This window comes from Gorilla gorilla, chromosome 1 (assembly GCF_029281585.2).
Source record: "Gorilla gorilla gorilla isolate KB3781 chromosome 1, NHGRI_mGorGor1-v2.1_pri, whole genome shotgun sequence".
Taxonomy (NCBI): Eukaryota; Metazoa; Chordata; class Mammalia; order Primates; family Hominidae; genus Gorilla; species Gorilla gorilla.
Genome location: NC_073224.2, coordinates 89,732,218 through 90,020,575, shown reverse-complemented (window position 1 = coordinate 90,020,575; position 288,358 = coordinate 89,732,218). Strand labels below are relative to the sequence as shown.

General features: G+C 40.9%; 4 protein-coding genes, 2 long non-coding RNA genes, 1 other non-coding gene and 3 pseudogenes across 20 annotated transcripts; 8 read left to right on the top strand and 2 right to left on the bottom strand.

The window, feature by feature from the left end:
- The first annotated feature begins 255 nt into the window (after positions 1-255).
- On the top strand, positions 256-1,635 carry LOC101129349 (large ribosomal subunit protein uL4-like; annotated as a pseudogene).
- Positions 1,636-37,563: 35,928 nt separating this feature from the next.
- On the top strand, positions 37,564-38,599 carry LOC101132720 (calponin-2-like; annotated as a pseudogene).
- Positions 38,600-78,779: 40,180 nt separating this feature from the next.
- On the top strand, positions 78,780-93,803 carry POGK (pogo transposable element derived with KRAB domain). Of its 2 annotated transcripts, none has more exons than XM_031001142.3 (6): positions 78,780-78,934; positions 80,284-80,417; positions 85,960-86,086; positions 86,839-86,937; positions 88,278-89,763; positions 91,921-93,803. In XM_031001142.3, the coding sequence occupies exons 2-5, from the start codon at positions 80,286-80,288 to the stop codon at positions 89,747-89,749; spliced, it is 1,830 nt and encodes a 609-aa protein (XP_030857002.1). In that variant the 5' UTR covers positions 78,780-78,934; positions 80,284-80,285; the 3' UTR covers positions 89,750-89,763; positions 91,921-93,803. The 2 variants fall into 2 exon arrangements, with proteins under 2 accessions (XP_030857002.1, XP_018881698.1); XM_019026153.4 differs by lacking the exon at positions 78,780-78,934 and adding an exon at positions 78,968-79,096.
- Positions 93,804-95,832: 2,029 nt separating this feature from the next.
- Positions 95,833-115,858, bottom strand: TADA1 (transcriptional adaptor 1). Its single transcript, XM_004027835.4, has 8 exons — positions 115,550-115,858; positions 109,142-109,233; positions 108,819-108,884; positions 103,196-103,293; positions 101,584-101,793; positions 99,572-99,723; positions 97,505-97,667; positions 95,833-97,105 (listed from the first exon to the last, which is right to left on the bottom strand). The coding sequence occupies exons 1-8, from the start codon at positions 115,621-115,623 to the stop codon at positions 96,953-96,955; spliced, it is 1,008 nt and encodes a 335-aa protein (XP_004027884.1). The 5' UTR covers positions 115,624-115,858; the 3' UTR covers positions 95,833-96,952.
- A 24,038-nt stretch (positions 115,859-139,896) lies between these two features.
- ILDR2 (immunoglobulin like domain containing receptor 2) lies at positions 139,897-215,041 on the bottom strand. 9 transcript variants are annotated; one of them, XR_008672489.2, is made up of 12 exons: positions 214,724-214,959; positions 197,307-197,639; positions 196,267-196,386; positions 179,053-179,109; positions 176,129-176,275; positions 174,839-175,015; positions 166,604-166,717; positions 162,124-162,340; positions 160,237-160,909; positions 157,321-158,919; positions 147,507-147,571; positions 139,897-144,421 (listed from the first exon to the last, which is right to left on the bottom strand). XR_008672489.2 is itself a non-coding variant. In XM_004027836.5 (10 exons), exons 1-10 carry the CDS (start codon positions 214,767-214,769, stop codon positions 158,884-158,886), a joined length of 1,920 nt encoding a protein of 639 aa, XP_004027885.2. In that variant the 5' UTR covers positions 214,770-215,041; the 3' UTR covers positions 152,714-158,883. The 9 variants fall into 9 exon arrangements, 5 of the variants coding, with proteins under 5 accessions (XP_004027885.2, XP_055220982.1, XP_055220975.1 ...); XR_008672488.2 differs by lacking the exons at positions 139,897-144,421; positions 147,507-147,571 and adding an exon at positions 152,714-153,850; XR_008672496.2 differs by lacking the exons at positions 139,897-144,421; positions 147,507-147,571; positions 179,053-179,109 and adding an exon at positions 152,714-153,850.
- Positions 160,438-176,260, top strand: LOC129527523 (uncharacterized). Its single transcript, XR_008672502.1, has 3 exons — positions 160,438-160,962; positions 167,004-167,144; positions 176,113-176,260. It is a non-coding gene; the product is annotated as an uncharacterized lncRNA (long non-coding RNA).
- LOC109026709 (uncharacterized) lies at positions 187,215-213,016 on the top strand. The gene is made up of 5 exons (XR_002005794.3): positions 187,215-187,409; positions 187,522-187,693; positions 210,292-210,370; positions 211,780-211,979; positions 212,495-213,016. It is a non-coding gene; the product is annotated as an uncharacterized lncRNA (long non-coding RNA).
- A 41-nt stretch (positions 215,042-215,082) lies between the features above and the next one.
- On the top strand, positions 215,083-261,987 carry MAEL (maelstrom spermatogenic transposon silencer). Of its 5 annotated transcripts, none has more exons than XM_055365051.2 (13): positions 215,083-215,167; positions 228,927-229,010; positions 229,263-229,355; positions 230,909-231,008; positions 232,225-232,380; positions 233,573-233,614; positions 243,779-243,903; positions 244,675-244,729; positions 244,855-244,996; positions 256,098-256,160; positions 257,699-257,831; positions 260,957-261,032; positions 261,540-261,987. In XM_055365051.2, the coding sequence occupies exons 3-13, from the start codon at positions 229,299-229,301 to the stop codon at positions 261,725-261,727; spliced, it is 1,137 nt and encodes a 378-aa protein (XP_055221026.2). In that variant the 5' UTR covers positions 215,083-215,167; positions 228,927-229,010; positions 229,263-229,298; the 3' UTR covers positions 261,728-261,987. The 5 variants fall into 5 exon arrangements, with proteins under 5 accessions (XP_055221026.2, XP_055221034.2, XP_018881726.3 ...); XM_055365059.2 differs by lacking the exon at positions 215,083-215,167 and adding an exon at positions 215,516-215,567; XM_019026181.4 differs by lacking the exon at positions 215,083-215,167 and adding an exon at positions 224,757-224,877.
- On the top strand, positions 245,556-245,674 carry LOC115932300 (uncharacterized; annotated as a pseudogene).
- A 19,497-nt stretch (positions 261,988-281,484) lies between the features above and the next one.
- Positions 281,485-281,586, top strand: LOC115932425 (small nucleolar RNA U13). Its single transcript, XR_004068708.1, has one exon. It is a non-coding gene; the product is annotated as a small nucleolar RNA U13 (small nucleolar RNA).
- Positions 281,587-288,358: the final 6,772 nt, after the last annotated feature.

Here is a 288,358-nt window from a genome sequence, read left to right as displayed (position 1 = left end):
TTTATCCAATACCTGCAGAATACACATTCCTCTCATCAACACATGGTACATTCTTCATGAAAATCCATGTGTTAGACCACAAAGCAAGTGTCAAAAAAATTTTTTAATCAAAATCATATCGAGTATGTTTTCTGACAACATTAGTATAAAAACTAGAAATCAACAACAAGAGTAATTTTGGAAACTGTACAAATACATAGAAATTAAACAACATAGACTTTAACAACAGGTAGTACTTTTCCTGTGGCAGCAGCTGGGCTGAGAAGAACATGGCTGTCTCCTCTCTCCACCATGGCATGTGCTCACCCACTGATATCGGTGTACTCTCAAAAGAGGGAGTCATCTGGCAAAAATGTTACTATGCCTGCTGTATTCAAGGCTCCTATTTGACTGGATATTGTGAACTGTGTTCACACCAACTTGCACAAAAACAGACAGCCCTACGTTGTCAGTGAATTAGCAGGTCGTCAGACCAGTGCTGAGTCTTGGGGTACTGGCAGAGCTGTGGCTCACATTCCCAGAGTTCGAGGTGGTGGGACTCACCGTTCTGGCCAGGGTGCTTTTGGAAACATGTGTCATGGAGGCCAAATGTTTGCACCAACCAAAACCTGGTGCCATTGGCATCACAGAGTGAACACAACCCAAAAACAATATGCCATCTGTTCTGCCCTGGCTGCCTCAGCCTTACCAATGCTGGTCATGTCTAAAGATCATCATATTGAGGAAGTTCCTGAACTTTCTTTGGTAGTTGAAGATAAAGTTGAAGGCTACAAGAAGATCAAGGAGGCTGTTTCGCTTCTTAAGAAACTTAAAGGCTGGAATGATATCAAAAAGGTCTATGCCTCTCAGCAAATGAGAGCTGGCAACAGCCAAATGAGAAACTGTCACTGTATCCAGTGCAGGGGCCCCTGCATCATCTATAATGAGGATAATGGTATCATCAAGGCCTTCAGAAACATCCCTGGAATTACTCTGCTTAATGTAAGCAAACTGAACATTTTGAAGCTTGCTCCTGGTGGGCATGTGGGACATTTCTGCATTTGGACCAAAAGTGCTTTCCAGAAGTTAGATGAATTGTATGGCACTTGGCATAAAGCTGCTTCCCTCAAGAGTAACTACCATCTTCCCATGCACGAGATGTTCAATACAGATCTTAGCAGAATCTTGAAAAGCCCAGAGATCCAAAGAGCCCTTTGAGCACCATGCAAGAAGATTCATTGCAGAGTCCTAAAGAAGAACCCACTGAAAAACCTGAGAATCATGTTGAAGCTAAACCCATACGCAAAGACCATGCATGCGCCAGAACACCATTCTTCACCAGGCCAGAAATCACAAGCTCTGAGTGGATAAGGCAGCAGCGACAGCTGCAGCACTAGAAGCCAAATCGGATGAAAAGGGGGTTGCAGGCAAGAAGCCTGTGGTAGGTAAGAAAGGAAAGAAGGCTGCTGTTGGTGTTAAGAAGCAGAAGAAGCTTCTGGTAGAAAAAAGGGGTAGCAGCTACCAAGAAACCAGCCCCTGGAAAGAAGCCAGCAGAAAAGAAACCTACTACAGAGGAAAAGAAGCCTGCTGCATAAACTCTTAACTTTGATTATTCCATAAAGGTCAAATCATTTTGAACAGCTTCTTTTGAATAAAGACCTGATCAAAGAGGCAGTGAGAAAAAAAAGGTAGGTAAATAAATTAAAAAGAAAATCCAAAAATGTATTGAAACAAGTGAAAATAGAAACACAATATACTAAAACATATGGGATACAGCAAAAGCAGTTATTCTAAGAGGAAAATTTATAGCAGTAAACACCTACATGAAAAATATATATTTCAAATAAACAATCTAACTATGTATCTCAAGGAACCAGAAATGCAAAAGCAGACTGAATCCAACATTAGCAGAAGGAAATAAAGTATAAAGATCAAGCCAGAAATAAACAATATAGAGACTAAAACTATACAATCAATAAAATGAAGGGTTTTTTTAAAAGATAAAAGAAATTGACAAACCATTAACTACATTGATGAAGAAAAAAGATACAAGACCAAAGTAAATAAAATCAAAAGTGAAAAAGGATACATTACAGCTGATACCACAGAAATATAAAGAATTATTAGAGATTATTACAAATAACTATATGCCAACAAATTGGAAAAGCTAGAGGAAATGGATAAATTCCTGGACATGTATAACCTACCAAAATTGAATTAGGAAGAAATAGAAAACCTGAACAGACCAATAACAAACAATAAGATTGATTCAGTAATAAAAAGCCTCCAAACAAATAAAAGCCCAAGACCTGATAACTTCACTGATGATGTCCATCAAAATTTTAAAGAACTAACACTAATTCTTCTCAGACTATTCCAAAAACTTGAAAAGCAGGGAATTCTTCTAAATTCATTGTTCCAGGCCCACATTATTCTGATACTAAAACCAGATAAAAACACAGGTCAATATCCCTGATGAACATAGATGAAACATCCTCAACAAAATACTAGCAAGCTGAATCCAATGGCACATCAAAAATATTATATACCATGAACATACTGTGGGAATCAACAAATGACCTTTAACTAAATGGAAAGCCTAGCAGTTACCATAGTGTCTGGTATACTTAGAAGTGCAATAATAATACTTTCCTTTCTTTGTTAAGACCTCAGCTTGAATACAAAGAAATTTTTACAACCTACTCATCTGACAAAGGGCTAAGATCCAGAATCTACAATGAACTCAAACAAATTTACAAGAAAAAAACAAACAACCCCATCAAAAAGTGGGCAAAGGATATGAACAGACACTTCTCAAAAGAAGACATTTATGCAGCCAAAAGACACATGAAAAAATGCTCATCATCACTGGCCATCAGAGAAATGCAAATCAAAACCACAATGAGATACCATCTCACACCAATTAGAATGGCGATCATTAAAAAGACAGGAAACAACAGGTGCTGGAGAGGATGTGGAGAAATAGGAACACTTTTATACTATTGGTGGGACTGTAAACTAGTTCAACCATTGTGGAAGACAGTGTGGCGATTCCTCAAGGGTCTAGAACCAGAAATACCATGTGATCCAGCCATCCCACTACTGGGTATATACCCAAAGCATTATAAATCATGCTGCTATAAAGACACATGCACACGTATGTTTATTGCAGCACTATTCACAATAGCAAAGAATTGGAACCAACCCAAATGTCCATCAATGATAGACGGGATTAAGAAAATGTGGCACATATACACCATGGAATACTATGCAGCCATAAAAAGGATGAGTTCATGTCCTTTGTAGGGACATGGATGAAGCTGGAAACCATGATTCTGAGCAAACTATCGCAAGAACAGAAAACCAGACACTGCATGTTCTCACTCATAGGTGGAAATTGAACAATGAGAACACTTGGACACAGGGTGGGGAACATCACACACCAGGGCCTGTCATGGGGTGGGGTGAGGGGGGGAGGGATAGCATTAGGAGAAATACATAATGTAAATGATGGGTCAGTGGGTGCAGCACACCAACATGGCACATGTATACATATGTAACAAACCTGCACGTTGTGCACAAGTACCCTAGAACTTAAAGTATAATAATAAAAAAAGAAAAAAAAGGAAAAAAAAAAAAGATCTGATGGAGCCTGACTATGGGGTAATGATAAAGGATAGAAAGTGCTGCATCCATTCCTGCCAAGCCATAGTAAAACACAAAATGTTCCAAGGAACATGAGGATCAGGATATAAAAACCAAATCAAACAGATTGTACCAAATGAGATAGAGTATAAAGGTTTAAGGAAAAGAGTGGGATGAGCCTTTTGATGGTAGGCTGAAGTAAAACAATCCATTCACTGTGGCATTATAATGTCCCAGAGTTAACAAAGTGAACCAGTTTCTGACAGCACTGTTAATGCTAACTAGCTAGCATCAATGAGTTGATAAAGCCCTGAGGATGTATTTTCTAACTAGTTAGCATCAACAGGTAAGATTCATCTATGCCACTCATTCATTCTATAAACATTCAATTCTTGACAATAATTTCTAAGTCTGAATCACTTCTACAAAAAAAAATTGAAAATTCTTACAAGATTTTTCTTTTAGCAAGGTAAAATTTAAGCATCTTCCTAAGATTGCAATAGATCTGTACAAAATCTTTATCCCTTTCAGTTCACTGAGAAGATGATATTAGGAGAAAAGTTTATATAAGCTGAAGTTAATAAAACTTACCACCACTTAGGAAATACTGATGTCCCAGCTAAGCTACCTGACAATGGAATCTGATTTTTATCCCCATAGGAGCAATTGATTTTCTGAAACAAAAGACCATGAAAGTGAAAAGCACTGCAGAGACTGGAGTTGGGGTCAGTGGACTGGCTGCCACTAAGCGCTGTCTGGAGGAAAGACTTCAGCCCATTTGCTTTGAAGAAAAAGCAGCATTGGAGGAATCTGAATATATGAGGTAAGTTTGGGTGACTTCCAAATCTCTCACCTGGGAAAGCCACACCTGTGGTTCACCCACTCTACCCTAATAGCAGCACTGGACATTCCTATTTCTCAAACAAGCTACTACCATGCTTTCAACAAATGCTTACCAATCTTCTCCTATGTCAGGCACTTATATATATAACATATATATAGCAGTTTACAGTAAACAAAGTATGTAATATAACATATATGTTATAACTGTAAACAAAACAGACAAAAATATCTGCCCTCATAAAAGAGATAAGCAATAAACAAGATAAGATAAATATTAATACATAAAATGTGTTGTATATTAGATGATGATAGCTGTTAGGAAGAAAAAATAAAGTCCACAAGAGGGATATAAAATGTGGTGCAGTGTAGGATTTAATGATTAGGTAGCCAGAAAAGCCTCACAAGAAGGTGATTTTTCAGTAAAAACCAGGAGGAAGGAATGGGCATGCAGATGTCTGCAGGGAGAGAACTGAAACAATTTGAACAACATACAGAAGGATGGCTAGTATGCTTGAGGGACAGCAAAGAAGTCAGTGGAGCTGGAGAGGAGGAAATGGTGGGGCGAACAATAGATGATATCAGAGAAGGAGCAAACAGCCAGGTGGGAAGCCACTGGGACATTGTGAGCAAACCAGAGACATAATTCAAAAGGATTTCTGTGACTGCTGTGCTGAAAATATATGACGATGGATAAAGGCAAAACTGGGGAGATAAGTTCGGAGGCCTTTGCAACAACCTGGGCAAGAGATGATGGTGGCTTGGATCCCGCTAGTGGTAGTAGACTGGTGAGAAGTGACTGGATTGTGGATACATCCTAAGGACAGATCCTGCAAGATAGAGAAGACTGCAGGAGAAATTGGTTTGGTTGGCAGGGCGACAGGAAGGAGGAATTTGGGATGCCATGGTGATTCTGTCTGCACCCTGCCCTTATTCTCTAGCCTGGACCTCTTCAGCATGTGCTGCCCACTTCCAATTGCCAGAATTTGCATCACTTGCCTGTGGGCTTTCCTCAAAGCTACTCTGCTCACAGGAATAAACCAAAAATGCCTGGGAGCCTGGGATCAAGCTTCAAACAACAACCGACAGGATTTGGAGTATATAAATATTCCATCTTCCCTGAGGAGATTAACTCTGAGGTCTGTGTTCTACAGCATTTCCTTGAGTTTCCCCACAGAATGAAGCCCCAGTCAGCCCCAAGTAGCTGATTTGATAATGCATTCCTTTGGTCTTTCATTCCTTGTCTTGCTCTCCCACTCACCTACTGAGATATCTTCTATCTTCCAAGAAAAAAAAAAAAAGAATAGGTATTGGCATTAAATCCTTGTTTTAGGGTCTGCTTCTGAGAGGACCAAAATAAAACCAAGTGAAAATTTTAAGTAGGCAATTGAAGATATATTTATGGAGTTCAAAGGGGAGCTCCCAGATAGAGAGAAAAATTTAAAGACGTCAGAGTATAAATGTTATGTAAAGTTGTAAAAGCAGATGAGATGGCCCAAGGAGTGGGTGTAGTTAGAAGAGACCAAGGAAAGAGTCCTGGAGAACTGCAACATTTAGAGGTCTCCAAGATGAAGACGAACCATAAAGAAACTCAGGAAGTGCAATGAGAAAGAGAAAAGGAAAACCAGGCAAGTGGGGTGTCCTGGAAGCCAAAAGAAAGGAGTCATCATCTAGGGGAAAACTGCAGATACGTCAATTAAGACGAGGATTTACAAAATGGCCACAGGATCAGCAGCTAGCTTGGAGTTCACTGACCTCAGAAAGAGCAATTTCATAAAGTTGTGGGGTAAAAACCTGATTAGAATAGATTCAAGAGATAAAGAGAGATGAGAAAATAGAGACAGCAAGTATAGACAATCCTTTAAAGAAGTTTTACTGTAAAATGAGGTAGGTAGAGGCTGAAGATTCAGGGAGAAGTGGAGGTAAGAGTTTTTTCTAAGATGAGAAAAATGACAGCATGTTTTCATGTTGATAAGAATGATCTCATTGAAAGGGGAAAGATAAGCTGGAAATTTTAAAAATTAAATTAAATTTAAAAAGAAAGGGGAGGCCGGGCGCGGTGGCTCACGCCTGTAATCCCAGCACTTTGGGAGGCCGAGGCAGGCGGATCACGAGGTCAGGAGATCGAGACCATCCTGGCTAACACAGTGAAACCCCGTCTGTACTAAAAAATACAAAAAATTAGCCGGGCGTGGGGGCGGGCGCCTGTAGTCCCAGCTACGCGGGAGGCTGAGGCAGGAGAATGGCGTGAACCTGGGAGGCGGAGCTTGCAGTGAGCCGAGATCGCGCCACCGCACTCCAGCCTGGGCGACAGAGCGAGACTCCGTCTCAAAAAAAAAAAAAAAAAAAAAAAGAAAGGGGAAAGTGGGGAAAGTTGATAGTGCAAGTTGGGGAGGGGGATAGAATTGCTGATGTGATGTCCTTAAATAGGTGAGAAAAAGTGTGATCTATGACTCAGATGAAGGGACTTTGGTTAGGAACCTTAGTAACAGAAGAGTAAAATATATGGGCACAGATGCAGCTAGCTAAGTAGATGAGATGGCGAGAGCTTTTGGAAGTTCTCTTCTGAATGTTTCCATTTTTGGCAACATAGGAAGCAAGGTAGTGAGCTAAAGGTAAGCATGAGGAAGGAGATGCAGAGTTTGGAAGACAGAGAAGGTATGAAATAGCCATTTACAGAGTGGAATAAAAATGTTCTAGAGAAAGTTTAATTGATGGGCAACATTCAAGGCCCAGGAAACTGGCTCAATATCATAGCCATGGAAATATTTTAGCAGCTCTGCTGGGAGGTGGGATCTGGATAGGGCTTCCAAGGCTTTGAATATTCAGGCCTTTGGGTTTATGTGACCACTCCCTACCAACAGGGATCTTTTCACATACAAATATTTCTAGACAGACCCCTGAAAGTCTGCTCTTGTTTGTAGTAAGGCAAAACTTACATACATTCAAAGATTTCCTAAGCCATTTCAGTGTCATTTAACGTGCAATGAGCCATAAATTCTATTCAAAGGAGAGACTAGACTTGGAAATAATAATGTACAATGTTAAAAGTTTATTTATTATTCTACTTTTGTTAAATCATAACGTCTTCTTCATTAAATATTAATTTATTGTTCACAAAGGTAAATGTTTTATACCTTGGTGTGTTCACAATGTAATTGTTGCATTGTTTTTTGATTCTCCACCATTGTTATTTGTTTCTACTCTAGCTTATTTCTTAATTTATCTTTGCACCTTCTTCCCCTCAAAGGAAACTCAAGGAATTTTCACTAGCCTATCCTCCACTTTTTCCTCTTCAATATCACATTTTTAATAGCTGTAAGATTTATTTTTGATAGCTGTGTGATTTATTGTATGGGTCTTATTTTAAAGGAATTATTCTACCCTTTATAAAATGTAAATATTTGTATTTTTTCTTTTAGACCCCATCATATCATGAAAAAAAATCTAGACATTGGATATAGAAAACCTAGGTTCAAGCATTAACTACCCTACTTAATTGATATATGACTTACGGATTTAACATTTCCAAACCACAGTTTCTCAAATTAAAATGGAGATAATAATTATATCTGTATTATATGTGTTGTAAGGATCAAATAAAATAGTTTGTGGCATAGACTTTTTTAATAGTAATAAGTTTTGTAAGATTGCTATAACAAAGTACCACAAACTGGGTGGTTTAAACAGCGGAAATCTATTGTCTCACAGTTCTGGAAGCTAGAAGTCCAAGATTAAGGTGTTGACAGGACTAGTTCCATGTGAAATTTGTGAGGAAGAATCTGTTCCATGCCTCTCTCTTATCTTCTGCTGGTTTGCTGGCAGTCTTTGGTATTCCCTGGCTTGTAGAAACATCACTCCTATCTCTGTCCCAATCTTCACATGGAGTTTTCCCTGTGTTTGTGTCTATCACCACATTTCTCCTTTTTATGATGGCATCAGTCATATTAGACAAGGCTCACCTTACTCCATTATGACCTTATCTTAACTAATTGTATTAATACATCTGTAAAGACCCTGTTTCCATATAAGGTCACATTCTGAGGTACTGTGGCTTGGACTTCAACATACGAATTTATAGGGGACAAAATTCGACCCATAACAGGACCCACACTTCTTGTAAAGAGATTGCCAGCAATCTCTTAGATTGCTTAGAAAGTAGAGATGTATCTTTGCCTGTGATGCCTTGGTTCCTCCTCAGATTCAGCATCTGAAACCCAAAGTATGTTCTTCTTCATGATAAAGTAGGATCAAAGCCTTAAATTCATTGAAGACATTATTTATCTTCAATATTTGGCCTTCTTCATTATTGCAGATAATGAAGAATCAACTGCTTTCTACTTTCAACAAATTATTACACCTGGAAGCCTCGTGTTGTTCAGTTCAGGTGTCTTTACGCCCTGCAGGGGAATCCTGAAGGCTGAAAGCCAAGTGTGTACAAATCTGCTATCTGCAATGCCTCTAAGCAAATTAGAAACTATAATGACTATCCTGCTCCTGATCATTGTCCCAAATATTTGCATAATTCTAAAGTTATAAAGTATGTCAGGATGTATGCCAGGCATTTCAACCTTAAAAAACACATCAAATTTCTGTTTAGAAAAGATCGGGTGTAGCATAATGACACTTTTCACTGAAGAGTCTGTAGAGTTCATGACTATCAAAGCAATGTTTTTTCTCACTGCAGGGATAACCACAATTTTCACACATTGTTGATACTGTTTAGTTTTACCGTGCGCCTCTTAGGAGAAAGGGCAGAATCATGCATTTAGAACACTGTGGACATGGTTTTCAATTTGAGTTTCTTAGTTACACTTGGTTACATGTATAGAAGTCTAGGAGTTTAGTAAATCAGGTGCATTTGGTGTCCTATACAGTCATAACCACAGCCTATTTTCAGTAGAGCAGGCAGCAATAAAAGTCTCATGAGAAAATTCGTGAAGACTTTTAATAGAAAATTAGGCACTAGATCCTACCCCAGGTAAGAAGAATAAATCATCTGTTCTTCAAATTCTAGAAAAAAGATGGAAGTATAAAAATAGTGGTCAAAGATTAAGGTTGTCTCTTTGTTTCCAGTTGAAGGTGTGTATTGTGAAAAAAGATTATGATTTATCTTTCACCAACCAGTAGTGGTAGAGACTGAGGGAAGCAGGAAGCCCTCATCTTTCTTTTTTTTTTTTTTTTTTTTGAGACAGAGTTTCGCTCTTATTGACCAGGCTGGAGTGCAATGGCACAATCTCGGCTTGCTGCAACCTCCGCCTCCCAGATTCAAGCAATTCTCCTGCCTCTGCCTCCCAAGTAGCTGGGATTACAGGCAGGCACCACCACTCATAGTATTTAATAGAGACAGGGCTTCACCATGTTGGTCAAGCTGGCTTCAAACTCCTGACCTTAAGTAATCCACCTGCTTCAGCCTCCCAAAGTGCTGGGATTACTGGCGTGAGCCACTGAGCCTGGCCTAGGAAGCCCTAATCTTTGATGGGGTTATGGTGTGCAGCAAGCAGTACACTGACTGCTTTCTGCTACTGCAGTTCTTCCAAAATAGGTCATCTGAAAGACTATTTCTGGAGATTCATGGTACATTATTCCTGAATGTACTCTAAGTGTATGTTTGTGGAAAGAAGTATCTTTTCCTCTTTTCCAACTGATTTGAAAGAAATGGTGTGATTAAAGCCATAGAAAACCTTCCTGTTTGAAGAATTTGCTTTAGTTGTAAAATTACAAAACCTAACTCATAGGGTAAACTGAAAAATAGGCCCCAGCACCCTAAGGTGATCAGGAATAGCAACCTTGAGCTTTGCTGTTTGTGACCATTAAATATAGTATTAGGAAGACAGATTTTCATGGTAAAATTTGTTTTTCAAAGAAAGAAAGAGGATTTTTTCCTTTTTCTTTGCCTCAACTAGAACTTAGCCATGAGATTGCTAAGCCTTGGCCTTGACATGGTGATGCTATGCTTATACCTCCACATCCTACTGCTTGAGCTATGAGACATTTAACCAAATATTTAAATAAAATGTACTTTTAGTTAAGGAAAAATTTTCCACAATGACTGTCAAAGGAGTCTTCAAGCATGGAAGGTAAGAGCATGGATGCCCCAGTCCCAGCTATCTGGGTTCAAACTGCTGGTCCACTCCTTACTAGCTGGGTAACCCTAAATAAGTTATAAAAATTTTCCACACAAGATTCCTCTCCTGCAATGTAAATAATTGTGTGCAAATCACAGTTAGTTGTTAAGATTAAATGAGTTACTCTAAGTAAGCCTATACCTACTGTACCTATGACCTACCATACCTACAATATGTAAGCATTATTTATATTTGCTATTGTATGCTTTTATTTCAATTCCTATAGATTCCTGAATATGAGCAATTCTTCTGTCTTCACACAAGTATCAAAAAGTTCAGCAGTCTGTATTTCCAAGTTGTGACTAAAGAGCACCCAAAAATTTTGTAGAGAAAATAATTGGGTTTCTTCAAGACGGCTGACCAGAAGCATCTCAATCATGCCTCATTCATTAGAAAACTCAAAAGAGTGTGTAGACAATCTCACTTTGAATATATTATTCAAAAGGGAACACGGAAGTTCAACAAAAAAAGTTACAAGACACACCTAAAACTAGAAAGGAGAAAGAAAACAGACAGCCTGCTTGGCTGGAATCAGCTGGGAACCAGGAGTGATTCCCCAGTATAACAGAGGGTGGATAAGAGTCTTTCTGCAGTCCATTTTCACTGAACCACTGGATGAATCATACAATCTAGGCCATAGGAGACCACCATGACCTTCCCAAGATCTGAATCTAACTTAGAGAGCAGCCAAGAGACCGTGAGAAGAAATGGCTCCACAGAGGGAACTCTGAGTCCCACACTTTTTCTGTAACCTAAGCAGATACAGTAAGATGCCATTCTCAATCCTAGCTTAAAACAGACTGTGCACTGTCCTGGGAACCAATGGTGCCGGTCCCGGGAATTAAGGAAACTCAGGCTGCTGCTTGCAGAACTAGGGCATGAGCAGGAGGTAGGCTTCTGCTACCAGAACTGAGAAGTCACTGTGGCATGGACTGCAGCTACCAGTGCTAGAAGCAAACACAGACTTCAGGTTTTGACCAGGACAAGAATTGCAACAGAGGCTTGGTCTTGAGCCAGGTTGGGGTTCATATAGCTCTGGGCTGAGTTGCAGGCTAGACACAAACTGCCAACACAGGTCTTATGCATTGGCTGTGACAGGCAGGACTGGGTAGCCAGCCCCTCTGGGACTGTGGTGTGAGAGAGGCATAAGTCCCCCAACCACTGGCCAAGCCTGCAGCCCTTAGAGCTAGCCTCCCTCCCCTTCATGGCAGGACCTCAACACAGCAGGGACTGCACCTCACCCAAGCATTCTGCCAGGAGCTTGATGATCACCACACCCCTACCCATCATGGCCAGTGCATGTACTTGCCACTGGGAGACCTCAGTGCAAGCTTACTCAGTCCATCTCTGCCTGGCTTCGCCCCCCTCCCCTCTGACACACAGTGTAGGATCCAGGGTCCTGGGGATTAGACAACCCAATCCACCACCTGAGACACCCTAGCACTCCTCCTGGGACGCTGAGGTTGGGCATAAACACCCTACTACCACCTCCGCTGGCTCCTACCTGCAAACACCTCCTGCTGGCCTGAAGGCTGGCCCACACAACTCATTGTACCCACTGCCAACACAAGCACACAGCCCTTGGGAACCAGAAGAGCATCTCAACAGTGCTACTGCCATTGCCCATGCCAATCCATCTGCCCAAGGGCTCCAGAGGTAGCTCACCTACCCAGTACATTGCTAAGCTGTCTATAGTCAAGAGAAAAAGTGAATTATAAAACAGCAAGAGAAAACATTCTCATCATCTGTAAAGGAAACTCCATCAGACTAAAAGTGGACTTCTCAGCAGAGAAGCTACAGGCTAGAAGAGAATGGGATAATATTTTCAAGTGCTAAAAGAAAAAAAGTGGGCAGCCAAGAATTCTATATTCAGCAAGATTAACCTTCATAAATGAAGGAGAAATAAAGTATTTCACAGACAAGCAAATTCATCACGACTAGACAGGCTGTTGAAGAAATACTCAAGGGAGTCCTAAACTTGGAAGTGAAAGGATGACATTAACCTCATGAAAACACACAAAAGTAGAAAACTCACTTATAAAGCAATCACACAAAGGAGGAAGACAAAGGAATCAAATGGCACCATCACAGAATTCCACCAAATCAAAAAGACAATTGGAGAAAAAGAAAGAAACAGCTAGAAAACCATTAACCATATGACAGGAACAAAATCCCACATGTCAATATTAACCTTGGATATAAATAGATTAAATGCTCCACTTAAAAGATACAGATTGGCTGAATGGGTTTTTTTAAATGATCAACTATATGCTGCTTACAAGAAACTCACTTTACCTGTAAAGACACAGGCTGAAAGTAAAGGAGTGGAAAAGATATTCCATGCAAACAGAAACTAAAAGCAAGCAGGAGCACCTACATTTATATCAGATAAAACAGACTTTAAGTCAAAAACAGTAATTTTAAAAGAAGACAAAGAAGGTGATTATAGAATGATAAAGGGATCAATCCATCAAGAGTATAGAACAATTCTAAATTAAATGCACCCAACACTGGAGAACCCAGGTTCATAAAACAAATCTTACAAGACCTAAAGAGAGAGAGACAGAGCAATACAATAATAGTAGGGGGCTTCAATACCCCACTCACAACATTAGGTGGGTCTTTTAGAGAGAAAATTGACAAAAACATTGAACTTAAATTGTAATTTAGACCAAATGAATTTAAGCATTTACAGAACATTCTACTGAACAACTGCAGAATATACATACCTTTCGACAGTCAGTACATGAGGCATTCTCCAAGACAGACCACATTTGGCTACAAAACAAGTCTCAACAAATTTTTAAAAATCAAAAATGTATGAAATGTCTTCTAAGCCTACAGGGAAATAAAGCTGGAAATTAATACTAAGAGGAACTTTGGAAACTATATAGATGCATGAAAATTAAACAACATACTGCTGAACAACCATTAGGTCAATGATGAAATTACCAAAACCTGTGAGATACTGCAAAAGCAGTGCTAACAGGAAAGTTCATAGCATTAAATGCTTACAATAAAAATGTAGAAATATTACAAATTAACAATTAACAATGTACTTCAAGGAACAAGAAGAGCAGGAGTCAACTAAATGTTAACTTAGTAGAAGAAAAGAAATAAAGATCAGAGCAGAATTAAATGGAGACTAAAAGCACAAAGCATAAATGAAATGAAAAAAATGGCTTTTGAAAAAGATAAACAAAATTGATAAGCCACTAGCTAGACTAACCAAGAAGAGAGAAGACCCAAATAAATAATATCAAAAATGAAAAATGACACAGTACAACTGATACCACAGAAATACAAAAGATCATCAGAGACTATTAAGAACAACTATATGCTAACAAACTGGAAAACCAAGAGGAAATGGGTAAATTTCTGGAAACATACAACCTCCCAAGATTGAACCAGGAAGAAACAGAAAACCTGAACAGATCAATAACAAATAGTGAGATTCAATTAGTAATAATAAAAAAAATACCAAGAAAGAAAAGCCCAGGGCCAGATGGATTCAAAGCCAAATTCTTCCAAACATACAAAGAAGAACTAATACCAATCCTTGGGTAACTGTTCCACAAAACTGAGGAGGAGGGAATTCTCCCTTACTCATTCTATGATGCCATTATCTCCCTGATACTAAAACCAGACAAGGACAAAACAAAAAAGGAAAACCACAGGCCAATGTCTCTGATGAATATAGATGCAAAAATCCTCAACAAAATAGCCGCAAACTAAATTAAAAGCACATCAAAAAGATAATGTATCATGATCAAGTAGGTTTCATATCAGGAATGCAGAAACTAAAAGCGAGCAGGAGCACCTACATTTATACCAGATAAAACAGACTTTAAGTCAAAAACAGTAATGAAAAAAAGACAAAGAAGGTGATTATAGAATGATAAAGGGATCAATCTATCAAGAGTATGGAACAATTCTAAATTATATGCACCCAATATTGGAGAACCCAAATTCATAAAACAAATCTTATAAGACCTAAAGAGAGAGATAGCGAGCAACACAATAATAGTAGAGGACTTCAATACCCCACTCACATTAGGCAGGTCATTTAGACAGAAAATTAACAAAAACATTGAACTTAAACTGTAATTTAGACCAAATGAATTTAAGAGGCATTTACAAAACATTCTACTGAACAACTGCAGAATATACATACTTTTCAACAATCAGTTCATGAGTCATTCTCCAAGATAGACCACATGTTTGGCTACAAAACAAGTCTCAGCAAATTTTTAAAAATCAATGCATGGATGGTTCAACATATGCAAGTCAATAAATGTGTTATATCACATAAACAATCAAGGACAATAAACCATATGATCATCTCATAGATGCAGAAAAAACATTTGATAAAACTTAGCATCAAAATAGACATAGAAGAACCACACCTCAAAATATATATGACAAACCCACAGTTAGCATCATACTGAATACAGAACAGTTAAGCCTTTCCTCCAAGACTGGAACAAGACAAGGATGCCCACATTCACACTTCTAGTCAACATTATACTGGAAGTTCTAGCCAGAGCAATTAGGCAAGAGAAGGAAATAAAAGGCATCCAAATTGGTAAAGAGGAAGTCAAATTATCCCTGTTTGCTGATGATGTGACTTTATATCTAGAGAAACCTAAGACTCCACCAAAAAGATTTGATCATGAATTAAAGTTGCAAGATACAAAATCAATGTACAAAAATTAGTAGTATTTCTATACACCAATAATTATCTATGTAAGAAAGAAATCAAAAAGACAATTCCATTTAAAATAACTACAAAAAAAATCTAATAGATTTTACCAAGAAGGTGAAAGATCTCTACAAAGAAAACTACAAAACACTGATGAAATAAATTGTGGATAACAAAAACAAATGGAAAAACATTCCATGCTTATAGATCAGAGGAATTAATATCATTAAAATGGCCATATTGCCCAAAGCAATTGACAGATTTAATGCAATCCCTATCAAAATATCAACATCATTTTTCACAGAACTAGAAAAAAAAACAATTCTTAAATTCATGTGGAACCAAAAAGAGCACAAATAGCCAATGCAATCTTAAACAAAAAGAACAAAGCTGGAAGCATCATGTTACCTGACTTTAAATTCTATTACAAAGCTATAGTAACTGAAACAGCATGGTACTGGTATAAGAATGGATGCATACATCAATGGAACAGAATGAAGAACTCAGAAATAAAGCCACACATTTACAGCCAGCTGATCTTTGACAAGCCAACAAGAACATACTTTGGAGAAAGGCCACCTTTTTCAATAAAAGGTGCTCGAACAATTAGATTGCCATATGAAACAGTAAAAAACTGGGCCCCTATCTCTCACCATATACAAAATCAACTCAAGATGGATTAAAGACAGACATTTGAGAGACCAAGGCAAGAGGATCATTTGAGGCCAGGAGTTTGAGACCAGCCTGGGCGACATAGACCTGTTTCTAAAAAAAAAAAAGCTAGCAAGTTGTGGTAGTGCGTGCCTGTAGTCCTAGTTACTTGGGAGGCTGAGGTAAAGGGCCACTTGAGCCCAGGAATTCAAAGTTGCAGTGAGTTACGATCACCCCCACTGCACCCCAGCCTGGGTAACAGAGAGACACTATCTCAAGAAAACAAAGCAAAACAATACAAAAACTCCAACTATAAAAAATATCAGAAAAAATCCTAGGAAAAACTTTTCTGGACATTGGCCTAGGCAAAGAATTTAGGACTAAGACCTCAAAAGCACATGCAAAAAACGAAAATAGACAAATGAGATTTTATTAAACTGAAAAGCTTCTGCGCAGCAAAAGAAATAATCAACAGAGTAAAAAAACCAACCTGAGAATGGAAGAAAATATTCACAAACTATTGATCTGACAGGGAACTAATATCCACAATATACAAGGAACTCAACAACAAAAACAATTCCAAGCAAAAGTGGGTAAAGTATATGAGTAGACATTTTTAAAAGGAAGACAGACCAATGGCCAAGAAGTATATGAAAAATGTTCGACATCACTAATCATCATAGAAATGCAAATTAAAACCACAATGTAATATCACCTTGCTCCAATCAGAATGTCTATTATTAAAAATAAATAAACAACATGTTGGCAAGGATGCAGAGAAAAGAGGATGCTTATACACTATTGGTGGGAATGCAAATTAGTACCACCTATGGAAAAAAGTGTGACAATTTCTCAAGGAACTAAAAATACAACAACCATTCAGTCCAGAAATCTCACTACTGGGTATCTACCAAAAGGAAAAGAAATCAATGTACCAAAAACATATCTGCACTGGTTTGTTTATCACAGCACTGTTCACAATAGCAAAGACATGGAATCGACCTAAGTGTCCATCAACAGATGAATGCATAAAGAAAATCGGGTATAGATGTACAATGGAATACTATTCAGCCATTAAAAAGAATGAAATCATGTAGTTTGCAACAAAATGGATGAAACTGGAGGTCATTATTTTAAGTGAAACAAACCAAGCACAGAAAGTCAACTTTCACATGTTCTCACTCATAATTGGGTGCTGAAAACTGTGTACAAATAGATGTAGAGATTGGAATGATAGACAATGCATACTTGGAAGGGTGAGGGCGTGAAGGGGTGTATTTGTTGAGAAATTAGTTAATAATTAGTTAATAGGTACCATGTGCATTAACTGAGTGATGAATACTGTAAAATCCCTGATGTGGCCACTACACAATCCATGCATGTAACAAAACTGCACATGTACCCCATAAATTTGTACAAATGTTTTTAAATAGAATTGTACTCAGCATTGGGAATTCTGGAGCAGATATTGCATGTGAACTGTACTACATTACTAAGCTGGTTTGGTACCCATGCCTCTTCCCCTAGACCATGAGCTGAGTACAATAAGGAACTATTTTTATTCACTTTTGCATTCATAACACCTGTTCAGGATCTGACCCAGAATATGTACTCTGAAATATTAATCATTAATTAATTTAAACATTCTGTTCCTAGATGCAAACAATTCTTCAATGTTTTACACAATTCGCAGCTCACTTAGAGCCTAGACTTCTAGGCATTACTAAGGAATAGTGGCCTCATCCAACTAGGCCATTCATATTTAAATACTTCAAACCTATTTTATTAAAGATAATTAGCCTCCCATAAAGCCATTTACTTTGGTGCTTGGGGAGACATTAGGAAATGTAAATATTTTGCTTACTTCTAAGTTGAGACTTCTGCAAAGAGAGACAGAGAAAAAAGAGAATTTTAAGCAAATTTCTAAAGTGTTAGAGAGGATGTAGGAGGTAAAAATGACAAAAACAGATAAAATAATCCATTACTCAATTAAACATTTCTGAGCTAGTAAAATACAGATCAGCAAAGTGAAATGATTGTTTTGTATTTTTTTTCTCTTTTTCAGGTGTTCCTTAGCACAAGGTAGAGTGCATGGATATGGAACAGAATCTGAGATAAGAGGTCACCCACAGATATTGTTGTCTTCACTCACTTTAAGAGTAGTCTGACTTCCTTCCCATTTCTTGATCAACTACTTGTCAGAAAATTAAATTAAATGCCAAATTTAACTATGCTATTTATTCTGCAAACCACAGCATGGATATGGTGTAGGATTTAATTTAAAATTCACAATTGGGGTAGGTTAAACAACCAGACATAGAATGTAAATTTATTTTGGTAGGGGGAGACAGAGTTTCTCTCTGCTTCCCAGGCTGGAGCGCAACGGGGTAATCTCGGTTCACTGCAACCTCTGACTCCTGGGTTCAAATGATTCTTGTGCCTCAGCCTCCCGAGTATCTGGGATTACAGGCATAAGCCACCATGCCCAACTAATTTTTTTATTTTTAGTAGAGACAGGGTTTCGTCATGTTGGTCAGGCTAGTCTCGAACTCCTGGTCTTAAGTGATCTGCCCACCTCGGCCTCCCAAAGTGCTGGGATTACAGGCATGAGCCAAGTCACCTGGCCAGAATGCAAATTTTAAGCCTGATGGGTACCTTACAGAGTTCCAGTTTTAAAAGCATTACAAGAACCTTGATCAAATCAGTACTGTGTGGAGGAGATGTGCACCACCTCTTCTTATTTACCTCTGGGAGATGGTACTCAGTAAGCACAGGAGGGAGAAATTCAGTCCCTAAAATGTCACAGCATCTTCGATTGTTCCCACTTTATGTACATTGTACTACCTTTGTTCCCCCTTGGCTATTATTTATTTTTGGTTGTTGGCACAAAAGGTGGATGCACACACAACTTTACATGTCCCATCATGATACTTATTACTATATTGTAACTCCGAGAGATAAATACCTCCGTAACCTCAACACCTATCATGCATTTAGCACTCAGTAAATTTTCACTTAACTAATTTGATATGGTTTGGCTCTGTGTCCCCACCCAAATCTCATCTCATATCTGCAGGTATCCAGGAGGGGACGTAGTGGGAGGTGATTGGATCATGTGGGCAGTTTCTGCCATGCTATTCTCATGACAGTGGGTGAGTTCTCATGAGATCTGATGGTTTAAAAGTGTTTGGTAATTCCTTCCTCTCTCCCTCTCTCCTGCCACCACGTAAGACACGTCTTGCTTTCCCTTTGCCTTTTGCCAGATTGTAAGTTTCCTGAGGCCTTCCCAGCCATGTGGAACTGTGAGTCAATTAAACTTCTTTTCTTTATAAATTACCCAGTCTCAGGTGGTTCTCTATAGCAGTGTGAAAATGGACTAATACATAATTCATCAAGAAAAACTTACATAATTTGGCCAGGTGCAGTGACTTATGCCTGTAATCCCAGCCCTTTGGAAAACCAAGGGGAGAGAATCACTTGAGCTCAAGAGTTTGAGACCAGCCTGGGTAACATAGGGAGAAAATCTCTACAAAAAAATAAATTTAGAAAAATTAGCCAGGCATGATTTCACATGCCTGTGGTCCCAGTTACTCAGGAAGCTGAGATGGGAGAACCACTTGGGACTGGGAGGCTGAGAGTGCAGTGAGCCATGATCGTGCCATTGCACTTCAGCCTGGGTGAGAGAATAAGATCCTATCTCAAAAAGAAAAACTCATATAATTTAATGTAAATTCTTTCTTAGTTAATATAAAGAAGGATAGCCATACACTCCCACAGACACTGTTGCAATCACACGAGTCTTAATATGATCATTTTTGTCCTCTCATTTTATAATGTAATAGGTCTTTCCACCTGACTACATTAGTAACATTTACCTTTATACAGTCACTTTTTTGTTTTTTCTTTTTTTATTATTGTTAAACTTTAAGTTCTGGGTTACATGTGCAGAACATGCAGTATTGTTACAGAGGTATACATATGCCATGGTGGTTTGCTGCACCCATCAACCCGTCACCTACATTAGGTGTTTCTCCTAATGTTTTCCCTCCGCTAGCCCCCAACCCCCCACAGGCCCCAGTGTGTGATGTTCCCCTCCTTGTGTCCATGTGTTCTCATTGTTCAACCCCCACTTATAAGTGAGAACATGCAGTGTTTGGTTTTCTGATCTTGTGATAGTTTGCTGAGAATGATGGTTTCAAGCTTCATCCATGTCCCCACAAAGGACATGAACTCATCCTTTTTTATGGTTGCATAGTATTCCATGGTGTATATGTGCCACATTTTCTTAATCCAGTCTATCATTGATGGATATTTGGGTTGGTTCCAAGTCTTTGCTATTGTGAATAGTGCTGCAATAAACATATGTGTGCATGTGTCTTTAGTGTAGAATGATTTATAATCCTTTGGGTATATGCCCAGTAATGGGATTGCTGGGTCAAATGGTATTTCTAGTTCTAGATCCTTGATCACCATACTGTCTTCCACAATGGTTGAACTAATTTACACTCCCACCAACAGTGTAAAAGTGTTCCTATTTTTCCACAACCTCTCCAGCATCTGTTGTTTCCTGACTTTTTAATGATCACCATTCTAACTGGCGTGAGATGGTATCTCATTTGGTTTTGATTTGCATTTCTCTAATGACCAGTGATGATGAGCATTTTTTCATATGTCTGTTGGCTGCATAAATGTCTTCTTTTGAGAAATGTCTGCTCACATCCTTTGCCCATTTTTGATGAGGTTGTTTGCTTTTTTCTTGCAAATTTGTTTAAGTTCTTTGTAGATTCTGGATATTAGCCCTTTGTCAGATGGATGGATTGCAAAAATGTTCTCCCATTCTGTAGGTTGCCTGTTCACTCTGATGGTAGTTTCTTTTGCTGTGCAGAAGCTCTTTAGTTTAATTAGATCCCATTTGTCAATTTTGGCTTTTGTTGCCATTGCTTTTGGTGTTTTAGACATGAAGTCTTTGCCTATGCCTATGTCCTGAATGGTATTGCCCAGGTTTTCTTCTAGGATTTTTATGGCTCTAGGTCTTATATTTAAGTCTTTGATCCATCTTGAGTTGATTTTTGTATAAGGTGTAAGGAAGGGGTCAAGTTTCAGTTTTCTGCATAAGGCTAGCCAATCTTCCCAACACCATTTATTAAATAGGGAATCTTTTCCCCACTGCTTGTGTGTGTCAGTTTTGTCAAAGATCAGATGGTGGTAGATGTGTGGTGTTATTTCTGAGGTCTCCGTTCTGTTCCATTGGTTTATATACCTGTTTTGGCACCAGTCCCATGCTGTTTGGTTACTGTAGCCTTGTAGTAAAGTTTGAAGCCAGGTAGCGTGATGCTTCCAGCTTTGTTTCTCTTGCCCAGGATTGTCTTGGCTATGTGGGATCTTTTTGGTTACATATGAAGTTTAAAGTAGTTTTTTCCAATTCTGTGAAGAAAGGCAGTGGTAGCTTGATGGGGATAACATTGAATCTATAAGTTACTTCAGGCAGTAAGGCCATTTTCACGATATTGATTCTTCCTATCCATGAGCATGGAATGTTTTTTCATTTGTTTGTGTCCTCTCTTATTTCCTTGAGCAGTGGTTTGTAGTTCTCCTTGAAAAGGTCCTTCACATCCCTTGTAAGTTGGATTCCTAGGTATTTTATTCTCTTAGTAGCAATTGTAAATGGGAGTTCACTCATGATTTGGCTCTCTGTTTTTCTGTTATTGGTGTATAGGAATGCTTGTGATTTTTGCAAATTGATTTTGAATCCTGAAACTTTGCTGAAGTTCTCAGGATCTCAGATCTCTTTGCTGATCTCCTTATCAGCTTAAGAAGATTTTGGGCTTAGATGATGGGGTTTTCTAAATATGCAATCATGTCATCTGCAAACAGAGAAAATTTGACTTCCTCTCTTCCTATTTGAATACCTTTTATTGCTTTCTCTTGCTTGATTGCCCTGGCCAGAACTTCCAATACTATGTTGAACAGGAGTGATGAGAGAGGGCATTCTTGTCTTATGCCGGTTTTCAGAGGGAATGCTTCCAGTTTTTGCCCATTCAGTATGATATTGACGGTGAGTTTGTCATCAATAGCACATAATATTTTGAGATACATTCCACTGATACCTAGTTTATTGAGAGTTTTTAGCGTGAAATGCTGTTGAATTTTGTCGAAGGCCTTTTCTGCATCTATTGAGATAATCATGTGGTTTTTGTCGTTGGTTCTGTTTATGTGATGGATTACGTTTATTGATTTGCATATGTTGTACCAGCCTTGCATCCCAGGAATGAAGCCCACTTAATCACGGTGGATAAGCTTTTTGATGTGATGCTGGAATTGGTGTGCCAGTATTTTACTGAGGATTTTCGCATTGATGTTCATCAGGGATATTGGCCTAAAATTCTTTCTTTTCTTTTTTTTCTTTTTTGTGTCTCTGCCAGGCTTTGGTATCAGGATGATGCTGGCCTCATAAAATGAGTTAGGGAGGATTCCCTCTTTTTCTATTGATTGGAATAGTTTCAGAAGGAATGGTACCAGCTCCTCTTTGTACTTCTGGTAGAAGTCGGCTGTGAATCCATTTGGTCCTGGACTTTTTTTGGTTGATAGGCTATTCATAATTGCCTCAATTTCAGAACCAGTTATTTGTCTATTCAGAGATTCAACATCTTCCTGGTTTAGTCTTGGGAGGGTGTATGTGTCCAGGAATTTATCTATTTCTTCTAGATTTTCTAGTTTATTTGCATAGAGGTGTTTATAGTATTCTAATGGTAGTTTGTATTTCTGTGGGATTGGTGGTGATATCCCCTTTATCTTTTTTATTGTGTCTACTTCATTCTTCTCTCTTTTCTTCTTTGTTAGTCTTGCTAGCAGGGTATCTATTTTGTTGATCTTTTCAAAAAGCCAACTCCTGGATTCATTAATTTTTTGAAGTGTTTTTGTGTTTCTGTCTCCTTCAGTTCTGCTCTGATCTTAGTTATTTATTGTCTTCTACTAGCTTTTGAATTTCTTTGCTCTTGCTTCTCTAGTTCTTTTAATTGTGATGTCAGGGTGTAGATTTTAGATCTCTCCTGCTTTCTACTGTGGGCATTTAGTGCTATAAATTTCCCTCTACACACTGCTTTAAATGTGTCCCAGAGATTCTGGTATGTTGTGCCTTTGTTCTCATTGGTTTCAAAGAACATCTTTATTTCTGCCTTCATTTCATTATTTACCTAGTAGTCATTCAGGAGCAGGTTGTTCAGTTTCCATGCAGTTGTGTGGTTTGAGGAGATTCTTATTCCTGAGTTTTAATTTGATTGCGCTATGGTCTGAGAGACAGTTTATTGTGATTTCTGTTCTTTTACATTTGCTGAGGAGTGTTTTACTTCCAATCATATGGTCAATTTTACAATAAGTGCAATGTGGTGCTGCGCAGAATGTATATTCTGTTGATTTGGGGTGGAAAGTTCTCTAGATGTCTATTAGGTCCACTTCGTCCAGAGCTGAGTTCAATTCCTTGATATCCTTGTTAATTTTCTGTCTCGTTTATCTGTCTAATATTGACAGTGGGATGCTAAAATCTCCCATTATTATTGTGTGGGAGTCTAAGTCTCTTGGTAGGTCTCTAACAACTTGCTTTATGAATGTGGGTGCTCCTGTATTGGGTGCATATATATTTAGGATAGTTAGCTCTTCTTGTTGAATTGATCCCTTTACCATTATGTAATGGCCTTCTTTGTCTCTTTTGATCTTTGTTGGTTTAAAGTCTGTTTTATCAGAGACCAGGATTGCAACCCCTGCTTTTTTTTACTTTCCATTTACTTGGTAGATCTTCCTCCATCCCTTTATTTTGAGCCTATGTGTGTCTTTGCACATGAGATGGGTCTCCTGAATACAGCACACTGATGGGTCTTAACTCTTTTTTTTTTTTGAGATGGAGTCTCGCTCTGTCACCCAGGCTGGAGTGGAGTGCAGTGGCACAATCTTGGCTCACTGCAAGCTCCGCCTCCTGGGTTCACGCCATTCTCCTGCCTCAGCCTCCTGAATAGCTGGGACTACAGGCACCCGCCAACATGCCCGGCTAATTTTTTTATTTTTATTTTTTTAGTAGAGACAGGGTTTCACCATGTTAGCCAGGATGGTCTTGATCTCCTGACCTCATTATCCACCCACCTCGGCCTCCCAACATGCTGGGATTATAGGCATGAGCCACTGCGCCCAGCCTGGGTCTTGACTCTTTATCCAATTTGCCAGTCTGTGTCTTTTTAGTGGGGCATTTAGCCCATTTACATTTAAGGTTAATATTGTTCTGTGTGAATTTTATCCTGTCATTATGATGCTAGCTGGTTATTTCACCCATTAATTGATGCAGTTTCTTCATAGCGTTGATGGTCTTTACAATTTGTCATGTTTTTGTAGTGGCTGGTACTGGTTGTTCCTATGCTCCCTATCTAGTTTGGTGCTTCCTTCAGGAGCTCTTGTTTTGCTTTTTGTTTTTGGTTTTGATTTTGGTTTTGTTTGTTTTTTGTTTTGTTTTGTTTTCTTTTGTTTTGAGATGGAATCTCGCTCTGTCACCAAGGCTGGAGTGCGGTGGCATGATCTGGGCTCACTGCAACCTCTGCCTCCTTGGTTGAAGTGATTCTCCTGCCTCAGCCTCCCAAGTGTCCTTCAGGAGCTCTTATAATGCAGGCATGGTGGTGACAAAAATCTCTCAGCATTTGCTTGTCTATAAAGGATTTTATTTCTCCTTCACTTATGAAGCTTGGTTTGGCTGGATATGAAATTCTGGGTTGAAAATTCTTTTCTTTAAAAATGTTGAATATTGGCCCCCACTCTCTTCTGGCTTGTAGCGTTTCTGCAGAGAGATCCACTGTTAGTCTGATGGGCTTCCCTTTGTGGGTAACCCGACCTTTCTCTCTCGCTGCCCTTAACATTTTATCCTTCGTTTCAACCTTAGTGAATCTGACAATTATGTGTCTTGGGGAGTATCTTTGTGGTGTTCTCTGTATTTCCTGAATTTGAATGTTGGCCTGCCTTGCTATGTTGGGGAGGTTCACCTGGATAATACCCTGAAGAGCATTTTCTAACTTGGTTCCATTCTCCCCATCACTTTCAGGTACACCAATCAAACATAGATTTGGACTTTTCACATAGTCCCATATTTCTTGGAAGCTTTGTTCGTTTCTTGTCACTCTTTTTTCTCCAATCTTGTCTTCTCACTTTATTTCATTAATTTGATTAATTTGATCTTCAATCACTTCTGCTTGATCGAATCAGCTATTGAAGCTTGTGTATGCTTCACAAAGTTCTTGTGCTGTGGTTTTCAGCTCCATCAGGTCATTTAAGCTCTTCTCTACACTGATTATTCTAGTTAGCCATTCGTCTAACCTTTTTTCAAGGTTTTTAGCTTTCTTGCAATGGGTTAGAACATACTCCTTTAGCTCAGAGAAGTTTGTTTTACCAACCTTCTGAAGCCTACTTCTGTCAACTCATCAAACTCATTCTCCATCTAGTTTTGTTCCCTTGCTGGTGAGGAGTTGTGTTCCTTTGAAGGAGAAGAGACATTCTGGTTTTTGGAGTTTTCAGCCTTTCTGCTCTGGTTTCTCCCCATCTTTGTGGTTTTATCTACCTTTGGTCTTTGATGCTGGTGACCTACAGATGGAGTTTTGGTGTGGATGTCCTTTTTGTTGATGTTGATGCTATTCCTTTCTGTTTGTTAGTTTCCCTTCTAACAGACAAGCCCCTCAGCTGCAGGTCTGTTGGAGTTTGCTGGAGGTCCACTCCAGACCCTGTTTGCCTGGGAATCACTAGCAGAGGTTTTAGAACAGAAAATATTGTTGCCTGACCCTTCCTCTGGAAGCTTTGTCCCAGAGGGGCACCTGCCTGTATGAGGTGTCTGTCAGCTCCTACTGGGAGGTGTCACCCAGTCAGGTTACACGGGGGTCAGGGACCCACTTGAGGAGGCAGTCTGTCCGTTATCAGAGCTCAAATGCCATGCTGGGAGAACCACTGCTCTCTTCAGAGCAGTCAGGCAGGGACGTTTAAGTCTGGAGAAGCTGTCTGCTGCCTTTTCTTCAAATATGCCCTGCCCCAAGGCATGGAATCTACAGAGGCAGTAGGCCTTGCTGAGCTGCAGTGGGATCTGCCCAGTTCGAGCTTCCCTGCTGCTTTGTTTACACTGTGAGCATAGAACTGCCTACTCAAGCCTCAGCAATGGCAGATGCCCCTTCTCCCACCAAGCTCCTGCATCCTAAGTCGATCTCAGACTGCTGCATTAGCAGTGAGCAAGGCTCTGTGGGTGTGGGACCCACCAAGCCAGGCACCCAAGGGTATCTCCTGGACTACCAGTTGTGAAGACCTTGGGGAAAGTGCAGTATTTGGGCAAGAGTGTACTGCTTCTCCAGGTACAGTCACTTATGGCTTCCCTTGGCTAGGAAAGGGAAATCCCCCAATGCCTTGCCCTTCCCAGGTGAGACAATGCCCTGCCCTGCTTCGGCTCGCCCTCTGTGGGCTGCACCCACTGTCCAACCAGTCCCAGTGAGATGAACCAGGTACCTCATTTGGAAATGCAGAAATCACCTCTCTTCTGCATTGATCTTGCTGGGAGCTGTAGACCAGAGCTGTTCTTATTTGGCCATCTTGGAAGCGACCTCCCCTTTTTTTTTTGTATTTTCAAGACAAGGTCTCACTTCTGTTGTCTCACTCACATCTGTGCAGTGGCACAGTCATGGCTCACTGCAGCCTTGACATCCACGGGCTCAGGTCTTGACCTCCCACTTTAGCTTCCTGAGTAGCTGGGACTACAGGAATGCACCACCATACCTGGCTAATTTTTGGATTTTTTCTATAGAGACACGGTCTCACTATGTTGCCCAGGCTGGTCTTGAACTCCTGGGCTTAAGTCATCCACCCACCTCAGCCTCCCAAAGTGCTAGGATTACAGGTGTGAATCACTGTGCCTGGCCCAAAGTCACTTTTAATTGCTAGACATCAATATTTCTCAGAGAACAAACTCACCCAAAGCTGGTTAATCCTTTGGAATTTCCCACTGTCCACAACAGGTTACCACGAACACTGGAAGGATAGACTGATGCAAATCTATGTATTCTATTAAAATATTTTAACCCAAAGTTCCCTGTGGAGGAATATAATTTGATGCATTGTTATTCTTCCCAGAGACATTTACTTAGCTCCTTTCTAAATAAAATTTACATTCACTCCCTAGAATCTCACTTTGTCTTACAGATTTCTCGGCCATCAGGTTACTGTTAGTGATGATCTGCCCAACCACATAATTTCTAGAAGAGCGCCGGTAAAACTGAATGTGAAGGAGTTCACCTGGACATAGGCCATCTTTGCGGATGGCACTGAAGAGAACATTAATGTTATTATCTTCACCACAAACTACACCTTGTCTTTTCCTTTCTTGGAGGATGGCTCAGCAATCCTGGACAGCCAGTGCTCCATGCTGAATTTTGTGTTCCCTCCTAGCTGGAGAAGGCAACACTTGTTTTCATTGGCTTCCTGCAGCCAGGAGGAGGCACTATTCCCATTTTAAAACTTCAGAACCAATGGGCTGTACCTGTATTTAAAAGTATGTCTTGCCCTACTCAATATCATAGCAGAGTGGACTTCTGACCACATGGTATAATTTGAGAGGCACCCAGATAAATCAGAATGCAATATATATTCCTGTCAGTCCAGATTCAATATCTGAAATGCAACAAACCCCATTTTTCTTGGGTTTTAAAGACTTATCAGTCTTCACTAGCCCCTCATTAAAATGCAATCCCTCTGTAAGAGCTTATATGTTAAATCATTTTCAGATTGGTGGAGCTTATTATCAGATACAGCCACTGGTAAAAGTTAAACACTGTGGGAGTAGACACAAGGTAAGTCCCTAAGTAGTGAAGGGAGACTTCCACCACAAAGAAAGTTGAGGGACTAATGGAATAATTGAAAATATCTTTTTAAAATTTTTATTTTAAGTTTGGGGGTACATGTAAACATGTAAAGTTTTGTTAGATAGATAAACACCTATCACAGGGGTTTGTTGTACATATCTTTACCTCACCCAGGTATTAAGTCCTGTACCAAATAGTCATCTTTTCTGCTCCTCTCCCTCCTCCCACCCTCCCCGCTCAAGTAGTCCCCAGTATCTACTGTTCCCTTCTTTGTGTTCATACGTTCTTATCATTTAGCTCCCACTTGTAAGTGAGAATATGTGGTATTTGGTTTTCTATTCCTGTGTTAGTTTGCTAAGGATGACAGCCTCCAGCTCCATTCATGTTCCCTCAAAAGACATGATCTTGTTCATTTTTATGGCTGCATAATATTCCACAGTGTATAGGTACCACGTTTTCTTTATCCAATCTGCCACTGATGGGCATTTAGGTTGATTACATGTCTTTACTGTTGTGAACAGTGCTGCAATGAACATACACATACATGTGTCTTTATGGTAGAATGCTTTATATTCCTCTGGGTATATACCTAGTAATGGGATTGCTGGGTTGAATGGTAGTTCTGCTTTTAGCTCTTTGAGGAATCACTGTACTACTTTCCACACTGGTTGAACTAATTTACACTCCCATCAACAGTGTATAAACTTTTCCCTTTCTCCGCCATCTTGCCAGCATCTATTGTTTTTTGACTTTTTATTAATAGCCATTCTAAGTGGTGTCAAATGGTATCTCATTGTGGTTTTGACCTGCATTTCTCTAATGAGCAGTGATACTGAGGTTTTTTTCATATGCCTGTTGGCTGCATATATGTCTTCTTTTGAGAAGTGTCTGTTCATACCCTTTGCCCACTTTTTAATGGGATTGTTTGTTTTTCTCTTGTAAATTTGTTTAAGTTCTTGTAAATGTGTTTAAGTTCCTTATAGAGGCTGGATATTAGACTTTCTCAGATGCATAGTTTGCAAATATTTTCTCCCATACTGTAGGTTGTCTGTTTACTCTGTTGATAGTTTATTTTGCTGTACAGAAGCTCTTACGTTTAACTAGATCTGATTTGTCAATTTTTGCTTCTGTTGCAATTGCTTTTAGAGTCTTTGTCATGAAATCTTTGCCTGTTCCTATGTCCAGGATGGTATTGCCTAGGTTGTCTTCCAGTGTTTTTATAGTTTTGGGTTTTACATTTGAGTCTTTAATTCATCTTGAGTTGATTTTTGTACATGGTGTAAGGAAGGGGTCCAGATTCATTCTTCTGTATATGGCTAGCCAGTTATCACAGCACCATTTATTAAATAGTAAGTCTTTTCCCCATTGCTTGTTTTTGTCAGCTTTGTCAAAGATCAGATGGTTGTAGGTGCCTTATTTCTGGGCTCTCTATTCTGTTCCGTTGGTCTATATGCCTGTTTTTGTACCAGTACCATGCTGTTATGGTCACTGGAGCCTTGCAATACAGTTTGAAGTTGGGTAACATGATTCCTCCAGGTTTGTTCTTTCTGCTTAGGATTGCCTTGGTTATTCGGGCTCTTTTTTGGTTCCATATATATTTTTAAATATTTTTTTCTAGTTCTGTGAAGAATGTCATTGGTAGTTTGATAAGTATAGCATTGAATCTGTAAATTTCTCTGGGCAGTACAGCCATTTTCATTATGCTGATTCTTCCTATCCATGAGCATGGGATATTTTTCCATTTGTTTGTGTCTTCTCTGATTTATTTGTGCAATGTTTTGTAATTTTCATTGTAGAGAACTTTCACCTCCCTGGTTAGCTGTATTTCTCATAATTAAAAATTCTTTCAGCCCAGGTACAGTGGCTTGCACCTATTATCTGAGAGCTTTGTGAGGCCAAAGTAGGAGGATTGCTTGAAAAAAGGAGTTCCAGAACAGCCTGGGCAGCATAGCAACATCCCATCTCTATAAAAATTTTGAAAATTAGCTAGATGTGGTGCTATGCACCTGTGATCTCTGCTACTTCTAAGGCTGGTGGAGTGTATTGCTTGGGCCCAAGAATTTGAGGTTACAATGAGCTATGATTGTGCCACTGCACTCCAGCCTAGGCAACAGTAAGACCGTCATCTCTAAAATAATAATAATTATTATTATTCTAGTAAACAGTTTGGACAAAAGTAAAAATTCTCATCTCTCAACCCTTTTCTCAAGCCCACATTCAAATACAATCTCCGTTGAAATTAAAATCTGATCATATGAAAGGGTCAAAATGAAGTTATACAAAGTTGACGGTTATTTCTTAGACCTAGAATAATTCTAGAAAAAATTCCCATATTATTCTTCCAATTCTATATAATTACAACTTATAACTACAGACATGCTTGGCTAACTGGTCAAGCATAAATTCACACAAGTATGTATTATGTAGGTGTTTTTAGAATGAGTTCTTGAGCTGTGATTTTTTTATCCTGTATTAGGAATGACAGTAGAAAAGTTGTGGAGTAAGAGGTATGTTGGAAGATGACAAAAAATAACTGGGTGACAAGTCAGATAAACTTTTTTGGAGATAACAGAACCATCTGAAAAAAATGTCAAACTATAATGAATTAAATGCCTGCTGTATACATAGCATTATATATACACTATAATTAAGTATTTATTTAAAAGAGTCAAATTTTAATATGAGAACTCGCCATGAAAAGAAACACACAGTGCATATTTTTGAAAAGTAAGGAATCCATTTGTAAAATGAACATTTTCCATAAGAGGAAAATGATGATGATATCTATTATTTTCCATAAGAGGAAAGGATGATAATATCTATTTCACACACTGTGAGAATTAAATAGATAGCTTATGTAAATTTAGCACTTGCCACAGCGTCTGGCTAGAATCAACCTCTAGCCTTATGTCCTGCTACTCACCTGTCTAAACTTGTCCTTCAAATTACATTGTCTCTAGAAAACTTTCCACGACAAGATTGGGCTTGTAAGATTGGGCTCTCCAACATCCTTATTGCCTAACTTCTGGGAGTTGCTTGTTGGGACAGGAGAGCCAGACTTTATGTGTTGGCAGGGCTCCACCTCAGAGAGCAAAGGCCATCTTGGAAGCGACCCCCCCTTTTTTTGTATTTTCAAGACAAGGTCTCACTTCTGTTGTCTCACTCACATCTGTGCAGTGGCACAGTCATGGCTCACTGCAGCCTTGACATCCACGGGCTCAGGTCTTGACCTCCCACTTTAGCTTCCTGAGTAGCTGGGACTACAGGAATGCACCACCACGCCTGGCTAATTTTTGGATTTTTTTCTATAGAGACGCGGTCTCACTGTGTTGCCCAGGCTGGTCTTGAACTCCTGGGCTCAAGTCATCCACCCACCTCAGCCTCCCAAAGTGCTAGGATTACAGGTGTGAATCACTGTGCCTGGTCCAAATACTATATTAACATATAGTATTTGCTCAGTGTGTGCAGTGAACTGTGTTAAGCACAAAAAATAATAATAAAATAAAATAAAATAAATCCTTCTTGCCCTAAAGTCAAGTTGAGAACAACAGGCAAGCAACCAATTACAATGAACAATGATAAAGACAGGCATCTGATAGAGGTTTGCAGTCACTATGGAAGATGGAAGGATCAAAGAGGCAACCCTCATTCCCTCTGACTTGGAGGAAAGGGAGAGGTATAGAGTGTCACAGAAAGTTTTCCAGACACAAGGTCGCTTGAAGGACAAGTGTAGATGAGCAAGCAGTAGGATATAAGGCTAGAGGTTGATCCCAACTAGACCTCTTTGTGCATATTGGTGTGCATTGTTTTAGAATATTTTTGAAAATCTCAAAAATCCAGAGAACTGTTTGTGCTCACATATTTTTGTTATGTTCACCTACTGGCTTCAGGGGATTCACATGTTCAAAATAACCTTCTGAAGTCTAAGTGGCAAGTGCTAAATTTACATAAGTTATCTAATTAAATTCTCACAGTGTGTGAAATAGATCTTATCCTCATTTTAGAGATAAGGAAACAAAGTGTCAGAGGTTAACTTCTCCAAGGTTGCATAACTAGTGAAAGATGAAGATCACACAAGTCCAACATCCTTAGTTCTGTTTGGCATCTCTTAAATTGCTCTTTCCAACAATACTGTTCTTTCCACCATACACCATCCACTATAACTCCTCCTCTTTTTTTGCCATTTTCTTCTTTTTTATCAGAAGAACTGTTGGATTAGAATATTTTCCATTATTGTATGTATCATTAAAAAAAAACTGATATTGAGGGATCGCACATTTATTTCCAAGACTTAAGAAGGTTATTTTGAACATGTGAATCCCCGGAAGCCAGTAGGAGAACATAACAAAAATATGTGAGCACAAAAAGATCTCTGGATTTTTGAGATGTTCAAAAGATTCTAAAACAATGCACACCAATACAAACAAAAAGCCTCTGGGTAAATTCTTAGCATCACAAGACATAAGATTTTGAAAAATTGAGAATAAATCCAAATAATCTGTTTCATATTTTTTAAAAAGATAATTTTTATTTCATGGCTCTGACAAAGAGCAGAAGTCTAAAAAACTCTCCTATTACTCATTTGTCTAAACTTGTCCTTCAAGTGACCGTGTCTCTAGGAAACGTTCCATGACAAGATTGGTAAGTAGGAAAGTTTCCACACACAGATGTTACCTGTAATGCAAGTCAGTTTCTTCCTAAACTTATTTTGTGATTTGATTCTTTAAGAATCATCTCTAAATTCTAGATTTTCTTTCCCAGAACTGAACAAATTACTGTCAGTGCATGACATACAAGCTGACATCAAACAGAACAGGATCAACTGGAGAAAACAGTAAGAAATTTAACCACAATGAAACCAGATCAATTTCTTCAAGTGATAATACTACATGCCCTTATATTTTGTCATTGAAAAATCAGAGCATAACCAAGATTTCAAAAGAGAGTGGCTGTTTACACTTAATGTCATCCATAATTACAGCCATTTATAGATTGCCAGTGGCAATACATAGATGAGAGATGCCTGTAACCTCAGTTCTCCAGTGACTATGTAAAGAAGCAAAACAAAAAGGGTGACAAAATGTGTGCTTGGTGCTTGCCTGGTTACCAACAAGTTCTAGTCTTATAAATGAGGTGCCTTAGGAAACCAATGAAGTAATAAAGGATCAATGTATTCCTTTGAAGGGCCAAACACAAGCAAAATAATATAAATAATTAGTAAAAAAATTATTCATAAAAATTTAAGTGAGTTGAGAAACTTCCAGGTAGATTAATCTTAGTGGAAAATTTTTCTCAAAGATCAAAATTAAGAACAAGTGTAGAACTAACTGAGATTCTTCACACATATCAAATTATCTCTACTCTGAAAACCCAAATTCTAGGAACATATGATAACTCTGATTGAAGGGAAAAAATTATATTTCAAAGGCATTTTAAAACAAGCTAATTATACTCTTGTGCTGAGCTATGTACAATATAGAAGTCAGATTTCTATCACAAAAGTTGTATTTTTCTTAATTCATGTATTAACACTTAATGGCCAAAGTGGCTTAATATCATACGGTAACAACCAGCTTTGGGAAAACAAATTAAATGACCAAAAATATATACACTAGAAAAGGAGAATATTCATTAAAAAGCCAAAACTTCACACAACACACCTATGACTATCTAACAATTTTAGCAATTACTGAAGAATAGAAGGTGTGCTTGTGAACCAATACATGAGATTAAACACAAAGCTATTTTGTGGCATATAAAAGGCCACAAATAGGCATGAAGAGCAGACTTAATTCAGCTAAGCTTTTCCATCTACCACATTCCATGTGGTGTAAGGAAGGGAAATAGTACCTGAAGATGAGGATAGCGAACAGAATCTGGCATGAGGTTTGCAATTGTTTCTTCTGATTCTAGATTCTTGAGAAGGCCATGGGTTGCTCATAGAGTGCCATATGTGAAGTACATGGATGAAATTGCCTCTGCAATAGGAGTGAAGACCAACCTGCTCTCTCTTTTCTTTTCAGATCCCAAGCTGGACAAAGAGGTTGCCTTTGGTTCATGCTCCCCATATCAGTACTGTTTGCAGGGACCAGGAAAATGGGATGGAGCCAGGAAAGCCATCCTGAAGCAGGGCAGTGGATTGTCAAACCCATGAGAATTTACATCTTCAGTAGTGGCCAAGCCCCTTCCTCTATGTCATTTTGGCTTAAAAGTGTCTGTGCTGCTCTTCTTCTCTTTGTTTTTTTCCTTATTACTTTTATAGGATAATTCTCGACAATATAGGCCAAAAGTGGTATAGATTGGTTAAAGAACGAAAGTAGGCAACCACTAGATTAAACTAATGTGGCTGCAGCAATGAAATAACATGCAATTTAGACATTTCTTATATTAATCAACTCACAATTCACAAGATTCTTCAAGCTACATTGATATTTTTTTAAGAGATGGGGTCTCACCAGTTGCCCAGGCCAGTCTTGAACTCCTGGGCTCAAGCAATCCTCCCCACTCAGCCTCACAAAGTGCTAGGATTACAGGCATGGGCCACCACACACCCAGCCTACATTGATGTATTATTGAAGAATATTCCCAAACACTTTTTGGGAAGTAGTTTTGTTTTGGGTTTTTTGTTGTTGTTGTTTGGTTGATTTTTTGTTTTTTTTGGTTTTTGGGTTTTTTTAAGTGTTCATCATGCCATTCTCCAGGGTACACTTAAGAAGAGTTTTGTTAGGCTCAGGAACGGATTCTTTTAATATTATGTTCGTTGGTTTGTTGTTTTTAATGTGGGGTTGGGGAACAATACGTAGAAATGGATTCAGGATTTATTCAGGAAGGGAAGTGATAAGGGTAATCTTTCAAGGGACATCCCAAATAAAAGTCAGAATGTGTTGACATTGTTTATGAGGTACAGGAACTCTCAGTGATGATGATACAACCTCAGCCTACCTTCTGTTACTGAATTTTCTAAGGAGTACTGGCCTCCTTATTTCATGTAGATTTGGCTCTATGAAGAAGTGGAAAGTCCTAATTTTTTTTTCTTTTTTTTTTTTTGAGACCAAGTCTCACTGTCACCCAGGCTGGAATGTAGTTGCACATCTCAGCTTACTGCAGCCTCCATCTCCCAGGTTCACGCGATTCTCCTGCCTCAGCCTCCCAAGTGGCTGGAATTACAGGTGATCACCACCACACCCGGCTAATTTTTTGTATTTTTAGTAGAGACGGGGTTTCGCCATGTTGACCAGGCTGGTCTCGAACTCCTGACCTCAGGTGATCCACCCGCCTCAGCCTCCCAAAGTGCTGGGATTACAGGCATGAGCTACCATGCCCGGCCCAGAAGTCCTAATTTGATCAACCAATTAATTGAAGAAGATCCCATGCTTTCTTTTTTCAAGTGGGATATTTTATAGCCTAAACTGAACCTCTGGAAGCTGTAAGTATTCCCAAGAGCTGATCACAAACTGAAAGACCACTTTTTACCTTCTCGTTACTGTCTCACACAAAATTAAGGTCAAAAAAGCATATTTTTGAAAGTCTCAGCCATTCATTCAATGAATATATTCAAGTACCTACTATGTGCTAGACACTGGAATCATAGAAGAAAACAAGACAAAACTAGTCCATGTCTCTACAGTTTAAATCTAGCCTCTAGGGATTCCCCACTGTGCAAGTGACAATTTTTCTAGTATTGACAAGATTTTACATCCAATCCACATCCTAATGAGAATTGTGATTTGAATCCATCATCTTTGTGAACACAAAGGCAATTAAAGAACGGGTCCTACTTTTGGGGATTCAGTCAGTGCATTCTGGTGAGTGGGTGAGAAAAAGCTGGGAGGGGAGGCTGAAGTCCAGGCTTGAAGAGAATGGTTCAAAAGTTAGAGTGTGGTCAGGGCAAGAGCGCATCACTGAAGCTTTGGGGCAGGGAGATGACATAATCAGAAGTATTTTGATAAAATAACTTTCAGCAGAAAGAAGAATGAACTGACACAGGGAGAAACAAGCTAAAGCTTCTGCAGGGTTCCTACACCGAGCCAACTTTGAGAACTTGGGACTTGTCAGCTTTGTTCTTACTCATACCTAACATTTGCTTTTTATCTTTTTTCTTCCTCTACTTGCCCTCGTTTGCCTGCTTCTATCAAATTTCCCTACTTAACAACTCTTCCTGTTTTCCCTTCCTTATGATTTATACAGTAATTACTATATATAACTTTTAATATATTTAATATATTTTCTATCTGGCCCCAAAATTAATACTCCATACAGTTTCCCAACAACAACAAAATAACCTAAAAGTCTATGTTAGAATAACTGCATCTTAGGGTCCTAGATACTTGGAATATTTTCCTGTTTATAATCAATATATAATTTTATCATATACATTTAATATTTCTTCATTTCTATAAAAAGACATTCAAAATTCTAAAAATAATCAGTATCACTCTAATTCCTCTCTTAAGCATATTCAATAAAGATTACCAAATGTTCTTGTGATACAAATTGCAACAATCATCCCAAGGATTTGCTTTTCATTCAGAAAATGTCCAATGAATTTCCTGAGTTTCAGACACAGTCTTCTCTATCTGTGTTGTGTATCAGCAACTCCATTTCCCAATGTTAACTGAGAGCAATCACCCCAGCCAATACAGTAATCCTCTTCTCCGCTTGTTGGTTTGGTGGCATAAGAACCCCAAATTGTTTGATGTTGGATGTTCAATTGTTATGGGACCATTGCTGTATCCTTCTAACTATCTATACTGTGTAACGAATCACCCCCAAAACTTAGTAGCTTAAACCACCATGGTTTATTATTTCTTACAAGTCTATAGGATAGGAATTCAGGCAGGGCTCAGCTGAACCATTCTTTCTTCATATGGCAACAGTTGGGATAACTCAGCTGCATTCACCTGGTGGCTAGCTGGGCTGGAATATCCAAGAAGGTTTTACTCACATGTCTGATTCCTTGGTGTTTCTCCACATAATTTATCTCACTCTCTTTCTCCACATAGTTTCTCATTGTTCAATAGTCCAATCTTCCTTATAATATGCTATCTTCCTCCAAAGAAAAAAACTGAAACTGCCAGTTGTCTGGGTTTGAAAGTCCCAGAACATCACTTCTGCCACATTCTATTGCCTGCCCTCCACTCCCACCCCCAGTGTGGACGACCTTCATCCAATCCACTGAAGGACCAAATAGAACAAAAAAGTGTAGTAAGGGAGAATTTACTCTCATCTCTCTGGTTGTCTTTGAGCTGGGACATTGGCGTTCTCCTGTCATCAGACTCAGACCAAAACTTAGAAACACCACTGGCACTCCTGGTGCTCTGGCCTTCAAACTCAAACTAGAACTATACCATAGGTTCTTCTGGGTCTCCAGTTTACTAGCTACAGATTGTGGGACTTCTCAGTCTCCACAACTTCATGAGCCAATTACTTATAATCTCTCTCTCTCTCTCTCTCTCTCCCTCCCTCCATCTATATATCTAATGATTGGACCCACGTACTCCAGGCCCATGAAAGAAACAACTTTATCAATAAATATATAGATATGTAGATATTTCCTTTAGTTCTATTTCTCTGGAGAACCCAAACCAGTATAGATTTTGGTACTAAGTGTGATTCCAGAGGAAGAAATTTAAGAACGTTTTTTCTGAGAATATGTTTTCTGAATTGGTTCTAGAGTTTCTGGAATTCGCGCTGTAATTCAATTAGATTTTAAAATGCTAATGGGTCCATCTTACCCTGTCCCTTCCCATCAGCCATGAGTTCCACGCAGTTCAACAAGGGGCCTTCTTACCAGCTTTTTGCCGAGATCAAGAACCAGCTCCTGTTCAAATGCGACCCTCAGAAGCAGGCGGCGCTCCGCAGCTGGATCGAGGGACTCACCCGCCTCTCTTTCAGCCCCGACTTCCAGAAGAGTCTGAAGGAAGGGATTGTCTTATGCACACTCATGAACAAGCTGGGCTCAGTCCCCAAGATCAACGGCTCATGCAGAACTGGCACCAGCTAGAAAATCTCTCCAACTTCATCAAGGCCATGGTTAGCTACGATATGAACCCCATGGACCTGTTCGAGGCCAACGACCTGTCTGAGAGTAGGAACATGATGCAGGTGCAGCTGTCTCTTCTAGCCCTGGCAGGGAAGGTCAAGACAAAGCTGCTGCAGAATGGGGTGGGCGTCAGGGTCAAATACTCGGAGAAGCAGGAGCGGAACTTCGACGACGCCACCTTGAAGGCCAGCCAGTGCCTCACTGAGCTGCAGATGGGCACCAACATATGTACCTGCCAGTCGGGCGTGACAACTTAGGGCACGCTGAGGCATCTCTACCACCCCAAGAACCGTATCCTGCCCTCTGGACCACTCGACCATCAGCCTCCAGATGGGTGCAAACAAGTGCTCCAGCCAGGGTGCATGACGGCTCCCGGAACCCCGCAGCGCATCTACAACACCAAACTGGGAGCCCACAAGTGTGACAACTCCTCCATGTCCCTGCATATGGGCGACACGCAGAGTGCCAACCAGAGCGTCCAGGGCTTTGGCCTGGGCCAGCAGATGTACTATCCCAAGTACTGCCCTCAAGGCCTGCAGCCAGTGGGGCTCCCTTGGATGCTGGCAACTGCCCAGGACCAGGGGAGGCCCCCGAGGATCCCCCCTGCTCCCAGGAGGAGGCCGCTACTGAGGCCCCCGAACATGCTGGCTCCCTACATCATCGCCCTGTCTGTGTTTGGGGGATTTTCCTGTATTTTCGTCTTTCTTTTTTTTTAACCTGTTCAGTGCTGCCAACCGAGGGTCTGTGAGTAGCTACGTGGGGTCAAGCAGCAGGGTTATTTTTGTTTGTTTGTTTTAATTTTTTTTTTCCCCTCCTGCCTTAATTCCTTCACAGGACTGAGACACCGGGCTTGGGAGGAAGGGGTCAAGGCTGTATCTGGATGAATGTGAAGTGGGGGTCATTGCCAGCGCACATTCAGGCTGTGGGCTGAGCGGTGCACTGGAGAAGAGATCTGGGCAGCGAGGGGAGCCGGCAGCAGAAGGTTTCCGGTTGCTTCTCCTCTTCCCTTTTGTCCACCTATCAGTTTGTGGTTTCTGTACCTACAGAAGTTTCAGAAGTATTAACAAAAGAAAAATACTTCTTTTTTCCTAGGGAATGGTGCGGGGACAGTGGAGAGGGTGCTGGGAAATGGGTGCCCTGGGAGAAGGCCAAGGCCAGGATGCTAAAATATCTTAGGTTCATGAGTGACTGGATTTCCCTAGGACCCTCAGACCTGCCCAGGGGCCGAGTGGGGAAACAGGCTTATGCAAGACAATGGAGTAGTGAGTCAATTGGGGCTAAGCCTGACCCCTCCCCATGCTCACCAACCCCCCTATTTGTGTCCCTCATTAGATTTTAAGGAGCCCCCAGCCCTCCTTCTCTCCTTCTGGGACTAACCAACTGCAAGGCTCCGTCTCCCCCCACCACAAGCCCTGCCAAGTACTGCTCAGGGGCCCCAGCCAAGAGCCCTGCACCCTTAAATAATGTGAAATACCAACTGTGGACCAAATGCAATAGAAACCCCTGTTTTTAGGAAGAAATAAGAATAGTAACTATTATTAATAAATAAATAAAAACAAAAATGCCAATGACTCTATTTCTAGGAGTAAAGAGAACACTGATAATCCATGGTGTGATCTAGCAATAGAAATTTGCAAAATATCTCCATCGGATACTCCTAATCGACCACTTACAAAAAGCAAGGAATTAGATGACTGTGTATGTAAAACTTTCAAACATGTTTGCAAAACTAATAAATATATGAAGTTGGTTGGTTGCTCCTAATGTCTGTGGACAAAGTGGTCACAAAAAAAGAGACACTCAGGAATGGTATTTCCTCAAGTACCTCGTAAATGACCTGAAATCTCCTATGTGTTTCCTGAAGAAAACTTTTATCTCCTGTAACCATAGGACTGAGATTGCTAATAATAAAAATGACAATTCAGAATTCCTTTTAGTTACACAATTTTCGGAGGTTCCTACATGCTGTCTCTGCATTCTAGGACAAACCTAAATCTTCTAGAGAAGCATCTTAAGACATGGACTCTTCTATAAAGAAGCTGACGGGGAGGAAGCGATTGGTTTTCATCAGGAAGTTACAGGAATAAGTCTCCCTCGCCATGATTATTATTTAATCAAAAGTTTGCTATCCATCACTCTATGAGCTAACCTCTCAGAACTTGTGGGCCCTTTCATACACACAATAGTGACTACCAAGCTCCTCCACCCCAATGTTGTGAGCTCAAAAAAGGTCCTACCTGGACTTAATTGTGCCTAAAGGAACCAACCCTTTGTTTGGTTTTCATTTAGGAATGTGGTTTTTCTATCTCTGCCAATGAATCTGTTTCAAAATTCAATTTTTATATACATAAGACTATTGTGAATACCAAGTGATTGTCCTGTAGAAGAGCCCTCAGATGCCAGGAAATTGTAATATCTCTTCATTATCTTAAAAACAATGAGACAGATATGTCGAGTTGTCTGACCTCAGGCACCACACTGACACATAGCTGTGTGTAGGCTTAAGCCCAGGAACTCCCTGCTTTAGATTCTGTTCTTACAATAACAGAAAATTACCATGTCAGCTTCCACTCAGGAGTGAAAGCCAATCAGTTGGTCCATATAAGTAAATGGCAAGTCAAGTCAATGAACAACTTATATTTGGACACCACGTCTCCCCAATATAGAGAGCTCTCTCTGTAGGCGCTGTGAAAATTAAAGGAGGAGGAAAAGATCCAAGAGCTGCATTTCTCAAAGGAAAAGATGGAACAAATAATTGAAGATTTAAAAATGAGTAGATGTTTGTTGTGATTAGTAGTTATTACTGCATACTAAATCATCCCAAAATTTAGTGACTTAAAACAGTAACAATAATTGTATTCTCTCATGATTTTTGTGGGAAGCTCTGGCTCAAGTGTTTCATGAGTTGATTCCAAGTCTTTGCTATTGTGAATAGTGCCGCAATAAACATGCGTGTGCATGTGTCTTTATAGCAGCATCATTTATAATCCTTTGGGTATATACCCAGTAATGGGATGGCTGGGTCAAATGGTATTTCTAGTTCTAGATCCTTGAGGAATCACCACACTGACTTCCACAATGGTTGAACTAGTTTACAGTCCCACCAACAGTGTAAAAGTGTTCCTATTTCTCCACATCCTCTGCAGCACCTGTTGTTTCCTGACTTTTTAATGATCGCCATTCTAACTGGTGTGAGATGGTATCTCATTGTGGTTTTGATTTGCATTTCTCTGATGGGCAGTGATGATGAGCATTTTTTCATGTGTCTGTTGGCTGCATAAACGTCTTCTTTTGAGAAGTGTCTGTTGATATCCTTCACCCACTTTTTGATGGGGTTGTTTGATTTTTTCTTGTGAATTTGTTTAAGTTCTTTGTAGATTCTGGATATTAGCCCTTTGTCAGATGGGTAGATTGCAAAAATTTTCTCCCATTCTGTAGGTTGCCTGTTCACTCTGATGGTAGTTTCTTTTGCTGTGCAGAAGCTCTTTAGTTTAATTAGATCCCATTTGTCAATTTTGGCTTTTGTTGCCATTGCTTTTGGTGTTTTAGACATGAAGTCCTTGCCCATGCCTATGTCCTGAATGGTATTGCCTAGGTTTTCTTCTAGGGTTTTTATGGTTTTAGGTCTAACATTTAAGTCTTTATCCATCTTGAATTAATTTTTGTGTAAGGCATAAGGAAAGGATCCAGTTTCAGCTTTCTACACATGGCTAGCCAGTTTTCCCAGCACCACTTATTAAATAGGGAATATTTTCCCCATTTCTTGTTTTTGTCAGGCTTGTCAAAGATCAGATGGTTGTAGATGTGTGGTAGTATTTCTGGGGGCTCTGTTCTGTTCCATTGGTCTATATTTCTGTTTTGGTACCAGTACCATGCTGTTTTGGTTACTGTAGCCTTGTAGTATAGTTTGAAGTCAGGTAGCGTGATGCCTTCAGCTTTGTTCTTTTGGCTTAGGATTGTCTTGGCAATGTGGGCTCTTTTTTGGTTCCATATGAACTTTAAAGTAGTTTTTTCCAATTCTGTGAAGAAAGTCATTGGTAGCTTGATGGGGATGGCATTTGACCTATAAATTACCTTGGGCAGTATGGCCATTTTCACGATATTGATTCTTCCTATCCATGAGCATGGAATGTTATTCCATTTGTTTCTGTCCTCATTTATTTCATTGAGCATTGGTTTGTAGTTCTCCTTGAAGAGGTCCTTCACATCCCTTGTAAGTTGGATTCCTAGGTATTTTATTCTCTTTGAAGCAATTGTGAATGGGAGTTCACTCATGATTTGGCTCTCTGTTAGTCTGTTATTGGCGTATAGGAATGCCTGTGATTTTTGCACATTGATTTTGTATCCTGAGACTTTGCTGAAGTTGCTTATCAGCTTAAGGAGATTTTGGGCTGAGATGATGGGGTTTTCTAAATATACAATCATGTCATCTGCAAACAGGGACAATTTGACTTCTTCTTTTCCTAATTGAATACCCTTTATTTCTTTCTCCTGCCTGATTGCCCTGGCCAGAACTTCCAACACTATGTTGAATAGGAGTGGTGGGAGAGGGCACCCTTGTCTTGTGCCAGTTTTCAAAGGGAATGCTTCCAGTTTTTGCCCATTCAGTTTGATATTGGCTGTGGGTTTGTCATAAATAGCTCTTATTATTCTGAGATACGTCCCATCAATACCTAATTTATTGAGAGTTTTTAGCATGAAGGCTGTCGAATTTTGTCGAAGGCCTTTTCTGCATCTATTGAGATAATCATGTGGTTTTTGTCTTTGGTTCTGTTTATATGCTGGATTACTTTTATTGATTTGCATATGTTGAACCAGCCTTGCATCCCAGGGATGAAGCTCACTTGATCATGGTGGATAAGCTTTTTGATGTGCTGCCAGATTCGGTTTGCCAGTATTTTATTGAGGATTTCTGCATCGATGTTCATCAGGCATATTGGTCTAAAATTCTGTTTTTTTGTTGTGTCTCTGCCAGGCTTTGGTATCAGGATGATGCTGGCCTCATAAAATGAGTTAGGGAGGGTTCCCTCTTTTTCTATTGATTGGAATAGTTTCAGAAGAAATGGTATCGGCTCCTCTATGTACCTCTGGTAGAATTCAGCTGTGAATCCACCTGGTCCTTGACTTTTTTTGGTTGGTAGGCTCTTAATTATTGTGTCAATTTCAGAACCTGTTATTGATCTATTCAGGGATTCAACTTCTTCCTGGTTTAGTCTTGGGAGGGTGTATGTGTCCAGGAATTTATCCATTTCTTCAAGATTTTTTAGTTTATTTGCGTAGAGGTGTTTATACTATTCTCTGATGGTAGTTTGTATTTCTGTGGGATCAGTGGTGATATCCCCTTTATCATTTTTTATTGCGTCTATTTGATTCTTCTCTCTTTTCTTCTTTATTAGTCTCTTTAGTGGCCTATCAGTTTTGTTGATCTTTTCAAAAAACCAGCTCCTGGATTCATTGATTCTTTGAAGGGTTTTTTGTGTCTCTATTTCCTTCAGTTCTGCTTTGATCTTGTTATTTCTTGCCTTCTGCTAGCTTTTGAATGTATTTGCTCTTGCTTCTCTAGTTCTTCTAATTGTGATGTTAGGGTGTCAGTTTTAGATCTTTGCTGCTTTCTCTTGTGGGCATTTAGTGCTATAAATTTCCACCTACACACTGCTTTAAATGTGTCCCAGAGATTCTAGTATGTTGTGTCTTTGTTCTCATTGGTTTCAAAGAACATCTTTATTTCTGCCTTCATTTCATTACATACCCAGCAGTCATTCAGGAGCAGGTTGTTCAGTTTCCATGTAGTTGAGCGGTTTTGAGTGAGTTTCTTAATCCTGAGTTCTAGTTTGATTGCACTGTGGTCTGACAGACAGTTTGTTATAATTTCTGTTCTTTTACATTTGTTGAGGAGTGCTTTACTTCCAACTATGTGGTCAAGTTTGGAATAAGTGCGATGCGGTGCTGAGAAGAATGCATATTCTGTTGATTTGGGGTGGAGAGTTCTGTAGATGTCTATTAGGTCTGCTTGGTGCAGAGCTGAGTTCAATTCCTGGATATCCTTGTTAACTTTCTGTCTCGTTGATCTGTCTAATGTTGACAGTGGGGTGTTAAAGTCTCCCATTATTATTGTGTGGGAGTCTAAGTCTCTTTGTAGGTCTCTAAGGACTTGCTTTATGAATCTGGGTGCTCCTGTATTGGGTGCATATATATTTAGGATAGTTAGCTCTTCTTGTTGAATTGATGCCTTTACCATTGTGTAATGGCCTTCTTTGTCTCTTCTGATCTTTGTTGGTTTAAAGTCTGTTTTATCAGAGAGTAGGATTGCAACCCCTGCTTTTTTTTGTTTTCCATTTGCTTGGTAGATCTTCCTCCATCCAGAAAAGGGGTCTTTTGAGCTCCAATTCTAGGTGCTACTCACTTTAATAACTCTACAACTTCAACTTCAGAGTTTTACACTTCAAATGGGAACAGTTTGACAAATTCAAGCTGATTGCAATACCCTAAAGGATGAATATTTATAATGAAAAATTGTTTAATTCCTTCTCAATTTCCCTCACTGCAAAAATTATGATCAGTAAAGGCATTTTTGTTAATGATCTCAGATTTCTACTAGATAAGAATTGAGGCTCATTTTTATATAAGACACATTCCATCTTAGAATTTTCTTCCTTTTTATAATCATCTAAATCCAAGTTTCTGCCTTTGGGAATTTGGTAATGGCGTTCTGTGTCTATTTGGCATTTTCTTTTTAAATTTAGGAGATTACTTTATTTCCTTTCTAGCCTTGATTTGTTTTGTTGTGTAGTGATTTGCTATTAATATTTAAATCTATTCTTAAGAGGTTATCCCTAATAAGTAGCATTTTTCACAAAACAAATTACCTCTTGGCTATTTATTTCATGTAGAAAAGGTACAAATTATATAAATTATCTGGAATGATATTTTAAAACTAAACCTTTAGCCATCTAGTAAATGGCAACACTTCTCCCCTTATTTTAAATATCAGTGGTTCTCAACCCCCATAATACTCTTAAAATTATTGAAGACCCCCCAGAAAAATTCTTCTTTATGTGAGTTATGTCTATTGCTATTTACCATATTAGAAATTAAAACTAAGATATTTTAAAAATATTTATTTACTGTTCATTTTAAAATAATAGTAATAAACCCAACATATATTAACATAACCTATTTATGAAAAAATCTATACTTTCACAACAAAGAAATTTTAATGAAAAAAGTGGCATTGTTTTGTATTTTGCAAATCTCTTTAAAACCTGGCTTGATAGAAGACAGCTAGATTCTAATATCTGCTTCCACATTTAATCTGTTTAAATATGTTATTTTGATTGACGTTTATGAAGGAAATACAGCCTCACTCAGATGTAGTTGGAAAAGGGAATCATGTTTCAGTAGCCTTTACAGATAATCATAGATATTTATCTTTGACAATAAGACAAAAGTCAGCAAGTGGTAGTTTCTTAAAGGTTAGCTACAGCATGGAACCTGGAATTGTATTTATATTCTACTACATTAAAATTGATTGATCTATCTTGCACTTTGAACATACATTTTCACCATTCATAATTCTGCAACATCATGCATTGGTCATTTAGAAAACATTAGTTTCCTGAGTTATGAAGATTTTCCAAATGTTGACACTATAATATTATACAATATCAGAGGATCACATTGCTCAGCAGTAAAGCCTTTATGTACTGGGAAGCTATCAAGCTTGGAGTAGCAGACACAAGTTTTTCTACATTCTAATTTTTGCTTGAATGCTCTAATTTTATTATTGACTACAAATGCTGTCAGTTGCTTTCCTTGAATTAACAGGCTGACTTCATTCGTTTTTCAGAAAATGTCTGCCAAATACCCGAATCAGAATAACCAGAGTTTGTGTAAGAGTCATTTTCTTCAAGTAAAAAATGGTGTTCCATGAGGAAAGCCACTAGTTCAGTTTATAACTTAAACAATTGCATAAGTGCTTTTTCCTGGAGACAGACATCATATTTCAGAATGTATCAGAGTGCTGTATGCACACTTCTCTTTCTATTACACAGAATGTTAAGACTCAAGGGTCAAGATTTAATTAATAATTCATCAAGGGCACTTAGGTGAAACTGACTTTTTTAACGCAAATGCATAGATGAGGAATTAAACGATTACTAAATAGTGTGGTGCCACTGCTTTGATTTGTCTTGAGGCACCCACCATTGCTTTTGCATCATCAGTGCAAATGTCAGCACAGTGAAAAAAGCAAATAAAGAGGATATTATGATAAAAATAGTTTCCTCCTCACAGACTTTCTGAAAGCTTCTCTGAGACCTGCAGAGATCTGCAGACTAGACTTTAAGAACTGCTGCTCTACATAATGTTCAGTTTCGTCCTAACTTCTAAGGCTCAGATTTAAAACATGCTAAAACTTTAGCAGTGTGGCCTCATGAAGATAGGGAAAGGAAGCCAGAACCGAGAGGTTAAAAAGGACAAGAAAATCAGCCCCATCAGACAAATACCCCTTCAACAAAGTGAAATCTAGTCAGGTGAAAGTCCAAGTCAGCCTAGTGGTAAGGATGGCAGCACTGTTCTTTGAGGTAGGAATATCTTTTTGACGTGATCTAAAAAAGATCACAGCTGCTGGCTAGGGGACAGAGATAAGAAGTTATCCCCCAGAGATGCCATCTGGCAAGAGCTAAGTAGGGTAATAAGTCCCCACTTGGGTAGGTTGAAGTCAAACACAGAGTTCATTCCTAGTAGCATAACTATACATAAACAATGTGCTAGTCAGTAAACTGAGGCAGGTGCCTAACAATTATGGAGGGAACCAACTGGGGCAGGATGTTGGTCTCAAGGAAGAGAGAGAGGTTAAACCAATGCAAATCAAATAGTATACAGGTTCCAAAGGCATACAACCAAGTATATCAGGTCTTTGATCTATAATAATAAGATTAATACCAGACTATAACAGCTGGCCTCTCAGGCTAATCATAAACCTTATTACTTCACAAGCTGTAGTCTTGAAACTAGGGGTGACAGGGTTTGCAGATGGAAAGTTTTAACAGCTGTCGGCAAGGTTGTCCAGAAGGCGAAAATAGACTTGCTTACCTAAACCAATGCAAATTATTTTATTTTGGTAATCTTAATAATCTGATAAATAATTATCATTATTAGAATGAAGATATAGAAAGCAGTGGTTTTCAAGTCATAATTTTCATGATCCTAGGAGTTAGAGAGAAGAGGTTATCACTGTAGAAAAGCCAAGCAAGCAGGCCTCCCTCATCTCCAATTCGACCAGCGAAGCTCCACTGCTATCTGTTATTATATATTAAACTTCTGAGTAAGAATTCATTTGTAGTAATAGTCATATATATGAATATTAACATTTAAAGACAGTAAGCATTGGCTCTGGTACATGACTTTTCATATGGCCCTTGCTCATATACTTTAGCATATGTTTTTGCATGGTTCCAAAAGAAATAATGTTTAATTTGATGCTCTAAACTTGTGTTTTTAATATGTATGTAAATATACTAATTACTAATATATCAATAATTATATAATATAAATGTAGTACATTTAATATTACATATATGTACTATATATTATAAATATTACACAGTTATACATTATATAGAAATATATGTAATATAACAATGAGTATATGAGCAAGGGCCATATGAAAAGTCATGTACCAGGGCCAGTGCTTACTGTCTTTAAAAGTCACTAAGAACTTTTGCTTCCAGGTGGGATACACAAATATCAGCAGTTCATCACTCCCACTTCAACAACTAGGAAAAAAAAATAGACAAGTCACAAAAATGTTAGACATTGAAGAGCTTGAAAACAAAGGGTTCTAAATGAATTACAATTCCAGAGTTGAAAGAGCCCTTTTTAGGTGAACAGAAATCATCAGCCTTTTCTTCCCTGGAGACATTTGCTGGCATGACAGATTAGACTATAGAGAGATCTCAGATATACTAGTTTTGCCCATGATTCATACACTGAGTACTGAAGTGGGACAGGAGGTTGAGGAGAGGGGAGGGCGTCAGACCTGAAAGGCAGAATGAGATCTCATGTAGACTCATGTTGCCTGTAATCCCACCACTTTGGGAGGCTGAGGGAGGAGGATAGCTTGAACCCAGGAGTTTGAGACTAGCCTGCACAACACAGTAAGACACTATCTCTACAAAAAATTAGCCAGATGTGGTGGTGCACATGTGTGGTCCCAACTACTTGAAAGGCTGAGGCAGGAGGACTGCTTGAGCCCAGGAAGTCAAGCTATGATTGTGCCACTGCACTCCAACCTGGGTGACAGAGCAAGACTATTTCTAAAAAATAATAATAATAAAAATAAATAAATAATTTTTTAGAAAGAAAATGAATTGCAAAATGGCAGATATGTTATATGACAGAAAAGACAAATATATATATTATAATAATGACACTAATAATAACTACCAGATGTACAATTCTCTGGCTGAACATTTCACACGAATATTTCATCTAGCCCTCACAGCAATCTGATAGATAAGTATTCCTATCTCTATTATATTATTGGTACGAAAATCAAGACTTTTAGTATGAAGCAGAGTCAGCTCTAGAATCCGAGTTGCCTGACAACAAAACTCAAGTTTTTAGCCATTCTGCTATTAGGCCCCTCTTTGGATTACAAAGTAAAACCAAGACTATAGACAACCCCAACTACAAAGTGATGAATTTACTTTGGGAAATTTCCATTACTATGAGAATATAATGAAAGACTCAAGACTATTGTATACATATTGTCTTACCTTATTTGCACTGCTATAACAAAATAGCACAGACTGGGCAATTTATGAAGAACAGAAATTTATTTCTCACAGTTCTGGGTAATGGAAAGTCCAAGATCAAGGCACCGGCAGGTTCAGGTGTCTGGCAAGGGCTGCTCTCCACTTCCAAGATGCAGCCTTCATTCTGCAACCTTCAGAGGATAAGAATGCTGTCTCCTCACATGGTGGATGGCAGAAGACAAAGCTATCCAAAAGCTACACGAAGCCTCTTTTATAAGGGCCTTAATCCCATTCATAACACAGGAGCCCTCATGGCCTAATCACCTCTTAAAGGCCCCACCTCTTAATACTCTTATCACATTGGCAACACTTGAATTTTGGAAGGGATACATTCAAGCCATAATGCATATGTGTAGGGGTGTGTGTGTGTGTGTGTGTGTGTGTGTGTGTGTGTGTGTGGTTGTATATAGCATACACATATGTATGTAGATATAAACTAGTTGTAAACAAAAATAAAAACTAAATATAAATATAATACAAGCAATTACATATACATGTATGTGTAAAAGTTTGTATATGTCTATGTATCTATTGATCCCTCTATGTGTCAACCTATCTATCCATTGTATCAGGGCCTGACATTTAAAAGAATCTTTATTTTGAAACAACTACACAGATATAAATAATATTGTTTTCACTTAATGCTTAATTTTTTTAATTAGAAGAGGTTTTGGAATTCAATGGCAGAAAACAATAAAATCAGTTCAATTTAAAATCAGAAAGTTTCTAAACTCAGAAATTTTGTATCTGGATACATACTATTACTGTATTACTGTTCTATAAGTTTAGGAATGTATAATAGACTATGTATATAGCTTAATCTGTTTCTTACTTTTAAAAATTTATTTAGATGTTATATAGTCTAGAGAATACAATTTGCACAATTGTTTGCCTCTTTTCTCTGGAAGTGAAAATTGCTACTATAGAGTATTTACTCATTATTACTGGTGGAAGGTACAAATACCTGTAGTGGTGAGTTGATTATAAAATTGAATGGTATATAAACTGAATATAGAAATATTCAGGAACAGTTCAAGTATTCCTGATACCAGGACTCTAAAGAAATACGTCAAAATATTTCATCATTATAAACAACAGTGCATTCTCTAAACTGATGAGATGAGAGAGGAGTCTGTGACACAAATATAAATAGCACAGAATCCAAAATCTGTTTTTACATCCTTGTCTTAGAATTTTCTCTAACAGATCTAACTTGTCAAAAATGTTTAGCTTTATCAAATAAGACAAATATCGCAGATCACATGTGAGCGTCTATATCCACAGAAACAAAGGCAATCATGGCTAGAAGAGGGAAGACAACAAGACAACCTGGGACTAAATTTCATCAAGGTAAGTTGTCTGAGAAATGCCTAAGAGCTGGCTGGGTGTCTTCTAATAACATATAATCAAACCACATTCTTAAAATAAAACGTTTTACAGAAGAAAGAAAAAAAAATTACTGGCTGTGTCTAAGTTATTCCATGCATATCTTTAATGACACTTTATTTTTTACAGAATGTTTATCAATATTACGTATTTCAATAAACATGTTTCAAGGGTCTTGAAAAACTTCACCAAAGCCTGGAGTAAAGAATAATTCAGAACCAGAGTAGCTAAACTGAACTTTTGGTGTTGAGGTAGGAGGCGGGACTGAACTCTTGAGGTAAGGCTCAGATACTGGACAAATTGAAGACTAGCTAAAAAAGGTTCGGAGCTAAAGTAGCTTTGGAAAGGACAACTCCCACCAGTGTGCCATGTCAGTTCATCATCGCCATGGCAACACTCAGAACTTACTGCCCCTTTCCATGGCAACAACCTGACAACCTGGAAGTTACCACCCTCATTCTAGAAATTTCTGCATAAACTACCACTTAATTTGCATATAATTGAAAGTAGGTATAAATATTCGTGCAGCATTGCCTCTGAGCTGCTACTCTGGGTACACTGCCTGTGGCGTGGCCTTGCTCCTCAAGGAGCAGTACCTCTGCTGCTGCTGTACAGTTGCTGCTTTGATAAAAGTTGCTGTTTAACAGCACTGGCTCACTCTTAAATTCTTTACTGGGAGAAGCCAAGAATCCTCCTGGGTTAAGCCCCAGTTTGAGGGCTTGCCTGTCCTGCATTGGTGTCATCTTCTAAATCTCAAATTACTTGCAAATGGTACATCTGTGAGTTGCTCTTAAAGAGCCAAGCAGTCCTTGTGTTAGTTCAAATCCCTAAGTGTTTTAAGTCTTGCATGTGCCTGGCACTGTATTAAATTCATTGGGGAATACAACTGAAGTCTATGACAAAGTCTCCGGTCCCAAGGAATTTATCTTCTCATTATGAAATCGAAAGACTCATGCCTGGCCATACTGCCCAAAACAATCTACAGAGTCAATGCTATTTCCATCAAGTTTCCAGTGTCATTTTTTGCAGAACTAGAAAAAAACTATTTTAAAATTCATATGAAACCCAAAAAGGGCTCAAGTAGCCAAAGCAATCCTAAGCAAAAAGAACAAAGCCAGAGACATCACATTACCTGACTTCAAACTACAATATAAGGCTACAGTAACCAAAACAGCATGGTACTGGTACAAAAACAGACACACGGACCAATGAATGGAACAGAATAGAGAACCCAGAAATAAAGCCACACACCTACAGCCATCTAATCTTTGATAAAGCCAACAAAAACAAACAATAGGGACAGGAGTCCTGATTCAATAAATGCTGCTGGGATAGCTGGCTAGCCATATGCAGTAGAATGAATCTGGATACCTACCTTTCACCATATAAAAAAAACCCAAGGTGGATTAAATATTTAAATGTAAGACCTCAAACTATAAGAATTCTAGAAGAAAACCTAGGAAACATCATTCTGAACATTTGTCTTACAAAACATTTTATGACTAAGTCTTCAAAAGCAATTGCAACAAAAAAAATTGACAAGTGAGACCTAATTAAACTAAAGAGCTTCTGCACAGCAAAAGAAACTACCAACAGAGTAGAGACAATCTACATGATGGGAGAAAATATTCACAAACTATACATGTGACAAAGATCAAATATTCAGAATCTGTAAGAAACTTAATTCAACAAGCAAAAATAACCTCGTTGAAAAATAAGCAAAAGATATGAACAGATGCTACTTATTTTATTTTATTTTATTTTAAGTTCTGAGATACATGTGCAGGACGTGCAAGTTTGTTACATAGGTAAAGGTGTGCCAAGGTGATTTGCTGCACCTGTCAACCCATCGCCTAGGTATTAAGCCCAGCATGCATTAGCTATTTATCCTGATGCTCTCCCTACCCCCACACCCCACTGACAGGCCCCAGTGTGTGTTGTTCCCTTCCCTGTGTCCATGTATTCTCATTGTTCAGCTCCCACTTACAAGTGAGAACATGGGGTGTTTGGTTTTCTGTTCCTGAATTAGTTTGCTGGTGACAACGGCTTCCGGCTCCATCCATGTTCCTGCAAAGGACATGATCTCCTTCCTTTTTATGGCTGCATAGTATTCCATGGTGTATATGTACCAAATTTTCTTTATCCAGTCTATCACAGATGCACGTTTGGGTTGATTCCATGTCTTTGCTATTGTGAATATTGCTTCAATGAACATACACATGCATGTATCCTTATAATAGAATGATTTATATTCCTTTGGGCTTATACTCAGTAATGGGATTGCTGGATCAAATGGTATTTCTAGTTCTAGGTCTTTGAGGAATGGCCACACTCTCTTCCACAATGGTTGAACTAATTTACATTCCCACCAACATTGTAAAAGCATTCCTATTTCTCCACAGCCTCTCCAGCACCTGTTGTTTCTTGGCTTTTTAATAATCACCATTCTGACTGGTGTGAGATGATATCCCACTGTGGTTTTGATTTGCATGTCTCTAATGCTCAGTGAAGTTGAGCTTTTTTTCATATGTTTGTTGGCCACATAAGTGTCTTCTTTTGAGAAATGCCTGTTCATGTCCTTTGCCCAGTTTTTAATGTTAGTGTTTGTTTTCTTGTAAATTTGTTTAAGTTCCTTGTAGATTCTGGATGTAAGACCTTTATCAGATGGATAGATTGCAAAAATTTTCTCCCATTCTGTAGGTTGTGAACAGATGCTTCTTAAAAGAAGACATGTGGCTGGGTGCGGTGGCGCACACCTGTAATCCCAACACTTTGGGAGGCCAAGGTGGGTGGATCATGAGGTCAGGAGTTCAAGACCAGCCTGGCCAACATGGTGAAACCCGTCTCTACTAAAAATACAAAAATTAGCCGGGTGTGGTGGCAGGTGCCTATAATCCCAGCTACTCAGGAGGCTGAGGCAGGAGAATTGCTTGAACCCAGGAGGTAAGGTTGCAGTGAGCCAAGACCACGCCACTGCACTCCAGCACACAGCAAGACTCCATCTCAAAAAAAAAAAAGAAAAGAAAATACACAAGCAACCAAGAAACATATGAAAAAAATGCTCAATCATCAGAGAAATGCAAGTCAAAACCACAATAAGATACCATCTTATAGCAGTCAGGACGGCTACTATTCAAAAATCTAAAAATAACAGATACTGGCAAGGCTGCAGGGAACATGGAACACTTATACAGATGGAATGTAAATTAGTTCAGCCACTGTGAAAAGCAGTTTGGAGATTTCTCAGAAAAACTTAAAAGAGAGCTACTGTTTGACCCAGTAATCCCATTACTGAGTATATATCCAAAGAAAATCCTTCTGCCAAAAAGACACTTCATCACAATACTATTCACAATAGCAAAGACATGGAATCAACATAGATGCCCATCAATGGTGAATTGGATAATGAAAATGTGGTACATATACACCCTGGAATGCAATGCAGCCATAGAAAAGAATGAAGTCGTGTCCTTTGCAGCAGCATGGATGCAGCTGGAAGATATTATCCTAGGCAAATGAACACAGGAACAGAAAACCAACCACCACATGTTCTCCCTTATAAAAGAGGAGCTAAACAATGGTTACTCAAGGACATAAAGATGACAACAGTAGACACTGAGCACTACTAGAGGGAGAAGGGAGGGAAGAGGACAAGTGTTGAAAAACTAATTATTGGATATTATGCTCAGTACCTGGGTGACAAGATCAATCATACCCCAAACCTCTGCATCATGCAATATACCTAGATAACAAACCTGCGCATGTACCCTGTGAATCTAAAATAAAAGATGAAAGTATTAAAGAAAAGAAAAGTACAAAAGAAGTACTCTTATCCCCAAAGAGCAGCATTGCCTTTTACCTTTTAGGGATAAAAGTACTCCTTTTATAGTTTTCTACAAAAGAAGAACTAGAATATCATTTTTGCTGGTTGCTTGTTTGTGAAGATTAGATTGCTGTAGGTGTGTGACTTTATTTCTGGGTTCTCTATTCTGTTCCATTGGTCTATGTGTTTGTTTTTGTACCAGTACCATGTTATTTTGGTTACCGTAGCCTTATAGTATAGTTTGAAGTCAGGTAATGTGATGCTTCTGGCTTTGTTCTTTTTGCTTAGGATTGCTTTGGCTATTTGCGATCTTTTTTTTTTTTTTTTGGAATAGTTTCGTATATCAAAGTTAAAAAAATTAAGCATTTTTATATTATGTTATACGTGTTAACAGGAAAGTCATCATCATCATCATAATGTATCTACTTTTCTTGAAAAAACAAAAACACAACTAAAATAGGGAAAGAAATAAGACTGTAAAATGTTAAGACATGTAATAATTATGATAGAGAGCTGCATTTTAAGTGGATCTCAAAGGAAGGATAGAATTTTGGTAAGTGAAGATTGAGGAAAGGGCACTCATTTTTCTAGCAGTTCGTATTTCATCACCTTCTGAAGATGGAAATGAGAAAACCATATCTGGGGTCAGCAAGAAGATTGGCCTGTTTGTAAAACTGATTGATATGAGGAGCAAAGGGATTGGGAAGTGCATTCATAATTTTGGGTGCCTAACACGGCATGACAATATTACTAGTAGATATGGATATGGATGTAGATATGGACAGAGTTACAGATATAGATTCTCACTTAGGCCTTGCAACAACAGCCTTTTGTAGTAAAATTAGTATTTCCCCCATTTGCACCTACAAAACTATAACTTGCCTGAAGCCACACAGCTAATAAGTGGTGGTGGGGCCAGGATTCAAACCCAGATTGTTGTTTGTTTTTAATCATCCAGCCCAAAATGTCAACCAGGTCCTTTTGACTGTAAAACTACCTGTGTTGCATAAGGCCTGGATAGGCATGGAAGGTAAAATCAGGTTGAGCCTTAGAAATTATAGTGTTATCTCTTTCACAATCCCAGATCAGGGCAAACATAACAGAGCTGAGAGCTCCAGCACTCTCTGTGATGCTCTGAGAGGCTTCTTCATCTCCCACGGAAGCAAGTGCACTGGCTGTGGTCAGCGGTGCACAAAGCAGTTCAGGTGCCCTTGACCCTTAGTGTCTTAGCTAAAACAGAAGCTAGCCAGAGATTAGCATTTAGCCACAGATTGCTTTACAAGATGGCATAATAAAGAGCTGAGTTCTAACAACTATATAAACAAACTAGAATCTTGCATTAATCCACTTTACAGAAGAAAAAAGCTAATAGCATCTGGTGGCTAAAAACATTCCGCTTAATCTCCTCATGGACTCGTTATCTCCTTTGCCTAACAGCTGCTGGTAATAATTGACTAGAATTTTTTGGCAAATACAGAATCTGAGTACATTATATTTAACTACACCATTATGTTACCACCTAGTGGTTAAATATAAACTAACTTTCCACATTAATATTATGAGGGAATAAGATCATATGCCCCTGATGTCCTTCCCACCACATCATTTTATTAAACTGAAATCATATCAGAGTCCATTCTCTGTGATAATCAGAAAACACCCCAGGGTTTGCACCTGCTGAACTCTAAGCTCTTTGAAGGAGAAGTATATCTATAGGCATTTAACAAATATGTGTTGAATGAATAAATGAGCTTTCATTTTTCTTCTTAGAACTTGCACTTCTCTGAACCAGCTGTAAAAGAGGTATTTCTCATATATGTAAAATAATAATAGGTAAATATCTCTTAAGTATATCCTTAGGGATCATAGAGCTACCAGATGAAAATTGATGTGGCTTATGATTTTATCATATAGATGCTATCAACCCCTTAGTTAATTATATTGAAGAACTAAGATGCTGTTAGCACTATGCTAAAATATATGAGGGAGATATAATTCCTGGTTCCTATTATCAAGCTTACCAGGAAGATATAATATACCTAAACCAAAGAATAATGTAAAAACTTTATATAACTAAACAGAAGATGGAGAGTGGTATAAACAATAAATATTTTAGGAAGAGATAATGATGGAGAGGAATGGTGAAAAAAAGCTCCAGGAATGTGGCAGACTACAGTTCTCTGCTCCCACCCTTGTCAGAGCGTTATACAGCCCTTCCCTTGCCTTGCCTCCTCATGAGTGAAGTATGCTTCCACGCTCCAGTGTCAAGCTTGGCCAGGTGACTTGCTCTTGATAATGGAATGTGAGTGGAATGTGTACACTATAAGCAGCCAGAAATTCTAAATGCACATGCTTAGTTCTGTTGGCCTTTGCATTCCTGCCCTCTGTTATAAGAAAAATATGTCCTAGATATACCACAGAAGCTGCCCTTAATGAGCTAGAAATTATCAAATCTACTGAGTCAGAAGGTTAAAAGAGTATGACAGAAAGAAAACATTTCGGACCTGGCCTGAGTAGGTCAGGAGAGCACAGATAAGTTGCATGCTCCAGACTCCAATGTCACTTATTTCTAATGCATAGACATCTTTCCTTCAACTTAATTCCTCAGGGGCCCTACAATCAACCAATGGAGAAAGAAAATCTCAGGCCTGGTTCACGGATTGATTGCCTTGATATGTTGGTACAAGCTGAAGGTAAACGATGTAAATGATCTGGAAGGACAGTGAGGAAGTGAAATCCTCCCAATGGGCAGAACTTTGAACAGTATACTCGGTTATTTCTCTCGTATGAAAGGAAAAATGAGATGCACTAGGGCTCCTGTGCAATGGACAATGGATTAACTGATTGATCAGGGTGCTGGAAAAAGCAAGATTGGCAGATTGGAGACAAGTATAGGGAAGAGGCATGTGAATGGACCCACTGGAGTGACCACAAAGTGCTTAGATTTGTGTCTCACCTGATGTCCAAGAGGGAGTCATCCACCAACCTGGCAGAGATCCTCTTTCCTTGACCAGGCTCTTTCCTTGGCCACTACTTTGCTTGTGCATGGGTCCATGGTGGCCATGATATCAGTGACAAGTGCTATGCAAAGGCCCAACAGCATGGGCTTCCTCTCGCTAAAGCTGATCTAGCTTCTGCCACTGTTGAGTGTTCAATGTGCCAGTAGCAGAGACCAATACTGAGCTCTGATATGGTATCATCTCTTGAAGAGGCTGGCCAGCCACTGTGTGGCTAGTTGATTGCATCAGATTTCTTCCACCATAGAGGAGGCAGCAATTTGTCCTTACTAAGCTGAAACCTATTCTGGATGCAGAATAGGGAGCTATGAAGACAATGACAGATCTTAAGAAATAATTCTAGATTGCCACTAACCTAACAGCTTTCATGGAAATAAACTGCATCATTTTCTCTTCTCTCCTCAATTTGGAATGACTGAATAAAAGTCATTTTATTTCCTTGCCTAGCAAACCTATCCACGTTGGTAACTCCAACACCCATTTTTCATAAATATCCAGTACCTCATTCTTTCAGCTGTCCTCCAGTCATGAACCTGCTCATAAGGGCCAGTTGTTACATTTTCAGGCCTTTTGGTCAGTGGTTGTTAAACACAGCCATCAGTAAAAATCAAACTAAACTCAAAATTAAATAAATTAAATTAAATACATAGGTGATAAATACCCCAAGTTATCCCTTCCCCTATTACTTTACTACTCTTGTTATTATCTATGCTCTGAAGTGTATTTATATCTATTGAGGTTATTTATGTCTATTGGATAGAAAAAGATCATCCTGTGCAAGAGTCAGGAATGGCAAGAGAAATAGGAAGAAAGGAGGAGGCCATCTGCCACTGTTAGATACTAGTATTGTTATCACTGCTGCCATTGTTGCTACCAGTAGACACTGAGCCCCCACAGTGTATAAGCTATGGCACCCTTAGCAGTTGGCACCCTTCTAAGAGTTCACCCCGAAAGATCTTGCACACCATGGCCCAAGAAAGCCTGGTCACTAACAAGCTAAGAATTCTACAAGGCTCAGAATTTCCAACAAGCTCAGAATTTCCACAAGGTTCTGCTCTGTAGTTTTGGCCTTATCTTTTATTTCTCCTTCCAAAGATAGCAATAGTGTTTTGCAGCCCCTTAGAATGTGTTGCACTCATCTATTGTAGATGGCAATGCTATGTCCACCAGCTTGGTTCCCTCCTCTACTCTAAGAGAGATTGAGCTCCAGTAGAATCTGTCTGTATTAGTCTATTCTCACACTGCTATAAAGAAATACTTGAAACTGGGTAATTTATTAAAAAAAAAAAAAGAGGTTTAATTGGCTCATGGTTCCACAGCCTAGACAGGAAGCATGACAGCATTTGCTTCTGGAGAGGCCTCAGGAAGCTTTTACTCATGGTGGAAGGCAAAGTGGGAGCAGGCATCTTCACATGGCCAGAACAGGGGGAAGAGAGAGAGGAGGCAGGAGCAACACATTTTTATTATAAACAACAAGCTCTCATGATAACTCACTCACTATCATCAGAACAGCACTGAAGGGATTAATTTTAGTTCTATTTCCTATCTTCCTGGTTTATTTGGTCTCCCCACCATAAGCTGGGGGAAAGAAAGTGTGGTGGAAAACAGTGCCTGAAACAAATGGGTGCTAACCCATTTGTGAGAACTCCATTCACATTATCCAATCACTTCCCAACAGGCCCCACTTCCAACACTGAGGATTACAATTGAACATGAAATTTGGGTGGGGACACAGATTCAAACCATATCATTCTGCCCCTGGCCCCCCCACATCTCATGTCCTTCTCACATTGCAAAATACAATCAAGCCTTCGTAACAATCCCCCAAAGTCTTAACTCATTCTAACATTAATTTGAAAGTCCAAAGTTCAAAGTTTCATCTGAGACAAGGCAAGTCCCTTCTGCCTATGAGCCTGTAAAATGAAAAACAAGTTAGTTACTCCCAAGATTCAATAGGAGCACAAGTATTAGGTAAATACTCTCATTCCAAAAGGGAGAAATTGCCCAAAAGAAAGGGGCTACAGGCCCCGTGCAAGTCTGAAACCTAGAAGGGTAGTCATTAAATCTTAAAGCTCCAAAAATAACCTCCTTTGACTCCATGTCTCACATCCAGGGAACATCGGTGTGAGGGGTGGGCTCCTAAAGCCTTTAGGCAGCTCCACCCATGTAACTTTGCAAGGTTTGGCCCACACAGCTGCTTTCATGGGCTGGTATTGAGTGCCTACAACTTTTCCAGGCACAGGATGCAAGCTGTTGGTAGATCTACCATTCTGGGATCTGGAGGACAGTGGTCCTCTTCTCACAAATACATTAGGCAGTGCTCCAGTGGGGACTCTGTGTGGGGGCTCCAATCCCAGATTTCCCTTCTGCACTGCCCTAGTAGAAGTTCTCCATGAGGGCTCTGCCACTGCAGCAAGCTTCTGTCTAGACATCCAGGCTTTTCATCCTCTGAAATCTAGGCAGAAGCTTGCAAGCCTCAACTGTTACACTGTACATACCCACAGGCTTAACACCATGTGGAAGCTGCCAAGGCTTATGGCTTATATCCTCTGAAGCAGCAGCCTGAGCTGCTGGGCTCCTTTTATCCATAGCTGGAGCTGGAACTGCCTGGATACAAAGAGCAGTGTCCCGAGGCTATGCAGAGCACTGGCGCCCTGGGCCTGGCCCCAGAAACCATTCTTCCTCCTAGGCCTCAGGCCTATGATGGGAGGGGCTGCCACAAAGTTCTCTGAAATGCCTTGGAGGCCTTTCCCATTGTCTTGAATATTAGCACTTGGCTGTTTTTTCCTTATGAAAATTTCTATAGCTTGTTGAATTCCTCCCCCAGAAAATGGGCTTTTCTTTTCTACCACAAGATCAGGCTGCAAATTTTCCAAACTTTTACACATTGCTTCCCTTTTAAATATAAGCTCCAGTTTTAGATCATTTCTTTGCTCATGCATATGAACCTATATAGTTAAAAGCAGCCAGGCCACTTCTTGAATGCTTTGCTGCTTAGAAATTTTTTCTACCAGATACCCTAAATCATCACTCTCAAGTTCAAAGTTCCACAGATCCCCAGGGCAGGGACACAATGCCTCCAAGTTCTTTGCTAAAGCATAACAAATATGACCTTTACTCCAGTTCCCAATAAGTTTCTCTTCTCCATCTGAGACCTCATCAGCCTGGACTTTGTTATCCATATCACTACCAGCATTTTGGTCACAACAATTTGCCAAGTCTCTAGGAAGTTCCAAACTTTCCCTCATCTTGCTGTCTCCTTCTAAGCCTGTCACACTCTCCCAACCTCTGCCCCTTACCCAGTTCCAAAGTCACTTCCACATTTTCAAGTATCTTTATAGCAATGCCCCACTCCTCAGTACCAATTTTCTGTATTAGTCCATTCTAGCGCTCTTGTAAAGAACTACCTGAGATTGGATAATTTATAAAGAAAAGAGGTTTCATTGGCTCACAGTTCTGCAGGCTGTACAGAAAACATGGCAGCATCTGCTTCTGGGGAGGCCTCAGGAAACTTTTACTCAGGGCAGAAGGCAAAGTGGGAGCAGACATCTTCATATGGCTGGAAGCAGGAGGAAGAGAGACAAGAGGGAGGTGCTACACATTTTTAAACAACCAGATCTCATGAGAACTCACTCACTCACTATCATAAAAACACCACCAAGGAGATGGTGCTAAACCATTCATGAGAACCCTATCCCCATGATCCAGTCATCTCCCACCAGACCCCACCTCCAACACTGGGGATTACAATCTAACACAAGATTTGGGTGGGGACACAGATCCAAACAGTATCACTATCCAACTTGCATTTTTTTCTTTTACTAATCTAATAATTCTAATGGATATAATAGATCACAGGTTATGATATCATTGCTTGGCTATTTTTGTTAGTTAACAATAAATATCTTTAAGCTTTTATCATATTGTAAACCTTCTGAAGTTTCCATAAATTATAAATGTAATTATCACACCAAATGGCCTCTTTCCCTCAGGTTCTCTTGAAACATCTTTTTGGTCTCACCTATATTACTTCCCCCTTTAGGATCCTCTAACCTTTGAAACTTTTCGTAAATCTAAAGGCCTTTGAAGAATAATATGAGGCATATTCATTAACTCCTTATCTTCTTTCTACTTATTTCAACTCTGTACCCACCTCCTGCTCCAGGAAGCCTCCCCTAATCACTTCAGCTCTGTCTTGAGCCACCTGTGGGAAATGGAGTGAAGTGGTTAAAGGAAACGGTTTGGTCTTTGGTTTGTTTAGGGCTCATACACCAGGCATGGAGACTTCTCTTCTGTGGGAGGGACATCTTTCTTCTTGATGGGTATGGAGTTGAATAGGTAATTACTTTTAAGGACAAGTTCACCAATTTCCATAATCAATATGTGTCTAAAAAGATAAAAGCAGCAAAAATCGGGAATAAATATATAACATAGTTTTAAATTTTTAAATGTATGAAGTGAATATATATTCCATTAAGGTAGTCCATTGTTAAGCGTTTTTAATGCCCACAGTATCTTTGTACCATCTCTGTCTTCTTTTTTTATTTTTCCACCGTGTGTCCATTGTGCTCCAGATACTATGGGAGGCACTTGGCACAGATTGGCTGATTTACTTCTAACCAAAGGGGTAAGTGAGGCTACAAAGGTGGGGGTAATTTCCCCAAGGCCAAAAAAGCTCAGCAGTAGCAAAGTTGGTATTAGACCCTTGACATGTCTCATTCCAAAACCCAGGATTTTGTAATATTATTAATATGCATTTTTACTAATACGATTCTTATTACTTCTAATAATCCCGCCTGATTCTTCAACATCCTCACAGTATTTTTTTTCTAGGGGTGCTACAAAGAACAAGTAGGAAGTGAATTTCTTCAGATGTTTCTTCCTAGCTTATTATTGTGAATTTGACCTCAGTATCTATTTCTTGGGGCAATTTAGATACGCCCTCCTCCCCTCCCGCCCCGGCTTGGTTCAGAGCTCCTGCCCTACCCAAAATGGACAGCAGGGGCAGGGCGCTCAGCCTTCAGCCCTCCCTCACTCTGCAGCATGTGTGGTTTTAGGGTTTGATGCTACCCTTTTTTAGGTTTCCAAAGCACCTTTCTCAAAAGGAAAGTTTAAGGAGAAGGGGAGAGGGGGAAGAAGTAAAAAAGATTGAAGAGACGCTCCAGAGAGAACGTGCCATCGTCACTCAGGCTTGCTGTGGAGAGCACGGAAATAGCAGGAATGAAAAACAACAGTCTGGCTAAAGGGGTAGTGGTATTGTGCGGTGCCATGGGGACGCCTCTGTTTTCCATATCTGCCTTTTAATATTTGATGTTATCATGAGAAGGGCGCTTCCTCTACATAAACCTCAGTCTTCTCATCTGTAAAACAGTAGAAATAATACCTGCCCTGCCGATTTCATGGGAGTATTGCAAGGATCAAATAAAACAATGAGAGTGAACATACCCTGAAGTGTCAAATCTTGTGTAGGTCTGGACTACTGCTATCAATGTGGAGAGTGGGGTGGCATGGAGGGGAGATAAGGAAGGTAATAGCCAACATATACTGAGTGCTGACCTTGTGCCAGGCCATGTTTCAAGAGCTCCATGTGTACTGAGAAACCTAAGACGGTAACACAAGGGTCACAGACAAGAACTATGAACCGTCCGCCTTGCTGAGCCACCCAGATGGAAGCAATGACCGACATTTTTTTTTTTTTTTTTTTTTTTTTGAGACGGAGTTTTGCTTTTGTTGCCCAGGCTGGAGTGCAATGACACGATCTTGGCTCATCAGCAACCTCCGCCTCCCAGATTCAAGCGATTCTCCTGCCTCAGCCTTCCCGAGTAGCTGGGATTACAGGCATGCACCCGACTAATTTGGATTTTTAGTAGAGACGAGGTTTCTCCATATTGGTCAGGCCAATCTCAAACTCCCGACCTCAGGTGATCCACCCGCCTTGGCCTCCCAAAGTGCTGGGTTTACAGGCGTGAACCACTAGGGCTGGCTGTGACCAACATTTTTAATAAAAGAAAAAGAAAAAATAGCTGTCTTTGGAGATGAATAAACTCAGTCCTGCCACTAACTGCATCAATCTATTATTACATAATATTTCTAAGTTTTGCTTTTCTTTCAGTAAAATGGAAATAACAATACCCACTGTGATGCAAAAATTATATGAGATAATGCAGTTCCTTCCTCATTTTTTCCCATATTCTTTTTGCTCTGGTAGTTTCTTGCCATTGATAGAGCAGAAAACACAGTTCCAAATTTGTGAGGGTGGAGGCTCCAGCCCCTACAACCTCATTCTATGGAGGACGATGTCCAGCCACAGAGCCACAATCCCGTGAGGTCTAACAGTTAGGACCAGTTCCACAGCATGCTCATTTCCCTGCCTACATGGATTTCTGAGCATGATAATACATTGCACACACCTCAAAACAAAAACTCCTTAATCAAGAAAATGTTTTAAAGGAAAAATGAATGGCAAGGGAGACTCCGTATTCTCATACTGAGCACCCTTCACAATTGTCTGGAAATCTTGGTTTCAAATAAGCTGCCTTACTAGTTATCCATCCTCAACTTCAAATGTGTCAAATTGAGTGTTCTCATTCTGGAGTTAAAAATAAGGTCACACTACTTTTTACAATTAGAAATCTCTTCTTTTAAAAAAATTCTAAGTTATTAAGTAGAAATTACTTTTAGATTAATTTGGTCTACATTACTGTTAAGAAAAATTATCCAAAACTTGGGAATTAGACAGAAGGAGAACTGCATGCCCTTTCTTTTTCTTTTCTTTCTTTTTTTTTTTTTTTTTTTTTGAGACAGAGCTTTGCTCTGTTGCCCAGGCTGGAGTGCAGTGGCACGATCTGGGCTCACTACAAGCTCTGCCTCCTGGGTTCACGCTATTCTCCTGCCTCAGCCTCCCCAGTAGCTGGGACTACAAGTGCCCGACACCACGCCCAGCTAATTTTTGTTGTATTTTTAATAGAAACAGGGTTTCACCATGTTAGCCAGGATGGTCTCGATCTCCTGACCTCGTGATCTGCCCTCCTTGGCCTCCCAAAGTGCTGGGATTACAGGCATGAGCCACCGCGCCCGGCCTGCATGCCCTTTCAATGTGAGACTGAAGCTTTGTTTAACAGGCTCACCCCAAAATTACTTGATTCTCTAGTAGACATACCTTTGTTTGACTTGCTATTTATTATTGATTGGGGCCCAGATACTGTAAGGTTAGATGATAACTTGCAGATTTTCATTAGGTAGCAATGCAAACAATTCCTGTACTATAGAAAGGAGAACCACAAAGTTATGGTTTTATTGGCCAGTATGATATTAACCCAGGTTTGCATATAACCTGGCATTCAACATTCTTTCCTCAGTGCCTAAAACTTCTTCAAATGATCTTGACACAAGCTTTACCATCTTGCTGATCCCCTTATTAACAAGCTTAATAAATCTTTGATGTGTGTTCATTCTATTTTTGTATGAGTATTTTGTTTTGTTTTGTTTTGAGACAGGGTCTTTCTCTATGGCCCAGGCTAGAGTGCAGTGGCACAATCTTGGCTCACTGCAACCTTAGCCTCCCAGGCTCAAGCAATTCTGCCTCAGCCTCCCGAGTGAGTAGCTGGAACTACAGACATGCACCACCATGCCTGGCTAATTTTTGTATTTTTAGTAGAGATAGGGTTTCATCATGTTGGCCAGGCTGGTCTTGAACTCCTGGCCTCAAGTGATCCACCTGTCTTGGCCTCCCAAAGTGCTGGGATTACAGGCGTGAGCCACTGCACCCAGCCAAGTATGGGTATATTTTTCATTTTTAAAGAATTATTCTTTGACATTCCTTTCCCTCCCCTATTTTCCACCACTGCATCAGTGAATGATAGGATAATAAAATTCCTGATTGTATATCACAGACCAGAAGTGGCTGCAATAAACAAACAGTCTGATTCTGTAACCACTGCCAGAAAAAATAATTAGCTATTCTGTACTAAAATGAAATGTATTATCTTTAAGACAATCTCCATAATCTAATATGTATACATCAAATAACTACTTTCTGAAGGCCATCTCGTCCTGTTCCTGAAGGTATATTTCGCAGATTTACACTCTAGTATAAACACCAGGAGGCAGAGTTACTCATGATTTCTTCATCTATTGAGCATTAATTTCTTGTGGGCATCCTATTTGCCATAGACTGCTCTGGCTGCCAGGGTTGCAGCAATTAACACAGTAGACCAAGTCCTTCTACCCATGGAGCTTACATTCCAGTCAGGAAAAAGATAATAAATAAACAAGTAAACATAAAGGATCTCAGATGGTGTTAAGTACAATGGAGAAAATGAAGTGGAATGTAGGAGATACAGAATGTGGGGCATGGGAAAGCAACTACTTTATAAAGAGTAATCACAGAGGGCCTTAGCTGGATGGGGACATTGGAACGGAGAAGGTGAGAGTGTTCCAAGGGAAAGGAACAGCAAGTGCCAAGGCTCAGAGGAAGAAGGGATGGAAGGCCTTAGTAGACACAGTAATAGCTATGAATCCTACTATGCTGATTAGAGGGATTTGAGCAGAGGAAGGACCTCGCCTTTTTAAAACAGTCTGCCTACTGTGTTGAGAACAGGCTGTAGGGGAGAAAGGTAGAAGCCAAGTGACCAGCTATGAGGTCATTGTCAGTGGCCTAGTGAGAGGTGATGGCAACTTACTCAAGGATGGGGATGGTAGAGGAGGACAGACTATGCATATATTTTGAAGACAAAGCCTACAGAATTCCTAATGGCTGAAAGGAAAAAGAAAGCAATTAAGAATAACAGCCAGATCGATTGAAATTATGGAGCTGTTACTTAATAGAATGGGAAGACTATAGGAGAATAACTTGGGAGTAGTGTCAGGAGTTCATGTTTGGACAGATTTAATTTGACATACCTATTAGACATTCAAATAGAAATTTCTGGCAGGCAGTTGGATATATGAGTCTGCAGTTCAGAGGAGAGGTCCAAGCTGGAACATCAATCAATGTGGGTCTTGTTTCAAATGTGGGTATGTAAAGCCAGGAGAACAGATGAAATAAGGAAATGAGTATAGAAACAGAAGTCTAAGAAATGAGCCCTGAGGCATTCAAATGGTCAGCTATGTGGGAAATGAGGTCAACAAAGAAAGCTAAGAAGAAGTAACAAGAGAAAAACAATAGCAGTGATATCCTGGAAGCCAAGTAAAGACAAGGTTTCAAAAAGTAAGTCATGATACAGGTACTCAAATAGATACTTGTATTCCAACCTTCGTAGCAGCATTATTCACAATAGCCAAAAAGTGGAAACAACTCAAATGTCCATCAACAGATGAATGGATAAACAAAATGCAGAATATACATACAATGGAACATTATGCAGCCTTAAAAAGGAAGGAAATTCTGACACATGCTTCAACATGGATGAAACTCAAAGGCACTATGTTAAGTGAAATAAGCTAAACACAAAATGACAAATATTGTATGACTCTATGTATATGACGTACTAGAATAGGCAAATTTATAGAGATAGAACTTATAATGGTGTTGCCTGGGGATGGGGAATGGAGGAATAGAAGTTATTGTTTAATGGATAGAGTTTGATGTGATTAAAAAAAAAGTCCTGGAAATGGACAGTGGCAATGAGTACACTAAATGTAAATGTACTTAATGCTACTGAATTGTACACTTAAACATAATTTAAGTGGTCAATTTTGTGTTATTTGTGTGTATATTTTACCATAATTAAAATAAATATATACACATATTTATATATAGGCATGCCATGATCAACTTTATCAAATGCTGCTGTGAGTCAAGCATATCAGTTGTTTATTGCTGCATTAAAAAGCACCCCAAAATCTAGTGACTTAAAGCAACCATTTTATTGCTCATGATTCTGGGGGTCAGCAATTCAGATTGGGCTCAGCTATGTGGTGCATCTGCTAGTCTTGCTTGGGATCACTTACACAGCTGCAGTCAGACACCAGGTTGGCTAAAAGCTGGTTATTTCCTGATAGCCTTGTTCACAGGCCTGGTGGTTAATGTGGGCAGCAGCACCTTGACTCTCCTCCACATGACCTATCCAGCAGGTTAGCCCAGACTTCTTTTTTGGCAACTGGGCTCCAAGAGAGCAAGAACCAATGCTCAAGTGCTTGTCAGGCCTCTGCTTGCTTCAGACTTGCTGATGTCCCATTGGCCAAAGCAAGCCCCATGACCAAGTACAGAATTAATGAGAGAAGAAAGCATACAGTGCATGGATCCTGAGAGGTATGAATCTTTGGGGGCCAGCCATGTAACCATCTACCACAGTCAAGTAAGGTGGAGATTAAGAATTGGTCATTCTGTTTAGCAACATGGACTTTCCTGATGACCTTGACAAGTTCTGCTGCAGAAAAGCATTGGAAGAGAAAACATGATTAGAGAATGTTCAAGGGAAAGATGGGAGAGAGGCATAGTAGACAGTAAGAACAAAGGGATTTTGGCTGGGTGAAGTGGCTAACACCTGTAATACCAGCATTTGGGGAGGCCAAGGTGGGCAGATCACTTGAGGCCAGGAATTCAAGACCAGCCTGGCCAACATGGTTAAACCCCATCTCTACTAAAAATACAAAAATTAGCCATGTGTGTTGGCACATGCCTGTAATCCCAGCTCCTCAGGGAGCTGAGGCAGGAGAATTGCTTGAACCCAGAAGGTGGAGGTTGCAGTGAGCCAAGATTGTGCCACTGTATTCCAGCCTGGGTGACAGAGCAAGACTCTGTCTCAGGAAGAAAAAAAAAAAAAAAAAACAACAACAAACGGGTTTTTGTGGTAAAGGCAGCAAAGAAAAGGTACTGGAGGGAGTTATGAGGTAAATATGGTTTTTTTTTAATATTTGGTAAAATGTTTTCTTTTAAATAAGTGATATCACAACATGTTCCTCTGCTGACAGGAATGACCCAATAGATGGTGTCTTCATCAGTTTTATGTTACTATAACAGAATACCTGAAACTGGGTAATTTTAAAAGAAAAGACGTTTGTTTAGCTTATGGGTCTGCAGGCCGGGAAGTCCAAGTTTGGGCAGCTCATTCAGTGAGGGCACCAGGCTTCTTCAAGTCATGGAGCAAGAAAGGGGGAAGCTGAGAATGCACAAAGGAACTGTGAGCCAGAAATAAAATTATACATCCCTCACTGACTAAATGGACCCCCCTCTTGGCCAAGGGGACCTGAAAGAAACCTGAAAAACTAGTTCCGACCATAATGGGAAGGAGAGGTAGGACAGGCCTCATTATACCCTACTCCTTTTGGAGTTTAGGCAAAACTGGACAGCATTAATATTAAAATAGAGATCACAAGACTGAAAAACAGACTCATTGCAGCAATAAGATACCAAATTCCAACCTGACTCTGGAATAGCATCACATGACAGATTGTTAACCCTGAAGGAAATTGAAATATTTTACCCCAAAATACAGTTTTTTGACATATTTTGAAATGGCCCTGCAAAGCTATCTCTTGTGGGGGAAAATTTGCCTTCTGTAGAGAATCCCTCCGCTTACTCAGTCTATTCTGGAGAATCTAACACCTTTTAAATTCCAAAAAGAGACATTTACCATCTATTCTCTCTGAAGCCTGGAGGCTTCATCCATATGACAAGAATCTTGGCTTCTACAACCCCCCCCCCCCATCTTAACTCAAGCATTTCTTTTTGCTAACTTCAACTCTTCAGGCAAAGCCTCTTTCAATCAGTCACGAATTAGGAAATTTTTGAATCCACCTGATGTGGTTTGGCTCTGTGTCCCCACTCAAATCTCATCGTGAATTGTACTCCCATAATTCCCACATATTGTGAGAGGGAACCATTGGGAGATAATTGCATCATGGGGGTGGTTTCCCTCATACTGTTCTCATGGTAGTGAATAAGTCCCACGAGATCTGATAGTTTTATCAGGGATTTCCGCTTTTGCAGCTTCCTCATTTTTCTCTTGCTGCTGCCATGTAAGAAGTGCCTTTTAGTCCAGGCACAGTGGCTCATGCCTGTAATCCCAGCACTTTGGGAGGCCGAGGCAGTGGATCACCAAAGTCAGAAATTCGAGACCAGCCTGACCAACACGGAAAAACCCCGTCTCTACTAAAAATACAAAATTAGCCAAACATGGTGGCGCATACCTGTAATCCCAGCTACTCAGGAGGCTGAGGCAGGAGAATTGCTTGAAACCAGGAGGCAGACGTTGCAGTGAGCTGAGATCATGCCATTGCACTCCAGCCTGAGCAACAAGAGCAAAACTCCATCTTGGAAAAAAAAAAAGTGCCTTTTGCCTCCTGCTGTGATTCTGAGGCCTCCCCAGCCATGTGGAACTGTAAGTCCAATTAAACCTCTTTTTCTTCCCATTCTTGGGTATGTCTTTATCAGCAGTGTGAAAACAAACTAATACAGTAAATTGGTACCAGGAGTGGGGTATTGCTAAAAAAGATACCCAAAAATTTGCGAGCAACTTTGGAACTTGGTAACAGGCAGAGGTTGGAACAGTTTGGAGGGCTCAGAAGAAGACATGAAAATGTGGGAAAGTTTGGAACCTCCCCGAGATTTGTTGAATGGCTTTGACAAAAATGCTGATAGTAATATGAACAATAAGGTTCAGGCTGAGGTGGTCTCAGATGGAGATGAGGAACTTTCTGGGAACTGGAGCAAAGGTGGCTCTTGTTGTGTTTTAGCAAAGAGATGGCAGCATTTTGCCCCTGCCCCAGAGATTTGTGGAACTCTGAACTTAAGAGAGATGATTTAGGGTATCTCATGGAAGAAATTTCTAAGCAGCAAAGCATTCAAGAGGTAACTTGGGTGTTGTTAAAAGCATTCCGTTTTAAAAGGAAAACAGACCATAAATGTTCAGAAAATTTGCAGTCTTACTATGCAGTAGAAAAGAAAAACCTATTTTCTGAGGAGAAATTCAAGCTGGCTGCAGACATTTTCATAAGTAACAAGAAGCCAAATGTTAATCCCCAAGACAATGGGAAAAATGTTTCTAGGGCATGACACAGGTCTTCACGGCAGCCCCTCCCCTCATAGATCTGGAAGCCTAGGAGGAAAAAATGGTTTCGTGGGTGGGCCCAGGGTCCCCATAGTGTGTGCAGCCTAGGAACTTGGTGCCCTGCATCCCAGTCACTCCAACCATTGCTAAAAGGGGCTACAGTACAGCTCAGTCCATGGCTTCAAAGGGTGCAAGCCCCAAACCTTGGCAGCTTCCACATGGTGTTGAGCCTACAGGTGCACAGAAGTGAAGAACTAAGGTTGGGAACCTCCACCTAGATTTCAGAAATGTATGGAAACTCCTGAATGCCCAGGCAAAAGTTTCCTGTGGGGGTGGGGCCCTCATGAAGAACCTCTGCTAGGGCAGTGCGGAAGGGAAATGTCAGAGCCCGCACACAGAGTCCTTGCTGGGCACCACCTAGTGGAGCTGTGAGAAGAGGGCCACTGTCCTCCAGACCCCAGAATGGTAGATCCACCGACAGCTTGCACTGTGCACCTGGAAAAGCTGCAGATACTCAATGCCAGCTGTGAAAGCAGCCAGACGGGGGGTGCTATACCCTGCAAAGCCACAGGAGTGGAGCTGCCCGAGACTATGGAAACCTACCTCTTGCATCAATGTGACGTGGATGTGAGGCATGGAGTCAAAGGAGATCATTTTGGAGCTTTAAACTTTGATTGCCCAGCTGGATTTTGGACTTGCATGGGTCCTGTAACCCCTTTGTTTTGGCCAATTTCTCCCATTTGGAATGGCTGTATTTACTCATTACCTGTACCGTTATTGTACCTAGGAAGTAACTAGCTTGCTTTGGATTTTATAGGCTTATAGGTAGAAGGGATTTGCCCTGTCTCAGATGAGACTTTGGACTGTGGACTTTTGGGTTAATGCTGAAATGAGTTAAAGCTATGGGGACTGTTGGGAAGGCATGATTGGTTTTGAAATGTGAGGACGTGAGATTTGGAAGGGCCAAGGGCAGAATGATATGGTTTGGCTCTGTGTCCCGACTCAAATCTTATCTTGAATTGTATTCTCATAATTCCCATGTATTGAGGGAGAGATCCAGTGGGAGATAATTGAATCCTGGTGGTAGTTTCCCCCATATTTTTCTTGTGGTAGTGAATAAGTCTCACGAGATATGATGGTTTTATCAGGGGTTTCCACTTTTGCATCTTGCCAATTTTTCTCTTGCCACCACCATGTAAGAAGTGTCTTTTGCTTCAGGCCATGATTCTGAGGCCTCCCTAGCCACGTGGAACTGTATGTTCAGTTAAACCTCTCTTTCTTCCCAGTCTCAGGTGTGTCTTTATCAGCAGCATGAAAACGAACTAATACACCACCTAAGACCTGGAAGCCCCCATCACTTTGAGAAGTCTTGCCTTTGTGGGCTGAACCAAGGTATATCTTCCATGCACTGACTTATGTCTTTGCCTATAGCTTCTGTCTCCCTAAAATATATAAAACCAAGCTGTAACCCAAACTCGGGCACATGTTCTCAGGGTCTCCTGAGGCTGTGTCACAGGCCGTGGTCCTTAACCTTGGCAAAACTAACCGCTAAATTAATCTGACCTGTCTCAGATACTTTTTGGTTTACTCTGTTAAATCTGCTCTCTTCCTGCCAGAGTGAGAACTCACTCACTCCGTTGAACATCATGAATCTTTCATGAAGGTGGATACCTCAAGACCCAAACTTCTCTCAACACAATCACATTGTCAAGGACAAGTCACATCCAAACCATAGCAGATGAGAAGTTATATTCATGGGACTATTACTCTTCTATAACTTCTACAAGACAACTTGTTAGAGTAGGTAGCCAGTCAAGCATGAGCAGGGCATGACAGGGCTCCCCCAACCCACCAGGAATGTCAGGCAACCATCAGGTGATAGTCTGGCAGTTGGCACCCTACCTCTCTAAAATGATAATTGGCAAGCCCACTTGCCTAATTCCTGAGATCTTATTGGAAGCTGCCAATTACCAATAGGCAAACTGCCTCTCCCTGGTGCTGGCTGCGACCAGAGCATGTATATTAAGAGGCAAAATGGTAGAGTATGAACTTCCAAGGGCATTCCACCGGAAAGGGGAAGAAAGCCTCAGGTGAGCCTGCATACAACTCCAGTAAACACACCATGCATGCTCACCTACCAAGCACAAGCAGGGCACCACTCTTGCTGGCAGCTCACCCTAAGGGAAGAATGAAGGGAAAGGGGAGCAAGATGCCTGAAGTAGGCCAGTATATAAAATCCTAGGTTCAACGTTAAACCAAGCACTTGACCTCCAAGATGCCCACTTGGGTCTCTTCCAAGTATACTTTCCTGCTTTAAAGCTTTTTGATAAACTTCACCTCCTACTCTGAAACTTGCTTTGGTCTCTTTTTTCTGCCTATGTCCCTCTGTCAAATTCTTTATTCTGAGGAGGCAAGAATTGAGGTTGCTGCAGACCCATATGCATTTGCTGCCAGTAACTGGGATATTTGCCACTGCTAACAAACTCTTAACATATACTTAAAATTTTTCCAGATCAAAATTATTTTACCATGCTTGAGGTTTAGAACTTTAGGGATTCCACCAAACATGTACTGATCTAAAATTACTTATGAAGAAAAGTCTGACTTTGTCTACAGATGCCTTTTTATCCAGGCCACTTAATTTTTGTAATTTTGTAGTTAGATATCAACTCTTCCTCTGCTGAAGTGGATTCCAAAGCACTTAGAATCTTCCAGTGGGCAATATAAGACACCAGCATTTCGCTCTCTCATTAGAGAAGTGTCTCCTTTCTAGCTCCTAGCAAAAGCTAGGCTGGGAACAATGACATTTAGAGAAGACTAAACAACAAGTAAGCACCCATTTACTCCTCCAAAATCTCTAAATTAATTCCTTCAGTGAAAGTTTGGACACCTAATGGATAAATATTACATTTAATATATTTATCACCTTACTTAGTTATCTTCACTGAGCCACAAGTTGATGTCATTCCCTCAGCTTTTTCTAAGAAACAACCATTTTCATCAGTTATATGTGTTTGATGAAAATTTCAAGTGATTTTCATTCTCTTCCATGAGTAAAAGAATTTTTTTCTAATAAGAGAAGCAGTTTCCAGTCCAAGCATATAAAGAGCTTAGAAGTAGTAACTCCCATCCTCACAAGAAAAAATGCTGAACAAACTGAAAATTAACATTTTTTTTTAGATCCATCAGAAAATGGAGGTCACAGAGCAAGTTGCCACCTCAACAAATGGAGAGACAGGGGGATATAGAGAATCATGGCTTACAGGTGCAGAAGCCACTGCTGGAGCCAGTACGGTAGGAACACTTGTCAGAGGCTCAATGTGGACCCGCAGGCAAGGTAACCTCTCCCCAGCAAGGGAGGGGCAGTTGTAGTGGAGCCCCCACACATTCAGAAGTCTTACCTCCAGAAGCTCCATCAGGTTCTCAGGGTTAAAATCAGAGAAAGTTCCCCTAATGCTTCTGGCAAGGGGAACGGGACATCTAACCCTTTTGAAACAATCCCAGAGCATTCTGTTCTCAACTATAGCCTGCCCTCAAGGGAAACTATTTTATCAGAGCCTAACCAACATGGGTTTTACCACAGTCTACCAGACCTGGGGAAGGGAAATGCCAAAATCCAGCCCGCTCTTCCTGTCTCACTTAGTGGGGAACGGGAGGAAGCTGAGAAGCCCTTGTGAAGGTCCCAGCCCAGGGACACAGGCTCACTAAGACTGAAACCTAATCTTAGGATCAAAGAATGCTTCTTCTCCCTCCAAATCCTACCACCATGTCAATCAGGCACCTGTCTAGTAACAGCGGCTTACAGATAAAAGAAATGCAAGCCTCAGACTGTATTTAGGAAAGAGTCTACAGAAATCCAAAGACGGCAGTGCAGACGAAAACACAGGCATGAGAGGAAATTTTAGACTCCAACACTACAAGCACAGCAAACAATAAACCCAGCCTAACTCCCAGCCACATATACATGAAACCTCACACTGAAGGCCTATTCATCTCAGTTCCTTTTACCTAATAGATCTAGTCTGGTTTTCAACAAAAAAAATTACAAGGCATGGTAAAGGACAAAAACAAAAACACACAGTTTGAAAAGATAAAGCAAGCATTAGAACCAGATTCAGACATGGCAGATAGTTGGGAATTATGAAAATTGAGATTTAAAATAACTATGATTAATATGCTTAGAGATCTAATGGAAAAAGTAAACAACAAAGAAGAACAAATGGGTAATGTCAGCAGAGAGATGGAAGTTGGAAGAAAGAGGAAATTCTAGAAATAAAAACTATCATAACAGAAATAAAGAATGTTTTAATGGGCTCATTAGTGGACTGGACACAGCCAAGGAAAGAATCAGTGAACTTGAAGATATGTCAAAAGAAACTTCCCAAACTGAAAATTAAAAAAAAAAAAACAGAAAAGAAAAAAATATCAGAACTATGGGAAAATTACAAAAGGTATATAATACACACATAATGGAAATACCAGAAGGAGAAGACAGAAAGAGAGAAACAGAAAAAAATAGCTGAGAATTTCCCATAATTAGCAATTGACACCAAACCAAACAGATCCAGGAAACTCAGAGAACACCAAGCAGAATAAATATCAAAAAGTTTACACCTAGAAATATCATACCTGTGATGGCTAATTTTATACGTCAACGTGACTAGGCTAAGAGATGCTCAGATAGCTGGTAAAACATTATTTATGGGTGTTCCTGTGAGGGTATTTCTGGAAGAGATTAGTATTTGAATTCGCCCTCACCAACATAGGCAGGTATCACCCAATCCACTAAGGGTCTGAACAGAACAAAAAGTTTTTATTGAGCTGGGTGTCCATCTTCTCTTGCCCTCAGACATTGGAGCTCCTGGTTCTCAGGCCTTCACACTCAGGTTGAATTATAACACCAGCTTTCCTGCCTCTCCAAATTGCAGACAGCACACTATGAGACTCAGCCTCCATAATCATGAGCCAATTCCCTTCTTCTTCTTTCTTCTTCTTCCTTCCTTCCTTCTTCTTCTTCTGCTTCTGCTTCTTCTCCTTCTCCTCCTTCTCCTTCTTCTCTCTCTCCCTCCCTTCCTCCCTCCCTCCTTCTTCCCCTCCCTCCTTCTTCCCCTCCCTCCCTCTACTCCCCTTCTATACAGAGATAACACACACATTTTACAAACTTCTCTCATACAGGTGTGACCATGTAACTGATCCCAACCAATGGAATGTGAATAAAAGAGACATGTGTCACTGTAGGGGCAAGAAAAGGTTGTGCCTTCTTTGTTTTCTCTCCCCTTCAGTCTGGCAGATGGAGAAAACCACAGGCCCCAGGTGGCGACAAAGCCAAAAGACAGAAGGAACACAGATCCTAAATCACGGCATCAGGAGTCACCTGTGGCAGAAACACGCCGGACTATTACATCAACCACACTTCTGTTGTGTTTGTGCCTTTATGCATTTGGGGTCTGTTTGTTACAGTAGCTATAATAGTATGACCCTAAGTGTTATAATTCCCTTTCCTCTTCTAAAGAAACCACTGAGTGTTCCTTAACTCTCTGAGGTGCTCTAACAACACACCTCCTCTCCAAGAACTTCTAAGTCCTTCCAAGGAACTGACCAGAGCAGGATTTTCCTTACCATTTTATCAAGATGTCCCAGGAATAACTTCTGGCTTTATTGGGTAATATTTTTGAAAAAAGATAGGGTCTCACTATGTTGCTCAGGCTGGTTTTGAACTCCTGGCCTCAAGCAATCCTCCTACAGCCTCCTGAGTAGCTGGGATTACAGATACAAGCCAGCATGCCTGGCTTCTTATGGGGTAATTTCTAGGGCTAGGGCTCATATCTTGCTCTTCCTCTTAAGTGCCAGAATCCCAGGAAAGAGAAAGATACAGTCAGCAGTGATGCTCCTTCCCCATTTGGTTCTCTCCTCCTTTCCTCCCCATCTAGGATTTCCTTGTCCACATACCTGAGGATATCTACCACAAAATGGTCAATTCTCCTTCTCCTGCTTCTGAGCAACTCCTTGAGGGTCAAGGCTGGGAGCCCTAAGGCCAAGGTTGCCTCTTGTCATCATCTCAATAAGCTACACCCTCAAAATTGCTCTATAACAAGGCACCCCAGAACTCAGTAGCTTAAAACAACAATAATCTCTTCTAATGGTCACTGGTCTTCATATTAGCAAGGATAGCTCTGTAACACATGCCTCCTTCTGATGCCAAAGTTGGAGGGGCAGTGACTACTTAAGCATGCTTTTGTCATAGCAGAGATCAAAAGCTCCCAGAGGTGCAAAGAGAAACTTCTGAGGCCTCTTAGGACTCAGGACTCACACACAGTCACTTCCTCCCACATTCCATTGGCCGAAGCTCACCACAGAAGCAGGCCAAGTGAAGGCGCATTGAAGTACATTCTGCACATGACACTTCAGCAAAGGTGTGGCTTATAACACTACCACAGGGACACAAAGTACGAAGACTATTAATTCAGTCTACAGCGGTCCCCGAGGAACAGACGTATGTGGGCCCGTGGCTATATTGACCCGGCCGTGGGGCCTCTGCTGAAGGAAATCAGAAATGTGTATTCACCAGGGAACACTACAGTTAGAAATAAGTATTTTGTAAAATTTGAGGCTCTTTGGAATTCCTATGGTTTGGGTACTATAATAATTCAATAGGAGGAAGGATGAAGTCAGACCAACAGCATCATTAAAGAACTATTATGTTGATTAAATGGATGTTCGGCTGATATTAGCCACCAACTAAGAGAAACCCATCCTATTGAATTACCAGAGTAATGCACTGTCTCAAAGACTGGCTTCAATCACTCCCCATTCAGACTCAGATAAAGTCTTATGGAGAATGGGAACAATAATAGAGCTGAGAGAATGTTAGGACAATATATGGTTCAACTCTCTTTTTGCAGATGAAACACCAGCAGAGAGAAGCACAATGACTTAGAAAACCACTTAAACATGAGTCTGCAGTGTATCGTGCCTAGGCCAGCACGCTGCTCCTAGAGTAAGTCTTGTTAGCAATTACAGACCCGTAAAAAGGTGGATCCTCTAAGATCCTCTAACAGTAATTGAGATCATGGGGCTGTGGGTTCAAAGTCAAGAATTCAGGTGGGTCACTGTTAATTTCTTCCCAGGGACACCTAATCCAAGCCCATGAGAACATTAGGGCTCTCAGAGACTAAAATTCTAACATAGTAGGGTTTTTCGTGTGTGTGTGTGTGTGTTTGTGTGTGTGTGTGTCTATCTCAAAACTGTATTAATTTCTTTTCTAAGATGCTGGGGTGCCAGCAACATCCCTATTACTCTTCTCCCTTCCTAATGTCCTCCTCACTTTCTATTTGAATCTGCCATTTCCTCAGAAAAATTAAGAGGGCAATGTCAATCAATTCAAACTAAGATGTCACTCCTGTTCTACAAATACTTTTACACAAAAATAATTGTTCATTAAAACAAAAAAATAAATTCTAGCCTCCCTCCCAATATTTGAACGATCTTTTTCACCCACAGATTAGATCTTCTACGGTCTTGGGTTGTCACCGTGATTGCACTTCCAAGAGGTGTATGTTATGTCATGCTACATTTTACGTGTTAAGAGCACAGTGCACAGTGACCTCTCCCATGACTGAGAGAAGTAAAATTCACATGTTTAAGTAGTAGTGGCCACGAAAACTTGGAAAGACAGGTCTTTTCCAACAGATATTCAGGTCTCAGAGACAATCTGAAGAGTTTGACGGACTCTTTCCTTGACCAAAGTTTAATCAGGCTTAAGTCCTCTTCTTCAGCAGGCCTCCACCCTGGTCCCCTGACCACTCACCCCGAACCTTTGGCCTGCCCAGCTCTATTTTAGCAAGAACCCTGCTAAGTTAGGTTAGAGAGAAATCACCACCCTTGATATCTGATCACCCTGGATATCTGATCAAATTTCTCATTCCCCCACCCTTGATATCTGATCGCCCTAGCCTGCCTTCAGCAAGAATCCTGTTAAGTGGGTTCAGCAAGAATCCCTCTAGGTGCTTGATGTCTCGTATCAGTAACTTTCCATCTACTGACCCCTTCGTTCTGCTCCTTGGCTATACATCCCCAGCTGTCCTTAGTGTATTCCGTGTTAGACCTCATCTCTCCCCCCAGTGTGATCATCTTTACACCTATAGCAATAACCCTGTATAAAGTCTTCCTTACTGTTTTAACAAGTGTCAGAATAATTTTTTCTTCAACAAGTTCTCAACAAAAACCCATACCCAGAATCTTTTTCTGGAATGAAAAGGGCTTCAGGGCTTCTCGGGTCACTTTTGTTGTATTGTCCACAGAGCTGAGAGTAAACAACTCCTTTGGACGTTTTGGAGAAGAAAGGTCCTTCTATACACCCACTTCATCCAAGGGATTACATGCTTGGGATATTAAGCAACAGCTACAAAAATCAGGAAGTTCCTTCTCCATATATATGACGAAGTTCTGGACAGGAGCCTGCTGCCAGAATGCGAATACTCTTCCCCAAAGACCCCTCCTCATGCCCCTACACGCTCTTGCCGGTCTAGCCTTTCATTCCCTGAAGCACGGCGAGAACGCCTGGAGAGCTCGTCCAAGCAAGTGCAACCCGCTGGTGACTGCAAATGAGCACATGGAACTGTGCGCCCACGCTACGCTCGGTTAAAATCAATCTGGGCTCTTCCTGCCTCGTCCACGCGGAGGTCACACGCAGCACTGGAAGCGGCCTGCATTGGGCAGGGCAGGGGAAGGCCGAGGGCACGGCTGCCCAGGCCCGCCAGGGACTGCCCGGACCGGCCGGAAGCCGCGCCTAGAGGAGGGCCCCGGAGCTCGCGCGGGCGCCGTCCCCCGGCGCCGCCGAGGCCTGCTGACATCAGCCGCGCTCCTCCCCTCGCCTCCCAACACCCTCAGCTCCGGGCCGGACCCTCCCTCCTCCCACCACGTGTCCTCCCTGCTCCCTCCCGAGGGGCCGCGCGCACGGGAGGACGGAGAGGCGGAAAGGATGGCGCTGTGACAGCCGGGCCGGAGCCCTCGCGTCCCCACCCCGCGCCCTGGCCGCTGGGCCCGGCGGTGAGTGCGCGCGGGCGGGGGCGGCGGCGGCGCGGCCCCTCCCCCGGGTCCCAGGCGGCTGGGCCGCGGCAGAGGCGGGGACGCCGAGGCTGCGCCGCCGCCGCCGCCTTTGTTGCGGGCCCGCCGGGGAGGCGGGCGGCGCCGGCTCTCGCCGCCCGGCAGGTGCGCTGGGGCCGGGAGGGGGCCAGGTGGGGAGGCGGGCCGGGCGGAGGGGGCAGCGGAAGCGCTCCCGGCGCGGGGCCGCGGAGAAAGGGAAATGGGGCAAGATGGCTGGAGAAATCCGAACGCGCCCGGGGGCGCGGCGGCGGTGGCGGCGCAGGAGGGGCAGGGCGGGCGGCGGCCCTGGTTGCGGCACCTTAGCGCGGGGAGGCGGCCCCTCCCACCTCTGCCCCGGAGCCGGCAGGGAGACCGCGGCCAAGTTCGGGCCCCAGCTGCAGGCATCTGAAGCCTAGACCCATCCATGCCGCGTTCGCCTGTCTTTTTTGGAAATATCGAAGGAACCGACTTTGAACTCCAGAGAGATCTTTTCTTTCGAGGTCCCCCGATGCAGCCCTCAAGATGCATCCGCACTCCACACCTAGGAATTGCCCGCGCCCATAGAGGGCAGGAGCGCGGCCCTTTGTACTGGCCAAGAGTCAGCGAATAGAGAATTTGCAGCCCAGAGGCAATGGGTTATTTCCCTGTCGGGGTGGGCCCCAGCCGATTTCTGCACCTTTTTGGGCATCCAGGCATAACCTTCACTATGTTTCACTGACTCCTGGGTTTGCAAAGTCCCTTAAGGTAGAATGGCCCTATTTTCTGAACCAGCTCGTGGACAGAACCTTTGAATTTGGAAAATCCAGGCAATGGGCCTACTGAGCCAACCGCTCCGCCCATGCTTAACTGGCTTCTAGCACCCATTCCAGTTGAGTAAGTGTCCAGTCTGTGTTCAGACACCTTCACTGATAGGAAATCAGCACCCTTCCCCTGCCTCTGATTCCTGTTTGGGTGGCACTGGCTGTGAGAAAGTACTGCCTTTCTCACTGCTTAAAACCTTTTCCAGGAGTATTTACCCACTGGTCGGCGTCTGTTCTGCCGTCCAGTCTCTACAAACCAGTCTGGGTTCTCTTCCCCAGATAGCTTTTTAAATATTTGAAGGCAGCCAGATACGTTATCTACCCATAGCCTCTCTTATCATAATTAAACATGTCACCCTGTAGCTTCCTGGCCGACTCTGTTTCCTTACTTCCCTCCAGCGGGAACAGTGCTTGGGGCTAAAGAGGTTTGTATGTGGCTCAGCCTCCCCCATCATAGGCTTTGGGGAGGTCACAGTGACACCTGGTTTTTCTGAACCTGAATCTTGCTTGCAGAGATGGAGTCCACAGCCTACCCTCTCAATTTGAGCCTGAAAGAAGAGGAAGAGGAAGAAGAGATTCAGAGCCGGGAACTAGAGGACGGCCCGGCAAACATGCAGAAAGTACGAATCTGCTCTGAGGGCGGATGGGTAAGTAAGAAGGTGTGGAGTCCACACAGCCAGCAGATGCAGGCCTGAGAGCCCAGCTTGCTTTAAGTCTCCTCCTCAGACAGACGTGGGAAGTAAAAATAGCCCAGCCCGGTGTGTTTGCATTCCTGAGAAAACAGCTCTGTGGCTTTAAAAGGCAGTGCAAAGAATGGAGGAGGTGGTTATGGAAACAGTCCCTCAGCCATGTAGCTTGTCATCGTTCAATTGGAAGTCCTAGAAGCCAGGACCTTGTCTCTCTCGTTCACCCACTTCTCCTGCACTGCGTTTGATGCCAGGCACATTGTAGGCACCAAGTAAATGTTTGTTGACTTACTGCTGGTTGAAGGGAACCATTTTAAATAAGACTCGAGTCATTGGGTTGACATGAGAGGTTAGGCTAGTTGGTTCTGTGTGAGCACCTCTTACCACAGTTCGCACAGGAGAGCTGCCTGTCCAGCTGACCTGGATAGAAATGGTGGGCAGCAGGGAATACAGAGATTCAGGGTATACACGCAGAATAGTATGATAGAGGTCAGTTTATACAAATGCAAATGCAGTAGATACTTATAGTTACAGATAGTTATTCACCGTAGTTACTGGACTTCGTGGTAATTAGGCATGAATAGTAAACATTTTAAATAAGCAACAAATTGACATTCCTTTTCTCTGCTTATTTTCCGTTGTGTATAAACATTGTCAGTATACATAGTATCCTTTGCTTCCATGAAGAGCCCCTATCCATACAAGCATGGTACTTCTAAATTGTTCCCTACCAGAGGAGAGAACTGGGATGCAGAAAGATTATCTGCCTTGCCCTAAGGTTACACATGAACACTGACATTTGTTCTTCAAAACAGGTCTCCTGAGCTGCACCCTTAAAAGTAATGCATTTTACCATATGTATGCTATACCTTAATTTAAAAAAAAACAAAACAAAACAGTGCAACCACAGGCTCTCAGTTTGCCAGTCTAGCTGTGGACACTGCGCTGCCTTTGTCTCATCAGTGTTCTTTGCCCACCACATCCTTCTTCCCAATTCTGATCCAAGCAGGCGTCAGGTCTATTTAGCCTGGAACAAGACCTCAAGGCAGTCGAAACTCAGGGCTTTGAGGCTAAATTGGTCAACCCAGAACATCTAAATGGAGAGCCTTGGAGAACAGGTGCAATAAAAGTGAATGTGTTGGGACAGTGAGGAAGGAGCAAGATGAAGACCAACCATGCTTAGGTGGGAAAAGAAGGAAGTAACCAGAAGGGCTGGAGGAGGGAGTCCAGCAGCTGGTGGTGCTGGGGATTGGGCATTTGTGGCCTCCAGGCAATCAGCCATCCATCCACAGTTACCAAGCACAGTGCTGGGCGTAAAGAGAGACTCTTTTCCTGATGGAATTTCCAGTCTTGTGAGCAAGGCAGGAAAGTAAACATAAGTAATAGTAAGCACAGTGTGCAGAGTGCAGTGGTGGAAGTCTGCAAGGATGCACCAGGAGCCAAGATCGGGGGATGCCTCATTCAGGCTGAGAACTACGGGGCTTCCTGGACAAGGCCTAATCTTGAGCAGTGAGCAATTTTGCCCCCACCCCTGGACATTTGGCAACATCTAGAAACACTACCCCCTTTCCCCACCCCTGGATATTTGGCAATATCTGGAAACACTTTTGTTGGTCTGACTTGGTGGGGGTGCGTTGGGGACTGGGAGATCCTCCTGGCATCTAGTGGGTAGGAGCCAGGGGAGCTGCTAGATATCTACAGTGCACAGGATGCCCCCCCACCGCCACACACACACACACACACACACACACATACACACACAACAAAGAAGTAACTGGCCCAAAATGTCAGTTGTGCTGAGGTTGAGAAACCCTGCTCTAGAGCATTAGAAGAAAAGAATCTGTTTTTAAAATATGTATTTTGGTTATAGAGAATTATGTTAGGGTGATCAGTGAAAGCTTTTCAAGCATAAGAACTATGATAATATATTAGGATAAAATTCCATAGAATTGAAATAGAAATACAATTTTAAGTAGAAAAAATAAAAAATGTGCTTTGAACTGAGTCTTAGTCATTATGGAATCAGCCAAGGGAAGGGAAGGGGGTTGCATTCCAGGCAAGAGGACAGCACAGGCAAAAGCACTGAGGAGAGGAGCTTGGGTGCAGAGTTAGGAGCAGCTCCTGCAGCTGGAACCTGAAACTCATGGCAGGGAGTGGAAGGGGATCAGGCATAGGAGGCCAGGCCAGGTGCCAGAGCCAGCCAGGAGGACATGCAGTGCTACGCCAGCGAGTTTGGGCTTTCTCCTTAGCTCTCTGGAATGAGGCCTTAGCCCATCTTTCTAAGGGAGGCCTCAGGCTCTCTACAGCCACCATGCTAAGGCCTGAGTGGCCTGCTAAGAAAGCAAAGCTTTGGCATCAGACTTTCTAGCTCTGTGACCTTGGACAAGTTACTTAACCACTCTGTTTCCTTACCCATAAAAGTGAGGTAGTGATCCCCATGTCCCTAGTTTAGAGGATTCAGTGAGAGAATATATTTATATGATTGAGTGTCCTATACAGTGCTTGGCACATAGCAGGCACTCCATCAGTGGATCAGTACAAACTACCCCAACCCCTTCCCCCGAGATCCCTGCATCTTTGCTGGGTGGCTGCAAGGCTTTAGCGAGGCTGTGCAAGGTGTAAGCACTTTACAACATTTACCCTTTGAGATAGCATTGGAATGCCAACTTCCTGAGCAGAGCAAGGCAGTGCACACAAGCTAGAGGAAGAACACTTATCCAGTGAGCCCTTGATCTTCTGAGGAAAGGGAGGAGGGCAGGGATTGAGGGTCCCTACCTGCAAGGCCAAGAAGGGGTGTCTGGAGGTGGTACACAGACTGCCTGACTTCTCAGTTTTGCCCAGGGCCGACCCTGTTTACCTTCTGCTGTGTTGAGCCAGATAAAAGGCCTCTGTGGAGCGAGGGGAGGCCTGCGCAGCAGGGCCCGGCTGAAGGATCGCTCCATTCTCACAGAGGCTTGCTGTGAGGAGAATGTCTAAGCCACTACACTGTGCCTCTGGAGCATAATGTGGGCTTGTTTGAAGATCCTCCGTGGCTCAGTCATTAATAGGAGGAGATGATCCTGCACCAGCCCCCAGCTTTCTTCCTGCAGCTTCAGGGCTCCTGGTACCTGATGTTTTTACCAGGCCTAGAATATGTTACCCCCCCTAAGAGTATTGATGGCCCCTCTGAAATGACAGGCATAGCCAGTCCTGTTCCCATTTTATCAGCAAAGGGAAAGGAACTATAAATAGGTATGACCTAGATCTGGAACTTCCCAGGGAGAAAAAAAGGCCAAAGAGACAGTTCTTTAAAAGCCTGGGAATTGGGAAAGGAGTGGGGTGGAAAATTCCTGGGCTGACTGGCTTTCCAGGGTGAGGAAGTCTGAGGAAAGCCTGAAGACGAATCTATTTTACCTCCTCATATTTCACACTTAGGGATGTTTGTCCATTCTTACTCCAAAGAGTAGGTTTGGTTTTATGACAGATAAAATTTAATGATTCTTTGAAACAGTTCCAAGTAGAACAAGAGAAGGGAAATCCAGAGATTTGCCTAGATCGTATATTCAAAAGCACATTTTTCAGTGACTACTAGCTACAGGAAGTGTCCTAGGCTTAGGGAAGCAAAAAGGAGTACGTACAGGTCCTGCTTTCAACAAGCTCAGATTCTAGTGGAGGGAGCAGACAAGTAAAACAAAAGAATTCTGCAGTGTGATGAGTGCCCCGGGAGTGTGGAGCCCAGGACATTTCAGGGACATGTGGGTGTGCTCACAGCGTGGCACAGAGTGGGCTTCCTCGGGAGCAGGGATTTTGGGCTGAGTCCTGGAAGATGGGTGGGTGTCAGCCAGACCAAGAAAGGGGAGGCCCTCCAAGGCCAGGGGAGAATATGGGCCAAGGTGTGGGGGCGTCGGGGAATGGTTGTTCAGGGAACTGCACACAGCTGAGTACAAGTGGAGCACAGAGCTGGGGAGAGTTGAGGGTTAGTCATCAGGGAGGCAGCTGTGCTCGGTATTGCTGGATCCTTGGGGTCAGGCAGTGGTGGCCCCAAAACGCAACCCCACCATTTATTGGCTATGACATTAGCCTGGAAATGAGACCTCTCTAAGCCCATATTCTCCTTGATTAAGTAGGGGCATGGTGGCTTGTGCCTCTAATCCCAGCTACTAGGGAGGCTGGGCAGGAGAATGGCTTGAACTCAGGAGGCAGAGGTTGCAGTGAGCCAAGATCGTGCCACTGCACTCCAGCCTGGGCAACAGAGCAAGACTCCATCTCAAAAAAAAAAAAAAAAAATAGGCGTATCTACTCCTCCACAGGCCCGTTGCAGGGAATAAATGAAGCAGTTACAGGCCCTTTCCTAGTACGTGCTTCCTATGTATGAGGTGCTGTGGAGGTGGGGAGAGAACAAGGGGGCTTCCTTGGGTCAGGGAGGAAAGGCCAATGTATGTAAGTGACTGTTGGCCTGACCCCTGAAGTGGCTGCAAGCTATATAGCATATGGACACTAATTTTCTAAGCTGAGGAAAAACAGTATCATAATCACACAGACCCAAGATACAGCTTTGGGAAATAGCTTCGAAGGCAAGAATACAAAATAACCAGCCTGAAACAAGCCATCCAGTGCCTTCTTATCACTAAATAGGATGAGCTTTGGAGTAGGATTTTTAATGACTGTAATAAGAAATACAGTTAAAAACAAAAAGAGGAGGTTGGTTTGGGTGGCTTGGCTGCCTTGGGCTACTGAGGAGCCCCCTGGTGCTGGGCCAGGAAGCAGAGGAACAGGGGAGGGATGCGGTCCTTTGGGCTTTCTGCCTACCTGGTCCAGGATCAAAGTGAATGAGTTTGCTCTGGCATCTCATTACATATATTAAGCTGTAATTAGCCCTTCTTTCTTCCTCTTCATGCTCTTGTGGATTGGAAAGGCCAAGTAGGGCCCCTTCTCTCAGTGGCTCCTCCCTGGGCAGCTGTGGGTTCCAAGTCTAACACTTTGGTTAGTACCCTTGGAAATGCAGTGCCCTGGAAACCCACAAAGATCCCACGGAGGGCAGTGATCCTATTCAGATTTACAAACCCAACTCACCCCGCCCGGGGCCGAGGGTCTTTTTCTGGGGTGGGAGGGAATTGGGGGTGCTTGTGTTGGTAGGACACTTTGTCTGGGTGGGGGTGGCTTAAGTCTTGGGCCAGAGGTGAGCCGTGAGCAGCTCTCACCACAGTGCATGAGGGTACGATGTCCCAGTGTCCTCCAACCGGTGATCATGGTAGGGAGTTACTTTTCTTCTCAAAGTGCTGCTTACCTTATCTGAACTGAGGGTGGCAGCCGCTGTGGTGGGCACAGAAGGACTGTGCTCTTGCTCTTGTTGGCCTCCAGCAGCTGTATGAATGTGGACAGTCCGTTTTCCCCTGGGTCAGGGTCCCTCACCTGACCTGTGAGAGGACAGGCTGTACTGGGCTGTCTGTAAGGTCCTGTCCGCTCTGAAATTCTGTCTGCATATGCCTGTTTGTCATTGTGAAAGGGCTGTTCACTCTTCCAGGTACCGGCCCTATTTGATGAGGTGGCCATATATTTTTCCGATGAGGAATGGGAAGTTTTGACGGAGCAACAAAAGGCCCTCTACCGGGAAGTCATGAGGATGAATTATGAAACTGTCCTGTCCCTGGGTAAAGCTTTGTTTTCCTTTGTCTCCTGGAAGCTCTGAGCCCAGAGAATTGTTTCCATGCCTCTCTTCTCTGGTATATCCAATGTCCCTCTCTCCTGAACTTAGACTCTGCCTCCTCAATGTCCGTGCCCATTTATTCCAATTTTTGATTTGGGCAGTATATCGATATTGTGTCATCCTACTCGGCAACCCATGCTGCCTCAGAACTGCCCCCATTCAACCCAGGCATTCACATTTAAGGATAAAAACCATGTAACCTTAGAAATGTCACCATGGATCTGGGCCTGTGCCTCACTGTTCCTTATGAGAGAAGGCAGGCATTAATGTTACCCTGTCAGCCTCAGAAGTTTGGGGACATACCCTCCCAACTGTTTGCTCCTCTCCCCAACTTCCACCCCAAATTGATATCACACATCTTATCAGCAGAATGTAATCATTTGAAGAGATTTCCCAGTTTGCTTATACAGGTACCAAAATGTTAATTGGATCAGCAGCTGCATTCACCCTTTTCCCTGCTAAATGCAGTTCTTTTATTGTTGGTGCCAATACCATCCCTCATTAGGAGAGATCTACCCATTCCTTTAGACAGACCTATTTTCCATTATCTTTTTTCTTTAAGTATCCCTGAGCCTTTTTCCCCTTGTTTTTCACAAAGAAGGGGAGAGTGGCTCTTAAGTATTTTAAAGTACTTATTTTGGTAGTGCTCCAGGACAGTAACACACAGCTGTTACCTATTTTATTTCCTATAAACAGAATTCCCATTCCCTAAGCCAGACATGATCACCCGTTTGGAAGGGGAGGAGGAGTCTCAGAATTCTGACGAGTGGCAGCTCCAAGGAGGCACCTCTGCAGGTACTACAAGTAAAGCAGTTCAGCGTCCATCCAGCTGGGAACATTGTGGAGTGGGATTTTCAGTGTACATTCCACAGGGTATTTAAGAGGTAGAAGGATTATGGGTTTTGGAGTTTTGAAATCTCCCTCTTTGCAGTGCTAAATGTGTGACAGTGTGTGACAGGCAACTGCTTTTACCTCAGAGCTTCCATTCTTCCTCTATCAGCTCTGAGTAACAAGACTTGATGTATGACCTTCTTTGTGGATGAAGCAAAATGAGGCTTGTGCAGCATTTGGTCCAGTGCACCTTCTGGCTGAACAGGGCTCCCTCAGTGGCATACCATGTGCCTCTGCAAACTAAGAATAGTGAGAGGAAGCACACTTCCTGAGTTACCTGGCTCCCTGTCCATCTCATACTGGATAGAAAAAGCAATAGCAGTCATAGCATACATTTGAGCAAATGTATCTAAGAAGTACCTAATCCTTTGTCAAGAAAAATGGTTATTGAGGCCACAGTTGAATAAATATAGCATTGCCTCCAGACGGCCAAAATAGTTTTGTCTTTTCTCCGGAAGTAAGAGTTTAAAATGCCATATTTCACTGACTCTGAGACATGTTTTTCTCCCATTGCTTTACTGTCTCTGAAATTGAGAATGCCTCTTAAAATCAGTGGCATGTCATAGCTTAATTAGTAGTGTTTTCTTTCTTAATGGCACATAATAATGCATCCTACAACTGATGACATTTTAGTTTGGGTGAGATAGGGTAATTTCCCCAAATCATATTCAACTTCTGTGACCACCTTCTAAATATAAAGTGAAACCTGGTTGCACCATTAATGTGCAAGAACTAATTTTCTGCCTTATAAGCTTAACTTTGCTAAGTGTGGTTTTTGCTGTAGGTTTTCTTGGTTCTAAAGGGATATGATTCAGGCCATGATGCATCTCTGTAATATTATATGGTAGTATGGTTAACATTTGGCTTCTCATTCACATAAAAAGTATTTTGATGCAAACATGGCCCCCAAATTATTTGGTCCAAGCTTGGTTCCTCTGTTCAGTTCCCAGCTCTGCCACTTTCTGGCTTGGCTACCTTGGTGCATTATGTAACCTCTGTAGCCTCCCCTTCTTCATCTGCAAAGAAGGAACAGTGATACTTAGAGTTATTAAGAGAACTAGGTGTGGGTAGTCCACATAAATTGGCATATGGATAAGGACTTAGGCAATGTTACCTGTTATTAAAGTTACTACTTTTGGTGAACTTCAGATTAAGGTATTCTTAGCATTTCACCCCCCAAAAATCAGGATATAAGCCATTTTACTTACTGGCATTATTTTTGCCCCTCACTATTTGTCTCCCAGAAAATGAAGAATCTGACGTAAAGCCTCCAGACTGGCCAAACCCAATGAATGCTACCTCCCAGTTTCCTCAGCCTCAGCACTTTGACAGCTTTGGCCTCCGTCTGCCTCGGGATATCACAGAGCTGCCCGAGTGGAGTGAGGGGTACCCCTTCTACATGGCCATGGGCTTCCCAGGGTATGACCTCTCGGCTGATGACATAGCTGGGAAGTTTCAGTTCAGCCGGGGTATGCGCCGCAGTTACGACGCAGGGTTCAAGCTGATGGTAGTGGAATATGCTGAGAGCACCAACAACTGCCAGGCTGCCAAGCAGTTTGGAGTATTGGAAAAAAACGTTCGAGACTGGCGCAAAGTGAAGCCACAGCTTCAAAACGCCCACGCCATGCGGCGGGCATTCCGAGGCCCCAAGAATGGGAGGTTTGCTCTGGTGGACCAGCGTGTGGCCGAATATGTCAGATACATGCAGGCCAAAGGGGACCCCATCACCCGGGAGGCGATGCAGCTGAAAGCTCTCGAAATCGCCCAGGAAATGAACATTCCAGAGAAAGGGTTCAAGGCAAGCTTGGGTTGGTGTCGAAGAATGATGAGAAGGTATGACCTGTCTCTGAGGCATAAAGTGCCCGTGCCCCAGCACCTGCCGGAAGACCTGACTGAGAAACTCATCACTTACCAGCGCAGTGTCCTGGCTCTGCGCAGGGCGCATGACTATGAGGTAGCTCAGATGGGGAATGCAGATGAGACGCCCATTTGTTTAGAGGTGCCATCACGGGTAACTGTTGATAACCAGGGCGAAAAGCCTGTCTTGGTCAAGACACCAGGCAGGGAAAAACTGAAAATCACAGCAATGCTTGGTGTCTTGGCTGATGGGAGGAAGTTACCACCGTACATCATTTTGAGGGGAACATATATCCCCCCGGGGAAGTTTCCCAGTGGGATGGAAATCCGCTGCCACCGGTATGGGTGGATGACTGAAGACTTGATGCAGGACTGGTTGGAAGTGGTGTGGAGACGGAGGACAGGAGCAGTGCCCAAGCAGCGAGGGATGCTGATCTTGAATGGCTTCCGGGGCCATGCCACGGATTCCGTGAAGAACTCCATGGAAAGCATGAACACTGACATGGTGATCATCCCAGGGGGTCTGACCTCACAGCTTCAGGTGCTGGATGTCGTGGTCTACAAGCCACTGAATGACAGTGTGCGGGCCCAGTACTCCAACTGGCTTCTGGCTGGGAACCTGGCGCTGAGCCCAACCGGGAATGCTAAGAAGCCACCCCTGGGCCTCTTTCTGGAGTGGGTCATGGTCGCGTGGAATAGCATCTCAAGTGAGTCCATCGTCCAAGGGTTCAAGAAGTGCCATATCTCCAGCAACTTGGAGGAGGAAGACGATGTCCTGTGGGAAATCGAGAGTGAGTTGCCAGGAGGAGGAGAACCACCAAAAGATTGTGACACCGAAAGCATGGCTGAGGGCAACTGAAGGGAAAGGGAAAGGTAACCACTCAGGAGTAGATACTCAGTGCCTTTGCTGACATGTCTGTGTTCTACAAACACCTTCTCTCCATTATTTTTCTGTTTTTAAGTTCCCTTAGAGCCTACAGTGCAGTAGCATAGATCAGGGGTCCCCAACCCCCAGGTCACGGACCATACTGGTCCATGGCCTGTCAGGAACTGGGCTGCACAGCAGGAGGTGAGCGGCAGGTGAGCAAGCATTACCACCTGAGCTCCACCCGCTGTCACAGCAGCGGCATTAGATTCTCATAGGAGCACGAACCCTGTTGTGAACTGCACATGTGAGGGATCTAGGTTGCAGGCTCCTCAATGCCTGAGGATCTGAGGCGGAACAGTTTCATCCCAAAGCCATCCTACCGCCCACTACCCCGCACTTCCTGGGTCCCTGCAAAAATTGTCTTCCATGAAACCAGTCCCTGGTGCCAAGTTGGGGACTGCTGGTATATACAACAGACCATTAGCATTTTCTCCTTTATATGAAACATTTGATTTATTTGTGTCTATTTTGCTCTGTGGCTTGGACCCAGAAACACTTGTATAATAGGTGAAATGAACAAAGAATGAGCTGCCAGAACATCTGAGAGCTGTAAAGTTGAAATTGTTTGGACCCAAAGAAGCATAGTCTGACATTGTTCAGTTCACACAAAATTTTGTCTGAAAAGCCAACTTTTTTCTTTCCCTTTTAAATAATGCTGAACATTTAGGGCCAGTATGTGTAACTGACATGCTGGGACAGTTGTACTCACTTTTGCTGGCCTGTAGGACCGTGACATAGGGAGAGCACTAAGTGTGCCTTCAGTACAGTGTCCTCTGGGCCTCGGGTCTCAGTCCTGGAGCTATCTACGGTATGCTACCAGCGAGTAAGAATAATAGCTTCTACTTGCTTTTCCCTACAGAGTTCAGGAGTTTTAAAACATCATCTTAGTGTCATTGTGACCTTCACATAGGCTATGACAATAATTTCCTGTAGTCAGCAGATGTCTGAAGGAAGATATTTTTTAACTGAATCTTTACACCAAAAAAAGAAAATAAAACGGTGTGTATCTAGGACTCTAGTGAGGGCTGAGGACAATAGGCCTGGAATTTTCTGGGTTGAGTACACAAGAACAGCTTTCAAAGGAAAGTAGGAATGGAGGCCTGAGACAACACTAGTGAAATGACCCCACCCACCTACACCTCCAGAGAGGAGGAGGATGAGCATGTACAGCAGGGGGGACACCCACAAAGAACAAACAATTCATTTACCTGTTCGTTCTCATCTCCCTAATTATAAATTAAATTAATCGTCCAGACAGTGTTTTATATGAAGGAAGAAGCCACCTCTTTTACAGAGGACCTGAAACCGTCAACCATCTTCACACATTCTTTTTCTTTCTTTTAAAGTATAATTAGGTATTTCCATCTTCCTTGCTTTTTTCTCCAAATGAAATGCTAATGGGAGCCTTATTTTACCCACTTCAGCTATATAAGTCCATCTGTGTTTCAAAGAGTGACTTATGTCTCCTGCCTTGCTTCCAAATTAAATTGTACTCATATTGCTGAATCCCATTGTAATTCTGGGATCCCTGGAATTACAATGGAGCAAGAAGTTCTTACTATTACATTCAAAATCACCAAAATTGCCTTTTTTTCCCCCTTGGGTCCTCCTTGCTTTGAGAAACCCCATGAATCCAGCCTCCCTTTTCTGCTGACCCTTATATTGCCTGCGTTGGATATCAAACTGAATTACATTGAGTTTGCATCTTTTCTTCATTTACCTTTTGCTTTTCCCTCTCCTTGTTAGATAACATTTTTGTGCACTTTTAATTTCCTAAGCTCCTTACCACCTCAGGGACATGATTAAAAACTTCCAGAAGAGGAAAGGAGAAAAAGCTATGCTAAGTTGCATTTATGAATGTTGGCCTCTAATATTGGTCATGAGCTTTTGCTCTTCTAGACTGCCACAATTCTCTCTGCAGCTCCTGAGGAAGTGATGGGAGTAGACAGATTCACAGTGAACAAGAGATTTGGGAGACCAAGTGGGCATAAAACTACCTCTTGGCCTCTATTTGGAAATCTGAATGATGGAATTATTATGTTTGTTAAAAGTTATACCAAAAAGCCAAGGGTTAATTCATTTAGGTTCTCTCTGTTTTCCAGCAAATGGAACTCTGATTTAAACAGCTGGGGAGGAAATTCCTCAAGATGATTATTCCTGAAAGTGTGGATGCGCTGGATGCGCAGGGAACATCAGGAAAAGGCCACGGGGCTCTGAACAGCCCCGGTCCAGACAGCAGCCTGTACATCCATCCCAGGACACAGCCCAGCCCCTCCCCACACCATACAAGGTATCAGAAAAGTCTAGGACCTATCATTTCATCAGAGACATGATCAGAAAAGAAACTGCTTCTGCCCCATTTCTTGTTTTGGAGATTACTCCATCTGTCCATCAAAAGAAACCTGTAAATATGAAAGAACAAAGGTTATTTCCTGGAGAAAAGACAATTTATTCAACACCAATAAGGGACTCATCATATGGGCACAACTCTGGTGTCCTTCTATGGAGAAAACCTCAAGTAAAGTTTTATTCTGCCTTTGAAAATGCTTCCAAAAGTAGACCCTGTCCCCACACAGGTCAAGACTACAGAGAAGGCTTTGTAGAAATGTGTCACCTATGTACACCTGCTACTTACACATTTCCTCTTTTGGAAAAATGAGATACTTAGAATAACAAGAAAATTAAGACATACTGGCCTGGTGCCAGCAGATGGCTTTTCTATAGACAAACTAGGTTCGTATGGAAGATATAGGTTAAAATAAACTATGCTGTTTTATTTATCTTCCCAACCTGATTGGCAGCTAGACTTTTTTAGGGTCTCATTTAATGGCCCTGTTTTTTTCATTATTATATTTAATGATAGGGCAGGATTTTGTATGCAAGCTCTTGTTTCTCAGGCTGCCTGCAGAAGAAGTCGCTATAAATTGTTGTCTACATGGTACAAGGCCCATTGACTCATCTGATGCTTGTTTTGTTAATTTCTTTAATATTTTTATCACAGGGCAGTGGGAGGGCTTGGGCTTTTAGCCACAGCTGTTTTAAGACTTCTGATCTCCTGCCCTGCAGGAATAGGTGGGAAGTCATTGAATTTTTACACTATAGTAATTTGCATTCCCGCATAAGTTTGAGTGTTACGAAAACATTCCTTTAAAGGGATCTGTGCTACACAAAATATGCCAGGACCTCACAGACAAAGCCATTGCTAGAAATGTCATTCCAATGATCAAATCTGGAAACAGGCTGCCATAACCACTTTTCCTTCTTGTAGACTCAGCTCACCTGTATATTTAAACTGTTCTTGGCATCTTGAAACACCTATTTCTACTCAGGTACTCATTGTCCTGTTACTGATTCACCTTTCTGATCCTTTTCAACCAGTTTTCCCCCAAGGGGGGAAATTTTACTTAACCTCTAGTATTTGAACAACTCAATATTTGAATTGTTGCCCCATTTGCTTTTACCTGTACTGTATTCTTGGTCATCTCAAATGGCGTCTAAACCCAGCTACTTTGCATTCCAGAAGTTTCCATTCCCTCCAATTCCACCTAATTTTTCATCTGTCCTAGTTACTGGCTCTTTCTTCATGTCTTATTTCTCTTGCTTTGGGAGCTTAAAAGATTTTACAAGACCTAATTTTGGGTTCCTTCCTTGGAGCCATAGTTACCCTGCCAAGAAGAGTAGAAAATGGGTTCAACTCCTGTTTCGCTCCACCAACACCTCCGTGAGTCTCATCATCAGCTGAGCGATGATGCCTTACAGGTTGCATAGCACTGGAACTTTCCTAGAGTAACGGCTCTGCTGCCAGGGTTTCTCTGGGCTCATTCTTCCACTGACTTAATTATGATCTATGCCTAACAGAGCCCCAGTACAACTATTTTGCAGAATGGCTGTTACCCTAGAATTACTATAGCACATATTGAGATATAGTTGTACTCCCTAGTAGATAGGAACTGACCCCAACAATAAACTTTGATAATAAAGACAATAGGCTATGGTGGTTTTATTTCTTTACCTGTTAGTATTGTGAAAGTTACATTCAAGGTATTGGCTACACCTTATTCTCCATCCAGTTTGGTACCAATATATTACATCTTTCGGTCAAAAAGTGTTCATGAGATGCAGTGTAAGTAATGTTGGTATCTGAAGACACAGGGAAGAACGTGTGCAGTGGGGCAAGTTTGACATAAATAGCTTTTTTCCTCAGTCATGTTTTGTATGCTCTCAGCAGTGGTACATTACCAAAATCACATGAAAGAAATCCCATAAAGGGATCTGAATTTTAAATGAAAGTATGATGAACTCACAAGTCTTAATTATGCACTTTTAGTAAAATTAGTCCTGACAATTTACAGTGCCCATAAAGTAGTAGTCGATTCTCCAGGAATAATCTGGCAGTGTTATTTTTCCTTTTCAACCCATCAGCATTAAATGCTGAGCCACTCTCCAAGTCTGACCCCTAGACTAAGCTTCCTTACTCTTACTCTCCCTCCCAGAGGCATTTTGGAATGAGTCAAAGGCATGGTAGGACACGGCATTTACCTGTGGTCATCACTTCAGGCAATGGAAAGGAAAAGTGTTTGTCCTTGGTTGATCAGAGAAGTGGGTGATAAGAACGTGCTAAATAACAAACCTGCACACTTGTACCTCTGAACCTAAAATGTTTTTTTTTTAAATTCAGAACAACAAAAGAACATGCTAAGCCAGTCCTCCCACCTGCCTGGTAAAATACAGCCGGCTTTATCACACCTGGTTTTGCACAGTGATAAATTCCTGCAGGAAAAAATAAGTTTTATTCTAAGTCTGAAATTACATGGTTTCCAACAGCTTTTTCCCTCGTTAAAATAATTATTTTTTCTACATAGTGCTTGATAATAAGCATTTGTTTCTTAACCTAATTAGAGAAGCGATTGCACTCAAGAGTCCCCACAGCTGGCAGTGGTGTTACAGATGGAACCAGCCTTTGGTGGACAGAGTTCAGATGTTTCAGGGGCTCTTGTGAAAATGCTAAGTATTACTGTTTCTACCTTACTGCCCTGCACTTTACCCCATCATCTCCCCTCTTTAGAAAATGATTTCATAGGAAAATTGGCATGGAGAGCAGATAGTAGAGTGTAGACCTGAAATACATGAGGCAAAGGCAGTCTTCCAGCATCCTATGGTCCCACCAGGTGGGTAGGTGACTAGGAATTCAGGCCAGGTCCTAGAGAGAGTGAGAAGTTTTCCAGTTTGCAGTTTCCTCTGTGCTGTACGTACAGCCATACAGCCTATGGAACCTGACACTGCAATGGGCAGCAGGACATGGTCAAGGCTCCTAGCTGCCTCTCCATCTATGGAACTATGAAATTTCACACATATTCCCTAGGCAGCATTAAGGCCCAGGTATATTGAGTAGTCCAAACCAAAACTATATTCGAGTATCAGTTCAAATTCTTCCAAGCCCTAAAAATTCTTACGTAGTTTCTCACCTAAAACTAATGGCTTGTGCCAAGAACTGAAACTAAGCTATTGATTTTTTTTTAAGAAGTCTTAGTCTATACATAAGAAATTACATACCTGGCCAGGTGCAGTAGTTCAGGCCTGTAATCCCAACACTCTGGGAGGCCGAGGTGGGCAGACTGCTTGAGCTCACGAGTTCATTACCAGTCTGGGCAACATGATAAAACCGTGTCTTTACAAAAAAAAAAATTTTTAATTAGCCGGGCATGGTGGTGTGAATCTGTAGTTCCAGCTACTTAGGAGGCTGCGATGGGAGAATCACCTGAGCCCAGAGGTCCAGTCTGCAGTGAGCCATGATCACACCACAGCACTCCAGCTGGGGTGACAGAGTGAGACCCTATCTCAAAAAGAAAAGAAAAAAAAAAAAAGAAATGGCATACCTTAGTTGGAATCTGCTTTTTAATCTTTCTCATCTAGTACATTATTTTGAGAAGTCTCTGCCAAACCCTCATAAAGCAGGCAATTTTTGTATTTCTGTAGAAGGCAATATTCCTTATAATGTTTAATAAACAACAAAGTTTTCTCCCAAAAGGTTTATTTGTCACATTTAAAGTACAAAATCAAATACACAGATCCAGATATGTGAACCATATATACATATCTATACAGCCATTATTTAGACTTTCACAAACCTATCTATACATTCTAATTTATCTATCAACACTATCCCTTAAGTAAAAAGCAACATATCTCTTAAGAAAAGTAGGTTTGTTATCAGTAACACTATCGAATGTAAATTATTTTCACTTTATCACTTGAAACGGTAGAAATAGGTACCTCCTAGAAACTGGGGAATTACCAAGCATATATCCAATTTGTATAGATTTCTTAAAATACATTCTATAGGAAAAATTAACCGAAGAAACTGCCAATCAAAGTTTTTGGGCATATTTAACAAAACTTGAGTCATGGGAAGACATAAAGTTAATTAACTGCATTACAAGAGTTTTGTTTTGACTTTGGTTTTAAATGCAAAGAGGGGCTTTATTTTGTTTAGTACACAGAGCACTTCCAAGTCATATTTCCTGTGGAGTTATAGTGATAAATTTCTCAGGGGCTACCTATCGCTATTAAAATTTGAACTGGTCACTAAAGGAGGTATCTGATTTTTGACACTGTGTAGGTTATTTCAACCAAAATGCAAGAACACATTCTTTAGGAGAAGGGCAGAAATTTTAGACTTCTAGATACAGAATGTATGATGTCACTGAACACAGATATCCTGCTGATCAGGGGGATTAAGTTAAAACAGCTTCTTTGTTCTAGGATGTCATCTATCTTACATGCAGACCACAGGACACTAAGCCTCAGGTACCTAAATATCTCCATTCCAGGCACAGGATTTCATTAGTGCCTGCTCCCACAACTGGGAACACATACATATAGAGATACGGGTCGTCTACGGCCATACCATCCTGAACGCGCCCGATCTTGTCTGATCTCGGGAGATATGGGTCATTACCAAAGATTTATATTAATGGCTTCACAACAGCAACACAAAATGTACTCAATGTCACATTTCCATAGGAAAGGTTATATATACACTATACACTTCAGCCTTGAAATGTGGACCCAAAAAACATTCAATTTTCAGTAATCAATGAATTTGGTGAGGGTCCCACACCCTCAAATCCTAATTTAGCACAGCAAAAGCCCCTCCTTGGCTGCCAAGCGCTGGCGGTGAACTTTGTCTTGCTGCAGCTCTTCATGATTTGGATGCCAGAGTTTCGTGATGATCCTTTCAATGTTAAGAGCATAGACAGTATGTGTAGGGATGACTTCCCTGTGCACCTGGGATTAAAAAATTAACGCATGTCCAATTATACTTCAGTAGACTTATTTTTCTGACATATAAAAGGGTTTACATCAACAAAACATACACACAATCTATAAACTTTCAGTCATACACTAAAATGAATCACCAATTGGATAATAATAAGATAAGGAAATAACAAGCTTCTGAAACAGAACAGCAGAACAAGGGATTTTTTTTCTTTTTTTTATTGGGGAGATAGAAGATGGGCTCAGGATTTGAAAAATGAGGCTAGTATTAATAATGGCTTTTATAACAGACAAAACTGAAAAACACAAAGCCAAGAAGTGGAAAAAACCAGTGAATACCTTAGTAGACTTAAAGAATCTCTTAACCTATCCATAAACCTAGGTAAACTTTAAGGAGCCAAGACTTACCTGCAAAGCTTCAAAAAGATCGTACATGTTCACCGGAGGCAAAGATGCAGGTAGAGTGTCTCCGGAGCATGCCAGCAGGAGTGCAGCCTGCTGCTCAGCATCATCAGGGGGTGGGTGAGAAGCTGGATTTTGACCAGCACAGGGAGCAGTAAAAGCTGGAGGGCTGAAAATAAAAATTTCAGAAATAGTCCCAGCACAGAGACAACTGAGCAACAAGGACAGGAGTGGCCTGCTAGAATCTTATTTAAAAAATCTTTAATTGAATTAGAAATCCATTCAATGTCTACTCCTGTAGACATGAATAATCTGTAATTTTAATTTTTAAAGGCTGGAAATAAAACGTAATACAACTATATTTACCCTCCTTCTTCCACAATGTTAAAATATTTACCTAGCTCAGGATACTGAACTTCCAGTTGAAAAAACTAATAGACCTTAACTACAGGAATATAACATTCAAAACAAATAACTTAAAGAGGGAGGTGAAAGGTACTGGAAACAACTGGTTCTAAAACAAATTAGAAGAAAAGAAGACATAGCACAGAAGCAACAGGCAAAAATGGAGAGTGGGGAAAATTAATCCAGAACCTGCCAATTTCCCAAAATAGAGCTAGATACAAACTGAGAAGTCAGACATAGTTTTTACTTCATAACCCAGTAGGAGATAACCTACACAATGCTGAGGACATATCTAGAGGTAAAACAAAAGAGTAAAGCAGTAACTCAGAGGAAAGCACAGTGGAACGTTAGCGTGGGACTGAAGCATCAGACAAAAGCAGCCCTGTTAAGAGTAACAAGTGGCCAATAGAGAGGCAAAAGCCCTCAGAGACTGGCCAGCAGGGCAGAGAGGGCTTGGGAGTCCCGCCAGGGCCAGAAGCTGCTCCCAACATTACCCGCTACAAGGAGCCACTTTTGGGGATTTGTTTTTTTCTAGAGAAGAATGATCCCAAACAGATACGCCTGAATGGGATTCAGACAATAAATCACCACATATGGCAATCTAAACAGTAAACCCAATTTAAGATGGGTTAAAATAGGCCCATGACCCCTGTAAAGGTCTTCAGAGTCATGAAATGGGCACTGGCACAAACTCCCACATGTGGTATCAACACTCTCTCTATCCAACTCTCTTAGCTTTCCCACCTACACCTCCTGCCTTCCCTTCCTGTTACTTCACCAATCACCCTGCCACCCTTCCCAGTCATACATACTTTTTTCTCTGAACTTGCAAGTCCCAGTTATCTCTTTACCTCTCTTCTCCCAAACTAACCAGATATGCAAAGTCCAGCAAATCACAAGAAATTCAAGTCACTTCAGTAACCATAAAGAAAATTACATTACTACTTTTTTTTTCCTTTCCCAAAGGCTTAAAATTCAGACTAAATTCCCTTTGGGGGAAGTGGAGGACAAAGGGAGATGGAAGGATAAGAAAGACAACACAGGGATGAAAGTAATCTAGGTTGTTTCATAAAGGGGTGACTCAGGACATAGAGAAGCCCTCAATGGGAAGAGGACACAGGAATCCCAGAGGTGAGCTGAGAGACCATGTCTGCACAGCAGGAGGCCAAAAGCAAGTGATGACACCAGGCACAGACCACTATCTTGAGCTGTGCCTACAAGAGCCAGATGAGGGCCTGGAGAAACATCTACCACTCCTCCTCCTCCCACCACCAAGACACCCAGCTGTGACCCAACAATCACAGGCCCTGCCTCTAACTGAAAGCAGGCTCACTTCCCCACTGGGCAGGTGATGCCCCTCGGGAGCCCTCAGGATGCACCACCTATGCACTACTCCACTGCACCTAAGAAAGTCGGGGCGGGGGGACAAGCACATTAAACCCGCATGCAGAAGCCAAACTCTGCAACTTCACTTCTCATAAAAGGAGTACCAAAATAATTCACTAGATCTCAGGCAAGTATAGGACTTTAAAAAATAAAATTGTACTCCTATTAAAGGTACTTTAAACCTATGAAAACACAATCAATTATTTAACAATGATCTATTACATAAGAGGAGTATAAACAACTAGCAAAAGATGGAACAAAATCACAAGAAACTTCATTTACCTTTCTATTAAGTTGTTGTAAGCTACTACACTATTCTTCAGGTATGGCTGCGGGGTCACGTTACTGCCAAAGGCATATTTAAAATGACCATCTCGTAACCGATAAGCTTTCCTTCTTGACACAACTGACGTCAGTATATCTTTAAGGTGATTCTGTAAAAATACAAAAAGAAAAATAGCATGATATCCTCTTTAAAAGCAAATCATAAAACTTCCATTGACCAAAAAACATTTATTGGCATTTAGATGGAGATGCAGAATAGGTTAGTATATGCTAGAACCAAATGAATGTTCACATGAAGAGCCACGGAGCCACACCAAAGGAGTAGGAGGGTATGGGAAAGAGGGGGACATGCTTATTTTCATGTATTAATAGTTCTCTTTAAAAGGGGCTTGCTATACATGAAATTTGAAAAGTCTTTACATCTCTAAATTGGCTCCTCTCTCTCAAAAATGAGTTTTAGATGGCTTTAAAAGAAGTACACAAAAATGACTTTTTTTTTTGAGATGGATTCTTGCTCTATTGCCCAGGCTGGAGTGCAATAGCACGATCTCAGCTCACTGCAACCTCCGTCTCCCAGGTTCAAGCGATTCTCCTGCCTCAGCCTCCCAAGTAGTTGGGATTACAGGTGCCCACCACCAAGCCCGGCTAATTTTTTATTTTTAGTAGAGGCGAGGTTTCACCATGTTGGCCAGGCTGGTCTCGAACTCCTGACCTCAGGTGACCCGCCCACCTCAGCCTCCCAAAGTGCTGGGATTACAGGCATGAGCAAAAATGACTTTTTAAAGAGACAAACTATGCTGAAACTTTGTTTAAAACAGGACAAAAAGTTTTAAGATCTGATATTATTGGAACCAAAATCCTTGCGTGAAAAGAACCTTGGCTCTCTCAAAGGCCACATAAACAACAGATATATAGGAAATAAGCACAAAATAAATTAGGTACTTGATTTCTCTTCACTTTCATGAGAGCCAAGTATATAAGAAAAGGTTGAGGAAGCCTGTGAAAATAGAGTGACAGAACTCGTCCCAGGCTACCATTATTAGTAGGGGAGCCAGCATCAGGCAGGGTGTTTCAATTATACCAAGGAAAATCCACTTATATCAAGACATTATTGTACTATTTAAATTGGTTTGCACGCAGAATTCATTTAATGTTTATAACTTCATGGGACAACTGTTATTATTTTTGAGGTACAGATGAAGAAAATAGGGCTCAGAGAATTGAAAATCCAATGTCACCTGACCATACTCGTGCATTATAGACCCCATCAAATTAGTTTTGTCAAGTAACTAAATGAATAAAATGAATGGACAAATTATGAGCAGAGACAAGAATTCTGCTGTTCAGATGCCAAGACTAATACTCTTCAGTGCTGTACCACAGCAAAAACAAGTGACTTTAATCTTTAGGATTCTCAATTTCATTTCTTTCCTTAAAAACCGTTCCCCTGTTGACAAAACATCAGATCAACCAGAAGAGTTATGCCATAAATAACCTTTCTGAAAAGCTTAGTCTATTAACTGAAGACAACTATTTGGATTATAATGAGTTTCTCCTCTTAAAAGAAAACAACTTTTAGCCAGGTGCTATGGCTCACACATGTAAATCCCAGTACCTTGGGAGGCCAAGGCGGGAAGATCACTTGAGCCCGTGAATTCGAGACCAGCTGGGCAAGAGAGACAGACCCCCATCCCTACAAAAATTTTTTTTTAAAAAATTAGCTGAGTATGGTGGCACACGTCTATACTCCCAGCTCTTGAGAGGCTGAGGCAGGAGGATCGCTTGAGCCCAGGATTTCCAGGTTGCAGTGAGCCATGATCGTGCCACTGCACTCCAGCCTGGGAGACAAAGTGATGCTGTCTCAAAAAAAACAGAAAACAACTTCAACAATGACAATTCTGTGAAATCAGAGTGACATTTGGATTCTTTTCTTGCAATACCGACTTTAAACAACACACAAGCCTATCACATTCAACCTGTAAGATTATTTCTGCCAACAGCAAACCAACCTCCACAGCATAGACAACAGCTGAAACAGCCTCCTCGGTGACATTGTCCAGCCCATGCTCATAAGCAGTCACTATCATTCTCCCTTCAAGCTGGCCTCGAGTGGGAAGCATCATTGTGTGGGAACAAAGTTTCAAGTCATCATCATCTTGGGGATCCTTTGCCACAAATTGCTGGGCTCCTGAGAGAGGATTTTGAGGCTGGAATCTATGCTATGAGTAAGAAAAACTTTTTAAAATTACTCATTACAGTAGCAAACAAGACACAAAAGTAAACTCCTGTACTGAAGTTGAGATCCTCCAAATTAATGCCACCAAAACTATACCACAGGGGTTAAGGAAAAAAAGAGTCAATTCACACACAAATAATCACAGATTCACATCCAATACAAGGTAATAATGAAGACATGGATTAAGGGGAATAATGGTAGTTTGCGTAGTAGTTTATTCTATTCAATTAATACCTTGGTGATCACACAATGTATGGCACTGTGTTAAAAATAACTGAAGGAGAAGGAGAAGTATTGAACTATATTCAAACAAGTCAGAGCATTTTAAATCTAACCGTAAGTAGGTTCTAAAAGTATAAACATATAATGAATGATTCAATTAAATCTTAAAAAGCCTAGCTAACCAATATGGCAGATCTAGTAACAAATATTCCAAGATAATGCTATGTAGTGTAACTATTTAATTGCTGTTATTTTCTACTTACAATTCTCAACACAGAACCTGAGATACAGTCATGACTATTTTTCTGTCTTTTTCATTCAGCCTTCCCCAGGGAGATTCTGATAGCCCATTCATGTTCTCCATCACCACCTGGAGTTATGCCCCAGTACCTTTTGCTTAAGGCTAATATAAAAGATTTTGTAGTGAAGATGGTTTGTCCCTGTTTGAAACTGATATTATGAAAACAACATGGTTATTTTTCCATTTTCCAAGTACAAAACTACTTTATATTGAACATCTCTTTTTAAATCAGACATGTCTCTCTAGAGATCCCGATGGCCTCTACATTCTTACTGATATAAAGCATATAGTCAAGGTGAAAATAAATAATTGTTTATTGATGTTAATCAATAAAGCTATCAATACCCCATAAACCTATAAAAGGGTTACTTCGGGGAAGCTTTTTTTCCCTAAATATACACTGAAAAAAGCAATTTGTTTTAAAATGCTTACAAATTTTATAGCCAAATGCCTTCATGACATCTCTACTAGTCCTCAAAAGGCTCAGGGCCCAGCTGGGCATCACCAGGACCCCATCAAAGGCCTCCAGGCTGCCTGAGCCCTTGAGACAGATGTCTTCATCCAAGAAACATTATTCATTCAAGAAAAATACTTAACAGGAGAGACAAAGGCATTGTTTTGAATAACTGAAAAATCATTAGGTACTAATGATAACATTACTATTTAAGCAGTAACAAACAAGAACTATAAAAATTCAGACACCTAGAACTCACAATCCTTGAAACCCTTTTCTTCCCAAATCATACTCCCTTTTTTTCAACTCTACTACCAGTATTTTAATATTCATTTAAAAACTAAAGCTAGTCCCAACATGCCACTACTTCAATCAGTCATTATCAAGACCTATTAAAGAACAACCTACATCAAATTTCTGACGAACAGAAGAAAGCTTTTTCTTTCCCTTGGGTTTTCCAGGTTTTGCTGCGGAACCCCCTGGCCAGGGCAAAGATCCAGCACCATCTAGGAGACAGAAATATATAACCATAAGTAAAAATAATGACAACTGATAACTGCTAAGTTTGTTTTCATTTGGGGTAAAAAGCATGGAATGCTCATGAAATGCAAATAACTAATGAATGCTTAAATCAAAACCTTCTCTTTCTACTTCTCTAAATAAAATTATCAATCCTCTCAAATCACATTTTTTTCCTAGCTGCAACTAAAATTTTTTTAGGAAGAAGAATTTTTTTATATTTTCAATTAATGTTTATTGGGTGTTTTGTTTATTAGCAGTAGTATTATTATAGATGTAGGACAGAATTTGCTGGTCTAAGATGATGAACTGAGCACATGTATTTATCTCCTCTCCCAAGACGCTACAAAATATGAAAGTAAGGAAGGTAAATGGCACACTTGCACAACAGAGGTTAAAAAGGAAAATGAGTGGCAGACACGATGAGATGTCAACAAATTTCTAGGATGGACTAAAAGGGTGCAGACTCGTGAAGCAGACCCATAGAAGCTGTAACCTAGGCTAGGCAAGGAAGGTAGCAAGTGAGGCAGAAGCACGTCAACCTGCCTGGAAGAAACCCACAACCTGGATTGGGAGAATGTGACTGAGTGGAAACCAGGAGGGATCTGTAAGGCTAAAAACAAAATTAATAGAATGTCTATATCCTTAAATCATCCACACAAACCCATTCACTCACCCCCAAAAGTGGGTTCAGTACAAAATCAAAGTGCTGGGCCTCGTGTTTAAAAATCAAGAATTTCAAGATAATGATGGTACAAACCAAGTGCAGGGCCCTTCTGTGCAATGCAGGTCACAGGCCCAGGAAGGCTCATTCCCATGCACAGAATGACACAGAGCAGGGTATTTATAATAGCTAAGGCAGGGGGTTAGAAGGAAGGTGGGGAGGGAATAAGGACTCTTCTCTAGTTAAACCGAACACAATTTCTGGGATTTACTAAGGTAGCTGGTATGGATGTTGGTACCCTACAGCAAAGCTCTCTGTATATGGGAATTTGGGAGACCCCCAGTTTAACAGTAGGCTTCCTGTCAGCTTACTCTAAAGCAAAGTCTCTAGGCAGTTTTATGCTTCATTCTTAAACATGAAAAGGACAATAATTAATCACCAGATATTTGACAATATTCTTTCACATGACAAGAAAGAGCAAGCTAAAAAAATAAAAATAAAAAAAAAGAGGTCCTAGACAGGAAATGCAAAAGAATTCTGATAAATTTCCAACAGGTATCCGCAGAAAACTTTCAGAACATGTTCATCCATGAAACAAGATGCTATTAAAATTGCTGAATTAAAGAATGCATTCAACAGAAAGGCCCAAAGAGTTCAGGAAATCTCAAACACAGAGCAATAAGAAAGACAGAGATGTTAAAATCAGTTAATCCAGAAACAGATTTAAGCAACTATGAGGGCTAAAGAGGTCCCACCAGAAGAACAAAAAACAAAAAGTAGTTGCCTTTGGGAATAGGTCTAGGGGTGGGAACAAGCTTTTATCATAAAACCTTCTGTGCTATTGATATTTTTTTAACCATGAACATATATTGTTTAATGTTAAAAAAAAAAAAAAGTAACACAACCTCACTACAGTACACTTAAAAAGAAAACTCAAGGCCGGGTGCGGTGGCTCAAGCCTGTAATCCCGACACTTTGGGAGGCCGAGGCGGGCAGATCACGAGGTCAGGAGATCAAGACCATCCTGGCTAACATGGTGAAACCCTGTCTCTACTAAAAATACAAAAAAAAAAATTAGCCAGGCGTGGTGGTGGGCACCTGTAGTCCCAGCTACTCGGGAGGCTGAGGCAGGAGAATGGCGTGAACCTGGGAGGCGGAGCTTGCAGTGAGCCGAGAAAGCACCACTGCACTCCAGCATGGGCGACAGAGTGAGACTCCGCCTCCAAAAAAAAAAAGAAAACTCAAAAAAATTTTTAAGAAAGAAAAAAATCACCCATAATCATAGTAAAACGTTCCTACAATTTTGATATTTTTGGAAAGAAACGTTTTTAACGCTTTGAAAAAAAAAATATTCCAGATTCCTCAGTTTAAAAAGAACTGTTTGGGAAGTCAGGTTCCTCTTATCTTTGGCATGCACAGATCTCACTTGATAAGGTCAGCCAATCTTAGATGATTTTCCCAAGAAATCCCTTCCTGATAAATGAAACAGGATGCTAAGTGATGACAGGAAAGTAGGCTGGACATGCAGACGATGATGCAAAGGAGCAGGCCTGCAAACTCAGAGCTTACCAGCTGCTGCTGTGTGGCGAAGCGAAGCATGCTAAGGCTTAACCCTGACAAAATGGAAGGCTTTTTAGTAGCACTTAGATTTCAGTTTTGATCCAACACATCCAATTACTAGCTGGATAAGGCCTAAGGCAAGTTTTTCTTTTGTTTTGTTTTCTCTTCTCTTAATTTTGTTTCCTTATCTATAAAAACAGGCTAACACCTACCCTGCAGAATTATTGTGAGGATTAAAGATAATGCATATAAAGTGTCTAGTATGCTATACTCGACAAATATTATTATTAATATCATCTTTCCTAACTAGCTTAGAAAACCAGAAAACAACCCATCCAAAATTGTGAGGTACAAAGAACTATATTTTACTTTTAATAGAAATCTTCTCTTTGTTGCTAACAAATATTAATTTCATTTTGATAAATTTGGGGTGTTCAATGGAAGAATACATTCTCAAAATCCAAATGCTTCTTCACTTATTTTAAAATAACTATTAACAACCATTCAGAATATCAAAGGTTTTTATCTAATTAAAATCAGCCACCTGTACTTACAAATACCACTTCAACATTTGTTTGGCAATTTTTTTTATTTTTATTTTTTTTTTGAGACAGGGTATTAGTCTGTCACCCAGGCTGGAGTGCAGTGGCGCAATCTTGGCTCACTGCAACCTTCGCCTCCCAGGTTCAAGCAATTCTCCGGCCTCAGCCTCCCTAGTACCCGGGATTACAGGTGCCTACCACCACGCCTGGCTAATTTTTGTACTTTTAGTAGTGACGGGGTTTCACCATGTTGGCCAGGCTGGTCTTGAACTCCTGACTTCAGGTGATCCACCCACCTTGGCCTCCCAAAGCGCTGGGATTACAGACATGAGCCACTGTGTCTGGCTGGCATTTTTTATTTTTAAAATCACTTTTTTATAAGTTCTTTCATCTGTTTTTTCATAATCCTACGGGGTAGATATTGCTGCACTTATTTTATAAATTTGAAAGCCCAAGTAACTATATTATGTAAGCTAGTGGCAAAACCTACACTTGAACCTAAGTCTCTTGACTCTTATCAACCAGGGTTTTTACTTCTGATCACTCCATTTATCTTTGGCATATGTGGCAATTTACAATATGCTTCCCTAAAAAGTAAGATTCACAATATTGGCTTTTCTGATCAAATTAAATTTTATATAACAAAATAGATTATGGTTTAACTTTGGACATAAAAGAGGAATGGCTAAAGTCTACTTGTATATAAATTAAATAGCACATCAAAAATCTGACACAGTGTAAGAATGTGCGGTGATGAGTGTGGTGAGGGGAGGGAGGCAGTCACTGCTCTCTAAAACAACCCCACAAGCAGGTGCTCACAGTTTACTACACATTAACAACAACTTCTTTGAGGGTCAAAGAACGAGGTGTTAGGAGATCTTATGTGAATTTTTTTTTTTTTTTAAACAGTTTCACTCTGTCGCCCAGGATGAAGTGCCGTGGCACAATGTAACCTCTACCTCCCAGGTTCAAGCGATTCTCATGCCTCAGCCTCCTGAGTAGCTGGGACTACAGATGTGCGCCACCACGCCCGGCTAATTTTCTTTTTTGTATTATTAGTAGAGTAGGGGTTTCACCATGTTGGCCGGGCTGGTCTCGAACTCCTGACCTCAAGTGATCCGCCCGCCTCAGCCTCCCAAAGTGCTGGGAATACAGGCGTGAGCCACCACGCCCTGGCTGTGAGTTCTTTATCATACAGTAGAAGTAAACAGACAGAGAGGATTAAAAAATACCAGCCATTTATAGATAAAACATGAGCTTTCGATATATGATCATCAGAATCACCCTAAGCCCTTAAAAAATTTCAATTTAATCTACAACAGGAGTTGGTAAGCACAATTGTAATGGTAACTTTTGTAGTCTTATGAATAGATATAAATTGCAATTTAGAAACATAAAAACTTCTGAATAAATCATTTGGCCTAATTTTTTTTAAAAAGTCCAGTATGACTTTTATCATGAGGAAAGTTTTCAATGTATTTAATTACTTGTTTTTGACTGATTAAAATAAGATGGTTGAGAGAGGTGACTTATAGCTTAATCTTCTCTTCAGGTTAAAGTGACAGGTTTCGTTTCCACCTACCCCCTCAACATGCTACTATCCCCTACCTCTTGTTATCTACCAATAATCTGCGAAACACAGGTGCTGAAGCTTGACCTTTCAGGTGCTATCTTACCTAAGAATATAGTGGAAGTCCAGGTTCCCAACATATGCTGGGTTCCCCCACCTCCCCACTACGGACACCTTTCAAGTTAGGTATCCCTTAGGTACAGGACACCTAACACCAACTGCCCTCTCTTCATCTCCCTTACCTTCTTCATCCTGATCTTCCACCCTCTTCCTCACTTCTCATTTACTTAAGTAATCTAAAATGTAGCTGAGTGGGGACCCAATATCAAAAGGTAATGTAAGTACAGGGACATAACCTGCTTTACAAGGCTCCGTAGATTTGGGCAGTCCCTGCTGTGGTGCTCACCCTGCGCCCTCTTGTTCCCAGGCTATCTCCTTGCTTGCCTTCTGGCTCTCTCAGGCCCTATTCTGAGGGACACCACTATTTCCCCCATTGAGCAAACTGGCCTATGGGGGAGGGTGGCACACAGAGCAGCCTTGCCCAGCTCTCCCAGCATAACACGCCCGGACCAAGGGGTCCACGGGGGCTAGGACTTGGACATGCCTAGGATTACACAATACCACCTAGGGAGAAAGCACTTGTGAAAACAAACATTCAGATAGTCCTTCCTTCTGCGTGTTAGAAAAGAGTAGTGCCACATCTGGCTTGGCTGAAAAACACTTTACTGATGTAGGAGCTGGCATCATAAGATGAAGATTATAGAGAAAATGTTGGTGTTGTACAATTCAATTTTGGCAAAGAAAAGTTTGGTGTCAAAAATGGTGATCAAATTGCATAGCTCATTTGTGAACAGACTTTTTCTCCAGAAACAGAAATTCAAGCTTTGGATGACACTGAAAGGGGTTCAGGAGGTTTGGGTTCCACTGGAAAGAATTAAAATGTATGCCAAGAACTGAAAATGAGAAATCATACCTTTTTCTTAAAAATAAAGAGTTTTTGCTTTAAAAAAAAAAAAAAAAAGATTCTGTAAAAGAATTTGTATCTACCTAATAAAACTTTTCTTCTGAGTAGTTCAAAAACATCTGCTTTACAAACACTACCTGTGTCTATTAGAGAAAGCTAAAGTCTAGTGCTTTGCTGACTTACACACACTGGAAGTATTTCCACTCCCTTACCTGGTGTAGAAACCAAAATCTGACAACGCGTGAGAATGGCCAGGAGGAAATCATTGTGAGAATGGACTGAAAAAGGAAAGATAGTGACAATCAAATTCAAAACATTTTCAACATAAGGAAACCACAACTTTGGTCTAGCTTCTCAAGATTTTGGATATCCCCTATTCTGCCATGCTTTATACTTAATTTTAAGTATCCACATTATTAAGATAACCTTATACACCACAAAACCAAAATTTTACTTTTTAAAAAGGGAAAAGACTTTACTACAAATCTAGGAAAACTACAGAATAGTAAAATAACTCTGCAGATAATTATTTTACCATTATCCTGTGTGAGAAGTCTATGAGCTTCAAGGTCAAACTCCTCTTTGCTGATCTTCTGCTTGAACCACAGCTTTAGGTTAGCCCAGTATCTGCAGAGGCAGAAACAATACTAAGAACCACAGATTTGGCTGTTTCTAGTTTTTTTGTTTTGTTTTGTTTTTTTAAAGAGACGGGGCTTTTTATTCTGTCACTCAGGCTGGAGTGCAGGGGAACAATCAGAGCTCTGAACTTCTGGCTTTAAGCTACCCTCCCACCTCAGCCCCCTGAGTAGCTGGGACTACAGCATGAACACATTTTGCTTCTTCCCCAAGTTCAGCATACATGCTCCAACTCTCAGGAAAGGAAATTTTGCATTCCCTGGCTCTATGGGCTGAATTGTGTCCCCCCACAAAAGTCCTGTGTTAAAGCCTTAACCCTAGTACTTCAGAATATGACTCTATTTGGAGATTGGGCCTTTAAATAGTAATTAAGATGAGGCCATTAGGGTGGGCTCTAATCCAGTATGATTGGTGTCCTTATAAGAAGAGGCAATTAGGACACAGATACATTCACAAAGAAATAACCATGTGAACACACAACAAGAAGGCTGTCATCTATAGGAGAGAGGCCTCCTGCCAACATGTTGATCACAGACTTCCGGCCTTCAGAACTGTGAGAAAATAAATTTCTGTTGTTTAAGCGAAACAGTCTGTGGTACTTTGTTATGGCAGCCCTAGCAAACTAATACACCTAGGAATCAGAATACCAACAAAGAAAGGAAAATCCTCCCTAAAAGGGGGCTGGCCAGTGCGGTGGCTCATGCCTGTAGTCCCAGCACTTTGGGAGGTCAAGGCAGGCAGATCGCTTGAACCCAGGAGTTCGAGATTAGCCTGGGCAACATGGCAGGACCTCCCTCTCTACAAAAAATACAAAACTTAGCTGTGCATGTTGGTGCATGCCTGTAGCCCCTGCTACCTGGGAGGCTGAAGTGGAGGGACTGATTGAGCCCCAGAGGTCAGGGCTGCGGCGAGCCATGATCACACCACTACACTCCAGCCTGGGTGACAGAGCAAGACCTTGTCTCAAAACAAATAAAAGGGAATTAGCAGGTAGTCACAGAATTGGACTCATGATTCAGTTAGCCCAAAACTATTATAGCTATACCCTTGTTTCTCACTGTCACCTTTCTAACAGACCTACTCTCCAGAATCCTGCATTTAAGATTTATATTTTAAAGTGTGTGTGTTTAACGGAGAGGGGAGTAGTCATTTATTTGTTTTAGGTGACATCCTTCCCTTCAGATAAACTCAACTTTCAATCTAACTGGCTGAAAAAAAAAAATGGGTTTCTAAACATCTCAGCACAAAGAAAATGCCTGGGGATATGAGAAACTTGGTAGTTTTTAAAGTGAAAATCAACACCTAATAATAAAAATTACTTGGTAACTGGTAGAAAAAAAATGACTTAACCTTTTACACTTTAACAACAGTGTTAGAAATTAGAGTAAAATAATGTCACTTTTCACACCACATCCACAACCCTGGTTTTGGTACTTAAGGAAGCTGCTTCTTATTTATGGAATGGGAAGAAAAATTACTCAATACTTGAGTTCCTAACAGGAAAAAAAAAATCAGATTTCTCAACGGGATGATTTAATATTTTCACTGCCATATAATGCCCATGGCAGATCTCCCTCTGTGTGTGGATTAGCTTCAAGTCATCTTAGTATCTCTATATGTAATTGACTATGATCATATGTAGTCGCATGCAAAGCTTTGGGTTCATGTTTGTTGTTGTTGTTGTTGTTGTTTTTCAGGAGAAAACCCATAGCTTTTATGGGGTCTTAAGTGGCCCAAAACCCACGACACTGCCATCTTTCAGGCCCATTTCACTTAACAACAGAACACATGCAGCTCTAGAGCTTGGTACCCTTTCCACTTGATAGCTGCACATTCATTAGTCAATAGGTCAACAGTAACTTTCCAACAGTGGACACTTTTATACATTTTTTTAAAGGACAGGAATAATAATGAAAGAAATAAAATAAAGCTCCACAGAAAACCAAAGGTCTTTTCCTAACCCATTCTATCCAACAACAACAACAACAAAAAAAAAAAAATAGTAACCTGGAGAAAAACTCTATTATTTAAAAGTCCTATGTCAGTATTTTATAAGAAGCAAATGTATATTTGGAAAGAGTGAACTTGTTCCAGAACTAAAACAAGGCTCTACCAGGAAGCTCTGTCAAAATAACGCAAACTATTTTCTCCAGTGGCAAAAGTTTTAGCCCAAAGAGCTAGAACTAGCTACCAAGAGTTAAAAGACTTGCTCTCCAATCCTGGTCCCTCTGTTAACTCACTGTATAGCCACAGACAAATATGACTGTTTCCCTCAACAATACTGCTATAGTTTGGATATTTGACCAAACCTCATGATGACATCTAATCCTCAATGGTGGAGGTGGAGCCTAATGGGAGGTGTTTGGGTTATGGGAGAGGATTCCTCACCAATGGCTTGGTGTTATCTTTCCTGGTGGTAATGAGTGAGAGCTCGCTCACTCTGTGAGTTCCTGCAAGAGATTCTCCAAGAGCTGGTTGTTTAAAAAGAGCCTGGCACCTTCCCCATTTCTTGCTTCCTTTCACAAAGTGATCTGCAGGCCGGGCGCGGTGGCTTATGCCTATAATCTCAGGACTTTAGGAGGCCAAGGCGGGCGGATCACCTGAGGTCAGGAGTTTGAGACCAGCCTGACCAATATGATGAAACCCTGTCTCTACTAAAAATACAAAAATTAGCCAGGTGTGGTGGAATGCACCTGTAATCCCAGCTACCTGGGAGACTGAGATGGGAGAATCGCTTGAACCCAGGAGGCAGAGGTTGCAGTGAGCCGAGATAGTGCCATTGCACTCCAGCCTGGGCAACAAGAGCAAAACTCTGTCTCCAAAAAAAAAAACCAAAGTGATCTGCACATGCAGGTTCCCTTCACCTTCCACCATGAGTGAAGCCACCTGAGGCCCTCACCAGAAGATGCTGGTGTCATGCTTTTGGTACAGTCTGCAGACCTGTGAGCCAAACTAACTTCTTTATAAATTACCCAGCCTCAACTATTCCTTTATAGCAACACAAACAGACTAAGGACAAATACCAAAAACAAAGTCAATCAATCCCTGTGAAGGTCAGGACAATGGGTAGAAGTATAAGTGGGTCAGACTACGAAGCACTGGATATACCTAAAGAATATTAAATAACATATGATCATGGCCGGACGCAGTGACTCACGCTTGTAAGCCCGGCATTTTGGGAGCCCAAGGGGGATGTGGATCACTTGAGGTCAGGAGTTCAAGACCAGCCTGGCCAACATGGCGAAACCCCGTCTCTACTAAAAATACAAAAATGAGTCGGACATGGTGGCGGGCGCCTGTAATCCCAGCTACTCAGGAGGCTGATGCAGGACAATCACTTGAGCCCAGGGGGTGGAGGTTGCAGTGAGCCGAGATCGCACCACTGCACTCCAGCCTGGGTGACAAAGTGAGACTCTCTCTCAAAATAAATAAATAAATGCATAAATAAATAACATATGATCAAATCCTCAAAAGAAATCAGGCACCTATTTGAACATGGCATTCTACTGGCTACTATACAAAGTGAGTTGCCTGGCAAAGCCCATGTCTTCCTGGAAGCAGCTTGGGCACACAACCCAACCAGTCAGACATGAAGGATGTTCAGACCACTGGATAAATAGCAAATAACTCATATCCAGCCTCCGTGCATAACCGTGTATGTTTTGCCTACCACCGAGGATCACACTTAAATAGGTTGTGCAAACCAAAGCAAACTGCTCATGGAGGAAATATAAGAAATGACTGTACAGTACAAGAGTATTACTGACTATTTAACCCAGAGGTACTTTTTAAGGAGAAGGGAAAAGAACAATGAGAGAATGGAAAAACAAATTTAGAACTATACGTTACCATTAACTGTTTCTGGCATAAAAATCTCTTTTGATTGCATTTTAGTGGGGATTCACACTCCAGATGCACCAAATTTAGCTTCAGCATCAGTATTTGACCAACATCAGACAGTCTGCTTTGGCCTTTAAAAACTAAATAAGGAATGCTAACTTCAAAAACACTTTTGGCAGCCCTGAACCTGTAACTGATGAGTATGGGATGACAGAGGTCACCATTGCATCTAATCAGGGTTAAAGGCAATCATACACAAGCCAGGTCCTTCAGATTTATTTTGGTATGTAAACGTTTGCTTTCAAATATTTGTAAGCATTCTAGATGGAACAGAGTGAAATGCCCCTTATGTGCTTAAAAATGTAAATTTTGGCTGGGCGCAGTGGCTCACGTCGGTAATCCCAGCACTTTGGGAGGCCGAGGCGGGTGGCTCACGAGGTCAGGAGTTCAAGACCAGCCTGGCCAAGATGGTGAAACCCCATCTCTACTAAAAATACAAAAATTAGCCGGGCGTGGTGGCGGGTGCCTGTAATCCCAGCTACTCAGGAGGCTGAGGCAGAGAACTGCTTGAACCCAGGAGGTGGAGGCTGCAGTGAGCAGAGATCATGCCACTGCACCCCAGCCTGGACGACAGAGCAAGACTCCATCTTAAAAAAAAAAAAAAAAAGGTAAATTTTATCAGTCGGTATTACAAAAGTAAAAAGCTATAGTAATTAGGGTGAAAGCTGTCAATTTTACCTATTAAAATAAGTAAGAACATTTAATTCAATAAGCACAGTGAACATCAATATTGAAAGACAATTTTCGGTGGTACATTATAGTCGGGTGTGGTGGCTCATGCCTGTAATCCCAGAACTTTGGGAGGCCAATGCGGGCGGATTGCTTGAGGCCAGGATTTGAGATCAGCCTGGGCAACACAGCAAGACTTTGTCTCTGAAAAAAAAAACTTTAGCCAGGATTAGTGGGGCGTGCCTACAGTCCCAGTTATAGGCTCACACCAGGGTAGGATCTCTTGAGCTCAGGAGATCAAGGTTGCTGTGAACTGTGTGATCAGACCACTGTACTTCGGCCTCTGCCACAGAGCAAGACCCCAACCCCCAAAAACAAAGTGAAACATATCTCTGGGCGTAAATAAATGTTCACCAAAAATTAGATAATTATGCTAAAATAACAGTTTAGATTTTAATTTTAATCTTTTTATAGTTTCATTATCTTCTTAGGATGAAAAGTAGACTGTCAACTCTGCCACCCAAAATTTCACATGAAGGAAAAACTCCAAAATTCATGTATGACATCCAAGCTAAGTAATTTCAATCCAGTAATAATAAAGAACAGAGAAGGATGAAAAGAAAGTACTGGAGAAAAATTAAGTATTCCCAAATTGCTCCTCCACCAACATCATTTAAAAGTATGCATCCATTGAGTAATGCAAATGTGTAGAATACCAGAGAAGCCATCTAGCAGCAACACAGGCACTATAATTTTAAACGTTTACATTTGCTTCCTATATTTTTGAAAAATAAAGTTGTAATAACAACGTTTTGAAAATTTCCAAACTCTTCCTTGTATCCCAGAGGTTCCTTTTTGGCTGTTTGGCTTTGGCTTTGGCTGGATACTGATTTTACCCTTGGCCATTCTGCACCTAACCTGACTGTGCACTAGGTCCCCTGCCATAACCTGGATGAAGGTCTGGCTGAGCGTCTCTGGGATCCTTTACAGCCCCTCTAATGCATCAGTCAGGAATCAAAAGCGTGGGTCCCAACTCTGACAGTGACTTTTGAAGAGTTACTTGTCCGCACTAGGTCTCAGTCTTCTCATCTGTCAAATGGGAATAACAACTGTACCTATCTCACATCTGTTGTAAGGATTAGATAATATATTTAGAGAGCTTAAAATGTTTAAAATGTCCGCTACTGCTATCATCACTATAATTGTAGTGTTCAATGACTGTGATTTCACCAGAGGGTCCGTCTGCCTTACGAAATTGCTGTCAAAAGAGCTTACCAATAATCCCTAGCAGATCACACCAGCTCAACAGGCCTCCACCTCCAGGAAGCCCTCCAGGGGCGGGCCGCCCTGCGCTATGCCCTCTGGCTGGGCGCGTAGGGCTCCGGCTCACTCGGCCCAAGTCAGCCTCCCGCATCCCGCACGCCCGCGCTGGGGCCCGCACCTGCTCAGCAGGCCCTTGGGTGCGAAGTGCGCTTCTCCCGCCCCACCCAGGGCAGAGAGTCCCGAGCAACGGCGCCCGCCGATGTCTCCCGGGCGCCCAGGAGGCCCGGTCTCTCCAGGGCGCTGAGTTCAGGTGGCCCGCCCCGCCCCGGCCGGAGAAACCCCGAAGCCCCGCCGCCGCGGACTCCAGGCTGCACAGGCCCCCGGGCGATGCGGGCGTCTCCGGGGCGGGCTGGCAGCCCGAGGCCAGGAGAGCACCCGCGTGTTGGCCTGGACGCTGTGCTGGGGCAGCTCTTACTGTTTCACGTTGTCCCCCAGGGCCTCGCTCAAGTTCTTCTTGGCCGCCTCCAGCTCGCTCACAAAGGTCGCCATTGCTCCGCGTGTCCCAGCCCGACCGCAGACCGCCCGGCCACCGCGATCAACAACCCAAAAACCAACTCGGCGGAAGGCCTTGGCTCTGGAAGCTAAGCCGGCCGCCGTCAGTCCCGCCCCCAATCTCTCAGAAGTCGTTTGTTTGGTTTTCGGCTCCGCCCGCCTTTTTGTAGGGAAGGTGCCCGGCCAAACTCTGCTCTCTTCCTCCCGCCCCTCGAGTCACGTGATCCGCTTCACCTTGTCGCGCGCCCATCCTAAACCCGCGCGCCCAGCCTCGGCTGCAACGTTGCTGACAGGCTGGCGTCTCCCAAGCTCTTTCATTCTGTTACCGCTGGGGCAATTCCGAATTCAGCCCGCTGTTCTTCTGCCTGGAGGAGTACCTTACCCCTCCATTTCAAAAAGTAAATGCAGTATCAGTTTTACTCTTTCCTTGCCTTATTTTTCCCCGAGCACTAATCGTCTCATATGACATTTAGTTGATTTATCTTGTAAATGTTATGGCTCGAGGACAGGAGTTGTGTTTTATTCACTGTTACCCGCAATTCTCTAGAGCAGCGCCTGGCACATAGTGGATGCTTCATAAGTATTTGAGTAAATGAGGTAACTATGTAAAATTTGGAAAATACACAGAAAGATAAAGATAAAAAGAAGGAAAAAGTGTTTTACCACTCCCGGACAAACACTTAACTGAGAGAGATTTCTCCTTCACTTCGCACACTCCCATGACTTAAAATACTCTATGTTCAATTTTGCACGTTTTTAAACTTAAGGATTTATCTGTAGTATTACGTTGTCTTTAGAATAATTTTAATGACAACATATTAAATACCCCCACAGATAGAAGGTACACAACTTGTTTCCCAATTGTTAGACTGTGTCCATTTTTTCTCTATTAAAAGCAATACTGTAATATTGCTTTTGAAGCATATAGCATAATGAAGCAAAACTTCTTTATGCATAAAACTTTTCCTCCTTTAGGATTATTACTTTAGCATAGAGTCCCACAAATGGAATTACTGGATCAAATGATGGGAATATTTATAAATGCCTTGGTGTATATTGTCAAATTGCCTCCCAAAGTTTTTAAAATAATCCTAGATAGCTTTTAAATCTTGTGTAATTTCTCCAAAGATGTCCCCTTAAGTTCATTCATTCAACTTCCTCACTGCCCAATCTAAACCCACAAGCCCTGTCCTGGCTGCAATGCCAGCCGGGCACCTTCTCTTCACTTGAATTCATACAGTGAGCTCCTATTATGTGTCTGGAACTCTTTGAGTACTGGAGATATACAGGTGAAAGGAGATACAAAGGTCAGGCAAAGTCTTCCTCTCTGTGTCAAAACTCTGGGTAAGTTTTGACACATTTAAAAAATATCCACTTAAGTTTTCCATGGCTCCCCACGCTCTGCTGAACAAATTCCAGACTCCAGCATTCAAATGTTCTCATGATCTGAACTCACCCTACCTGTGTACCTCACACACCACTGGCCTTCCCACATAACCCCACACTTGCACTCAGCATTCTAATTAACTTGACTTTAACAAATCACATGGCTCTTCCCCTTTACCCATATCTCCTCTCTGCTGGTTTTGAGACTTATGGTTGGCTACCTCCATTTTTTTTGAATCAGGTTCAAACATATATATGAATCTATTCAAGGATCAAGTCAACAGGACTAGGAAAGGCTACAGATAGTTGGGTACATCTTCCAGGAAGAATCCCTGTTTCTCATTTGTCTCTAGCCACGAAGAAAGATAGGCCTCAAAGATTTTCTTTTTGAACCCATGCTTGACAATACTCATACGTCTAGCTCAATTAAATATTCCTTTCTCTCTCAGCACTTATACACCTATTAACACTAATTTTACTACAGTTTTTCAGTTAAATGTCCATTTAAACTGTAATGTTAGACAATATAATATACATAAATGGACATCTGACCAAACAATGTAATATTGAGAGGTGAAGATGCCTGGGCTTCTGGGCTGGGTGGGGACTTGGAGAACTTTTCTGACTAAAGGATTGTAAACGCACCAATCAGTGCTCTGTGTCTAGCTAAAGGTTTGTAAATGCACCAGTCAGCACTCTGTAAAAACACACCAACCAGCGTTCTGTGTCTAGCTAAAGGTTTGTAAATGCACCAGTCAGCACTCTGTAAAAACGCACCAATCAGCACTCTGTGTCTAGCTAACTGTTTGTAAACGCACCAGTCAGCACTCTGTAAAAACGCACCAATCAGCGCTCTGTGTCTAGCTAAAGGTTTGTAAATGCATCAGTCAGCACTCTGTAAAAACGCACCAATCAGCGCTCTGTGTCTAGCTAAAGGTTTGTAAATGAACCAATCAGCACTCTGTAAAATGGACCAATCAGCAGGATGTGGGCAGGGCCAAATAAGGAAATAAAAGCTGGGCACCTGAGCCAGCAGCAGGAATCCAGTCTGGTCGCCTTGCATGCTGTGGGTGCTGTGTTCTTTCGCGCTTCATGATAAATCTTGCTGCTCCTCACTCTTTGGGTCTGCATTACCTTTACAGGCTGTAACACTCACTGCGAAGGTCTGTGGCTTCACTCCTGAAGTCACCGAGACCACGAACCCACCAGAAGGAAGAAACTCAGGACACATATGAACATCTGAAGGAACAAACTCCGGACACACCATCTTTAAGAACTGTAACACTCACCGCGAGGGTCCACAGCTTCATCTTGAAGTCAGCGAGACCAAGAACCCACTGGAAGGAACCAATTCCAGACACAATATTATAAATGAATACCAAGCCGGGGGTGATGGCACATGCCTGTAGTCCCACCTACTGGGGAGGCTGAAGTGAGAGGATTTCTTGGGCCCAGAAGTTCAAGTCTGCAGTGAGCTATGAGAGCACCACTGCACTCCAGCTTAGGCAACAGAGTGAGACCTCAACTTTAAAAAACAAATTTTTTTGAAAGGAAATGAATATTAAAACCACTTGTAATTTGGAAGGTTACTTTAAAGGAACTAATTCTAAATCTTTTATTGTAGCAATATTTGTACAATGCATAGTGCAATTAATAAATAGCTTCAGAGAATGTGTGTCAAAATGCTTTATAAAGAGCAAGAAACTTGACAAATGTTTAGTCTAGTTTTTTTTTTTTTTTTTTTTGGATCATCCAGCTGGTTACAAGCTGGTTTGAGAGTAACTAGTAGAGTCAACTCAATAAGTTGCTGAGAACAGACATCTGAGGATGCAACCTTACCTGACGTCTAAGTATTTATGAATATTTCTCCAAGTATATGGATTATGTGTGTAAATATGTATATGTATTCTCCACTTATATAAAATAAAATTTCCTTTATATTATCCATATCTTTTTCCATTTCATTAGATAGATAATTGAAGGTTGGTGGTATTATTCATATACACTGCCTGTTTCTATACAACTTTTTTCCTTCATAAATATAATTCTGTACAAACAAAGGAAAACCCTCTAAAAAGTGTATTCTCATAGCTAGTTTACTTACATATTTATGAGAGCCTGGCCTGTACCTCCTTAATTTTTCCCATTCCTATTCTGTATTTTATTAAGCACTGGTCTTTTAACATTAGGATTTCTTTTTTTTATTGTGGTTAGAACATATAATACGTGATCTTCCCTTTTAACAATTTTTTTTTTTTTTTGAGACAGAGTCTTGCTCTGTCACCCAAGCTGGAGTGCAATGGCATGATCTCGGCTCACTACAACCTCTGCCTCCTGGGTTCAAGAGATTCTCCTGCCTCAGCCTCCCGAGTAGCTGAGATTACAGGCACGGACCACCATGCCGCGCTAATTTTTTTTGTATTTTCAGTAGAGATGGGGTTTCACCGTATTAGCCAGGATAGTCTTGATCTCCTGACCTCATGATCTGCCCACCTCAGCCTCCCAAAGTGCTGGGATTACAGGCATGAGCCACCACACAGAGCCCCCCTTTTAACAAATTTTTAAGTGCACAATACATTATTATTGACTACAGGTACAGTGTTGCACAGCAGATCTCTAGAGTCTATTCATGTTGCTTGACTAAAAGTTTATGATTAGTGACTCCTTATTTCCCCTCTCACCAGTTTCTGTTAACCATCATCCCACTCTTTGAGTCTATAAATTTGACTATTTTAGATACCCATATAAGTGGAGTCATGCAGCAGTATTTGTCTTTCTGTGACTAGCTTATTTCATTTAGCATAATGTTCTCAAGGTTCTTCCATGTTGTCACATATTGCAGAATTTCCTTCCTTTTTAAGGCTAATAGTATTCCATTGTGTATACACACACACACACATCCCCCACATTTTCTTTATCCATTCATCTGTCAATGAACATTTTGGTTATTTCCACATCTTGGCTATTGTGAATAGTGCTGCAATGAACATAGGAATGCTAATATTTCTTTGAGATCGTAATTTTAATTCTTTTTGATAAATACCTAGAAGTGGGATTGCTAGATCATATGGTAATTCTATTTTTAATTTTTTGAGGAACCTCTACACTGTTTTCCATAGTGGCTGCACCATTTTGCATTTCTGCCAACAGTGTACAAGGATTCAGTTTCTCCCCATCATTGCCAACACTTGTCTTTTGGACTGACATTAGGATTTGATGTTGAAGGAGTTCTGAGATGTTCCAGCTCCGAAGATTATGTAGTTATTATTCTGTCTTTATCCATTATATGATATTTAGATTTAGTTTAGTTTTTTTAATAAATCATAGACTCCTTCTTTACAGTGGCCAGGGCCTAGCATAGCAAAAATATTTGATTGACTTTCTTACTCCACTTACCCATTACCATTGACTCATTAGCCTTCTCTAAGCACTGTCAGCAAATGTGCGAGTTGTTTCCATTTCAGACATCAGCAGCTCTGCTTTACTAGAAGGACTCTTACAGTTCAGCTTTAAAATATTATTAATCATATATTCAATTTTCTTGTTGAACTTATAACATTTGCTGTAATTTGTAATACTTGTATGTATGCTGTGGTACATAAGGTACATGCATATGGTACCTATACATATGGTTATACTATGGTACATGGTGGCTCAAACTCAACATAAATGTGTGCTGGAATTAAATATTTTAGAAAATTCTATGTAATGTTTTCCTCCTCTATATCTGCATCAGTCTACAGATTTTAATATAGTTAAAGGTTATAAACATGGAATATATTAGGCCCTAGTAAAATTTATGGTTGAAAATAAGTTGAGAGTCATCTTGCCCTGATACTACATCTCTTTATTTTATGCCTGATGGAAGGAGGTAAAGAGGTTCTTAATCCTTTTTCTTTCAGTGCCATGGATCTCACTGCCAGTCTGGTGATACCTTTGGAGTCCTTCTAAGAATAATGTTTTAATGCATAAATAACATAGGATTACATTTAAAACAATTTTATTGAACACAGTTCTATCATGGGCCCCAGCTTAAGACCCTCTTAAGTTTTATAGGTACTTGTCTTAGTCCATTCAGATGTCTACAACAAAATACCACAGTTTTAACTTAACACTTAAAGAAGTTCTTTCGCGCTTCATGATAAATCTTGCTGCTGCTCACTCACTGCGAAAGAACTTACAGGCTTAAACAATTGAAACATTATCTCACAGTTGTGGAGGCTAGAAGTTTCATGTTTGGAAAGGTTTGGAAAAGAACCCCTTCAGACTTCTGTAACCACGTAGCCAAATAAAATTTGGAAATTTTGAAGCCTTTGATCACTCCTCAGAATGTGGATAAGAGCTTCTCTACAGTGCTAAAAAATATATGTTTGTATAGTGGCGAAGGTAAAGCATTGGAGAAATCTTTGGCACTCTCGGCAGGTAGAGATTCCAAACTGATGCACTGTCACTGAAGTTGCTACTAACATAGCAAGACTATGCTCGATGAAGACTAGGCTACTGACATCACCCTCTGGAAGGAGGGAAAGCCACAAGTGCTGATCCAGAAAGATGAATTGCTGTCTGGTGTTGCCCTGAAAAATCTGACCCCAGGGAAGGAACTTGATAAATGAATTTCAGAAGATTTGGCCAGATTTGTTGGTGGAAATGTAGGAGGTGGTTCACTGTCTGGAATTACAGCCACAATTATACCAAACAGCATTCTCTATCCTTGAGAGCCAGGACTTTCCCCAAAGTAAGGCGTTCAGTCTTGCATCTTTTGGAGATTTATGCCTAATTTCTTTTACAAATGTTGTTCTCTTGAACAGATTTTTTTTTTTAAAGACAAGGTCTAGGTCTGTCATCCAGGTTGGAATGCAGTAGTGCAGTCTCAGCTCACTGCAACCTCCTTCTCCCAAGCTCAAGTGATCCTCCCACTTCAGCCTCCATCCAGCGTAGCTGGAACTACAGGTGTGCACCAGCGTGCTCAGCCAATTTTTAAATTATTTTGTTGAGATGAGGTTTCCCTATACTGCCCAGGATAGTCTTGAACTCCTAGGCTCAAACGATCCTCCCACCTCGGGCTCCCTAGGTGGTGGGATTACAGGCATAAGCCACAATGCCCAGCCTCCTATTATGTTGTCTAATTTGGTTTGTTGGGACTTCGGAATCCAATGGAGGCAAAATAGCATGGTGTTAAAGTGCAAACTACAGAGCTAGTTTGCCTGAGGTTTGAATCCTGGCTTCTTCTAATTTAGCTGTGTGACTCTGAGCAAGTTACTTAATCACTCTGCCTCAGTTTCCACATCTGCAGCATAGGAATAGTAATGCTACTTCAGGGTTCTTGTAAAAATTAAACTATTGTAACATGTAAGAGTACATGAAAGCCTTGGCATAGTGCCAGATGTGTAGTAACAGTCAATATGTCATAGCTATTATTATGCCTATCTTGTGTATACTGACATTGCTAAACTCCTTTATTATTTCTAATAGTTTACCTGCAGATTTTTCTTAGATATTCTATCTGGGCAATCATATTGTCTACAGATTAGGAAAAGCTTGCCTTTTTCTTTCCAACACTTAGGCCTCTTTTTTCATTTTTTGGTTTTTGAGTTGGCTAGACCAGCTTTGTCCATTAGAACTTTCTACAATGATAGAAATGTCCTAGAGCTGGGTTCTCCAATACGGCAGCCATGTATGGCTATTTAGCACTTGAGATACAGTTAGTGAGACTCAGGAATTGAATTTTTAATTCAATTTAAATTTAAATAACCACCTGTGACTAGTGGCAACAGTATTCAACAGCTCAAGACTAGAACTTCCATTGCAGTGCAGAGCATTGGTACTCACGGTGGGCCTCTTGGCAGAGCACCTGGCTTTCATGGCACTCCTTCTCACATTTCACCAGGAAGTATGATATTTGTTGTACATTTGGAAAGTCACCCTCTATTCCCAGTTTGCCAAGAAACAGAACCAATAGAAAAAAAGTGTGTGTGTGTTTATTATCGCTCATGAGATTATGGAAGCTAAGAAGTCCCACCATCTGCCATCTGCAAGCTAGAGAATCAGGAAAGCTGGTGGTATAATTCAGTCCTAGTCCAAAGGCCCGAGGAATGGAGGCGACTGCGGGAAGGTGAAGACACGGATATAAGTCCTGCACTCCTAAGGCTAAGGAGCAGGAAGCCCCAGACCATGGGCAGTGAGCAGAAGGAGACGATGTCTCAGCCCAAGAGAGAGAATTGGCCTTTCCTCTTTCTTTTTGTTCTAGTCAAGCCCTCAACAGAGTGGATAATGCCCACTTACACAGGACAGGAAGGACATCGCGCACTTTCAGGCCGGCTGGTTCGGTCTTGGCCTCGTTGACTTATGTTGACTCTCAAGGGCCGCCACCCAGGCACCTGCCCAGGTGCGTCCTAGGTTCTCTCAAGTTCAAGAACTCACCGGCTCTGGCGGCGCGGGCTGCGCGGGTGGCCCTTGTCCCTCAGGAAGGACTCTCCCTGTGGTCACCCAACTCTAGGCGCTCACGGCCTCTCAGCTTGAAAACCCCGCCTCCTGCAGAAAGCGGGTGTGGGAGGGTTAGTTGGCTTTGGGGTCGGGATGGGCGGGCGGCACGGTGCTGCTCTTAGCACTAAAGCGGCTGTTGTCCGAGAAACGAAGCGAGAATGCAGAGCTGGCCCCCGGCGCGAGCGAAATATCTCTGCAGCAGCACCGCTTGCCTTCGCTAGAGGAAGAAGAGACGGCCCTGCGCGCAGCACCACCTCGGCCGGTTGGAGTCTGCCCGGCTGCCGCCAGGGGGTGATGCGCCCTCACCTTTCCTCCAGGATGCCCGGGATCCCAAGGAGGGTCGTGGGTCTCCGCGTCCCAACCTGGAGCCTTGGCCCGGGATGATACCCTTGGCCACCGGCAGCAGGTCTCTGGTGGCCACCTGACGCTTGCGCATTCCTTCTACGGACCCTGGGAAGTCCTACCCCTTGGACTCATAAAACATCCTGGTTGTCCAAAGGTGCGACTTTCAGACCCTCCAATAACGGCAGGGATAGACTCAAAATCATTGACATATTACAGGCAGGGTTGTTACCTACAGGAAGAAATTGACGAATTGTCACATTTGGGGACAACCTGGGAGCTGCGGACCAAAGGGGCCTGAGAGCAGTTGAGTGTAAAGGCAGGGCACACAGAGGCCACCTGTAGAGTTTACCCTTTCCCCCGCCCTACCACCCACCTTGGGTCCTGAATGAGGAAGAGAGTAGAGTGCAACCCATTGTGAGCTCTTTCTCATCAGGCTCTAGGAAATAACAACAGCTGATATGTACGAACTCCCTGCTAGGAAGTGGGTCTACTACATTACCTCCTTTAGCCCAAACAATAATCCAGTGAGGTTTGAATTGCTGCTATCCCCAGGCCATAAGTGAGGGAACTGAGACTCAGGAAAGTTCAGTTGCTCTAGGTTACACAGGAAGTGGCAGAGTTAAGACTGGAACCTAGATCTCACTGACACCAGAGTCCATTTTGCCACAATAACCACAAAAATATGTTAACTCCAGTGAGCACTTAATATCCGCCAAGCATTGTACTGAATATGTTTTTTGGCAATGATTTAAAATCCTTGCCGCAACCCCCACAAGGTAGGTACTACTATTGTTATTCCCATTTTACAGGGAGATAAACTAAGTCATAGAGAGTTAAGAAACTTGCCCACAGTTACACATCTAGTAACATCTAGTAGAACTGGACATAAGCCCAGTAAGCCCCATTCCAGAACTCATACTCTAGCTACCATGTTCTACTGCTTACTCTAGTGTGAGTGCTCCTGTCCATTTCTTCCCAAAGATTTCATCTGAGACAAGCTGGAATGGTCTGAAAACTCCCTGATGCCCTCCAACCAATGTAGCTGATGCCATCCTTTCAACCATCCACATTCTACTACGCCTCCCTGCAGCTCCATGATTTCTGCACACTGTGGGGATGGAGCTCATGCATGCCCTGCACCCACATTTTGAGAGACTCCCCCTCCACAGGCTGCACTGTCCTCACTAGATGCACATCAGACAGGTAAGAGATTTAGGCAGAATAATCTTTTTTGTTTTCTTTATCTTCCTCTCCCTCCTTCCCCTCCTCCTCCTCCTCCTCTTGCTCTGTCACCTGGTTAATTTTATTTTTTATAGAGATGGATTTTTTTTTTGGAGACAGGGTCTTGCTCTGTTGCCTAGCCTGGAGTACAATGGCACAATCATGGCTCACTGCAGCCCTCGATCTCCTGGGCTCAAGTGATCCTCTCACCTCAGTCTCCCAAGCCGCTGGGACTACAGGTGTGTACCACCATGCCCAGTTCTTTTTTTTTCTTTTGTAGAGATGAGGGGACTTTCTGTGTTGCCCAGGGTAGTCTTGAACAGCTAGGCTCAAGCAATTGGCCAATCTCAGCCTCCTAAAGCACTAGGATTACAGGTGTAAGCCACTGTACCCAGTCCCGTCTTTTTTAATTACAAATATATGACACCTGAGTTTATTGCCTTCCCCAAGTTACCAATTGTTTTGTAGAGTACAAACCTAGAAAATAGTATCTGAATGGTTGACCCCAGTTCAGGAAGATGAGGCAGGTCTCACCCACATGAAACTAGGACTACTGCAATTTCCATATGTTATTTAAAAATGGACTTTGTGGAACTGTACCTTTATGGTAGATCCTAACCCAGCTGGCTTTGCTCTGTTTCCTAGTAGGATTTGCGGGGCTTGCAACTTCAAACAAAAAATTCCAGAAGTGTGCCCTTTGCTACTTCTGCATTATTAGAATCTGTTGGAAGCCTGTGATGTTCCATTTGCCTGTGAAGAGGGTGACAGCTGGTGTAAACCCGGGTCATGAAATTTGGCTGCTTCCATGGCAGTGATTTCAACCTGAAGGATGACTACCCAATACAAAATAGTAATGGCGGTCACTGCTAGATATAACGGACTCCTGGGTAGCCTCAAACCTCAAAGTACTTGTATTGCTTTAGGCCAGCATGGCAGGTTTTTGCAGAATGCCAATAATAGGAGCCTCAACCTTTTCCACTATTTGCAGAAAAGAGGACACTGGAAAGAAGGAACTGTCTGTGTGTGTTCTAATGCCAAGCAGAGCCAGCTTCTCACCAGATACTAATAATGTTAGGAGACATTTATGAAACACTTAACATGTCCACATAAATTAATGTCTAGTCTATTCCAACAATTTCCATGTTATGTAGGGGATACTATGGAACCAACCAGGCCAGGGCAATGGAATCCATTCCATCTGGTTGCTGTGGAGAGCCCAAGGGGGACTACAGAAAACATGCAGTGTCTGCCCATCATTTCTGAAGCCTGATATAACCAAAGGAAATTACTTGACTTGCTTGCTTGAACAGATTATTTCTACTTAATTCACCCTACAATAGCTTTCATAAGAGCAGTGGTTCTCAACTTCGGTGTTAGAATCACTTGGGAGAATTTTTAGAAATTCCATGCCCTGGCCGTTCCCCAGAACGATTAAATTAGAATGTCTGGGGAATGGAATCCAGGTATCACTATTTTTCAAAGCCCTCCAGAGATTCTAATGTGCAACCATTCCTCATAGTTTTCCCCCTAAACCCTATCTAATAAGTAATAGGGCACCTATGTGACAGGCTGATAGATGCAGGACACCTACCACATCAGCCAGGGCAGAGGACCCCTGTGGGCTGGGAACCCCAAACATTCCTGGAGAGCCTAAACGTTAAGTACACTGAATTAAAGGAGGTAAATTCCAAGATGTTTGCTATGGCTCAAATCAGAAACCAATTTTACAGAATCATTTTATAAAAAGTTATAGATTCTTGTTGAGGGCATTCCAGGATGGAGATAAACTGGCCTCACTCACATGGAGGTGGTTGAGCCTGGGCCTTGTTCCCCAAAGCAGTCTCATGTGGTAACCAGCTATGAGTTTCCCTTTGGCTATCCTGAAGCTTTAAGAAAATTCACACCTGGCTAGGTGCCGTGGCTCACACCTGTAATCCCACCACTTTGGGAGGCCAAGGCAGGTGGATCACAAGGTCAAGAGTTCGAGACCAGCCTGACCAACATGGTGAAACCCCGTCTGTATTAAAAAAGAAAAAAAAATTAGCCAGGCATGGTGGCGCATGCCTGTAATCCCAGCTACTCAGGAGGCTGAGTCAGATGGATCTCTTGAACCAGGGAGGCAGAGTTTGCAGTGAGCAGAGATCACGCCACTGCACTCCAGCCTGGCCTGGGCAACAGAGTGAGACTCCACCTCAAAAAAAAAAAAAAAAAAAAAAAGAAAAGAAAAAGAAAATTCACACCTAATATGTGACGATCTACTTTTAGTTGTGCGTAGGGAATTAGGGAAGAGCCTAAAGGTGAACAGATAAAAGAGAAGCAGTCACTTTGTTTAGGCCTACATGGTGGCTGGACACTGCAGGACAGGGTTGGCAGTGGCGTGAGCAGTGACCAGAGCCAGGCAGTGGCAGAAACACAGTGCTGTTACAGACTGGCCTAAAGCCTGTGTGAACCCCTTCAGCTGCCACGACTGCCGAAGTTCTCAGTGCCCCTGAGAGTGAGGCTGGAAGTTCTGTGTGCAGATGGAGGGGCAAAGAGACATTATTATTTGGACATAATGATGAATGCAACCTCAGCTGTACTCATTAAGCAAGTCACGTTTGCCACATATTGGCAATAATCAAATAATTCAATCCCTAATCAAATTCCCCATTAAAACCAAGTTTCACTCCCAAATATATGTGTTTCTCTTGGGCTATAAGTGTTGGACAGAGGTCTTCATGGTTGCTGCAGGGAAGAAATGTATGAGTAGTCTCTCCAAACAACCAAGCAGCCTGGGGATCAGAGGTCCAGGACACTAGGCCGCATATGTGATGTGTGTTATATTGGATGCTAACATCTTTGAATGAAAGGCTGTTCCTATCTGGTGCAGTCATGAGCAGAAATGACCAAATAAAGCTTGTGCTTGTCTTAATCTTTGTTATTTGTGAATTATTTTGTCTCTAGTCTCCCCAAACAGAACAGTGGGAAAAACCAAGGCACTAACTTCAATTTGGCAAGTAATAGTGTCATTTTGAAACATCTGTAACATACCTGTTTACCTTTTTCAAAATTTTCACTGACAAAATCACACTATCCCTCTAGTCATAATCTGAAGCACTCTGTCTCCATAGTGATGATTCAGGCTCCCGTTGCCATGGTGATCATTCTATGGGCTAAAACACTTCCATCAGTTCTTCCCCTCATTCTCATTACCATTGTCCGTTTCTCAATCCAGGCCCTTATTATGTCTTTGGGATCTAGCACGGGGCCTGACAAATAATAGGTGGTCAATGTGTTGAATGAATAGCCCAACTGAGATGATTAAAATACCTCTTACCTTGTCTTTCTGTCTCTAGGCTTTGTCCTGTGGGTTATTATGCCTTATCTTTTCATTTCATTCATCTGTTTTCATTTACTGGCACTTTTACAGAAGGAACACTTGCTCATTTTAGAAAACTCAAACAATTTTAGATACCTACAAAGTTAAAAGTAAACATTCCTCTCCACCAAAATAAATTCCAGCTGGATCAATGATTTAAACATAAAAAAATGATAAAAGTTCCAAAAGAATTTATAATCTGTGGTGAGAAAGGCTGCTTTATATAAGAACAAAATCCGGAAGCCAAAAGAAACAAAATTAACATGTTCAACCATATAAACATTTCAAAACGCTGTATGAGAAAAAAAAAGTCATAAACAGTCAAAAGATTAATAGCAAACTGGAAAAATGTGTTTGCAGAACAAATGGTAAAAAGTTAAACTTCCTCAATTATCAAAGAGCTTTTACAAATCAGTATGCAAAAGATGACCAACCCAGGAGGAAAACGGTCAAAGGTTATTAATGTTTTTAGAAAAAGGAACACAACTGGTCAGAAAACAAATGACAAATTAGTCTCTCAGAATTAAATAAATACAAATAAACAAAAATTAATAAATAAGATTCTTTTCACCTGTTTCGCAAATATAGGTGTTTAATGACACCTAATGCGACAAACCTAAAGGGAAAATGAACACTTTCCTAAGTCATTGGTGGAAATGTGCATTGGTGTGTTCTTTCTGGAGGATAATTTGACAATATCTTTCAGAATTTAAAATGCACATCTCCTTTCACTGGTAATCCCTCTGCCAGAAATTTACACAATAGATATAGTTGCAAATGTTTAGCAAAATATATGTACAAGAATATTTATTGCTACATTGTTTTGCCACAGCAAAAGACTGGAAACACCCAGTATTCATAAGTGGGGGCAAGTTAACTAAATAACAGTAAACCTGTATGATGGAATAAGGATGCCTCTGTGAAAAGACTGAGGTAGTTCTGTGATCTCAAGAGTCAAAAGAACAAGTTGCAGTACCACATGTAACATTTTTATAAGAACAGACAGATACATATATGGTGTGAACATATGCATTAAAAGAGTTTTTAGAATAAATTACAAAATTAGTTATCTGTGGTATGGAGACTGGTATGAAGACAAGGAAAAAACCTTTTACTTTCATTTTGTATCTTTTGCTCATCAAATTTTTCATCTTAAAGGGAGCCAAGCTATGAGGATGCAAAGGCATAAGAATGATACAATGGACTTTGGGGACTTGGGAATGGGAAGTGGGGGAGGTGGGTGACGGATAAAAGATCATGCATTGGGTACAGTGTATACTGTTAGGGTGATGGGTGCAGCAAAATCTCAGAAAACCCCACTAAAGAACTTATTTATGTAACCAAACACCACCTGCTCCCCAAAAACCTATTGAAATAAAAGTTTCTTTTTTTCATCTGATACATGTTTCATGTATGACATTTAAAAGAACTATTAGCAGGGGTTTCCTTTACTTCCCTCAACTGCAATGCCCAAAGATATATTTTACATTCAGTTTTTTCTATATGTATATAAGAAAGATGCAAATATGTATCTTTGAATATGCATAATTATCATCTCTGTTGTTAAAAAACGGGGATTATATATAGTTCTGAAATTTGCTTTTCCAAATTTTTATATTATTCACATCTTTCCATTTAAGGACATACTGCATAAAATTCTACAGTAAGAATATGCTGTAACTTATTTACCCATTCTTATATTATAATGTTATTTCTATTTTTTTGGCCTTTACAATTAATTCTGCAATGACCATAATTTTACATAATTAATTTTTGTATGCATGTATTTTTGTAGGACTGATTCCCTAAAGTGGAATTCTAAGTAAAAGCAGAGACAACTGAGGCGCAGGAGGTCACAAGAAACCTCCTGCTTGCAGGTCATTTAAAATATCTGCTATTATCATGTCTCTTAACCTTCCATTGGACAACACGAGTCACGGAGGTGGTGAATTACACTCTGCCCACAATGTAGCAACGGCAAGGACAGAGACAGAAGGAAGATTTAGGGATATATAATAAAGTTTGCCACATTGCCAGGATGTGTGTATTTTTGGTTTTGTCTTTTTCTTTAATGACATAAATTTCTTGAGCAGCTGCTGCCAGTGTCCCACTTATATCCCCCTCACATTCACCTCTATAAGCCAATGCTGTCACCATGAATATCCAAAAGTTCTGCCTGAGGACTTTTCTTCAGCCCGCCAAAAAGGATAAGCCAGAAGTTCTGGAGAGTCATGCCCTCAGAAGCAGTTCTCAACCGAAGATGGGCAAGGAGTTGAGGAATAACTAGTCCAGATTCCTCACTTCTCAGCTCAGGTGAAGGAGACATTCCTATATAGCCCCCCGCATTCATCCATCTGGATTGAGCTCCAGTTGCAGGAAATGATAACTGCCTTAACGATGTATTCTTTATTGACGTCCTTCCTTTCCCTGTCTCACTTTCCCAATAAACTCTCTCCAATAAACTACTTTCCTCAAATCCTTATTTCAGGGTATGCCTTTTGGGGAACACAAACCAAGACTGTCTTACTCCAAATATTCATAAATTAATCCCTTGTGTGTTAAGAGTTTGGTGTAAAGATATGTAGAACATATCTATGGATTCTAATTTAGTATATCAATATTAAAGTACAAAATCAAGAGCTTTTTTAAAAATCCTAGATAATTCTTATATATTAGACCTATTTTTTTGATATGACATTAAATTCAGAGTCTTTACCTCACAATGACTGTTACTTCTTATTTTCCAACTAAATTCTAACAAGTGAACTCTGAGAAATGCTCAGAAAAAGTGAATCAAATATAAGATGATTCTTCTTCAAAGAAAAATATAAAATTCACTCTATCTTCCTGCCTAGCTTCATCTTTATGAACTCTATGTCCAGGCTCACTTTCACTTTTTGTCAGTTATTTTCCAGGAATACAAATTTATTCTTATGCTATTATTATTATTATTATTATCATTTTTGAGATGGAGTCTCGCTCTGTCACCCAGGCTGGAGTGCAATGGCGTGATCTGGGCTCACTGCAACCTCTGCCTCCCAGGTTCAAGTGATTCTCCTGCCTCAGGCTCCTGAGTAGCTGGGATTACAGGCATGCACCACCATGCCAGGCTAATTTTTGTATTTTTAGTAGAGATGAGGTTTCACCATGTTGGTCAGGCTGGTCTCAAACTCCTGACCTCAGGTGATCCACCGCCTTAGCCTCCCAAATTGCTGGGATTACAGGCATGAGCCACTGCGCCCAGCCTATTATTTTTGACTAGAAGCATGCTTAACAACTTAATCTCTTATCACAGGGTCTCTGTGACACTCAGAGTCTAGCTAATAAAGGGAAACTATTACTATTCCTAGGGCAAAAGGGACAAAGAGAAGAGTGTTACTCATGAGAATTGAATTATGGAAGAAATATCACTCCTCTAGATGTCTCTGCTTTCATGAGAGATATGACATCAGGACAGATGTAGTAGGTTAAATTGTGGCCCCCAAAAGATATGTCCAAGTCCTTACCCTTGGTACCTGTAAATTTCACCTTATTTGGAAATACGGTCTTTGCAAATGTATTTAAGGATTTCAGGATGAGATCATCCTGGATTTAGGATGGGCGTAACGGGTCCTCCTGCATTTAGGGTGGACACCAACTACTTGTGTCCTTATAAGAGAAAGGAGGAGATTTGAGACACAGAAAGATACAAGGTGAAAAGTCATGTGAACATAAAGGCAGAGATTGGAGTAATGTGTCTACAAACCACGGAATGCCAAGGATTGCCAGCAGCCATGAGAAGCTAGGGAAGAGGTGTGCAAGGGATGGTCTCTAAGAGCCTTTAAGATGAGCTAGCCCTGTTGGCACCTTGATTTTGGACTTCTGGTCTCCAAAACTGTGTGAGAGAATAAATTTCAGTTACTTTAAGCTACCCAGTTCACGGCAATTTGTTATGACAGTCCCAGGAAACTAGTACGGCAGGGAAGGAATGGAGAAGAAATACCCTGGCCTCTCTCTCCCCCTGCCCACTGATCTCCTTCCAGTACTTTCCACTGGCCAAACTGAAATGGCAAGGAAGCACAAAAGAGGCAGTCTGCAGAGCACAGCATGCAGTAGATCTAGAGAGTAGCAACTGAAAATCCCAGCACCATAATGAAATAAAAATTACTGTAAACAATAACTATTTTAAACAAGGTAATAAATGAAAGCATACAAGAGACAGCTGCTGAATTGCTTCTCCTAGACAACCAAGGCTAAAAATAATTCATTTGCTGTGGGGCTTTGTTAAATCACAAAAGTAAAAGAGAGCATTAAGATCATCCAACCCAAGTGCTTTCTCATTCCGTTCATCAAGAACAGGCTTGCAGAGATTGGTGACTTGTGCACCTTCAGTCAGTAGGTAAGGGAAGGAGTTGGGCCTGAAACAAGATCCGCCCAAATCTCCATCAGTTTCCCCATGGCTGATGTGTTATTTTCCTCATCTACAGAGATTTCTTTCCATCAAGAACTCCATCATAGTGTTTTTACTTTCTCCATTTTTATGCTGTTTACAGAAACAGAAACTGTCCTTTTCAGATGGGGTCTCAAGCACAGCCCAACATACCACAGGAAGAAATTGCCCCATCTTCCCTGGAGAAAATGCCACTTGTAGCATCAGGCACCACTGATTTCCTGCAGAACTGTACTATGAGGTGTCCATAGGTATGGCTGGAGTCAGCATGCTTTAGGACAGCTAGCTAGCTGTCCACACCCTGATTCGCTGATTGAGCACATGTGCATTAATAGGTGCCAGGCCTTGCACCAGACAATGAAGGTGCAGCACCAAAACCGAACACAGTCCTTGCCCTCAAGGGGCTCACAGTCTAGCAGAGAAGATGAATGGCAAATGTGTGAATTGGGGGGTGGCAGGTGCAGGGAGTACCTACCTCACCCATCTTGGGATTCAGGGAGGCTTCTGAGCCACGGAGAATGTAGGAAACTACTTTTTCCTCAAGCACCACAGAAGCTCATGAACAGATATTTTCCTCATTCAATGGCATTGATTTTTTTAATACAATTTATCTCTAGAACAATTTGGGGTTCACAGCAAAATTGAGCAGAAAGTATAGATTTCACATGTATCCCCTTCCCCCTACATACACATAAGCTCCCTCACTATCAACATCCCCTGTTAGAGTGGTTCATTGTTACAGTGAACCTACACTGATGTATCATTATCGCCCAAAGTTCATGGTTTACATTAGGCTTCCCTCTTGATGTACGTTCTATGAGTTTTGACAAATGTATAATGACATGTATTCACCATTAAAGTTTAATACAGAATACTTTCACTGCCCTAAACATCCTCTGTGTTCCACCTATCACCCCTTCCTCCCCACTAACCCCTGGCAACCACTGATCTTTTTCCTGTCTCCATAGTTTTGCCTTTTCCAGAATGTCATATAGTTGGGAACCTACAGTATATAGCCCTTTTCAGATTGGCTTCTTTCACTTAGTAATATGCATTTAAATTCCCTCCACATCTTTTCATGACTTGATAACTAATTTGTTTTTAGCATTGAGTAATATTCCATTGTCTGGATATCCCACAATTTATCCATTTACCTACTGAAGGGTATCTTTGTTACTTGCAAATTTTGGCAATAAAGCTTCTATAAACATTTGCATGCAGATTTTTGTGTGGACACGTTTTCAACTCATTTGAGTAAATGCCAAAGAATGTGATTGCTAGGTCATATGGTAAGAGTATGCTTAATCTTGTAGGAAACTGCCAAACTGACTTCCAAAGTAGCTGTACTATGGTTTCTTTCTGAAACGACTTAATCTTGTACCCAGCAGTACCTGGGTATACATGAGGTATGCTTTCAGCAACTCCAACAAAAAAACCTCCCTGCTGGCCAGGTTCTTCCTTCTAATTGTAAGATGTCTCTCCCTCTGTCCTTTATATTTTGTCTTCTAAGTCTAAGTCAGAATGTAAACCCCTGTACAATTGGTAACAGTTTTTATTGTCATCGATTATGTATACCTTGAATAGGAACGAACATTCTAGGAATGTTTTAATAAAGCAAAATGCAGTGAAGGTTAAGGGAAAGAAGAAGCAGCGTACACAGTTGATTCATGAACTTCCTGTCCCAGGAGTATTTGCTATATGCACGGGGAGAGATTTGTCCTGTTTAGTCTAATAAGTGGGGAAGGAGCTAACAGCCACCAGGCATTGAACTAGAACTGGGGATACAAAGGTGAGAAACTTTGTCCTTGAGAAGCTCGCCACTCAGGCATGTACAAACACAATTTCAATATCATATGATAAGTACTATAATTGCAAAAACCATTTTTCCTTTATTTTCAATAGTCTGCCTAGTTGTCAATAGAGGTGTCACATCATGTGTTGCAATCTTTGATGCAGAAAATATAGTTTACTCCAAAAGAGGTATTAAAGCACCACAGAAGTGCAGAGGCTTAGAGGAACCTCAGTCTGGAATGCCTGAGATATCTTCACTGAGGAGGCAAAATCAGGCCTTAACACTGTAGGGGATGAAAGAATATCTTTTCTTCCCATCTTAAGTTTACGGCCGAGGCCTCTATAATGAAAGACAGGTTTACAAGAGAAAAGCATATACATTTATTTAATATATTTATGAACATGGGAGGCTTTGGAAATGAAGACCCAAAGAAACAAGTAGACTTGTATATTATTACGTTTAGGTTTGATGAATCATGGACAGTCATAGAGAAATACAAAGGGAGGACAAAATTGTATAATCTAATGCCAATAAACTGCAGGGAACTTAGCAAGCCCTGTTTGTTCAGATTCTTCTCTGTGTTCTCATGTCTTCAGAGATAAGCATACTCCATTCTTCTCGGTGTTCCCATGTCTTCATAGATAAGGATACTCCATTCTTCTCGATGTTCCTATGTCTTCAGAGATAAGGATGTTCCTTTATCTTCAGAGATAAGGAAGGGCACCTCTCGAATGAGGGTCTTATGTCATGCTTCAGGGCAGACGAGTGATGGGGAGGTGAGGGTAGCTTCTGCTTCTGCTGTTTTCTGAAATGCCAAGGTGCCATATTTTAAAGTATCATGTCCTGAACTCCATCAATGCTCAACAATATATGTCACTTTTTCTGGCTCTGTTACTGAGAGAAAGAACTTTTAAGGCAGACAAGTCAGCATGGACAAAGGTGTAGAAATGAAAAATAGAATGGTCTGTTTGGAGGAAGAGCAGATGGTTTGGTATGGCCAGAGAAGGTGCTGGTGCTGCTGCTGTTGGCAGGAGGTATGGGATGGCAGGAGATGGGATACAGGTGGACAGGAGTCAGCATGTGAAGGAGTTGGATACCACAAGCTGGAAGTTTTCTTTGTACTGTAGGCTTGTGCTATTGAACAAGACAGTCAGTGGCTCTCAAGTAGGTAAAATGTGGCTTCTACAACTAAGCGGAAGAATTTTAATTTTATTTAATTCTGTTCATGTAAAGTTAAAAATGGAAACGATATATATATATATATATCTCATGTTGAAATGATATTTTAGAAATTTTGGATCAAATAAATTATATTACTAAAATTAACTTCATCTACTTTTTTTTTTTTTTTTTTTTTTTTGAGACGGATTCTCACTCTTGTTGCCCAGGCTGGAGTGCAATGGCACGATTTTGGCTCACTGCAACCTCCGCCTCCTGGGTTCAAGTGATTCTCCTGCCTCAGCCTCCTCAGTAGCTGGGATTACAGGCACATGTCACCACACCCAGCTAACTTTTTATTTTTAGTAGAGATGGGGTTTCACTATGTTGGCCAGGCTGGTCTTGAACTCCTGACCTCAGGCGGTCCACCCACCTCAGCCTCCCAAAGTGCTGGGATTACAGGTGTGAGCCACCATGCCCAGCCTACTTTTTTTACTTTAAAAAAATTAGGCTCCCAGAAACTTTGAAATTACATATGCAGCTTACATTATGTTTCTATTGCACATTGCTGCTATACGCGATTGGGAACCATTGAGAGTTTTTGTACAGGACAAGAATATGATCATGTTGGGGCTTTAGAATAACAACTCTGATAGCAGAGTAAAGGATGACTTGGTGGGAAAATACAACTAGCAGTAAGGTGACCAGTTAAGAGGCTATTGCTATAGTCCACATTAGAGCTAATATAGACCTACACAGTGTCAGTAGAGATGGAACAGAGGAGCTGTATTTAAAAGATATTTAGGAGGGGAAGTTGGCATGGCTTGGTAATGGGTTGGCTGTGGGTGTGTGTTGTATATTAAATAATTTTGCTGGTCTTTATCTCTGGTTCCGGGGAGGTAAACTCTAAACTTTGGGATTTCCTGAGTGACAGGAGTGTCTTTGTTATTTATGCTGGGCTTCCTGGTCCACCCCTAATTTATGCTAATGAGGTGATTCATGGTGTGCCACTAGATGATTTCAGGATGGGGGCTGGCCATGCCAGTAAGATTAACTATGTGATTAAAAGTTTGGAGTTTTGAGCCAAGTGAAACCGACCGGACCTCCCAACCTTAGGGAGGGGAGGAGTGGGGACTTGGAGATTGAGTTCAATCACATGGACAATGGTTCAATCAATCATGCCTATTTAATGACACCCCAATAAAAACTCTGGACAACAGTGCTCAGGTGAGCCTCCTCGTTGGTAATATACATCAATGTCCTGGGAGAGTGACACATTCTGAGGACAGAGAAACTTCACATTTGGGACCTCCCCAGGCTTTGTTCTATGCATCTTTCTTTTGGCTAGCCCTGATTTGTACCTTGATAATAAAATTGTAATTGGAAGCATAATGTTTCCCTGAGTTCCATAAGTTGTTCTAGTAAATTATTAAACCTGAAGTCATCACGGGAAACTCCAAAATTTGTAGCCCGTTGGTCAAAAGTGCAGGTGGCCTGGGAACCCTTGAGCTTGCAGCTGGCATCTGAGGTAAGGGCAGTCTTGTGATGGAATGTGCCGTTAACCTGTGACATTTGAACTCATTCTGGGTAGCTAGCATCAGGGTTGCACTGCACAATGAAAGAAAACAAGTTGACAATGACTCCATAGTTTCTAGACTAAACAGTATAAGACACCCATAGGAAATGAAGTCTAGTTGGGGCACGAATTTGGTATTATGCCTGTTGTTTTTGAGGAGTCTATAGTCTTCAGGGTTGAGATGTCTAGGAAGCAGTGCAGGTGGAATTCAGGAGAGAGTCCAGGCTGGAGACAAAGATTTAGAAGTGTTCCATATACAGGATGTTGAAATAGAAATATTTCTGCCTCAGGGTTCTCTAAAGCCCCTTGATCCCCACATCCACTTTCCTCTGACTCTGCAAATCATTCTGTGTCTTTGTCTTTTCTACCAAAACTCCACCCCAAAGCTATTCTTTTCTCTTTGTGGTCTTCCCACCCTGGCCCAAAGTAGCTCCCAGAACTCTTCCAGCCTGTGTCCAGCCAAAGGTCCAGAATGGCTGGATAACCAGGTGGCTCAAAGCACACCCTCCCTACCTGGTGTGTAATGTAGCTTCTGCTCTCACCAGTTTTTCATCTGACAGTCTTTCCACCTCTTCTGGATAAGGAGGGCACACTCTGAAGCTTCACATGTTATTTCTTTTATCACTTGTACATGATATGACATGATGAGATCATTTACTTTTCTTAATGCCAAAGACATTCATTTTTTTTCTAACAAATATTTGGGTCCCTAGTATGTACTTAGTGTTAAGGAAACAAAGACAAAAAGGAGGCCAGATGCAGTAGCTGACACCTGTAATCTCAGCACTTTGGGAGCCCAAAGCGGTAGATTGCTTGAAGCCAGGAGCTCAAAGACCAGCCTGAGCAACATAGGAAGATCCCATCTTAAAAAAAAAGAAAAAGAAAAATTAGCTGGACATGGTGGCACATACCTGTAGTCCCAATAACTTCGGAGGCTGAGGTGGGAGAATCCCTTGAGCCTGGGAGGTAAAGTCTGCAGTGAGCCATGATTGCCCCACTGCATTTCAGACTGGGTGACAACGCAAGACCCTTCTCTCAAAAAGCCAATAATTATGATAATAATAAAAATATGAAAAAGACATGATTGGCCAGGCGCAATGGCTCACGCCTGTAATCCCAGCACTTTGGGAGGCCAAGGCAGGTGGATCACCTGAGGTCTAGGAGTTTGAGACCAGCCTGACAAATATGGTGAAACTCCGTCTCTACTAAAAATACAAAAATTGGCCGGGCATGGTGGTGGGCACCTGTAGTCCCAGCTACTTGGGAGGCTGAGACAGGAGACTTGCTTGAACCTGGGAGGCAGAGGTTGCAATGAGCCGAGATTGTGCCACTGCACTCCAGCCTGGGTGACAGAATGAGACTCCGTCTCAAAAAAAAAAAAAAAAAAAAAAAGAAAAGAAAAGAAAAGAAAAGAAAAAGAAAAAGAAAAAGACATGATTGCTATCCTCAAGGAGTTTACAGTCTGGGGGAATTTGAACATACACGTGCTAACCAAATTCTTTGGTTATGTGATTGTGTAAGTTGTAATTGAGTGTAATCTATTTCACTTTACAAGCTGACAGGAGTTAGCAGATTCAAGATGAGCCATGGGCCTTTTTGCTGTCCTCTCAAGAACTTGTTCATAGAAAAAGCTGGATTTCAGAAAATCAAATATTTCTTCATGTTTTATGGCTAAGTTGATACCAAACATTCAAGCATTTAGATCTGCTTTTAAAATCATTTCAAAATATGTATATATTAGCTTTTTTCAATACAACCCTTCTTCTCCTTGCTCTGGTACTTATGTGAATATCTACAAGAGGGCTAGGGGAAGATGAAGAACTATTTTGGGACAAGCTCCATGAGAGCAGAATGCAAACAGATCTGTAAGAGTTCCAAAGATGGCTACATAGGTCAAAGGACAATGCAAGGATTGGCTCTACTCCCTTGATACTTTGAGTCATTTAAAATCCAGCACAATTGACATCATCTGGGAGTCTGGGAGGCTGTTAGAAATGCAGAATCTCAGGCCCCACCTAAATTGTGCTGAGTCCTAGTTTGTATTTTCAACAAGACACCCAGCTCATTCAAATGTCAGTATATATCTCTCTCCAAAGTTCCACACTCAGGTCAGCCTCCCAGCCTCTCTTCTCTCTATTGCTACCCTTTCATGCCCCCCATGGCAGCCTCCTTCTCTCTATTGCTATCCTTTCATGCCCTCCATAGCAGGCTCCTTCTCTCTATTGCTACCCTTTCATGCCCCCCCCCCATGGCAGCCTCCTTCTCTCTATTGCCATCTTTCATGCCTTCCACCCCAGGGCTGCCTCACCCATTGCCCTCTTCAAAAACCCTGAGTTGTTCATGTCTGTCCCTTTTCCATTTCCCACTATTCTTTTGCTCTCTGATGTCTTTTCTCACAAGCATCCTACCCCCACAAATAAAACATTTCATCTCATTGCACACACTTTGAGATTGCCATAGATAACAAATGCAACAGATACAGAAAAGGTAAAATCAACAGGACTCAGTAATTGCTTGGATAATTATAATATTCTCTAATATTTATTTCTTTCTGTGAAGCAGATAGGGTTGTTATCCATATTCAAAGATGGGTAAACCACAGCTCAGAAAGGCTACATAACTTGTTTAATTCACAGACCTGGAAAGTGGCAAAGACGGGATTTGAATTCAGGAGTTCTGACTCTGGGACTTGGACATTTGACTCCTGTACTGGTGTGAGAAAGTAAGAGAAGTCTGTGATGATTCCTAGGACTTATATTAATTAACTGCAGTTGATGAGGCCACCAACAGAAGTAGAAAAAATAGATGAAAGTGTAGAGCTTTTGTTTTGTGGGGTGGTATGGGTAGTTCTAAGTTACTGTTACTTTTATGTTAAAACTCCAGTTTATTTCTAAGGTTAAATGAAAAATTGCTTGCTTTGGATTTTCCCACCTTCTCCATTCGACTTTTGTAACAATTTACTCTGATGTTTAAAATCCCTAGACCAAGCTCTTCCTGAAGGAATACAAGATGACAGGTGGAGCACACCAAAAGCACATTCAAAAGCAGAAGCAAAGCCCCAATAGCTTTATAGCTTTGCCTGGTCTCTTTGGTCACCTTCCATTTTTAGCAATCAGAGCTGGTGGCCTGGAAGTATAGTCTGGGGCTACAAGGGGCTCACACTCTGTATATCTAACACAAACTAATTGAGCAATGCCTCAAATGCTCCACATTCCCCGAGTTTCTCAGGTTCTTGGCAGCAACACCAACGATTGAAAATAAACTCTGCTCCCTTCCTCTTGGGGAAAAACAGATGGCCGGATCCCCATCAACCTCACAATCACTAGGTCCCTCAGGGTTATTACAAACATTAACTAAGTACTTCTCCTACAGCTCCTCTCCATGGCCAACTATGAACAGCTTTTGAACAAGTTTCTTATTCATAGAATGACAAGCAAGAAAGCCCCCCAACCAAAGAATCTGTCTGCCTGAAGAGCAGGTGAGGCTTTGACACCAAGACATTATTCTTGCTGGTCCTCTCCTCTTCTCTCCCTCATCCTGAACCAAGGCTCCTTTTGCCCTCAATGGCTCTGTCCCAATTTGTTTTTTTTTATATTCAAGGCCTGATTTCTCAAATGTTATAGACGTGACTTCCAAAAGGGAGACAGTTTTAGAATCCTCTGTGATCATTCTCTCACAGGCCAAAAGACTGGATTTCTAAAACACAAAAACCAGGGCCAGCAGGGTTTTATTTTTCTGCCTTCTTCCCTAGTTCCCCCACAGGGCTGCTTAGGCTCATTGGTTGCAGACAGATATCTGCGTTAACAAAATACAGCCACTGACATTCACATTACTTCATCCATGCAGCAGTTTTGTCGTATGGGTCCCTTTGATATTAGGAGTGACCTTCCCCCTTGGTGCCAGAGAGATTTTAGCTGGAGTGCAGTGGCGTGATCTTGGCTCACTGCAACCTCCGCCTCCCGGGTTCAGGCGATTCTCCCGCCTCAGCCTCCCGAGTAGCAGGGATTACAGGCATGTGCCAGCATGCCCGGCTAATTTTTCACTTTTAGTAGATATGAGGTTTCTCCATGTTGGTCAGGCCGGTCTCAAACTCCCGACCTCAGGTGATACACCCGCCTTGGCCTCCCAAAGTGCTGGGATTACAGGCATGAGCCACCAGGCCCAGCCAGTTTCTTTCTTTTGACAGATGCAAAAGTCTCTCTTTTTCTGTGAGACCCTGGACCACCTCTGTCTGCCAAGGCTGCACATGTCTCTCTCCCCACTTTACAGATTAGGAAGAAGAAATAAAAAGCTAAAGTGCATAACATAAACTCTGAATCAACCCTTCTTCCTGTCCTTCCCAACAGAACCTGAATTTGCCTGGGTGTCATATACTGCACTCTATGCAACAGCTATGACTCAGAGAGCAGTAACTCCAGGCCTATTCCTTATTCATATAAGCCAATCAGAGGGCAGTAACTCCAAGCCTATTCCTTATTCATCTAAGCCAATCAGAGGGTAGTAACTCCAAGCCTATTCCTTATTCATCTAAACCAATCAGAGGGCAGTAACTCCAAGCCTATTCCTTATTCATCTAAGCCAATCAGAACATGACAAGCTAAGTCAGAAAGTTCAGGCTACAAAGACTTGTATTATATAATTAGAGAAATGACTTCTCTCTTCCTTGTTGGAGGTGAGTGAGGAAACACATTGTCTCAGTCACTGACCACAAGAGGAACCAGCATTAGAATGAAGCTTAAACTTGAATGGCAAAGAGTAGAGTTAAAAAGATATTGGCAACATATTTAAACTTCCGGAACAACCAATTATTGTAGGCCGTTCTACATTTTGTAGGCTAATAAATGTCTTTATTGTTTTTGCCAGTTTACGTCAAGTTTTCTGAGTTTTGTTCGTTTTGCAGTCAAAGCATCGTATCCTACCCTGCACTTCAGTTTTGTCCACCTCAAGAAATTCCACTGCTGTTTCATTAGTTATTCAAGTCAAAGACCTAGGAATAATTTTTTTTTCCTTTTCCTTCACTGCCTCCAAAATTGAATAAATCAACAAGCCTATTTTCTCTACCTCCAAAATACATTCATAATCTATCCTGTATATCCTTCTCCACTGCCATCGTCTTATTCCATTGTCCCCCACACAAAATCTGCATTCGCCCTCCAACAGTTCTCACTTCTTCCACTCTCGTCTTCCTGTAATCTTTTCTCCATACAGAAGTCAGAATGGTCTTTTTCAAACATAGGCCATATCATTCATCTGTTTGAAACTTTCTAATGGTTTCCAACTTAGAAAAAAGTCCACATTTCTCATTGATTTAATTACAGTAAAGACTATATCACTATAATAAAGACCTCAAAATGCAGTGGCTTAAATAAGAGAGAAGTGTATTTCTCTTTCACTTAGTCCAGCCAGGCAGGCCAGTTCTCCATGAGGTCATTTGGGAGCCAGGTTCCTCCCATCTTGTTGCTCCACCATGCCTAAGGCTAGTACATTGTCCTTATTTGCATGGTTGGTCACTCAAGGGAAGGAAGTTAAAGGCAAGTAATTTCCCTTCAGTCAAGTAAGGTGGGTGTTGCACGTATCTCTTCTGTTCACATTCCTTTGGCAATAACTCTAGTCACATGGCCACAACTCACAATAAGGAAGGCTGGGAAATTTAGTCTCTGGTTAGCTATCCAGATAAGAATCTTTTTCTAAGGACAAAAAAGAGAAGAGATTTGGGGAGGGTGCCTAGCAGTCTGGCATCTTTACAATGGCCTTCTCGGCCTAAATGATCTAGGTGATGTTGGGGGCCCCTGCAGCCTCTTCAACATCAGCTCCTACGTCCTTCCTTGTTCACTAATTTTGAACCATGATGGCTTCCCTTCTGTTCCTCAAACATTCTGAAATCATGCCTACCTCGAGCACTGTTCACTTGTTCTCCCTTTCCTTGGAACTCTGCCCGATGGTCCTCTCAATCTCAGTTTCTTCTTATCCTTCAAGTAACAGTTTGAAAATGTCCCATCCTTTGAGAGGCCTTCTCTGACCACCCTTCTAATATTTTCCTCCTCTTAACAGTCAATGTCCACGATCCTGAGTTATTTTCAACACTGATCCTTTTATGAAATCATTTGAGTATTTGTGTATTGGCTGTCTCCCTCGCTGGAGTTTGAACTCCATAAGGGTAGGGGGCCTTATTTGTCTTAATCTTATTCACTGCTGTAAGCTCAGTGCCAAACCGTTGTATAGACATAATTAGTGCCCAACAAATACTTTTTAAAATAACTTGAATAAAAGGATAAGAGTATCCTAAGCAATATCTCCCCATCTTGTCCTTGTGCAATTATCTCTCAGATCAAAATGTAAGATTTTGCATTTATCCCTTCTCATTTCATCTTGTTAGATCTGGCCCATTGCCCTCATCTATAGATCTCTCTTGGGTGTGACTCTGAACCTGCCCCCTGCCAGGGGATCTGCAGGCCCTTCTTACCACTGCATGTTAGTAGGCAGGCAGCCACATGGCTTGCACTGTATCAATTGACACTCAAGGTTCCACACTTCTTTAATCTACACTTCTTGTTCATTGCACCCCCTTTTCATATGAGCTTCTACAATCTCCGTAGTTGTTTACAAAGCAAGAACTGAGTGTCATGGGGAATAATGAACAAGGATTCAGGAGATCTGGATGCTAGCTCCAATTCCACTGCTGTTTGTTGCTATTTTCTAAGTCACCTTGAGAAGTCATTCCCCTCTTTGTGGTCTTGACTATTGGATCTGTAAAACAGAGAAAATCATGCCTGTTTTGCTTTACTCAGAGGCTCAGATAACAATGTACATAAATATACTGTGGAACAATTTAAAATTCTGTTGGAGTAGAGGGTAGTATTCCAGGACAGCCAGAGCCAGATCACAGGAGTCAGAGAGAGTCTGTGCAACATGGGGAGATTGTGGGGGTCCAGACGCCGTTCTCTGGAGCACATCTTCCAAAACCCCACTTCACTGTACACAGTAGGGCATCTTGTATTTTCCTCCCCTGGTTTTCATGTCAAGCATGGAGACACCTCCTCAAAAAAACTGCAAAAGAAAAAATCCCTTTGTGCTAGGTAACAAGATAAAGGTTTACTCAGAAGGGCGACTTTTAAATATTGTTATAACCAGTTTAACCTATGGCCCTATATTGCACATTCTAAAGTCTCTCAAAAATCCCAAAGGGGATTGTATTCGTAATAAAAGTTTAAAAACTTTAAAAGCTTCTTTTTATCTCTCTCTCAAAATCTCGTATAAATACTGGTTATACTCAAAATCTACTTTTTTTCCTCTCCAAACTCTGCTAGCCCATTCTGGCCATGATCTCTTTCATCCTCTTCTCTCCCATGGTCAGCTGGTTCCATGTAAATCAATTGAGCCGAGCCACGTTCCACTGGATTCTTTCCTTGTGAACCCATTAGATCGTTTAATACCACAAAATTGCAGAAGCTGAGCCAGCTGTTCAGCATTTGGTGTGCACTGAAGGAGAAAGAGTTTGAGGAGTGCTCATAACATTTAAATTTTCTACCTATCACACTGATTTGTTACCTTTTAGACTAAATGAAACTGAGGCTAAGATATGGTGGAGAGGGAGCAGACCTAGGGTCTACCAGAGATTAAGTAGCTTTCTCTAGTAGTTCAGTGGTTTACCCTCCCCTCTACCTCGACAGGATGTTTTCCAGGCCCCTCTGAGATGTCCAACCCTGATGTCTCTAACTTATACACATAGCTTATACTTTTTTGTGGTTCTTGGGAATAGTAATTGTATGTGCTGATAAAAACACATATAAACAGCTTTTGGACTGGTTGCCTCCTTCATGTCCCAGCCACAGCATCATTTAGAACCTCTGTAGCTACAAATAAATCATCAGTTGGAGTGAGCAGCCAAGGTTGGAAACTGATAGAGGGCCTCTGGTGTTTGTACTTCCAAAATCTGTGGCCATACTCTACCTCAGAATCTCTTTTGCCCACGGCTTATAAGTGAAAACAATCCTCATCGCTTGCCTTCCTCACTCCTCCAGGTTTTTATGTGAAAGGAATCAGTTTTTTGGCAAGTCCCTTTGAAAAGTTTTCCAACCTCTGTTCTAGGGTATGACTAAGCTGAAAGTCTTAAAGTGACTGAGATCATTTGTACTGGCTGAGATGTGACCTGGATGTAAAAGTGTTTGCGCTTATTCAACCTGCATGGGAGTGACTGCTCTGCAGCCTTTCTGAGGTCAGAGCTCTCAGGATATCATAAAATGATCTCATTTTGGTTTAGTTAAGCTCACACTACAAGACCTACTGCGTGCCACATACCACAGTGGTATGAAGGATACCAAGAAAAAGAATACTTTCAAAGAACTTGCATTCCAGTGGGCAACCAGACACAAAAATAGATCATTTTGTGTTTATGCATTGAACATGGTGACAGGGCGAACACTGCAGAGGAAGCATGGACCTGGGGCTCTTAGCTCAGCCTGGTGGGAGTGGGGCTTCCTAAAAGATGCAACATCCAAGCTGAATCTTAAAATGTATGTAAGAAAGTGCTCAGAGAGGGGAAGGAAGGTATTCTGGAATAAAGGAACAGAGGTATAGAACAACACAGTGTAGTCAAGCTCTACAAATGTTTCTGCATATTACAGCATAGCAAAGAAGTAGAAAAGAAGTAGAGGTAGAGACTGGCAATGAAGCTGTGATGGCAGAAAGGGGTGGGATCACAAAGAGCTTTGTGTGTTCTAAGGCACTTGACAATATGTGAAAAAGACTATGGAGAGCCAGAAGGGTTTTAAGCAGAAAGTGGCAAAGTCAGACTTCAGTCTTGCCAGGTATCTTAATTTCAACTGAACCACTTGTTATTTGAGTTTTCTGCTTAGGAAACATTTGGAGGTCTGGAATTTCATGACTGAGAGTCCTTATCAAGATATGACGTGGCTGTATGTGAGAGTTCATATGTACCCTCAGGCTCACCCTCACGAATAAACTGTGTGATGCTCTAGTGTTTCGCCTGGACCTAGGGGGCCCAGCCACCCATCAGTTCAGGGCCTCCATGGCATGCAGCCCAGTGCCCCATTGCCCCTGTCCTCTGTGCAGGTCAGCACTGCCCACTGCCAGACTGCCCTCTACCAAAAACCAGGGTTAAGTAGCTCCCTTTCACCACTTACAATTCTTACAGCGCAAGTCTTTAGGTCAATTTTTTCTTTCTGATACTGTGAGGATAATTTGGCAGCATTATCAAAGCTGCTGGTCTCCTTAAGTCAAGAATTTAAATCATTCCATTTAGTTCTGAACTTCCTTGAGAGAGAGAAAAAAAAATGTGTTGATGAGTTCCTTGGAATGAGAAATATATTTGCTGTGATGAACAGCTGTTTGCCAGTTCTTGAAGACGTTTCTCTCTGAAGCAATGAAAATATACACAAGAGCCCTCAAGTGTCTGGAGAAGAGGTTTCCTTTTGAAAATTCCCCATGGCCTACTGTGAGTGACTTGAGTATGGATCACTGTGAAAATCCACCCTCATGTGAGAGAGTTATTTACGTCTCAGGAATCGCCATGGAACAATGAGCACTCTCCAAGTTCTCTTCATGGAGCATGCTGTAGGCCTGTTCATTTCTTTTGAGGGAACATCTCTTAATAAATGGAGTCTCCCCACTCCACAATCTGTTGCTCTAAATTTGCTAAAACATTTTCAATATTTTGTCTGAATTCCTGTATCAAATTCTGGAATCGAAAGAAAGTTTAGTATCATGGGTAATCAATAATCAGAGGAATGTGAGATATCGGTTGCTTGGAAGCAATTAACAAGTTTTTTTAAGAAAACATATTTTAAAAGTTATATAATGTAATGTAAAAATTATACATATTTTGAGTGACATAGTCCTATTCTTCCATGACCAATGCTGTACATACATAAAGGCTACGAATTAAATGGGAGCTCACCAAAGAACAACCAACTCCCAAAATGCAGGGTTTCTGATAACCATGTTAGAGAAGGCCGCTTTGGTCTGAAGCTGAGATGCAAAGAAAGGACTCTGCCCAAGTCACATGTTCTCCTTCACATGAGAGAAGGAAGCACAAACGTGCTGGCCATCCCTGAGAACAGGAAGTGAAAGGTGTAGGACCAGAAAAGAGAATGTGGGGTGCGTAAACACTTACTTTACACTGGGAAATGTGGCATGATGAACTTCAGACACTCAAGGAATCCAGGTAGTTCTCCTTTCCTGTTTATACAGAAAGGAATGAAGAGGTGGATAGGTGTCTTAGTCACTTCAGGCTGCTGTAACAAAAATACCATAGACTAGGTGGCTTAAACATCAGAAATTTATTTCTCACAGTTCTAGAATCTGGGAAGTCCAAGCTCAGTGTACCAATACATTCAGTTCCTGGCGAAGGTCCTTTTCCTGGTTTGCAGACAGATACCTTGCTGTATCCTCATATGGCAGAGAAAGAGAGGAAGTAATCTCTCTCCTGTCTCTTCTTATAAGGACACTAATTCCATCATAAGAGCTCCACCCTACTGACCTAATCACCTCCCAAAGGCCTCATGCCCAAATACCATCACATTAGGGATTAGGATTTTGACATAAAAATTTGGGGAAGACACAAAACACTCAGTCCATAGCAACAGAGAAGCAAAATGTCCCCTGTTCTATGGAACTTAGAGAGGAAGGGAGAAGCACCTTGCCCAGCATCAAGTATTTTTCTTGAAACTGTCTAGAACCTCTAACAAAAAAAGTAGAAGGTGAATAATTAGGAGACAACAGGAAGTAGGAGACAAGAAATGAGGGTACCGGAAGAATCCAGGGAGGAGACGAAAGGTCCTAATGAAGGCAGTGACACAGAGATGGATTTCTAAATTCAGAACGAGACAAGTATAACCAAGGACATTCACTGGTATATGGAAGGCTCTGGTAGGATTTGTCACTGAACTGCGGTAAAAACAGCCTCCCTGAAGGCTTGGGTCGGAATAATACGTGTGAGGGAATTGGCAACAAAAGGAAGCCAGAAAGGCTGGTTGTTCAGGGCTCTGTGGCTGCAGATAAAGAATCTTTTTGGATGCAGTAGCAGATAGCTGTTGGTGTTGTGTATGTGTTTTGTCTGCCCAGCATCACTATTCTCACTTCTTCTATTAATAACAACTCTCTTCTCTCTTTGGAGAAATCTTCCTATCCCACTATCCAGTCCATCGCAGTCTCACCTTCCTGGTCATAAACAGACTTGCCACATCTCTGGCCACATGATTAGCTCAGATATGGGCACATGACTCAATATGAGTTGACCGCAGTCTTTCTCCAGGATTGTTCTCATGAGTAAAGCCTTTTGCCTGCTTGGTCAAATGAGCTGGAAAGCTGTGACTCTCAGACTGCTAGTAGCTATATTCCTGCCTTTTGGAGTAAGTCTATCCTCACTGAGAAAATGTATTGATGTAAAAACACAAGTAGGTGTGGATGATGGACAGGGAATCTTAAATCTTACTACATTGAGACCCAGGTTTGTTCTCAGTTCCTACAGCTCTTCCAGCCTGTGAGCTACTCCAGGATCTCTCTAATAGATGAGCTCCATTTCTCCTTTTCTTGTTCTTAAGCTAGTCTGAGCTATCTTCCTGTCATTTGCAACCAAAACTTTTTTTACTAATACAGCTGCCAAAGGAATGAAACATCAGAGGCTATCGCCTTGGCCTGAGGGAATGAGAAAAGCTAGGTGCCTAAGTCATACCAGCAACAAAAAGAGGCTGGGAGGGTGAGGTTGTATATTAATGTCCATTATAATTTAACTACATTCAGTTGAACAAAGTGTTTTTCCAAAAACAAGGTTAATAGAAATTGACATATATATATATATATATATATATATATATGTGTGTGTGTATACATATATATGTGTGTGTGTATACATATATATGTGTGTGTGTATACATATATATGTGTGTGTGTATACATATATATGTGTGTGTGTATACATATATATATATATCCTTCTAGCTTTGCTCTACTGGACATTAACGTCTCAGAGAAAGAAAAAGAGCCAGAAAAAGTCCACTGTGGCTATGCTTCTACACAAAATTTGTAACAAAATGTGAGAAAATATCTCCAGAGAGCAAGGATTGTTTTAAAAAAAAGTAAAGTGTTTTAACATGTCTGGAATTTTCTCCTCTGCTTGGTTTTTAGAGACAGTGAGAGAGAGAACAAGAAACAGAGAGATTGATTCATCTTTGTACAGCTGAAGACTAGGGAATGGACTATTTAGGTCCTTTGGTTGTACAGTTTGATGACATGGTTTTTGCTTGTTAAAGAGAAACTGGCTTCACCATAATTCTGCAGAATCAGAGTCCTGACCTGACTTCAGAAAGCAATTGTAATTCCATGGTGTTAAAAGCACACTTTAAAATAGCTTTAAATCATGAAAGGCATGTACCTAAATCCCACTTGATCCCAAGCAAAAACCTCATGGTTTTCCCCACATTATATCCACAGAAGCCTGCCTCAAAAACAATATGGCAAGTTCTAAACTTGCAAAGTGTAAGAAAAACATATCACTTTTAAAGAAAAAATTCCTAATGCACTTGTTTTTCAAAAGCCAAATTCATATATATAAATTCACATATAGCATTAAAATAAGCTATATAAATTCATATGTAGCTTTTCCCTTAAGTAATGTGAGGCACACCTCCATCCAATACTGGAAGGTTAGCAATAGAGTCACTCTCTTGGATGTGTGCCACTAGATGGCGTGTCAGACTAACTCACTCACCTCTAAGCAACTTCCTAGCTACTTCTACACCTCATGCCATTTTTGGTGAGTCATCTTAGGCCACCTGATAAGTATTCAGGAAATGCTTATAACCAATTCAGCAGAAAATATAATTTTCACCTAAGTGGTGTGATGAGTATGATTAGGATGTCTCTGCCAAGATTTTCTAAGAGAACCTGAAATTAGCCTACTTCTTATTTCTTGAAATGAAAGCATATAAAAATTGGATTAGAATTAGATAATCATAGGGAAAAATGAATTATTTGTTTTGCCTAATTTTAATCCATCCTATGAGTCTAGTCCTTCCTTGCTGCTTCTTTTTTTTCTTGTCTTTTTAAATTTTTACCTTTTTGTGGAGGATGGGATCTCACTATACTGCCCAGGTAGGTCTTGAACTCCTGGCTCAAGCTATCCTCCCACCTTTGTCTCCCTAACTGTTGGGATTTCAGGTGTGAGCCACAGTGCCCGGCCTTCCTTGCCTCTTGAATGAAATCTACATCCATAATGTATTTGGCCACTCTTAACAATTAAAAGCCTTCTGTTCACTCTTAAACCCTAAAACAGTCTATGTCTATAATTAAGACAGCCATTCTCTTATATTATCAAACTCTAAAGAATATGTAAAGTTAAAGCCTCTTGCCCTCCCCATCTTAAGATTTTGTTTGCAGTCTACAGGTTGCATTAGAAAGAAATGCACGATGCATGTATGTGTGCCTTTTTCATTTTTTCCCATTTAGCACACTTACTTCTTCCTTACTCAATCATTCACTCTTCCTGGCTCCCCCAGGGTTGCTGTGTATATATAGAGTCATTATGCAGAAATGTAAGGCAGATAAGGAGCAAGAAAGTTTTTTCTTGACTGGCACAATGTAATATGGCATTGCACCACACGAGCTTAAAATAAAAAACTATAAAACCCATAAAGAAACAAAAAACTGTGAGTGAAAGTTAGCAGAAGTAACAAACTCTAAAAGTAGACCCACAAAGACTGTAGATATTGGAATTACTGGATATAAAATTTTAAGTTAATATCTTTAAGATATTCAGATTAATAAGAGGGCATTGTAAAAAAAAAAAAAAAAGTAAGCCACAAGACAACAGGGACTATGTAGATTTGAAAAAGAACTAAACTCCTAGAAATGAAATATATATTAATTAAAATTAAAACTCAAATAAAGGAGATTAAAGCTAGCTGAAAAGAAAATTAGTGAGCTGGAAGATAAACCTGAAGAAAGTTACCTGAATAGGGAATAGAAAACACAGAGAGAGGAAATACAAAATATAGATTAAACAATATGGGGCATAGAATGAAAAAAATTCTAACACTTAATTGGAATTCTCAAGAGAGAGTTTAAAAAGAAGAGGAAATATTGGATGTAATATAGCTGAGAGTTTTCCATATTTAATGGGAAATCCAATCCACGGATTTAGGAAACACCACAAATCCTAATTTGGATAAATAAAAAGAAATCCACACCTGGTCACATGTTAATTAAACCAAGGAACACTAGAGACAAAAAAATCTTTAGAACAGTCAGAGAGACCAGACAGATTAGGAAGGATAATTAAACTGGTAATTGACTTCTTAAAAGCAAAAATAAAAGTCAGAAGGGAGTGTAATAATAACTTCAATGTCCTGAAGAAAATAACTATCAATCTAGAATCATAATCAGTGAAATTATCTTTCAAGAACAAGAATGAAATAAAGACTTTTACATCAACAAAGACTGATGAGTATCCTACCAACAAATCATTACTGAAGTAAACGTCCTTCAGAAAGAAAATATTTCAAAAGGAAGATCTGAAATATAGGAAAAAAAGATGTGTAGAAAAAACATGTGGGTGATTCTAAACAAATACTTTATAAATAAAAACAAAAATATTTTATAAAGCTGAAAAACCAAAATGGAATTAAAACACAAAATAATACAAAATCCAGAGGTAATCAAACTGTTTTAGAGTCTATCTTTAAGTTAAATCTACATGTTAACATTTTTAAGTTAACTACTTAAAAAAAATTGAGCCCAGATGCTTCAAGCAAAAACAGATTTTCTGCTTGACAAGGCCACTAAAATCTGGGATTCCCTTGAGAGGGCTTAGCCATCCAAAACAGGATTAATAGTTCTCAGAGGTATTTATCACTTCTTTTGCTAACAAAGGTTTTTAATTGCCTCCTCTTAATTATGGTGCTGTGGAATTTCTCAAATCTTAACAGAACTTGAAATGTCCTCCCACGAGTAGCTTCCTTCCTCCCTTCCCCAAGTGTAATTTCTAGCAGGCATATGCTTGTGCCCATCTTGGAAATGAGCTAGGTACCATCACCTTATCCAACCACCTTTCCTACCCTTCACCTCCTTCTGAATGTTACAGTCTGTGGAGAGCAGTAAGAGTGACAACAGAATTTATCTAGCTTATTACAATCTGTAAAAGCATACCTTTTGCTCTGTCAGTACCAGCCCCCTCTGTAACCCCACAATATGTATTCCTCTATTACTGTACTTACAACAGTCAGAGAAGGACATGTATCCTATGATTCTTTCTCTTGCTGAGGCCATTTAATGTCAGATCATGATTAACCATAGTTGTGTTAATTATGAGTTCTTGGTAACAAATGTAGGTAAGAATTCTTTATTACGTTTAAAACATTACAACCAAATTCAATTTGTATGTCTGACACAGAAAAAAAAAGTCATGGACAACAGTAATACAAACATTTCAGTTTTGATGTCACAAACAAGGCACAAAAACAACTGACAGGTGGCCCTCACGAAGCCAACTTCTCACCCTTCTCTGTCCCACCCTCCTACTCCCTTGTTCTTTATTCTCACAAAGCAAATTTCTTATGCAGTCGTGTCTAATACTTTTGTTAATAAAACGGCTTTTCCCTAAAGCCAAGGTAAAAGAGAAGCTATCTGTGTCTCTTTTAGCCTTCCCAGAAGAAATGAGTCAGACTAGTTACTTCATGGCCAGCCCCACCAAGAAACTCTAAGAAAAATTTAGCTAAACTACTATATCGTTTTCCTTCTCACATTCCTTATTCCTCTATATCTGATCCCTCTTAGTTCTACCTAAAATCTTAAAATGTAGTGAAGATGCCAGATTTTTGCTGTTAAGCAGCTTCTGCCTGGAGTTCTGAATCCAGATGAATCTGTCGTTTCGTTCAGAAACTTCTCTGCAAGAAGGATTCTCCAGAAAACCCGAAGCACATATTACCCCTCACAGCACAGCTAATGAAAGTGAGGCTCTCAGCTGGGTTCAGTGGCTCATGTCTGTAATACCAGCACTTTAGGCAGCCGAGGTGGGAGGATCACTTGAGGCCAGGAGTTTGAGAAAAGCCTGGGAAATATAGCAAGACCCCATCTCTACAAACAAACAAAATTTGCTGGACGTGGTGGCATACATCTGTAGTCCTACCTACTTGGGAGGCTGAGGGAGGAGGATTGCTTGAGCTAGGAGTTTGAGACTGCAGTGAGCTGATAGCACCACTGCACTGCACTTCACCATGGGCCACAGAGCAAGATCCTGTCACAAAAAAAAAAAAAAAGAAAGAAAGAAAAAGAAAACGAAACTCTCCTTGAGTGAAGCCACAACTTCCTCTTAGATTAGCATTTGAGGAATGAATGGTCCTTAGTTGGATGAAGCAGCAACAGTATCTGTCTTCATAGCTTCGCCACATCCATGACATATGAACAAGCATCAAGTCTACGGCTCTTCTCACCAGATGTCTGGCTGTGAAGAGAAACTGGAATCTGGAATACCCAGATTCCAGTCCCATGAGTATTTAAGGAATTGGAAAGGACACTAGACAAGACAGTCAGAAGGCCTGGCTTTATAATTTTAAAAACCATTTGACTACAGACAAGTCACTTAGTATTTTTCAACCTCAGTTTTACATTCTGTGTAATGAGACCACAACATCTGCCCTGCCTCTATCACAGCAGTTGATGTTGGGATCAAATGAAAGTGTTCTGTAAACAGTAATATATCATAAAAATGACACAAATATTATTAGTATTAACCTTCTCCCCTTCAAATAGTGCTAAAGCTCAGGCTGCTGCTTAAAGCATCTCAACACTGCCCTTGCACCACTCTGATGTTAAATGCCCCTTCTTCAAGCTTCATAGATCAATTCCCCAGATGACTAGGGGGTAGGATAATGGCAGAAAAAAGCGAGGCACTTTTTCCTTCTAGGACTTTATGTAGCTGGCCCCCTATTTTAGTGAATTTGGATTTCTACATCCTATCAATCAATTTCAGACTTCCATTAAGATGCTGGCAGCATTTAAATCTGATTTTGGAAGGATATAAAATGAGGACTTTTATTATTCTTGTCCACCCAACTTTAGGTAAGACTAAAGTGGAAGTGCTATTGGCCAGTCATCCTTATGATTTGTATGCTTTATAAAATGATTGAGTTTTTCTATTTCCCCAATGGCATCTTTTCCTTCTACTCATGATTTAAGTTTTGCTAAAAATATATCAAGAGAATGAGAAAATTACCTGTAATTCTTGTTGTCTGTTCTGAGACTGTCACAATAGATCACTGTTCTGGGAATGGAAATATCTACAACAGCCTCCCTGGGAGTGCTCCTGACACTCCTTTCTCTCTGCCTGTTTTCCTACTACCACTAGCGTACTCTGGTGAGCCCATCCAGGTCACAGCCAGACTTCTGAGTGACTCACCACAGCCAGCCCCAAAGGATTGAGAGGGACCTCACCAGGACATTGGAAGAAAAAATTCTAAGGCCCAAGGAAGCCTCAGGACTAGCTGTTTGGAGTACCCAGAGGTATGACTTAGTGCAACGATTTCCAAATGCATCTGATCACAGGAGTCTCCTGGAATGCATATTAAAAATATGAATTCTGGCTCTAGACCCACCCAATCAATCTCCAAAACAGGGTCCAACAATACCTTTTTAACAGCAGCTATCAAGTTAATTCTTATGGTTAGGCAATTTTGGGAAACACTAATCAGCAGAAAAGATCCAGAGGTTGGGAGTCTAAAGACCTAATAGGTTTGTGACTTCATTAATGGCAGTGATGGTTTCTTCACCTATTAAAAAAAACTGGGTGAGGGGCAGTGGTAAATTACAACAGTATCTGTGACTTCAGATTCTCTCAAAGGCAAGATCTAATCAGACTACCTATGTGAAATTTTGTGGACTATTCAGAAATATTTACAGATGTGGTCAGGTGCCTTGGGTTTGGGTGGCAGCCTTTTCCCATCTCCAGTATGCCTAATCCTATGTCAAGTGCACAGTGAGGATCATGAGAAGGGGGATGTGAGGCCTAGCATCTCCGTGAGACCTGCCCTGTGTTGGTGAATATGGGCAGCAGCACTCACAACCGCAGAACTAAGCCCCAGGAGCAGCCACGCTGAGCTCCCCTGTGAATGTGCTTGGATGGAATAGCTGCCATGCACCAGGTCCATGGCCATTGTCTCCAACTTCCTAATGAATCCATGCATGGCCTAGAGAAGCAGCTCATCTACCAGGGGACACCTCCCTGCCACCTGCATCCACACTCCCTCCTCCAGCGTGTTCCTGACTCAGTAGTGACTCACAGGCAAGCACAGCAGCTTATGCATCATCCCTCTGGGACCCCTGCTGCTCACCCTTTCCCGATCCTAAATCACCTCTTTTCAGTTCAGACTTTTGAGTATTGGCTTTTCAGATCACCGAGTCTATGTTTAAATAAGATGATGGACAAACACATACAACACTTTAATATCAAAGTATTCTCATTTAAGTTTTTAAAAAAACTAAATCTCTGGTTTTATTATAATTTATCCATAGCACTATTTCATACTCTATGTATAAAATCTCCTTTCTTGAGCATGTCTTATTTCCCCTATTAAATTACGGGGTCCTAGTGGACAGAGATTATGTCTTACACAAGATTTACTTTGTACCCCAATAAGACCTAGGAAAGAAGCTAACAAATATAACTATTTCCTATGCAGGGCACACTATTCAAGGAAGAAGAAACAAAAGGACACACAGAGGAAAGTCAGGGGTGCTGAGGACAACAAGTTTTGACTTGTCAACTCAGCCTTAACTCCTGTCCATATACCCAGAAACAACTGCTTTTTCTCTCTACTGAAAGCCTGGAAGTCTGAATGATTTATCCAGTTCTACAAAGGACAACCTGGTCCCACCTCCCAAGGTTAATTCAGTAGCCTGCTATCTTCTTTGTACTTTTCAGTCTATCTGCAGTTTTGTTGTCTTTGGAATTGCAGGTTTCCAATTTTAATAATTCTTTAATTCTTTCCCATTGCTACCCTCAACCTTCACCAAAATCATACGTCTGCAGCTTTAAAAAAACATTATTTTTGGTCTCTGCAGCTGGTGCTATGAGGCTCTTTGGTGGTGAAAAGCCTGACACAGTGCTCAGTATAAAGCGATAATAGCTACCACAGCTACCCAATATTCTCCAAAATTGCCTGAGCAAGTTGAAATCCAAAGCTGGTGACTAAGAAATGTTTTTTTATCATCTTTTCCATCTGAACTGGGGTCCAAACAGACAGGCTAGACCTAGGCTTTCAGAGGCCAGGGACACCAGCAAGTCTAAAACTCAGCACCAGGGTTATGGCTTGTGTCTTCCAGCCCTTGGAAGTGCCAGCACTGGGTTCAACTGTTCTCCTGATTTCTCTGGGACTGGCCAAAGCAACACGGAAGTCCTTTGGTAGGTCAATTCTCCAAGCAATGACACATACCAGCTCATCCCTCCGACCCTCACCCAGCCACTTTCTTATTTCATTGCAAACATAGGACTTTTTTTGGAAATGTCATGAAGTACAAATGGATACTAGAGGAATGGTACTTTGAGAATAGGGTCTAGCTCCAGTCGGGTGGCTCTGGAGAAGACCAAAAAGATGGTAAAGAAGAGATCTTCAGAGGTTGTCCACGGATCCATAGACAGGGAAGAAACCACTGCTGGATTAAGGGATAGCAAAGTCAAGCATTATCCTCCACTCCACAAGAGTGCAGGGTGAAAAGCTTTGATAAAAATCTGTCAACAGTAGTGGAGGCTATGAGAAACACAAGTTTAGATGGAGTAAGAGGTTCAGGGATGAACATTCAGACAAGAACGAGTCAGGTTTGTTCTTAAAGAGAAATGAACGTAAAGAATGCATCAACTTCTCATGCCTCGAGTAGGAATCAGAAATTTGGGCTGGGTTCAGCTAGGCAGTTCTTCTATTGGTATCACCTGGACTCACCCATGTCTGCATCAGCTGGAAGTTGACGGGCTGTCAGATACGGTGACAGGGGTAACTGGGCCCTTTTCTTTTGTCATGCAGCAGGATAGTCCAGGCTTGTGCACCTGATGGTAGTTGCAAGGTTCCCAAGAGCAGCAAAAGAGGACAAGCCCCATGCACAAGAACTTTTCAAGTCTCTGCTTGTGTCACATTTGTTGGGCTACTGGCTAAATCAAATCACATAGCCAACGCCAGATTCAAGGGGTTGGAAAAAAGATGGCACCTCTTGATGAGAAGGAAAGAGTTCGTGGCCATTTTTGCTATCTACACAAACGATAAAATCCAGAGATCTAGCTTTGGGATTTAGGCAAAATCTATCATTTAGGCAAGGGTGGGAATAGGAAGTACTCCTTCCTGAGAAAGCAGTATCTCTAATCTCTTGAAAGCAGCCATAGTGGCAGTCTAGTCAGGCCAAATGCTGTATGTTCCACATCCCCCATGTCCTAGAATGGCAGAACTGGGATGGCAGAAACAATTAACGGCAAGTGAAGCACAAAACCGGAAAAGATTGAGTGAAGTTTGTGGGTGAAATGGTCCACGTTCAAAATATAATGAGATGATGTTATTTCCCTTTTAAATACCTTCTCATTCTTTTCTATATGCATTACTGCTTTCTCCTCTTTCCTCCCTCTTCTCTTTCATGTGTATATTTTAAGCATTTATCACAAGGCATTCAATGACAATCTAATCAGAGTGCAGAGGGAGGCAGGGCTCTGTGTGTGGCACCAACCTGTGGGAAGTCCAGGAGAGGGGAGGAAGAGAAGAGCCCTTAATGTCTAAGACTCAGATATTGACATGTGCAGCAGAAAAGGAAAAAGCAGTTTACGTTCTCAGAATGGAAAAGGAAATACCACTTAGACAGCTTTTCAAAAAGGTATACTCGCTTTTGCTTTGTCCTAGCCACTTAAGAATTGTCATTCAGAACAGCAGTGAAGTCATTTCTGTGATTGTCCCAGAGGTCACTGTCACTGAGCTCACCAAAGGCCTTTTGATTTTAGTGTAACAACAGTCATTGACTAGTGACTGGAAAGTGATGGGGATAAAAGGTATATTTTGACTTGAAGCTATCTTCCCCTGTCAGAAAAAGGCCTTCTAATAGTAGTAATAAATTCTTCTGTCTCTAAGTATAGCACAGGAGGTATAGAAAAGCATATTGCAGGCATAGGCAATTTCTGGAGTTTAGCAGTCCAGAGCTAACTCTCTTTCAGAATTGCAAATGGAGTCCTGGTTCTGTTAAGGGAGGAGGCTGGGCAGGATAAACGCTATAGTTGAGAAACTCTGTATGTAGGAATGTTCTCACACATTCTTGCTTTCTTGGTAAGCTTCTCAAACTAGTTAGATGGGCACAGAGGTTTGAAATCAGCCTCCCTTAAAGGCTGCCTGCCATCCCTTGCCAAAGCAGAGATCAGCAAATCTTCCAAGCTGATGGCCAGAGAAGGTCCTGGGCCTGCTGGTTCTTGGATTTGTGTCTTGTCCCCGTAGTCCATGTCTGATTTCTCATTATCCAGAGAAATGTTGACAACATCAGACCACAAGGGACATCCTGGTTGGAAAGTCATTCTAGGAAAGAGCAGAAAGAGCCCAACATTAAGCCACATGCTAGTTAAAGAAAACAACGAATAACAGATGGTTCTCTGGGCAGAGTCCACAACCCGTTCAGTGCCAGGCACCCCTGATTCTCAGAACCTTTCATTAGACCTGTGATGGTTGATCCTAAGCCTCAGTAGAGGCTAAAGCCAGCGTACATCTGATAGGCTTAGTTCCATGGTCACAGAATAACTTTCACCCCCTTTAGGATAACTACTATGTTTAGAGCTCCACAACAGCAAGTGTGGTTGGTATTCCATAAACCTGAAATCGCCTGAAAGTTTCTTCCCTACTCATACTACTTTGGTTATTGCATTTTTTTTATTTAAGGAAAAATAAAATACACTGAATTCCTTTGGAAGGGTTAATAATTGTGTCAAAACCTTTTTCTGTTCATATTCCTTCTCCCCATACTAAACACTAAAGAAAACGTCCAGCTTGGATTCATAAAAAACGGAATGGTGGGGAGGCAGGGTAATTGCGAAGGGGGAGAAGCAGTTGTGCTTGGAGAGTGATCTCCAAAGCATGGGGGTCAGAGGCCCTTGGTACCCCACAGCAGACATTTGTGACTGTCCCCCAACATTTCTCTGAGGTCCAGGGCTCCCATTTTGGGGCTGTGGGATGGAGTAGGCAGCTCTTGGCATTTTGAAAATAATGAAGTCTATATAAGACCACTTACAAAAGAGACAATGAACTGGGTAGGGACCAAAGGATTTCCTTCACATATACGGGCACAATGCAGTTTACACTCAATAAAACGTCAAAAGAGGACAGACATGAGTTGTCCTTTGCAAACAGCAGTGGCTCTTAGCCTTCTCTGGGATGTGGATTCTTGGAAATCGGATGCAAGTTACAAACCCTCGCCCCAAGCAGGGCTGGGGAGGAATGCACATAGAAGGATGCATTGAAGATTCTGCACACAGACCTCAGAAGCCCACTGAAGGCCGGTGGTGGTGATGGCTCCTGGGATCCCTGATGCTAAAGGCTTCTGAGTTGGTTAAATACCTAATGCTCCCTGTAAAACCATGTACACGCCTTCAACTTTCTGCCTGTTTTTCAACTCTCCCAGCCCTTGCTTCCTTCCTTCATCTGGCCTTGGACAGAGTGAGGCTGAAAAAGCCCCCGGCCTAGCATCCGCGGACGAACTCGCCCAGGCAGGCCCCTGCGGCCTCTCCGGGAAGGACCCTCCCGCCTCGCCACCTCCCCGGCCCCCAGACAGCGACACTGCCCGCCCTGCCTGGGGGCTCCCGCTCAGTCCCCTCGGAGGAGGGGAGGCAGACGCAGTCTCACGGTTTTCTTGGCGGGCTCCTTTTTCCTCTTCTTCTCCGAGTTGCTGTGGTAGGGAAGGTCGCGGCCGCGGTAGGACGGGCCGCGGGTCAGCTCCAGCTCGCTGTAGGGCGGCAGCGCGTCGTCGGACGCGTCCTCCTGGTCGTCCTGCGACGAGCCGGCCTTGTAGGTGCCGGGCGGCGACCAAGCGTAGTAGGAGGCGCTGCGCGGGCCGAGCTGCGCGCTCCGCTTGGATGGCGTCTCCAGGCTGCCACCGCGGCTGGCGCCCTCGGGCCGCGCCTGGCGCTCCCGCGCGCTGCCCAGGTACGAGTGGTCGTATTTGGGTGCAGTGCCTGGCGTGCGGCTCACCAGCCGTGGCAGGTGCGCGTCCTCGGCAGGTCTGCGGCGCGCGGGGCTGAAGGCCCAGCCGCGGTCAGCATCGGTCAGGGGCTCGCGGCTGCGGCTGCGCTGACCGTAGTACTCCTCCAAGGAGTCGTCCTGGTAGAAGCCGCTGTGCGCCCGTGACTCCGAGCGCTCGAAGCGGCTCCCGCCCCGCGCCTCGTGACTGTTGCCGTCGGCCCGACGGGGCCGCTGGCCGTAGGAGTCAGCGAAGGCCGCCAGCTCGTCCATGGAAACGGCCGGCACCCCCGTGGCGAAGTTCTTCCGCGACAGCATCTCGGACTTGGAGCGCGGCTGGCTGCGGGCAGAGAAGGAGGGGGTCAGACGGCCGGTCCCTCCCTGGAGCTCGAGGTAGGGCTCCCAAGAGCACCCATTGTGTCCTGGGGCCACGCTCAGGAGACCTCGGCCTGAGCCTCAGCTCCGCTCCAGGCTGGATGAAGCATTCCAGGCTCCTCTCACACCCCAGAACGTCAAGTAGGGGCAACCGAGTCTATTCCACTCGTGTGCCACGCATCAAAATGGGGTTGTGTGGATAGAACATATTCTGTATCCTATGGAATACTGACCTACCGTGGGGCTGCCTTCTGGTCATTATGTTGTGACCTCTGGTTGACAGCCACACGTCTCCACCCTCAAAGCCAGCGCAGGTGTCAGTACACACAGTTATGGTCCCAGGAGTCCCTGTAATGTGTGGTGACACACAGAGAGGCCTTTTCTTCCCTCAGAGCCAAGGGCCAAGTTACCTACTGGGGCAGGAGGGGAGAAGGACACTTGCAATTTGTAAGGGAAAGGCAATGTCGACTGTCTTTTAAGGTAAAGGACAGATGAGTGGTGAAGGTGCTATTTAGGGGGAATAGCAAATCTTAGCCTCCCACAATTGTTGTGGGAGTCCACATCACCTGGGTAAGTGCCTTAGCACCTAGAAGTTTCCATTTTCCCAGCTTAAAATACGGGCATTAACAGTAGCTGCCCTTTAGAGTTATGAGAATTAAATGTAAGAGAAGTGCTTGGCATTTTACCTTTCATATACTAAATGATCAAAAATGAGGGAGATGGCCAGGCATGATGGCTCATGCCTGTAATCCCAGCACTTTGGAAGGCCAAGGTGGGTGGATCGCTTGAGCTCAGGAGTTCAAGACCAGTCTGGTCAACGTGGCAAAACCCTGTCTCTACCGAAAAAAACAAAAAAAAGATGGAGATGATGGGTGGGATTTTTTAGAGGTTATAGGATAAAATATATGAGAAGGGCAGAGATATATTAATGTTCATTAAAGGGTCTAGGGGACCCATTTCAAAGGTCTTGAATAATTACTTCTACACATGTTGTCACAAGTGTTCCCTGTCTTGACAAATGTGAGATGTTCAATATCCTGTAGAAAGAGAGATGTGTCAGGATAACCTGGAATGGGAGACAGAGATGCTACTGGATGGCATCTTCCTTGCCTCCGATCTACCCTGCCTTCCAGCTCCTGCCCCCTCACACCGACCAGACCTGCCCCTCACAGCCATCACCTGTGCCTGAAGCTCTCTCGATCCTCTTTGTTATACTCCATGGCTGAGGGCCCGCGGCTTGCCCCACTGCTGCCTCCCATGACACCTGACCAATAGTCAGGATTGCTCTCCAAGTCCCCAGACACAGGGAACTGCTTGCTTCTCATCTGATGGAAAGACTGGCGGAAATTGCTGTCCTCCTCATGTAGGGAGCTGAGTTCTGAGATGGTGTTGTTATCTGCAGGGACAAAATCAGGCATGATAGAGCTTTTTATGTGTTACTCTGTTTTAGACAGGAAGAGAATCCTGTTAAGGGCTGAGACCCTAGGCTCCAGGAAACTCCTGCCTCATTCCTGTCCAGGGTGGGTTGTAAACCTGAACTAGTGGTGTTTGTATTCTTAGCTCAGCAGGAATTGGCTCCAGTTTGAAGCCTACTTGCTTATAGAGAGGGAGGTTCCTACATGCTCTGTTCTTGGAATAGGAGAACAAGTTTGTTATTGTTGCACCTAAGGCAGGCTTTCCAGAACTCAGGATCTCTGTTGCTGGCCTCCTCCTAGTACATCATCATCCTTGTTCAAATGTTTTCTTCTTCCTTTATAATTCTGTGATGAGCTGTGTTGATCCTAGACATATTAAGCCAAAAACAGAAAAAGAGAGACAGAAGCCATAGATCACAGCATCTTCCTTACTGCTGGCCCAGTCCTAAGATGGACCTTCAGAGCCAGTACTGCCATATGCTGTAGAGGCACTGCATTCTGGCCTCCTTTGGCTGTGCCCCTCCCCACAGAGCAGGAAGTCCACAGAATAGTTGAATAGTCAAGGGGAAACCTGTACCTAGTATCCATATACCCCCTGCCTTAGCCCATGCTCATTTAGGAACCTGGAAGATCCTGCTCAAGTAGCACCAAGCCTACTTCCAGCACTTGGGCAGACCTCTTCCCCTCTCCCAAAAAAGTTTTCCAGGGGTATGTGTCTATGAGTGGCTAGGCCAGCATTTTGGAAGTATGGAAAGAAGAGGAGGGTGTGCTGTACTTATACCTGTGGGCCTCTACTTATACTCTGGCCCCAGCCCAAAAATACAAATGGGGGTATCTAGTCACAGCTTTCTAATTTCCTAAAGTGGCCTAAGTAGCTTTTTGCAAAAGCACTTGTGAACAAGGACCAGAATCACAGTCTGGAAAGGAAAAAATAAACAAAAACTCAACTATTTATTTATAAAACTTTGAAATGTATTGAATTTCATTGTACTTAAAAAATAAATCTACTGAATCTATTTGCAATGTAACTGAATCCATTGGTTTTCTAAAGTTCTTTAATTAGAACTTCAAAATATTATCAAAAACAACATTTACCAAATTTCAGGCCTAGCTGTTGAGTGAGAGGTGGGCCAAGATAAGATGTGGAAATATGTGTCTCAGATTCCCTCTACTTTCCCCCCTCGCTATCCCCAAGAGTCCTTGGAGGAACAGGGAATTTTTGCACAAAGATGAGGGAGGGTCTCCCAACACAGCCTCCTAGTTCTGTTTCACCAGGGGCAGAGCGTTTACCACGAATGCCATTCAATTTTATCATGCAATCAGTTGATTTTTAATTATAATTTAATTTTTAACCTTTTCTTCCATCTAAGAAGAAGGGACTATGCCTATTTTAAGGAAAATAACTCAGATACTATTGATTAATAAAATCTAGAACTTTCCCTTTCTCATGATCCCCATGAATTCCAGTATCCCAGGGATCACACAGAAGAGGCCTTTAAAATGCACCAAATGACCCTACTGAAAAATAGCATTGTTGGCTCAGAACTTTCCTTAAACTTCAGGGAATACTTGACTTTTTCTATTTATCTAGATAATGAGGACGATCTATGTTTCACTATTCACAGTGATGCATTGTCTAAGTTGTATATTGTGCTAAAATTTCTGCCAAGTTGAACACAAACATCGACCTGCCCCCATCTCACAGACATCCACAATGTAACTCTAGGATAGGGCTAAGCAAACTTCGTTTTGTAAAGGGCCAGAGAGTAAATATTTTAGGTTTTGCAAGCCATACTGGCACAAATATTCAATTCTGCCACTGTAGCATGAAAGCAGTCATAGATGCAACATAAGTGAATTGGCATGGCTATATTCCAATAAACCTTTATTTATAAAAATAGGAAGTGGGGCTGGGCATGGTGGCTCATGCCCATAATCCCAGCACTTTGTGAGACCAGTGAGGGAGGATTGCTTGAGCCCAGGAGTTTGAGACCAGCCTGGGAAACATGGCAAGATCTTCATCTTTATAAAAAATTAAAAAATTAGTTGTGCATGGTGGCACATGCCTGTGGTCCCAGCTACTGGGGAGGCTGAGGTGGAAGGATCCCTTGAGCCCAGGAAGTCGAGGCTGCAGTGAGCTGTGTTTGCGCCACTGCACTCCAGCCTGGGTGACAGAGCAAGACCTTGTCTCAAAAAAAAAGGAAGTGAAATATATTTGGCCCAGGAGATACAGTTTGCTGAGCCCTATACTAGAACTTCCCAGACTAAAAACATCCCCTAAACAACACCCACCATTTAGAAGGGCAAAGCAAATGAGGACCATACTGGCTAGCAAATTCATGAGCCTGGACCTCAAACTCAATTCTTACAGAATCTGTTACTCTCCTGCCCCAACCTGAAACCATGAGATCCATTTTATAATGAGATTTCAAGATTGCCCAGTTCCATGATCCAGCCCATGGTTTACTATGTTCTTCAGGAATAGGACTTCCCAAAGTAAACAGTATTCCTACTTTATCTCTATGCAGTTGTTATAATATTAACTTGCAGGTTCCAGGAGATCAGGGTTCCAGTTCTGGCACTGGCACTGAGTACTGGTGCTTGTTACTTTCCCTTTCTACCTTAGTGAAGGGGACAGATTCAACAACCTCAGAGTCCCTTCCAGCTCTGGCATTCTAAAGTCCTACTAGCTAGAAGGCTGTGGTCTCTGAACAGAATGGAGCCATGGAGCCATCCATATTACAGCCATGGAGCCATCCACAGTTTGCCCAAGAGTTTCTTCTGGAAAGAGCACAGGACTGGGAATCAGAAGAGCTGGAATCTGGTCCTAATTGTTTCACCGCATCCCTAGGCTTCTGTTTCCTCACCTGTACACTACAAAGGTTAACCTAGGCCATCTCTAAGACCCCCTTTGACTCTAAGAGTCCATTACCTTATGACCATTAAGCCCCTAGAGACCATTTTAATCAAGTAGAGAGACAGGAGACATCACCTAAACCAGAATTCTTCCTTTAGTTTTAACCTTAGCTGTTAACTTTTTCTCTGAGCTGTGAGATTCGCAAATTTCCTGCACAGACTCCTCTGTGGTCCCTGACTCACTCTGTCTCTGGCCCCTTACAGGGATCCATGACAACATTGTTACAACTAGCTTGTCAAGTGCAGTGACATCTGCATTCCTGACATTCCAATCTGGAAATGGTCTTTTTATAGTCGGTGTGGTGGGAGGATACAGCAATGGATACAACGCAGACAGGATGAATTTAGAATTGCAAACTGGGTGGAATATGTTGTCCTTAATCTGAATAAAGCTCCTCTAGTCTGGGACTGTTTCCCCAACAATTCCGTCAAGTCTCTCGTTAGTTCCAAGAAGAGGAGGGTAAAGAAACAGCATAATGACCTCACTTCCACACCCGCCAGCACCCTCTGATAATGAGCTTGTCCATGTGGGACCTGCCCTGTGTTACCTCCCATGATACATAAGTTGGAATCCACCCCAAGAATCAGCTGTGTCAGCTGCAAAGTATCCAAGGGCTGGGGGTGAGTTAAGGGTTGGGGCCCGGCCACCTCAGACTTAGTATTCAAAAAGTTCTTTTGACAAGAGGATCAGCCTCTTTGCTTGCCCCTTAATTTCTGTTGTTTGGCATCTTCGAGGAGCAACAACCTCTTTTTTCCAGATTCATGTGCCAGACTTGTTCTTTCACTTTCAGGAGGCCTCCATGCAGCGAGTTGGTGGTTGTATTGTCCAAGGCTAGCGCCCTTCACGTTGGAAGAAACTGATACTTAAGCTTCCACATCTTAAGACATTACTTTGAATATATTTTAAAGGGAGTAGAAGGGAAAGACTATTTGGAATGCTTTATTAAAATAGTCTTTCCCTTCTACTCCTTTTAAAATATATTCAAAGAAAGTTGGTTCTTTATTCAAAGAAAGTTTGAATAAAATATATTCAAAGAATGTTGGTTCTATCCATGGGGCATGGATAACACAGCCCCAGAAATACTGACTGCCCCATGGAGAAAACCAACATAAACCAAGATGCTACCGAATTGCTCTACTCTTCACACCAGAAGACCTTTTTTTCCCCTCTGTGTACTGAGAGCTACTTTCTTCAGTAGTGTCACCAGCACCCCTGCTAATTCTAAGCCTGCAAGCTCAGGGCTGCCCAAGTTTGGTGACCCCCAAATCCCCTTTACACACTAACTCCTGCATAATGCACAGATCACAGAAAACTAACAGATGCTCACATCTGCCTCTCATCCTTCTGGCTGGATCAAACTGAGCCAGCTCCTTCTCAACATAGTACAGGACCTTCATGGAGTCTCTCTCTTTGTCAGCCTGGATCCGGTAACCTTTGCGAACTGTTGAGAAAAGCACAAGAAGGTGAGCTGAAAAAGGAAAATATCAGGAGAAGGAGGCCTCCATTTATTTTACCAAGTAGAAAATAGGGTTTCCAATTATAACAACTCTTTTTGAAATCACCCAGAAATAACGATCTATATTTATACATATGGGACCATATCTGTGATCCCCTTTATCAGATGGCGCCACTGGAATGGAGGGCCTAAAGGTCAACAACAAAATTCCATTACAGTCTATTTTTAGTCATTTGTTAACTTCTGCTTCCTATCTTTTGACCTCTTACAGCTCCACTTAGCGCTCATCTTCTCAGCGCTTTTGCGTTCCATTGGAGGAGCGTATTCACACTAAAAAAAGACCACTTTCTAGATTGAGGACATGCGTCACTCTAGCATCTGAGGATCCCACCTTCACTTTGTGAGAGCACAGGTAACTTACAGATACTCAAACATCAAGGACCTTGACAAAGTTGGCCTGAAAGCTTTGAGTTGCCTAGGAGATAGTGCAAAAGTTCCTTAAACTGAGTTGTGTATAAGAGCTAATATTAATTTCTAGACCATATACATAGTAGTACAAAACAAAATTCAAACTGTGGATTTTTAATTATGGTTCCATTTCATTTCTTTAGCATTTTCCTTTTAGGAGAAGGAATACTGTGTTTTAAACATGATTAATTTGACCTGCTGCGATGTGGTTACAAGCAGCTGTTATTTTCAGGGCTTAATAAAAAACAAAACTAAAGCAGGAGAGAGAACATCTCCTACATCTCTATCACTCATATTGTCAGAGACAAAGGCTGTTTAAGCCCCATATCACTTAAGTATCAGTCTAGCCCAATACCAGCCCCAAGAGTGATAGATACCAGTGGGCCTAATTTACAGATAAGAGAAAGAGGAAAAAACGAAAGAGAGAAGGGAATGATGGGATGGGTACTGAAAAATAATGGTAATTAGTCAGTACTTACTGGGCACTGAAAATGTGCTAGGTACTGTGCTCAATGCTTTACATGGACATTTGTTCCTCAGAACCACCTAAAACAGTACTGTTATCAGCCACATTTTATGTTTGAGAAAATTTTGGGTCAGAGGGGTTTCATAACTTGCCCAGGAAAAATTTAGCAGTGCCAGGGCTGGAACCATGTAGTCTGATGGAAGCTTAGCCATATTTGGGCATCTTGCCTCTCTAGAGTCTAGGAAGAGAGGTAGTGAGAAGAGACAGGTGAGAAAAACAAGGAAGGAAAGCCCAGAGTAAGAACTGCTTTAGCTATGCCATGGGTTGTATGGTCTGCACAGCATGGTCCTATATTCCAGCTATTAAGGACTTTTCAATGGGATGTAAGCTAGTGACCTAACTCCAACATTCCCTGTTCCCAAAGTGGGACAAACACCATAAAGAAACCATATGACTGCATGTAAATTCAGAGAAAACCCTGCTGTATAGCGTCTGGCCATGTTACCCTGGCTGCGGACAAAACCCTCCCACGCAAGCTATTTACATGGAAGATTAAAATATAAAATTCCATAGCACTCTAATTGTAGTCCAAGCACTAAAAACAGAAGTCACCCACACACCCATTTGCAGGTGCACTGATTTTCTATATGAGAATATACTGGGCAGTCCACATTCATCTCAAATTGTGGAATTACTTAGAAAAAAAATTAATGAATCTCAGCACACACTTTTTAGTGGCACTTTCTCCCAGAGGTTAGATCCATAATCCTTGTGTGGAAGCAATGATTAGCAGAAATAATTTTATTTATCAAGCTAAACATTCTTCCATCTCTACAAAGGCACTTACTGAGTCGTACAGACAGTTCAATTAAAATGCAATTATCCCACAGAACTGCTATGTCTGTTCTGGAGGCAGTTATGTCTGATGGATGAGACTCCAGCCTGGGAAGTGGGGAACTGGGCATTGTGTAGGCATGCAGTGCTATTTATTGAGGGACCTCAAAGAAATGGTGACCTATGTAGGACTCAGTTTTCATGTCTATAAAATGCAATGAATACTTCCCAACCTTTAAATAATCTCTTAAAGATGAGAGGACAACTAAGACCAAATCAGTGGAGCACTTTGAGTTCTCTATCATTATCAGGAGCTGCTCAAATGCTGCCTCAGCCAAAGGGCTTTCTTTGATTCTCATAGCTTGAAAAGTTCTGTCTCTCTCTCTAACTTACAAATCATTCAGTTTGAATTTTATTGTGGCCCTTAATATATTCTAGTTTGTTTCAAGTTATCTGTATAAATGTCTAATCTTCTCAAAGATTCTTGAAGGAAAAGAATCCTTACGGATCTGGATCTCCATGTGCCTAAAACCATGCTTTACACATAGTGGAGAACTTAAAAAATGTTCGTTGCATTGCTGTCAGCCTGGGAATTGGGGCAGGGTTAATGGTTTCTTTGAGAAGTGCATTTTCAGTAGAGTTTTCCCCTCTAGACTGCAAACTTCCTGAGAGCAAGGACTAGGTTCACTTCTGTATCCCCAGCACCTAGCATAGAGCCTGGCACATTGTAGACATTTGAAATATGTGTGTTTGTAATGAATGAAGGAATGAGTGAATGAATGAGGAGAAACTGGGAATAGAAACCATATTATAAGAGACTACAACATATAGCAGATGAGGCCATATGGGCGGTTTATTGGAGAATTTTGACCAGGAAGGGAAAGGCTTGGATCGTAGAAAAGTTTGGGTATCATGATTATTATTATTATTAATTTTTAAAGGAAAACTAGCATGTCTGTATGCATTATGAAAAGGGCCTACCCTACCTGGAGCTGTGGTTTTATCTAGGTGTTCTAATTTCGGAAGCACTGTTATGGTAAACATTCAGTGATACTGTGCTAGAGGTCATGGGGGAGGGGCCCATAAAGTTGTTGCTATATGGAACAATGTACCAGCTGTGCCCTGGCAGACAGACATGGTCGGTGAGAGATGGCTGCCACCCTGAGAAGCAGCTGGAGGATCCTCAGTTAATTGCCACTTGGACTACAGCATAGTTTTCTATGTCATTATAACAAATTACACTCCTCATTATGATACAGATTTGATTGTGTATGCATAGGTTATCATGTCCCTGAAAAGTTACAGTAACCATTTATAGCCTCAAATGAAGATGATAGTTTTGCCTTCAGTGCTGGCATTATAAAGAGACTCCACTGTACCAGATACTTTCAGCCTTGACTTCTTAGTCACAGCAGCCCATGACTTCAGAAATCTAAATTCCTCTAATTTGTCAAAAAAGACAGAGGCAAAGTATTGATCTTTTGACTTTAGGAGTATCATCCATTTGGTTTCAGTAGCTAAAAACCTGGGCAATTCTCCTTCTAAAAGCTATTGGACTTTTTAAAAATGATAAGCTACAAGTTCAAATATACTAAACTATTCTCTGATCCTGGTAGAATCTGGCTCTATGTCACATACATTCTGAGGAGCATATGAAACACCAGAAAACCTTTCCTGGTCCCTCCTCTCCAAGGATGAGATTTTCCTTTCTGAGCTGGCATTATGGATCAATCTTATACTGCCTTGTATTACTTACTCATTTTATTTCCACTTACAAGCCCCAGCAACCACCTGGTAGACTGTACATTCCTTGACGGCAGGTAAAATTTGTTAGCATTCATTAAATTTTTCTTGATTTGAAAGCAAATAGCATGGTGTCAGATTGATTTTTATCTGTAATTTGTCTGAAGATCACAGAACTCTCTGGGACGTATGGTGATGTTTTAATAAGAAATGTCCTAGACTATTGGCCAAAGTTCAGCATATTTGGAAAATGACCTTTTTCCCCAGTGATGTTTCAGTTTAAGATTGATGGATGATTTATCTGTTTTCAAGTTCAGTCTGGCCCAAGTCATTTGGTTGCTGTGGCTCTTCATACTTCACCTCCTCTAATTTATTAGCCTTGCCAACTTCAATTTTACGGGAGAGGGGATATTGGGATATTCACTTTGATGCCAAACTATAATTTTAAAAATTCTTATTGTTAAAGGATTTTTGCTGATACTTTTGACCCAATTAAGGTTTAGGTAGTTTTCAGCTAATTTCCTCATTACAGCCAAATCCAACTTGTAAAACTTGCAAAAGAAGTCTCCGAGGCAGATACTCATGGATATAGCCTTGTTCTTCCTGTCCTATCTTAATAAGCTAAGTAAAGCTGTTTATGGATGATGGAACAGCTGCCAGATTCCACCCCCAAGGTGACAGCAGCTCAGCTGTGGGAGAAGTGATTCTTAAAATTTGCATATTCTCTGTATACATACAGTAGGCATATATATAGATACACATCCTTATTAATTTTGAAAATGACATTTCAAAACCCTACTTGCCTACTCAATTCTTTTGCATGAAGAATGGGTGGAGGACAGGTAGATGTGGAAACAAAATGGATTAGAGCAAAGCAGAGTAGATGTGGAAGGACCAGGTGGGAGATGATTGTGTTAAGCAAGGTGGGAGGTAATGGCAGCAAGGACTAGGACAGTTTCAGTAGAGATGGAGAAAAGGAAACCAACTCAAGGTTATTTTGAGTTACAATCTAAAGGACTTGGTGACCAATTGGATGAGGGAAGTGGGGGAGAAGGAAGGGATAAGGATGAAGTCTCTGCTTCTGGTTTGGGCTAAAAGGTGGACAACAATGCCATCCACTGAGATAAGATATGTAGAAGCTGGTTCGAAGTGAAGAAGCAGCAGATTAATTCAATTTCCTAGGGGCTGAGGTTGAAATGCCTGCAAAACACCCAGGTGGAGATGTCCAGAAGACAGTTGGATATACGGTATTGAGGAGGAAAAGAGAGGCTGGAGATAATGATCAGAAGTCATCAGCATATAGATGATGAGTGAAGCCACAGGAGTGAATAAGGTTTCCCAGGGAGAGGACCTCAAACAAAACAGGAACATCTGGAGGATGTACAGTGGAAGAACACCCAGCATACACAGAGATAGGTAAGAAAAATTACAAAGTACAGTGCTGAGAAAGGCAAAGAAAGATGAGCGCCTCAGAGTGGCAAATGCTTTTGAGAAGTCAAAGGAGGTAATGATTGAAAAGGATCCATTAAATTTAGCAATCAGACAATCTTAGCAAGAGCTGGTTTCTGGAATGGTGAAAGCAATAGCAAGATGGAAGGGAGCTGGGGAGTTGGTGAGAGCAGAGGGAAAGGAAACATTTAATATTCAAAACTCTTTCAAGGAGTTTGGCTGTGAAGAAGAGTAAAGGGACAGGAAAGCAACATCTGAGGACCACAGGATTTTTGTGAATTGTTGTATTTTAATGGGAGAGACTTTAGCATATTTTGAATGCTGACAGGAAGGAGTCACTAAAGATGAAAAGAATGGAGATGTGAGGTGGGAACAGGGCGGAGTGTGGGTGTTCAACACAGAGAGAGCCTTGACAAAGCTTAAAGGGATGGATCCAGAGCAGCACAGGAGCAGGCAGTCTTCCTGCATGGTAACAAGGTCTCAAGTAGCTGCCATGAAGAATGGGAGAAGGAACTAGAGTGCCTCTTACCTCTTCCATTCAGGAACCAACTGGCTATACTATACATAGTTCATCAAAGATGCCCTTTTCAACCACACAGTGTTCAAAAGACTATTGTGTACAAATGTAATCTGAAAAATTACTGTTGTGAAATAATTACCCTAAAATTGAAGTAGTATATAAATATAAAATAGGCTAAATTGACATTTTTGTAAATTAACATTTCTTAACATTTTTAATGTTCTTTAAAGAATAATCTACATGGAACACTGGCATAAGCCACCTTTGCTAAAGGAGGACTAGCCAAACACCATCACTAACACTCCCCATGGGACCATGAGTACAGAAGCATGCCTGGTGAGGATCATGAAGAAGTCTGTCCTGGCTCCACCAGCCAGACCATGACAGCATGGGCCAGACTAGCTGTGGTGACACTGATTGCCACCCTTCCTCTTTTTCCTTGCTAACAGAACCATGATTTTGTTGACTTCCAAAGTAAATAGTTGTTTAGGCCTAAGAGGTGCATCTTGAGTAGTTCAAGCCAATTTTGTTTATGAATGGGCATGAGCCCAATTCTTGCTGATAAAACTAAAAGGGAAAGTCTGCTGGAAAAGTTTTTCTCACTCTTGAGAAAAGTGATACAAGGAAGAGAATACCACTTTCAATCTCTGAATTTGCTTAATTACCTGGAACTATGTAGTCATCAAGAGATCATGAGGTAAGCCAGCTGAGGAGGACAGGGGATGTGCTCAGGATAACAGAAGAAAAGACAGAGGAACTAGGTCCTTCAGGGCTGCCACCTGAACTGTTCTATTAACCAACCCTGGAACTACCTTACCTTGACATTTCTATTTTAATGCCACTTCTAATTACAATTGGTTAGTATGGCAGAATGAGACCAAAATGGTTGAACTGCAACAAAGAGAAACTGGAAAAAGACAGAAAATGAGAGAGAGTAAGTATTTGCTATTCTATGAATAAGAACAGTTTTATTAGATAATCCATTAAATAAAAAATAAGGGGGAAAGGATTCTGGTGGGAAGAAAGATTAGAAAAAAGACAAAGAGTATGAGATAAGTTCCACTAATGTCTCTTTTGCCCACTTCATCTTTCATGGGAATGGACTATATCGTCTTCATTTCTCTAATTGTCTGTGTGTCACTGATCATTAACTTTTACTTCTCAGTCTGTGACTCATTCTGTATCAGATGTCAGAATTCTACTGATAGCTCCTGGGAGAGAAAAATACAAATCCTAATTACTCACTGAGGATAGCCACTCATTCTACAATCAGGCACTGGCAGCTCATTAGGTGGGCTAGATACCCTTCCCCACTTCACAATGGAGGCAGTCCAGATACCTCCAGGGAAGAAATGTCTGTTTTACCAACTCCAGCGGCTCATGTACATCTAGGGATTTAAAAAATCACCTTCTAAATCTATTGCACATACAATCCTAACCTTCACTGCCCTGTAATCCTGTTCAAATGCCTCAAGAAGAGCTATATTTTAATGCCCCTCCACCTCTCCACCCTACCCTGCCCCTCCACCTACACCTCCTACCTACCCCTGCCTATAACCACAAATTAATAGTGCCTCAAATGGGGCTAACCTTCAGCTAAATCAGCTCTCCTTACCACTTATTTCAATTCTGTCTATGATCTATGATCTAGACAACTTGGGGTCATCCTGAAGCCTCCTTTTCCTTCATTCCGCAATATCTCATTATTTCTTTCACAGTGTCTCTCAGCTTTACCCACACATTTCACTCCCATTGCCTCCATCATTATCTAGATGCTCACATATCTCAACCACTTCAACCACACCTTAGCTCATGGTCTCTGGCTCTACTGTCTGCCACTTGCCACTCCCTTTGTCATGGTGCCACCTCTGCCCTCAGGAGCCTGCCCACAGTGGCTCTCACACCAAGCCCCGGATCTTCTGGAGGGGTTTCAAGGCCCTCCCCAATCTGGCTCCGTCATATCCTTCTACCTTCTTCCAGTCAATCTGACAAATTGGACACTGTCACATACTCACACTGTGTTCTCCCAGCTCTGGGATTTCATCACGCTGACCTTCCCACTTGGGGTGCTCAGCATCCCCTGAATGTGCTTTCCTAAATCCTATTCATTCCTCTAGGCTCAGCTCAAATTTCACCTCCTCCCTGAAGATTTTGTGACCAGTCCCGTTCTTTCTTCTTTGAACTGACTGTCTTTAGCATACTCTTTAGCATCTGATTATCCTAATAAAGGTCCGTTCTCTCCCTGACCAGGCCATGCTGCTTGTCAGAGAAACCATGTCCTACACTTCTTGCAGGCCTTCACAGTAGTAGTGGACTCCTGTAGGTAGGGATGAAACAACTATTTGCTAACTGAATAATCAACATTCAAGGGATATCTTGTCTCTTTTCTTACAGTTCTAGTAATTGAGGAGTCTAGGGAGGAGGCAGGGGTCAGCAATGTCCTGCAGCCTTTGGAAAGCATGAATGTACCCCAAAATATATCTGACATAGCTGGAAGGATCCCATTTCTGGAACAGAGAAAACTATTTTCCAAAGACACATCACTGAACTGACTGTTCTTAACAACAAGGAACCACTGTGGGGGCCCGAGACAAGCATGGGCAGGGCAGTCTGGAACTACATTTACCACTATGGCTTCCTCCAGTGGAGTCACTTGGTGCCAAGGGAGGTGGATGCGGCTTGTCCATCAGCATGCCAGATGAGGGGGCTCCTCCCAAAGGGACAGAGGGGATGGAGTAAGGGCCGGGGACACCGGAGACAGAGGGAGGGTACCCGGCCTTTGCTGCTTTCCCTGCTTCATACACTGTGGAGGGAGATCAAGAGCAAGAGAGATTATGTTGTCCCACCCTCCACAACCCTCACACCAAAAATCCCTGAGGATGCACTTCAGGGAGCTCCTGGATGTGTGTATGTGCATGTGTGAGCGTTTGTTCTTCTAAAACTGAACTGATTCATCAGAATCACTCTCCCCCACTCCCTTGGACTCTCCAGCTCCACCAAACGGCAACGACAAAAGGAATTACAATGTTTAGTACCTGACAACCAAATAATTAAGTGGTTCTGGGAGCTGTCACAGCAGCATCCCCAGTGACAGCAGCAGCCCACTCTTACCCACACTGTCTGGAGGCTGCCTCGGCCCCTCTGGAGGCAGCCTAGCACAGGGACTGCCCAGGGCTGCTTCAAGGAGGATCCTGAACCTTCTCTTGAGAAGGAAAGCAAGTAATGGGCTTGCACATGGTCCTTGCTCTGTGATTTCAAAAGCAGAGCAAATAACCTGAGTCTTCCTAGAAACTGCTTTATTCCTGAAGACACTAAAGATAACTGGTGTGCCTCTCTCTTTCAAGATGTGTTTGGTTTATGGGAGGGGTACCAAACTTAATGTCTATATGGGCTTGGCCAGTAAGGTAAAAATTGTGAATCCTCAAATAAGAACTAGGCCCTATTGTGGCCCATGTCATCATGGGAGTAAATAAAACAAATCTGTGGCTGGGGGGGTGCCCAAAGGCCACAGTTTGCACACTCTTCTTATATAAAAAGGAAGTTCTCTGCATGGGAAGGGAATGACCAGAGAAGGTTTCCTCTAGTTTGAATGCCCCAGGGAGAGGGAACAGTCTTACACCACAACCTCACCACGCCAAACCTGCCCTTCCATTTTATCAATAGTGTCCATGAGAATTCCAAATGCATGGAGTGATAGATATGGATAAGAAGTGTGGAGAGGTGTATGTAGGTGAAAAGACAAATGAGAATGGTCATCCCTGAGGCCAGGGGCACCCAGCGGAGAAGAGTCTGGAATGACCAATCTTGGGGGTGGCAGGACAGGAGGTGGAGGAGGAACCCAGCGCACACAGCTGTCAGGTAGAGAGGTAGACATTTCTCTCGATCGCTCTGTCTCCCCAGCGGTCACTGTACTCACAGGCTTGAGGGCAGCAGCAGGAATCTGGGCAGCATGGACAGCGGACATAGCAGCAGCAGCTGTGAGGGCAGCACTGGCACCAGCAGATCCCCACCAGGACGAAGAAGAGGAAGACGCCCAGGAGCACCAGGCCAACAAACACCCACTCTGGAAGGATGCACAAAGAAATCCACACTCGAGGCAGCCCACCTCCAGGGCAGGGTGCACTTTGATTGGCATCTCCCGGTGAAAGGGGGAGAGGAGGAGGGACCTAGGGAAGAAAGCTTCTCTTAACAGGAGACAGAGCCCCAACACTCAAGAGGAACTCTGAGAGTCAGGAGTGCAGACCCTCAGTCCCGGGGAATGGAGAAGAGGGAAGAAGGTTATCTACGTTACATTGGGTACATGTAATAACCGGCACAAAACAATGTGGGGATTTCAGAGTCCTATACTGGGGAAAGGATTTACGCTATTGACTGTAGCGTCAGAATAAGGATGGGACCAGAGCTGAAAGAATCCTGGCTGGGGGGAAGGAGAACCTTGTCTGCTGGGCTATGAAGTGGTGGGTTCTGTGAATACTTATTTTTATTTTTGTCAAGTTAATCCTCTCTATAAAAGTCTAAGTCCTGAGGAAACAGTCTCTATGTCTAGGGGTCTAGATGTAGTTTATAGTTAGGTGGTTCCAGGCCCCTTATGTAATGTATTCACCTGCTTTCCCTGCTGATTGTCCCTAGAACAGCTTTCCTGTACTCAGCACCAGTTCTGAGATCCAAACTTTTTGCTTATACCAGGACAACAATCCATGGCTAGAGAAAACTAGAGACGTGGTCTCCATAGAGAAGACACTGTCCCCGTGAACAGAGAATGAGTTTGGTTTGATCACACTCAAGCTGCCCATGCTAGGCAGCCAACATAGCCAAGGGCTCAAGTGGCTCTGAGCTTGGATAAATGGCAAGGCTGACATGTATATCTGGGTATGTTTGTTAACTCCACCTCTTTCACAGCTCTGCCAGAAGCTGAATGTGAATTCCATTTCATTTGCCCATCCAAAAGATTAAGAGAAAGGAAACAAATTGCGAGTGGCTTAGATAAAAATTACTGTGGCCCTCAGGTGACTTGTCTCAGCATCATACTTTAGAGACTTGGCTACAGGACCCAACTTCCCCCTGGAGGCCTGGACAGACTGGGGAGAGCCATGCTTTCCTTTAAAAGCCAAAAAGACTAAAGCAATTCATTGTGGTTAAAAGCCATCTATCCCAAATCCCTTTACAATGAACCTCAAGCACACATTGTTTTTCTTAGATTTTGATTATCAAATATTCCTTCAATTAAATGGACATTCCTGGGAGCTTGAGAATATGATATTTTTATTAAATAATGGGTTGTATAATAATGGTTAACAAAATGACTTTGTTTAGATCATAATTTCCTCAGAGAGGAAACAAACAACATGTTTCCTGAATGTCCCTCCTCACTAATCTTTCTGAAATACATTCAAATTAAACAGGTCAACATCTCTTCAGTGAGGGAATGGGAAGGCCATGTGCCTGGCTGGAGTGGCCTAGAGAGCATTCATGCCGAGGACAATCGATAGCAGAAGGCTTTGGCCTAAGCCTCAGTAACAACACAATAATGCAACGTAGCCTGAGATAGATATGAGCTCTTAGGTTTAGATGAGCTGTATGAAGTAGTGGCTACAACTTGGGTCAAGCAGTCAAGGATAAGACTGGAAAGTTATATGTGAGAAACAAAATAATATTATCTGTGAAAGGATTCTTGGAATCAAAGGGAGGGAAATTTAGCCATATGGGGCCAGATATGAAAAACACAGTAACTCTTTCTTGAGACTGGGACATGTAACATCTAGTTTCAAGCACTGCAATGTAACATTGTTTTTGTGATGAACAAATGCTTACAAATTGAGGGAATTCTGGATAAGGGGATTACAAAGAGGCATACATTTGTGTCCTTGGGAGCAACATCAGTAAAAAGAATGTCTGTGTTTGGGTTGGCCACCTAATGGAAAGGGACTAGAATTCATAGACGAATAATTAGTGAAGCTCAATGGTGAAGAATCTGGATGTTTTTAAAAATTTGAATTAAGCTAAAAACCAATACCCGGGGATATTTTATATCTCTGTTGCTATTAGGCAGCTCTTAAAACTTTGGCAGAAACCCTCCAAGACAAGACTAAATCATCCCTTTTCCTACTGTTTGAGTTTAGATATGTTCTTCCCCACAGTTCATTCTTGCTTCTCTCTGTGCCTCCCTCAACTGCAGACCATAAAGCTGTACCAAACTGATGTTGGCTTGTCTAGGTTGGTGGATTCAATTGAAGGTACATAAAAAGACAGAGATGTATATTTGTCCCAGATGTCCTTCACATATGGTCCGTGGACCCATAGGGATTCGAAGGGACTAATAAGTCCCTGAAATTGTGTACAAAGTAATGTAGGTCTGCAAATTTGTATTTTTCAAGGGAGGAGGGGTACATAGCTTTCCTAAGGTTTGAAAAAAAAGTTTGATGATGTTATAAAAGGGAATTCAGAGTAACATGGTTGTACAATAATGAATCAGTAAACATATAACTTAGGAAATAAGGAAGGCAGATAAATACTGATTCTATTAAAAATACTTTTAGGTATATGGGTACAGCTGAAATACTGAAATGGGCATGGAGATTGCCAAAGAGCCTGCATGCCTGACACTGAAGGACTGGGTTGCCATCTCAGCCTATTTTTAATTATCATTATTCTTTTAAGGCCTAGTAACAGAAGGAATGCAATTTAAAAGCCCTTCCAATGGGTTTAGTTAATCCTGGAAAAGATCAGAGACATATAGACAAATGTGGCAATAAAGTAAAGAAGCAATTAGCGACTAATGCAGAAGCAAGACAGATGGAATAACAGCAAATCAAGCAAATAAAGAGTTAAATGACCGAATACCTGGCATAATCTCCACAGCAAAACTGGGCAAGAGATCAGCAAGCAGCCCTGTCCTGCCTAGAAGAAGTGGAAGGAAAAGAAGAAGGAAAGTGGTTATTCCAAGGGAAAACATAGCCTAAAGCCTGGCTCCAGTTGGTACCATCTACACGTGGGGCCATTAGTGCATGCTCTTTGTGATATGAGAAGCACATCACCAAAGCTAGGCTGAGACAAGAGAATGACTTTCCCTGTCAATCTTTGGCAGCCATCTAAGTGAACTCTGCACCTAAACTAAGCGGAAGCAGAAACAGAACTTTCTCTCCAACTATTTATAGGAGGAGGAAATCTCTGCTTGAGCAGACTGACATACACTATCTCCATTCATTTATACATCCGTCTCCATACACTTCATTGGAAAGTCAAGCCCGTCTGTATCCAAATGTTCAATCTACATTTTCATACATCCATACACAGTCCTATGTCCATATAAAAACAAAAGTACATATTTGGTTTTAACTCAGAATTATCTCACTACATGATTCTATTTGTGGCCTAAAGATATTTCAATGATTAAAATTTTCAAAGGCAAGGGAAAGATAAAACTAGATCAGTTACACATTCCTCTACACTCCTTCTGGCTTCTGAAATACACTGTACATATGTAGATGGTATGGCTTTTCCATATGGCACCCACAGCTGGCATTATATGGACCCAAGTGCCTTCTGCGTAATATGGCAAAGAAACTTAAAAGCTGGATTCAGAACAGGTGCCCCTCCAGGACTCTGGGAAGCAAAGAGCTGTGCAGGAAACAAGAGGCTGGAAGACATAAGGGAGCAGATTAGTCCGTTTTAAAACTAGCCTGATTTACAGAAAGACATGATGAATGCTTTCATCATGTTCTCATATCAAGGTGAAGTCCTGTTATGAACTTCTGCCCCTGACATTATATCTCTACCACACTGAAGCCTTGCTAATAAACTAGTAGTACTGTAAACAACTAGCAAATTTCCCTCCTTTCAGACTTGTGATGGTGGTAAAAAGTCACAGTAGCACCTAAACACGCAACTAAATTCTACTTCATTTAGGTACCTGACATATACCTCTAGAACAGCACCAGCCAACAGAAATATAATGCAAGCAATGTGGATAATTTTAGCTTTTCCAGGAAGTACAATAAAAAGTAAAAAGAAACAAAGGAAATTAATGTGATACTATTTTTAGCTTATGTGACTATCACTAAAATATTGTCATTTCAAGGACTTAGTAGACACATGTTGCTATTGGACAGCACAGCTCTGGCGATCTGTTTCATGCATATAGATATGGCTCATTTAGAAAACAATTCCTTCATGTTAAAGTTTGTTGAGGTGCATTAGAGAAAAGTTTACTCATGTGTGTGGTTCATATTTTAAATCTAAGGTCATGGTTGGTCACTTGTCCCTTCCTCTATCAAGTCACCCACAGAAAAGAAGCTCTGACAAAGGTCAAAGAAAAAGGGGCTCCTCCAGGACACTAGGGGAGTATGCTGGAGCTGAGGTAAGATTTAGTGAGCAGGGTAGAGGGGTCTTTGCTCACTTTTTCTTGGCTCTCCTCAACTCTACAAGGCCAGTGTGGTAACATGTGTCCTAGTCTATGTGGGTGATGGTCCCATATTTAAAAAGCTAATGGGGACCAGAGTATATTCCAAGGTAAGGAAGTATGGGATGGGTGACTTAGGCCAACTCTGCTTTTGGCCTTGGCAAATACAGCTTCCTTCTTTCTGTCCCCCATCTCATGCAGCTGACATGGTAAGATTGCTCTGCTGCTTGCAAGGTCTCTTGGAAGGACAAGTAGGAGTCAAGTGGGACATTGGAAAAAGGTGTCTTCTCAGGCTAGTCTTTGACCTAAGCCTTCATAAAAGACTAAGAGATGCCCCTAAGGCTTACGCAGTTCCCTAGGGTAGGAAACTAGTAAAGATTTGGGGCCAAAGCTTGAGAAAGTGATTAAGAGACAGCATGCATTGGTCTCCTCTGAGTGTTCTCTATAAAAATATCTCTTGGAAACTCAACGAGGTAATAAACACCTAGTCAAAGATTTGGGAATTTGGGCTCCTGGAGATTTCTTGAAGACCCGGCAATAATCAATGATCAAGAAGTCAATACATACTGTTTTTTTAGCAATCCAGTTATCAGATATGTACTTGATGGTGGATTTTTATTGTGTTTTTTTTCAATCTGCATAATTAGCACTGTAAATATATATCTTGGTGTATCTTGTAAAATCAGAAACTTTGCTAGTGTTTACTCTCCACTTCTCAAGATTACCAATGTTTTAAACATCTCTGGATATGCTATGATCCAAATCATTACTTAAATTCATGATAGAAATGTCACTGATGATATAAGCTACCAATTCGTGGGCTCCTATAGCAAACTGTGATAATTAATTAACTATAAAAATCCATACATTCAAGGAGGATGTGGTGCTTATACATATTATATAGAGCATGTTATATTGGAAAAAGCAGTGAATTGGGAGTCAGAATACTCAGGGCAACTTTGTCATTACTTCACTTGGTGATTACTACAGGCAAATTACTTTCCCTTTCAGGGTCTCAGTTTTTTCATTAGTAAAATGAAGGGGTTGAATGGAGTAGTCTACAAACAGAAAGACCATCTATCTTGGTTTGTCTAGGACAGTTGTGGATTATGCCTATGGTCCAGGTGTAATTTTTAATAGCACCCCTTTTTACTCTCAAAGTATTCTAGTTTGGACAATTAATTATGTGGTCACTCTATTTATATCACTTTTAGTTCCCAAATCTGATACTCAGTGATTGGAGTTAAAAACTCAAATGTCTATGGGCACCAGCAGGTAATGCAAATGAGTGCAGCTGGCCAGATATAATATAACAGGGAGTAGCTAGAGATGTCATCAGGAGGCTGCTACTAGTCACCTCCAGCCACTTGTGGCCCCATAGAAATGTGTCTTCAGGGTTTCAGATCATCCTATTTTTCAGTATTTTCCAGGCCCCAGATTTTATGTGAAATAACTTGATTTTCAAATGTTGGCAACCAATTCATTATTTTTAAAACACTGGGTGAGCCATACACAGTATGTCTGCAGGCTGCATAGAGCCCAGAAATCATGAGTTTGCAACCTCTGAAGGGTATACACACACAGATAAATTTATGGGATGGTAAAACACAAAGCTGCATTTCCCCACAGGCTGTTTAGGTTACCTTGATGGTGTTCTAACATTACTTCCACACACAGAATAACAGTAAATACAAGATCTAGTCACCTATGTTCAAATTAAAATTGGAAACAATAGTATTATGCACGAAATTGCTAGCCCTTCTTATTTCTAGGGAGCTAGAATGAGCAGCATGGAAGAACAATGAAGGAACTTGCATTTTTTTACTTTAGACTTTTTTACTTTTGTAATGGAAAAAATTAAAATAAGGAAAGGGTGTATCAGACATATGGACAGGTGATTCACAAAGCTTTTCACTCCAACAGGAAGACATACATCAAGCTTCTCATTCTCCCTGAAGCAACAGTCAATATCTGATGCTTCAGAAGGTGAAGACTTCCCATAATGCACCTGTGTAGTGTTAGCCACAGGGTAGTGTAGGTGATATGTGCAGTAAAGTGGGTGAAATTAAATATCTTCAGAATTCAAAACATAGTAGGAGCTTTGGGAGAGCAGACAATACCAATATATCATGTCAACAGCAGAGACGGTGCAAAGCTCTATAGCTTTGGCCGGGCGCGGTGGCTCACGCCTGTAATCCCGGCACTTTGGGAGGCAGAGGCGGGCGGATCATGAGGTCAGGAGATCGAGACCATCCTGGCTAACACAGTGAAACCCCGTCTCTACTAAAAATACAAAAAAATTAGCTGGGCGTGGTGGCGGGCGCCTGTAGTCCCAGCTACTCGGGAGGCTGAGGCAGGAGAATGGCGTGAACCCGGGAGGCGGAGCTTGCAGTGAGCCGAGATTGCACCACTGCACTCCAGCCTGGGCGACAGAGCGAGACTCCGTCTCAAAAAAAAAAAAAAAAAAAAAAAAAAAAAAAAAAAGCTCTATAGCTTTTACACCATTACTTATATTTTATTGGAGCTAAAGGCATTTTAAAAAGTGGATTTATGCTGAATATTTCTGAAAATATTCCACTTCCAGCTTCTTCCCTAACAATTCCTAAGAAATGTTATTTCTAGTTAGAAATGCTTTTATCTTTTCTTCTATCATATCCAATGAAGGCCTGATCTTACAGAGTCTAAACAATTGCAGTAAATACATTCCAGATTTCAGCAGCACTTTACCAACACTTGTGAATCGCTGTCATTCTTCCAGGATTCAGTTTAAGAGTGGCAATTACAAGTCACTTTAATGTCTGAGGAAAGGATGGAAAGCAAGCCCTGCAAATAGAAGGCCACATTTACTCTTTTCAAACCACAGCTCAAACTATCAGTGGAAAATACAGTTTTTATGTAAGCGCTCAAACAGTTTTCCCCAAATCTTGCAGAATCCATTACTTTTAAGAAATTTCCACATGAATAGACCAAACGAATCAGGCATACTAATACTTTGTACATGCACACACACAAGTGCCAGTTCCATATCATACTGTCACAAACTCTAGAGCTAAACACATTCACACGCTTCGGATGAAATGATCAGGGTAGAAATATGCATTGTGAATAAAATAACTTACCTATCTTACCTATAAAATTCCCCATTTCAGTTGTTTTCTGCCACTGCCACTTTTGAAGTTATCCTCAACTGAACTCTTTGTACACATTCCTGCAAACCAGCTCACTGTTGGAATGTCTCTCATTTATTCATTCATCATTCATTCATTCAACAAAGAAATTTATATTTAGCTAGGTGGAGACACAGGGGACAAGATGTGTTCCCTTGAGACACTTGAGAGGCTCACAGTCTAGCCCGCACAGAACTCAGCTTTAGTTATCTGCTTCTGTGCCACAAGAACTATTAAATCTTCCCGCCAAATTAGTTTTCATCAGCCCTCTTTGCATTTTTGACATCAGGTTCTGCCTGGTCATGGGGCCTTTCCCTAGAGACCTAGTCCTTGCCTGGTTTCCCACTTCTACTCAGAACATTATGTTTGCACATTTCACAACAAATTATGTCCTAGTGGCATTTCCCCAAGTTTTTTTTTACACCTTTTTCTTGGTAGGTTAGCCCCCTCAAAGCAAACTTGATTCACTTTCTTTGCTCAGATAAGCATTTGAGTTGCTTTGTTCAATTCCTTACCACAAAGACCACAAGACTGAGATATGTTCTGACACAGCCCTGTAAGAATGCTGCACTAAGAAGGTGCTTCCTCCTCCATGCTCCCTAGGACCACTGCACATGCCTTCACTAAAGCAGTTATCTCGTGGCTGCAATGTGCCTTTACTTTTACGAGTGCCTCCACTACCAAGATGGAAACCCCTCCAGAGCAGGGACTATGCTCTACGCTTGGCATCTCCAGAAGCCCAGCGTGAGGAGGCACCTCACCCACCCATCAGGAACTTGAAGTGTTTCCAATAGCAAATCCCCTTGTTCAGTATGCAGGGTTTCTAGCTGGACTTATGATTTGCTGCGCATTATAGTGACTTTATCAACCTCAGGTGGAAGTAGGCTTTTAATGAAAATATGAAAGAACTATTCATTTATTCATGCAGCATTATTCTATATACTGCACAATGTTTAACACTTCTGAACTCAGGGAAGAATGCCAGGAGCATTCTCCAGTCATTGGAACATCCCCAAATGCCATCTTGCTATCTAAGGAGACAAAAGCACCACCCTATCCCACACCAAAAAGTTGAATAGACCAAACGAATCAGGCATACTAATACTTTGTACATGCACACACACAAGTGCCAGTTTCATATCATACTGTCACAAACTCTAGAGCTAAACACATTCACACGCTTCGGATGAAATGATCAGGGTAGAAATATGCATTGTGAATAAAATAACTTACCTATCTTACCTATAAAATTCCCCATTTCAGTTGTTTTCTGCCACTGCCACTTTTGAAGTTATCCTAGGGTATTTTTGAGGAAGTCATTACAGAGATAAAATACACATAAAACTTTCAGCCAAAAAGACTGTTTTGGTCTTTACTCTTAAAACTTAAATCCAAGCTCTAATCATTTCCAAGCCTTCAAAGTTACAATGGAAGGTAAAGAAGTTCAGGATTTAGGACAAACCTGTTTTCAGAACCTGCTTACTCAATCACTTGATAACACATTGTTTAATGCATTGGAACTTAGGAAAAGGAAGTATAACATTTCCTTCATCTTTATGACACCACTGCTGACAGCAGAGTTACCTCCATTTCTTTAAACTTATTAAGTTGGAGTCCTTCTAGGGTTTGCCAACACACTATACAGATGAACTTTCTGTTTAGGACAGTGAGGAATGCCTTTCTTCCCCAGCTCCGTGTGGTTCCCCTCTTCTCCCTTATGTTTAATGCACATCTCAGCTTCATCCCACTTTCAAGCTTTCCTCAGATGCCCTAGATCCATTTTCAGGGATGTACTGTATCCACCCCCTGTTCTGTCAGCTCCTAACCCTCCAAAATGTTTCACTCCTATGTCTTTGAGGAGAACAGATGCCTTTCTCTGGCCCTTTTAAGTGTAAAGATGTTTCTATGGCTATGCTTTTAAGTGTTAAGTTGTTTCTATGGCTATTTGGAATCCCAAATAGATTGGAAATTTCCCAAGGGCACACACATCCCAGTTTTTATTCTATATTCCCATGGTAACCATGCATTTAATAAATATAGTTTATGACTATCACAAATGTGGATATAGCCCCCTTTTCTTTTATATATATTTATAAACTATGTTCTTAAGCATTTCATATGTTTACTTTTTCTTTCTGTGTCCTTTACATTTTAGTTCACTTTAAATTATAGTCTTAAAGGAGAATAATTCTGAAACCGAATTCTATCCATAAAATAACTAGTATTGGACCATCTACAATTAACTGTTAATAAATGCTTTGAGGTTGGTTTTTTGTTTTTTGTTTTTGTTTTTGGCAGTAGTTATAAGCTTGGCCTAAGGAGCTGACTTCTATTGCCACAGAATCCTAGAATCAGATTTTATAACTAGAAAGGATCTTAGAGGTCATCTAGTCCATATTCTACCCTATGTTTCAGGGATCTGAGGCTCTGAGAGGTTAAGAATCTTACCCCAAGTCACACAATTCACTAATGATCAAGCCAGGAATACAACCAGGTGTACTCACCCCAATTCCAGTTTTTTTCCCAATATCTCACCACCCCAAAACTTTGCTTATCTTTCATCTAGAAATGTGCACCAACTGCTTTCTAGTCTCCTAATATTTGTAGTGAATGACCCTGAAATGTGTTCATGTTTTTGGCACTACTGCTCTACTTATGTAATTAAAATACAATTTTTGGATGTAGGAAATGTTGGAGATAACTGAAATTTTCAGCACCTTTTAAAGTTGCAACCGGAAAAAATGATCACTGAATACATCATAACACAGTATGGGCTAATTGAAAGGCATTCACCATGCTGCTACAAACTAATAAACAACAAAAGTGATTGCAAAGTAATCTGACTTCACAAAGTGCTATAGTGATTCAACCTCCACCCCCAGAGAGCGAATAAATACAAAATATTATTAGAAATATAACATGGTCGACTTGGCCTGAGGTGAAATGCAGAAGACTGCTAGATTGACTTTAAAATGCCGTGGAGGAGCGTGGGATGTCATGGAACCGGGAAAGTGAGTTTCTTGGAGCCCAGTGTGGTGTCTTGAAGTCACTGTGCTCCATCCATCAGACTACCACAGATACAAAGATAGCAAGAATGGCCACTTTCTTTAACCAAAAAAGGCCCTGGCGGTCTCAGGCAGACACAGAGGGGCACACATTTGGTAGGTCTCAAACTGTCAGAGTTCCTGCCCTTTCCTCCGTGGCCAGCCCCCTTAGTGTGAAGGGGTTGGCCATGGAGCCTTTCCCAGACCCTCTCATGGGAAGCCAATTCAGCAAAGTCGGAGGCACAGCCCCCGTGTGAACGCAAACCTGCACGCCTGAATAGCGGCAGCTGGCTTTGGAGAAAAATGGGACAACTGTCTCCTGCCCGGCTTTCAAGAGCTGCCATTCTTTCTTTCCAGGGGCCGAGCCGATTTCTCGGTGCCACCCACTCTCGCGCCTGCCCCCCGCCCCCGTTTCCTCCCCAGCTCGGGCCGGCGCGGGTCCACCCGACTACAATGCAGCGCGCGGCTGACCCAGCTGCTCCGGCTCCTGCCCGGGGTAACCACGGCAACCGCGGGCCTCCAGGAATGCGCGCTAATTGAAGGCCGAGTTTCCTCCCACAGTGATGAGCAACAAGTGAAGCAAAAATAGTGAGGCGGAATAAAGGCTGCGAGGAGGGGGCGGCGGGCGCGACCGGGGTGGCTGGGGGCTTAGGGAAGGGGAAATAGCGCCTGCAAGACCGCATTTGTTCTCTTAACACAGGGCAGTGAACGGCCGCGAACGACGTCATTTATGGTTCAAAAATCTTAGGGCAAATTTTTCAGAAAACAACTATTTGCTCGATTCAGGTACCTAGATGAATGGAGATGTACGTGCACATACACAGGTCCCCAGGAACAAAATGCCAGCTAGCAGCAGGGTTCAGCAGGTGGAGGTGAGCCGACACTAATTTCCCCTCCAACCCTCTGGATCTTCTGTTCTCTTCAATCTATGGGAGACCCTTCAAGGTGGTCAGCAGCTAAAGATGGGTGACCATCATACCAGTTGGCCTAGACAGTTCCAGTTTATGCCTGTTGTCTTGCCAGAAATTATTAAAAGTCCCCCCTTTTCACTCTCAAGAGTATCCTAGTTTGGATGATAAGTTGTAAAGTCACCCTATCTAAAGTCTTCCCAAGCCCACCCAGATCCTAATCCAAGTCCAGTGTTCTTCAGATCCCTCCAGACTTCATCAAATGGCCTGGCGTGTGTGACCTAATCCTTGTATTTAGGTTAGGCAGTAAACACCCTGCAATTAACTAAGGGTCATCCACTGAGAAATGGGGGCTTCCAACAGCAACCAAAAGATAGCATGCTGGGACAGAATGCTTTCAAACCAACTAGCAGGAAGATTTCCACTGGGCTGATTAGGGTCACCACTGGCAAAACACAGTACAGATGTCATTGAGAAAATGTGAATCTATTAGCAATAGGATTGCCAATTCACAGATGGCCATTAAAGCCTCTGCCCGTGGAATGGGCTAAAGGAAAATCAGCTCTTTAGCAGGAGTCTCCAAATGTAGAATTCCCTAAAGAGGGTTCCCTCAGATTAGGGATGAAATGCTGGCGATGTGGTGTGGGGAGTGGTAAGGGGTGGGAGAAGGGAGCTAACATTTACTAAGTTCTTTGTGCATTTAATCTTCACAATAGGTCTTCCGTGTAAATTTTATTACCCCTCCCCATTTATTCAGCTAAGGAAACCCATGCTCATAGACGTTGACTTGTCCAAGTTCATATTGCTGCACTGAGTCCAGGGCTGTCTGACCCCGAAGCCTCTGCTGTTCACAGTGGACTTTATCCAATAGCCAGAGAGACCTTTGGTCAAGATCAGTTTCACAGCCTCAGCACTATTTCTATCTGGAGCCAGATAATTCCTTTGGGGAATGGGAGAGCTGCCTTGCATATTGTAGAATGCTTAGCAGCCTCCCTAGTCTCTACCCACTAGATGCCACAGCATCCCACAAGTTGTGACAACCAAAAACTATCTTCAAACATTGCCAAATATCTCCTGGAAAGGCAACAATTGCCCCTTCTTGAGAATCAATGGCCTACATATTTAATATCCAAATACAGCTTTAATATTTTCTTGTATTGTTCTCTAACTGCCTCAGAAATATATCTTTTATCTTCACCAGAAGACAGTAATTTTTATAGAGACAAGACACTGTCATTTCTTTATTTTGTATCCTCACTGTGCTAGGGATATAATATGCAAAAAATAATCATTTTTTAAAATCATAATTTAAATACAAATCATACTTGAAGCAAAACTGACTCCACTCCATGGTGCCTATCAAAGAGCAAGGTTGAGATTATGGAGTAGAAAGGACTGAAGGCCAAAGGAAGCTTCTTGCAAAGAATGAAAGGCATGATCCCACATCTTTGAAGGAACCACAAGCCCTACTCCACTCTTCATTCAGTAGAATGAACGTTATTGGCAGTCATTAACCAGAATCAGATTCTAGCCGACACTTGGCTAACTTTTCTGGCTCTTCCCTCTCCTCCATCCCTTCAATGCATTTTTTTTTTCTGGTTCTTTTTAAAAACAAGACCAGCAGAGGCATCTAGGTAAGCTCAGGGCAGAGCAGGCCAAAGCTAGGAGAGAGTACTGGGAGAAAAGGCAGTGGGGCTGAGGCCTGAAAAGCCACTCCTCATTTGTTTTCTCTCATGGAAAACTATGGAGTTATTTCAGCTGTTCTGGAAACCTGAAGGCACAGGTGTCTGCTGATGATAGAAAGGATGATTCTGCTTTCTTTGGGGGAATCAACTCTACTGACGCATAATCTGAAGCATATGTGATGCATAATTGAGTTTACAAATGAAAATGTAGGTACAGCTCAAGTCAAAAGATGTTCCAAAGAAGTAGCCTCCAAATTTATGGCGAAAGTGTGGCTCTGTAATTAATTCCTTTTCTCCCTTCTGCCAGGAGTAAACTTTTTCTTCCTTCTCCCTCATTCTTTTTCCTTCTTCCTCTGTTTGTAAATCTTAGAAAGAAACAGCAGCAGCCACTCTCAGAGATCAAAGTTTTAGCAGGCAACAAAGACCTCCAAGGAGGCTGTTGCCATGGGAACTCTGGGAGCTGAGGCCCTTTTAATCGTCAAATCTCCTTGGTTAGCAGCACCAGGCTGGGGCTGGCAAAGAGAAGGAGAAGGAGAGAGGGGAAACATTGGCAACAAGTAGCCTTTCTGAAGAGACTGAACTAAAGTCACAGGGGTAGGGGGTGGACAGGATTCAAACTGAGACAGCAGTAACACAGGGGTAGGTGCGGGGGCATTTCTGCATAGCCTTAAGACACATGGTCCCATTAAACATCCCTAAAGTCAATCACAAATTCTGAGACGTCCCCTCCCAACAATTCACTGATTTTATACTATATGGCTTTTTAATACTAGTGGATGGAGAAGTTTATTTTAAAGCAGAATAACAATTTCAGGCACAGTATTGTGAATAATTTGATCTAAAATACACACACACACACACACACACACACACACGCCTGCCCATTCCTTTACCACTTATCTATGTAATATAACTGTACTTCTGGTTAAATCACAGGAGGAGATAGAAGAAAAAAATAGGAGCGTGACAGGAAAACAAAGGCAATTCTGTGGGCTTACATTCGTGGGGAAGAATCAATCCCAAATGAGCGCCTTACTCACAAGGACCTGCTGGGAGCATACCTATTTCTGGCCTCCTGGATTAGCATTGCATTTGGACCATAAAGAAGCACAAATAGATGAATTCCCCAAAATGTTCATGTTTGTTATTTGCCTGCCTGACATTGTTTTCTTCATTTGGAAACAAATTGCCAGAGTTTCCTTTAGGAAGTTACTCTTTTTCACTTTTCCCTTCAGTTCATAGGTTCAGTTGGGGTTGGGTGGTATACTACAGTCCTGTCACACACAGGCCACCCCCAACAACAGGACTTTTACTGAAACTATGGGGAAAGACGCACTTTATCCTCTTGAGATGGAAGGTGCTAAAGACCATGGAAGGGTGGATCTGCTGGGGGCCATCATCTCTGCCCCATGCAGAGAGATCCTGCCTGGAAATGATGCTAACACAGAGAGTGCAGAGCCAGGAGATGGAGATGAGGAGACAGAGATTCTTTAACACATAATCTGAAAACCAGGACTTAGCCATGCTTGAAGCTAGGAATACCCCCAGATTTATCTGTTACATAAATCAAATAATCTGTTACCAGAGTTCCCCTAAGCCAGTTTGAGCCTCTATCCCTTACAATAAAAGAGTTCTGAAAAATACAACAGTTACCTTTGGATAGTGAGATCTTTAGGAGATACTTTCTTTTGTACTTTTCTGTTTTGTTTGAAATTTTTACAATAAGCATGTATCTTTTTTTCTAAAACAGAAACAATATTAAAACAACACAAAACAGCAGTATTTGAGGTATCACCCTCAACAGGGAATTAATTCTGCCATCTATGGATCTTTTAAATAAAGCCAGAATCATAGAAAGTATTCCAAAAAAACCATCTTGTTTATCGTAATATCCCCGACAAGAGAACCTGTTCCATATTAAAAGTTCATCAGAGGAGTTTCTTATAATTTCCCTCAACCATCCATAGTTTCCAAAAATTGTTATTTACCATTAGGAATGTCTTCCTTAGGATGAATCTAAACACCCCTTCCCTCATATCCTCTTATTCTATTCTTGGCCCACAGGCAGGGGTGTTCATCCAGTCACATTTCCTCCCAGGCCTTTTTCCCCTTTTTCTAATTAAAGGCCTTTAAAAAATAAGCTACCACATAGGACATCAGAAAGAAGGGGTCAAGCCCTCAGATTGTACATCGAAAGACATAAGAACAAGGAGAGCGGCTTTTAGATTTTAAAATAACTTCCCTGTTTGAGCCTTCCTGAAATGGTGAAGTCCTTTGCCTGCCAGCTGGAGATGCCCCAGGGAACTTTATTCCTGTCCAAACAGTGGCATGGTTCCAGATTATAAACAGCCTGTCCTTACCATGGATCCTAGACAAATTTCTAATCTTGGATGGCAGATTTCTAGACACTCCCATCTTCTGTGACTGCTGGTATGGCCCTATGATCCCAAATGACTGTCTAAATATTTCTAAGGTACCTGTCACTGTCATCTTAAAGCACCAAAACACTATGCATTTCCATTTTCACAATGACTTTACCTTCTGAATCATCAAAAAGACATTAAAGGGTGTTCAGTATAGTTTTTGTGTTTAATGTTGAATCAGTGGTTGTCCTCCCATTTCTGTGAATCACATATCTTTGGATATTTCTGAAACCACTGAAAGAGCCATCCATAGCGATTTGTGGATGGTCAGATGTATAGGGTGGAAGGAGGGGTGAGTCATGCTCAGTGGGAAGGAATGCAATCTAGACAATAACAACTATGCCTTTGAAGTTAGAGCTTCGGTCAATGGTTGTGGGCAGTTTGACTAAGAAATAAAGTGAAATACTGAAGCAAACCTGGAACAAGTAACAAACATTACCCACGGCCTCAAGCAGTAACCACATTTTTTTTTAACATAGCTTATTCTATAGCTTCTTCATACAGACAGGTCATGTGGTATTGTGGAAAGAGATAAGGCCAGGAATCAAAACACTTGAGTTTGATCGATGACACTTTTTTAACTAGGATATTAGGCATAAAACACAGACATCACTTTTTTCATTTGGAAAATAATACCTGCCCTCCTACCTTACAAGATTATTACAGAACAATTTTATAAACTACAACTTATTTTCAGTGTACATTAGTATTAGTGCTAGATGTAGTAATGGCATCCTCTGGTAGACACATATTGTTTTTTGGCATCCCACATCTATTCTTCTTTTATGTAACAGTGTCTTAATTTACTTTGGAGAATTAATTCTTCTCTGTGTCTTGATAAAGTAACTATGAAGAGCCCCTGGTCTCAAAAGGCTAAGCAGGGGACAACTGACCAAAGTGGGTCAACAGGAACTTCACCTACCCTGCTTGCTAATAATTGTTCTGACCCTAAGATCTAATCCGATTCCTCTGTTAAGATTTCTTCACTGGTTCCCCTAAGTCTTCAGAATCTAGTCCAAACTTCTTAGTCTTGCATATAAGATACTTCACAATCTTGCTCCATCAACTTTTCCATCCTTACCTTTCTGAGTATAATGAAGAAACCAAATTCTTCTTAACTTTGCCTCTAATTTATATCTTTAACCCATCTTTTCTTACTAATTAATCTTCTGTAATTTCAACCTGTTTTCTGCTCCCCATTTTGTGATCATCTCCAAGAAAAGCTACAGCAGTTGTCTCTTTCAAGCCACCATCAATAGTTTTTTTCTTCACTCTTGAGGGATTAGTCCTCTTAGCCCTGACCTACTGCAAAAGACCACAGTTTATTCTTCTGGGTTCCTTGTGAATGAACATCAATCACCCTGCATGTTCTTGTAACCAATCTGTTACTCTGTTTTTCTCTGTCATGAGGATTGATTTCCTGGGAGATCATTTTCTTATTCATCAAGGGAGTCACATCAATCATGTTCATCTACTTTTTAAACCAAGAACTTTACAATAGAAATAAAGCTCAAAAGTAACTTAACTGAATACCTTTTCCTGTGCATAAGTACCTCCAGGGACATAGAACTCATTTCTGAGAATACTTATTCCATCTTTAGATGTCTCCAGTTGTTAACGTTAGATGTCTCCAGCTCTTCTTTTACAGTGAGATAGACTCCCTCCCTTTGTTACTTCCACTCCTGATTCCATTTTATCTAGCCAGACAGAGTATGTTTCCATTCTCTCTTCTATATAATTTCACTTCAAATATTTGGAGACACTTCTCATGCTCACTGTTGCAAGTCCACTTTTGCTAGACCAAATCCTCCAATCATTCCCTCATATAAAATTCAATGACTGAGCCAGTGGTTCATGAACATTATAATTAGCAAACTGTGGGTCCCAGTTATCTTCTCACAGAGGTCTTCATCTCCTTAGAAATAAACTCAGAAATCAGCTTGCTCTCCTGGTCTCACATAAAAAGAATACTTAACAAATAGGCCAGCAGGATGAAATAATCCCAAAATAAGAAATTTTACAACTGTGATGGCATTTTGAAATATTGTATAAAGGGATGTGAAGACAAAAAAGACTCAGAATTTTGTATTTGGAAAGTAAATACAGTGCTTTATGGACTCAGAAAAATTTTTGTAGATTTCTAACTAACCCCTTTAAATAAGTAACACAGCTAGTGTTGCCCTAAAAAGTTTCCATGACAAATTTATCATGCTTTGAACATCTCTAATGTTGAACAAAACAGAATGATGTGTTTCTTCCCTACCAAGAGCCCTAGCATGTCTCTGTTTCATAGACAGGCTGCTTCTACTGCAACGAGTTTGGATTTGCAGCCTTGGTAAGTTTTCCTTTATGATTCCTTTAGAGTAATACTGATTTTTTTCTTCATCTTTCCTCCCATAATTGGCGACTACTGTCATCTGAACTTCTGTTTTACTCACCTCTCTGCTGCTGGCCCTTTTTTTCCTTGAGAATAGCATTTTTGCCCAAGTTGCTTTGCATGTTTTGATCCAGAGGAATGCCCTTCATACACTTCAACAAATCCTCAGATGACAAAGCTTTCACTCTATTTATTTCCCCATGTTTGCAGAACAACTGGGACCAAATTATTTAAAGTGGTTTTTACCTGGCCTCCTTTTCCTGCACAGGCAACTACTTCTCTGCAAATGGCTGCCCTGGCCAAATAACTATGTTCACAATTAGCTAATTGTGGGCTCAATGAGCCACTTGTTCCTTCAAACGTGGCTATTAGGGTTGTGATTAAGCAAAAATGTGTCTTTTTATTCCTTTTTGATTTATAGAGTCACAGCAGATCCCAGATCTGATCTCCCTATGTTCTTTACAATGTCAATATAAGCCTTTTACTTTTTCATTTCCTGCTGAGTCTCAGTCATATTTCCATTCTTTTACAAGTCACAAGTTACACTTTATATATTGGACCCAAAGACTTTGTTTGAATTAAGTCAACCTTCTAACAAGGCAGACCATTATCACCTTAATCCAATTTACAAAATATTATGAGGCTGGGTGGGCGAGGTGGCTCACACCTGTAATCCCAGCACTTTTGGGAGGCCAGGGTGGGCAGATCACTTGAGAACAGGAGTTGGATACCAGCCTGGCCAACATAGCAAAACCCTGTCTCTACTGAAAAATACAAAAACTTATCAGGGTGTGGTGGTACACGCCTGTAGTCCCAGCTACTTGGAGGCACGAGAGTCACTTGAACCTGAGAGGCAGAGGTTGCAATGAGCTGAGATTGAGCCACTGCAATCCATCCTGGGCAACAGAGTGAGACTCTGTCTCAAAAGTAAAATCAAATAAAATAATTTATTAAAAATAAATAATAAAAAACATAATGCTAAGGCATCAGAATAGTTATTTTGCCAAAGTCACACTATCATGATAAAGACTAAAACTAAAAATCCTAAATAACAACTGCCACTTTCTCCCTAGGGATTGAGTTTCTCTACAATTTTTATATAGGGTACAAATCTACCTTCAACCCCATTTACTTTTAATAGGAGGCACCCTTACAAATTACTCCAAATTGCTATCACCTGGTTTCTTGGAAGCTATAAAAATGTAATTTCTTTTGAAAATGGCTTTAAGTGTATATCCTGAACTACCTTTTTCCCTACAATTATGCAGTTTCTTTTCTTATTTCTGTATGTTCTAATTTTCTTGTTCAAACAACATTAATAGAGCACAAAATATGTGCTCAATTTTCAGTTTCATACAGAGGTCAGCTCCCACTGACATTCTTCCAATCCACAAAAAAGGAAAGTAGCCAAAAGTAATGAGTTTTCATTTATGAGGAGATTAATATTAATAAGGATTAGATGTATTTGCTTTGAGCATAACTTGGACACTTTCAGGTTTCAAGATATCTGGCTTCCAATTAAACACTAGTACATCTCCCAAGCAGCTCTTTTTATTGGGCATCTTTTATTACCAAACTCTCTAGTTTACAGCTGTCTTTTCTTATGATTGTTTTAAGTGGAGATAATCCAGTGGGAAAAGATTCCTGATGTCTCCGGAGGTTCTGACACATCAGTGAATTCTTATCTGTGTAATCTCTACCTTGCTTCAAAGGCCTCTAGCATTTTCTTCAAAATTAGCATATAACAAGACAAAGAGAGAAATCAAGGTTAAAGGTGAAAGTAGAAAGGAGAGAAAAAAATGAAGAAAGCAGGAGAAATATTCAGGACAATGATAAAAGGTGGGGGCGGGGGGTCATAGCTTTCAAGAAGTAAGACATAATAAGTACAGCTACTGCTCATAAAGAGCATATTCTAAAAGGGAGTGTGCATGAAAGATAAGACTGTGTATGCAACCTGCTAATGCACACAGGGGGAGAAGTGAGAAGAGGGATAGGATACAGTGCAAGTGCAAGCGGTCTAAGATGAAAATGTCACCTGTTGTTTTCACTTACCCAACACCAGCAGTTCCACTGAGTCCTCATTTTTCCCCTCCAGGTCATCTGGGGTGGTGATAATACAGTAATAGAGTCCGCTGTCTCCCCACATAAGCTTTCCAATTTGAAGATCTGCATCTGTTATCACAAAAAGAAGGACTCAGTCCTAAAACTCTGTCCTCTGAAAGAAAAACACTAAACAATGGGGGTTGGGAAGGGAAAAACCTTCTGGGGTATCTGCAGTATTTTCTTTCTTTATCTGGATGGTGGTTGAAAGATGTGTGCTTTGCTTAAAACAAACAAACAAGACCAACAGAACCATAACAAAAACTAGCATCTCTAAGGAAGGACAATTAGAGCCTGTCAGAAACCAGTCTAGTTCTAGTGCAGTTTCAGGAGTAGGAGATGGCTTTGAACCAGGCCTGCAGAGGCCCCTAAGAGCCAGGAAAATGCCAGAATTATTCTGAACTCATGGAAATAAGCTAAAATCACAGGAGTCCTTCAAAATTCAAATAATTGAATAGATCATATCGGACTCTTAGGACCTTTTGAGGTCCAGAGCTTTAGAGAGCAAGAGAAAGGTTGGAATTGATGCAAAGCCACCTGGGGCTTGGGCCAAGCATCTACCTGGCTCTGTTATTTGTATGCATGCGTCCCTTCTCCCAGCAAAAAAGTCTGCTTTCCACATTTGGGAAAGGACCCTAAAGGCTGATGTCAAGGTATAGGATGTTTGGCTGAAGAAGTTTTTCCCCTAAAACCCGTGTCAATTCAGCTCTAAAAACAAGCTCCTGAGGCTTGATGCTGGGCTCTGGAAAGACTCTTTCCAAAGTTCATCTGTATGTCTTCAGGAGATTTTACACGATCCACCCTTTTCCCCCTCACCATCCCATTAGGGCAATGATAGGTCTCTTGATGCTCCCATTTCCAATAAAATAAAAGTCTTGAGGGTCTGAAAGGGTGAGAGGCTAGAATATCACCATATTGACATAAGGGAAGGGAAGAATGAAACTAACTAACCTCCCTCCCATTTCCTAGATTCAAAATAGGGGCATTATTACCATGAACAATCGTGATCTCTCTGCCCCTGTAGAAATCTCCCAGGGTGACAGTCGAGCCCTGTTTTGAAGCTACTACTCGAACAGTCCTCCTGCTGTCCAAACAATCCAAGTAGGGGTCCCATTCCAGGTTTCTCTTGCTGAGAGATTGGGCCCGGGTAGAGGACATGCCCAAGGATTCTCCCATGCGATCCTGGCAGTAGGACTTGAACTTCCACTGCACAACTGCAGGCTGATGGGAGGATGTTGAGAAGTGGCAGCGAAGCACAGTGGGCTGGAAGAGCATGGCCACCTTCTTCTTGTCAGGCACTGTGACCTGAAGGCCTTCGACCATGGCTGCAAAACAGAATAAACATGTCCGAACAGTGTCCATATCCTGGACCTCACCTTCCATCACATGGTCACACCTTTCCATTTCACTTCCCTAACTTGTGTCCCCTCAACCTCATTTTCACAATTATAATTAATGGCATTAATATCCATCTGGTTGCTTTGTGCAGAAATATGCCCTCTAATACAGTTTGGATTTGTGTCCCTGCCCAAATCTCACATCAAATTGGAAGAGTGGCCTGATGGGAGGTCACTGGATTATGGGGGTGGGTTTCCCCTGTGCTGTTCTCATGGTAGGGAGTGAGTTCTCATGAGATCTGATGGTTTAAAAGTGTGTGGTACTTCATTCTCTTTCTCTCCTGCTGCCATGTGAAGAAGGTGCTTGTTTCCCCTTTGCCTTCCACCATGATTGTAAGTTTCCTGAGTCTTCTCAGTCATGCCTCCCGTTAAACCTGTGGAACTGTGAGTCAATTAAACCTCCTTTCTTCACAAATTACCCAGTCTCAGACAGTTTTTTATAGCAGTGTGAGAGCGGACCAATACAACCTCACTCCCTATATCCAGTCACGCATTAAGTCACATCAACTTAATCTCTTAACATCTTTAATATTTCTTCCCTCCTCTTTAACCCCATTACTATTGCCTTTCCTTAGACTCTCTTCATTTCCTCCTTGTAATATTACAATAATCTTTTGTTTGGTGTCCCTGCCTTTAATCTGTCAACATCCAGTACACTCTTCTTGCTACAGTTCAGATGATCTTTCTAAACTGATTGTTATGGCTCTCTTTCTTAAGACCCTTCACTCATCCTCCATAGCCCTCAGGATAAAACCCAAAGTCCTTGGCAAGGTACTCCGTCATCTAGTTCCTCTTACCTCCTCAGCCTCACCTCTCACCTCTTGAAACACCTCTCTTTGAGCACCAAGCTCCAAGAATATCAAACAACTAATAGCTTCCCCAGTGGGATATCCTGTTTCATGCCTCCAGGTCTTTGCACATGATGTCTCCTGTTTCTGGGATGCTTTCTCCTCACTTCTTTGCGTGGGCAACTTTTTGCATCTTTTAAAACCCAGTTCAAGGGCTTCTTGTAAAGCCTTCTCTGACCAATAAGTTTATCACTTCCTCCTTTGTGCTATCAGTACACCCAGCATTTTCTTCTAGACATTTACTCTCACAGTCTTCCGAGTACTTCTTTTCATGCCTGTCAGGCCTGTCAGACTCGTCAGGTGTGGAAGGTATCTTCCCTTGCTGCCCTGGCTTGTGAAGCCCATAGGTACTCAACAAATATTTGATAAATAATGACAATGAAGCCAGGAAGTATCACTTCAGGAGGAAGTGACTTCCCTTCCAGTGGTGACCCAGCAAAGGGGACAGAGATGAAGAGGAAAATAAGTCTTTGAGAGAAATGGAGGATTTCAGATCAAATGCAGTAGACTAAGTACAAAGCTTTGAAGGATAATCAAAAGAAGGAAAAAAAGTGGGGGCTAAAAAGCAGATGAGAAGTTTAAGTGGTAAAAAGATCCAACCTGATGCTTGGTGACCAAGAAAGAATGAGAAATTTCAGTGAATGAGAGATGAGGGGAGTGTTTGAGAAGCAAAGGTCCCACATGAACTCAATGATAAGATCTAGAAATTCCAAGCAAAGGGAACATAACTTTCTCAGTTGAATGGGAGAGTCAAGAGTTTCTAGCTTGATGTGAGGTTAGAAGCAGAAATAGAAATATGATGAGAGGCAGAAAAAAACGAATATGAAGATATGATAAAGAAGTTCCAAATTGAATCCAGGAGACTGCTAAGTCAGCTTCAAGTAGCTTGGGGCAGAGACATGCAAAAAAGGACTACTTTCCATGGAGTCCTGTCCTTTATTAGTGCCAGTGTTCACAATGACATCCTGCAAAGCCAATTCACTCCCACAGCTAAAGCATAAACTTATTTATGAATATGCCTCTTTACTGAAGGACCCTTGACAAGGGCAAGATACATATTTGTACTCATATCTTCTGACATCCAGACCAATGTCTCTATTCAATGAAAGGAACAATGAAAAAGTAGGTCCTACTTTTTCATGGGGAAAAGGGTTTCTGCATTCTGTAACATCTGGAAGCGAATACAACAGAGTATTTGAGATTTATCAAATCTCAAAGCATTCTGGACCTACCCTGTGCTCAATAGCTACCTACAGAATAAATGAAGAAATGTATGAGCAAGTGAATGGCTATTAATATGGGAATTTCTAGGACTTTGCAGATGAAACTAGTTAAATGAGTCAGAAGTGTAGTAAAATAGTGTTGGCATCAAATAGGAATGGCTTTGAATCTCATCTGACCATACGCTAATGATTTCTTAAGCAATCTGAGACTCATTTTCCTCACCTATAGAATGAGCACCATAATGCTTACTCTCAGAGTTGTTAACAAACGTTCTTTCATTGGGCACCTTCAGAGAGGAGACTCAGTAGAAGAGCACTGTGACCGGTAAAGAGTAGGTCTCAAATGCTAATTCTCCCTCACCTTGCCAAACTTTCCCCTCACCTTCCATCCTGAATCTTGATAACCATCCATCACCACCAGGCTTGATTACATCCAGATTATGTAAATCAGCCCCATCAAAAGGCAAACAATTCCATCTGGAAGCTCATTGAAGAACCCTAGTTCCCATGCTTCCCTTCACCACCACTAAATGTTGATGTGGCTAATTCCATTCTCCCTCACTTATGAAGCTAGATTAGGAAAATAAATTTCTTTATAGTTTCTCCTTAAATTCTAGCGCATTAATTTTTTAACCTTGTAATTATTCTTCAAATAGTTACACCTCAATTTTTCAGGTAATAAAAATGGGACAAGAGAGGTGAAATGACTTCAATTAGCAGTGGTTGAGGCTGGATAACCACTCACAGGCACCATTCCCATACAAGGCTGTGTGCTTGACCACACCCCTTTTCTGCTCCACTGCTATTCTGGCACTGCTTGGGAAATCACATTTCTTAGCCTTTCTTTTTTTCTTCTTTCCAACTTTTGTTTTAGGTTCAAGGAGTACATGTGCAGGTCTGTTACATGGGTAAATTGTGTGTTGCAGGGGTTTGGTGTACAGACCATTTCATCACCCAGGTGGGTGCTGTACAAAAGTGTAGTGAGATTTATTTATTTTTTTAGAGAGGAAGTTTGGGGTTTTGTTCATTAGATAATTACTAAGAATAACCTCCTTCCAAGCTCTGTTCTCTGTTAATGAGATTAGCCACTTGAGCAAGCCACTGGACTCTCTTAATCAATTATTAATAGAGGTTGGTCAATTCTCAGCTTCTATGACATAAACATAAACTCATGCTCCAAAAAAATAAAAATAAAAAATACATTCTCAGAAACATCTGCCTTTTTACAGCATGATACTTAAAGGCATGGATTTTGTAGTCAGTCCTAAGTAAGAATCCAGGCTCTACATGACCTCAGGCAAACTACTCAACTCTGATGAGTTTCAGTTTCCTCGCTGGCAAAACCAGAATAATAGTAACTACCTTATGGAGCTGTTTGAGGGTTAAGTAAGATTGTATCCTAAGTATTTAGAATAATACCTGGTATACAGTGAGCATTCAATAAATGTAGTTGCTAATGTTGCTGAGGCTATCAAGAGCAGTCTGCTGACTTCTGTGAAGCTACAAACCTAGAGCTACACAAGTACAGAGATCAAGGTGTCAGATGCCGAGTGTGTACAGGGCAAAAACTGCACAAGAATGCTAGAATACATCATTAGGAGTTCAATAGTGACAGTGCCTGGGTATGCTCCTCACTGCACATCACTTATGCACCTCCTGGAACTCAGAAGTAGAGAGTAACCCTGCACGTGTGTGCACACATGCATACACATGTATACATGTACAGGCACAATGGGACTCTAAGCTAAAGGTAGATCTGGAGAAGACAGGACTAGAATTCCAAGTAAATGTGAGTTTATTGGATCTTTGAGAACCACAGAGTGAAGTGTTAGAGATAAAAGTAAAAATGCCAATCCCTGCTTCCGCACTACAGGTTTCAAACTGTTAGATGAATGCCATCCAGTCCCCAAACTGCCCTGACCAAGTTTATCAGGACTCCCATTCCCACTGGAGGGTAGGGTCTAGAATTGCTCTTCTGGCCCTAACCCTGGATCCCTGGTGTCTAGGTTTCCTATACCACTGGGCAGCATCTCTTTCTCTCAACCTGTGTTTACCTTATTTAGAGACTGTTTTTCCACCTTGGTATCCTGATTTGCAATCCAGTTGCTCCACTGGGTCTGAGAACCCTTGCCCTGAACTCTGGCCTGCTTGTCTGGGGACCTAATACCAGCCCCTTCTCCTGAGGGTTGGGTATTGTTTCCTATACCTTCATGCATGGCTGATCCAAATCTGAAACTGTGATGCTGCCATCCATCCAACTTCAAAAAATACCTCTCATGGGACCCCCATAGATCAGGCCCCTCAGAACTGGTAGCTAATTTGGGTGGGGTCTAGGATTGCCAGTCCCCTGTGGACACTGAAGTTTGACCTGGAGATACCCTCTCTCTGGCTCCCATTCCCGAGAGGTCTGCCCTGGGAGTAGGGGAGTATCCTGAGCTGGGGTCCTACCTCGTAGAGTTTTGTTTTTGTTTTTCAATTTTCCTACTTGTCAGATGCCAAAAACCAGGTACCAAGAACAAGTACTTCTTATGCTGGAGTCTATACAGGCTAATAAGAATATGTAACTATACATTTGAATTCCAGATAAATTAAACATTTTCAGCCTCTTTGTAGTGATAAGCTGTGCATTTGATCTAAGAAATCTGATTTACTCCCAAGGTTCCAACTACCAGTTATGTCTCACACCCCCAACTCCCTTAAGCCTCATCTGCATATTTAACAAACACTTTAAATTAAACATGTCTAAACCTCATTCATCATCTCCTCTTTTCCCACCCTAGCTCTTTTTTTATAAACTCATCCTTTCTCTATCCCTTGCTCTTTTGCCAAAATACCACTTAATCTATTGTCCTAGATAGAAATCTTAGTTTTGATAATTTCCTCTCTGTCCCTGACCACATTCAGTTGGTCGCTAACTCTAAATATCTCTCAAATTTGATCTTTCTCTATTCCCACTGTCACTCCCTTAAATCAGGTTTCTATTTCTGCTACTAGAAAATAGCTGTAAAATGCTTACTGTGTGTCAGGGATTGTGCTAAGCACTTTTCATGTAGTATCCTAATGAATTCTCTCAAAATCCTATAAAGTAGGCATTGTTATTACACCTGTTTTATAGACAGAGACTGATGCTCAGATAATGTATGTATGTATGTATCTTGCCTAACATCTCAAGGTTAGCAGGTGACAGTTTAGGTTTGAACCTAGACTGACTGGCTCCAAAGATCTTCACCATCATTTTACACAGGTCCTCACCACCACCTGGGTTTGAGAATAGCCAACTAAATGGTCTTCCTACTTCCAACCCAATCCACTCTCCATATTTTTCTAGAATACCGTTTTTAAAACACACATCAATCATGTCAGTTCCTGCTTTAAGGCCTCCATCGATTCCCCATTCCCTCCAGGACAAAATTGAAATACCCCAACATGGCATATAAGACTTTCTCCTTGACATGGCCCCCAGTATGCTCCAGCCATACTGAAATATTTCCAACCCTTTGACTATAAGTATGTTATCCCCTCCTCCTGGGCAAATATCAGGCCATGTAACTGAAGGAGTTCCTGGGAGGCAGACATAGAGAAGCACTGAAAAAGGGTCTTGCCCACACGTAAACAAGCACACGCTGGTACAACAGGAAGGCTGGGCCTCCAAGTCCAGGCACTGGTAACACCATATGGGACTTGAGTTTCAAACTCCTATAAAGAAATTTACAGAGGTGCAGAAAGAACCTGTGCTTCACCCTATAAACTAAAGCAGGTATTCTGGAAAACTAGAGAGAGGCACCTTAGGAGAGAGAGCAAAAGAGAGGAAAAGAAGTGAAGCAAGGTAAAGAATTATACTGGAGAGAGTATACCTGTAAAAATTAGACCTTCTAAATCTAAAAAAAAAAAAAAAAAAAAAATTAAGAATTCCTCACTAAAAGCAGCACTAGAATTGAAGACCACAGGTGGTTTTCTGCTTTGCAGAGGAGGGAGTCATCATTCTTAGACCACCAGACTATTCTTTTAACTGTTTTGGTGCCCTGACCTCCAGGAAAACCACCCTTGACTATCTAATTTTAATTCGACCAAAAATGTATTTTGAAACACTACGCTAAGTTCTGGCAAAACAGATTTAAAAGACCAGTCTCTCATCTTGAGAAATTCAATATAAAGTTCATTTCTAACTATAAGGTCCCTGAGGGCAGGGGCCAGGATTTGGTTGACTTTGTATCCCTAGTATACAGCAAAGGCAAAGAATATAGGTGAAGCTAAAAAATGTGGAATGAATTAATGAATGAATGAAAACCGAACCTGTGAGTCTGAGGGGCCTTTCTTAGCAGGTGGTCCCCAGCTCAGAGAATGGATTCTGGCCAATAACTAGGAAACCTGCCTAAAGGTAGAGTGAAGAGTGACAGCTCTTCTCCCCCATCTCAGCCCCCATCTCAGCTAATCTCCAGGTGTAGGTACCTCGTCACCAGTCACCAGGCTAGGGAAGATCAGCTTCAAGTGCAGACAATGTCTCGCTGCATGTGCAAAAAAAGGTCCTGCCCCAATTCTCATGTAAAGAAAAAGATTCTATATATGATGAACTGTGTTCTTGCAAGAATAACAAACACAGACTCTAAGGCAATGCTATTCTTATTTTTAGCACTTTCATTTTTTTCAAAGCAAGTTCCTTTCCCCCACTAGTTGTAAGCTATTCCTGCCAGCATCTTTGGGAGGCAGATCTATAAGCACAGCCCCATTTTAGAGAAACAAAGATTGCTGCTAAAGGTCATGGAAAATTATCATCATTAGAGACAGGCATCTTTAGAAATATTGTATAACGCTCACCCACCCCTTAACTCTTTGAGTACCAAAAGCAGGATTTGACCTCAGAATTGCCCATTCCTCAGCATACCTTGGCCTTCAGATTCTTTCTTCATTCAGTATGACAATATAGTTTGAGTATCCCTTATCTGAAATGCTTGGGACCAGTAGTGTTTCAGATTTCAGATTTTTTTGGATTTTGCAATATTTGCATACATATGAAGAGGTATCTTGGGGATGGGACCCAAATCTAAACAAAATTCATTTATGTTTCATATATACTTTATACACATAGCCTGAGGGTAATTTTATATAATATTTTTAATAATTTTGTATATGAAACAAAGTTTGTGTACATTGAACAATCAGAAAGCAAATATATCAGGTACAGAATTTTCCACTTTTGGCATTATGTAGGCACCCATAAAGTTTCATATTTTGGAGCATTTTGGATTTCAAATTTTCAGATTAGCGATGCCCAACCTGTACAAATCTTTCTTTGCCTGCCTTCAAGTTAGGTATTTTTTTTTTTTTGACAGGGTCTCTCTCTGTCACCCAGGCTGGAGTGCAGTGGCACCATCTTGGCTCACTGCAACCTCTGTCTCCTGGGTTCAAGTGTTTCTCCTGCCTCAGCCTCCCACATAACTGGGACTACAGGTGTGTGCCACCATGCCCAGCTAATTTTTTTTTTTTAGTAGAGGCGGGGTTTCACCATGTTGGCCAAGCTGGTCAACTTAGGTATTCTTTAAGACATTCATCTTTTGTTTTTACAGTTTTAACATGTTGTCCCAATTTCCTAAGATACTTTTTAGGAACAACCAATGGGCAGGTTTTTTAAGTGTAGGAGATGAATAGGGAGATGAGTAAACATCTCCTCTGAGTATGGTCATAATTCAGAAAAGGAAAGAAAGCTTGTTCAGCCCTTAGTAGCATTGTCGGGATGAGAATAAAACATTTTGGGAAATATTTAAAGACAAGGCTAAAAGTATAAAGACAAAGAAGATGCAGCTTGAATCTTTTTTTCTTCTCGAAATAGGAACTATTCATCGCCTTGATAAACTTGTGTTAAAAAAAACCTAAAAAACTAAAATAAAAAGGCTTTACCAAGAATAGTAGACATTGCCTTGGAATCTGCCTATTTTCTGAGCCTCATTCTCCAGCTTTGCCATTGATTCTGTGAGTTAATCAACTTCTTTCCAATAAAGTCCTTTCCTGCTTAATTTGGCCAGAATCAGTTTCTTGTTGTTACCATGATATACCTGATTGCTCAATCCACTTTAGGATTAGGGTAACCAGACGTACCATCTTGAAATTTTTAAAAACATGATAGTGTTTTCGTATGTTTTCCCCCCAAGAGTCTCAAAAGCAGCAATATGTCACTCTTTTCCAAAGAGCCATGGTAAATACCAGTGCTGCCACTGCCCAGGTGGATTTTTGCTCATGGCATAGTTATTATTTGCTGCCTATAACTCTGGTGTTTGTTTACACAAATCTTGCTATTCATCAAGCATATTTTCTCTGTGTCCAAGTGTGCCATCCTTTCTTGTACTCTGCCATCACTGCGTAGGTAAAAGCTAGAAACATTTTCTTTCTGTCTCATTTGCCTCATCTTCCACAGATCTGAAATGAGTTCATAGGTGTTGTCTAGCTGGCTTACATGCAGTTCCAATGGGACAAAGCAGTGCTAAAAGAGGTCAGTCTTTACCCTGCAATGTGGAGGTACTTTGAAAACTTTCTTGGTTTCCAAGTGGGTCAGACTTCTGGGATGGAACAGCTACTTAGACAGGAAAACCTCCTCTAACAAAGCTCTTATCAGCCTTTACCAACTTGTTATCTGTATCTCCTGTCTAGATCTCTTTCCTAAGGTCCAGAATCAAATATACAACTTCACTGTCTATCAGGATGTTATGCAAGCACCTTAAACTCATCCATCTGTAGATGGAGACACTAACCATCTCCTTCTTCCTTTCAGTAATAGAAATTCTCAGGTTTAATTTGGCCAGCCAAGTAGTATATATTTCCTAGCCTCTCTTTTAGCTAAGTGTGGCCATGTGACTAGGCTCAGGACAAAGGTATGTTAGGAGAAGCGATGTGTGTAACGTCTGGGCCACTTCTCTCAAAACAAGTGGCTTGCCCTGGAACTCTGCTTTTCTTGCCCCTTCCTGCTGAGAAATGGCTATGAGCAGTCTCGGAAGCTGCATGTTGGAAATGGTAGGCTTATCCCCACAGATTTGGACTCTTACAGGAGAGAGAAATACACTCTTTTGTGTGGGTTACAATATTTTAGGATTTCTTAGTTATAGCAGCTTAGGCTATACTTTAAATGGGAAGGAAGTACGGTAGGAAGGTAGAAACGGAGGGGGAAGGGAGGGAGGGGAAACTTCATCTTCTTTCCTTAACATATTTCTCCTGGTTGGATGCGGTGGCTCACACCTATAATCCCAGCACTTTGGGAGGCCGAGGCAGGCAGATTGTTTCAGGCTAGGAGTTCGATACCAGCCTGGCCAACATGGCGAAACCCTGTCTCTACTAAAAATACAAAAATTAGCCGGGCATAGTGATGTGTGCCTGTAGTCCCAGCTTCTTGGGAGGCTGAGGTACAAGAACTGCTTGATCTGGGAGGCAGAGGCTGCAGTGAGCTGAGATCATGCCACTGCACTCCAGCCTGGGTGACAGAGTGGGACTCTGTCTCAAAACAAAACAAAACAAAACACATTTCTCCTCTTGTGTTAGTTCATGTTGATGAATGGCATCTCCAGCAGTCCCCAGCCAGAAACTTGGAGGCACTTTGACACTCTCTCCCCTTCAACCACCACATCCATCCAAGTCAGTCCTATGTGCTCCACCTCTGGTCACTCTGTCCAGTTCTCTCATCCTCACTGTACCGTGTGAGTTGAGGATCTCATTGTGTCTCGCCATGCTTTCTGCAAGTGTCCCCTAGTTGATTTCTGCTACAAGCCTTGTCCATGTCTAATCGACTCTCCACACTGAGGTTCACATGATATTTCTAAAATGCACATCTGATTGTGCCACTGTCTTGCTCTCATTCTTAAAATATTCCCTCTAGCCTTCAGGAGCACAAAAGCTCCTTTCAGATGGGGCCACTACCTTCCATTCTTCCTACAGTACTAAATACTCTAACCATACTAAAGTATTTGAGTTTTCAGAAAACATCATGCCCTCCCCTGATTCTTGGCCTTTGCACAGGCTGTTCTCTCTGCAGATTCTCCTTCCCCCATCCCACTCTTCTCTGGCCAACTCCTACTTATCCTTCTGGACTTGCTCAGCTATCACTGCCTCTAGAAGCTTCTTCCTGTTCTTACAGCAGTCACAGTACCCCAAAGAATCACATCACTTCCCCTGAGAATTTCTTATTTAGCCATCTATCTCCCCCACTAATAAAAAGCTCCCTCTGCAGACTTCTAAAGACTGATACATGGTAAGTACTCCATACATGTGTTGAATAATTTAACCCAGTTGACAGATTATAGTATTTATTCCCAATGATTTGTTTCCTCCCCATCCTTGCATTGGTCCCTGTAGAAGGGGTATACTTACCCCGTAGACTTAAGCTTGGCCACATGACTTGCTTTGGTCAATGGGTTGTGAGCAGATGTGCCATAGATATGGCCAAGCAGAAGCTTTAAAGGCATTTGTATGGTTTGGCTCTGCCCTTGCCCTGACCCCCTTGAGCATATGCCCTCCACTGTGAGAACAAAATGCTCAGATAATGGCTGCTCCTTCATCCTGGGTCTTAGAGTAAGAAGAGAATTGGAATTGAGCCAACCCCATCAAACCTAGCCAATCCATAGCTACCCACAGCTGACTGCAGGTCTCATATAATATGAGCAAGAAATAAGTGTATGTTGTAAGCTATTGAGATTTGGGCGCTGATTGTTTCTGCATCAAAATACTGACAAATACATCTAGTTTGGGTTCATAATAAGTATTGAGGGCCTACTGTGTGCCAAATATTGTGCTAGAAGTTTTATATAATTTAATTTTAATTATTACAACAACCCTATAAGGTAGGTTTCCATTATTAAAGCAACAACAACAAGAAAAAAAGATAAAATCCTAAGCTGGCATTCAAATCCAGGTCAGTTTGAGCCTCACCATCCCCCCTACACGCTGCCTCCTGGTGAGCCAAGGGCATGGAAGGAGTGATGATACAGGGTCTCAGCTGAATGCAAGGGCCCTACTCCTTATTCAGCACCACTTTCTGTAGGGTTCCACATGCTGAAGGAGAATAGAGGAAGCGGCATGTTCTTCTGAGTTCTTCCTTGTTCCTTGGCCTGTAAAGAACTCTAGTCATCCAAAACACTTTCTTTCATTTTCAGAAAGTCAAAAACTATCTTGAAGACTGAGACTTTAAGCATGCATATGCTGTAGCTACATCCTGTGTGGCTCCTGAGAGCACAGCAGCAGCCCCTAGTCCCAGATGGACTCTGATGTGCCATCAGTTTCTGCTCTGTCACTGGGGCACATCCTCTGCTCTCACGTGCTTTGCTGGAGTCCTCTTCATTCGCTCCTTTCCCACTAGATCTTAGGATTTCATTACGAAAAACCAACTGCCATTCTTTCTCACTTTTCTTGCACTATTTCCCTGAGTTCTATGAACTCTGTGCCTCAATATCCAATGCCCCATAATAGACACCATGTATGTTCACCTAAATCAGGAGTTACAGTTTGATCTACCTTAACCAGAAAAGAATGTTTCCCTGAATTCAGGCACTTCAAATAACCAAGTCATATTAAGGCAGTGACATTATTTCTTATTCTTTTAACCAGTAAGATATCATGGGCTTGGACAAGTCATTTATTTCCTCTGAGCCTTGGTCTTCTTAAGTGTAGGTAGGCAATACCAGCCTTACTTACTTGGCAAGATCAAATGGGAATGTCTATGAAAGCCATTTAACACATAGAAAAGCATCATAGCATGTAAATAAGTGAGAACAACATCGGGAAAAAGAAGGCATAAGAGTAAAAATAGTTGGAAGGGGTGAACAGGTAAGTCCCAGAACAAAAATTTGGGACTAGAAGGGACATTCTAGGACCAGATTGGCTGGAGTAAGATTCATCCCATCTCGTCCAAACTACTTGCCTCACTTTACCAGTTCCCAATATGACCACATTTAATTGTTCAGAGTAGAACCTGTCCTGTCCAGCAACAGCTCCATTTGTTCTTCTGAAAATTTGAGGAAGAGCTCTTCCTTTCTACCTGGTGTTTTTCATTCCAATCATTAATGGTCTGAGAAAGTCTGAAAAAAAATAAATAACTGGGTCTCCCTTGATGGCTCTTCCTGGGTAAATTATAAAAGGAATCATGTACCTGTCACTCTTTAGCTTTCATTTACAACTCATCAAATTTTAATGGGGAAAATTTCAGAACCCTAGAATCTTAGAGTTGAAGTTAACTTTAAAAATCACCTTGCTCAATATTTAAGACCAAGATCCAAACCCATGGTTATACAGTGATTTATGGAGGAGGTGGGACTAGAACCTAATCCTCAGCTCCCAGGTCAGGGCTCTTTCTACTTACCGTGTCCTGGTACTAATACTAACACTGAACTAAGCACTAGGTACTTGCACTGTAGTGCGAGTAGTGCAAGACTACTCATACTGATACTCAATTCTATATAAACTAGCCACCCAGAATACTCCTATGTCTAAAGTATAAACAGTGATGAGGATATTCAAATAACTTCCCTCTCCTAGTCCAGAGAGAAGCATCCAGGCTGGGGGACAATGCCGAGCTGGGAGAGCTGTGCTAAAGTGACGAAAGAAGATGAACGAGGTACGTTCCACAGAGAAAAGTAGAACAGAGGAGGAAGAGAAATTGGAAGATATACAGGACAGGAAAAGAGATAACGGAAGTTGAGGTGTCAACAGTCTCTAAAAGCGATTCTTCTTTCTCCAGGGCTAATAACATTTTAACTCTTTACACCCAAGCCTATCCTTCAGTCACCAGGTGTCTACCTGAACACGAAACCAGACCAACTAATGATCATTCCCTATACCTCCCTTCCCACTGCAGGCTGGGTTGGGGGCCCCTTCAAGGCACTCCAGAGTACAGATCTTTATCACTGCTTTTGCACAATGCTACTCCATAACTGGTGTCTCCACCACCAGACTGAGTACCTTAAAAGCAAGGACTATGACTTATTCATCTTTTCAACCCCAGCATAACTTCTGGGACATAGGAGTAAGTCACTCACTGACTATTCATGAACAAATATCTTAACTCAGCTATCACGTTTTCTGGGAATTTGTTTCAGAGCTGCTGCACCAGTCCTGGTTTGGGTTGAGTGTGCTTCCTCTATGCTCTCACAGCAGGGGTGTGGCTCTCATCAAAGGACCTTTAACTACCATGAAAAAAGTGACTGGAAAACTTGGTTTTTGGTTTTTGTTTTGAGGCAAGGTCTCATTCTGTCACCCAGGCTGGAGTACAGTGGCACAATCTCAGCTCACTGCAGCCTCTACTTCCCCAACTCAAGCAATCCTCCCACTCAGGCCCTTGGGTAGCTGGGACTACAGGTGCAAGCCACCGTGCCCGGCTAATTTTTTTGTATTTTTTGTAGAGATGAGGTTTCACCATGTTGTGCAGGTTGGTCTCAAACTCCTGGGCTCAAAGAGATCCACCTGCCTCAGCTTCCCAAAGTGCTGGGATTACAGGCATGAACAACTGCGCATAGCTGAAAACTTATTTGAATCACTGACTAGACTGACAACGCTTTGAGGGCAAGGACTATGTCTTTTAGTGCCTCATTCTCAGCACTTAGTATAATAGTTAGAAATCACAGGAATTTAATATGTGCTTGTAGAATAGACAAACAAGTGAAATCAAAAGAAATGCTAATAAAGGGCCGGGCATGGTGGCTCACATCTGTAATCCCAGCACTTTGGAAGGCCAAGGAGGGCATATCACCTGCGGTTGGGAGTTTGAGACCCACGTAGCCAACATGGTGAAACCCCAACTCTACTAAAAATACAAAAATTAGCCAGGTGTGGTGGCGCGTGCCTATAATCCCAGCTACTTGGGAGGCTGAGGCACAAGAATTGCTTGAACCCAGGAGGCAGAGGTTGCAGTGAGCCGAGATGGTGCCAATGCACTCTGGCCTGGGTGACAGAGTGAGACTCTGTCTCTCAAAAAAAAAAAAAGAAAAGAAAAAGAAATGCTAATTCATCAAGCAATCTTTGTCATAGAGATACCCAAAGAAGCCTCCAGGAAAACACATCGCTTGCTCCAGGAGTGTGTTCCCAGAGTGTCGACACAGCTCCAGCGTTTCTCACAGCCTCTGCTGCCAGCAAAGGATAAAACACCACCCATATTCAGGAACAAAGACAGAGTGAACCCTCCTTCAAGTCTTATTGCTAGATGGCACCTGTTGCTAAAATAGCAGCTGGTAAGCATTTTGTTTTGTTCAAAATAACAACAACAACAGCAACAATAACAAAACCAATATATTACAGGAAGCAACATCACAATGGCAATAAGGAATCACAAGGCTAAATATATAACAGGAAGAAATACAGAATTTTAGTAATGAAAGACAAGGAAGAAGCTGCTAGAGCCTGGAGGAAAAAACCGAAGTGCTGATTAGAAATCGCTCAGCTTGCATTAAAAAAGAGAAACAGGAGGAGAGGGGAGAGGAGGAGAAATAGAGAGGGGGTGGGAGAGAGATGGTGGGGAGAGAAAGGGAGGGAGAGGAAGAATGAATGTGGTTTTTTTCCTAGCTCTCTGTCTCATTTTTAATCTGTTCTTCCCTGTCTCCCTTCCTTTCTACCACCCCCTCAAAAGAGAATTCATTGATTGGGCTGGACTAAAATTTCTCACCTTTCCTCTCATGGTTCTCTGCGAAGAATGAGTCTGAATTCATCTCCTCCTTGTCTGCTTCTGTCTCCTCCCTCCCCTCCCCAGCCGCCATTGTTTGCTCCTCTACTTTGCTGAGGCTGAGAGGCAGCTTGTCTGTCCACACCTCTGACAGCAGTGATGGGATGAGGAGAAAGCAGGAGCAGGGAGCAGAGGATGATCAATGGGATCCCAGGAGTCAGTCTCACTTTCGGAGCAAAGAATCCCCAGCCATCTGACAGCTGAGCTGGTCCTGATAACTAACCTGTTGCCTGATTCCAAGCAGAACAGCCTCTCCAGGTGCAGGTGGCAGAAGGCACAGACAAAGCCATCACCTCCCTCAAAACAAAAATAAAACAAAAAGCCCTCCAGCAAAAAGCCCAGAGAGGCAGCTTAGGAGAGGGCAAATGAGACTGGTCTGGGGTTTGAGAGAACTGGAATCTAGTCCCTAATCAATCATGAACGTGCTATGTGCATATTGCCTCTCTAGGACTCCATCTCTATAAACTGAGAGGGCTGAACTACAGTTCCTGTAGTACCCTCCAGTGATATGATTCCATTTCATAAAAAGCTGTGAGCCATCTAAAGAGAGCTCTATGTTTCCCTTCTTCTCTCACTCCCTGCAAACCCCCAGAGTACTTCTTTTAGGCAGACCCCAGCGTGTCTGTAAGAGCACCTCTGACTCAGGGACCCCTCCCCCCCGATGCCTGGCTGACTTCAGTGCTGTTGTGATACAGGCTCAAGGACTAAGTGCCCTGAGAATATTGATAACCGAGAGTAGAGGCAGATTAAGGATGTGAAGAATCAGTGAGGGTGGGAGTGGAAGGCACTGGGAGGCCAGGGGAGCAGGGTGGCATGGATCAGCCAAACCCTGAAATTAGAGATGATTCATATCTGAATAATGTGGGAGGGATGAACTCAAAGCAGCCAAAAGAAGAGGCTAACTCTGCTGAGGATGCCTCCCCCAGCCTAAACCCAGCAGTGGGGCAACGGCAATGTCAGGGGCATTTCATTTGAAATGGGAAAAATATTTAGGCAATGAAGAATCTTATTCTGAAGCTAAGGGAAATGGGGTATTTGCCTTTTCTTGCTAAATGTATTTTACCCCCTTTACATGACTTGTTTTCGCTATTTTAAGCTTGTTCCCCTTTGCCTAGTGCCTTGATTTTGTCCAGATCTTCTGGCTGGTGACGCTAGAGGTGACAAAACTTCTCGTGGTACTATTGTCCCTTTTCTCTCCTGCCTTCCACCCCCATCCTGTCCTCACCTTTCTGATCCCTTTTTCCATTTCTTCCATCATTCTGCCTCCACCTTGATTTGAATGGTTGCCTCTGACCCAGTCCAAGCTATCCAGACCTTCCTCACCCCCATCCCACTCCCTTCAGCAGGGCTGCTTTGTGAATCTCTCAGGGCTGGCCACCCCAAGGCCCCGTATCCCTATGGGAATCGGAATCCTCATGTGGGGAAATGGGTTAAGAACAAGAGCATCTACTGACCCCAGGAGAATGGGGAGAAAGTTCACCAAAAAGGAGGGGAGGGCACAGAGGACCCAGCTAGACCAGTGACTTTGATGCTGGGGAGAAGCCCAATGCCTCTAAATCTCTCTGCAAATTATCTTTTAGGGAGCGGAGAGTGCACCTATTAGAAAGGCTCTTCTGCTTTCTAATTATCATTTGGGACCACTCCCCAAATGATACCAAGTAAGAGAGAGCCAGGCTCTAAACTCCACAACCAGTGAAGGTTCCATCCCCATCTTCTTCCCAACCTCCAGTTCCTTGCACCCTCCAGAGAGCCACAGAGAGAATGCCCTGGGTCCCCCTCCTTCTCTAGGGAAGAAATTAAGGAGACAGTCCTCTAGCCTCCACCTCCAGAAAACCAGTTCATTTAATTAATCAGCTCCCTCTGAGCTTCCTTTATTCCAGCCAGGCTTTTCACAAGACTCACAGCATTACAAACTCAGGATAAGACCGAAGGAGAACCGTTTTATGGAGGGGAAATGCATTCGAAAGAACAACCTCAGCGCCAATGAGTCAAACACCTGCATCTAGATGCGTCTCACTTGTCATTGGGCTTCTCCCCCGCCGCCCCCATCATTCTCTCTCTCTCTCTCACACACACACACACACACAAACACATACACAAACACACACGTTGCCCCCTCCCCCACTTTCCACCAGACCGCTAAGCAGCTTTAAACATGGTCAGTAAGGAGGAAAATGGGGGGGGGGGGGCGCGGTGAGAACAGAACCACTACAGGAATATACAAAGTTATTCGTTTCTGTTGAAAAGGACTCTTACCTGTTAGCCAAAAGAGAGAAATCCACCTCAGCAAGACCCTATCCATCTTCCCCAACTTCCCAGCCGAATTACGGAGTGAGGAAAGTGGGAAATGGCTGGAACAGAAGGATCGCTGTCACCCCGCGGCAGCAGGCGGCGGCGGAGCGGCGGGCACCGGGCGTCCCTGGGCGCAGCGCCCGCCGGGCCGGCCGCGCAGGCGGGGCCGGGGGCTGGATCGCGCCGCCGGCGGAGCGCGCGCTGCCGCGGGCTTCCGGGGTCCGCGCAGCGCTCGGCGGCGCATCCGCACGCCCAGGCAGCGCGGCGCGGGGCGAGCGTCTCCCCGCCGCAGAGCCCGCCGCGCGGGGGAGCTCGGCCGCCGCACCGCCTCCCGCGCCTCCGCCCCGCCGCCCGCTGCCGCGACTGCCAAAGTTTCTCGGTCACGTGCTGGCCCCCGGCGGCCCAAAGGTCAGCGTGGAGTGATTGAGGCCACGCGGGGAGAGGGGGTCGCTGGGTGGCAGGCAGCGAGAGGCGCGGGGGAGGCCGCCCCGCGGGCCGCGCCGAGCGGGGAGCGACCATCGCGGCTTCTCCCAGGGACGCCAGCGCTCGGGAACCCCGGCGAGAACGCTGGCTGGGGACTCGAGCGGGGGAGCCTGTGTCTGCGGGCAGCCACAGCCAACCTGAACGGGGAGAGAGCGACAGCGGCGAGGGTGGGGGACGGCGGGGACTTGGCGTAACTTCTTACAGGACTTAACTAGCAAGTCCTCTAGGCTAGCATGTTCGCTTCTGCGGTACCCCCGCCCCTCCGTCTGGTTTCCTTTTTGACAGTGCAAGGAACCAGGCAAGAGGCTCCGCAGAATTGAAAAAGGTAGGCGGGAATCTCGCGTCATTACTTTTTCCTGTTAAAATATGAGGTGGAATAAGGGCATCCGGCCCTTTAACAGAAAATATGTAAAACCAGAATGAGATAAATGATTATAACGGCTTAAATCCATCCAACACTTTATAGATTCCAGCACGCATTCACATGGATTATTCCTATTTGTCAGACGGATTTGTCTTGTGTCTCAAAATGTATGTGTTGAGAGAGAACTGAGAAATGTATGATTTGCTTAAGAAATATGAAGCCTCTACTAGGTGCTAAGAACTAAGGTTACAAAGTGGAATGAGATAGACTTCCTGCCCTTAGGAGCCTCATCTTGGGTCGAGGAAAGGGAGGAAGGTCAGACCATTAAAGACATGATACTTATTCCTAGTAAAACGGGGCAAGTGCAATAATGGAGACATAGAGAAAGTGCCTTGGGAACATAGAGGAAGGACTAAGTTAGTCGTGGGTGGGGAGGGGGCACCACGATAAAGGAGGGGTAACATCTGAGCTGGCATTTGCAGAAAGCACAAGATTTGAGCCATTCAAGGATCCCTGGTGGAAAGGGGGCAGGCGAGGGCATTCTGGGCAGAGGAAAGAGACATAGCAGAAAGGTCTCAAGTAGCATCTGAAAACAGAGTGGTGCCAGGCTGGAGGGGAGTTCCTGGAGCAGACAGACTCCACACCTAAGAGTGAATGTGTACACAGACAGGGAGAATATGTATGTGAACATGTGAGAAATGGTAAGAATAGACCCTGGGCAGACGTCTTTTATGGCTGCCTGACATCTCAATTCCCTTCTTATTCTGAGAAATTCCAACTGCAGAAGCCAGAAAGTCTAGAGCCACCTCCTTGACCATCCCAGCTGGAGTGCAGGCCCGGGCCCCTGGCATAGCCAGGCTGACCTCTCCCTCAGAGCTTTTTGATTCTGGAGCAAGTGGTGGATATAAGAAACAAGGACAGTGGAGAATTGATTTTGTCACTGAGGCAGCAGCAGCATCCAGTGTACACGATCAGCTGTGGCAGAGGTCAAGCCACCAGGATGCTCCAAGGTGTGATTTTTGGCTGTGGTCTTGCAGGCTCTCCGGGTTCTAGCCTCTCTTCTACACTTGGCTCTTCACTTCCCCAGCAATTCTTTGAGCCACCCAATATCCTTTCATAAACTCTTTCTTTGCTTATTTTGGCCAGGATGATTTTTTCATGCTATGTACTGCATGAGAGAAATTTGAGGACTATTTCCTTTCATATACAGAAAAATAAAAATATAGGAGGTACCTAACATTTGTGGGTTTCCTTTAGATTCTAGGCAGAGTTCTACATGTTTAACAAACCTTCTCATTTAACCCTAAAGAGGGAACTTAGGCCCAGAGCATTTAACTAACTTCTCTAAGATCAGGCAACTAGTAAGTGGCAGAGCTAGGATTTGAATCTGACTCTAAAGCATATACTGTTTGCACCACAAAAAGAACATCTACACCAGAAGATTGAGATGATATATTTGTATTATGCTGTGCCATTTACTGCATCAATGTGTGTGTGTCACACAGTGCACAAAAGAGCTTGAATAGTGTTTATTATCTAAGCACACATAACAGTGGCATTTTGGCCAGGTGCAGTGGCTCACACCTGTAATCTCAGCACTTCGGGAAGCTGAGGTAGGTGGATCGCTTGAGCTCAGGAATTTGACCAGCCTGAGTAACATGGTGAAACCCCATCTCTACAAAAAATACAAAAATTAGCCAGGCGTGGTTGTACATACCTGTAGTCCCAGCTACTCTGGAGGCTGAGATGGGAGGACCACTTGAACCTGGGAGGTTGAGGCTGCAGTGAGCTGTGACCACGCTACTGGGCTCCAGCCTGGGTGACAGAGTGAGACCCTGTCTCAAAAAATAATGGCATTTTATGCAAAACTTGGACATATGAGCAAGTTTATACATGTGAAAAATGGGAGATGGACTGAGTGAAGGGAGCCTGGATGTGTATATGAAGTGGAGCGTGAATGCCCACAGAAATGAACTCATGTCTGCTCAGAGGAGATGTCTATGTGTAGTTGAATCAGGAGACTTGGAGAAGAGCTTGTGCCACAATGAATCATAGAATGCAGTTGCCTTGTCCATCATCCCAGAAATGTGTTTTCCATGTAGTGCCCTGCATGTCTACTTTATAGCCAGAGAGGTACACATGGTGTATCCTGAATCTTCCTGAGTGAGTGGGGCCCAGGCCATCCTGAAGGGGATGCTAAACTGGAGTGAATCACAATGTGTGCCCCTCCATCACCTTGCACATGTTGTTACCAAGGTGATGAAGGGTTAATATAAATTTTGAAGTATATGTAATGATTCAAAACATGTAGCCTAAGGGATGGAGGTGGAAAAAGGATGGGAAAATGGTGTTATTTTGCCATATTGGTGGTGGGTGATGGGATATGGCACTCAGAGTCCCAATGTGGTTTCTGAACTTCCAGTATCAGGATCATATTACTGTGTTTGCTTAAACACAGATTCCCAGGCTCTACTAAAAATAATGAGCTCAGAAACTCCAGGTGGAGCCCATAAATCTGCAGTTTAACCACTTTCCCCAGGTGCTTCCGATGCACAGTAATGTTTAAGAAGCAATACCTATCTTTTTGTTCTCCTGAGAAGCTGTTGAGCTGATGTTTTCTAATGAGCCTTGTATCTGGTTAAGCTCCAGTTGTTCATTCATTCTGACCTAATAGGACAGGACCCCAAATAGAGAGATTGGTTCATCACAGCCAAGGAAGGGGTCTGGCTCTGCAATACTTCAAACTTTCTACTGCAATGAGACAAACATGTCACAACAATGACCTGTATGGGACCAGAACAAGATTCCCAGGAAGCCACAACTGGGATTGTATGTGGTGGGGGGACTAACAGGCTGCTTCAGCAAAGCTCTACACTAGAGAACAGAATTAGGACACAGAGAAAAGAGAAGTGAACCACCACAAGGAGACATACTGGTAGCTGGTAGCAACCACATAGTTATAAATATAATATAGCTGAATCCTCTTTAAAACATGATTTCATTGCAGACACACAGGCATGCATGCACATGAATACTGCTTAACGTGAGTCTGTTTAAAGCACACAGATAAAATCATATTTCTCCTTCTCCTCTCTGATCCTGCATTCCAAGAGGAATATATGAAGTATGACTCTGAAACAGATACCATTTTTCTCATGTAAGTTTGGTCCATATTTTTTTTTCTCTTGCTACCTTTTGGGTTTGTTATCTTTCCCATCCTCCATACCTTCAAAACCACCCTCAATGAATTATAAGTTAAAAAAAAACTAAATTAAACCAAGGAACTAAAAAAACTGGAACCCAGAAAACCAAGGAACTAAAAAAAACTGGAGACTCTAGGCACCCTATACTGAAAACCAAAAACATTTTCAATCTTGAAGTCTTTTCATGTTGAATAAATTGTTTCATTAAGAAAATGCTTTAAAGAAAGGAAATGCAAGTATACAAATGCATTATGCCAAAACAAAACAAAACAAAATCTGAACTGGCAAGAACAGTGGACACTAGACACCATACTATCTAGAAATTTAAAAAGGTAAAGGCCTGGGAGAATGTGTTGAAAACTCCATGTACTTCCAGCAGATTTAATCCAAGAACCTGCAGTCTCAGGCTTCAAATCCAACTGCAGTGGTGCTGGGTACTGAATTAGGTGATGCTTTGTGTGCCCCATCCTAAAGCTAGATCCTGCTCAACAGTGGGGGCAGCCCTTGCCTGAATTAGCTCTCTACCAAAGCATTCCCTAAAAAGGTCCATCCAAGGATAATGTGCAGAAAAAAAGAACATAAAAGTATATTTAGAGCTTGGTATCAAATATGAAAAAATACATTTAAAAGGGACAAAGGAAATAAATGAGTAACAGTGGTTATCTCTGGGAAGATCATCATTCATTTATATTTTTTCTTTATAATTGTCTTTCTTTCTTTCTTTTAGAGACAGGGTCTGACTCTGTCACCCAGACTGGACTGCAATGGTGCCATCGTAGCTCACTGCAACCTTGAACTCCTAGGCTCAATGCTATCCTCCTGCCTCAGCTTCCCAAGTAGCTGGGACTGCGAGTGCATGCCACCATGCCCAGCTAATTTTTAATTTGTTTTTTTTTTTTTAGAGACTGCATCTTGCTATGTTGCCCAGTCTGGTCTCAAACTCCTGGGCTCAAGCAATCCTCCAACCTCAGCCTCCCAAAGTGCTGGGATTACAAGTTTGAGCCACTGTGCCCAGCCTATAATTTTCTATACCCTCTAATATTTCTATAATATAGGAAAAGGTGCTGAGGAAAAGGTGCTGGACAAAAGCTGTGCCCATGCCAAAATTTACTCATTGTGAATTTGTCCTCCAGTCTCTAGGACATCCCTGCAGAAAGGAGAGAAGCAAGGAGAAGGAGTGACAGGTGTTTTGTCAGGCCTGTGTCTTCAGCCAGATACAAAGCCCCCACATGTACACCTGCTCTCATTATGTCTCATTCGTGAGCAGTTAATCAAGTTAATTATGAGCAGTTGAGCCCTGGGAGCTTTTACTGACAGTGCAACCTATAATTTCTTTGAAAGTTACAGAGCCAGAGATGAAGGTTACTGCTCTTTTAGGAGCCCTGTCTCCAGTTTTTGCTTTTGTTTCTGTTTTTGTTTCATTGTTAGCATCCTTTGGAGACCAGAACAGCATTGACAGCCCCCCAGATGAGCAGCACAGCAATTCTTATACTAGTGGTCAAGCAGCTTCCTACAGCCAAAAGGCTATAGGAAGAAAGGGTAACTGGCTGCCCTACAGTTTACACGATGAAGCTGCCTTGGGCTCTGGGTCTTGGTGATTTAGCCAGAAGATTGTTTCTCAGAGCCCAGCCCTACACATTCTCCTAAAGGCCTTCTTCCTGGCATAGGTCAAAGACAGAACCTGAGAGAGGGAAATGAGCCAGAACAAATATGTCATCCGATGACCTCACCCCCAGCAAATGGGCAGGGAAGAGAGTTAGAATGAGAAGGCCAGAACATGGAGCACCATGAAAAGAAACTGCTCAAGCAAGAGAAGTGGCATGTGGGCTTTAAAGACCAGGGTTAGAAAACAGCAGCCCTGACCTTTGTGTTGAAGTAGCGGGGTGAGGATCTCTCATAGAAGTGTTAATTCTGTACTCCTTCCCCAATTCTGAGTAGGTGCCTTTTACATAGAGATGATCAATGTGTACTTGTCTAATTAATTACAAACTGTCCCCAGTGTATTCATCTTCCCTTTTGCTCATCTCTCCTTTTCTTTTCCCTGAATTCATTCATTTATTCCACACATTTATTGAATACTTACTATATTCTAGACACTATGCTATCTAGAAATTAAAAACGAATATGAATTCAAAGATGAATGAATCACAGCCCCTTATGTCAAATAGCTTACATTTGAGTTGTCTGCATGTGTGTAGAGAGGGAGGGAGGGAGGCAAATATGTGGTCTTTATTGATGGTGTGACAGGGCCTGTATTAGGACATGTACCAAATATGGTAGGAAAATTAAGTGGGGGAGGGTCAATTAGTTATCAGTAGTCCTGGTCAGAGATATCTTCATGAAAAGGTGACCCCTGAGCTAAGCTTTAACATCATCTGGACAGAATTTCTAGGGGCAGAAAGGGAGCAGGAGGTAGTACAGATGCACAAGCAATAGGCAGAGGTGAGAATAGGAACTGCTGCCCAGAGCATAGGTTTACAAAAGGCAGAGTCAGCAATAAGGCTGGAAAGGTAGGCTGAGGTTGAACCAAGGGAAACCAGGCTAGCAGATCTGGATGTAATTCCACCGGCAATGTACCATCCATGAGAATTTCTAGGTAGAACAAGATCAGACCTGTGTCCCAACCAAGTTATTCTGGCCACAGGGTGTAGGATGAATTGATGGAGACAGAGACAACAGATTGAGGTCTCTTCCATGGGAGAGCTCATTACAAGAGCTCATTACAAGAGCTCATTACAAGAGCTCAAGCACCTAACAAGGGGCAGCACAAAGAGAATGCTAACATCAATTGGGAAAGACATTGCAAGGAGTCACAAGAGGTAGAATTCACATGTATATTGCAAGCAGGAGGAATCAACCAGACATCAGGTTGAGTTACTAAAGATCTGAGAGCACATTCAAACAATGTCTAGATGGTACTCAGAAATTTATCACTTAACTTTGGCAAAGCATCAGGTAATAAACAACCTTGAACATCTAAGATAAACAGATTGGAATGAGTGTTAAGTTGGGATCTCATAGAGATGTCAAAGTCACTCAAAGGCTGTGTGGCATGTGGAAGTCACTTCACCACTCTAAGCCTCAATCTCCTTTTCTGCAATATGTGGATAGTCATGGAATCTATTTCATAGGGTTGTTGTGAAGGGGAGATAAGATAACCCTTGTGGAGTGTTTAGCAGAAAGCTGGATGTAGCTTGCAATGAATGTCACCTATTATTACTACTATTATTATTATTAGCACAGGAGGGAAGATGCACACTGAATAATGTTGGCCTTCACTTAAACTACCATCAGGAAAAAACTCAGCCACATTTTCCAAGAACACTTGTGGTGCTCTTCAGTGGTTTGCATAACACGTACTTGGTTGAAATTCACACCTTATACTTAATTAAAAAAAAAAGTAATAGTCATCCAAATTGCCAGTGGTTTCCCCCAATTTAGACAAAAATCTAAAGTCCTTATGGAGGCCCTGTAAATCCTGTATGATCTGGCCCTACCTCCCTCTCTAATATTCTCTCTACTTTCCCCCTCACTCACTTTACTCCAGCCATGTGACTTACTTTGCTTTTCCTCAAACATACCTGATATGCTCCCACCTCAGAGCTTTTGCACTTGCTATTCTTTCTGCCTGGAATGCTCTTCTCCAGATATCTTCACGGTTTGCTTGCTCTCTTCCTTCTAGTCGTTGCTCAAATTTCATTTCTTCATATAGGGCCTTTAATAACCACCCTAAAATTGTACCCTCTAACTGTTGCTATTCCCTGATCTTACATTATTTTTCTTCATTGGACTTATTGTCCAAAAAGATGTTCTGACATCTTGTTATATACATAATAGTTTATTTATTACCTGGGTTTTTTTCCACTATAAGCTTTTTTCTATTCAACCTATTGTGCTTAAAATAGAGGCTGGTATTCAGTGAGCTCTTAATAAATATCTATTAAATAAATGAACCACTTGCTACTGGAATCACTCCCCTCTCTTGGTTTTCCTGCCTTTATTCCTACTTTTTCACATGTTCTTCTCAGTCATCTTTACTGGGTCTTCCTTCTCTGGCTTCTAAATGCTAGTGTTCCTCAGGACTCCATCCTGGATCCTTTTTTTCTCTCTCTTCACTCTCTCCTTAGGTGATCTCATCTAGTTCATGAATTTAAATACCATCTTTATGTGGCTTACTTCTGGATTCTTTCTCAAGCCCAGAACTCCAGACTTACATGGTCAATTGCCTACTTGACATCTCCACTTGAATATATAGTAGGCATCTCAAAATGAACATGTCCATAATAGAACTCTTGATCCACCCCCTCCACATATTTCAACCCAAACCTGCCACCCTTTAGAATTTCTGAATAGAAAAAAATCAATCTGGTTGGAAAATGGGGAAAGCTGTTCTGTTTATGTAGGACTTAAGTAAAATAGAAAAAAAATCAATTTTATCAAAGAAGGAGAAGAGCAGTGGCTCACACCTGTAATCCCAGCACTTTGGGAGGCTGAGACAGGCAGATCACTTGAGCCCAGAAGTATGAGACCAGTCTGGGCAACATGGAAAAACCCCGTCTCTACAAAAAATACAAAAATTAGCTGGGCATGGTGGCGCACACCTGTAGTCCCAGCTACTCGGGAGGCTGAGGTGGGAGGATCACCTGAGCCCATGGGACTGAGGCTGCAGTTAGCTGTGATTGCGCCACTGCACTCGAACCTGGTTGACAGAATGAGATCCTGTCTCAAAAAAAAAAAAAAATGGACCTATGAGGAGAGGAGCAGATAATAGAAATTATTGGGAGCTTTGGACCTTGGACCCTCCTTGGCATTAGCACTGTCTCCCTCTGCCCCAAAGTCCTCCCTATCTTAGTAAAAGCACTAAGTGCCCATGGGTTACTCAAGCCAAAATCCTAGGACTCCTCCTTTTTTCTTACTCCTACAACCAATCCATTAGCTAGTTCTGTTTTTCCCAAAATACAATTTGAGCCCAGCCTTTCCTTTCTGTTCGAGGTTGCCATCATCACCCACATGGACTCCTGAAGGAGCCTTCTAACTGGTCTCACCATGCCCATTCTTAATGCTTTGAACCCTTTCTCCAAATAGAAAACATGACATGTTTTTTAAAAACCCTTAAATAGAGTAGATCTCAAGTGTTCTCACCACAAAAAAAGTATAAGTATGTGAAGTACTGCATATGTTAAGTCATTCGATTTAGCCATTCCACAACATATACATATTTTGAAATACGTTGTACACAATAAATATATACTATTTGTATCTGTCAATTAAAAATAAATAAATATAAAATAACCCCCCTAAATGAACAACAATTGTACTTAGAGCAATACTCGAACCCCTTACAATGGTCATGGTCAAGCCAAAATCCCTGTTGATCACTCCAACCTCAGCAGGCACCATTCTTCACCTGACTAGATACAGTACAGCAACACTAACTAGTCTTCCATCTGTTCTGAAGAGACACCCAATTCTTTATCACCTGAGGCTTTTACACATACTGTTCCCTCTGTCTAGAACTCTCTTCTTTCAATTCTTCACATGACTAGCTCTATTCCTTCCATCCTTTCTCATTATAAAAGCCACCTGCTCCTCATAGAGGTTTGCCCTGATCACCCATCTAAAAATTTGGTAGTTAAATCTAGATATGGTTTTAAAAATGTTAAAATATGAAAAAGCCATCTTGCCCAAGGTGGAGTAACAGGAAATGAATGTATCCAGTAGCTTGAAACAAAACTGCAATTACTTTTGCACCAACCTAATAAAAAAACTGGTCAAAATATATGAAACAATGTTTCCAAACACTAGACATTGGGGAGTAGAGATGAGTAACCCCTGAAAGAACCACAGCAAACAAGGTGAGCTCTGTGATTGCCACAGGTAGCTGCCTGGAGAGAGTACCGGAATGCAGCATCACAATGGGTTACCTAGGCAGAGCCCAGTGGAGTCTCCTTGAGTTGAGGAGATGGAGGTGGGTGTCAAGGTGCGCCACAGTGGATAGAGTTTGCAGGGCAGAGTACCAGAAACAAGGGAACAGCACAATCACCAAAAAAAAAGGCTCTGGAGATATGGTAAGGATCTCCCTTGAAGCCTGAGCTGAATACTGATCAGTGCATGTGTGGGAAGAAACTACACAGAGCCAAAGAAAGAACAACCTGAAAGGATTACAAGTAACCATCCTTGGAATTCACATAGGACTAGAAATAGTTTATATTCCCATCAGCCAAAGTGGAATTTGGCTCCAAATTTTATGGAATATCAAGTACAGTACTCAGAAAGATGTTATATCAGTAGAGGAGAAAACTAGCCTTAAAGATTGCTCTGATCTCAAATAACAAAGCAGAAAAGTAAGCCTAAAAAGAGTGAAAACCAGACTCAAACTGTTTCCAAGTAACAGAACTGTGTCCCAAAACAAAGCCCAAAAATGTTTATAAGAATATAGAAATATGCAGCATTAAACAGGGTAAAATTTACAATGACCAGCATCCAATCAAATATTACCAAGCATACAAAAGAAGCAGGACAACATAATCCATAAGAAGAAAAATCAATCAGTAGAAACAGACCCAGAAATGAAACAGATAATACAATGAGTAGACAAGAATTATGGTTATTATAATTATATTACATGTTGCAACTGTATTCCATGTTAAACAACGTAAAGGAAGGATAGACTATGTTAAGAAGAGATATGCTTAAAGATTTTTAGATTTTTTAAAAATACCCAATCAACTTCTAGAGATGAAAATAATCTGATATGAAAAATACACTGGATGGAATTAATGCAGATTAGACATTACAGAATAAAGTATTAGTAAACACAAAGACACCAATGGACACTATGCAAAATGAAACAGAGAAAAAAGACTGAAGGAAAAAAATGAACAGAGCATCAATAAACCATGGGCAACTTCAAGCAGTGTAAAGGAGTAGTGAGGAAACTTTAGGGGATGGATATGTTCATTATCTTGATGGCAGTGATGGTTTCACAGGTGTACACGTAAGTTTAAATTCAATAAATTATACACTTTAGATATATTGTGTTTATTATAGTTCAGTCATATCTAAATGTTGTTATAAAAAAAAAGCAATGTGAAATTAAAATCCCAGATGATACCAACGTGGGAGACAGAAGTGGGACGGTGGTGCGTGGAGTGAGAGAGTCTGAGTGGGAAGAAGTAATAATTTTCTAAGCTGCTTGTCTATTTGGGAAGAGGGGATGTGAATACCTATTAGCTGTAAAAGTTGTGATAAAAATGGAAGTTCTAAAACAAGTACACTAAAATTTATGGGTAACAGCAGAATGAAGAAAAATAGAATGTATAGCTTTAAAACCAGTGGAAGAAAAAGTACAGCAAAAAATACTTATCAATCCAGCTCACGCAGAGAAGGGAAAAATTAGAAACATAATAAACAGGCAAGAAAATAAATTGAACAAAGCTTTTTATTCAAGAAACTAAAAAAAGAAACATAAAACAGCCTGAAGTAGAAAGAAGGAATTAATAAACTTAAGGCAGAAAAGTGTGAAAAGGGAAAGAAAAACTGTAAAGTGGATCAATAAAACCAAAAGTGTTTTTTAAAAGATCAATAAAATAAACAAAATTTGGCAAGTATTAAGGAAAAAATCTGGAAGGCATAAATAATTAGGAATGAAAAGGAAGGGGACGTGTGTGTGTGTGTGTGTGTGTGTGTGTGTGTGTGTTTAAAATTACAATCAACTGTTACATTTGTTTTTATGCCAATGTTTTTTAAAGTCAACTTTATTGACTTTAAAATGAAACATACCTATTTTAAGTCCATAGTTTGATGAATTTTGACAAATATATACTACTAATAGCCACCAACACCACAATTAAGGTAGAGAACATTTCTGACAACCCAGAAGGTTCCCTGTGTCAGTTCTCAATCTCCCCTCCCCACCTCCTAGCTCCAGGTAATGCTGATCTGATTTTTATAACTACAGTTTTACCTTTTCTCAAGTTCTGTATACACTGAATCACATCCTATGTATACTTTTATGTATGCCTTCTTTCACTCAACAAAATTTCAAAATTCATCCATGTCGAATATCAATAGTTCATTACTTTTCATTCTTGAGTAGTAGTCTACTAAATGAATGTGCCACAATTTATCAGTTCACCTGTTGATGAACATTTGGGTTGTCCAGCTTGGAGCTCTTATGAATAGTGCTACTCTCAAAATTCATCTACAAGGCTTTGTGGATATATATTTTCATTTTCCTAGAAGAATGGAATTGCTGGGTCCTATGATAAGTATAAGAAACTGTCAAGCAGTTGTCCCACCAGTAATGTATGAAAGTTCCAGCTGCTTCAGATCCTTGCCATATTTTATACCAATACACTAGAAAAATCTAAATGAGATAGACACTTTTTCTAGGAAAATATAATTACAAAAATTAGGTGAAGAAAACTAAGAAAACTGAGAAGACTAATAACCATACAAAAGATATTGAAATGGTAGTTAAAGGTGGACGCACCCTCCAAAGATATAAAAGATCAGAGAGTTTTACTAATAAGCTCTACCAACCTGTCAAGGAATAGATAATTCCCATCTATTATTCTATCTGAACACAACCCTGATACCAATATTTGATAAAGAAAATACCACAAAATCTATACAGTTCAATATTACTATAATCAAGGAAGCCAAAATTCTATATTATGTTTTTTAAAAAATAAGCAAAGCCTCATGATCAACAATAGTTTATACTAGGAATGGTAGGCTGCATCAACGTTAGAAAACTCTAGCAATATTCTTTATGTTAACAAATTAGGCCGGGTTCAGTGGTTTACGCCTGTAATCCCAGCACTCTGGGAGGCCTAGGCAGGCAGATCCTTGAGCCCAGAAGTGTGAGACCAGCCTGGGCAACATAGGGAGACCTCGTCTCTACAAAAAAACAGAAAAATCACCAGGGCCTGGTGGTGTGCACCTGTAGCCCCAACTACTCGGGGGGCTGAGATGGGAGGTCCTACTTGAGCCCAGGAGGTCTAGGCTGCAGTGAGCCGGGATCGTGCCACTGCACTCCAGCCTGGGTGACAGACTGAGACCCTGTCTAAAAAAAAAAAAAAAGTTTAAAAGATAAAACCGTGTGATTACCTGAAAAGATCCAGAAATTTAGCAAATTTTCAACTGCCATTCTTGATTTTAAAACATATACATACCCCATATATACATACACTTAGAAAGCTGACCCGAGAAAGGAATTTTCTCTGGGAAACGTAATTAGAAAACCGAGAGAACCAACTAGCACGATGTAAACTAGTATAAGAGATCAGCAGTGTGACTATATACACAGGACCAACACTAAAATCAATACCTTCTCTAGACATCAGTAGTAACCAATTAGAAAATATAATTTTTAAAAGAAATTTTTCATAAAAACTCATATTGTTAATTAGGAATAAAATTGACAAAAAGGAAAGTTTTATGAGGAAATCTATAAAACTTTAAGGATATTTTAAATCTCAACCTCTTCCTCTGTTTCCTTCTAACACTTATTTTTGAAGGTACTTTTAAAAAATTCGAGTTTTGTTGCTTCACTGGTTTTTGTCATCCTCTCCCCTCATTCGATTGTAAACTTGAGGGCAAGGAAGACCTTAATTGTCATGTTCCTCATACATGTTCCTCAACACTTTTCACAGTGCTTGGCATAAAGCTGGCTGACCCTTTGTACCTGTAAAACGCGGAAGCACCCGCAGTTCCTCTTTTTCTCTACCTACTTTGTCGCACATTACGCAATAATGTACAGAAATTGCTCCAGGCCTCCCACGTGACAATGCCTCCGCCTGTCACGCACCCAGCCAATCAGAGTACTTGGCACCTGCGGCGGCGCTCTCCCCCCACCTCACCCGCAAGGCGGCACGAGCCGGAATCTTCCAGTCTCAGGCTGTTTGTTCCCCCAGCGGGGCAATGCGACTGCGTGTCGCTTCCTGATTGGCCGAGAGTTGCGGGCTGCGTGCGCAGGCGCCTACCTCTGTTACTTAGGGCGGGAGCCCGGCGAGGGCGTCGGTGCTTTGTTCTGTCTGAGGCCAGGAAGTTTGACCGCGCTGCCATGCCGAACCGCAAGGCCAGCCGGAATGCTTACTATTTCTTCGTGCAGGAGAAGATCCCCGAACTACGGCGACGAGGCCTGCCTGTGGCTCGCGTTGCTGATGCCATCCCCTACTGCTCCGCAGACTGGGCGGTAAGGCTGGAGCGGAGTGAGAGGGCTGGGCAGGGCAGTTGGGCAAGCCGGAGGGTGAGGCGGGAGGGCAGAAGGCCTCGAGGAGGTCAAGCGGCTTGGCCCTGCCAGAGGAAGAGGAAGGCCTCCGTTTGTGGCCCTGGGCAAACCGACACCAGAACCACCTCCCTGTAATGCCCCAGCATCTGCCTGCGGGCCCTGGAGCACGGGATCCTCACGGCTGTTTCTCTTCTTTGCCCCTTCAATCCCCAAAAGCTTCTGAGGGAGGAAGAAAAGGAGAAATACGCAGAAATGGCTCGAGAATGGAGGGCCGCTCAGGGAAAGGACTCTGGGCCCTCAGAGAAGCAGGTAAAGTTAACGAGAGAAGAGCCGCCATCTGCCTGGCACATAGGCATATTCAGTAAAGGCTGGATGAGTGAATGAGTGAATGTCAAGGGTAGACTGCTTTGGGGGTTCGGTTAGTGCGAAGACGACGTTCTTCTTTTCCCCTGGTGTCAGAATGCCTGTTAAAAAAAAAACAACAGCCTCCACAACTAGGGCATGCACACATTGGTGTAATTTGATGGTGAAAGGCCTGGGGAATTCCTGTTAGGAAACCTGTAGACAATACACTTTGATCGGTAATGGGAGTGTAACATCTAGGGGTTGTACTAGATGACATCAAGGTGTCCCTTTCAACTCTTCTGTGATTAATGAGCCTTGGCGGGGGTTGGGGGGTGGGCAGTGGGGGCTTAAAAGTAGTTTAGACCATTCTGTCTTTTTTTCTTTAGCAAAATATACCATTCTTTTAAAAATGACAGCTGAAACAAAGCCAGCTGCTGTGTTTAAAATATTGAAATAACAAGACTTGGATTAGTTGGTGTATATGTGTATGTCTTACAAGAGTTGAATAGGCTGGGCACGGTGGCTCACGTCTGTAATCCCAGCACTTTGGGAGGCGGAGGTGGGCGGATCACTTGAGGTCAGGAGTTTGAGACCAGCCTGGCCGACATGGGGAAACCCTAACTCTACTAAAAGTAAAAAATAAAAAAAGCTGGGTGTGATGGCAGACGCCCGTGGTCCCAGCTACTCAGGAGGCTGAGGTGGGAGAATCGCTTGAACCTGGGAGGCAGAGATTGTAGTGAATCGAGATTGCGCCACTGCACTCCAGCCTGTGCGAAAGAGCAAAACTCTGTATCAAAAAAAAAAAAAAAAAAAAAAAAGTTGAATGAAGTTTATTTGGGTAAATTTCTGTGTAGTAGAATGTTAAAGTACTAAATAAAATTTGTTTTCTTGTTGATTTGTATCAGGAAAGTGCAAGGTAATTGTTGATGCTACCCTACCCTTTGTTTTTTCCATTCTTACATGGTAAAATTCCATTCTTAAACTGTCAACATTGGATTGAAATTCAAGAGATAGTTTTATTTTGTGGATTTATGAATAGAAGCTCAGTTGAGCTTGTACTTATACTTGCAAGTCTTATTCTTACAAGATATCTCTCCTCAAAACTTAAGCTATGGTGTATGTGTACCTCATGTGAGACTTGGAGACAACATAATCTGGTTTTGACTTTAAGTGAAAAACAAGCAACATTAGAGTACTTTGGGGCATAGTGTGCTTTTGGCCACTGGCCTGGCATGTAGTAGGTGGCTCAGGATGATTACCTTGGATAATCAGTAGTGGGCAAAATGGCTTTCAGTAGTAGTGGCATTGGTTATTTACCACTCCCCTTCTGATTCAGAATATTTATAATTTGTTATTCTGCCTTTGGGTGTTGGTATTATTGACAGATATATTTATTCACTGGATTCATTGACCTTGGTAATCTATAGGCTGTTTTGCAGTTATTTAGCTAAATTTTAATGTATGGTCTAAAGTGCCCAGCAAGAGTTTATGTGGCCAATCATTCTCTTCCTCTTTAGAAACCTGTTTTCACACCACTGAGGAGGCCAGGCATGCTTGTACCAAAGCAGAATGTTTCACCTCCAGATATGTCAACTTTGTCTTTAAAAGGTGATCAAGGTAGAGTAATCCTGAAATATTTTGCTTAGATAAATTTGAGTGCCCAAAACACTATATTGGTCAGTAAAAATATTTTCTGTTCATTTTGATCCTCCATTTCAAAGTAAATAACTGCAAGTGTTAAATATTGTGGTACTGACATTATAAAAGATTAGGTAATTTGTTGAAATAAAATAGGAGAGTGGTTTTTTTTTTTTTTAACAAAAATCTGTTCTCTGTTTCTACCACTTTATATGTTGTTAAACATAGGTATTTTTTAGACTTGTTTATAATTGGACACTTAAATATACTTAAGTTAAAAACAAAAGTAAACAGGTGGAAGAACGTTTTCAGATCTGTTCTACAGTGTGATGACTACAGTTTATGTTTCAAAATTGGTAAGAGTAGGTTTTACATATTCACACCACAAAAAGTGAGGTGACGGATATGTTAATGAGCTTGATTTAATCATTCCACAATGTATACATGTATCAAAACTACATTGTACCTCATAAATGTGTATATAATTATTATTTGTCAATTAAGAATAAAATATTTTAAAATCCTGGGTGGTGGATGGGGCTTATAAAGATATAAATGAATTATGGAACTTGCCAAGAAGAGAACATAGTTAATAAGGGTTGTTGCTATTCCTTCTGGCTGTTTTTATTGTGTTCTGCCTTTGTTGAACACTGATAAACTTTTAACAGTCTTAAATGTGTCCAATCTTGGTAAATAACACTTCACACATTTTCACATTCCTTTATTCCTTTAGAGGATTTATATATAAGAGGTGGTCTTATATATATTGGTAAAAAGTGAAAAAAGAATGAACTAAATTGTTCATAGTTTATATTACAATCTTTCTACATTGATTCTGCTCCGCTTCGTTTCCCAGACCTATATATTTGTTGAATATGGGTCACTGCTCTGTGTCATTCCTGAGATTCAGGGCTTATCTATGGCCGAATTATGTAGAGCTGGCTGCAAGTTGGAATAATTTTGTTGCTTCATGCAAAGAGTGGTTACTTTAATCCTTGATAATTGTAATTATAAGAATTTTGATTTTTTTATTTGGTACGGCTGATTGGTTTTCTCTTTTCCAGCTCATTTAGGAATATAGGAACAGAAAGAAAATTGTTCTAAAACATTTTTTCCCTTCAACTAAAGAGGCTTTTGTGGAAGAGGTGAATTTGAGACATTCATTTATTCATTTTATCTTACAATTTTTTTTTAGCTCTCCTTGGAGGCATTTTTTATTTTTTGAACATTTTTAGCCATGGCGAGCTACCTCCTCATTGTGAACAGCGCTTCCTCCCTTGTGAAATTGGCTGTGTTAAGTATTCTCTGCAAGAAGGTATTATGGCAGATTTCCACAGTTTTATAAATCCTGGTAAGTAGTCAGAGTAGATGCTAGATCTTAAACGTGTATGGTTTTTTTTTTTTTTAAATCTTGACTTTATTTGATAATAGTACTTTTTCTTACAAGCTCATGTACAGCTGTGTTCTTAATGTAACAAGACTTCATAATACTTATTGAAAAACTGTTAGGAATTAGGTGTTGACAAAGGGTTTTTTGGTTTAGGCTTTTAACCTCAAGTTACCATTAAAATCAGATGGATAGACTATCTGAACAATTCATAGCCTGCTATTCACCTACCTATGGCCTTACATCTTGGGATTTTCTAAAAGCCGTGTATGCCATGATCTTTTCTTTCTCTACCTCATCCTTCACCTCAGTGGTGACTAGCTTTTTAAGCTGCTATTGCTTTGTAGCCTTGAAGAAATTACTTAACCCCTCTGAACCTATTAGCTCATCTGTAAAGTGGGGATAATATCTATTGGAGGATTGTTCTAAGGAATAGATGACAAATATGGAAATAGCCTAATACTTAATCAGCTCTCAGATATTATCAGCATCTCTTCTTCCTACTGTTCCATCCCATTAAAAAGCAAGGTAGGTATGAAGACATAGGATTTGGTACCCTTGAAGGTAAGTAGGAAAAATATATAGGGAGAAGAGATTGGGGACATGACTTCATTTTTAGTTTTGTCAATTATCAATTACTTTAAAATTAATTAGGACATCCCAGCACTTTTTCCTCATTTTTAGATGACAGAAAAGCTAATCATCCTACTCACACTTGTGAGTGTTGCTACTTAGGACAAGTCAAAGAGCTGCTTTTCCCCACATGGGTTGTAAAATATTAAAAAGATAGAATTTGGGGACTGTTTTTCCTCTGAGAAACGCATGTACACCTTGCTATATCAACGCCCTTATGACCCCCTGAGGCCCATTCATGGACGTGGAGCTAAGACTCTTTTGACACATTCTTTCTTTATCTAGCATTTCTTTCTCTGTAAGGAGTAACTTACTTTTAAAAGTAGCTTAGACAATATACCAAATTCTTTAACAGTTTTCATACCTTTGGTTAAAAATAAACCCTATAAAAGTTTAATCTTTTGTATTTTCATGTAATAAAAATTACCTTTCTGTGTGATAACTTGGTCATCTTGTAGAGTATTACTGTAGCACTAGAGAACTTTAAAATTTCTGCTTCTCAACAAGATATTTTGTATTATAGGTGAAATTCCACGAGGATTTCGATTTCATTGTCAGGCTGCAAGTAAGTATAAAGGAATGGGGTAGGATTTGCGACTTGAATCTATTCATACCTGGTTAGACTTATTCCTTTTACACACAAACTATAAAATAAGAGGAAAATAACTTTAGGTTATTGTTAGAGAATCTGCATAGATGTGATAGATGGTGTCTGTGATCTTTAAATTTTTTATAGACTGATAGTATACTGTCCCTTTTCTTTTCAGGGAATTGTTTTATTTTCTGTATATATCCTTTGACCTCAAGGTTGGCTGTTCTTAGTGGCTGGGTACTTAGGAAAACCTTTTAAGAGGTCTCAGATTATCTAGATTTAGGACTGTTTTCAGGGACATCCATTTCAATTGTGTTTTATAAGTTAATACTTCAAAAATAAAGAGTTCTGCATTTTTTAGATGAGGAAAACAGTTTTCTAAGTATTTTGCAACCAAAGGGCATGACTGTGTATATCTAAGCCCTTGAACTAAACCCTTTTTCTGGGAATTAGGTTTTAAGTGATTTTCTGCTTAAATAGAATGAAAATCGGAATAGGTTTATTTTTAAATGTATATTAAAAGTGTCAGTGCATAGGGACTATTTAATGATTCCTGTCTGTAAGGTAATTTTTTTTTTTTTTTTTTTTTTTTTTGAGACGGAGCCTTGCTCTGTCACCAGGCTGGAGTGGAGGGAAGTGATCTCGGCTCACTGCAATCTGCCTCCTTGGTTCAAGCAATTCTTCTGTCTCAGCCTCCGGAGTGGCTGGGACTACAGGCACATGCCACCGTGCCCAGCTAATTTTTACATTTTTAGCAGAGACAGGGTTTCATGATGTTGGCCAGGATGGTCTCGATCTATTGACCTTGTGATCCGCCCACATCGGCCTCCCAAAAGTGCTGGGATTACAGGCAATGAGCCACCGTGCCTACCCAGTAATTTTTTTTTTTTTTTTTTTTTTTTTTGCTTAAAAACGTGGACAGCTAGCCTCTAGAAGTGTTTGAAATTAAAAATAAGTTTTTCAAATCTGCCACAACCAGCAGCTGTAATACTTACAACACTGTTCTTTATAAATGAACATATTTTGGACTTACATTTGGTTGTATATTTTGAATTCTCAATATGTACTAATTCATTATTTGTTTGACTGGAATCAGGGCTGTAGGCTATGGAATAAGAAATGTAAGGGGGAATTGTTTTAGTAGTTCCTTTTTTTTTTTTTTTTTTTTTTTGGAGACAGAGTTATGCTCTTGTTGCCCAGGCTGGAGTGTAATGGCACGATCTAGGCTCACTGCAACCTCCGCCTCCTGGGCTCAGGCAATTCTCCTGCCTCGCCTCCCAAGTAGCTGGGATTACAGGCATGCACCACCACACCTGGCTACTTTTGTATTTTTTGTAGAGAGGGGATTTCTCCATGTTGATCAGGCTGGTCTCAAAACTCCTGACCTCAGGTGATCTGCCCGCCTCAGGCTCTCAAAGTGCTGGGATTACAGGCGTGAGCCACCGTGCCTGGCAGTAGTTCCTTCTTATATAGCTTTGAATGGAAAGTAATTACAATATGGAAGAAAAATTCTGTACTTGCTTTGAAGTGTGAACATAGCTAATATCCCCAACTGTTACATCATCTGAGGTTATTGAACTAGATGGCAGTTAAAAAAATAAAAATAAAAAAAAAATGGAAACTTAGCCGGTGAATTAATTTTCAAGTTTTACTTAGACTCTGTTTCAGGTTTATTCATCTGTTAAATGCATTGGAATCCCTACTATGTGCCAGACATTCATTTCTGAGACTGTCACTGGCTTACTGTTCCTTTGCTATTTTGATTCTGTTAAATCCTTCTTAAAAATCTATTTTTGACGACCTATTTTTACAACCTTTTCAAATTAATCAGATTAACAGAAAGCATGGTTCTTTAAAAAAAATCTATTAAAGATTCTAGAAATGTTTTCTTAATTTATTATTCAACCTAGTCGAAACTGAGTACAATGTTTCTCATTCAAGGAAACTTAAAATGTTTGGAGCTTACCAATTTGAGTGTGTCTTAAATTGCCAATTTGATAATCCCGGGAAATGTGCCAATTAAATAAGATAAAAATGACTATTAGAGTCACACCTGTCACCATAATAACTAAAAATGCCTATGCTAATGTAATTGAGCTGATTTGGAGGAGACCATGTTTTGTATAGTAACACACTGGAACACATTCACATGTGGATGTGAAGAATTTGAGTGGTATTTAAGGAACATGCGTATGGATCTCTCAAATACTCCTGTGCTGTCTGATCTTTTATGAACTATGAGTGAGAGTATAGGAGGTCCTGGTGCTTCTCCTTCCCCACTTTAACCAGATGAGCTCTGCTTCTCTCCATTTTACTGGTTAATGATTTTTCTTGAGAGAAATTCTGATTTAAAACATCAAAATTTTGAAAATTGCTTTCAGCTTCCTATACAAAAGGTCCATCAGCTTTTCAAAGGAAGCTTCTACACACAGAACAGATTATAACATTTATTTAAGGTATAAAGAACATTAATAAAAAAACACCAACAAGTCAACTGAAAAAATAGCACATTTCCAGTGCCATTGAAAGTCCCTATACCTCTCCCTGATGGCATTCCCTTCCCTCTTTATGAGAAAACTACGATTCTGAATTTTGCGTTTGAATTTTGTGTATTTCTTTTCTGAATAGTTTTACTACATGTACATATTTGTTTAAATGATGTGTTTAATTTTACTTGTTTCAACGTTTATGTAATTAACATATTGTATGTTTCAGGGTGCCCAGTCTTTGGGCTTCCGTGGGCCACATTTTTTCTTTTTTTAAGACGGAGTCTTGCTCCCTCGCCCAGGCTGGAGTGCAGTGGCACGATCTCAGCTCACTGCAACCTCCGCCTCCCAGGTTCAAGTGATTCTCCTGCCTCAGCCTCCTGAGTAGCTGGGATTACAGGTGTGCATCACCATGCCCGGCTAATTTTTTGTATCTTTAGTAGAGACAGGGTTTCACCATGTTGGCCAGGCTGGTCTTGAACTCCTGACCTCATGATCTGCCCGCCTCGGTCTCCCAAAGTGCTGGGCTTACAGGCGTGAGCCACCACGCCTGGCCCCCCTGGGCCACATTGGAAGAAGAATTGCCTTGGGCCACACATAAAATACACTAACACTAATAATAACTGTTGAGCTAAACAAACAAAAATCACAAAAAAATCTTGTAATGTTTTAAGAAAGTTTATGAATTTGTATTCGGTTGCATTCAAAGCCGTCCTGGGCCGCATGAGGCCTGCATGCCGCAGGTTGTACAAGCATGGTATATATATTTCCTTTCCTGTGTTTTTTAACTCAATATCTTTCACTCGTTTTCTATTGAATCGTTTGTTTTTCTTACTGATTTGAGGAAGTTTATCTTATCTGCTGATGGATTTTTAAAAATTGTGTGCAGATACCTGTTTTCAGTTTGTGTCTTGTATTTTTTACTCTCTTTATGGTGTCTTTTAATGAACAGACTTTTTAAACATTTTTTGATTTTTAGAGATGGGGTCTTGCTTTATTGCCCAGGCTGGAGCATGATGGCTGTTCACAGATGCAGTCATAGCTCACTGCAGGCTCGAATTCCTGGGCTTAAGTGATCCTCCTGCCTCACTCTCCTGAGTAGCTGGGACTTGAGGCATGCACAACTGTGCCAGCTTGTTTTTATTTTTAATTTGGTAAATGTGTCGATATTTTTTTATCATTTATGGTGTTTTGTGTCTTATTCAAGAATTCTTTACCCCAAGGTTGTGAAAATAATCTCTTTCTAAAAATTATAGAGCTTTATTTTTTGTATCCAAGTTGTTATTCTACCTGGAATTGACTTGTGTATAGTATGAGGGAGAGATTCACTTTAATTTTTAACCATGTGGATAATCATTTATCACAGCATCATTTATTGAATAATCAATTTGTACGCCAATATGTAGTGCCACCTGTATCATATCATGTTTCTGTTTGTGTGTAGGAGGATCTTTTGTTCTCTTTATTCTGTTCTGTTCTACTTTTTTGCTGTCAATATCACATTCTTAAACACAGTAGTTTGATGATATAGATAAGCCCCCGACCTCATTCTTTTGGAATATCATGGCTGCTTTGACCCTTTGTTCTTCCATACACTATTTAGAATCAGTTCTTCATGTTTTACATTAGGTCATTTTGGAGAAAACTGGTATCTTCATTATATTGAATCTTTATATTTGTAAACATGGGGCTTCCCTCTTATTTTTTAGATCCGTAATGTCTTTCAATAAAATTTTATAATTTTCTCCATTAACAATCTGAATATCATTTGTTAAATTTATAGTTTATCATGCCTTTTGTTGCTGTTACAAATGATATCCCTTGAAATTATATTTTCTAATTGTTTACTTTTATATTTTGGTTTTGTCCCACCCATTGGTAAACTCTTGAGTTTTTAGCAAATTACTTAATCATATCTGTTAAATCACTTTGTTCTTTCTAATCTACATATCTTCATTTAAAATTTTTAAAATTTGCTTTGTCTTAGTATGCTGACCAGTACCTCTAGTTTCTAGTGTTTCGCCAGTGAGTATGCTATTTGCTGTAGTTTCTTCTTTCTCTCCCCACCCCCGTTTTTGGTGTGTGCTCTTTATCAGGATAAAGATGTTTCCTTCTACATGCACACCTTGTTTTATTGCATTTCACTTTATTGCACTTTGCATATATTGCATTTTTTTACACATTGAGGTTTCTGGCAGCCCTGCATTGAGCAAGTCTATTGGCATCATTTTTCCAATGGCATGTGCTTACTTTTCTCTGTGTCACATTTTGGTAATTCTCACAATATTTCAAACTTTGTCATTATCATCATGTTTGCTATGGTGATCTGTGATCAGTGATCTTTGATGTTACTATTGTAATTGTTTTGGAGTGTCATGAACCATGCCCACATAAGATGGCAAATTTAATCAATAAATGTTGTATGTGTTCTGACTGCTCCCCTGACTGGCCATTGCCTCATCTCTTTCCCTTTCCTTGGGCCTCACTATTCCCTGAGACACAACAATATTGAAATTAGGTCAATTAATAACCCTACAATGGCCTCTCAGTGTTCAAGTGAAAGGAAGGGTTGCATGTCTCTCACTTTAAATCAAAAGCTAGAAATGATTCAGCTTAGTGAGGAATGCATATCAAAAGCTTCAATAGGCCAAAAACTAGGCTTCTTGTGCCAAATGACCAAGTTGTGAATGCAAAGGGAATGTTCTTAAAGGAAATTTATGTACTACTCCAGTGAACAACCAATGATAAGAAAGTGAAACAGCCCCATTGCTGATATGAAGAAAGTTTTAGTGGTCAGAATAGATCAACATTCTCCAGTTACCACATTCCCTTAAGCTGAAGCCTAATACAAAACAAAGCCTTAACTCTCTTCAATTCTGTGAAGGCCGAGAGAGGTGAGGAAGCTGCAGAATAAAAGTTTGAAGTTTGCAGAGTTTGGTTCATGAGGTTTAAGGAAAGAAGCCATCTCTATAACATAAAAGTGCAAAGTGAAGGAGCAAGTGCTGACGTAGACACTGCAGCAAGTCATTCAGAGGATCTAGCAAAGATAACTGATCAAGGTGGCTACAGCAAATGGCAGATTTTCAACGAAAATGAAACCACCTTCTGTTGGAAGAAGATACCATCTGGGAGTTTCGTAGCTAGAGAGGATAAGTCAGTGCCTGGCTTCACAGGACAGACTGATTCTCTTGTTAGTGACTAATGCAGCTGGTGACTTTAAGTTGAAGCCAGGGCTCATTTACCCATTCTGAAAATCTTAGAGCTCTTAGGAAATTATGCTAAATTGACTCTGCTTCTGCTAGTAAAAATGGAATAACAAAGCCTAGAAGACAGCACATCTGCTTATTGCATGGTTTACTGAATATTTTAAGACCACTGTTGAAATCTGCTGCTCAGAAAAAAAGATTCCTTTCAAAATTTTACTGCTCATTGACATTAGACCTAGTCATCCAAGAGCTCTGGTGGAGATGTGAAGAGATTAATGTTTTCATGCCTGCTACCACAACATTCATTCTGTAGCCCATGGATCAAGGAGTAATTTCAACTTTCAAGTCTTATTATTTAAGAAATATGTTTTATAAGGCTATAGCTGTCATAAATGGTGATTCTTCTTATGGATCTAAGCAAAGTAAATTGAAAACCTGAAAAGGATTCACCATTCTAGATGCCATTAAGAACATACATAATTCATTGGAGGAGGTCAAAATATCAACATTAAAGGTTGTTTGCAAGGAGTAGATTCCAGCTCTCATGAATGACTTTGAGCAGTTCAAGACTTCAGTGGAGGAAGTAATAGAAGAGAACTAGAATTAGAAATGGAACCTGAAAATGTGCTGCAGTCTCACAATAAAACTTGAATGGGTAAGGAGTTGCTTCTTATGGGTGAGAAAATAAACTAGTTGCTTGAGATGGAACCTACTCCTAGTGAAGATGCTGTGAACACTGGTGAAATGACAAAGGACTAAGAATATTTCATAAACTTGGTAAAGTAGCAGCAGGGTTTGAAAGGATTGACTTAAATTTCAAAAGAAGTTCTGTGAGTAAAATGTTATCAAACAATATCACATGCTACAGAGAAATTCTTCATGAGAGGAAGAGTCAGTCAATGTGGCAAACTTCATTGTTTGATTTTAAGAAATTGCCTCAGCAACTGCAGGCTTCAGCAACCATGACCCTGATAGTCAGCAGCCAGTAACATCAAGACAGGATCTTCCACCAGCATGGGAATGTAAACTAGTACAACCACTATGGGAAAAAATATGTGGAAATTCCTTAGTGAACTAAAAGTAGAACTACCATTTGAAAATTCTAACAATCCCACTACTGGATATCTACCCAGAGGAAAAGAAGTCATACGAAAAGGATAGCTTGCACACACATGTTTATAACAGCACAATTTGCAATTGCAAAAATGTGGAACCAGCCCAAATGCCCATCAATCAACAAGTGAATAAGGAAACTGTAGTATATATATGTGTGTATGTATATGATGGAATACTACTCAGCCATAAAAAGGAATGAGTTGATGGCATTCGCAGCAACCTGGATGGGATTGGAGACTGTTATTCTAAGTGAAGCAACTCAGGAATGGAAAACCAAACACATGTTCTCACTCATAAATGGGAGCTAAGCTATAAGGATGCAAAGGCATAAGAATGACACAAGGGACTTTGGGGACTTGGGGGCGGAAGGGTGGGAAGGAGGTGAGGGATAAAAGACTACAAATCGGGTTCGGTGTATACTACTCGGGTGATGGGTCCACCAAAATCTCACAAGTCACCACTAAACAACTTACTCGTGTGACCAAATACCACCTGTTCCCCAAAAACCTACAAAAATAAAAACATTTTTTAAAAAAGATCTTTCGCCAGCAAAAAGATTAAGTCACTGAAGACTCAGGTGATCATTAGTATTTTTAGCAGTAAAATATTTTTATATTAAGGTATGTTCATTTTTAAAACAATGCTACTGCACACTTAATATAGTCATAACTTTAGAGTACAGTAAACATTTATATGCACTGGGAAACCAAAATATTTGTGTGACACTTTATTTCAATACTTGCTTTATTGTGGCAGTTTGGAACTGAACCCACAGCATCTCCAAGACACGTTTATATTCCCTATCTGGCTAGGGAGATAGCAGTTGCACATTTTAATGAATGCTTTTTCTGCATGTCATATGATTTTTATCTTTTGTTCATGTGGCCATTTATTTACTTTTTGAGACAGAGTCTCACTCCATCACCCAGGCTAGAGTGCAGTGGCATGATCTCAGCTTGCTATAGCCTCTGCCTACCAGGCTCAAGTGATTCTCGTGCCTCAGCCTCCTGAGTAGCTGGAATTATAGGTGCACGTCACCACGCCCAGCTCATTTTTGTATTTTTATTAGAGACAAGGTTTTGCCATGTTGGCCAGGCCCATCTCAAACTCCTGATCTCAAGTGGTCTGCCCACCTTAGCCTCCCAAAGTGCTGGGATTACAGGCGTGAGCCACCATGCTGGCCTCATGTGGTACTTTACTAGTGTTAAACAAACCTTGTCTTCCAGGAACAAACCCAGCGTGGTCACTATATATTTTACATAAAATATACCGAGTTTGGTTTGTTACTATTTTGTTTTAGGACTTTTCCATTTATGTTAAAGACTGAGATTATCTAATTTTATTATCAAGGTTATTTTGCCATTATAAAATGGGTCTGGGAATAGATTTTAAGATTTTGAATTTGATTCTTTTTTATGGCTCTACAGAAATTACTAATATTGCCCTTAATTTCCCTAAACATAACAAGCCTAGTTATTTTAAAAGTGTTATGTTGGATAATCCTCTTATCGGGATCTTCTTTTTGGAGTTGATTTTATAGTCTGTTGGTTATGGTGATGTTCAGTCAAGCTAACAGAATCTCTTCATATGTCTAGTTATTTTCGAGTGCTAAACAGTGTACATGAAATCTTGTTATTTCTCTCCAAAGATTTATGATTGTGTCTGTCAGAAAGCTGGAGTCACTAGCATCTCAGATTACCCTAATGCATTTTCATGGATTGAGGTGGTTTTAAATTGGGTTTCAGACATCACAAAAGTCAATTTGTAGTTGGCCTTTACTAGAAAAGGGGGAAGGATGGACAGGTAATCACCAAAGGATTATTAGTAAAATTTACAGTTGACTTCACAGCATAAACAATGGAAGCCAGAAGACAATGGAATATTTTTTTAATTATAAATTTTTATGTAAGTAATATTGCAATAAAATATTTAGTTCTTACCAGCTCTGAGTTTATTGGAAACTCTGTTCTGTTTCTCAGCCCCTAAATCTCCTCTTCCAGAATTGGTAACGCCCTGGGAAGAAACAAACCCAACTGCCAGATTCAGCTCTCTAAGATTTCTTCCTTTCCAAGATTTTGGGCCCATGATTCATTCACCGCATTTTTGTCTGTGCGGGTCTTTGAAGAAGGTGTTTTATTTGTTCAGCTTTTCCCTAATCTATCATTAGAAGTTGAACAACTCCTGCATCTCTTTGGGGGAGAGTAAAGGGGAATGGAGTTCTTGCTCATTCACTCAGGCTGGAGTGCAGTGGTATGATCATAATTCACTGCAGCCTCAAACTCCTGGCTCAATTGATCCAGTCTCAGCCTCCCAAGTAGCTGGGGCTGCAGGTACACACCACCACACCTGGCTTCCTGAATCTTTTTTTTAATATACATAATTAACAATTTTATGCTAAAATTGGTAATTTGATCGCCTCAGACATAATTATGTAAAATCTGTCTATTCAAAATCTGGAGTACCTGTGGGTGTCTTTCTGTCAACTATATATTTGTTCTCATTCTTGTTTTATTGTGTACCTGATTGTTCATGGAGTATTTGGTGGGAGTAATGATTTCAGAGTCATTTGAGACTTATGATAATGTTAACTTCCTCTGGAAAGGGTTTGTGTTTGCTTTTTTAAGATACCTGGGGGCCTAGAAGGCCAGGCCTAGAAGCTGTTAAAAGCACTCTATTCAGTCATTCAGCTTCCTCTTCTGGAACTGGCAAATGATCCAGAGGAAAAACTTCCCTAAAGCTAATCTCACCTCTCTGAATTGATATATTCTCTAATCTTAACCCGTTAATTCCTTAATGCTCTGTGTGATCTTAATATCCTCACGCTTTTTTATTTTCTGTGGGAAAGTTGGTCTAAATTACTTGGGTCTTTTTTTCATGTGAAGTGGGTGCCATCATATAACTTTTTATAAAGCAGTTATTACTGTTAAGTTCTCAAGCCTTACTAATAAAAAATTTATGAAAGGCAGCATGGGAATAGTAAAACACCACAGGCCTGGTTACTGAACAAACCTGGGTTTAAGTCATGACTCAACTGTTTACCAATTATTAACTTACTGATTTCTGTGATTCTCAATTGTCTCTCATACACACACACACACACACACACACACACACACACACACACACAGACACACACACATCAAATCAAATCATAGAATGGCTGTAAGACTGTGGGTTAAAATATGTAAAATCCTTAATGAAAACGGTGCTTTGTACAAGTACTTAACTATGTGTTACCCACTACTCTCTTCTTGTACCCCCACTTCCATACCTACCCCATAATATTTATCTTGCTCAAAGTTTGAACTTCTCCTTTTTATTTCCCGCAGGTGATTCTAGTCACAAGATTCCTATTTCAAATTTTGAACGTGGGCATAACCAAGCAACTGTGTTACAAAACCTTTATAGATTTATTCATCCCAACCCAGGGAACTGGCCACCTATCTACTGCAAGGTAATTTCAGGTTAAGAAGTTCTTTTAAGGTATCAATTTATAGTACCAAAAGATCCATAAAACAAAGAATTTTTGCCTGTGTATTTTTGTCTGTATATTGTGTGTCTTAAAACACATTCATTTTGAATTGTTTTGAATGTAATTAGGTATAGTGCCTATTTAAAAAATGTCTCCAATTTTGGAGGGATTTTGAAGACTGCAAAAGCTAAACATATTTCTATTTTGGTAGAGTTCATGTTCTCTGAGTTCTTCTTTCTGAAATATCTGCAGTATCTTTTTACCCTTAAGAATGGATGCTCCATTCTATTCTGTACACCTATCTTTCGAAACAAGAATACCTTTTCTTCAAAACTGTCTTTGTAGCAATCCCTTCCTTCTTTGTTTGTAATATTTAGAGAGATTATATTCTTCCAGGCTTGGAGTTGAAAAGTTGGGTTTTAACCTTGCTACTTAGTATAACCGTGAGGTGATTATCTGATCTTTTTCTGAACATTGGTTTCTTCATTTGCATACCCTAGGTCTCTCTTGCTTCTCATAAAGTATCTTAACATTTCTGTATAAATGTAACTGACTAATAATAGCTGTAGTCTTTTCTAATATATGTCAATTTTTTATAGTTTTCATTTCATTGGCACAAACTCTTCTGTCTTTCTCCTGTGCCCCCTACCTCCCAACCCCCACATTTTGAAAGGGCAGCATTAGAAGTCATTCAAAGTAGGAGAAGATACAAGTAGTTTTTTTGTTTTGTTTTTTGTTTTTTGCTTTCTCCAGTCTGATGATAGAACCAGAGTCAACTGGTGTTTGAAGCATATGGCAAAGGCATCAGGTAAGTAAAACTCTGGGTTGCTGCAGAAGTGCTTTATAGTTAATATCTGTATTTGTTTCCACTTTGATATCTTCCAGGTATCTAAATTTACTAATTGTATGTGTTTTTCCATTTACTAATGGAAGAAATCAGGCAAGATCTACAACTTCTCACTGTAGAGGACCTTGTAGTGGGGATCTACCAACAAAAATTTCTCAAGGAGCCCTCTAAGACTTGGATTCGAAGCCTCCTAGATGTGGCCATGTGGGATTATTCTAGCAACACAAGGTATTGCTAGCATTTTTGTTTTAGAGTCATTTTGACTTATTTTCTAAACTGAGAAAATATGGTAGGACTATTTTTGCCTTTTTATGCAATATTTTCCCATGAAAGCTTGGAATCATTGTATTTCCCTGAATATAAAATTTCATTGATAGTAAGATATATTGTTACTTGTGTATCACTAAAAACAAACCTGCCAAATAAACTGTTCTTTCTTATCACTTAGAATTTCTATACTGATGAGAGAATGTCCCTAAATTTATTTAGACAGATTTTTACTACATAGAACTCTTGTACTTACATGTAAAAGAATATATAAGTGAAATAAATTGGCAAAAGTATTTTTTATTTTGAGATAATTTTAGACTTACAGAAAAGTTGCAAAAATAACACAAAGTTTACTATTCTCCTTCCTTAATTGCTAACATTTTAATACATTTTCTTTATAATTTTGTTTCTAAATATATATACACTTTTTCAAAACCACTTGAGGGTAAGTTGCTATCATTATGCCTCTTTATACATAAATACTTCAATATGTGTTTCCTAAGAATAAGAATGTTTAGTCTACGGCCATAGCACCCTGAACACACCTGATCTTGTCTGATCTCACAAGCTAAGCAGGGATTGGCCTGGTTAGTACTTAGATGAGAGACTGCCTGGGAATACTGGGTGCTGTAGGTTTTTACTGTGTGTGCGTGCGTGCGTGTGTGTGTATAGAACATTTATATTACCATAGTGTAATGATCAAAATCAGGAATGTTGAATATAGGACACAATACTATTATCTAATCCGAAGACCATATTCATATTGTATTAGTTATTTCACTGTGTCTTTTACAGCCAAAAAAATTCTAGAGTCCAGTCCAAGACCACATGTTGCACTTAGTTATTATATCTCTTTAATCTGGAACAGTTCTTCAGTCTTATTTTCACTTTCATGATCTGGACATTTTTGAGTATAGGCCAGTTACTTTATAGAATGTTTCTCACTTTTAGTTGATCTGTATTTCCTCGTGGTTAAATTGAGATTATGCATTTTTGGCAGGAATACCATAGAAGGGATTATGTGACTGACTGCTCAGTGTGTCATATCTGGAGGTATATGATGTCAGTTTGTCCAATTACTGATGATGATAACTTTGATCACTTGTTTAAGATAATAGTACCTATCAATATTTCTCTATTGGAAAGTTACTGGTTTTTTACCATTATATATATATATATATTTATATATATATATATATATATTTATATATATATTTATATATATATTTATATATATAAATATATATTTATATATATATTTATATATATAAATATATATTTATATATATATTTATATACATAAATATATATTTATATATATTTATATATATATTTATATATATATTTTTATATATATTTATATATATATATTTATATATATATTTATATATATATTTATATATATATTTATATATATATTTATATATATATTTATATATATATTTATATATATATTTATATACACACATATACACACTTTTTTTTTTTTTGAGACAGAGTCTTGCTCTATCACCTAGGCTAGAGTGCAGTAGTGTAATCTCAGCTCACTGCACCCTCCACCTCCCAGGTTCAAGTGATTCTCGTGCCTCAACCTCTCGAGTAGTTGGGATTACAGGCACCCGCCACCATGCCCAGCTAATTTTTGTATTTTTAGTAGAGACGCGGTTTCACCATGTTGGCCAGGCTGGTCTTGAACTCCTCACCTCACATGATCCGCCTGCCTCAGCCTCCCAAAGTGCTGGGATTACATGCGTGAGCCACTGCTCCCGGCTTTTTACCATATAATTAATAAATATTTTGTGGGGAAATACTTTCAAATTGGGTAGGTATTCTCTTCCTCAAACTTTCATATACAAATTTTAGTATCAAGTGCTGATTTTTGCCTGAGTCAATTATTACTATCATTGTGAAAGGTGATTTTTCTAATTTGATTGTTCCTTCTGCATTTATTGGTTGGCATTCCACTGTAAAAAAAAAAAAAAAGTTTCTCCTTTTTACCCATTTATTTATTTTTTTCATTTATATGAGCATGGACTCATGGATTCCTATTCAGTACATTTTAATCTATTATTGTAATTCATTTTTATGATCAAATTGTTCCATATATGGCCAGTGGGAGTACCTTCAAGCAGGGGTTTGTGTGTCCTTTTGACATTGCTTCATTGCTTTCTATCTAACAGTGCTTCTTTGCTTTCTATTTGGCACAATATGTTCCAGGCCTTTCTTGTAGTTTCTTTGTTCCAGCCCTGGATTAGCCATTTCTCCCAAGAATCTCTGGTTTCTTTTAGTGGAGCATAATAGTTAGGAGATAGAATCTGGGTGGTAGGTGTGCTCATTTCTTATTAGAGTATCATTGATTCTAGATCCCCTTAGTAGAGAGCTAGGAAATATATGTGTGTGTGTGTGTGTGTGTGTGTGTGTGTGTGTATGTACACACACACTCCATATACATCTGTTTGTAGCTAGGTCTCTCAATCTTTTTATCCATCTCTATCTTATCATGAGTTCACACTTAACCTGTAATTTCAATCCAATACCATAGAGTTCTCTAGTTTTTTTACTTTTTAAAAAATTTCCTTTCTCTGAGAATGAGAACCCTGGCTGTCAGTATTTTTTAGAATTATATGGTACCACTATTTTTAAAAAGACATACAACTGTTTAGAGTTTGTTTATAATCGCTTTTAGTCTGAAAGTATATAGTCAAAATACTTTGTTCAGAAGTTATTTAGGTTCTTTTTTCCCCTTTCAGTACAAATTACTCTTTTGAAATATATTAATAGTTAAGTTCGTTTGCTTGTTTGTATTCCATTTTTGCTAATTTAGCTTTTGAATGTCTAAAGCATTTCCGTTTTGTAAACAAAAATAATATTCAGAAGTGTCACTTTATTCTAGCTTCATTAAAAAAAGCTTGTTAGGATTGCATTAAATTTATAAATTAACTTGGGGATAACTGAAATATTTATAGTGTTTAGTTGCTTCCAAAGACTAGGGACATCTTTCCATTGTTCAAATCTACTTTTGTGTCTTTCAAATATGTTTTAAAATTTTTCTCAAACAGATTGTGCATCTCTGGGACTGGCGCATTTTTGTAGGAGCAGTTCCTTGATAACTTTTTCTGTTCTTCTATGGAAATTGGTTTTATTAGGCTTTTTAATTTTAATGGGGTAAATTTTGGTAATCTGTATGTTTCTAGAAAATGATACATGTTATATAGCTTTTCAAAGTTATTTGTTTAAAGATCTGCAAGGAAGTGTGGTCTCTTAAAATTTTTTTAAATTTCATCTGTTTCAATGGTTATCTTGTCATTGTATATTTGTGCTCTCTCATTTTTTTGTAAGCAAATGTGTTGTCTTTTTTAATTTTTCAAAACAATAGGATTTTAATTTATTAGACCTGTTTTTCTATTCTCTTCCTAATTAATTTTTGCTGTTATTCTCTTTGTATGTTGTTGTTCTTTTTCTAGTTTTGGGGGCTGGAAATGTAATTTATCTTTTGCCTGATTTTTTTGATGTGTTTAGTAGAGTGAATTTTCTCTTAATCATTGTTTTCAATGAATTTACATAGATTATTGCATGCAATATTTTCATTGCCATTTTAAATAAATTATGTCATTTTAACTCTCAACCACCATCTCTTTAAAACAAGGCTTTTAAATGTCCAGGTGAAAAGGACTTTCTGCATTTTGTTTCTTTTAGTAAATTCCAGTGTTTTTACATTGTGATCAGAAAGTGTTTATAATATTTTTACTTTATGGAAGTTACTGGTCTTTGGGGGTTTTTTGCTGACTTAATATATAATCAATTTTTGTGACTGTTCTCTTGGCATATGAGAATATACTTTCTTTTCAGGATATAGCATTTGAGATCCACACACATACATCATCTACATTAATTGTATTGTTTACATTTTCTTTAGTTATATTTTATCCAGTTGATAATGTCTTGTGTTGACAGTAATCTCCTATTATTACTGTGTTTCTGTCTGTGTTTCATTGCATTTCCTGTAGTTGTAAGCTGGCTGCTGTGATATTTGATGCCTTAAAAGTTAAAGTTTGCTGAACCTTGATACAGTAAATTGATCAGGGGCTCATGGAAGAGTATTCCCTGTGTTCTTGCATGTTTAAAACTTTTTCTAATGGTGTACACCATATTTCCTTGAGTTTCTAGAAAATGCAACTTCATTTCATGGCTTTGTGTGTTCCTTTTGTGAAATTTGGTCAGTTAATTTTCTTGGCCTTAGTTATCTGATCTTTTTGACTGGAGTTAGTTGATCATTTTGCCTGGAGACTTTAGTCTTTTTTCATTTTTAAAGTCTAATACTGTTGCTAGGCTATTTCTCTGAGTTTATACGCAGGTCCATTTTCTAAGACATTTGGTGAGCCCTTTCAATATGCAGAATCAGGTTCTATTTCTGGAGATTTTTTTTTTTTTAGATCATAGTTTAATGTTAGTTTTGTTCCACTGTTTAATGTTTCTTCTTAAAAGGAGTCCAATATATATGTATGTTTGATCTTCTTTGCCTTTCATTTTAATCACTTTTTCTGACCCTTTTTACTTTGTTTATTCTCACGATAGTTTCTGCTTTCTTCAGTTTCTCTTATTAACTTTACAAATGAATCTGTTCAGCCTTGGGCAGTTGGTAATTTAGTTCTTTTCTGTAATGTTTTTGTCCTTTTTTTCCCCTCTCTTTCTTGAGTTAAGTAATTTCTTCTTTTTTTGTTTATTTCTGTTTCTAGTTTTGAAGTTTCTCATTCAGGGTGTGTTTTTATATTCTCACATTCTTTTTGAGGATATTTAATTTAACATGGAATGGTAATTGATATGGTTTGGCTCTATGTCCCCACCCAAATCTCACCTCGAATTGTAATCCCTATGACCCCCATGTGTCAAGGGTTGGACCAGGTGGAGGTAACTGGATCATGGGGGCGGTTCCCCCATGCTGTTCTCATGAGATCTGATGGATTTAATAAGCATCTGGCATTTCCCCTGTTTGCACTCATTCCATTCTGCTGCCTTGTGAAGAAGGTGGCTGCTTCTCCTTTGCCTTTCCCATGATTGTAAATTTCCTGAGGCCTCCCCACCAATGCAAATCTGTGAGTCAGTTAAACCTCTTTCCTTTATAAATTACCCAGTCTCAAATATTACTTCACAGCAGTGTGAGAACAGACTAACACAGTAATGTTAGGTTTTTCCCCTCCTTCATATTTTTTGGGGGGTGGGGGGTATGAGAAATTATCAGCTAAAGTGTTTTGATTCTCCTTTTCTGTTTTCTTTTATTTTCTTTTCTTTTCTTTTTTTTTTTAAAAGAGTCTTGCTCTGTCACCCCAGCTGGAATACAGTGACACAATCATAGCTCACTGCAGCCTGGAACTCCTAGAGTCAAGCAGTCCTCATGCCTCAGTCTCCTGAGTAGCTGGTACTACAGGCATGTGCCACCATGCATACCTAGTTATTTTTCATTTGTCGTGGAGACAGAGTCTTGCTGTGTTGCCCAGGCTGGTGTCGAACTTCTGGCCTCAAGTGATCTTCCTGCCTCAGCCTTCCAAATTGCTGGGATTACAGGTGCAAGCCATCATGCCTGGCTATTTTCTTCTTATAATAGCTTGTTTTCTTCCCATAATAGCTTTCTGTAGATGAACATACATTGCTCCTTTGCGTTTCTTGGACAAGGCTGATAATTTAGCGGGAGGTTTGATTGAGAGTCTTTTTTCCAAGAACCTTCCTCTCTGTCAATGTGACAAAGTACAGGTTCTTTAATGAATGTTTTCAGGGTGGTGGGAGTGTGGTTGTAGGTTCTTAGAATTTTATTTCCTGCATGATCTTAAATTTCCCCCTTTGCTTTTTTTTTTTCCACCTAATTTCTAAAGGGCCCTTCCCCCTTCCTCTTTCACTTAGCATGGCACTTGCCTATAGTCAGTGCTCTGATCTACTAGGACTGTTTGAATATTTACGTAAAGAATGGGCTTCCTCATTGTAAGAATGATTTTAATTTAATCTTAGGCTCTCCATTTTCTTTCTTCCTTCCCCAAGTTTTTTCTGGACTCTACTGCATATAAAGGTTGGGGTAGGAGATTGAGAAATTGCTCCATTGGAAATTACAGTTTTCATTTTTCTATTTATAGACAACTGAGTTTTGTAGTGTTCTTCTAGTTATGCTGTAGGTGTAGATTTTGTTTTCCCCACGTTTGTTGTTGTTGTTCTTGTTAATCTGTAAAGCTTATGGATGATGTGTTAAGATATTTGGATTTATGTACCGTTGCCTCAGTTACAGGCTGAAGTATTTCTAAAATTTCACATTGAGTCATTCATTGTCCATGTTTTTATACGTTATTGTCCTCTGTGCCATTAAGAGTGTTGGCGATACAGCATTTCTTAAAAAAGAACTCCACTGTTGTCTCTGGGGTTTTCTTCTAAGCATACCCTTTCTGCAAGTTTTGATGCCAGTTCTTTCTTGATCTTTTCAGAAGAGGTCAAAAGAAAGTTTTCAGGGACAAACTAATATGTCCTCAAATAATCTTTAAATGGTTTATTGACTGAAATGTTGAAGGATTGCAAATGTCTGGTTACCATCAAGATTAATAATTAAATTTGTACATGGTTAGGCAATGACAACTATTTCTAGACTGTCAAATAGACATTGTGCAATACCTTCAATTGTAAGATGCATTCTAATTTTGGTTAAAATGTCAAGAAAATGTGTTTTATAATTGAAGAAATACAGTGTTGAGTTCAGCAGAGTAGCTGTACTCTACAACAAGACTAGAGTAGCTCTAGTTTGAGACATTATTTGAGGTCCATGCCGTGGGATTTTGTTAAAGGTAAAACTCTTACATAGTACTGTAGGCACTTTACTAAACTTCTTTGGACAGGATGGATCTACTTTTTATTGAGCTTCATAACATAATAAGATTCAAATGTATGATATTTTACAAGGGAGTTTGGATTGTAGTGTACAATAGAAACTGTTAGAATCTGTTAATATAAGCAAATGAAACTTATTCCAACCACTGCTCTTAAATGCTTTCTAAAAGACCTTAAAGTTTGTAATAAATTTGTGATAAATGTTTTGTCTAGTTCTAAGAGAAATGGGTAGATTTTGTATTGGTGAAATTGAGTACAGTTAGGCAAATTGAATATTAGAATCTTAAGTAAACAGTCTGTTGATAACATGCATTTTGGAGGCTAGAATATTTATAATTTTTATAGGTCCCCTAGTCTCCTGATGCTTCTTGTCATAATTCTTCTTGGACTAATTCCCTGTCTATGATCAGCTGACTAAACATGGCAGCCTTTATTTAATCAACAAATATTTATTGAGCACCTCCTCTGTGCCAGAAGATGATCCAAAGGTGAGCAGAATTAATGTGGTCCCTGCCTTCAAGAAGCTAACAGTTAAGTAGGAAAGAAACATGCAGTACATAATAAAGAAAATGGTAATTTTAGCTTGTGATAAGTGCTAAGAAGAAAATCAACAAGACACTCTGACAGAGAAGAATGTATAGAAAAGTAGACCACTTTATAGAATGGTCAAGAAGACTTTGAGGGTGTGACATTAGAACCGAAGTGGGAGAAAGATGCAGCCATGCAAAAAATGGTAAGAAGAGCACCCTGGACAGAGATAGAAAAGCCTTGAGGTAAAGGCTTGGTGTTTGCTAGAAATTGTTAGACAATCAGTGTGACTGGGGAGTAATGAGTGAAGAGGAGAATGCACAAGATGAGGTTGAAGCAGTTGGGGGTCATAAACCATTAGAAAAAGTTTTAAACGTGCAAGAACACAGGGAGAGATGGAAAGGAATAGGTTGATTTAAGATAGGTTAAAGTCAGTAGACCTTGCTGATGGACTGGACCCAGGGAGAGAAAACGGAAAGAAATAATGAAAGATGACACCCAGGTTTCTGGTGTATACTACTGGATAGATGAGGAGAGGAGCAAGGTTACAGTGTTCTGAGGTCCTGGTGAGGCATCACATCTGGAGATAGCAGGCAAGCAACTGTCGTCCTGCTAGAGCTCAGTGAAGCGGTTTGGGTAGTGTCAGCATTCTTTTCACTACGTGCTGGGCACTGAAGATACAGTACAGGAAGACAAGTCTTCTGCCTTGATGGACCTCACAGCACGTAGATGAGATCACCTCAGCAAACAGCAGAAAGAGAAGAGGACTCGGCACAAGCCCTGACGAGCTCTGACAAGTTAAAATGTGGGCAGAGGCTTTTCAAAGTCTCAGTACCTCTCAGCCTGTAAGTGTTCCTATGTTATACAAATCATCATAGCCATCATCAGTGTCGATGAGGGTTGAAGAGATGAGAAAAACTGGGATTCTGGATGTAATAACTTCATAAATCTCTGTGAAGTATTTGGTCTTCTTTACCGCTCTGTAAAGTGCTCTGCCTTTCTTCACAATCTTCTATATCCTGTTAGGGCTATTAGTTTGCTTTTGTTCCCTGGATTATCTCATTCTTCTGGATTGTGAGTTGTGGTCTCCCTGTTTTGTTCTTTTTCATGTTGCAGGCTTTTCTTGAATGCCTGATTATCCTTGATTGCATTCATATTTAGAAATGAGGCTACAAAGCTGAGTGTTCCATATTGTTCAGTGGGGATTGTTAACTGATGAGGCTTTCCTGTAAGGAAAGCAGACAAGAGAGATGTTTAGTTGGAGGCAAAATCCTAAATGCTAGAATATGAAAGGCTTTGCTCTAAGGTACCAGCAGCCATTCTTGCTGTCTGGTTTTCCAAGAACAGTTTACTTTTTTGCATGGGGGTTCAGGGAGGTAGACTCTTCTTTTTACAGAAGTTCAGCCTCATGTCTTCTCTTTCTGCTCTGTGAGTAGAGACATGTTCACAAGTCCAGAGCCTCTCCAGAGTTCTGATAGGCAGACCTTCTTCTGCTGCTAGCCTCTTGAGCACTGAAGACTGTGACTTCTTTCCAGCTTCATCAGTTACCATTTATTTTATTTGCCACAGATTTGTTAAAATGTCTTCTTTGGAGGCCTCTTCCTGCTTTTTTCCTTTATTGTGGACATCTACCATTTTTATTCTTTGACTGTCATCTTCACAGCGTCTTAGGACCAAGAAGAGATAAATTTGTGCAGGTGTTTAATTCACCATCTTGAACCAGAAACCCCAGCAATAGTAGTATTAAGAGATGCAGTTTTATACTTTATCACTTTAGAATAGTTTTTCTTAGTCCATTTTAATGAGCTTTTGATACTTAGCAGGATTGGAGCTGCTCTTGTACATAAGGCACTTGTATGGGAAAGTTTCTGTGGGAAATATGGGAGTGACACGATCATCCTTGGCCTCAGAATCTCCTGTCCAATAAGACTCTAGTGTGAAGATACTAGTCATGTATGGTAAATTCTGGTAGAATTCCAAAAGAGTTTCAAAAAGTTATGAAAAATCATATGCAGAAGACATCACTTAAGTGTTGTTACGGTTTAAAAACTGTTAACTAATACATGGAATAAATGTCTTATTTGTTTCTTCTGTGAAGATAGAATTTCTTAGAGCAGAGATTTGGATTGAAAGGGGGGACCTTTCCAATAAAAAATGGCCTGAATAGTGACTCAGAGAAATGAAAGCCTGCCAGGCGCAGTGGTTCGTGCCTGTAATCCCAGCACTATGGGAGGCCAACGTGGGTGGATCACCTGAGGTCAGCAGTTCGAGACCAGCCTGGATAACATGGGGAAACCCTGTCTCTACTAAAAATACAAAAATTAGCCAGGCATGATAGCACATGCTTGTAATCCCAGCTACTCAGGAGGCTGAGGCACGAGTTATCATTTGAACCCTGGAGGTGGAGGTTGCAGTGAGCAGAGATCGCGCCTCATAGCTGAATATGAACGCAATCAAGGATAATCAGGCATTCAAGAAAAGCCTGCAACATGAAAAAGAACAAAACAGGGAGACCACAACTCACAATCCAGAAGAATGAGATAATCCAGGGAACAAAAGCAAACTAATAGCTCTAACAGGATACAGAAGAGTGTATAGAAAGGCAGAGTACTTTATAGAGTACTATGCCCAGCCAGTTTAGAGTTTCTTTGTTTTCTTAATTTTTATTTTTTGCCGGTACATAGTATGTTTATATAACTTAACTTTTGTTTTAATCTAAGGCTTTATGTTACAGTTTTGTGAACTACCACATTTATAGGCTCACTTTTCTTTGGAAAAACAGTGGGAAATTCTTAATTTTATTTTTAAGTAGTCTTCCATTCATCCATGCATGAAATAACTTTCATCCAGTGCAAATAATGGACTTTTTACACTGTTTAGTGTGTTTATAATTTTAAATGAAGACTTTTGCCAAGTTTAGGCAAGCTTTGTATTGTACAAGTAGAGCTGCTCTGAGTGTTAATAGACTGTGTACTCATTGGAAAGATATACACAAGTTTATAACAGCTCTTGTCATGAAAGTGTGCTATTTTAGTGTTTGTAACCTTGTATTGACTTACACAAATTATTTCCGTCATTTCCTCACCAACATCACCTCCTGAGATCTCCACTGAAACACCACCTTCTCAGTGTTACCTTTCATTGACACTTTATCTAAAATGTTGTTCCTCTCCAATATTTTATATCATCTTTTTATTTTTAAATAAAGTTCTATCCTTAGAACTTTCCCAATTTTCCAATTTACTGTGTATTATGCTTGCATATCTTTCTTGATCTGTCTTTCCCTCTAGAAAGTAAGTTTTGTGTGGACAATAATTTCTATTTTTCAATACTGTATTTCTAGTGCCTACCACAAGGCCTAGAAAATAGTGTACATTGAATAAATGTTTGTTGAATGAGTGCATTTTGTCACTAATGTTCCAGAAGCACTCATTGTATTTCAAGGTAAAATTTGACTGTATGGTTATGTGTAGGTTGCGTAGTATCATGAATTTGTATCAGAGAATGTAGCATTAAAATCTGTTTTTTAAAAATCTTTGTGTTAAATTTGAAGTTTTAGTCTTCAAGTAACCTCATTTTTTAAAAGATTTCAGATAGAAATCTGGCATATAAAAACCTTTAAGCAGTGCTACTTCAGTTAGGATATTAAAAGTCCATTTTTTTTGTACAGGTGCAAGTGGCATGAAGAAAATGATATTCTCTTCTGTGCTTTAGCTGTTTGCAAGAAGATTGCGTAAGTTGGGGAAAGGAGTTTCTTCATAATACTGTATTCTGATTAAATTATTCTGTGCCGTTTTGCTTGCTATAGCTTTGGTAATCGGGGTAACTCTGTTTCCACAATGCTCTTTCAAAACAAAGGGGGTCAAATCAAAACTACAGTGAGATATTATCTCACCCTGGTTTAAAATGGCTTATATCCAAAAGACAGGCAATAAATGCTGGTAAGGTTGTGGAGAAAAGGGAACCCTCATACACTGTTGGTGGGATGTAAGTTAATATAACCACTATGGGGAACAGTTTGGACGTTCACCAAAAAACTAAAAATAGAGCTACCGTATGATCCAGCACTTCTACTGCTGGGTATATCCCCAAAGAAACGAAATACATTGAAGAAATATCTACACTCCCATGTTTGTTGCAGCATTGTTTACAATAGCCAAGATTTGGAAGCAACCTAAGTATCCATCAGCAGATGAATGGATAAAGAAAATGTGGTACTTATACACAATAGAGTACTATTCAGCCATTAAAAAAATGAGATTCAGTCATTTGCAACAACATAGATGGAACTAGAGGTCATTATGTTAAGTGAAATAAGCCAGGCACAGGAAAATAAACATCTCATGTGCTCACTTATTTGTGGAATCTAAAAATCAAAACAATTGAACCCATGGAGATAGAGAGTAGAAGGAATGATTACTGGAGGCTAGGAAGGGTACTAGAGGGGTGAGGGGGAAGTGAAGATTGTTAATTAGTACAAAAAATGGTTTGAATGAATAAGGCCTAGTATTTGATAGCACAACAGAGTGACTATAGTCAATAATAATTTAATTGTACATTTGAAAATAACTAAAAGAGAATCATTGGATTGTTTATAATACAAAGGATAAATACTTGAATGGATGGCTATACCACCTTCCATGATGCGATTACTACACATTGCATGCTTGTATCAAAACATCTTATGTACCCCATAAATATATGCACCTACTATGTACTCATAAAAAATAAAAATAAAGGTGGTTTTGTACATCATATTACTTTTATTTTCTGTCCATGTCACCTCTCCTAGCAATATGGGTGAACCTTCAGAACCACTTCCTTATTGGGGTACTCTAACACATAGGTCTTTTGTTCTCGTTTCGTAGTGAAAGTACCTGGAGCCCCAGATAATCTGGGTGCTCTGGTAGCCCAGTGGGTGATATTAGTTCACAGGATAGATTAATGTTTATGGTTGTAGTCTTATTTCTGCCGCTGCCCTCTCCTTGCCTTAAATATTTGGGAATCCTGGTAATCTTTATCTTCATTGCCATGCCCTTAAAATGAACCTAAAATTTTATCTGGCAATCAAAAGATTGCTTAGCAGTAATAACCTGTTTTATTATATGTATTGCTATTTATTTATATGTCTTCTCTGAATCTCCAAATTAATTTTTTCCCAGTTTATAACAGTATCTCAGATGCTTTCTTTTTGTTAGAGATTTTAAAATACAAATACTTTTAGATGAATTAAATTAGATTCTGATAGTGAGATTTTTATTTCTTTTAAAGGTACTGCATCAGTAATTCTCTGGCCACTCTCTTTGGAATCCAGCTCACAGAGGCTCATGTACCACTACAAGATTATGAGGCCAGCAATAGTGTGACACCCAAAATGGTTGTATTGGATGCAGGGCGTTACCAGGTAAGGAACTGACTGTTAAGAGCTGCTGGTCTCTTTAGCTGTTCTACTCAATGTGATTCTGGCCAACAGCAGCAAAAGATCAGCCTTTGTTTGGTTCTTTCCCTCCCCTTAAACATTATTTTGAAGTACTTCATGGAATGTCAAACAGTTCCTAATCCAGTTGCGTCTTGTGTAAAATTCTTTTTTCTCTGGTATATTTCCTACCAATTTAACAAAGTTTTAAGAAAGTTAAAACTGGTATTTAATCTTTATGTAAAACATTTCCAAAGATTTATTCCAAAAATTAAATATCTGAATGTAAGTAATATAAATATTCTAAACATCTACCTCAAAAATATTTAAGACCTGATTTAGGATTTGATTAAAAGCTATCTAATTTCTCTACCACCTTCCTTCCCTCCCTGCCGTTTACTTATCAGCAGGCCTCTAAACCACTAAGTGCATAGCAGTTAAGAGTATGGGCTCTAGGGTCGGAATTCCTGAATTTTATTTTAGGTTCTGCTACATACAAGTTTTGTGACTTTATGCACAATACTTGAACTGTCTGTAATAATTTTTTATGTATTAAACAAGAACAGTAATAGGGGCTAGTATTTGTTAGGATTAAATGCAGCAATATATGACAGTACCAAGGCCTCCCTGCCTTAGAGCTTAATAGATAATAAATATTGTTATTTTAAAATAAACACTTACTGAAAAGGAAACTCAAAAAATGGCATGAACTACTGATGAAAACAGCTAGATTCATCCTAGTTAATTATGCTGAACAAAAGAAGCAGTCTCCAAAATTACGTACTTTAGAATATACTGTATGATTCCGTTCATATGACATTTTTTTGAAGACTAAACTATAACAAGAACAAATTAGTGGTTCTCAGGAGTTAGGGGTGGGAACAGGGTGTCTGTAAAGGGATTGAGCATGAGAGAGGTTTTTGAGATGATAGAATGGCTCTGTATCCTGATTGTGGTGTTTACACAATTCTGTACATACGTTAAACTTCATAGATGTGTACACCAAAAAAAGTTTTACTGTATGATAATTTAAAAATAAAAACAGAAGGACTTCAGAGCTCTCCATATGTACTCTGGGCAAGACCCTTCTCTACCCTCCCTTTAAACCTTTTGCCCAGTGGTTCTCGACTCCATTTTGTGTCCTCCATGGGACATCTGACAATGCCTGGGGACATTTTTGGTTGTCACATCTGGGGAGGGGGTGCCCCTGGCATTTAGTGGATAAAGGCCAGGAATGCTGTTAAGCACTCTATCTATACAGGACAGCCTTCCACAACAAAGCATTTTCCAGCCTAAAATATCACTAGTGCCCAGGTTGAGAAACCCTACCTTAGCTTCATCACCACTATCTGTGTTCACATCATCAGAATTAATCTCAATAATGTGCCTTTTCATTGTTTATATCAGTTACTATAGGAAGCCTAGGACTCTTAGATTCTCTCTCATCTCCCAGACTCATCTTATTTGGCTGGTCCTATTTCCCAGCCCTTCCCAACTCCTGAGAAACCTTCCTGTGGGTTTTCTCAGCCTTAGTTATCAGCAAAATTTCAGGTATCTTCAGTTTCTTTGGGGCAAAGTCTATTTACCTTCTTGGTTCTAACTAAAACTTGACCCTCCTCTAAGGACACTGCTTCTCTATTAACCGTTTCAAATGGTGACATCTTTTGCTTCTTCATGTGTCATGGGCCTAGATTTGAGGTAGTTGTCCTTGATCGTGGCCTCCAGACTTCTTTATATAGTCTCCCCAAAATTCCTAGGCATTGAATTTCCTGTTATCCAGGATGTAGTACCTTTTTGGAGTCAGTAGACTCCAAATGGCCTCTTTTTGGAGTCAGTAGACTCCTGAGTTGGTTCCCCTCGTTCTTAGAGCAACGCCAATCCAGAAAACTGGTTTTTCCATCAGAATTATTTATTTCAATTTCCCTACACATAGTCCTTCCAGCTGCCTAACCTCTCAGTTCGATTTCCTCTCCTTCAATAATCCTGTCTTCTACCTAACAATCATATCCTGGACCCCATTGGTACCTGCTTCATAATCTCAATTTCAAACATCCCCCTCTCAGACTACCACCATCTTCTACTACCCCTCTGCCAACAATTATTTAGTCTCTACTGGGATATACAATTCATTTATGCCTCCACTGTTTTATACTCCCTTACAGGGCCACTTCATTGCACAACTCCAGGGCACCATTCACACTAGTAATGCTGTAGACTCATGTCTCCTCCTTTACCACCTTTGTCTCTACCCTTCACCTCCTTCCTTCCCAACTCAGATTCCTTGGCCTATCTTTTCCACTGCCTTGCATGCACTGTCAACTCCATTGGCCCTCTTTTTTTCCTCATACTTGACAGATACTAACCCTGATTACATGTAACTCTTCACCTACTCTCCTCCTATGCCTGTGACACTAAATGCGGCTAGAAAGGAACTACCACGCTGACCAATCTTACTGACTATTCATCACCACCAACTTCAAGGGGCCTTTATTGTTGCCTGACATACCCATTTCTCTAGTCTGATTAATTGCCTACTCTCTAGACAGTTATTTCTCACCACCTTTTTCCTTCAGATTTCATCATCTCTTCCCTCACCTTTGCTCTAGCTGATTCCTTTGCCTCCTACTTCTCTGAGAAAATAGAAACAGTTGGGAGAGATTTTCTACATATTCCTACCACTCATCTACGTGCATCTACCATATCCTCTGCTTTACTCCTATTTTAATGAATGAATTTTCTGTGTTCCTATCTAAAACCAATCTGTCTGCTTGTATATTAGATTTCCTTCCCTTACCACTCAAGGACATGGCTTCAGTAATTTTCCCCTCCTGTATCATCAGGGATTCCCTCTGTTCTAATTCATTATCAGCAAACGTGCTATAATCTCACTTTAAAAAAAAAAAGGCAAACCCTTTTTTGCCCTGTAATTCGTCATCTCCCTCCAAAGTCTATCCTATTCTCTCCCCCTTTGCAGCAAAAATTGATAAGACATTGGAAAAGTATTTGAGTGTTAGTTTGCATTTTTAAGGAGTAATATGAAATTGAAGACAGACCATCCAGTAATGGATAAGAAATAAACATTTTTCCCCCTGGTATTTTCCTGTTACTTACAGAAGCTAAGGGTCGGGAGTTCAGGATTCTCTCATTTCAACTCTTCTAATGAGGAACAAAGATCAAACACACCCATTGGTAAGCAACTTATATTTTACAAAAATGCACCTAAAGGATGTTAGAGCCTATTACTAAGATCCCAGGTGTGGTATTTAAACAGTGATATCTAAATTAGCTTTAGGATATAAGAAGCTTGTTGAATTGAGGGTTTTCTTTGGCATTAGCACCTTAAACAATTTAGATGTGTACATTTTTGGGTCACTTGGATACATTGTAACTTCTCAGAATTTGTTAGGGCATTTAAAAGAAAACCTGTTTTTCTTGTAGCAGCAATAGCTTTATAGTTTTGATTTTAATGGTATCTTTTGTGGGGTGAGAAACTTTAAAAGCTAGTGACATGAAATTTCAAGTGGTGCCTAAAGAACTTCAATTAAAAGTTTCCTGGGCTAAAAACAAAAACATTTTTCTATTGAATTATGGCTTAGTGAAAGGCCTACAGTAGGATGAGTCAGTTAATTGAGGCATCTCTTTGTAATAAAATTATAAAATTGCTATATCTCTTTTCTTGTATTTTCAATATCCTAGGTGACTACCCATCTGGGGCAAAAATTTCAGGCCAAAACAGCAGCGTTCGGGGAAGAGGAATTACCCGCTTACTAGAGAGCATCTCCAATTCTTCCAGCAATATCCACAAATTCTCCAACTGTGACACTTCACTCTCACCTTACATGTCCCAAAAAGATGGATACAAATCTTTCTCTTCCTTATCTTAATGATGGTACTCTTTTCAATTTCTGAAAACAATAACAGGCCCAACTTCCTTCTCATTACAGTCATATTAAACAGGTCACATCAATGACAAATGTCACTACTATAAAAACTACTTAATTTGTAAGGAAATTGTTTCATAGATTTAAAAAAATTGTGGTTGGAGAGCATCTTGGCATTTGTGCTTTTTTTCTTGAGGGATTGTTCTGCTTCCTGGCTGTATGATGGGTATATCATTAAAGTTTGGAGTCCTGTATGAACAAAACTGACATTTTTAGAGTTGTACTTTTGGGAATGTTATAGATTGATAATTCTTTCTCCTGATAATAAAGGTATTGAATATCTGTTATGAAAGGTTCTAAAATAGTGTTAATCTGTTTCTTCCTGTCATGAAATGGGAACCTTACACTGGAGACCTGCAGGCTGTCTTTATTGAAAATAACTAAGAAAATTAGCCTTTAACAAACACAGAATTTTGCTACCTTAAAAAGTTTTTGAAATATACTTACTTTGGCAAAAGAAGGCACTTGAAAGATGAGAAGGCAAAATTAGAAAGGTTAAGTGATTTACCCTAAATCACATCACATGGCTAGATATTGAATGAATTTCTCATCCATTGGACTGCAAAGCAAGCAGGTATTATATTGAGTCAGGTGTTCACTCTGTGACTGACTTAAACTGGCTTATGTTCTCAACCTGGGGTAATATATAACCTAGGATGAGTAAAACAGGTATGGTAACCCCTTTTACTTTAAACCACAAGCCAAGACCACACATGACATTGACAAAGGCAACAATTTGGTTTAAGTCTGTCTGACTCCAAACTCTGGTCCCTCTGATTACGGAGAATGACTGTCCTGGGCCTCTGGTTTTTATTAATACCCATATTTTCCTTTACTAACTGTTGAGTACCTACCTTGTGGACGTTTTATATGTGTCATCTTATTAAATCCTTATTACCACTCTGAAGGAGGCGATACATGTTAGAGACCAAAAAATGCTCAGGTCACATAGCTCCTAACTGAAGGAACTGTTGTTATTCCAAGTCAGTCTGACTCCAAAGACCATGTTCCTTTTTTTTTAATTGGCTGACCTTTTGTATAGATCATGTTCCTAATGCACTATACTGTCCTCCATCTCGCATTCATCTGTTTCTGATACCAGATCTTTGAATGAGAACAATTCATAGACTAAATTTATATGTTATATTTTCTAGTAGTATATTTTTCTTTAAAAACTTCATATCTGAGCTTTGAAACCATTGTGTCTTTCTTAAAAATCAACTTCTTCAGAGGGTGGTGGCTCACACCTCTAATCCCACCAGTTTGGGAAGCTGAGGCAGCAGGATCACTTGAGGACAGGAGTTTGAGACCAGCTGAGGCATAATAGCAAAACCCCAGCTCTACAACAAGTTAAAAAGTTAGCCAGGCATGTTGGTGCATGCCTGTAGTCCTAGCTGCTAGGGAGGCTGAGGTAGGAGGATCACTTTAGCCCAGGAGTTCAAGGCTGCATTGAGCTGTGATCATGCCATTGCACTCTAGCCTGGGTAACAGGGCAAGACCCTGCCTCTACAAAACTAATAATAACTTTGAAAAACTCAGCTTATTAATAATTGGATGGAGAAGATGAGGAAGGTCTAAAATATTCAGACTCATGACTTCAGATGCCTAAGTTTTGTTCTCTGTCACCTGAATTCAGTCCTCTGTGAATTGTTCAAGTTAATTTTTTAATTTAAATAATAGTATTGGTTGTACTTTTGAGGTATATGTCAAATAATGAAAACAATTCAATAGGCCCCAGGGATTTATTTTAAGAGAACAGCTGGTCTTTCCCTTCAAAGATAATCAAAATTCCCAAACCATATTATTAGTGAAATTCAAACCCTGTCTCCTCTTTAAAAAAAAAACCTTTTGGCATTGAATTTGAAGTATTAATTGCCCTTCAGGAAGACTAGGTGAGTGATTGGTATACTCATGGATATCCTGGTTGACTGATTTCTGCCCCCTCTAACTCCAGTAGTATTTCCTTTTTATTATAACATTGAACTGTTTTTAATTACAGCTATTTTGGTTCATGACATCTCTTTTTCTCAATTGCAAACTTTGTGGTGCCCATATTTCTATATGAGAAGGTGTTCACTACATGTTAGAATCAATAATTGCCAATTTGAGTAACGGAGAAGGGATGTCAGAATTTCAAAGCCACTTCATAAGGTAAAGTACTACATGGGAAAGGGAACCATCTTTATTGTAGACTCCATTCCCATTCTTTTCCTCAAAACTAAGTGGTTAGTTTGATTTGTTCAGTGAACATGTTTTGAGAGTCTGTTAAATGCTGAGTTAAAAATACTAAGATGAATAAAAATGTGGCTCCTGATCTCAAGGAACTCAGTTTAATGGGGGAAGTAAACAATTACAGTGCATTAATAAAAGTGGTCTTAAGTATGAGGAGAGATGTATGTAAATCATTGGAATAGAATTGAGAGTCTATTCCAGAAATAAACTCATGTATCTGTGCCAAGACCATTCAATGGAGGGAAGAATAGTCTTTAAAACAGATGGTTCTAGGGCAACTGGATATCCACATGCAAAATAATGAATTTAGATATGCTATGGTTTGAATGATGATGTCCCTTCAAAATTCATGTTGAAACTTAATCCCCAGTGCTACAGTATTAAGAGGTGTAGCCTTTTGGAGGCCTTCAAGCAGAGCCTTCATGAATGGATCAGCACCCTTGTAAAAAGGCTCAAGGTTGAAGGAAGCACACTCTTGTTCTTCTGTCCCTTCCACCATGTGGGGACACAGTGTTCCCTCCAAAGGATGCAGCAACAACGTGCCATCTTGGAAGCAGAGAGCAGCCCTCACCAGATACCAATTCTGCCACCACCTTCATCTTGAATTTCCCAATCTCTAGAACCATGGGAAATAAATTTCAGTTCTTTATAAATTATTCAGTCTCACGTATTTTGTTATAGCAGTACAAATGGACTAAGACAGGGACCCTACCTAACACAAAAATTAGTTCAAAATGGATTAAAGACCTAATGTAAGAGCTAAAATTATACAACTGTTAGAGGAAGAAAATACAAGTGTAAATCTTCATGACCTTAGATGAGGAAACAGTCTCTTAATAGGACACCAAAAGAACAAACAAGAAAAAATAATTTGGAATATATCAAAACTAAGTCCTAAAAAGCAGACTTGTGTGTTAAAAGACACTATCAAGAAAGTGAAAAAGACAACACACAGAATGGGAGAAAGTATTTACAAATCATTTATCTGATAAAGGTCTAGTATACAGAGTAATAAAGAACTCTTAACAATAAAAAAGACGACCCGGTTTCTAAATAGGCAAAAGATTTGAAAAGGTATTTCAAATATCTGTTCCAAAGAAGAAATACAAATGAAATGGCCAATAAGCATACAAAAAGATGTGCAACATCATTAATCATTAGCATATGCATATCAAAACAAAAAAGATACTACATACTAACTAGGATGACTATCATCAAAAAAAGGAAAATAAGTGTTGGTAAGGATGTAAAGAAACTGGAACCCTCATACATTGCTGGTGGGAATATAAATGGTACAGCTGCTATGGAAAACAATTTGGCAATTCCTAAAAAAATTCAATACAGAGTGACCATATGATCCAGCAACTCCATTTCTGTGCATGTTTCTACAGAAACTTGCACATGACTGTTCATAGCAGCATTACTTGTAATAGCCCCAAAATGGATACAACCCAAATAGCCATGAACTGATAAATGAGTAAACAAGAAGTGGTATATCTACACAATGGATATTATTCAGCCATAAAAGAGAATGAAATCATGTAATTTGCAGCAACATGAATGGAACTGGAGGCCATTAAGTGAAATAAGCCAAACACAGACAAATACTGCATGTTCCCACTCGTGGAAACTAAAAAAGCAGATCTGATGAAGATAGTAGATTTGTGGTTACCATAGGCCAGGAAGGGGAAGGGCATGGGGGACATGAAGGAGCAAAAGGAATATAAATGTATCTATTACCACTGAACTGTACACTTATGGTAAAGATGGTAAATTGCGTATGTCTATTTTACCTCAGTAAAAAATATAGACTGGGTAGGAAGATGAATAAATTATCAAGATGACTAGATCAATGAATTGGAGGTAAGATTGAAGGATAGATAGAGATTTTGTGGTACCAGGAGGAGTGAGCTAGAAAGACAGGAGGTTGGTGGTCAGAGAGTGCAATGCGTGAAATTAAGATTATAGAAGGTCACAGTTAATGACAGTGAGATAACCTGGGTATTGTTTTATGAATGAGTTCCTGAGGGAGGTAGAGAACAAGATGGTTGGAGGAGAGGCGTTTAAGGAACTGAGAAGTCAGCAGTGAAACAGAATAGAGAATCCAGAAATAAACCCAAATACTTACAGCCAACTGACCTTTGACAAAGCAAACAAAAACGTAAAGTGGGAAAAGGACACCCTATTCAACAAATGGTGCTGGGATAATTGGCAAGCCACATGTAGGGGAATTAAACTGGATCCTCATCTCTCACTTTTTACAAAAATCAACTCAAGATGGATCAAGGACTTAAATCTAAGACCTGAAACTATAAAAATTCTAGAAGAGAGCATTGGAAAAACCCTTCCAGATACTGGCTTAGGCAAGGATTTCATGACCAAGAACCCAAAAGCAAATGCAATAAAAACAAAGATAAATAGCTGGGAATTAAACTAAAGAGCTTTTGCATGGCAAAAGGAACAGTCAGCAGAGTAAACACAGAGTGGGAGAAAATCTTCACAATCTATACATCTGACAAAGGACTAATTTCCAGAATCTACAACAAACTCAAATAAGCAAGAAAAAAAATCCCATCAAAAAGTGGTCTAAGGACATGAATAGACAATTCTCAAAAGAAGATATACAAATGGCCAACAAATATATGAAAAAATGCTCAACATCACTAATGATCAGGGAAATACAAATCAAAACCATAATGTTATATACCACCTTACTCCTGCAAGAATGGCCATAATCAAAACACCAAAAAATAATAGATGTTGGCGTGGATGCAGTGAACAGGGAACACTTCTACACTGCTGGTGGGAATGTAAACTAGTACAACCACTATGGAAAACAGTGTGGAGATTCCTTAAAGAACTAAAAGTAGAACTACCACTTGATCCAGCAATCCCACTACTGGGTTTCTACTCAGAGGAAAAGAAGTCATTATACAAAAAAGATACTTGCACACTCATGTTTATAGCAGCATAATTCACAGTTGCAAAAATGTGGAACTAACCCAAATGCCCATAATCAACAAGTGGATAAAGAAACTGTGGTGTATATATATACAATGGAATACTCAGCCATAAAAAGGAATGAATTAATAATGGCATTTGCAGTGACTTGGATGAGATTGGAGACTACTGTTCTAAGTGAAGTAACTCAGGAATGGAAAACCAAACATCATATGTTCTCACTAATAAGTGGGAGCTAAGCTGTGAGGATGCAAAGGTGTAAGAATGACACAATGCACTTTGGGGAGTCAGGGGGAAAGGGTGGGAAGGGGGTGATAGATAAAAGACTACAAACTGTGTGCAGTATATTCTGCTCGGGTGATGGGTGCGCCAAAATCTCACAGATCACCACTAAAGAATTTACTCATGTAACCAAACACCACCTTCTCCCAATAACCTATGGAAATAAAAAAAAAATTTTTTTTCTAAAGAAATGAGAGGTCAGGATGTTGGAAGAATCATCTCCATGTACATTGAAATTACCAGTAATTAAGACTTGGAGAGAGTGGTAGTATCCCAGGAGCCAAAATTATTGAGAAAATGGAGGGTGGAGGTGGGGTTAACCCAGGGGTTGATAGGTGACATCAAAATGAGGGTGATAGGTGTTAAAATCTGATGACATGAAAATCAAAGCTGAGAGTTTTAGAGAGAAGGAAGATAGACAGTAACAGTGAGAAACAAGGAGGCACTATCTCACCTCCAGGCCCAGTGGTAACAGAGGTATGAGAAAGAAAAATAGCCAGTACTTGAGAAGGCTACAAGGGAATACTGCTCTCAGGAAAGAGCCAGATTTAAGTTTTAGCAAGGAAACGAAGGGAGAAATCAGAAGAATGCTTGAGGCTGGGCACGGCGGCTCACGCCAGGAATCCCAGCACTTTGGGAGTCTGAGGCAGGCGGATCACTTGAGCTCGGGAGTTCAAGACCAGCCTGGACAACATGGCAAAAAATACATAATTAGTCAGGCATGGTGGCATGTGCCTGTAGTCCCAGCTACTGGGGAGACTAAGGTAGGAGGATCACTTGAGCCTGGGAGGTTGAGGCTACAATGAGCTGAGATTGCACCACTGCACTCCAGCCTGGGCGATAAAGTGAGTCTGTGTTTCAACAACAACAAAAAAAAAAAAAAAAAAGAAAAGAAAAGAAAGAAAAATGGTTGAAATTAAAGCAGTTTTGCTGATAATGAACCATAAGTTGTAGGGGGTATGGTAGAAGGGTTCAGGAATTGGTGAGGAGAAGAGGCTGCAGTAGAGATGTACAGAACCTTAGGGAGATTTGGGTGTGGGAGATGAGCAGTGACTTAGGAGTCTGGTAGTTCTTGTAGTAACTGATATAAACAAGGATAAAGAACATAAGAAAGTTGGTCCTGGTGGAGTCAAAGCAGATAGGGATGGGAAGGTTACGATTGTTAGCAGACTAGGAGTTTCTGTGACTCTTCACTCATGACAATGAGATTAAAGAGGATATGGGAGTTGTGCTCCTAGAAGCAGTACACTAGTTCAAGTAGACCTCTTTTGAGTGAGTGGTCATCTCTCTAAGCATGTCTGCCTCATTTTGACCCCTGTAGATGGACTGAAGGAATTTTAAGGAAGCTTAGAAGTTGGGAAGGGATGGCCTGGGAGTTGGGGGTAGGTGCAAATAGCACTGCTATCATTAGTCTGAGCCTAGGGTCAGCAGCAAAGTAGAGAGCCTGAGCCTAAGACTTCTGCCTCTCAGGGAGGTGAAATTGTATCAGGTTGGTGGCAACCCTTGGACACTGTCAGAAACAGGTAACAATTCTCTCTTAAGAAATGTTTGTCCATTTTCGTTTCCCAGGATTCCTACAGATCAAAATCAAGCAGTAAGCTCATTAAACAAAGCCTTAAAAGAGGTGACACACTGTGAGAGTAGAATCAGCAAGTAACAGTTACCCACTGCAGATACTGAAATTGTCAGACGTAGAAAATAAAAGAGCTATGCATGAAATGTTTACATAAAAGACTCATTCACAAAGAAGAGCAAGCAGATGTATTTTTGAAGAACAAGAAACAAAAGGAACTTCCAGAAATAAAACAAATTACTCCCTCCCCCTCCCCCTTCCCCTCCCCCTCCCCCTCTCCCGTCTCCCCGGTCTCCCTCTGATGCCACCAAAGTTGTGAAAGCCGAGGCTGGACTGTACTGCCGCCATCTTGGCTCACTGCAACCTCCCTGCCTGATTCTCCTGCCTCAGCCTGCAGAGTGCCTGGGATTGCAGGCGCGCGCCGCCACACCTGACTGGTTTTTGCATTTTTTCGTGGAGACGGGGTTTTGCTGTGTTGGCCAGGCTGGTCTCCAACTCCTGACCGCGAGTGATCTGCGTGCCTCGGCCTCCCGAGGTGCCGGGATTGCAGACGGAGTCTCGCTCACTCAGTGCTCAATGTCGCCCAGGCTGGAGTGCAGTGGCGTGATCTCGGCTCGCTACAACCTCCACCTCCCAGCCGCCTGCCTTGGCCTCCCAAAGTGCCGAGATTACAGCCTCTGCCCCGCCGCCACCCCGTCTGAGAAGTGAGGAGCATCTCTGCCTGGCCGCCCATCGTCTGGGATGTGAGGACCCCTCTGCCCGGCAGCCCCGTCTGGGATGTGAGGAGCGCCTCTGCCCGGCCGCGACCCCGTCTGGGAACTGAGGAGTGTCTCTGCCCGACCGCCACCCCATCTGGGAGATGAGGAGCGTCTCTGCCCGGCCGCCCCGTCTGAGAAGTGAGGAGCCCCTCCACCCGGCAGCCGCCCCGTCCGGGAGGTGGGGGGCAGCCCCCGCCCTGCCAGCCACCCCATCCGGGAGGGAGGTGGGGGTCAGCCCCCACCCGGCCACTGCCCCGTCTGGGAGGTGGGGGGCGCCTCTGCCCGGCCGCCCCATCTGGGAAGTGAGGAGCCCCTCTGCCCGGCCGCCACCCCATCTAGGAGGTGTACCCAACAGCTCATTGAGAACGGGCCATGATGACCATGGCGGTTTTGTCGAATAGAAAAGGGGGAAATGTGGGGAAAAGAAAGAGAGATCAGATTGTTACTGTGTCTGTGTAGAAAGAAGTAGACATGGGAGACTCCATTTTGTTCTGTACTAAGAAAAATTCTGCCTTGGAATGCTGTTAATCTATAACCTTACCCCCAACCCCGTGCTCTCTGAAACATTGAAACATGTGCTGTGTCCACTCAGGGTTAAATGGATTAAGGGCGGTGCAAGATGTGCTTTGTTAAACAGATGCTTGAAGGCAGCATGCTCGTTAAGAGTCATCCCCACTGCCTAATCTCAAGTACCCAGGGACACAAACACTGCGGAAGGCGCCGGGTCCTCTGTCTAGGAAAACCAGAGACCCTTGTTCACATGTTTATCTGCTGACCTTCCCTCCGCTATTGTCCTATGACCCTGCCAAATCCCCCTCTCCGAGAAACACCCAAGAATGATCAATAAATACTAAAAAAATAAAAAAAAAAGAAAATCACACTGAAAAAACAAACAAACAAACAAAAAACAAATTAGAATTGTTGAAGTGAAAAAACCCACAATGGGAAGTTAATCACAACTGAAAAGAAAATTACTGCGTTGGAAAATAGTTCTGAAGAAACATAGAAAAAAGAGACTGGAATGGAACATAAGAAAGAGATGTTAAGAGATATGAAGGAAAAAGATGAGGTTTAAGAATAGAGAGATGGATGAGAGGCTATATTTAAAGAGATAATGGCTGAAAATTGTAAGAAATAATGAAAAACATGAATCCTCAAGATAAATATAAAAACCTATCCCAAAGATATTGAAGGGAAAATTCATGAACACCAGAGTAGACTTCAAAAGCAGCCATGGAAAAATATCACCTACAAAGGGACAATGACAGAAAACTCTGGCAGCAGCAAAGGCAGTCAGGAGATGTGAAATAATATCTCCAAAATGTTGAGAGAAAATCATTATCAAACTAGAATTGGGTACCCAATAAATTATCTTTGAAAAAAGAGGATCAAATAAATACATTTATACATTTAAAAATCTGTTGCCACCAATTGAACTAATAATAAAGGACTTCTGAAGTTATCCTAGAAGGACAGTCTGAGATGCATGATGAGATAGCAAGGACATAAAATGGCAAACGTGAAAATCTAGACAAATATTGTTTGTATAAAAATTGTAATTCTTAGTATATTTATTAACTCGTGAGGTTATAAAAGGATGGGACTAAAATACTGGATCTATAATAACATGTAAGTCTGAAGGAGAGTTAAATGAAATTAAGGTATTCTAAGTTATTGAATGTTTTATTAAGAAATTAATGTATTATTTTACACTTGATATTAAGTCAAATAGGTGTGGCAAAATTTCAGAGGTAGCCATTAAGAGAATATAAATAAAGTAAATAATTCCAAACCAATAGAAAACAATTGGAATACGGAAAAATGCAATCAACAACAATAAAATTAACTCATACCTCTGGAGGCAAGGGAAAAAAAAGAAAAATATGGGGTTGGGGAACAAGGAAAATAGTATAAAGTAAAATGGTAAAATCTAATGCAACATATCAATACTTAAAATAAATATAAATGGACTAAACTCACCAGTTAAAAGTTTGCCATTCTTAGTTTTTAAAAATCCAGTAACATGCTGCTTATAAGATTTACACCTGAAGCTAATTGCTACGGAAAGATGAAAAATAAAAGGATAGGCTGGGCGCAGTGGTTCACCCCTGTAATCCCAGCACTTTGGGAGGCTGAGGCAGGAGGATCACGAGGTCAGGAGTTTGAGACCAGCCTGGGCAACATAGTGAAACCCGTCTCTAGTAAAAATACAAAAAAAATGAGCTGGGCGTGATGGCAGGTGCCTGTAATCCCAGATACTTAGGAGGCTGAGACAAGGAGAATCACTTGAACCTAGGAGGCAGAGGTTGCAGTGAGCTGCGATAGCACCACTGCACTCCAGGCTGGGCAACAGTGCAAGACTCAGTCTTTAAAAAAAGAAAAAAGAAAGAAAAGAAAAAAGAAAAAGGATAAAAAATATATATACTGAACCTAAAATAAAAGTTTAAAAATAGATAAACAGAGAAATACCAACCCTGTCATAATTATATTAATATCAAATAAAAGAGTTTTTAGTATAAAAATCATTGCATTAACCAGGAAATATAAAATACTCAACATTTTTATATTTCCTGGTTAATTCAATGATTTTTCCTTTTATACACCTATTATAATAATTTCAACAAATGCAAAATGAAAACTAATAGAATACAAGGAAAAACAGACAAATCCATCATCATGCCAAAAGATTTAAACACAAGTCTATTATTGATAAGTCAAGCATACCAAAACCCAGTAAATATATGGAATATTTGAAATTTTAAACTAACAAATTTGATCTAATGGACAATTTGTCAATCACATTCATTTCATATAGACATGGAACTTTTTCAAAAAACGATAATGGACCAAACCATAAATTAAATCTCAATAAATTTCAAGAAGTTGACATACAGTCATGTTCTTTCTCCACTATTCATCTATCAATAAAATTTTTTATAACATTTAAAACCTGTAAGTCTGAAAGAAATAATGGATTCTAAAACCTTCTTATGACTAAATGATAGTAAAAATTCTTCATAACAACTGTACAATAATCAAACACTACATATTAGAATATAGAAGTATTGATAAAATACTTATATTACAAGTAAAGAAGGGCTGAAAATTCAACAATTAAATACCAACTTAAGAAGTTAGAAAAAGAATAAGCCCATTAAATATAGAAGGAAGGTGATAATAAAAAGAAAGCATCAATGAAATAGAAAAGATATAATAGGTTCAACAAAGCCCAAGTTGGCTCTTTGAAAAATATTAAAATAGATAAAACTCTGGTGAGATAAACCAAGCAAAAAGAGGGAAGGCGCAAACAACATTATGTTCCAAAAGGGGACATTAAGTTCAGACCAGCAGGGGTTAAGGACATAAAATAATAATATGAACTTTCCATACCAATAAATTTGGGAACTTGGATGAATTGGAAACAAATTCCCAGAAAAATATAATTCACTGGAAGTGTCTCAGGAAGAAAGAAAGCCTATATTTCCTGAAACAGAGAAATTGAAACAATAGTTTAAAGTATTCTAAAGAATAAAAATGCCAAAGCCACAGAGTTTAACAGCTGAATTCTAAACTTACAAGGAATAGAGTGTTTCATATATTAAAAAAGTCATGTCCAAGTTGAGTTTCTTCAGGAGAGCAAGATGATTTAGCATTCAAAAATCTATAAATGTTATTTACCATATTAATAGATTCAAGGAAGGAAAGTGGTGCTCACCTGTAGTCCCAGCTACTCAGGAGGATTGCTTGAGCCCAGGAGTCCGAGTCCAGTCTGGGCAACATAGTAAGACCCTGTCTCTTTAATTAATAATAAAGAGAAATTTTATGAGAGGCTTTTTGGTGACTTGGGCAGTAAAATATGGAAGTATAGAGTTTTCTTTCTCTCAAGTTAGGGTATCTTAATCTTTAAGACAGTTGATTTGGGAAGAGCTAGAGTTAATGAGTTGCCTGAGAATTTTCCTGTTTTAGAAAATAAAGGTGGAAGAGTTCTGTGTGCTTTTCCAGTAAATCAGTTGTCTTTATCAGCTGCTGAGCTGAAACTCTGTGTCCTTACTTAGCTTTAAAAAAAAAAAAAAAAGAAAAAAGAAAGAAACGTTCAATCCAGTCCTAGTTGGATGCCACCTTGGGATTTTATTCACCCACCACATCACAGTTTGAGGAACTGGAAAAGTTCATTTCACTCTTTGAGACGACAGACAAGGATGGCAATTTAAATAAATTTGGCTTTCCAGGAGCTAAGAATCAAATCTGCCAGCAGAGTCCAAAGAGCATCCACCATTTGCACTAGACTTTGCTAAAAATAACATGCATTTTCTGTCTTCCGCTGGCACACAATGGTGTTAAGCACAGCTACTTCAACACTGGAACAGATCACAAAAGAAGGTGATGAGTGTTTAAAAAGCTTTTAACTAGTAATATTAAACCCTTGACTTTTACCAGATGCTAGCAGCACCCTTATGGAACTTTACATATTTTCTGGCACCTGCTTTTACCCAAAAAACTTGTTGGAGGCTAAAGCACTGCTGAACATGACCTGAACTTGGAGACTGGGGCATTCATTCCAGTTCCATTGAAGTATATTTAAACAAAATACAAACTCACACTTGTACCTAAATTTCCACCAGCCCTGACTTTCTAGCCAAGTCTGGAATGCAATCTCATCTCTGCCTCTCTTAGGACACTAAACACTTTCCATTTTATAATAAGAAGTGTATGTATATTTTGTCTCCTCAACTTGAAAACAAAAAGACATCCTTTTAAATTAATATCACTATTACTATTTGTAATTGGCATTGTATGTATGTAGCTCAAATTCAAAAGTTACCAGGGATACATGGTAACCCCTAGGGATGACACCATTGTCCCCATGTACTTAATTCCTTTCCCCAGGACATCAATGTGACCAGTTGTTGGGTATTTTTCCAAAGTATTATACACCTATAGAACTATAACAATCAAGCATACAGTCATATATTCTTTATTCCTTCTTTGAAAAAATGGAAATTGTTATGTGATGTGGGGAGGATATCTGTCCTTCTACCCATCTTAGGTTCATGGCTGAGATCCTGTAACAAAAACAGATTAACAAGAGAAAAGCATACACATTTATAAGTTCTATGTGACATGGGAGCCTTGATAAATAAATAAAGACTTGAATAAACAATTAAACCTAAGTGTTTTTTTCATAGATTTCATAAAGAATGGATAGTCATGGAGAAATACGATAGGATGAATTGGTATGGTCTAATGGTAATGAACTGGGAGAAACTTAGCGGGGCCTGCCTGTTCGTATGCTTTTTGGCATCTCTTGATCTTCAGAGATAAGGATGTTCCTTTCCTTTTCCTCCAGGTACAGGAAGGGCACCTCTCACATGAGGGTCTTATGACTTACTTCAGGGGAAGGTCAGGTTCAAGTTATGTCACCACTCTTCCTCATTGTTGCTGTCATCTACTCCACCAGATCACTCCCACTCATTCTTTGATTATTTTAGCTCTGAGCTCTGTCACACTCTCCAACACTACTTCTGCCTTAGTTCTTGGAGAGTTCAGTCTCCATGAGATGATCTTCTCGTGGATCAGATGTCTTGGTTCTTTGACATCCTCTCCTCAGGAATTTGCCCTTCACCCTGCTTCTACTGTCCACTTTCTTAGACATATACCAATATCACAATTCCACACCTTCCATTTCAACATTATACTCTCTGCTCACCACCTCCATTTTTAGCTCATAAATTCTGGCACCCCAAGTTAAACAATTCTCCTATTTTTGAACTTGTAGGTTTAATGGGACCTACAACCCATTAATTTAATCATATTTTTTCCTGTGTCATACAATGCTTTTGTTCACATTTTGACCCTTACCATGTTCAAAGTCCACAATCAGGTGTTATGATCACTCCCTGGTATACATTCCCACTTCCCTTACTAAATAATTGTGTGGCACAATCTAAAGCCTTGCTAAACACAACTCTCTGCCTACTTCACACCAACACCTACACATCTGAATAACACTGAAGAAAAGCACACTGCCATGCTACCTGGTCTCACTGTGAATTCATGACCACCACCCTCAATGAGGCCCTTAACACTACTGCATTTCCCTCATCCACTGCCTCTCAAGTCATGCTTTTCTTTTCCTAGTCCACTCACTCGCTAACTCTTCTTTTAGATGACTCTTTCATACCTTCTCTTCTTTCCTTAAAATGCCGACATCTCCTTCCCATCCTCACTTTTAGCTTCACACTTCACTGAGGAAGAGAACTTCCATAAGCTCTCACCACCATATGCTGTGTCCCCCACTCCATCCTCAACCCTGCCTGTTAGAATGAATAACTTGTTGGTGCTCCTCTTAAGGCCAATAACTCTCCTCTTCTCTAAATCTTATCCCAGACTCAGAGTGTTGAACCAGCAGTTCTCCCCTCTTTGGCATCATTAATGGTTCCCTCCCAATTGGATCATTCCCATCACTGTACAATTAGTTCTCTCATTAAAAATAAAAATAACGCTTGAGCCCCTCTCTGTCTACTGCTTCATTATTGGCTCCCTTTTAGAGCAAAGCTTCTCAAAAGAATTATCTTTTCTTCCTGTCCTCAATTTCTCTCCTCCCATTGTCTCTTGAACTCAATCAGGCATTTGTCCATGTCACTTAACTGTAATTACTCTTATCAAGGCCACCAGTGACTTCCACATTGCTAAATCGAATGGTCCAAGTCTCAGTCCTCAACTTAATTGACCTATAAGCAATATTTTGTAGACACGGTTGAAACAGTTTCTTCACTTGGCTTCTAGGACCACGCATCCTCTTGGTTCTCTCTTGCCTTATTGGTTGCTCCTCAGTCTTAGCTGCTCTTTCATTATCTCCCTTTCTCAAAATTTTATAGTTCCCCAGAGCTCAGCTTCCAGATATCCCAATTTCAGACTTATTGCTGCCAGAACTGTGAAAGAATAAATTTCTACGGTTTTAAGCTACACATTGATGGCAATTTATTTGGCGGCTCCAGGAAATTAATGCATACTTCAATAAAGCTGCTTAAAAACAAACAAACCTGTACTGGTTCTTCATCTTAAGTCATGTCAAAGTTCAAAGTCAAAGTCCTTTCTGTAGCCGCTAAGACCCTGCACTATCTCCCTGGCCTTGCTTCCCACACACCTCTGCTCCGTCTGCTGCAGCCACACTGTCCTCCTTACTCTTCCTTAAATACTCCAAGCACACTTCTGCCTCAAGGCCTTTGCCCTAGGTGGTTCATCTGCCCAGAATGCTCTTCCTGTAGATATCTGCATACCTCTCTCCTCACCTTCCTCAGGTGTTGACCCAAATGTCACCTTCTCAATGAGGTCTTGACCCCTTCTTCAAAATAGCAGTTATCCACATTCTGTAGCCCCCTGGCCTGATTTATTATCCACCATTGTAGTTATAAGCATTGGACATACTTTGTTTTACTCATTCATTTTTTTTAGGATTACCTTTTCCCACCACAGGGAAAAGAAATTTGTCTTTCTCTTTGTTCACTGCTTTTTTTTTAATTTGGACAAATTTATGGCATACATGTGAAATTTTATTACATATATATAATGCGTAATGACCAAGTCAAGGTATTTAGGGTGTCCATCACCTGAGTATAATACGTTTTTATTAACTATAGTCTTCCTACTCTGCTATCAAACATTAAATTTATTATTTCTATATAAGTGTACACTTGTGTGCTTTAGCCCACTTCTCTTCAACTTTGCCTACCCTCAACTCACCCTTCCTGTTATCTTTCTATTCTCTGTCTCCACATAATCAAATATTTTAGCTCCCACATTTAAGTGAGAATATGTGATATTTGTCTTTTTGTGTCTGGTTTATTTCACTTAAGGTAATGACCTCCAGTTCCATCAGTGTTCTGTACATGACATGATTTCATTCTTTTTTATGGCCGAATAGTACTCCATCATGTATATATACCACATTTTCCTCATCCATTCATCTGCTGATGGACACTTAGGTTGATTTCATATCTTTGCTATTGTAAATAGTGCTGCAATAAACATGTGAGTGCAGGTATCTCCTTGATATATTGATTTCTTTTCCTTTGGGTAGGTACCCAGTAGTGGGATTGCTGGGTCAATCTATTTTCAGTTTTCTGAGAAATCTCCATGCTGTTTTCCATAGTGGCTGTATTAGTTTACATTCCCACCAACAATGTGTAAGAATTCCCTTTTCTCCACATACTCAGCAGCATCCATTATTTTTTGTCATTTTAATAGTAGCCATTATAAAAAGGGGTATGGGGTATGATGATATCTCATTGTGGTTTTGATTTGCATTTCTCTGATAATGATGTTGAACATTTTTTTCATATACCTGTTGAGCATTTGTATGCCTTATTTTAAGAAATAGCTATTCACATTCTTTGCTTGCTTTTTAATGGAGTTGTTTTTTCTGTTGAGTTGTTTGAGTTCTTTTTATATTCTGGATATTAGTACCCTGTCAGATGGGTAGTTTGCAAACATTTTCTCCCATTCAACAAGTTGTCCCTTCACTCTGTTTATTATATATTTTGCTGGGCAAAAAGTTTTTAGTTTAATTAGGTCCCATTTGTCTATTTTTGGTTTTGTTGCCTGTGCTTTTGAGGTCTTAGTCATAAATTCTTTGCATAGACCAATGTCCTAGAGTTTACTCTAGGTTTTCTTCTAGTATTTTTATAGTTTCAGGTCTTATGTTTAAGGCTTTAATCCATTTTGAATTGATTTTTGTATATGGTGAGAGCTAGGAGTCCAGTTTCATTCTTCTGCATGTGGCTAATTTTACCAGCACAGTTTATTGAAGAGAGTATCCTTTCTCCAATGTAAGTTCTTGTTGGCTTTGTAAAAGGTCAGTTGGCTGTAAATACATGGCTTTATTTCTCAGTTCTCCATTCTGTTCCATTTGTCTGTGTGTCTATTTTTATACCAATACCATGCTGTTTTGGTTACTATAGCTGTTCACTGCTGTTTTTACATTGCCTGGAACAGAGTAGATAATGGATAAATATTTGTGGAAGGAAGGGAGGGAGGGACGGAGGAAGGAAGGAAGGAAGGAAGGGAGATTCCCTATTCTTTTTTTCAATCAAAATGCTGGGGCCATCTTGTTATTTGATATAGGGCTTTTGTTTTTATTGTTGTTTTTGTTGGTTTAACTTTTTATTATAGAAAGTTTCAAACATACAAAAGGAGAGAAAACATATAAAGAATCTAGTGTACCTCTCACCCTGATTAACCAGCTATCAATACAAGTATGGCAAATTTTGTTTCACCTATACCCCCACCCATTCCCTATACCTCCCACCAGATTATTTTGAAGCAAATTTCAAACATATTATTTTAATTTATAAGGATTTCAGTCTGTGCCTTCGAAAGATAAGGACTAAAAAGAACAAAAACAAACCCAAAAAATCAGGCAATCTCAGTACACACCTAAAATCAATTTATAATAGTGCCTTAATATTATTCAGTAGTCAGTCTTCACATTTTGTCACTTGTCTTAGAAATGATTTTGATTTTGCTTTTTGTTTTACACTTTGATAGTTTGGATTGAGATACAAATAAGTATCATATATTCTAATTTATTGATATGTCTCTTTTATTCTGCAGGTTTCCCCTTTATTTTCTGCAAACTTAAAAAATTTTGTGATAAAACAAGCTCTGTAATTTTCCTTAGTTATACTGTAGTTTCCTATAGTCTTGATTTTGCTGACTGCATGGCTGCCCTAAAAGATCATTTAACATGTTTTCCTCTGGCCTGTGTCACTTATGAACTGGTAATTACATCTAGATACTTGGTCACATTTTTCCCCCACCTCAGGCCTTTACAGGTGGTGTTTGTATTTCTAATAGGAGGGACAGTCTCTGTTGTTTTCTTTTTTGAGGGTGATGATCATTGTCCAAATCCACTACTTCAGTAGGTTTTGAAACATAACGATAATATAATTCTATCCCATTCTCTTTTTCTTTTTCTTTTCAGTGGAAATACTTTTGCAAAGAGAAGCCCCTCTGCCAACACACCATATCAAATATCTGGTTTTTCTAGTCATTTAAGAAAGAGAGAACAAATGTTTTATTTACCTATTTTTAAATTAATAATGTGGGTTATTCCTAGCATCTTCCAAAGGGGACCAATGAGTTGTTGTGGTTATTTTAGTATCATTATAAAAATGGATATGTGGTTTTAAAGTTTTTACTGTAATAATTATCTTTATTATCATTGCTTAAGTCATCCTGTCTTTTGGCCAGTGGAAACTTATTTAGATTGACATCTGAGTCCTAGTGACACAATTCTAATAATCCTTGATAGCTTCCTTATTCCTTTATATTTTTCCTTTTTAATAGCCATTCTAACTGGGGTACGATGATAACTCATTGTGGTTTTGATCTATACTTCTCTGATTGTTAGTGATGTTGGACATTTTCTTCATATACCTGTTGGCTGTTTGTATGTTTTCTTTTTAGAAACGTCTATTCACGTCCTTTGCTCACAAAAAACTTAATGAAGTTATTTGTTTTTTTCCTGTTGAGTTGTTTGAGTTGAATATATTCTAGGCTCACCTTCCCTAGACCTGGATTCAGCCATTTCTCCAAAAAGCCCTATTTTTGTTTGTCGGCAATGGTATTTACCACAATCTGTGTACTAGTGGTGCCTTGCTGTCAGTTTGCAGCAAAGGATTAACTCAGCAGGCATGGGTTGCCCAAACCCTGTACATTCCACAGAAAGTTTAGCCCTTGACCAACTCCTGGGAGATAACTTTGAAGGCCTTGGGATGTCTTTCCTGGTAAGAATGTCTGTTTCTTTAGGACCTTGGAAGGTAGTCTATAGTACCATACCAGGTAGTCTATGCTAACAATGTGATTTTTGATAGATGCCTTGGGCCATGCAGTATCAGTTGACCTTTGGAAATTCATGCCCACATCACTAACCCCAGATTTAAAAAAAAAAAAAAAGGCTTCTGTGGTTGGCACTACCTTGTATGCGCTGCTACACATCATTGCTGGGAAAAATTAAGGCTGTCCATATGACTCCACTGGGACAGGAAAAATGGAAGCTTGTATCTTGTCTTTCTCGCAATCTGCCCTATGTGCGTTTTTCCATTGCTGATTTTAATCTGTATCTTTTCATTGTAATGGACTGTAACCATGAGTACAGCAGATTTGCTGAGTTCTGCCAGTTTTTCTAGAGAATCACTGAACCTAAGTTTGGTCTTGGGGATCCCTGACTACAGTCAGAAACTCTGTCTGGATTTCTTCAGCAGGCAGAACTAGAAAATATGTTTTTAAGATCAAAAACATCATGATTTCATACAGATATTCCAAATGAAATACAGGTCTACAGGTTCCTACTTAAACTTATCAATCTTGCATCTATATCTCCTTTCAACCACACCAAAAATACATAGTTCTCAATGAAACCAAATAATCACTTTTCTTTATCCTACAACACAGTAGTCTCAAAATAGCAATACCAACTCTACCACCAACAGTATGACTACTGAGAACAGTTCAAGGTTTTGTTTTTATGTTTGTTGTTCTTTTTGTCCTTAGGATTGATCTCAATGGGAATATATGGTCAAATTGCTGTTTTAAAGTCACGTGAAGGCTGGGCGTGGTGGCTTATTCCTGTAATCCCAGTACTTCAGGAGGCCAAGGCGGGAAGATCATTTGAGACCAGGAGTTTGACACCAGTCTGGGCAATATAGTGAGAGATCGTGTCTACAAAAAGCTAAAAAACTTAGCTGAGCATGGTGGCACGCACCTGTGGTCTAAGCTATTTGGAAGGCTGAGGTGGGAGGATTGCTTGAGCCCAGGAGGTGGAGGCTCCAGTGAGCCAAGATCAGATACATGCTCTCAAAAAAAAAAAAAAAAAAAAAAAAAGTCACTCGAGGTTGCTTTTGTAGCTTAAGTGTGATGATTGAGTTTGCATGTGCATGTGTGAGATGTGCCACCCTCGAACCTTATTACAGCATGGGCACATTACCCATCTGACATGAAAAAATATAAAATAAAATAAAGTCATTTGAAATTATTTTTCTTTGTTTCATAATGGTGTTTACTGGCTACACAAATATAATCACATTTTATTTTTGCTTTGGGGGATTATGTATTTATTTAATTTTGTTTTACAATTAAAAAATAATTTATGTTTCTAAAGACAAATCTTTGGAACATTCAAAGATATTCCTCCCTCTCCTCTTCTATACAGCTATTTAAAAATAGTTTTTATTCCCTTATTGGTTTTTATAATGTAAGCAAATGCACACCTACAGAGATAGGTAGATAGGTTCTACTCTTTCTTTTATATGTAAATGGTAGCTTACTACACATATTTTTCTTCACTTTGCTTTTTTCATTTAACAATATACCCTAGAGATCACTTACTGTATAGAGATAATCCCCATTTTACACTGCAGTGTATCATTATGTGGCTGAAGCATTGTTTATTTAACTATTGTGCTATCGATTCTGACTGATGCCAGTCTTTTGTTATTACAAATAATGCTGTAACAGTACCTTATACATACATCTTATCATATTTTTGCTACTGTGGCTTTGGGATAGTGTTCTAAAATCTAGATTTCTAAAAGATAAATTTCAGTATGATTGCCGAGTCAAATGGTAGATGCACATATAATTTTGCTAAATTTCCCCCTATTCCCCTCCATCATCATGATGCCATCTTTTATTCCTACCAACAATGTAGAAGAGTGTTTGTTTCACCCTAGCCTCACCAATAAAGTATGTGGTCCAAATTTTGGATTTTTGCCAATCTTACTGGTGGGAAATTGTATCTTAGTGTAGTTTCAATTTGCACTTATAAGTGAATGATGTTGAGCATCTTTTCCCAGGGTTAAGTGTAATTCTCACTTCTTTTCCTGTGCATTGTCTGTTTGTGTCTCTGATGAGACTTTTCCTCATGCTTCAAGTTATTATATTTTTGTTAACTAACACAGCCTTAAATTCTAGCAAGATCTGAATATGCCAAAGAGACCTCAGGTCATATGGAAACTCAATTGGAGGGTGGGGTATGGGGACCATGGAGTATCACAGACATGTACTTAGCACATGGACAAAAACACAAAGATTTTCAAATATTAATTAGAGTCTTGAATTTTAAGAAATATTGGATTTCTTGGATATTTAAGTTTATTTTATTAATTCATTAAGTCAAGTAATATTTGTTGAACACACGCTATGTCCAAGCACTGTTTTAGGCACTAGAGTTACAAGAGTGAACATCTTTTCCTTCCTCAGAAAGTAATGGAAAAAGAAATGACGTTATTCTCCTGATTCAGGCTGAAAGACCACCTCTAAAAGAATAGACTATTCTTTCATATGATTTTCCCCATATTCCCATTTGGCATATTCAGAAATTGCAGGTCAACCCCACTGATAAGTCAAAAGCAGAGGTAAAAATATTGGTTTCTTCCATACAGATGACTGTTGGCGCTAGAAGAGGATCTTGAACCTCTTCCTGACTGATTCTTTTATCAATAAGAGGGAAAAAAACTCCAGAGACCTTGCCAGTGTTCAAAGTCACACAAAGCCGGAGCACCTGGTTTTTAGGTCTTCCTCAATTATTTCCATGGCATCAAACTTGTAGAGAAGCTAAGGGAGCAGAAATAACACAAATGCAACCCTGCTTTTTGGTCCTGTCGGGTCTGGAAAACAACCCTTATTAATGAGACCTTGAGTGATATTTGATGGTGGCATTGTTTCTCTGCTCTGCTTAACTGTTCCCCCGCCAAGCCACAGAGCTCTCCTCTGTCATGGAACAGGTTCAAAGGGACTGCAGGATGTTTTTAGTTTCATAAAAAAGACAATGAAAGCCAGTTAGAGAAAAGTCAGAACAAGAAGATGAAAGTAACATGCTGGGAGAGGAGGAAGGCTGCCCTGAGCTGATAAACCATATAGATTGTTCCTGAAGGGAGAGACTAAGGCTCATGGTATGAATTGTACTTAAGCAACTAACATCTTTATTTAAGGGTTCTCAATCTCTTTCCGGGGGGGAAAAAAATCTATAAGACAGCCCAGAACTAACATAGTTAGACCTGAGTTTGGGCTCTATCTTTGTCATAACCAGCTGCATGTTCCTTAACAAGTCACTTTAATATCCCGAGCCTTGGTTTCCTCATCTGCAAACTGAGATGAATAATGCCTGGCTGATAATGTGGCTGTGAAGATTAAAATGGGTCATGCCTTTGAATATGCTTTATAAAATTCAGTTCTTCTTTCATTTCCTCAGCCGATTGTTCGTGTTCCTCTAATACACTGTCCCCACCCTGGACAACCTCTAGCAGGTATATGCACACCTGAAGATACTGAGACAGGGAGACTGACTAGTTGTGATTCACTGAGGCTGATGTGTCTAGAAAGTTGCTCACTAAGTATTCCCGCAGGGTGTTTGAAGCCTCTTCCTGGATGCCTGGTGAGACGAGACACTTTGAATCCACCTTGCAAAGCTCCTGCTCCAAGACAGCTGCAGCTTGTGCTCTGTAGAGCGATATGAAATAATTGCCCGTTGGCACAATAAGCCCATCTCCTCTCCGGGCAGCACAAAAGAAAGCTCAAAAGCATCTCCGGTTTTGATTGCCAAGTGGGGGAGGCAGTGAAAGTACACTAAATTATGAGTCCAGGTGCCTCTCTACAGAAATCCACTTCCGCCTCGCTGCCGCTCGGAAGGCGCGCAGTGGGTGTTGACGTCACCTTCGGCCACAGGAGCTCGGAGAGGCTGGGGCCCTGGCTCCCCGGGGGATCCGCTGGTAGACCAGGGCGTGCTCTCAGACTGGAAGTGCAGGAAGGCTCGCTTACTCTCGCCATAGACCAGACTGACAGGGGTCTGCCAAGGCTGCTGGGAATGTGGGAAGTGAACTTTAGGTGGAAACAGAAAAGCTTCTCTCTCTGTGGGTAGCCTTCTTTTTTTTTTTTTTTTAGTTCAGGAGAGGAAAAAAAAATCATAGAAGCCTGCCAAGCCAAATAAACTATGCTCAATTAAGTCTTTCAACTGTGCAATTCCTCTTGTTGATTTTATGAGGAAAAGGGCAGAATAGAAACATGATGGGCTTGTTTAAAATACTTCAAAAGGGAAGAACCTATATTCTCCTGCTTCCCAGCCCGTCCTCTTTCGGGCTTTCCTCCAGCCTTGCTGCAGGCCTTTCACTGTCATCTCCTCCATCTGTTATAAAGCTGTCCACAGAACCCGTCCTCAGCTGCTTTCTCACCACACACCCTCACTCAGGGCATGTCCTCCATGTCATGCCCCTCATCCAGGCCTGTGACTCCCAAGGAGCTGAATCAGCCAAAACTCTCCCTCCCCAACCCCAACTCCTGGCGCTTATACCTCACTCCCCACAGCTGTTTTTATTATTCGTATTCACTGCTACTCAATCCCATCTTGTTTTCAAGAGGACTTAAGGTGGATTCCACAAATACATAAAAGATGAGAACTAAATAAAGTCAAAATCACTGTGAAGATAAAATGAGGGCAAAAAAGGAGAGAGAGCGAGATGAAATCATGGACAAAGTTAGTTCACCAACTCCATTTAGAAAAATCCTGAACAGTTCCTTGACATATATAAGTTTGACTCTGAACTTCCTAGCAATCATTGCAATGAGGAAAGCACAAGTTGTATATAATTCATGGTGTCCTTAACACAATGTGTCTATAGCAGACTTGCTTATGTGTAGCAAAAACTTATGACCTAATGGGAATAGAAAAAAAAAAAGAAGAAACCGGGTGCAGTGGCTCACGCCTGTAATCCCAGCACTTTGGGAGGCCGAGGCAGGCGGATCACCTGAGGTCAGGAGTTCGAGACCAGCCTGGCCAACATGGTGAAACCCCCTCTCTACTGAAAATACAAAAATTAGCCGGGCTTGGTGGCAGATGCCTGTAATGCCAGCTACTTGGGAGGCTGAGGCAGGAGAATTTCTTGAACCCAGGAGGTGGAGGTTTCAGTGAGCCAAGATCGTGGGAAAAAAACCCAAAAAACTGAGCAGCAAAAACTTTCCTAGTAAGCAGACCTGAGAGAAAATTATCTGGTGGATTTTCATCAACAAGTAATTTACAATGTAGTGAGCAGTGTCCTCAACAATACTCTAATGATAAATACAAAAATAAGAGACCTAATATTGCTTCTAACAATTTCCTACAATGATGCCCAGTGGAATAATGCTGAAGTAGTGATGTAAAAGAATTCCAGAGGGACTCAAGGTGATTCCAACCGAAGATGCAGATCCGATGGCTTGGCTTGAGACAAGGAAAAAGTAAAGAATATTCTATACTTTGTACAACTCTCTGTAAGTACTATTTCTTTTATTGGAAGTTTTGAAATGTATCGATCAGCAGTAAGTCCAAACTTATAATCTCTTGAAATTTCTGGGGTGCAAATATTCTTAGTTGGATTTAAGTGCAAATATTCTTAAATTTAAGCCAGCCTAGAAGGGTGGAGTGGGGTTAGGGTGACATCATTTTATGAAGGTTGAAATGCTTAATTTAGACACTTGCCCATGCAGAGGCCACTTCCCTGGTTTTGCATAAAGTTGGCTTGAAGGACTATCAATGAGCAGAAAACAAGATTTGCTCCAAACCAGGAATATATAAGCAGATGAGGCCAGGTCTCTATGCCCCAGAACAATGCTGCAACAGAAAGGAGAATGGGGAGGAGGAAGACTCATGGGAGAGATGCTAAAGGGATAATATCTTCAAAACTGGCCACTAGTTGACTTAAAAAAAAAGTGGCATCTAGGAGGACTCTCAGGTTGGGAAAAACTTTCATTCAGGGGCTCTTTTCTTGTCATTGCATTGCTCTGAGCAAATCATTCCCCATCCAGTTACTGCTGGTAAAGAGAAAAGGGGCTGCTGCAGCCCAACACTACAGGAATCAGCTGCAAGCTTCAAAGAGGGTGCCTCGCCAGAGAAAATAACAAGAGAGGGACTCCCCCGAGCCCACACTTGTGGCTGAGTGACTGCAATCAGGAGCGAAGACTTCTGAAGAGAAGCAGTGCCTGAAGCTGAGGTATAAGCAGTCTCCCAGGGTCAGGGTCTCCCTGAGGTGGGGAAGCCTGTAGGCTGTCCACCCTGAGGGCCTGGGCAAGTGCCTGTGGTCCCTACACCTCATTCCCTTGGTCACCTGCTTGTAGTTCAGCTATAATGGACAGGTCCACGCATGATGCCTCTGCACCTACTCAAGTGCATGGTACACTCTTCTTTATTCCCTCAGGAGATTTCTACCAACCTATGAGGGGCAGCTGGGAAGTGTAGGGGAGGTGACAGCCCCAGAAACAGCCCTTAGCCAGTAGATCCCTATGGGATGGAAGTGGTAGATAAATGCCCCAGCTGTTCCTCCCTTCAGTGCTACAATCCTGAGGCATATTCTACAGTTTCTCAGAGGGCCCCTAGTAGAATGAGCCCTAGTTTCCCAGGAAGCAGAAGTTATGGAACAAGAAAAGTGGGACAGAAAAAAAGTCAACAAAATCTGTGTTATGGAGTGGGCTATTGCTATGGGATCACCTCCTAAGTAAGACAGGTATCGTGATCTCAGGCTCTGCTTTCACAGAAACCTAAACTAAGCCAGCCTCTATCCCAGAATTAGTGAACTATAAGATTGGGTCAAGGAACACTCCCCAAAAGGCATTAGGAAGGAATACAGTAATGGAAAATATAAAAGAAGAGTTAAGAGATCTGGCTGCTAGAAGTAGACGTGTCACTATTCAAATAATAAAAAGGAGGAGTTCCAGGAGCAGACAAGAAAATTTTTGTAATAGTTCAAGTTAGTTTGTCTCTGTTGAACTTTATTGAGTAGATATCAACTGGCTTCTCACTATCTCTTATCTTCCATTTCTCCTACCTTAAAGCTAAGGAAGTAGAGGGGAGACAAGTTCAATGGGTCAGGCATGTTGCCCTTGATTCATTTCCCTTGGCATCTGGTGATCAAAGCTACTCAGACCTCAGTTTGAGTTGGTCATCTCTCTGCTCTACAGCTAAGACACCATGGCTATTGGCCTTCATCTACCTCAACTCATTGGCTTATCTTCCCAGACATTTGAATTGCAGCTTCTAATCATTGGGGGGAATGACTTTCCAAGAGAGTAAGGGTGAAAATCTGGATGTGCACTCTCCTCATGAAGGGAAGAGGAGCAACTGTGGAGCTGTGTTGTTCCTGGCAAGGCCAGAGGGGACAATATTTGCTGTCTAGGATCAGAAGGAGCTTTAGGCCCTGCCATACCAATGAAGGTCAGAAATGCCAAAATGAGTCTAGAAATTACAGCCTTCACTTTGGTGGCTCCTTAGACTAGCCCAACATCACTTTCCTCTCTCCTTCTTTCTCTTCCTCCCAATACATGATTGTTCCTCTGTAACTCTGGGTGAACATCCCATCCCATAAAAATGGCAATGACTTTAGGAGTAATGCTGAGACCCAAGTGGAGGATTTTCCCATAATTTTTCTTTTTTTCTTTCTTTACTTTTTGTTGGGCAAGACAGGGAGGGCAGGTTTTGCTGCGAGAGATCAGAGACCTGCTTTCACAGGCTTTCTATATGAGCTACAGCAGCTACCTTTCAGCCAGACAGATCTTCTCTAGCCTCTCAGTGGAACCTGTGTGAGATTAATATATCAAGTCCCATTTTCCTGAGAGAAAAACTAAAACATAACTAATAATTAGTTAAGTGTATACTCCCTACATATATATGTCATAGATACTTTTAAGTGTATTATTACTAATCCAATATAAAATTTAATTGGAATGTTTTAAAATATTTTATTA

Excerpts from the sequence above, each read along its gene's own strand:
- POGK (XM_031001142.3), top strand. The coding sequence starts at position 80,286 with ATGGAGTCCACAGCCTACCCTCTCAATTTGAGCCTGAAAGAAGAGGAA. Across the intron at positions 80,418-85,959 it reads TCTGCTCTGAGGGCGGATGG|GTACCGGCCCTATTTGATGA; the intron begins GTAAGTAAGAAG and ends TCACTCTTCCAG. Across the intron at positions 86,087-86,838 it reads TGAAACTGTCCTGTCCCTGG|AATTCCCATTCCCTAAGCCA; the intron begins GTAAAGCTTTGT and ends TCCTATAAACAG.
- TADA1 (XM_004027835.4), bottom strand. The coding sequence starts at position 115,623 with ATGGCGACCTTTGTGAGCGAGCTGGAGGCGGCCAAGAAGAACTTGAGC. Across the intron at positions 109,234-115,549 it reads CTGGGGGACAACGTGAAACA|ATACTGGGCTAACCTAAAGC; the intron begins GTAAGAGCTGCC and ends CTGCCTCTGCAG. Across the intron at positions 97,106-97,504 it reads ATCTTTTTGAAGCTTTGCAG|GTGCACAGGGAAGTCATCCC; the intron begins GTAAGTCTTGGC and ends TTTTAATCCCAG.
- ILDR2 (XM_004027836.5), bottom strand. The coding sequence starts at position 214,769 with ATGGATAGGGTCTTGCTGAGGTGGATTTCTCTCTTTTGGCTAACAG. Across the intron at positions 175,016-176,128 it reads CTGCTGCTGCCCTCAAGCCT|TGTATGAAGCAGGGAAAGCA; the intron begins GTGAGTACAGTG and ends CTCCCTCCACAG. Across the intron at positions 162,341-166,603 it reads CAGAAGGATGAGAGGCAGAT|ATAACAACACCATCTCAGAA; the intron begins GTGAGCATCTGT and ends TTGTCCCTGCAG.
- MAEL (XM_004027837.4), top strand. The coding sequence starts at position 228,603 with ATGCCTCCGCCTGTCACGCACCCAGCCAATCAGAGTACTTGGCACCTG. Across the intron at positions 244,997-256,097 it reads GATTATTCTAGCAACACAAG|GTGCAAGTGGCATGAAGAAA; the intron begins GTATTGCTAGCA and ends TTTTTTGTACAG. Across the intron at positions 256,161-257,698 it reads GCTGTTTGCAAGAAGATTGC|GTACTGCATCAGTAATTCTC; the intron begins GTAAGTTGGGGA and ends TTTCTTTTAAAG.